The 288,358-nt window shown below is 39.9% G+C and overlaps 2 protein-coding genes across 10 annotated transcripts; one reads left to right on the forward strand and one right to left on the reverse strand.

Moving 5' to 3' along the window:
* Positions 1–2,036: 2,036 nt before the first annotated feature.
* Positions 2,037–144,534, reverse strand: LOC126092469 (1,5-anhydro-D-fructose reductase-like). Of its 9 annotated transcripts, none has more exons than XM_049908077.1 (8): positions 144,323–144,534; positions 98,286–98,462; positions 88,036–88,203; positions 81,427–81,627; positions 55,000–55,256; positions 27,229–27,388; positions 8,019–8,116; positions 2,037–2,270 (listed from the first exon to the last, which is right to left on the reverse strand). In XM_049908077.1, exons 2-8 carry the CDS (start codon positions 98,358–98,360, stop codon positions 2,228–2,230), a joined length of 1,002 nt encoding a protein of 333 aa, XP_049764034.1. In that variant the 5' UTR covers positions 98,361–98,462; positions 144,323–144,534; the 3' UTR covers positions 2,037–2,227. The 9 variants fall into 9 exon arrangements, with proteins under 9 accessions (XP_049764034.1, XP_049764037.1, XP_049764035.1 ...); XM_049908080.1 differs by lacking the exons at positions 88,036–88,203; positions 98,286–98,462 and adding exons at positions 106,560–106,727; positions 116,810–116,986; XM_049908078.1 differs by lacking the exons at positions 88,036–88,203; positions 98,286–98,462; positions 144,323–144,534 and adding exons at positions 106,560–106,727; positions 116,810–116,986; positions 144,082–144,305.
* Positions 144,535–163,748: 19,214 nt separating this feature from the next.
* On the forward strand, positions 163,749–166,930 carry LOC126092341 (40S ribosomal protein S20). Its single transcript, XM_049907880.1, has 4 exons — positions 163,749–163,823; positions 163,914–164,013; positions 164,825–165,024; positions 166,819–166,930. Exons 1-4 carry the CDS (start codon positions 163,821–163,823, stop codon positions 166,882–166,884), a joined length of 369 nt encoding a protein of 122 aa, XP_049763837.1. The 5' UTR covers positions 163,749–163,820; the 3' UTR covers positions 166,885–166,930.
* Positions 166,931–288,358: the final 121,428 nt, after the last annotated feature.

Here is a 288,358-nt window from a genome sequence, read left to right on the forward strand (position 1 = left end):
CACTTCCTGTCGATCTCATTTTTGAGACGTTTGTATTCCTTTTTGCCTGCTTCATTTACTGCATTTTTATATTTCCTCCTTTCATCAATTAATTTCAATATTTCTTCTGTTACCCAAGGATTTCTACTAGCCCTCGTCTTTTTACCTACTTGATCCTCTGCAGCCTTCACTACTTCATCCCTCAAAGCTACCCATTCTTCTTCTACTGTATTTCTTTCCCCCATTCCTGTAAATTGTTCCCTTATGCTCTCCCTGAAACTCTGTACAACCTCTGGTTCTTTCAGTTTATCCAGGTCCTATCTCCTTAAATTCCCACCTTTTTGCAGTTTCTTCAGTTTTAATCTACAGGTCATAACCAATAGATTGTGGTCAGATTCCACATCTGCCCCTGGAAATGTCTTACAATTTAAAACCTGGTTCCTAAATCTCTGTCTTACCATTATATAATCTATTTGATACCTTTTAGTATCTCCAGGGTTCTTCCATGTATACAGCCTTCTATCATGATTCTTAAACCAAGTGTTAGCTATGATTAAGTTGTGCTCTGTGCAAAATTCTACCAGGTGGCTTCCTCTTTCATTTCTTAACCCCAATCCATATTCACCTACTACGTTTCCTTCTCTCCCTTTTCCTACACTCGAATTCCAGTCACCCATGACTATTAAATTTTCGTCTCCCTTCACTATCTGAATAATTTCTTTTATTTCATCAATTTCTTCATCATCTGCAGAGCTAGTTGGCATATAAACTTGTACTACTGTAGTAGGTGTGGGCTTTGTATCTATCTTGGCCACAATAATGCGTTCACTATGCTGTTTGTAGTAGCTTACCCTCATTCCTATTTTCCAATTCATTATTAAACCTACTCCTGAATTATCCCTATTTGACTTTGTGTTTATAACCCTGTAGTCACCTGACCAGACGTCTTGTTCCTCCTGCCACCGAACTTCACTAATTCCCACTATATCTAACTTTAACCTATCCATTTCCCTTTTTAAATTTTCTATCCTACCTGCCCGATTAAGGGATCTGACATTCCACACTCCACTCCGTAGAACGCCAGTTTTCTTTCTCCTGATAATGAAATCCTCTTGAGTAGTCCCCGCCCGGAGATCCGAATGGGGGACTATTTTACCTCCGGAATATTTTACCCAAGAGGACGCCACCATCATTTAACCATACAGTAAAGCTGCATGCCCTCGGGAAAAATTACGGCCGTAGTTTCCCCTTGCTTTCAGCCGTTCGCAGTACCAGCACAGCAAGGCCGTTTTGGTTATTGTTACAAGGCCAGATCAGTCAATCATCCAGACTGTTGCCCTTGCAACTACTGAAAAGGCTGCTGCCCCTCTTCAGGAACCACACGTTTGTCTGGCCTCTCAACAGATACACCTCCGTTGTGGCTGTACCTACTGTACGGCTATCTGTATTGCTGAGGCACGCAAGCCTCCCCACCAACGGCAAGGTCCATGGTTCATGGGGGGGATATAACTGGTATTATAAGGAAAATTGTAAACCAGTTTTTGTGTTTTGATGAGTCTCCTGTACTTTAAGTCAATGGCTTGAAATGGTATGTTACAAGACCATAAACTTCTACTTCTACTCTCTCATACTGGGGTGTGAATGACCTGCCATTCCTTTTTAACCTTTTCCAATACAACTCTCTCTCCTCACTGAAAAAGGAATTGTTATTCTGAAAGTTAGGATTGGGCTGTAACATTTACTTTTCTTTGCATCTATTGGCAGTATTAGCATATTGCCTCCCGAAGGGTGAGTACTGGCAAGTGTGCACACCATAACTCCCCCCCCTCCCCTCCCTGCAAACACACACATTTTAATAAGAGAGAATACACTCCTGGCTGACTGTAGTAGCAAGAAACAGCCATTGTTTGTTGTTCAAAGATCTAAAACATTGTTATCTGAATAACAAATTATGTCACACTATCAAACATGAAAACATAATGTAGGTATTTGAATGAAGAAAGGATACAGCAGGAAATACTGGGTCATCTCACACAAAAACAAAAAGAAGAAAAAAATACCAAGAACATATGTTTGTAATTTTTTCTACAAGAACATAAAATGTGTTATTAAAATAAGTATTTATACAAATTTTTGCAGGAAAGAAACCAATCACAAAAGTGGATGCCCAAAACCGCTGTCCAGCATATCTCGAGACTTCCCTGAGAGAGCTTCTGACATTTTACCCAGTGTTGTGAGTACTGAAATATCAGTATCTCTGATGGTATGGATACTCTGGATGTTTGGCTCGTCTAGAATAGGAAAAAATAGGGTGAAAACAAAAGCAATATTACTTACACCTATGAAATGAAACTATGAGGATACCAGAAAATTCAAGGCCATTTGCTAATATTTAAATGTATGAAATCTGAACAATATCACACCACAGCAGTACCATTTACTGATTATTTATGAAGCCACAGAAGTCATTATTTTCAATCAGTATAAAACATACCAATATATGATCATTAGGATAAGAATGGCATCAAGTGTTGACCTCAGGTATCAGGATGCCACATTTACAGGCTGATGCAAATTTTGTAACATTATTATTTCATTAATCTGATCATTTTAAAGCTCAATTTATATACTGTCATTAATTTGGTTACATCTCTGCTCTGGTTGGACAGCTACTAATCGATACTTGAACATAAAACATAAACAATTCTCATTCTGTAACTCAAGAATACCTTTCACAAGAAGTGAAGCCAGCTTTTTGTTAGTATTTATGTAATGAGCACATGTTCATGTTAGTAACATTTTCCATCAAATAATCTTCATGATATAAGTAACGTTATTATGAAGCATTGCCTACAAACTTATTTTACGACTTTCAATACTAAAAGCTAAAGGCCAAGTAAAACTTTATGTTGCTATGTGAGAGGAATGAATTCGTACATAATTCAGTCTGTATACACCAACAAGTTTTTGATTGTAATCCATAAATTTTCTGTTTGTAATAGAGGATGACGTAATCAGTGATTCTTAAAACAATATATAAGCAGTGGCGAATCAGCCATCAGGGTCTCAGTTTTCCTACAGTTTTTGTGAGCCAGTTTTTATACAGTTTTGTAACCATATTATGCAATACATGTGTAATTCCGAAAGAGAAACCTGACGTCAATATGAATTTCTTGAAATTTCTTTTGGCTGTTCCAAATCATTATCTATACCGTCAAGATCTCAGTAAGTTGCAACAAATTTTGGTGGAGCAGACACAAATTCATTTACAGCCACTGCACTATCGAAGACTGCCCAGAAATGATGTCGAGTACTCGCTATCAACTGTTATGCCCAGTTGCATTTCAAGTAGAATAATGGAAAAATTAGTAGAAGCTAAGCTTTGGAAACTTCAGTCTGTGTTCCACAGATACGTGGTCCAGTCACATTAATGTATCACCACCTACAATAACCATTTTCACACGACAGATGGCAGCACTAGCAGTGGAGGTAAATAAGACTGAATTATGTATGAATTCATTCCTCTCACATTGCAACATAAAGTTTTACATGGCTCTGAGTAGTGGAGGGGATGCAGAAAACAGTGCAGTCTTTGGTGCAATGCAGAAACGGAGTGATTTATCTGATGTCCAAAAGAGCATGATCATTGACTTTTGGGCCAAAGCTAGAAGCATTTCCAAGATGGCTAAGTCTGTAAACTGTCTGCATGTCACATTGGTTAAAGTACACTGGGCATGGCAAAATGACACTATCCAAAGCCCACGCTGAAGCAATTTTGGTACACCATGAGCCATTGATGACAGGGGTGAAAGATGGCTACAGAGATGTGTACAGGCAAATAGATGTGCAACTGTTTAGCAACTGACCACCCAGATGAACCAAGGGGCTGCCAACCATGTATCCTCAACAACTGTTCAGCGAATGTTGCTGTGTATGGGGCCCAGCATCAGGTGCCTGGTTCATGCACTCAGGCTGACTGCTGTTCATCAGCAACAAAGGTTGAATTCGCACACCAATACTGCAACCGGATGTCCACTGAGTGGTGGCAAGTGGCCTTTTCAGATGAATCATATTTTATGCTCCACTGGACAGATGGCCATTGGCATGTATGGCATGAAATGTTTGCAAGCTAACATCCTGCAATAGTTTTTGGAAAGGTCCAAGTTGTAGGTACAATGGATCAACACAAGTACGCTTATATCCTTGGGGACTGTGTTCACATCTACATGCAGTTTGTTTTTCCTTGGCATGATGGCATCTACCAGTAGGACAATGCAATATGTCACTCAGCTTGCAGTGTTTTGCATTATTAGAAGAGCACCAGAATGAGTTTACCATTCTCCTCTGTCCACCAGATTTAAACCTAACTGATAATCTGTGGGACCACCTCAGACAGTTCATGCCATGGATTCTAACTGAGAAACTTAGTGCAGCTGGCCACGATACTAGATTTGGCATGGCTCCATATTCCTGTTGGTACCTTCCAGAACATCATTGACTCTCTTCACCTCACAGTGGTCTGCACTGCAAAAGATGGTTATTCAGGCTTTTGGCAGGTGATCACATTAATGTGACTGGACAGTATGTAGGAACATGTGAGGCAATACTGAACCTTGCTTATCTTGGAAGCAAATGAAACCACATGTATATATGCAGACTGAAGTGACTATTGAAAATTTATACCGAGGCCAGGAATTGAATCTGAGCCTCCTGCTTGCTAGGCAGATGCCTGGAATAGCATCTCAGCATTGAACGTAACAGGGGATGCTGCCTGAAAATCAGGCACATTTTAGTGTCTCAATACCAAGCGAGCTCAATACAAAGTGGGCTGAGGCATTAATGGGAATTTGGGTCGAGGAAGGAGGCATGCAAGGGTACTCTCTTCAGTTGTGCATAGCCACTGTGCCAGAGCGGCATAGTGGTTAGCGCATCTGCCTGGTGAACAAGAGACCAATATGTCACTACACTCTGCATATATACAACATAGATCTTTGAGACTTGAAAAGGTCTCTGAACCATTTAATTAAGGCACCTTTGACTGAGTTTCAGGCAGGATCCACCATTTTATTTCAAGGAGAAAAAATAAAAACTTCAAAAATTTACAGGCAGCATTATAATTCTGTCAGTGACACCAAAAGATCTGAAAACACAGTTGAAAAGAATGGATAGTTTCTGGAAAATACATTACACGCTAAACATCAACAACAGTAAAACAAGGCTAACTGAATGAAGCTGAAATAAATCAGGTGATGCTGAAGAGAATCAAATTAGAAATTGAGACACTAACAGGCTGACAGTAGCAAGAAAAGAATTTATGAATAAGAGAAATTTGTTAACATCGAAAATAAATTTTGATGAAAGGAAATCTTCTTTGCGGGTATTTGTCTAAAGAGTGGTGTTGTACAAAAATGTAACATGGACAATAAATAGTTGAAACAAGAAGAGAACAGAAAATTTTGAATGTGCTACAGAAGAATGTTGAAAATTAGGTGGGTAGACTGAAAAACTAATGAGGAGGTATGGAAATGAACTGGGGAAAAAGAAGGTTATGATGCAACTTGACTAAAAGGGGTTGCTTGGCAGGAAACATCATGAAACACCATGGAACAATCAGTTTGCTAACGAACGGGAGAGTGTGTGGGCTGCAGCAGAGATGAAGAGGCTTGTGAAGGGCAGAGCAGCATGAAGAACTGCATCAAATGAGTCTTTGAACTGAATACCACAGCAACAGTCATTTGGCTGTGGGTGAAAGCAAGAAAGAATGGCTTCAATTGTTGTTCCCATCAGATGTGAAGTTTGTGCTGTATTTCAACTTTCTGTTGCAAAAGAATCTCCAGATGCTTAAATTAATCCTGAGTTGTGCCTAATTTATGGGCTTACAGTAATGAGTGAAAGAAGAGTTAGACAATGTTGTTAAGACTTTAAAAGTGCTCATGAAGCTCTGAATGATGAAGAGCAGAGTGACAGGCCCAGTATCTAGACTGATGGAATAGTGCAATAAGTGGAGAAGTAAACAAAAAACTGTGTTCTGACTGACATGTTCTGATTCATGATCTGACCAATGAATTTTCTCTTGTTGGATGCACCATTATTTACATAAGTATGAGGAAAAGCTCAAATGCAGCAAATTGTGTGCAGGATGGGTACCGAAAATGATTAACAACCAATGCAATGTCATGGTACAGATGGAACAGTGTGATGCAGATGAAATACAGCATATGGCTGATGACACACCCAATCTGTTAACTGCTACCACTGCCGGTGGATAGCAAATGAACTTGGTCTGGACACACTTCAAATAGGTAGGCTCAATGGTCTACCAGCAGTGAAAAGTTTGGTGACAGAGTGCAGCGAATGCTGTATATCAAGTCCTCCATCAGCCAACTCCTGGCCATGATCATCTGGGTCCAAGGTTAACACTGCCAGGCTGCTCACCAAAGCTAGTGAAGACTTCACATAGTCAACACTAGTTTTAGTAATAGCAGTCATTCCAGCCTGCAAGGATACAGCAACAGCACCAGCTGATCACTACTGCAGTACTTGTCAGATGGCAGCCCCATGGCAGGGTATGTTGCTTTCTGGCGTGACTGCTTCGAGTGATGAAATACAAAGACACATTGGATCAACACCAGGCTGCATCCACCAGACTAGGGCACGCACCTCTATTTGCTCCATCTTGGTGATAATATAGAGTTTTCACTACAATCTGTCAGTCTTGCTTCAGGTGACATGGAATCCTGACCCTCACTTGCTGAGTAAACATGAAATGCCTGAGTGGAAGCAACTACGCCATCATGACAAACTGAAGCAACTCTCTCTCTCTCCTCCAAATGACAGACTGTGGAATCTGTCCATTATAAAAAGGTTTGAAGAACATCCCAATATTACAAAAGGAAAGTTGCTACTCACTATATAGCGGGAGATGCTAAGTCACAGATAGGCACAACAATGTGGCAATGTGGTTTCAGTTGCCTGAGACTGCAGTCGTGTGTGCAATTTGCGTTTGCGTTTGCGTTTGCGTGCGCGCGCGCGCGTGTGTGTGTGTGTGTGTGTGTGTGTGTGTGTGTGTGTGTGTGTGTGTGTGTGTGTGTGTGTCTGTTGTCTATTGTTGACAAAGGCCAACGGCTGAAAGTGTTAATGGTGAGAGTCTTCTTTTTTTTTTTGTGCCTATCTGCAACTTAGCATCTCAGCTATATAGTGAGTAGAAACTTTCCTTTTAATAATATTGTTACATTTCATCCTGGATTTCCCATTGTCTGATTTGAAGAATGTCCAGTGGATGATCACTGTTAGACCATTATTGACAAGCTGGATAGGATTCATTTTGTCACATTGCACTGGCGATAAGATTTGGAGATATCCTACACCAACAAGCATCGAAAGAACAGTCAATGAAATGGTAACATTTAACTTCGGAAAGAAAAAATAATTGAACACCCTCCTTATTTGAGTTGAAAAATTATGGCTACCACTTTTTGGAATAAGAATGGCATTCATTTGCTTGATTTCATGGAATTTGTGTCGACAATTACAGCTAACACATACTAAGAAATGTACACCAAACTGATATGTGTCATCCAACATTGATGGTGTGGAAACTGATGTCTGGGATAGTAGTACTCCATGACAAAGTTCATCCACACAGTTGCCCAAACAAAGGAAAAGGGCCATCATTTCTGGGTTGGGAACCTCTCAACCATACACCTCACTGTTCTCACTTCACAAGTATTATTTTTACTTGCAAAAATTTAGTGCTACATTGAAAAAAAAAATGCTTAGAAGACAACAGCAATTAAAATAGTAACAGTAACAACAGTAAAATAGGTTTGTAAGAAGTCAGAACCACCAATAAAAGTTTCTTTCTATTGGGGATTTTATGTATTTTATTTCTATGACTGAATGTTGCTCATGTTTTGAATTAGCCACATACTAGTATATAAAGATAGGAAACCTACTTACCAGGCTATCACAGACTCATACATAATAATATACTAAGTAGGCCTAACCAATAAAGCAATGACTGAGGGGAGAACACTTACTCTGGTGCAATAACTTCATTAAATATTCGGCACTTTGGTCCTTTGTCAAGTGCATCTAGTTCATCCATATCTTCTTCTGTCAGTTCAAAATCAAAAACCTGAAAAATTCCTGAGCGGTAATTTTATTGTGTCATAACTAAATGACGTGTTTTCATTCAAATGATTTCTAAATTAAAAAAAAAAAAAAAAAAAAAAAAAAAAAAAAAAAAAAAAAAAAAAAAAAAAAAAGATCTTGGAAACTGTATATAGATGTGTGCAGTAGTTTGGAGGCACAAAAGGGGAATCTATGCCAAAATACAGGTACACTAGTAAGAATTGCAGTAAAGACACTGTTTAGAGCTACACAATAATGTGGAAAAGAATGGGAAATTACTAAGATAGAATCTGGATAAGCTGAAACAACCAGAGGTGGTCAAGAATTTCAAAGGGACTATTAGGCAATGAGTGACTGCAACAGGAGAAAGATATGTGGAAAAAGTAAAGCCAAAAATTTATTTATTAGTTTACATGTTCTTCCTATTTATGCTGCCCATATGTTACACATATGGAGTGAAAAAACCACTCATTGTGTAAAAGTGGTGCAGCATTAAACAGGCACTATGAAATGATATATCACATTACTGATCAGATCTGGATTTTGCAATCTTTTATAGAGCACAAACATCATCACAAAATCTAAGGAAATTGTAGTTCCCAACATTTTTCTTTGTATTAACCCTTGTTATTGGATACAGTATGAAAACTATTGGCATATTAAGATGTTTATATTCTCAGAATGAAATTTTCACTCTGCACCAGAGTGTGCACTGATATGAAACTTTCTGGCAGGTTAAAACTGTGTGCCAGACGGAGACCCAAACTCAGGACCTTTGCCTTTCGTGGGCAGATGCTCTGGTGTTTCGAGGTGTATACGTGAACGAGAAAAAAAAAAAATCCAGGATTTTTCCCGGATTTCCTGGTCAAAAATACACTTTCTCCCGGATGAAAATACACTTTTACCGTGTTGAGTAACAGTATGGTTTTCCTCGGAACTGTAAAACTTATAAATCCTTTCAGTTGTTGTGGTTTTATACACCGGTACAGAATTTCCAGGCACTTTAGAAAACGAAACTCAGGGGACAAAACACGTTTTGGAAAGATGTCTGATGTGCAGCAACATACACACTGCATATTTTCGTATTACGAAAGTATAAATTCCAATTCCACCAAACACCGCACGTTACTTTCTGAAGGACTGAATAGAAATTGCGATGCACTTTTGTAAGCCAGTCATAGCTCATGACAAACAATCTCGCCAGCCGATGACAGCGGATATTCAGAGCATAGGACACGTAATGTAGTCAGCCAAAAGCAATGTCACTGTTAAGTAGCGCGAACATACAAATAGGAAAATGTAAGGGTTTAAATTAATATACATAGTGTTGCTGCAAGAAAAGAAAAGCTTTTAAGTATAATATTGGTCTCTAAGATTAATAAGCAGCAAGAGAAGCTAAGCTTTCACACATAATGCTGATTTTTTTGCAAGTGTTACACTTTAAGGTATATCACACAAAGTGCCAGTAAAATTTTTAACAACGACATAAATGTCTGATCTTCCGGGCTCGAAAATATTGTAAATGGTCGTCCTCAAATTTTGATTTTTGAATGAGAGTCAAACGCTCTGTGATTTAAGACATTCATCAGACATTTGCCCACAGAGTTCTTCTTGCGTAAAAGGAAATTTACTTTGAAAGTAACGCTTTTCAAAGAACCATTCGGAATATTTTCCCGCGAGCTGTTAGAAGATTCGTTTCAGCAGTTGCCAAAGAGCGCTAGATAACAGGCGTCACCGCACCTGCGCAACACCTTCTGATACACAGACCTCATGGCGGAACTATGACGTCATCAGCGCTAGGCTAACACCACCTGCCGCTGCAAGACAGCCTGTGCGCTAGAGCCGATGAACGTGTATTTCTTTCGTGAAACAATAACAAATTCACTGATCGTTAAATTTGCCCTTTACAGAGAAATTGTGCCGCCCTTGTATGATATTGCGCGCAATGTGGCACACTGACTACAACACAGTGTGATCTCCTTCTGTTGTGTTTAAAATCGTATGCAAAATATGACTTACTTGTTAAGTAAAACGTCACTACAGAAACCTGGATCCATTAGTCAGTACGTGACACTAACGGAGATACTTCGTAACAGTTAAGAGACAGACAAAATTATTGTAGTGATCATAAGTTTATTACTGGGACAAAAATGTAATTCACTGCGGCATGAATGACTCATCAATGATCGCATAGATATTGGAGATAGTGTTACAGTGAAAAGTTTAATTGCAAATGCTCATTTAACCAATGCAAAAGCGTGAAATAAGACTCATTTGTGGTGTAAATTCAAGAACATAATGTATAAATCTACTCAAAGAACTGGGTATTCTAACCACTGCTTCTCAGTATATTTATCCCTTAATGCAATTTGTTGCAAACAATATGTCTCTACTTCCAACCAATAGCTCAATACATAGTACCAATACTAGGAATAACAATAATCTACATAAAGACCTAAAATCACTTACCTTGGCCCAATATTCAGGAATACACATTTGCAATAAATTACCAGCAACCATTAAAAACTTGATTTAAGATAAAGCACAGGTTGAAAAGCTTCTTGGTAGGTAACTCCTTTTATACTCTACAGATGAATTTTTTTTAACAGGGACTGTTAGAACAGCTGAAGTAAAAATGTCTGTTAGATTTAAGCTCTGACAGCACTTGGCCACAACAGTCACGATTAGGTAATTTGTGTATGATATATTTAATAAAAGTGTATAATTATGTTTCGTTCTGACTGTGTACATTCTGTAGATATTACAGTTTCAGTTTACTGTAAAGTATCTGGATATCTTGACAATCTACTGGCAAAATGATCAGGGAAGTGAGAATTATATTAAAGTGTCCTATGTTTTTATGTTATATCTTCTGACATGTCCCACACCCATGAGACTCTCATCATTTTTGAGTCTACATTACAAAAACTGAATCTACTCTAACCTTTAACCCACAAAGCAAAATCAGGGATTTTGTAAGTTTGACACCTTTGTCTGTCTGTCTCAAGAAAACTCTCAAATATGTAACAGAATATTCTTGATAATGATATAACATCACTGTAAATAGAATATAGGCCTAATTTTATGCACATTCATTTTAAGCATTGCAGCTACACACATCAAGAAGATAAAAGTAGGAATTAGGAGAGAATGACAAATGTAAATGTTTGTTAACCTGTCACAAAATTTATTCTAAACTACTTTACAGTTAACAGTTTTCTCTTTTTCATTTTACTGCCAATATGGCTGTCATTAATTTTTTTAACATAATTATTGAGAAATATATTACATGCTACTTTTACTACAGACTGAAGAATTTTGTCATCAGTGTGATCTACCTGACTACAATAAAACTCCCTTAGGAGAAAAAGTCTTCCCTTTTAATTACATCAACAGCTAATCTTATAACTAGATTTCTCTGGGATGTACATCTCATGAAGGAGAGCTCATGTTCACCAGACACCATGTTTTTAACAATCAAATAAGTGAAAATAACAGCATTAATGACCTCATTATTAGGGCAATACAATCCACCTCTATCTCCCTTCCTTATAAGTTCATAGCTTTCATCGCTTTCTATTACTGATAATGTTTTATCAAGCACTAAGTATGTTTAACATGTTTCACACCTCAGCTTCTTAAGAACAGCTCTGGCACAGTATCCTGACAAGTATGTGAAAACAGGTAAGTATTCCTGAAAAGACTGAACTTGTTCTTCACTGAAATCTATTATGCTCTCAAAGTTTGATGGTGGTGGTAAGGTAATATCGTCTACACAATCACTTTCAAAAGAATCTGAATCTATGCCAACTTCACCAAGAGCAGAGGATGAAATTTTCAAGGAAAGCAGAGTCTGAATTCTTAGCTTGGATTCAATTTCAAATACCTGTCTCAAAGATACCAAATACTGAGATCCTACCATTGTTCGATATTTTCCCAATCTTGCTTCTAGAGCATCTGTCTGAACCTTACCTGGCAAAAGATATTTAAAATTCAGCTCCTCAGTGCAATACTTGGTCAGTTTTAGAAGGGCATGAGTAGTATGTGATATGGCCAAATGTGTATCACTGGATAATCCAAATGTACTATCAGAAATATGTTTCCATTTATCCAGCCATGATAGAAATCTTTCTAAATACACTCCTGGAAATTGAAATAAGAACACCGTGAATTCATTGTCCCAGGAAGGGGAAACTTTATTGACACATTCCTGGGGTCAGATACATCACATGATCACACTGACAGAACCACAGGCACATAGACACAGGCAACAGAGCATGCACAATGTCGGCACTAGTACAGTGTATATCCACCTTTCACAGCAATGCAGGCTGCTATTCTCCCATGGAGACAATCGTAGAGATGCTGGATGTAGTCCTGTGGAACGGCTTGCCATGCCATTTCCACATGGCGCCTCAGTTGGACCAGCGTTCGTGCTGGACGTGCAGACCGCGTGAGACGACGCTTCATCCAGTCCCAAACATGCTCAATGGGGGACAGATCCGGAGATCTTGCTGGCCAGGGTAGTTGACTTACACCTTCTAGAGCACGTTGGGTGGCATGGGATACATGCGGACGTGCATTGTCCTGTTGGAACAGCAAGTTCCCTTGCCAGTCTAGGAATGGTAGAACAATGGGTTCGATGACGGTTTGGATGTACCGTGCACTATTCAGTGTCCCCTCGACGATCACCAGTGGTGTACGGCCAGTGTAGGAGATCGCTCCCCACACCATGATGCCGGGTGTTGGCCCTGTGTGCCTCGGTCGTATGCAGTCCTGATTGTGGTGCTCACCTGCACGGCGCCAAACACCCATACGACCATCATTGGCACCAAGGCAGAAGCGACTCTCATCGCTGAAGACGACACATCTCCATTCTTCCCTCCATTCACGCCTGTCGCGACACCATTGGAGGCGGGCTGCATGATGTTGGGGCGTGAGCGGAAGATGGCCTAACGGTGTGCGGGACCGTAGCCCAGCTTCATGGAGACGGTTGCGAATGGTCCTCGCCGATACCCCAGGAGCAACAGTGTCCCTAATTTGCTGGGAAGTGGCGGTGCGGTCCCCTACGGCACTGCGTAGGATCCTACGGTCTTGGCGTGCATCCGTGCGTCGCTGCGGTCCGGTCCCAGGTCGACGGGCACGTGCACCTTCCGCCGACCACTGGCGACAACATCGATTTACTGTGGAGACCTCACGCCCCACGTGTTGAGCAATTCGGCGGTACGTACACTCGGCCTCCCGCATGCCCACTATACGCCCTCGCTCAAAGTCAGTCAACTGCACATACGGTTCACGTCCACGCTGTCGCGGCATGCTACCAGTGTTAAAGACTGCGATGGAGCTCCGTATGCCACGGCAAACTGGCTGACACTGACGGCGGCGGTGCACAAATGCTGTGCAGCTAGCGCCATTCGACGGCCAACACCGCGGTTCCTGGTGTGTCCGCTGTGCCGTGCGTGTGATCATTGCTTGTACAGCCCTCTCGCAGTGTCCGGAGCAAGTATGGTGGGTCTGACACACCGGTGTCAATGTGTTCTTTTTTCCATTTCCAGGAGTGTATCTGATATTTTCATTACTTGTGCTCGAGAGTGGTTTCAGCATTGCATCCTTGAAATGAATATCTTTACCAGGTGAGCTAACATTAACAATGTTCCACCTTGTACAAATTAATTTAATGAATTTAGCAGTGCTCTCAAAACTTTCAATATGATGATGTTCCCCCAAGGCTAGCAAGCCTTGGACAGTCATCTCATTGAAAACATTAAGTACAAGTTTGACATTTTGTCACTCCAAGTTACTTGGAAAAAGAGACTTTAAATTAAGCTTATTGGCAAATTTTACTATCTGTATACACTCTATGTCATGAAGTTTTTTAACTGAAGAGAATCTGGCCATACACAGCTGTGTATTTTCTGAATCTGTTTCAAACTGGGGGAACATAATTGTCTGATCAGGATCTTTTTTATTAATCCAAATGTTTCTGACACATTTTAAAATGTGAACAGAATCTAAAACATAAAAAAGAGGATCAGTGTCATCACGGGAGTGTTTGTACACAATTGACAGTTGAGGAGGGGAAGCAAAGAATGACATTGCCCTTCTGTTAAATGAATTGTTGTCACTAATAACACAGACTACCTTAAAACCTATTGCATGCAGTCCGGAAATTGTTTTCTTTATTACAGTGAAAAGTCCTTCCCCATTTATATTTTTTACTGGAAGAATGTGGACTACATCTTTATATGAAGACAACAATCTTTGTATCATAAAAACGTGAGCACTAGTTGCCGCATTTTTAGAACTGAATGCAGCACCCAAAATGTTACCTCCTGTGAAGTCTAAATAAGGTTTCAAGTGTATTTCATCTAACATTAGTGAAACAACATGATCTGATTCACAAAGAAACTGGAATTTCTGTTTTATATACACCAGAAAATTGCCACCTAGCTACTGGGTTTGTTTGATTTACACCAGAAAATTGCCACCTAGCTGCTGGGTTTGTTTGAAAATGTGAATAGATTTTATGCAGGGTATTAGGATGAGGTAGCACTAGATACTGTGTACTTCTTATAAACTTATAAGCATGTGGTGATATTGAAAATAGAATACTACAAAATATAATACAGTCTGTTGAGTATCTGTAATGGCTCTTGTGGACTCCCATTAGATTCAATTGCTCACATAAAAAATTTATTTTGTTACTTTCACTCTCATCAAAATGTTTTGCCATATCTTTCAAATAATCAGTACCGAATAGCAAGTGGTCTTTTCCAGTGCTACCATTGTTTTTCCTAGTAAAGTTCTCCAAGTTATCAATAGTGTTAATTAAGTCATTTAAATGGTTTATAGTTAAAGGGAACTTTCTTGTACCAAGTTTTGAGATTACACTTTTACCTTCATATAAAGACATACTCAGGTCAGTTCAGTAGTCACCACAACAGAACACAAAAGTGTAGGAATATCTTTGACGTCTATTAGAACAAACTTTCTGATCTTATCAGATGCCAGTCATTAGGCAGCTTGATACTCACTAAACACTTAACAAAACCATTAAAGTTCTCAAAATGTCTTTCCTGTTCATACTGAGCATGAATTACTACACTCGCTGCAATAGCTATTTCTAAGTCTCTATTTTCTAGATGCTTTCGTCTCTCATCTCCACTTTCCCTTGAACAAGAAGCTGACGAAAGATACTTCGGACACTTAGGCAGAATGGATGGTATGGCTCCTGTTTTAAGGTGAGGTTTTGGAAGTGGCACAGAATATTTCTTCCCTGTGGAACTGTCGAAATATTCACTATGTTTCAGAATGAGATCATCAGTGAAGTGGAGCTCGCAGACCTTGAAATAATGAGAAAATCTTTTATCAGCTACATGTAATAATCCCAAGGGGAACTAATGCTAACACATGGGATTAGTGTCAGTTATCTTCAGATCAAATCGATTATTGTTCACTCGGTATTTCAGGTTAAAAGGCTAAAGCTATTCTTGCATAAGTAGATCACAGTTTTCCAGTGATTCAGTAATGTATGTAATGTAGTTGATCTTCTAGAGAAGCACATCAAATCAATCGAATTCATGTTGTTAATGAACATCTAAAGAGCGTGCTACTTAAATATGTGATTAGTTGCTCCCACTCTCTAAATTAAAGAACACATACCCTGAGACAATCTAACTGAATTGTAAAGAACCTGAGCTTACCTTCGAATTCTGTGTAACCTGGAAATTTTCACGATGTATTGCAGATATCCATTTCTGCTGTAGTTCAGTGGTTTTAGGAAAAGAAAACACCGCTATTCATGGCTCATTTTCGTAATTTCCTCTGCAATGTGGAACGCAACACTTATACACCATTTCGAACTATTAAATCAAATCTCAGAGTTAAACGGATATGTAATTTCGACGAATCAACCACTATACTTTGTAAGTAAACAGAACACAAGTTTTGTTCCTGGGTAGGTTAGCCAACATAAACACAGAATTTCAAATTGCTTATAAAGGTAAATCCACACAATAAGCACAGCATCTCACGGTGCAGATTTCTTATTGCATATTGCTTTGTAAACGGCACTACTTTTTCTTGCAGTGCTTCATATACTCATTTTCAATTAAACGAACAATGTATTCTACTGGTGCCTTTTGTTGCATGGTTGGTATGGCTATTAGATCCAGTTTTGGCCACCAGCAGTGCTAGTTGTAGCAAAATCTGTCTTTCCACCACTGGCCTAGTGGAAGTGACGTCACATGGCCTACTCGTCTACTCGTTTGCGCAACACCTTCTGATACACAGGCCTCACGGTGGAACTATGATCAGGTCCGGATCTACAACATTTCCAAACCGGGCCAATAATAGATAGTGACGCTCCCCCTCCCTCGAGCGTCTGAGGTTGGATGCCAAAAATTTAAAAAAATCGACTTTTATAAAATATCTTAATTTTGTAGCGCACATCTTTTTGAAGAGTCTGATACATAAAACATATATGTTTGAGGGAACATAAGACATGTTATTTGGTATTAAGTGTGCCAAAGTGCAGTGCCACACCTCTTCACACAGCATTCTTCTATTGCACATCTCTGTATTTCGCTCTGTGGAATTCAAACATGTAATATTTTATAATGGGTGCCATCAAACTATATTCAGGACAGTGGAAATTAAAATGTCCTGTGGTGCCTCTCCTGCTCCCAGTTAGCCGGTTTCACATCCTGCCCCTCTTTTAAAAAATCTCGCAATTAATACTGGATGGGATTATTTGTAACCGGCAGAAAAAGAACTCTTTAGAAAATTTGCAGTCTTTACTGCCTATTAGCTCATAACTTGCTGTTTTGTGTGACATAAAATTAAATATAGGATACATAAAACGACTAAAGACAAGTGACAAGCAAGACAGTACACATTTCTTCAATCGTTTCAAGTCCTAGCTTTTTTTCTCTCTAACCTTGCTGCAGCTTTACATGGTGTCCTTTCCTGGTGTCCTCATCAAACTTCATCAAACATTTTGCCGCTTGAAAAAATGAAATGTTGTTGTGTAATAATAAAAAAGCTGTTAATACAGATTATACCCAAGACTGGTGTGGTTTCTCGATCTGATTATACGTATTTTGTCACTGCTAGATAAAACGAAATAGGCCTGCCTAATATTGCTTGTTACACACACCAAATAAACGAGTCTGTTTTGGAACAAATGGTCATTTTTATAACACGACGGAATATAATTCATGAAGTATCTATATCAAATGCCATTTGGCCTGCTACAAGCAAAAAGTTTTATGTTAGGAAATAGTTTCACATTTCATTCATACTCTCTGGCTTCTGAAGCATTAGATCAGAGTAGTAGTACGAAATTTTTATATAAATTTGGAATCATCATATTTTTCCATAATTTGTGTGAGTCCCCATTTCTTCTCCTTTCTCGTTCTAACAAACAATCTTGTCATCACTAATTCTGTAACTATTCCTGCCAGTGTCAAAACTTATTCTCTGGTTAACTTCACTAACCCTGCCACAATCACCGGTTTAGTTTCCCGCATTTATTCTCCGGTTAGGCGTTATTACGTATTCGTACAACGCATTTTCCGCACTACTCCCAGAATAGAACTTTAGTGGCTGCTAGCCGGGGACTGTATAACTGGCCCTTAGTAGTGTAGCGGTCTGCCCAAAAATTTTCTGTCAAAATTTCATTTTCTTGGATACACGGAAGAGACAAAACACAATATTTGTTGCTGTTATTCCTTTTAGTCGTTTATTTCCACTCTGATAGTCTGAATCTATGGAATTCACTAGTAGTTATAACAATGCTGATCATTTGCAAATCCAATGAACCACATAAACGGTGATTGGCATTCACCCGTTCGGCTTTATTCGGCTCAGCTCGTATAGACCTGTAGCCTTTGGTCTGCAGGAAAGTTTATTTCTAGATGAGATGGGGATTCCCCTGGCAGACACATCACGTACACCATGCACACATTCAAAAATCAACTTAGAATTTGTTCAAAAATGTTCAAAAACCATCATGGATGCGTTCAAAATCATATGAATTATCGATATACCAATGTGCGGTGGATGCTAGGCGCTTTGTGAAACAAGGTATATTTCCTCAATAATATGAATTTGGCGCTTCCGTCCCCCTCTCACACTACCGCCCGGGGCAGATACCCCTGTTTGCCCCCGCCCCCTAGTTCCGGGTCTGTTGCGCATACGTGAATCTCGCAGCTTAGGCGCACAAGTAAAATTTTTTCGGATAGCATCTGGCTGCTTGTTGCTATTGCTTATACTGCTAACTGCCACACTTCTGTAGCCAGAAGCGGGAGAAGGTACTACTCAAATGCGACTCAAGTGCGCATGCACATAAGCTCGCTCGCAATCGCTCAAACGAATCTAATGTAAACAGTTGTGACCTCACGCTCATCAGAGGCAATTTGTTATTATGAAACATTGCATAGTCTTCCTAAAGCCTTTGACACATTTTGCTATTGGCAAACACTTGTATGAGCACTGTGTTTTGTTGTTGTATATTTGCAACTTAAGTTTTATTTTCTTTTTTTTCTCTTGCTTGTTTTTTATTGCTGCAGTATTATTCTGCAGTAGCGAGATACAGTAATATTCTTTGTTAGAGTACTGGTTCTTACCAGTCAAAGTTACAAAAATTTAACTGAAACCTAAAACAATAAAAAATTCCCAGAATTCTAAAAAATTCCCGGGTTTTTCCCGGTTTCCTCCCGGATGAAAAAATTCCCGGGTTTTTCCCGGATCTCCCGGTTGTCCTGGATTGTATACAGCCTGTGTTTATGTTATGTCATGTGATTATAAACAAAGCAGTAAATTTATATGAACACCAATGAAATGCAACCCCACTCAAGAAAACTGTGGCACTGGACAAAAATTTACATTAAAAATTAATATAAATGAAGTACATTAACAAACAAACAATGTCATTTAATGTGTTATCTGGCTGATGAATTTTCTCGAGTATGGTGCACCGTTATTTATGTGAATACCAGGAAAAGAACAGACATAGAAAACTCTGTGCTTGGCGGGTACTGAAAACAGTTACCAACCAGCATAATATCGTGGTGTGGCCATAACATCATGAAGCAGAGAAATTATGGGAGACAGTGATACACATACTCTCTGAAGGTACATGGCTGATGACACACCTGACCTTCTAACTGCCCTGGCACTATAAAAACATGTGATAAGACTCCTGTAATGAGAAACTGATGCATCATTTTGTCAATCAGCCATGTGTGCCACGGCCAGCAGCAGACAGCAAAACAACATAGTGTGGGGATGCTACAAACAGCCAAGTTCAATGGCCTACCTGCAGTGAAGAGTTCGGCGACTGAGCTCGTCAGGACCTCTGTGTCAAATCAGACAGGCTCTGCCAGGTACCTGCTGGCTACACTAATGAATAGTATCATTTGCTGTTCGCTGTGAGCTCTGATGTTACTTCACATGAATGAAATTCTCTTTAGCCTTATCTCAACATCAATTTGAGTCCTACCCCCATCTACAGAATATTTACCCCCTTTGTAGAAGTAACTCCCTGTTGAACCACAAACATACACAATGTAGTTAGGCTTGGAAAGATTAAAATATGCTTCAGTTAGCAGAAACTAATGTGAGAATAGAAGATGATGATGGGCATAATGACAGTGTTATTTCTGTGAAGTACATAGTTTTTTAAGTTGTTTACAGGAATATGTGGTTGGAATTTCAAGAGATTTTTACTCTTTTTGAGCTCTCTGCTTTAAATACTGCAATTTTCATACTGTTGTTGAAACAGGATAAACAGATATCACTTTATATGAATGGGTAGTGTCTGTTCCCTTGGACATGTGTGAAAGAACAGACACCACACAGAATAAACAGCTGTGATACATGTAAACTGAAGGTGGAGGAGGGAGAAAGGAAAGGAAAGGGAAAAAACTATTGATGTCAGCTGCATCAGAATTTTGTGAGGAATCAGCAGTGATTAGTGAAAATGAGTGCCGGACTGACTTTTAATCCGGGATCTCTTGCTTACTAGGCAGTTGTGTTAAGCACTGCAGTGCCCAGACAAAGTGTGTATTACAACTGCACAACTATTTTGGCATGCATCCGGCCAACCAACATTCGCAACTACTGCCACCTATCCACAGTCCCTGCCCATGTCTGCCATGCTCACAATTTTTAGTTTCCTGCAAGAACATAAGTGTGTATCAGCAGAGAATGTGGTGGCTTCATTCCTATTGAGGTGAATCAATTGTATGAATGTGTCTGAACACATCCATAAAAACAGACACCATGTGGAATTCATTCTGTCATACATATTATGTAAACCAAAGGTGAGGGGGAGAAAGGAAAGGAAAAGGAAGGAAGGAAAGGAAAAGGAAGGAAGGAAGGAAATATTGTTGTCAGCTGCATTGGGACTTTACATGGAATCAGTGGTGATGAGTGAAAATGTTTACCAGACTGGGATTTGAACCCGCGATCTCCTGCTTACTAGACAGTTGTGTTAACCTTTGCAGAATCTGGACATCTCACTTATCTACAAAGTAAATGAGGAGGAGGAGATTAGTGTTTAAAGTGCCCTTTCAAAGGAACCATCCTGTCACTTGCCTGAAGTGATTTAGGGACATAATTGAAAAACTAAATCAGGATGGCTGGACATGGGTTTGAACTGTCATCCTCCCAAATGTGAGTCCAGTGTCATAACCACTGTGCCACCTCACTCAATAAAAAAGTAAATATTACATATAATAGTAACACAACTGATACTGCGATCTTTTTTGGATTTAGCACAATTGTATTACAATAAGACATACTATCATGTAGTAGAAATTGACATTTGATACCGGATGTATTCACATCTCTGAAATGAAATTATGACAAATTTACCGCACCTTGATGCCTATGTGACAGACTACAAACTCAGAGGTCTAGGATTCTATCCTTGCTCACAACTCTGGGATTCTATTCTCACTGGCCTCTGTGGCTGAGTGGTTCTAGGCACTTCAGTCCAGAATCGCGCTGCTGCTACGGTTGCAGGTTCGAATCCTGCCTCGGGCATGGATGTGTGTGATGTCCTTAGGTTAGTTAGGTTTAAGTAGTTCTAAGTCTAGGGGACTGATGACCTCAGATGTTAAGTCCCATAGTGCTTAGAGCCATTGGAACCGTTCTATTCTCAGTCTTGGAAATTTATCCTTGTAGTTACAGTGACGTTCTCCTTTGGCAACACTCTACAAGAGAAAAATTTTGATGTATTATGGTTTTAATTCCATGTCAAACTGCAGCCCTACTAGCATGACCTGTGTAAGCCATTTCTCATGATGGAGGAAGATCTCAAGTAGGATCATTGTGTGGTGATAAAACTGATCTTAAGATGGATGGTAATTTTTAAATAGCTGATGGCTCTCCATACCATGACACCAGGAGTACTCAACAGTGTCTCTCCATAACACTGGAAGAATGGGACCACTACCCAAGTCACCACCACACTAACTGATGATGATGGTGATGGGAGGTGGCTTACAAAACACTCGTTCGACCTATACTTGAGTATTGCTCATCAGTGTGGGATCCATACCAGATCGGGTTGACAGAGGAGATAGAGAAGATCCAAAGAAGAGCGGTGAATTTCAGCACAGGGTTATTTGGTAAGCGGGATAGCGTTACGGAGATGTTTAGCAAACTCAAGTGGCAGACTCTACAAGAGAGGCGCTCTGCATCGCGGTGCAGCTTGCTGTCCAGGTTTTGAGAGGGTGTGTTTGTTGGTGAGGTATCGAATATATTGCTTCCCCCTACTTATACCTCCCGAGGAGATCATGAATGTAAAATTAGAGAGATTCAAGCGCACGGAGGCTTTCCGGGAATCGTTCTTCCCGCGAACCGTACACAACTGGAACAGGAAAGGGAGGTAATGACAGTGGCACATAAAGTGCCCTCCGCCACACACTGTTGGGTGGCTTGCGGAGTATAAATGTAGATGTAGATGTAGATGGTTATCCAGGTAAGTGCAGAGCCACAATTCTTCATGGAACACAACGTGATGCCACTCATCATCAGTCCGCACCTACCAGTCATAGCAACATTCCAAAAGCAGCCTATGCTCAGGATGGTCCAACAGCTGAAAGTCTCCAACCAAACGTGAGAGATGACACAGAATGTTGCACAGAGTCCATTACTTGTTCTCGGACAGCAGGTGCAGATGTGAAGGGGCTACAATGTGCTTGGTACACAATATGATAGTCTTCACTTGTAGTGGTCAGGCATGGCTGATTAGAACCCTGATGGCAAATATGCAGTCTTACATCAGGCCCCCGCAACATCCAAATATCCCACAAATCAGTATACTGCATGATTTGACCAGCCAGTCAAATGAAGATCCACAATGAGACCCCTTTCAACCTCTGTCAGGTGCTGATAATGTCTCATGTGAGTATTTGGAAACTCCGTGTCCTTCACAGTGACCACTCAACATCTGATGCTCTTAATGCCCCTTACACACCCTACCAGACCTGGTAACAAAGCTAAACACCATCTCTCTCTCTCTCTCTCTCTCTCTCTCTCTCTCTCTCTCTCTCTCTCTCTCTCTCTCTCTTTCTCTCTCCCCCCCCCCCCCCCTCCCTCTTTCAATTATGCTGAGTTGTGCCATTTTGAGAAAGGTGACTGTTAGAAGCAGGAAAAGTAGCCAGAGTGCCAAGTGAGTAAATAATTACTAAGAATTTTCCATCATAAATACATGTTCAGTGAAATATAAAGTTTTGATTTGTCTGTCGTCTTCTATAAGTTTTATAGTTCAGATCATTAAAATAGTAGTGAGTGACTTGGCACATGATGATTCAGTTTCTGCTCCCCTGCACTGACACCTCAGAGTGGGCAGTTTTTACATACTAGGCAGTCTTCGAGGGCAGCCCTTTACGAGTAGTTTCATCAGCACATGTGACACTTTTGCCACAAAGTTTGGACTCTCAATAATTGTGTAGCATTTTGGACTATCTATTTTGAGGACAAGTTAAATGTAGATTATTTTTGTGCACAGTCTGAACTTGGTTTATGTGGTACTCAGTTTTGGTCTTATTAAATTTATGTTGAGAGGTTGGACATCAATAATTTTTCAGACAGCATCAAATTCTGTTACTTATATGTAGCCTGATAATACGAATGTTGGAACTTAAATAGTGGCAACTATTTATTCACAAGTGATTCAAAAGAGTTACATGTTTGCACCTGCTACTGTCCTTCAAAGTAGTCACCAGTGTTATGTAGAAACCGTTGCAAGTGATGTGGAAGGCGTAGTAGCAGAGCCTGTTCTGTTGATGGTTCGAATGGAGCGGTCTACTGCCTGTCGAATCTCTGGGACAGTTCTGAAGCAAATGCTATGAAGTGGTTCCTTTATCTTCAGAATGAAATCAAAGTCACAAGTACTTAATTCCACGGAGTATGGTGGATGGTACAGTACTTCCCAGTTCCATCGACCAAACAGAGCAGCCACAGCTTGCACTGTATGCGCCCACGTGTTGTCATGCAAAATGATGGGTGGGTTGTGCACAAAGTGTCACCATTTCTTCCACAATGCTGGTCGTGGGTGATGCTCCAAAAACGAACAGTAATAGTGTGCACTGACGGTCTGCCGTGGAGGCATGTAATGTATTAGGATAACACCATCACAGTCCTACATGAGAATCATCATAACTTTAGAGCTCTCCATTCACACTACCAACAGAACAGGCTCTGCTAATGGTATACTGCACTTTCCACATCACTGGCAACGGGTTCTACACAGCACTGGTGACTTCTTTGAAGGCAGTGACAGCTGCAGACATGTAACTCTTTTATATCGGTTGTGAATAAATAGTTGCCACTATTTAAGTTCCAACCCTTGTATTATCAGACAGTAGTCACCAACATTGCAGGGAGGCTTTGAAGAATGCTTTAACACCATACAGAAAGACTATTGTTAGTAAATGAGTGAACATTTCTTGTGTGTTATCACTACAAAGCCTTCTAAAAGTTTTATGGTACAGATCGTTAAAGTAGTTGTGAGTGACTTGGCACATGAAGATTCAGTTCCTGCTCCCTTGCACTTATACCAGGAGGTCTTTATTTACTTATGCATAGCCTGATTATATTATCAGGCAGTAGTCACTAAGATTACAGGGGGGGGGGGGTTAAAAAGCTGTAACACTGGACAGAAGGATTATTGTTAATAAATGAGAGAACATTTGTTGCTTGTTATCAACTGAAATGTGTTGTATGGATTGATATCAAATTAAATCCAGCAATTCTGAGGGGACTGTATTAAGAAATGAGAGACTAAAAAGTAGTGGATGACTTTTGCTATTTGCGCAGGCAAAATGACTGGTGATTGCTGAACTAAAGAAGATATGAAATGAAGACTGGCATCAGAAGGAAAAAAAACTGATCTGTTAGTCTATTCTGTGCAACTCTCTTACACGCTGCATTACTACCACAACTTACATCCCCTTGAACCTGCTTACCATCTTCGAACCTTGGTTTCCCTCCACAACTGTCATCCCATACATAAAACACTATTTAAAAAATTGCTCTGTTTGGGCTTCACCAGGAGGCACATCTACCATAACAGAAAAGTATTTATTAGGTTTTATCCCTGTTACTATAGCTTGGCGAGCAAACTCTCCAGCTCTTTAAATAGAATTATTTGTTCTGAACATTGTGCAATAGATAATTAAACATGCGTTTCCTTCCTTGTTGTGAGACTTCAACTTTCCTTAAATGCTCTTTCATAACTGGATCAAACACCACCAAAAATTGTACAATGCCCAGAAAACTGTCACTATCACCTCTCAAAGCTAAACCTCTTTCTGCAAGAATACAAATTGCTTTGATTACATGCCTTGGTCTAAAAGATTTTCTATGGATGGACTACCGTTTAGTGCAATTTCTAATTTGCGCTACTCTATGTATGACATTTTGTGATCAACACTCTGAATTCATGTTCACTCACTTTTTGTTTTAGCTTTTCCCAGCCTCTTGATAATCCTCACTTGTAGCTTTGAGCCAAATCAGACATAGGAAGATCTGTGTGCCTGCATTGTGCAAGCATTGTACAGCAGTACAATGATTGCTTTTCTGTGCTTCAAACAAACCAGTCTCTTTCCGAAATTCCCCTATTTTTTAAGATGCACTCAGACACATTTGAAGGGAAAAGTTGATTACTTTTTCTGTCCTGCAGTAATCCTTTTGGTGCTTTCTCAGGTCTTCAACTAACAGCTCCTACCTCTACATTGTTGAAGCATTTTTTTGCACTCCACAACCAACATAAAAATCTAAAAGCTTTTCATTTGCTTTTGATCTAGTTGTTAAAACATGTTCAGTTTCTGGAACTGATTTCACCATTGTCACTCCTGCTTGCTCTCATACATCACTTTCACTTTTTTATGTGTAGTCCTCCTAAACACAAATACCATCCATGCTGTCAACTGTCTTGATTGACGTGGTCCCATGTTTGCACCACCGATACTACAGATGCTTCTAAACAATGTCTTTCTTGCATCTCAACATCTGCAAAATTTTTGAAAATGGCACTAATTTTAGCATGAGAGGGTCAATCTTAAATATCTACACCATAGTAACCTCAATCAGTTGTAGGTAGAACTGTCTAGCTAATGATGTACCTTGTCTCTAAGAAACCTGATCCTACTAAACATCAGTTAAGGAAGCAAGCCTCACCATCATCTAACTCCAACTACTGATGAATTAGCAAGTGGCACAAAGGGCAACAATGTCTGTCCCTTTTTTGCAGCATTGTCTTTTTCAGCTTTATGCTTTAGTTTTTGATGACCTGGTGAAGCACTGTAACATTTTTTTTCCACTCAGGTCATTCATTTCCAATATAACAAAACTCTTAAAATTGTGTGATGCAATGCTACAAAAACATAACTTCCTACACAACTTAAAAATTTCTGAGCACTAAAATGAAAAGCCACAATACAAAATAAAATACAAGGAAACAAATTCTTGCATACAAATTTCCAGCATGCTGGAGTAACTTGGGTCAGCAAATTCTGCTAATCAATAGAACAAAAAACCAGTCCAAGTTGCAAATATTGGAGTCTGGTTTCTGCATAAGTAGTGAATAACATTTTGGCCTGTATTTTAGCCCTGCTCCCTTCACCATTTCAAATACTATAGTCCAGTCATTGTCAAAATCTTTCTCTAAGGTATGTATGCTATAAATAAAGTTTTACCTTTCTTTCCTCAAGATATTTGTCTGATGTGTAGCCTTGTATGGAGGGGAAATGTAGATTATAAGCGATTCAGGCAAGAAAGCGATAGAAGCTTTTGAAATGTGATGCTATACAAGAATGTTGAAGATTAGGTGGGCTGTTCAAATAACAAATAGGGAGGTGAAGGTACTGAATCAAATTGGGGAAAAAAGACATTATGGAACAACTTGACTAAAACAAGGGATCAGCTGATAGGACACATCCTGATGTATCAAGAAATTATCAAATTGTCAATGGGAGGAAGTGTGGTGGGTAAAAATAGTATAGAAGACAAAGGCTCGAATACAATAAGCAGGTTCAAATGAATATAGGTTGCAGCAGTTATGCAGAGATGAAGAGGCATAGATAGACTAGCATGGAGAGCTGCATTAATCTTCAGACCAAAGACCACCATCAAATTGTCATCATCATCATCATCATCATCATCATCATCATCATCAACAACAACAACAACAACAACCACCACCATTTGAAAGAATTCTGCATCAACACAGAGTTAGTGCTGCTTATAGTACAGTCAGTGAAAGAAAATCTCTGACAGTTGCAGTGGGCTTGGCATGACTGCTTCACATGTCTATTGTCACCAGTTCTGTATGTGTCTATGCCAACGCCTCACTGTCACAGCTCTATAGACAATTCTAGTTTTTGCCTGCAGACACTAGCACTTTCCAGTTGAAAGCTGGTAACAGTACTCTCAGGGATCATCTCTTCAACTACTGTACTATACCTGTTCGATATTATATGCAGATTAAATAGAAACATTAGGATGCTGAAGAAGTTAATGTGAGCACTTTTGTCTGGGCAACTTAGACACCCACACAGCCTGTCTGCTTCCGCTTCAACTGACAAACATGGTATAACTTACATCAAAGTTCTGTTTGATGCGGTCAGGGTTGACACTTTTTGGGATGACCACAATTCCTCGCTGCATGATGTGCCGCAGCAATACTTGTGCAGCCGTCTTCTTGTACTTCTCTGCAATACGTGACACTACCGGGTCACTCATCGGACTGACACTTACTAATCTGAAAATGGAGGCGTAGGAAAGACATCCAGCCATTAATTTCATTTAACTCTAAAATATTTTCTTTCTTACAGTAAAGCTAATATGGCAGCAAAGTGTTATCAAGGTGTATGGAGGTGGGAGCCGAATGTTCACTGGACACATACAGATAACTCAAAAGGCAGAGTTCTTTTTCTCTATCCACCTCTCCCTGACTAAACCACAGCTGGTAAAGTCTTTTTTCAGTTTTTATGAAAACACATCGACAATTTTTTGGAACCCTGTGTTCCATGCAATGTCATCAATTAGAAAAAAAGTAAAAATAAAATTTAACTACGAGTGTGTAACATCACTTTGCAATATTAGTGGCAGTGCTATGTTACTCTTTGTTCCCAAATCTCTTTATTGATTATTAGTCCCCAATCAGCTAACCATAATTACTAGATTCATTTAATTTTTTTATTAAGTCAAATAATGATTTATGTGTTCTGTAAGATGTGGATTATGATATGGACAACAAAGATTTTAACTGACAACAATTAATCATGAACCACAAAAGTATTATTCACTGTTGCAATTCTTCTTTCTCCAAAAAATTTAGGTTTCACCATTCATTTAGAAAAAAGCCTATATGCCTCAATAAGTGACGGATTTATTCACACTGAAAGTTGAGGTGTACTGTAAAAATGATGAAAATGAATAAACCGACATAATCTTGATGCAGGTGCCGTATCGTCCCTGTTAATTGAAACACACATCTCATCAGGTCTGCACCTTATTAGTGCTACTGATCACCTGTGCCGATTCATGAACAATATTTAATAAAGCATTATTAGCACACAAATATCATTTTTACTGCTGGATACAGTTTAACCACTTACTGTTGCATGATAATTGGTGCTTCATGTTTCAATATGCAAACACACTGAAGAATATGCTTAAAAATAAGAAAAAGCAGTACATAATATGGTATGAGAATAGAGGATGACAGGGGGCAGGCTTCTGTCACAACATACATGTAGCTGGGCACATGTACTATGCTCTCTACTTAGATATTAGCAACACGACTTGTCCTGGACTTCTAACTCCAGTTGATGCCATTACTGTCTCCATGCCAACTAATAGTCCAATGTGGGACCAAGCAGCTTCAAACCAACAAATAATCATTAACTAGGTGGACCCAATAGTCTATGAGCTGCCTGTTAGTCCTTATGGTTCCTCGTGCTGGTGCTTCCAAGTAGAGACCACTTCCAGTATGTGATTTTCTAATGCTCCAAGTGACTCTGAGGGTCCTGGGTTCCAACTGGTCAGTTGTTCATTGCTGCCTGCAGTCCACCGTAAGCTTGTACATTGTCAGACTGATACCATCCTTACATCAGCAAGGCCACTTCAAAGGCTACTGCTGTTTCTCTATGGCAGCATGCATCTGCCCCTGTGTACCAAATGTTGCCATAGGCACACGCACACTGCAATGTGTTGGGCTCCGGTAGCATGCCACTACCTCGATGACTACACTCACTGCCTGGACAAAGACCTTGTATTGAAGACCTCTTGTACTGAAGTAATGCTGAATGGTAGAATATTTATACCAAGTGGGCTTTCCTGACTAAGATAGGAGTGGCATTGGTAGAAAAAATCCCAGTTGCCCTGCGCACCATTCTGAAGCAAAAGAGGCATTCTTGACTAAGACTGGTGTCAGTGTTGACTGCTGGTCTGCCGTGTATTACATTTTGGTGTGTTGTCACTTTATTTTGATTCTGGAAGTGTCTTGGCTGGACCGACATGATTACATTGTGGTGCCAGAAGAGCCGGTACCATCAAGCAACATTGCAGAGCAACAATCTGCAGCGGCACTTCAATGGAAATGGATTTTTTTTTCTCCATGTGGTAGGGTTGGACAAGCAATTTATAATCACCCAGGCTGGAGGGGCTGGATGGAAAGCTGAAGTTTTGAAAGGGGACTCAGTCAGTGAATTAAATGAGTTTAGATGGCTAACAAGGAAACAGAGGATTGGCGTGCACTCAGCTGTGTGCAGTGAAACCTGTTGGGGCACAATACTCTGTGCAACCAGTCATTCTCTGTGATTTGTTTCAAGTGTATAAGGCCTGGACATTACACCAAGGAATGCCCATGGTTAGCTCTCAGGCATAATAATTAGGTCCTGTCTGTGGTAGGAAATGTGGCTGAGATGTTGGTTTCTTTATTATTTTCCTTTTCCTTTTATTGCTAACATAGGTTTTACAATGGAGAAACCAGGATAGAGAAAGTTACCATTGTAGAAGTAGATCAGACCATGTTATATCAGATGGTACAAATGTAGCTAGACGATATGGAGTTGCACAAGGAGTTTGATACATTAAGAGAGGATAGGTCATTGTCCAGTGTGTCAATACCCACTATACATGTTAGTAACACTACCCAAGAATCTCCTTTTACTGTACACTAGAAGAGGAAGTGTTAGCATTCATAGATAACTTATTTGCAGCCACTGAACTGTGGTGTTGTTCAAAGGAGCAGCTGTTGCATAATTTGGAGTAATGCAGATATTTTTCTAACACAGATCGTGCAACTGGCTGTCAAGAGTTAGAAATAGCACCAGAAGATTGACTGAATACAGCATTTTCAATCACTTCAGGACACTATCAGTATTTGCATATGCCATTCGGGTTGAAAAATACATTAGATACATTTCAGCACATTTGAGACATTTTTTTTTAAAAAGGTTTAAATCAAGCAATGTATGATGTATTAAGATGACACATTTATCTTTGCAAAGTACATGAAAGAGCATTTGTTAAGACTAAGTGAGGTGTTAAGCAATTGCAATCAGTGCACCTAACACTCAGTACAGATAAGTGTCACTTTGTGCTAGAAGTAGTACATTATTTAATGACAGTGATTAGTTGAGAGGAAGTCAGAATGGATCCCAGGTTACTACAGGCCACACAGGATTTTTCAACACCATATACAGAGGAAGAGTTGCAATCTTTTTTAGGTCTAGCAAATTAGCATCGAAAATTTGTATGAAAATTTGCAAAGATAACACAGTCACTCATTCATCTATTGAAGAAAGGAGTGAAGAAGTTTCACTGGTCATCAGAGAGTGAAGATGTGTCCCATCGATTGAAAGAATTGTTAAAAATGAACAGGTATTGGTTTTCCTGAATTTTTAACAGGAATTTGTGTTGTCATGTGATGCAAGCAGCTGTGCTTGGCTGTGTGTTGTGTCAAGAAATAGATGGAACAGAGCATTCAGTAGCCTATATCACATGTCACTTGAACAGCACAGGAAGGGATCATTCTACAATGGAGGAGATGCTGATCCTTATTTGTGGCATAACATACTTTCAGTGTTATTTATATGGAAGGCAATTTAAATTGACAACAGATCATGCAGCCTTGAAGTGGCTATAAGTTTAAAAGATCCATCGTGCAGGTTAACACATTGGGCATTAAAACTGAGTGAATTTTATTCTGTGGTAACTTATTAACCAGGCAAATCTCATAAGAACATGGATGGCCTGAGTCTGAAGGTTAATCTATTACAACAAGTAGGATCCACTGCTGCAGGATGGCAGAAGGTGCAAGCAGCTGACAAGAACTATGAGCCATTTGGAACACAACCACAATTCATTGTTCTCAATGAAGTCTTACGTAACCTCATGTTGTGGGACCAGCTACACTGCAGGATGGAGTATTGAAACACACAATCATGTGTTAGGAGGCCACTGGGGTTGAAGAACAATGGAATGGTGCATAGCCAAACAATATTGATGGCTAACATGTGAGCAGGATGTAGAACAGTATGTACAGACCTGTGTACTATGTGCTCAATAAGCTGATTTGAGTCATCAGTGTATTCTGCTACAAAGACTACCCGAGGCCAGTAAACCATTTGAGATGTTCAAATGGTTGGATGTCTTAGCTGAAATGCCAGTAGGAAATCTATTTACACTAATGATAATAGATCACTTTTAATGTTACCTAGAAGTGATAGCTGTTCCAAATCAGTGAGTGGCTTAATCCAAGGAGAATAATTGGTTATTGAAGTTTGGAGCTCCACAGATGCTGATTACGGGCCAAGGTATCATCTTCATTTTGGCATCCATGCAATAATTTTGTTGTTTTTATCAACTTGTAAATTAAGAACAAGCACATTACACTCGCAAGCAAATGGGAGAATGAAAGAGTTCACCAGAGAGTAGGGAAGATGTTGACCCATTATGTCAACAGCCATCCTAATGATTACGACACACTGCTACCTTATGTTGTGGCAGCATAAAATTTGAAGGTTCATGGCCGTGTGGAGTGGCTGCGGGGTCTGAAGTGCCATGTCACATATTGCGTGGCCTCTCTTGCCGGGGGTTCAAGTCCTCCCTCGGGCATGGGTGTGGGTGTGTTGCTCTTAGCATAAGTTAGTTTAAGTTAGATTACGTAGTTTGTAAGTCTAGGGACTGATGACCTCAGCAGTTTGGTTCCTTAGGAATTCACACACATTTGAACATTTTGAAGTTTCATGAGAGTACAGGTCTATCACTGTATGGACAGAAGATGCCATCATCATGTAAGGGATCCGTGATCCCACGAACATAGATGCTAGTATCCAACGCCCAGGTCGATAGTAGACAGGAGTTGATTGTCGTGCGCTGCAGGAGGCAGTGAGACCACAGTGTAAAATGTTAGATTGTGGTGAGACGAGTGTCGAGTGCGGAGTAGTACTAGAGAGTGTCGAGTGAGAAGTAGTGCGGGAAAGACGGGCAAGAATGGTGGTCGAGTTTATTTGTAAACGGTAAAATTCACCAGAGTATGACGAGTGAGCACGTCCCCCTGATCGTAGTGGAGTTGACCCTCACTAATACCAATTCACGAGTGATATGAAACAGAAAGTGTTAAGTGCCGAATTACGTGTTTCGCGTCGGCCAGCAACAACCATAGATTGCAGTGAGGATTGTTGTGAATGTTAACCATCAGCATTGCGTGTGACGAAGTACTGAAAATCAACAACCAATAAAAAGATATAACTGTGATTAGACGTGTAAGGCTAAGGTAGCAACTGCCTCAGCATTTGTGTGTTAGTAGGAAATATATCAGTTTGTACATCGCAACCTCTGTGGTCCTTAATAATAGACAAACTTTCTATCATTTCCACTATTCAATCTCAGAACAGCCGCACTCGGTTGAAATACCCCTGAAACCAGCAGAAAAACCGATAGCCTTTCTTCCATTAAGCACACGGTCATATAATCATAACAATTAACTGTTTGGCGGCTTCGATAAATTGCACAAAATCCAATAAAGGAATTAAATGGGGGTGTTTCAATCATCATCTGAAATAGTGAAGGCCCGAGTTGGGAGAAATAGGGAATGAGTACAGAATTTCATTAAAACATTGCAGGCGGTTTGGAGTCAAATGTAATACATGAATACGGTAAGAAGGATTTGGAATGACAAGAGTGAATGAGGCAACAGAATGCTAAGATACCTAAATATTGTACAGGACAGTGATTGATGATGAGCCCCTACACCATGAATTGAAAGATGAAAAAAGTATTAGTCATTACCACAGTCCAAACCAAGTGGCTGAGTACCAGAGTCAGTCTGAAAAAAGGGAAAGGAAAGATGGCACAGCAAGTTGAACAAACCACTCCTGTGCAATTTACACTTATGTTACCACGTGCATGAAGATCTAGAGTCAGGCCAACACACACACACACACACACACACACACACACACACACACACACAGAGAGAGAGAGAGAGAGAGAGAGAGAGAGAGAGAGAGAGAGAGAGAGAGAGATGGAAAGAAGAAAAATTATGATTTAAAATCTCATCAATAACGAGATCATCTGAGACGAGCACATGCCCGGATTGTGTAAAGTGAGTCCAGTGTGCTAAGACTGAGCTGCCTCACTTGGTGAGAACTACAGAAATTAGAACTGGGAACAATGGAGACATTCAAGAACAGAGGAGAAATAGAATCAGAGGATGATGTAAGGCTGAATGAATAGATGTGGGATCTGCATCCTTATAGCCAATCGGTGGAAAACATATGTTAATTGCCAGTTACTGAGCAGGGAAGAATAAGCACTGAAACTCTTGCTTTGGTTGTAGCTAGCCTGTACTGCCAGTGTAACTAATTCTTGGAAAATTTAGAATGAATTGGCGAGGAGGCCGAGACAGATGTACCTGCACTCCGACCTGCTATAGGCTTCCTAAAATACATTAACACAACCAACAAGGATGTCATTGTGGCTTGATACTGCACCCCCACAGACAAAATCTCTGCCCTTGTGGATCAACACCTTAAACCTATTACCCATAATCTATCCTCCTATACAAGACACTAACTATGCTGACTCTCTTACAATTCCTATCACTTTACCAGCAGGTGACCTGCTTGTCACTGTTAATGTCAGCAGAGGTGTACAAACTTGCTAGTACCTCGGGCTGAAAGCTACTCACTATGCCTAAAAAGGGGCCATGGAGGGGGGAGGGATCATGGACACTTACACAATTAGTTCATATTTGTTTCACAAAATTCATTTTATTCAACAAATATAATTAGAACAATGTATTTTTACATAAATAACAATGTATTTTTATAGAAATGTTATCTACCTTCTGGTAGGGAATACAAGACAGAAAAAAATAATTAAATGAATGAACAGTGAGGGGTGGGCCACCATAATATCAATGGCAAGCAATGGTGTGCACCCCTGCTCCAAAGTAACATCCGACATGCTAGTGCACTTGCTGCCACTGAACATCACCTCTCCAAATGTTCAGTTGACACCAACCTACAACTCCCTACCTGGCAATGATGGCCAATTACATATTCACCCGCAAATAATTCTCCTTTGAAGAACCTACAAACAAATCTGCAATATGGTCCTCTCAAAGGGCATCTACATGAATACCATTCCATAACTGCAGCTCTGTGGCTGAAACAGAGTAAAGTATGGTAACTGGTGATCAATAATTAAAAGAATATGAAATAGCTGAGGCAACAGGTATACCAGAAGAAAGAATACACTATAACATACATTAGAATTAACTGTGATACAGCTTTCTGCAAAGTTGAATGACGAGAAGTAAATATGAAAACTCTCTCCCAGCAATATTTGGACTGCTACAAAAAATCCAACTGATGACATGTCTTGCTGCTCACTAGACATGAGGCACAGATCTACCATTTCACACCTGAAATGGAGAAGCGATCCAACTAGTTGCTGGAGGCTGGCAGCTTGCTCTGAAGAATGTAAAGCCTTACATCTGGCTTCATTCACATGTCAATAGAATGATCTGCTCCATGCCAACAAGCAAAAGCATCATGGGAAACCCAACTTGCAAATTTTTCATGGTGTCCTGAAAGCCTTGAATTAAGACAAGCAGATGCAGTATTTCCTGACTTCAAAAAGCATGTGACTCATTCTCAGTAGCACATGTATGCTTCTTATCCAAAGTACAATCATTTGGGGTACAAGCAAAATTTATGATTGCATAGGGGATTCCTTGGTAGAGAAAATACAGAGCATTATCTTGGATGGAGAGTCATAAACAGATACAGAGGCATCTGGTGTGACTCAGGGAAATGTGTTGGTACCCTCCCTATTCATGTTGTATATTAGGCATAATCCATACACTTCAGGCAGGGGGTTACCTTCATAGTCTCGGACATTATTGAATTTAGCATATGTTAAAATTCAGGAGTAAGTAAGAAACATGTATATTTATGTTTTCTCCAAAACAAATTCCTGCCCCGAGATACAGGCCTCCAAACATGGCATTGTGAACACCATTTTGAAGATGCAAATTTCAGAATTTTTTTTAAAATGCTGTATCTCTGTAACAGTTTTAGGTATTTTGTTAGAGTTATTTTATTTGAAAGATAATTGCTTTATGATTACAATGGTATCCTGTTTTTGGACATATCTGTCAAAGATCTTTTGAATTTTTTTTATAATTTACAGAATTTTTTTTTTTTTTTGAAGGTGCCAATCCAGAAAAGTTAGATTTTTTTCTTTTGATTAGTACCATGTAGTACTATGTTCTCGGTAAAGGAGAGCTTCCACTTTTAAGTTGGGCAGGTTTTATTTTTAAAAATCATGTTTTTAACTTTGAAGTGTATTTGCTGAAGTTGTTTCTCACTAATTTCTTTGTTACAATGTTTATTTCTATTGTCTTTGTTGCAGTTATTTCTTATCACTTTCTCTGTGGCAGTTATTTCTTTTCATTTTCATTGCTGCGAGCAATGGCCTTGCTGCAGTTGCAGTGGATACACCGGTTCCAGTCAGATCATCGAAGTTAAGCAGTGTCGGGCGTGGCCAGTACTTGGATGGGTGACCATCAGGGCCACCATGCGCTGTTGCCAGTTTTCAGGGTGCACTCAGCCTCGTGATGCCAATTGAGGAGCTACTCGACCAAATAGTATTGGCTCCGGTCAAGAAAACCATCATAACGACTGGGAGAGTGGTGTGCTGACCACATGCCCCTCCTATCCTCATCCTCAGCTGAGGATGATACCGTGGTCAGATGATCCCAATGGGCCACTTGTGGCCTGAAGATGAAGTGCTCTAGTGAGTGCTTTCATTGTTGCAGATACTTCTTACACTTTGTTGTAGTTTCTTGACAGTTTCTTTGTCATGGTTGTTCATTGCAGGTTTTTGTATTGTAGTTGTTCAGTGCTAATTTGTTTACTGAAGAGGCTTTTACAAAATCTGAGACCATCCAATGAGTTCTGTGTTTTTGTGTGGAACTTGCCAGTTGACACAGCTGCAGTGTGTTTTTGTGAAAAGGACTGTTTGAAATGTCTTCTCACTGGGGCCACAGGAGAGTGAAGTGTGCTGACTATTTGCATATCCATAAAAGAGTGATATATAAGACAAACAAAAAAACAGACTTACTTCAGTTTGGGAATAAATGTTCCCATTTGAAGACTCTGTTTCAAAGTGAAGATGTTTCCAGTGATGTCTTTTTGTGTTCTAAATTTTTTGACTGAATAACAACAATGATAGTATCTGAGCAATGTGAAGCTTTTCATGGTGCATATGATGCAGATTTTGCATCAATAGAGGAAGAATTAAATACCCTGAATCAGTCAACTACAGAGGTAGGTATTAGCCCTGTTAAGAAACTGTGGTCAATGAAGTTGAGTCATAAGCTCTCTGCATCAAGAAAGCACAGAGAAATTAATAAAGCTATGGATGAATACACTACAGCAAAACTGACCAAACTCTTCAAAGTAGAAATTCCATCTTCAGAAAAAAATGAACGAAAGCACTCTTGCACTTCTTGCCAGGAATTTTTCACAAATATCAATTCAGCCGTTGAATATTTTGCATCCTACAGTGAAAAGGTGCAAGTTTTAACTATTAATCCAGAGACATTTCCAAAGAAATGAATTTGGAACCACATTCCATCAGTATTAAAGAACATGGTAGACAAATCAAGAAATGTGAGGTCCATAAAAGGAGTCTTTGGAAGACCAGATTGCTATTATGGTCATCTTGTAGAAGCAGCTCAAGTTCAAATAGTACAGTCATTTTATCTGGAAGATAAACGGGACTGTTTTTGCCAGAGTGCCAACAAAAAAGACATTGTAACTGTAACAGTTGGAGGTCTAAAAGTTATGAAAGTGAAGAGGTACATGACTTGCAGTATTAAAGAAACTTTTTCAATTTATAAGAGCAACTATCAACTTCACATATTGGAAGATCAAAATTTTATGCATTATGACCTAAGTGGGTAGTTCCACACACATTCAGAGATGTCTGTTTATGTGTGTAATGTGCGAATTTTGAACTTTGTGTGGTAACTTTGAAGATCTTACTGCAGCATGTGACATACGATACCTTGGTTGAGTGTGTGAAGTCATTTGTAGTCTGTGATGTAAAGCGAGAGACTTGTTTGTTTCAAGAATGTGGTGACTGCTCTGGAAAGGGAGGACTGTCTTTACAGGCACTTGGCCTGGAGGATGTAGCAGATGTCTCTGCAGAAATTACACAGTCGACTTGGGAGGAAAATAAATTATGAAAAAATAAGAAAATAAATTAAATTAATTTGACAGTTTCATTGATGCACTTGGTAAATGGTAAGTGAAAGCAGTAACACATCAACATCTGAAGAAATTGCAACAACAACACACTGCAGAAGTGAAAGGGTGTGTACTGGCTGATGTTAAGTGCTTTACTGTGATTTTGCTGAGAACTGGTCTGTAATTCTCCCACAAGAAGTACGAGGGTATCATTGGAGTAATGACCAAGTTTCAATTTTTACTGGAGTGACACATTTTCAAAACAAGAACACAAGCATTGCAGTTATAAGTGATGACACAGGACATGACTCAACACATGCTTTGCTAGCAATGCGCAAAATTCTTCAACTGCAAACAGGGGCAGAAAAGATCATCATTATTTCTGATGGTGCTCTGTCATTTTAAAAATCACTACCAGCTGTTTGAATTGAGTGAGTGGCTTGAGCCAACTGACTGGGTACACAGTGCTATTGGTCAAGGGAAGGGGCCCTGTGATGGTGTAGGAGGCCTGCTGAAGCACCATGCTACAAAACATAATCTTTCCACACCAAATACAGCTGCAATTCAGAATGCTGAGGATTTTACGAGAGTCTCATTATTTTCTCCAAAGAGGAAATCGAAGAATTTTGTGAGCAGGAAAAAGAAGAGTGGTCCAAACAAACTAATCCTGTGAAATAAATTCAACACATGTTTCTGGACTCAAAGTGATGGACAAACTCATATTGCACACACTTTAAAGAGCAAGAAAGACGAAATTTTGTTTGTTTGGCCAATACCTCAGAAACAGCAGGTTAATATTCAGATTCACAACCTGAGAAGAAAGATATTTGTGACGTGTGTGTATGACTGTGACTGGTGGATTGCAGAGATTATAGACACCAGTTATGAGATAAATGAAATTGTACGGAACTTTATGCTACCACATGGACCACTGCTGGATATAGGTTTCCAGCTGAAGGGCAGCAACAATGCCATCAGTGCTCACTTCCTGTTCACAATGTTTTGCAGATTGTAAGTGCTCCAGTTCCTATCGGTTCAGCAGGAAGGCATCACTCTACATCAAAGGAAGATACTGAAGCAGTGGAGCACATTTTTAGTTCATTTACTGGCTAATTTCAGCACAAAACAGAGTGCACAGAAGTCGTATAAATTGAAACCTTTAAGTCTCTGGGCCTTTCACATACATTTTGGAACTATTCAAAATGCTTGAAAAATGAGTCTCTTACTCATCTTTCAAAACTGAAATGATGTTAAATAAGGCTAGGTTTTGATTTTTATGAGCCTGTTATGTGATAATGTGGTAATAAAACAGGTTTTATGTATGGCAAAAATTTCAACCTGTTGAACCTAAAAGTGGAAGCTCTCCTTTTCAGGGAAAGTAGAATTATATGGTACTAATCAACATAAAAAAATTAAAGTTTTATGAATTGGCATTTTTGATAAAAAAAAGTTTTTTTTCCATAAATTATAAAAAAGTTCAGAATGCTATAGTAAAAGAACTTTGACAGATAAGCCCAAATCGAGGATTTCTTTGTAATCATTAATGAATTATCTTTCTAATAAAAAAGAAACTCAACAAAATATCTAGAACTGTTCCAGAGATACAGAATTTTAAAATTTTTTTCCAAAATCCACATCTTCAAAATGGTATGCACAGGGTCATCTTTGGGGGGCTGTATCTTGGAGCAGAAATTTTTTTGGAGGAAACAAAAAAAGTGTGTTCTTTACTTAGTCTTTCATTTTAACATATGCTAAATTCAATACCATTGGAGGCTATGAAGGTAAGATTTTTTTCCTAGGCCATCTGAATTTATATGGACTATGCCATTAATGACCCTGCAGACTGGTTTGTTAGATGATGATGTTGTCGTTCATCTACATCTACATCTACATTTATACTCCGCAAGCCACCCAACGGTGTGTGGCGGAGGGCACTTTACGTGCCACTGTCATTACCTCCCTTTCCTGTTCCAGTCGCGTATGGTTCGCGGGAAGAACGACTGTCTGAAAGCCTCTGTGCGCGCTCTAATCCCTCTAATTTTACATTCGTGATCTCCTCGGGAGGTATAAGTAGGGGGAAGCAATATATTAATATATTAATGAAGTACTGTCTGAAAAAAGATACACAATAATTCAGTCAGATATTGTTTCAAAGTGCTGCATATATTGGCAACTTGCTTTAGATGTACAGAAATGTAGAACTGTGCACTCCACAAAATGGAAAAAAAAACATAGTATCATACGATATAAGACAGGTGGCAGATCCTTATTCATTGGTAGAATATTAGGGAAATGCTATCAGTTTATAAAGGAGATTGCTTATAAAACACTCATCTGACCCACTCTAAAACACTTGTCTGACTCTAGAAAATAACTCAAATACCAACCAGAAGTAACAGGGGTCTGCAGCTCGTGGTCTCACGGTCGCGTTCTCGCATCCCGAGCACGGGGTCCTGGGTTCGATTCCCGGCGGGGTCAGGGATTTTCACCTGCCTTGAGATGACTGGGTGTTTGTGTTGTCCTCATCAAATGTTGGGTATTTGTACAGGTGCTGATAACCGCACAGGTGAGTGCCCCACAAACCAATCATCATCATCAACAGAAATAACAGGGAATATTGGAAGGGCTGTTTGAATGGTCACAGATTTGTTTGGCCCATGCTGAAAACAGTCATATGGCATATGCTTCAGGACAGACTCACTCTATCTTGTGGAAGCCTTCTTAGTAAGCTTGAAGAACCAACTTTAAGTTATGAATACAGGAATGCATCACAACCCATTACATATCGCTCCTGTAGTGCTCCTCAAGACACGATTATACTAATTACAGCCGGCACGGAAGGCTATAAGCAATCATTTATCCCTCAGTTCATATGTAAATGGAATGGAAAGAAACCCTAATAACTGTAATGATCTGAAGTATCCTCTACCACATACTTCACATTGGTTTGCAGAGTATAGATGTAGATGTAGAAAAGAAACATCAATGAAAACAGATGCTCAAAGCTGGTGGCCTGCCGCAAACTAGGCAAGGTATATTTTATCTGGTAGAATGTAGTGGTCAGTGTTTCTAGAATACCATTCACTGATCCACACATAATGTTCCATAAACCTCACCGTCAAAGACTGTCTTCACCAATGTGGAATGAGTCAAGTCATCAATAGCCATGGAATGAGCCAAGTCATCAATAGCCAGAAACTATCACTGCAGGCTAATTCTCTAAACATGCTTTGTAGGTAACTGCCAACAGCTGTTATATATTTTAGAAAGTGCATGACAGGAAGCTGTCTACATTTCATTATTAGTTTCAGTAAACAAACAGAAATGCAGAGTACTTTCAATAGAAATGTGAAGTTGTATAAACTAATAAAATAAATAAAATACAAAAAATAAAACATAAATAAAAAATAAACTAATGAAATCATATAATCATCTTGTGAACGTTGCACTGCTTCTTATTTCTGTGCATGCTAAGAAAACCGGAGAGGAATTCCGCCTCATGCAAGACACCTTTGTAGTTTTGTTCTAACCCAGACATGTTTCAGCACTTTTTGTGCTATGTCCAGTGGATTTGTTTATTTTACTTCTGCAAAATTGTTAAATGTTAACCCTTATAAAACTTTTTGTACAAAATATTTACATTTGTGAAATGAGCAATTATTGTCAAATGTGTTATACACTTGTTTGTATACTGTATTTCCTACTATGATTGATACCAATGATATGGGTCTATGATCAATGGATTACTTGTTTCTTTCCTTGTGTACTGGTATGACCTGTGCAACTTTCAGGTCTGAGCACTAATCTTTCATCAAGTGAGTGGTTGCATATATTTGTTTAAAATACAATTATTTCCTCAATATATTCTGTACAGAACCTAACTGGCATACAATCTGAACTGTAAAACTTTTCTTAGCAGCTGTTCGTGATTTCATTTCTGGAATATTTACTGCATCTTCTTTGGTTGAAGAATTATAGAAAACTGTGTTTGTTAACTCTGCTTTAGTAGTGCAGTCATTGGAAAAAAAACCATTGCCATCACACAGTGAAGATACTGATTGTGTCTTGCTACTGGCATAGTTTACATATGACCAGAACTTTGAGGATTTTCTTCCAAATTTCAAGACAAAGTTTCATTGTGGAAACTATTACAAGAATTTCACACTTAAGTCCACACTATGTTTCAAAAGTTTGTAAACTGCTGTACCCAAAAATTTTCACTTATGACCACAACTGCCCCCTAAACAGATGTGGTCTGCAAGTTTCTCATACTCTGACTCTACAGGAGACACTCCCTTCGCAGACCAAGACATCAACAGTACAGCAGGCAGGGCACCTACCACAACAGGCTGGATTGTGTATAAAACACACCTCGAATAACCAACAAGAATAAGGAAGATAATAACAACAATAAAGACAATGAACCTGTGGCTCGAGTATCACGCACAAACGCTAAAAGTGCATTTGATATAGCCCTTTAATACACTGAACAAAGCTCTGCATCTACCCCAATACACATTTTGTGGATTAGGAAATGGCAGAACATCATGGCAAACTCAGAGTTGTTGTCTGCTAAGCAAAAGAACATTACAGACTTTTTTCATCCAGCTTACGAATAGAACAGGGACGGCCAAGTACGTGGCACGCATGCCGAGGTTTCACATGCATGTGGATTGCTCCCTTCTGACATCACACATCCCCCACTACCACACCAGCACGCGCATGTGTGGAACTACGAACATGCCGCATGCGACAGTGCATTAAGGAACACCGCCCTACTACCATGTGGCTTAGTTTCATATTGTGACATTTGATAATATTAAGTTCTGTACAACACATCATGTTGAGCAATACTGAATCTTTGTTGGCTGTTCGTACACCTACAGAAAAATAACAATAACGCTGGGTTTGAAACTGCATTACACCAACAATATTGTGCTTCTCACATCGTCACTCGTAAAATTCTTACAACATTTAAGCTGAGATATAGAAACAGACTTGAAAGTAGTCTACAGCATACAGTATGATGTGGAATAAGTGATTCCAACTACATGTGAAACAAGTAAATTTTATATTCTGGAACTAGTGTACAAAATCTGCAATAACTACAATTCTCAACAAGACATATGACAAATACAACAAAATTATCACCATTAATTTAATTATTTTTGGTTCACTGTAGACATAATAAAGTACATTTCCAGCACAAACTGATGGTACACGGACAAACGCAGACAGTTTCTCATATTTTTGTCACTCGGATTGCCACGTAATCCTGACTTATTTAGTTTCATAATCGAAATAAACCTTTCGCACACGTGTGTCGATCCAAACACTGATATAACTTTTGCAGCCTCATTGTGGAGACGGGGAAACTCTTCCCGAGGAAAACCTTCATAAAAATTCCTGGACATTTTTTACGTAAAAAAATTTGTCCTTTAAATGGGAATTACACTGCAGATCAATCAATTCCATTTGCAAATGCACTGGAGTACTTTCAACTGAAATGGCAAAGGGTCTAGAAAATAGTTCAAAAACAGATGTCAGACTGGCAGTTTCCTGAAAACGTTTAGGAAATTGTGCCTGTAGTTCCTCCAACACAGAAACGAATTCTTCAGAAGTTGCGTTCTCTCTGACTTTAGAGAGCGTAGGGCAATGGGCGGTATTCATTTTCATGAGTTGTTCCTTCCACAATGCGAGTTTCTTATTAAATGCATCCACTTTTTTCATCAGATCAGAAATAAGCTGCTACTCACCTTGCAAAGTCTTATTGAAAGCATTCAAGTATGCAGTCAGATCAACTAAAAAGGTGAGGTCTGCAATCCATTTTGGATCTTCTAATTTTGGCTCTGCCTTTACTTTTTCCTTAAGGAACTCAACAATAGCGAGTCTTAAATTGAAAATTCTTTCAAGGCATGATCCTCGACTTATCCAACATATTTCCCAGTGGTAAATAACATCTCCATACTCTTCATTCAGTTCCATGAGAAACTGTTGAAACTGACGGTGCACTAAGCCATAAGACTTCAAAAAATGTACTATGGTGACTACCAACTTCATCACGTGCTCCAAATTTGCAATCTTAGCACAAAGAGCTTCTTGGTGTACAAAACAATGAATTCCGTACAAATCTTCTGTCGATCATCCTAGTTTTTTATGCAACAATGCTACAAACCCATTTTGAGCATCTTGAATTGCTGGCACTCCATCTGTGGTGACTGAAACTAACATTTTCCAATTTAGGCCAACGGCTTCAACTGCCTCTTCAACTGCTTTTAGCAAGTCGGTACCCCTCGTTGTGTGTTTCATTGGTACTAAATCTAACAGTTCTTCCATCACGTGCAAATTTGTGTCGACTTCACCAACATAAATCACTAGTTGTGCTGTGTCCAAAATGTCGGTCGACTCGTCCAAAGCAATCGAGAATGCAATAAACTTGCAGGCACTATCAATTAACTGCCTGTAGACATCCGCTGCCATACCAGCTATGCGGCGAGCTATTGTCTGTCTGGAAAGACTAATTTCACTAAACTTCTTTACTTCCAGTAGCGTCAAGAATTCCTCCGCCTCAACAATACACTCCTTGATCAAATCACCATCACTGAAAGGCTTATTCGCTCTTGCAATTTTGAGCGCTATTTTGTAGCTTTCTCTTAAATACAGGTCGCTAAGTTCGGTTGCAGGCTAAAAAAAGGGAACAAAAATTGAGTGAACTCTAAATTCGAATTCTAACGACAAATATGCACAAATACAAACATCAGAAACACAAAGATTTGTAAGTGGTACTCGGCGTTCAGTCCGTCTCGCTGCATAACACTACGTCTTCTTAATTCCGCCAACTTGTTTGATCTATGAACCCAACTAAATCATTAAGTCCTTTGTGTGTGGTGTTATAATGCCGTTCTATCACAAATTTGTGGTGCCTGGCGAGTATGCGACTGCATAATAGACATTGAGAATTTTCATCCTTCTCTTCGAAAAAATATTGCAATTCCCATTCAGCTCTGAAGGCTCATGACGTTGTGTCACTACCCCGCCTCTTTGTAAGTGTGTGTTCCATTGCAACAACCACTGTACAATATTTATAAACTTCTTACGAATCGCTAACAAATAGCGAGGAATAAACATGGCTGCCACTACGAATCAACTAATGCACCCTATGCCGGATGAAAAGATGTCGCATCGCACAGCTAGTCTAATGTCGCGCCGTGCCGAGCAGTGCCGTGAAAGACTGAGGAAAGCCGAGTAGTGGCGAGGCGGACCGAGCCCTGGACAGCACGCGTGCAGCACATCTGTACACGTGTGCAGTTTGGCACGCCGTGGCCATCCCTGGAATAGAACATATTTTACCATGAGACTCCTCATGTTTTCAACAGTCCAGTGCAAATCAGCTGTGTGTCAATGCAGTACTTGTGTGTGAAATCTTATGGGACTTAACTGCTAAGGTCACCAGTCCCTAGGCTAACACACTAGTTAACCTAAATTATCCTAAGGACAAGCACACACACCCATGCCTGAGGGAGGACTTGAACCTCCGCCAGGGCCAGCCACACAGTCCATGACTGCAGCGCCTTAGACCGCTCGGCTAATCCCGTGTGGCTCAATGCAGTACTATAAACAGGTATGTACAGATGTTAAACTTCCACTCACAGTAAAATTATCTTATCATACAACACAGAGAAGTTTTACAGTACAGGCATAGGATGAAATGCAGTCCCCAACAATCAGTCTTTCCTACTCATTTCCTATGGTGTCTCCCCTGACATGTGGTTCTGGGTGACTTTACTAAAATCTACCCCTTTTCCTAGACCTCTACAGTCCTTTTCCCTCACTCTTCTTCCTTCCCCTTCAACCCTTACGCCTGAAGAAGGAGCCACTGGCTCCGAAAGCTTGCCAGTCACAACAGCCTTTTATGTGTTTGTTCTGCCACTGCTTGGTGAGCAGATATTTTATCTGTACAATTAACTAATTTTATCAATAATTGATTGTTTTCATTGTAATAATGTACAACAGCTACACTGATGAAAGATCCATACCAGAAGACTAGAAAGTTGCAAAGGTCACACCAGTCCTCAACAAGGGACATAGAAGTAATCTGCTAAATTGCAGACTCACATCACTAATATCAATTTTCTGTAGTATTTTGGAACATATACTTTAATCGCACATTATGAATTAACTGGAAGAAAATGATTTATTGACAAATAGCCAACATGGATTTAGAAAACAATTCTTGTGACATACAACTAGCTCCTTATTTAAACAAAGTAATGAGTATTATTGACAGAGGATGACCAATCGATTCCATATTTCTAGATTTCCAGGAGGCTTATGAAACCATTCCTCACAAGCAACTTATAATGTCACAAAATTGTTCATGTTTACATTTGTAATTGTACCACTAGCAGAATCATGGGTAAACCTTGCCATTAGTATAGTGCTATTTAAATGGCCATTGTTGCACCTGCTACGTATGTCAGAGAGGCAATAGGACAAACTCCATGATGGAGTTGTTAATTTTAAGGATCTGTAAATCAATCTTGGTTCTCTTGAGAGGCATTGGAGAAGTTCAGGTAGTTCCACTGAACAGCCTGTTTACAAAAAAATATATTCATATTAATAAAAAAAGAGACCTGTACTCTTTATATATCAGCAATAAAAATAGATCAAAACTGAGACTGCAATTACATACTGATCTATGAATTAATTGCTTTTTCTCAAAACTGATTGAACCAGCTCATGAGAAGAAGTCCGTGGTAACATTACTATATTGCCACAAAGTAGCAGACAAAGAAGTGAGTTTAGTGTTGAGGAACTTGTATATTTTATTAAAAGTTTTGTTGTTTAGACTTGGGTTTTGTTGCTTTGGTTGTTGCTGCTGAGTGCTAAATAATGTAACATACTAGATTATCTAGTATCTGTGCTATACACAGCTTATTGTATTTGAAAGAAAGGCTCCACCAAAGAGGAGACACTGCCGTGATCATCACAAATGAAAATATTCTTTTCACTAGAATGATCGACGTGACAGTGGAACAAACCATGATGGAAGTCAGAGCAGAACAATCTGTAGCCTCAACTACATCACAACACACAGATACTGACTTCATTCATCAAGATGCATGTTCAGTGTATCATGTGGGGCATGTTAAGTTTCTGGCATTTTGGCTCAGCTACTCAATGACATATGTTGAGAGAGTGTTTTTCGAGAGCACAGCATACTTTCTAACAATAATAAGGACATCATCATCGTGGCACATTTAGAAACTGTGATACAGGAGACAGAAGATGTCCTAAACAATTTTGCTAAATCACATTAAAGAAGGCAGTTAAGCAACAATATGCCTTGTTGCCAGAGCTCAGACTACACAAGGCCTTTTACAGAGCAAAGCGGGCCATACGTGTGTTGGCAGGACCAGATTTGTTGCCTGAATAGACATTGTCCATGCTTGGGCTACACAAGATGTCTGTGGGCATTCACACAGCAACAGCTGCTTATCAAGATTTGTCACTACAGGAGCTAGTGGAGAAGGCAGACGCCATAGCGAATAGTCTGGCAGAAGTTTCCCTAAACAAGTGTAATAATGATCAAGTATAAGACAAACAAAAATTACACAAGTTGTCAATGAGTCATGTGAATCCCACATGGAGTCTCCGACACAAGAACAAAGGATAGAATAGTTGAAGGAACCAATACCACATAGGAATCTAAAGTTATCAGCACAGCAGTGCAAGGTACAACACAGTTAGAAGTGTGCTCCAGAGAAGCAGACTGGGTGCAAGAAAGATGACAGATTCACATCTGAGACTGGTACAGATCAGTGTTGCCAGTATTGCAGGCATTTTGGGGGAAGCCGCATGCTGCTATACTACAGTGTGCTGTTACCTAAACACCTTGAGCGGACATTAAAGGATGCTGACTTCTGACACCAGCAGCTTGTGTGTCCACAGAAGAAGGCGTAAAGACAGCTGGCAAACACAATGCCAACAGTGGGGTTCAGCCAGGTCTCAGTCCCAAGAATAATTTGCGGCATCACATGCTTCCTGGAGGGCAGTAAATTCAGGAACTTTATTATGAACACTCTGAAAATTTACTGCTAATATCTTGATAGCTGAAGTGTCTTTACACTGAGCACGTCCTGATTTCCCTGCCTGCACATAGACAGGTGAGTGTTCGTCAGGACACCTCGCACTACTGCTTAGCCTAAAAAAAACCCATGTGCACACCACAAGTACTCTGCCACCCGAGTAGCCGCTTCCTTTGTGTAGTGCACCCCTGACCTATCTAGGGGCATCCTACAATTCCCCAACCAATAGCGCAGGTCTAGAAATCTGCAGCCAAGACCGTCACAGAGTTGACGAAGCCTCTGGTAGAGACCCTCCACTCGGCTCCAAACCAAAGGACCCCGATCCACTCTGGGAACGATGCTGTAAATAGAGTGCTCTGCTTGCACCCCGCGTGCGAGGCCAGCGGTCTTCACCAAATCCGCCAGCCGCCTGTACGAACTGAGGATCGCCTCAGAACCCAAGCAACAGGCATCATTGGTGCTGACGTGAGCAACTACTTGCAGACGACTGCATCCCGTACGCTCAATAGCCGCAGGCAAGGCTGCCTCCACATCTTGGATGAGGCCCCCCGGCAGACAAACCAAGTGCACATTGGAATTCTTTCCAGCCCTGTACACTATTTCCCTAAGGGGCTCCCTCACGCACCTAACGTTGGAGCTCCCAATAACCAGCAAGTCTTTGGCCTTGTGTGCCTACTCGGGCCCTGCTGAAGGAGCGGCCACCTGCCCACTGACAGGATGAACAGGCGAGGCCAGCCTCCACATTGACCCTCTGCCTCGAGTGACGTGAACGCGTTGCAGTCCGCCACTCACCCTGAGGTGAGGGCGGCCCCAATGCACCGGGTACACTAGTAGGTGCCGCCACACACACACACACACACACACACACACACACACACACACATCCTACTGCTAATATCTGGACATATATAGTTGCGACAAATAAAACAGCAATATGCGACCGCACAGTTGCGTCACCAGCGCCAGATTGAGCTGCGACATATGAACAATTACTTACGAACTAAGCGATCAAATGACCACGACTACGCCGCTATACAGATATTACACTGCAATCCTACCCCTGTCTTGGTACAAATGACAACCGACTATGCGATGTTACACTCTCCATTATTAAAATTTGATACTACCCCTTTCTAATTCGAAAGTATGCAAATATCCAAAAAATTGCACCACGCAAGCACACAAACACACAAAGTAATTTGAATTAAACCTGTGGAACTAATATGAAAAACTGAATATATGACTAGTTTCTACTACTGCTGCTTGCACGCATCATGCTGCAAGCACAGATGAAACTGCACTGACCTCTGTCTGCTGCTAACTGACTCTACAAAATAAACAGAAAGCACTGGCTGTCCAAAACAAACAACTGACTAATGACTCTGCGAATTTATACTTTACAGCTATCAATAAGCAATATAACTCCTCTAAAATATGAGAATACGCAAGGATTTTATGTAATTAAATATGCAAGTGCACAATGCTCAGAAAGAAATTAAGAATCAAACTACAAAACAAATATGAAAGCTAAATATGTGACTCCCTATTGCACTGCTGCTGCACTACTGCTGCACTGATACTTCACCAGTGGTACTCAAGGCTCACTGTGCTGTGTCAAAAGCGCACTGGCTGTCCAAAACAAACAACTGACTAACAACTCTGTGAATTTATACTTTACAGCTATCAATAAGCAATATTACTCTTCTCAACCACGAGAATATGCAAGGATTTTATGTAATTAAATATGCAAGTGCACAATGCTCGGAAACAAATTAAGAATCAAACTACAAAACAAATATGACAGCTAAATATGCGACTCGCTACTGCACTGCTGCTGCACTACTGCTGCACTGATACTTCACCAGCGGCTGCTCAAGGCTCACTGCGCTGTGTCAAAAGTGCACTGGCTGTCCAAAATTCTGTCCCATCTAATCTTCAGCATTCTTCTGTAGCACCACATTTCGAAAGCTTCTATTCTCTTCTTGTCTAAACTATTTATAGTCCACATTACACTTGCATAAATGGCTACACTCCATACAAATACTTTCAGAAAAGACTTTCTGACACTTAAATCTATACTCGATGTTAACAAATTTCTCTTCTACAGAAACAATTTCCTTGCCATTGCCAGTCTACATTTTATATCCTCTCTACTTCAACCATCATCAGTTATTTTGCTCCCCAAATAGCAAAACTCATTTACTACTTTAAGCGTCTCATTTCCTACTCTAATACCCTCAGCATCACGCGATTTAATTCGACTACATTCCATTCGACTACATTCCATTATCCTCATTTTGCTTTTGTTGGTGTTCATCTTATATCCTCCTTTCAAGACGCTGTCCATTCCATTCAGCTGCTCTTCTGCTCTTCCAGGTCCTTTGCTGTGTCTGACAGAATTACAATTTCATCAGCGAAACTCAAAAAGTTTTTATTTTTACTCCATGGATTTTAATTCCTACTCCGAATTTTTCTTATGTTTTCTTTACTGCTTGCTCAGCATACAGATTGAATAACATTAGGGATAGGCTACAACCCTGTCTCACTCCCTTCCCAACCACTGCTTCCCTTTCATGTCCCTCGACTCTTATAACTGCGATCTGGTTTCTGTACAAATTGTAAATAGCCTTTCGCTCCCTGTATTTTACCCCTGTCACCTTCAGAATTTGAAAGAGAGTATTCCAGTCAACATTGTCAAAAGCTTTCTCTAAGTTTACAAATGCTAGAAACGTAGGTTTGCCTTTCCTTAATCTGTTTTCTAAGATAAGTCATAGGGTCAGTATTGCCTCACGTGTTACAACATTTCTACAGAATCCAAACTGATCTTCCCCGAGGTCAGCTTCTACCAGTTTTTCCATTTGTCTGTAAAGAATTCGAGTTAGTATTTTGCAACCGTGGCTTATTAAATTGATAGTTCGGTAATTTTCACATCTGTCAACACCTGCTTTCTTTGGGATTGGAATTACTATATTCTTCTTAAAGTCTGAGGGTATTTCGCCTGTCTCATACATCTTGCTCACCAGATGGTAGAGTTTTGTCGGGGCTGGCTCTCCTAATGGAATGTTGTCTACTCCCAGAGCCTTGTTTCACCTTAGGTCTTTCAGTGCTCTGTCAAACTCTTCACGCAGTATCATATCTCCCATTTAATCTTCATCAATATCCTCTTCCCTTTCCATAATATTGTCCTCAAGAACATCGCCCTTGTATAGACCCTCTATATACTCCTTCCACCTTTCTGCTTTCCCTTCTTTGCTTAGAACTGGGTTTCCATCTGAGCTCTTGATATTCATGCAAGTGGTTTCCTTTTCTCCAAAGGTCTCTTTAATAAGAGGGCATAAGTATCTTAATGGGTATGGGCTACTCAAGAAAGAGAGTTCCCTGTTGAACGTGAAATGTAGTTTTATTTTGATATTTTGTCCTGTGAGCAGCCAAAATGACCTCCCAATTTCCTGAGAGAATACCCATAGTATTTTCCAAAATAATTAACAAAAACTATGTTAAACAATACCTAAAGCATAGAACATGAGGTCTTTTGATTACTGTTCTAGCCCAGAAAGTTTAAATCTTGAACTAGTATTGTGAAGGAGCACAACAAACTTTACATAGTTGAAAAATGAATGGAAGCTATATCTTGCTCTTATGAAATGATCAGTGACATATGATACAAACAGAAATGCATATTTTAGTCCATCCATCTGAGAGTGCAACACACCCCTTTGTAAGGCTGTTAAGTAAATGAAAGGATATACTTTCTACTCAGGCTGGTTCATAGATGTATCCTGGAGACACTTTCTATGGGAAGTTGGCACACCATAAACAACATTGGTGACAGTTCTACATAATATAATATTTTTTAATTGGTGAGGAATCTGCTAGAAGATTATCTATTACAGCTATGAACAAAGATTAATTTGATGAAACACTTGCTAAAGAAGCGTTCTTGCTGTACTTGGTGTATTTCACAGGGTCTCTGAGGGGTATAAACCTGTATGTATATAAAGCTAAATAATCAATCTTGTTTGTGAACAGTGTAATCACACTGAAATTGTGATGTAAGTCAAAGTTTCACTATGTTTTGTTAAGTATTGTTATATATGTGAACCGTGCATTGTCAAAATAGTGGATGCTTTCATATGCGAGACAGACTGGAAAAAAAAAAGAAAAAATTAAGGAGGAACAAATGCTGCTTGCACAGCAGCAGCAGTTATATTGTTATGAAGGCTGGAGAACTTAGCTAGTTGTACACAGTGTTGCTTATGAGTTACCTGCCTAAACGATTGTATAAATACAGAAGCCTGAATTTATTTTTCAAGTGTACATGAGTTCAATCAGATACTGTAAAAAAGAGGGTCAATAGCTAAAAATTTTGACAATAACGTAAATAAGTGCTAGAACGTCAGATGAGACTGCCAAGTGATATCATTCCTGTACCAAAAATTGTTGGATCAGTATATTTAAATATAGTTACTATTATAAACAGACTTTCTTACCTGTGATTGTTCAGCTAGTGAGGTGAGGACGGGGTTTATGTAATGTCACAAAATTATTAATGTTTACATTCGTATACTCACTGCTAGCACAATAATGGGTAAAGTGTGCCATTAATACACTGTTATTTCAGTTTTTAATTTTATTTCAGAAGATTTTATTAACTGTAGTGTTGGCTTTCACCTTAATAAGTGATGGGACCCAGTGATTTCTTTTAATATCTCCAGAAAGATTGAAACGCCTTACACCGCATCTAGTGACAGTTTATTTTAGTATTTTGAACCATGACACAAGTGCCTCCATGCCTCAGATGAAGCAATACTTGACAGAGGGCATTAAACTTGGCAGATGGCAGTTATGCAGTGGTAATACCTATGAGCATGTGCCACTGTGCCAACTTTTGATACAAATGTAGCAATGTGTGAAGAAGTTGCTGTTATCCTGTAAGATGACCAATATGCTGGTGAGAATTCAGCTACCTTAAAGTTTAAGATGTTGAAGGCAAGATTTAGGCTGAGTTTGACCAGTGCGAGCAGCAATGGAAAGGGATGGGGAGGGGGGGGGGGGGGGGGGGGCTTTGAGGACTGCCTCATGCTTGCCATCAGAGGGACAGCCAGAAGCATGTAAATGGCTGTTTTTCCCATGGAAGCTGGCAGCCAGGGTGAACTCCTGGCTGGCAGCAAGAAAGGGACAATGTAGGAAAAGTGTATAATGCCAGTTTTAGCCAATCATTGATAAATGTGATATCCAAATATTCTTAATTCTGCAATAATTTGATGGTTATTCATAGCACAAATACAAACAAACCAGCACAATCACAGCACTGAGATACATCTATTGCAATATTAATATTGTATTTATCTAAAAAAAACTACAGGACTTTATTAATAAACAAGGTATGAGATGAAACCCTGGCACAACAGCTATCATTCCCCTATGCCCCACATTTACACCTATTTTATTTATTGAGGCACTATCAATTTTCTACCTTTATTAATGACACATGTCAGATCATCGAATACATCATAGTTGCACAGTACATGAATACGCGAGGGCAAATCTCCTAATGTACTATACATTACCATTTTCTATTTGTCAAGACTGATAATCAATATTTAATTTACTTAATGAATAGTCAGTCTGGCCAGCATTAAGATCAACTGTAATTTAAAGACAGCAAAGTGTCCATATGTTGTGATGATATAAGTAGGTTGAGTAAGAGAAGACACTTCAATAGATCAGGCTAAGATCATTTACTTATATATCGTGAATGTTTTTATCATTTTCATTTGTTATAATGTGAATGTGCAAGTTAACTTTACAAAATATTTGTGTATAAGTTTTTATGAATAGTATGTAGTGTTTGGTATCAACAGAATCGTAAAATAATAAGTTATCACTTAAAACATACATGTATATATAATTTGTACATTGGGTTAATAATCAAATGGCATTCCATGTACTAGATTTTAAGTAAAACTGTGGAGCAACAGTAGGGAAACACACATTTTCACTGATGTGAGCAGTTTCGTGCTCAAACGTTCTCACTGGCTCTGGGGAATGAGGTAGGATTATTGGAGCACTTGAAAAGACACGCTAGACACACTGTGGAGAGACTCATTGTGAGTAGACATGGTAAGATTCTTAATGTGTCAGATGTACGTAAAGTCTTGAGTTCTGAGTGGCAAGTGGCTACAGATACTTTAACTTTTTCTGGCAATTATAAATTTTTCAGGTGATGTGGGACCTTGTCTCAGGGACTCTGTTTTACAGTCCAACAATGTTTAGTTGGCCAAGGTGATTCTGCTACTTCACTTTATGCATTTGTGCAAATTTTACTGCACTGGAGAGTCATTATTAACTTTGATGCATATTTAAATACTACCCTGTGGGACCACCATTTATGTTTCAAAGCTTAGTCTGATTGAATAAATCAGTAAATACAGTTTAAAGCTTTGTTGTTGCCTGCATCAACTGTTCACTTGAATTTACTACTTTTCATTTATTATTCTTATTTTAACATGTTTCAAACTGAATTACTTAATAATTTGCATCATAAGCCAACGCTTGGATAATTCAACTTCAGCATCACAGACAAACATCTGCCACATCTGAAGTATCACTACCATTTCCATCTTTCACTACACGAGTCTTTGATTGGTTTGATGCAGACAGCTATGAATTCCTCACCTGTGAGAAGCACATCATATCAGAGTAATACTTGCACCCAACATCCTTGATTATTTGTTGGAAACATTCAAATCTCTGTCTTTCTCTGCAGTTCTTAGTCTCTACAGCTTCATCTAGCACCATGGAAGTAATTCCCTGATGCCTTAACACATCTCCTACCATCCCATACCTTCTTCTTGTCCATGTTTTACCTCCTTCTTGTCCATGTTTTCCACACATTCTACTACTCACTGATTTTGTAGAGACCCTCCTCATTTCTCATCTCATCAGTCCACCACATTTTCAATATACTTGTAAAGCATCACATCTCAACTGATTTGATTCTGTCCTTTTACAGTGTTACCACAGTCCATGTTTTGCCACAATACATTGGTGTGCTCTAAACATACATTCTCAGAAAATTATTCCTCACATTAAGACCTATGTTTGACACTATTTGATTTCTTTTAGTGAGGAAAGCCCTCTTTGCCTGTGCTAGAGTAATTTTTATGTCCTTGTTTCACCCATCATGTGTTACTTTGCTCCCAAGGTCTTAGAATTCCTTCACTTTGTGTACTTTATGGTCACCAATATTGATGTTACGTTTATTGCTAATCTCAATTTTACTGCTTGCCATTACCTGCGTCTTTCTTTGTTTTAGTCTCAGTCCATAGTGAGAGCTCCACTGGGACTATTTATTCCATTTAATACATCCTAAAACTCGTCCTCACTTTTGTTGGGGATGTTAATGGCATCAGAAAATCTCATTATTGATATCCTTTCACCCTGAATTACAGTCCAACTCCCAAAAGTGACACTGGTTACATCTGTAATAAACTACTGTTTAAGCTTACTTGTTAACATCGCCTCCTCTTGCACGTACTACGTTGGACAACTGTGGAGAGCCCAAGGGAGCATATGCACAGACTGTCACATCGAGTGCTTTGCAAAAGGCAGCCAACTCCCTCTGCTGGAAGTAGATGTGCAGCTCCACCTGCAGATTGGCTGGCTTGATGCGGGCAGCCTGCCAGATGCGTTTGATTTGGCTAGAGTTGAAGTTTGACAGCCCGATTGAACGAGCTCTACCGGCATCCACTTGAGCTTCCATTGCCTAGACAATGGCAAAAATTAAACAAAATTTAGTGGAAAAAAATGGTTCAAATGGCTCTGAGCACTATGGGACTTAACATGTGTGGTCATCAGTCCCCTAGAACTTAGAACTACTTAAACCTAACTAACCTAAGGACATCACACACATCCATGCCCGAGGCAGGATTCGAACCTGCGACCGTAGCAGTTGCGCGTTTCCAGACTGCGCGCCTAGAACCGCTAGACCACCGCGGCTGGCAAAGTTAGTGGAACAAAGACTGCTAAAGTAATATGTTTCACCTTCATAATACACTAGCAAACCCAGCAATGCTTCACAATTGCTAAATATCTATGGGAATCAGATATATGACCTAATCTTGAGTATCCTTGGCAATTGAATTAGGATGCAAATTTCAACATCTCATTCCAGTTTTCCTAGCTACAATGGCTTGAAACTTGAACTTATAATAAATACTACATGACATAAATGAAAAACATATCAAAAGTTCCTTGAGCGATTTGCTTTAAATTTTTACACAATACTCTAATAAACATTCAGACAAACATAGGCTATACTTTTTTTAATAACTATTTACAGATTTTCTGTTAAAACCAAATGCGTGAAAGAAGATGCTATGCTGTGAAAATGTGCACTTTTGTTTTCTTTCTTGTAGTCAGTTTTAATTATAATAGCTGGGCATTCAAACCATTAGACAAATTGTTTATCCCATATACTGTTTCTCCATATATATAATTTTTAAAAAATTGTATGCAGAACAATGTGCTGTTTTGTTTTCTTCCTCATAGTCAGTGTTAACAGAAAACCCATACCATATGAAAGCTGTGTTTATGACTTATTGGCTTATAATCACAATGCTGCTGCACAGGCTGAATCGTCTGAAACATTGTAATGCTCTGTGTTCGCAGATTAAAACTCCTTAAAATAATATCACTCAAGCTACTATCCTCAGAGGTCTCCTGCATACCCCAAGTACCAATGAACCCAACCGATTTATCCATTCAATTTAAGGTATCACAGTTGAAATAGACTGCAATAATGGAAATGAAACCATGCATTTTTACAGCACAGCTTTTGCTTTCTCGTAGTAGGTTTTAACAGAAAACTTCCACACAGCTTTTGCTTACTCACAGTAAGTTTTAACAGAAAACCTTCTCACAGTTGTTTAAAGAAATATAAAGCCTATATCTGACCAAATTTTTTTAAGAGCAGTGTGCAAAAGTTTGAAGTAAATCAGGCAACAACTTCAGGATTTTTTCTGAAAATGTTTCCTCTTCATATGTAGGCTATGCACACCTGAATATTTAATATAAAATCATGTAAAACTCTGAAGTAAGGTCAAGGACTTTTTGAGATTTTTGTTAAAAATCTTTCCCATTTATATATATTTAAAAGGGAAAAACAATACATAGGCTATAACATATAGCGCTTTTGTGTCTTGTCTCCAAATCAACCTGATTTCTTCTGAGTCAATTTAGTCATGTTCCACAAAGTTCAGTCACAAGTCTTCAATTATTTCTCAGTTGTAAGAAGCTTTTCATTTCATAAATCACAAACAGAATTACTTCCTTTCAATGAGATACATTTCAAACTAGAGTGCTATGGTCATGTAAAGTGCTCGACAGCAGGCTGTTCCATGTCAACACTGTGTGCACAACAATACTGGCTAGTGTGTAGGTAAATGCCACTGTAAAAGAAAAATTCTATCCAAGTAAAGAAAAATACAAACATTTTATTGCATTTGTGGAATGACATATTTTTCTTATTCGGCTATGACAAAACATTTGGGAAAGATGAGAGAGATTATGTGATAGATTATGTTCTGTTAGATTTTAAAAAGAGAAAACAATGAATCATTCTTGAATTTAAAAAAAATACACCTATGTAATAACAAAAATGATAAAATTATACCTAAAGGCATATTCTTTAAGTGGTTTCTGTTTTGTCAGCAATAATGCTGAAGGAAACGCAACAGCATCTAGAGATCAAGGTATTATAAACAGAAGCCAGCCACGGTGGCCAAGTGGTTCTAGGTGCTTCAGTCCAGAACCGTGCGACTGCTGCGGTCACAGGTTCGAATCCTGCCTCAGGCATGGATGTGTGTGATGTCCTTACGTTAGTTAGGTTTAAGTAGTTCTAAGTTCTATAGGAGTGATGACCTCAGATGTTAAGTCCCATAGTGCTCAGAGCCATTTCAACCATAAACAGAACAAAATCCTCTCCTTGTCTATACATACATCTGTATTAATAAAAGGAATAGCTACTTTGGCAGATTTCATAGTTGTGTTTATTGGAGTAACATAATATGACTTTTTGAGCAATTCATTAAAAACTTAAGAAATTTTAGTACAGTTTTTAAGTTTTGACATTTGTAATAATTAAAAAGAAATTGCAACTCAGGATCCACACACCACAGTAGACTTTATCAGCATGAAATATATACTAGGAAATTTGAAAAAATCTAACACAAAGTTTTGAAAGAATAATATAAAAATCATCTCCGTAAAGACAACATTAGAAAAAAAAAATACTACTGATGAAGCTTATCCATTACAGATATTTTAGAACCCATGACTGTTAATTGAATGTAAATACATACAACTGCAACCAGTCACTTTCTTGAATAGTTATTTACTATTCCATGAACCGGTTTCCGAACCTTTTCAGGTACATCTTTAGACAGTTTTTGGAAGTTAAAAAAAAATAAAATAAAATAAAATAAAATAAAAAATAAAAAAAAAATTAAAAAAAGGTTCAAATGGCTCTGAGCACTATGGGACTTAACATCTGAGGTCATCAGTCCCATAGACTTAGAACTACTTAAACCTAACTAACCTAAGGACAGCACACACATCCATGCCCAAGGCAGAATTCGAATCTGCGACTGTATCAGCAGCGTGGTTCCTGACTGAAACCTAGAGCCACTCGGTCACAACGGCTGGCTTGGAAGTTACATATCTATTTCTAGCATAATGCTGGGTGCTGGCTTGCAACAGCATGGGCAGCTTTTTTCTATTACTGTCCAGCTCTCTGCTTCAATTTTGATGGCTAGCTGGTACATCACATCACTCACTTTTACGTAATAGTATGTATTTACACTGTGATAGTGAAGCTTTGCCAGCATCCAGCATGTGCTATACACATATGATAGCAAAACTTTGCCAGCATCCAGCATGTGTTCCACACATGTTATACATATGCTGCATGCTGCCGTGCATACAGCATGTGTTATACACATGTTACATACATGCTGGATGCTGGCAAAGTTTTCCTATCACAATGCAAATGTGCATTATGCTACAAATAGATCTGTAACTTCCGAAAACCATATAAAGATGAACCTGAAAAGGTTTGAAAACCGGTTCACTGAATAATAAATAACTATTCAAAAAAGTGACTGGTTGCAGTTTTATGAATTTACAAAAATACAACAAATTACTGAAGAAAGAGAACACATAAAAACTTTCAGGAATTTATGAAGTTTCACACCATGAATATGAGACAAAATATTTAGGCCAGATAGACAGAACTTCAAGAATATTCCTACCCAAGTTATAAAAATGTTTCAAGCATACATTTTGAAAAGTAGAAACATAATATAGGCTCTATTAAGAACAGATAATGACCTTAAATGTAAAGAAAATAAGTAGACACTTAGACATTTTAGACAAAATAGGATTCTATGGGTCAAAGAGGAAGGAAATTGAAAAAGCAGAACAAGTTCTCTATCAAAGCCTATTTCAATATATAAGACTAACTGCTCACCTTGCTTTCACCTACCTGGCATCCCACATGCATCTCATTCATTTTTATTAATGAACATAAATGCAACTTATCTTTATTTTCTGCATTTCTTCACTATACTTGTACACTTAATTATTGCTCCTATTCAACAACTTCCTTGTTTAATGTATCCACATCATCATGCCCTAAACTACTCTCCCCGGCCCATTGGTCTTGAATCCTCATCTAGAAACTTTGTATGAAACTTATCCAAGAGCACATGTGAAGAAAATGTACGAGGGTTGTTTTTTAAGTAAGGGCCGTTCGCGCGTATAGTCCCGTAGTTCGCGCGGACGCCGCAACAAGCCACCGCGCCACTTGCCGGCACCCTTCCCGTTCACACTGATGCAAGTTGCAGCTCTGTAGCTGACATGTACGCATCGCTGTGCTACTTTATAATGTTTACGATTATTGAATCACCCGCCGCATGTGAGATACGATCAGTGATACGTTTTTTGACCACAAGAAGCCTATCAGCTGCAGAAATTCATCGTCAGTTAACAGAAGTTTATGGCTTGAATGCAATGAGTGAAGGTAAAGTGCATCAATGGATTAGAGAGTTTAAAAATGGCCGTCAAAACGTCCAAGACGAAGAACGCTCAGGCCGGCCCTCTGTGATCACTGATGATTTGATGGCTGCAGTTGAAACAAAGTTTCGTGAGGACAGAAGATTCACAATTTCCACTCTTTCTTTGGAATTTCCACAAGTTTCAAGATCGCTTTTGTACAAAATTGTGTTTGAAAACCTAAACTTTAAGAAACTGTGTTCTTAGTGGGTACCCAGACTCCTCACAGAGGACCACAAAGGGAAGAGATTTGCCACTTCATTGGACTTTTTGATTCGTTACGAGGAAGAAGGGGATGACATGTTGAGTCAAACTGTCACTGGAGATGAAACATGGGTATCCCATATCACTCCCGAAAGCAAGTGACAATCGATGGAATGGTGACACACAACCTTACCCGTCCAGGTCAAAGCCAAACAGACGCTGTCAAAGCGCAAGATTATGACAACTGTGTTCTGGGACCGGCGCGGTGTTTTGCTAGTGGACTTTATGACACGAGGAATGACAATCAACTCAGATGCCTACTGTGCAACTCTAAAGAAGCTCCGCAGAGCATTTCAAAACAAAAGGCGCGGCATGCTGACAAAAGGAGTTTTGCTCCTGCACGATAATGCTAGGCCTCACACCTCTCAAAAGACTCGGGATTTGATTGATTCTTTTGGCTGGGAAGTTTTGGACCATGCACCATACAGCCCCGACCTTGCTCCTAGCGATTTTCACCTTTTCCGGTACCTGAAACACCATCTTGTCGGGCAGCGCTTCAATGACGATGATGAAGTGAAAGCGGCTGTGAACTCTTGGCTGTCGGAGCAGGCGGCCGAATTCTTTGAAGAGGGAACTAAAAACTTAGTTGTACTGTATGACAAGTGCTTAAATAAACAAGGCAACTACGTAGAAAAATAGGTAAAAGTGTGTAGAATCAGAAAATAAAAGTTTTTTTACAGAAGTATTTGTATCTTTTTTTAAAAATAAAAACGGCCCTTACTTAAAAAACAACCCTCGTAGAATCCCTGAATATGAATTTTTTTACTCTCAAATTCACCTCTCACTATACTTCATACTCTAATGTTCACCGTCAAGCTGAATGTACTGTGTCATATAAAGCTACACGTAGTGAGGCTGCATATTGTAAGGGTAAGTCTGTATAATATTTTTCTTATTTATTATAACAGCAAAAAAGACATTATTTTTCAACATTGTCACCAAGTTTTCAGAACTCATCATTCCTGCAGATGGTTAACCATGGAATTGATGTTTAAAGCTTTCCAGGCGTACTGATTGTTCCATAAAAACACGGGAGAACTGCCGGATATCAGTAACTTCCTGCCACGATATTTCGGCGCAGAGTCTTCTGGCCATCTTCAAGTGATTGCCACTGTAGTAGTACTGGCGAGTACGCACTGAGCTCCACTATTTAAATCCTTCTGAGGGACATTGCGCATGCGCTGCTCAGCGTGCGCATTCATAATGGCTCCGTGTGCTGCGCCTCGCGCCCTCCACTGCGATAGCCTGGCGTATCGGTGTCAGGTCCATTTCCATCTTTATGCAGATAACTACGTTGACTACAAAGTTTCTCTATAACAGGATTCCAAGCAGAGTTCAGCTGATAACTGGTATCTCGATTGATGAGAGTCTCGTTGTCAGACAATCTTATTTCCACAGATTCATTGATAATCGAGCTCCAAAAGTTTGAGGTATGGGCCAAAATTTTTGTGTCGTCGTAATTCATGGAATGGTCTGTGGAAATACAATGTTCGGCGATTGCGGACTCGGTGGGTTGGAGAAGGCGAGTATGCCGTTGGTGTTCCACAATGTGTTCCTACACAGTTCGTGTTGTTTGCCCTATATATGATTTGCCGCATTCACACGGAATTTTGTAAACAGCTAGTTTACACAGGCCCAGGTCGTCTTTAACGGATCCCACCAGTGATGAAATTTTGGAAGGAGGGCGAAAGATGACTCTCACTTGATACTTTCTCAATATTCTGCCTATCTGTGAAGAAATATTCCCAATAAATGGTAGATAAACAGTCGACCTGAAGGCCTCTTCCTCTTCCTTGTTCCGTCGTTTGTAGGTCTTCATCACTCTGTTCACTTGCCTAGGTGAAAAGCCATTCTTCAAAAATACTTTTTGCAGGTGTTCCAGTCCCACTTGAAGACTGTCGGCGTCAGAGATAGTATGGGCACGGTGGACCAAGGTTTTGAGAACGCCCATTGTTTGTGCTGGATGGTGGCAACTAGTAGCTTGTAGATACAGGTCTGTATGAGTGGGCTTTCGGTACACCGAGTGACCAAGTGTGCCATCACTCTTCCGTCGCACCAAGATGTCTAAAAATGGCAGACAACCATCTCTCTCTATCTCCATGGTAAATTTTATGTTTTCATGTATGGAGTTCATGTGACGTAAAAATTCTTGGAGACGGTCCAGACCATGAGGCCACACTATAAAAGTGTCGTCAACGTACCGCTAAAATACTGTCGGTTTAAAAGTGGCAGAGTCAAGTGCTCTCTCCTCAAAATCCTCCATAAAAAGATTGGCCACCAGGGGAGACAAAGGACTCCCCATGGCGACACCATCAGATTGTTCGTAAAATTCATTGTTAAATATAAAATATGTAGAGGAGAGAGTGTGCTCAAACAACGCTGTAATGTCTGCACCAAACATATTGCCAATGAGGTGTAGTGAGTCCACCAGAGGCACCTTTGTGAACAGTGAAACCACATCAAAACTGACCAATAAATCACTACTTTGCAGTTGTAGTGAGCGAAGTCGACGGATAAAATCACCAGAATTCTTTATGTGATGTGCACACTTGCCTATCATTGGTTTGAGCAAAGATGCCAAGAATTTTGCTAGGTCGTAGGTGGCTGCTCCAATGTTACTCACAATTGGATGTAATGGCACATTTTCCTTGTGGATCTTAGGCAGTCCATATAGCCTAGGTGGAACTGAACTGTTTGGTTTCAGTCTCTTGATGACCTCCTTCGGTAGAGAACTATTTGATAAAAGTTCTGCTGTTTTTCTCACTACTCGACTCGTGGGATCCTTATCGATTTTGCGATATGTTGAATCACATAATAAAACATTGATCTTATTAATATAGTTATCCCTTGGTATGAGGACAGTCGCGTTTCATTTGTCAGATTTTAAGACTACTGTATCCACATCTGCTCGTAAGTTACGGAGGGCTATCCTCTCCATGGGCGAGATGTTATTCTTCATTGGTGCACCCCTGGTCAATACACGGCAAGACTCTCGACGAACTTCCTCCGCCTCATCAGTATCAAGACGGCGTACAGCTTCTTCGATGGCACTGATGAAATCCACTAGCGGCGGTGAAACAGGTGTGGGAGCAAAATTCAGTCCTTTTGCTAGCACAGACACAGTCGCGTCATCTAAAGTTTTCTCTGCTTGGAATCCTGTTATAGAGAAACTTCGTAGTCAACGTAGTTATCTGCATAAAGATGGAAATCGACCTGACACCGATATGCCAGGCTTTTGCAGTGGAGGGCGCGAGGCGCAGTGCACGGAGCCATTATGAACGCGCTCGCTGAGCAGCGCATGCGCAATGTCACCTCAGAAGGCTTTAAATAGCGGAGCTCAGCGCGTACTCGCCAGTACTACTACAGTGGCATTCACCTGAAGGTGGCCAGAAGACTCTGCGCCGAAATATCGTGGCAGGAAGTTACTGATATCCGGCAGTTCTCCCATGTTTTTATGGAACAACCAATGAATTGCTTTTGATTAGAGATCTGGGCTGTTTCCATTCCATGCTCTGGCATGTGCTAACCATTTCAAAATGGTCAATCCATGGATCACTTCCAGTGATGATTCAGTTAAAAAACATTTCACTCTTATTGGCATGGAAGTGCAGTAGTTGCTGACCGATTCTCATATGATTGTTCTTTATTGAGTTGGTTTGGTACTCCTCTTCCAAAGAATTCATGACACCTGAGCCTGTTACACATGATTTTATATTCAGGATCACAATTAACATGCATCAACAGTCGCTTGTCAATGATTCAAAATCAGGTCATGAACTTGCTCAATGTTGACATCAGTAGTGAATGTGACTGGAAGTACGCCTTTAGACAATAAAAACAAGAAAGGGACAGAGGGACAGCCACATTTACTTTGCAAGAGCAAAAAGCAAACTGATGTGACAACGTCGAGACCTACCACGAGACTAAAGACAACTGTGTTATCTAGCTGTTGACAAGCTCCAGGGAAGTCAGTGAGGACCACTATTGACATCTATGTACATTAATGATCTGACAGATATTGTGAGCAGCAAACTGCATCTGTTTGCCGACGACTCTCTAATGTAGGAGAAAGTCTCCTCTTTAAGTGACTACAGGAGGATACAGGAGGAATTGGACAAAATTTGTAATTGGTGCAATTAATGGCAACTTGCTCTAAATATGGATAAAATTAAATTAATTCAGAGGAGTAGGAAAACCATGCCTGTAATGTCTGAACACAATGTTAATAGTGTGCTGCTTGACAGTCATGGAAGGAGTATATAAGATAGGTTGTAGGGACGGTAAATGGTCAACTCCAAATAATTGCGAGATTTCTAGGAATATGCAACTCATCTTAAAGGAGACTGTGTACAGGACACTTGTGTGACCAATTCTTGAGTATTTCTTGAATTTTTGGGTTCGCCTCCAGGTCAGATTAAAGGGATACATGAAAGCAATTCACAGGCATGTTACTAGATTTGTTATGGGAATCTCTCAAGATAAGAAGTCTTTTCATGTAACATCATGAGAAAGTTTAGAGAACCAGACTGTAGAATGATGTTACTGCCACCAACATACACCTTGCTAGAGGACTTTGAAAACAAGATAAGAATACTCAGGACTTGTTTAAAAGCACATAAACAGTCATTTTACCCTTGCTCCATTAGAAATTGGAATAAGAAAGGGAAATACTAACATTAGCAAGAAGTACCCTCTGCCATGCATCATATGGTAGCTTGTGAACTATGTATGTACATAGGTGCAGATGTACTTAGATCTTTAACCTCAAGAAATTTAAAATGAAAGTTCAGTTACTTATTGAATTACCCTCTCACACCTCATCATCACATCAAGTACCCCATAGGATGAAAGAAACCAAAGCAATTAGTCTGCTTAAAGAGCAGGTAAATGCAGCTATGAGGTGCTCAGAATTTATTTGAAACTAGTGTGAAACATGTTTACAAATAGTACAAGCTAGGAGAAAGCAACATGTGGCGCCACCCTGGAAGCAGTAAGCCAATAAATTCTAGAACAAATGCCAAGTCTGTTGTAAGCAATATAGAAACAGTACCAGTTGTACCCAATTCAAAATCCACATCCAAAGTGTGGTAATCAACGCTATACTACTACGGGTGCATAATGCTGTGTTTCATGTAGCGTAAGCAAACTGGTTTCCCAGTTGGGCATCTCATTATTTAACTGTCTGGCTGCTGCAAATGTTCTTACTACATGATTATCTGAGCTCTGTGACATTATCAACTAGTATGTGTACCTGCACCAAGTAGCCTTTGTCTTGACTTCTACTTCAGCTCGGGCTACCAAGGTGGCCTGCCTCCCCCTGTGCTTTCTGCTTCTGTTGCTCTAAGATATGTCACAACCAAGGTGAACATTACTGTTGGTGTAAAAATTAGTTTCTGACATTAATGGTTGTTGCAAATCTGTAGAAATTTACAGATGGCTTTTCCTTTGACAGTTTTTGATGCAATTTTGCTAACCCAATCTGACAATTGTTTTGCTTTCAACACACATCAGTAGTGCAGTGCTTCTTCACAGCACAACTCTGATAATAGCCAACATACTGTATATACAGAGGGAGAGGAGAAAAAATAATTGGAAAAACCGGAAGTATAACCCAATACCTTGCCACAAATGGTACAGGAAACCTGTTGCCATTCAAAAAGGCTTCTAGTCATCTTGGAATGGATAAATACAAGTACAGGTACACTTTGGTTTTCATGGGAATCTCAGACAATTCTTCCTACAAAACAGTGACAACTTCAAGAAAAATGATGGTGATGGATAGTGATCATGCACCTTTCTGCCCATAGTAGATTACAAATGCTCAATAATATTGAGCTCTGATGACTGTGATGGCTAGGGCAGATGTGAAACATTCATCCTCATGCTCACAAAACAAGTCCTGGACAATGTGAGCTGTATGAACAAGGACAATGTTGTCTTGGAACACAGCATCACCACTGGGGAACAAACACTGTGCCATGGGATGAACCTCACCAGTCAAACTGGCCACATAATCCTTGGGAGTAATACAAACTTGCAGAGTAACTGTGGGATCCCTGGAATACCATGATATTGCTGCCCAAATCATCACTGAATCCCTGCTGTGTTTCACTTTTGGGATTAAGCTTGGCCAGAATTACAAACAGAGTGAAACAAGTCTTGTCCTATTGAATGACTTTCATCCATTGCTCCAAAGCCCAGGATTTATGGCTTCGACACAATTTTCAAGTTCTGGGCATTTGCATCCCTGATGAGTGGTTTCCGAATTTCAGCTGACCTTCCTATTCACTGCTTATGGAACTCACTTCTTGTTGATATGGTACTGACATTGTCTGCACACGTTCTTTCGGTGGTGATAGGGTTTTCAAGTGTGATATTCAGTTCTGCATGGATTTTTGCAGCTGTCATCAGTGTTTTTCATAATCCTCTACAATGACCATCTGTCACAATCACTCAACATATGTTTTTATGTTGTGACTTAGTAGATGAAGCTTTTGTGATCATCCTGTATGCAATATAAATCTTTGATATGGTGCCTGTTCAAACACAAAGCACTTTCGCTACCATGGTTATGGAACCACTCAATGTATGAGCACTAACAATTTTCCCATGTTTAAATTTACTGAGCATTGACATAATTTCATTCACAATTACACACAACACTGTTCTAACCACAAATAACAACTGCAATAAGAACACTGCACAGATGCTGCTAATTGTCAAATAGATCAACACAACCTGCAGGCGTGGCTAGCACTTGCATTTACGTTCAAGCAAACATTTCTCATGCTGTTTCCATATTTTTGTGCAACCTCTTTTGTAGTCAAATGCATCCTGTTGTTTTGTATGCTGAAATAAAAATACCAGTTACCTGTGACATTGTTCTCATATATTTGATTTCTTTGTGAGCTACATTGACAACTGTTTAATTTCACTTTTATTGTATCACGAGACTAACTGAGTGCATCATCACAGAAGGAGAACAGATTGCTTGCCTTTAATAAATAGGCCTACACTATGTGAACAGTACATCCCTGGAACAGTTCTCATCCTGTAGGAAAATTTGCAATGTGTTTCTTAAATTTCTGATAACCTCTAGCCCAATGTAAATGGACAACATAGTTCGCTGTCATGCCATTACAATATTTCATAATTTTAATGTAACTTTCAAATTCAGGCATATGTAATCTTAAATGTTTATCCTGTCCTATGTGTTTTATGGCACAACAATTCATCTATAAACAGCCACACAGCCTAAAATGTGTACTGGGCCTAAACACGTTATAAGAATGAACAAAAACTGTACATTTTGTGTGCAATTGTGCAATAAAATCTCCAAGGCAATGGAAATCAAGGTGTATGAATATTTTGTTTATATATGAGTAGTTACATATCATAAATACATGATCACCTACTATTTTTATCTGATGCAATGTGTGCCGTTTTTTTACTTTTGTGTACTTTACATACAAAATAGACAACTCAGCACTTCGATCTGTGTATTTTTCAGCACAGTATCTTCTGTCAAAAATAATATTAAGAATGATAGAATGCTCTGATCATTCCCTAGTTGACAGCTGTGTCCCAAAGTCAAATAATTAAATGCGTGACTAAGAGGACAAAAATCTTTTTCTTTATAATCAAATTTGTCATTAAACCATGCTTTCGTTCTAAGTGTTTCATTATCACCTTTGGATTCTTCGGCTGATGAATTATCAATTCAAAAATAAGTCTCTACTGTTACACCTGCTGACATCAGGGCTTAGGACTTACCTTCAGAGTCTGTGGATGAGCTATCTCTTATATTGACTCTGAATAATTGCTCATTATGAGTATGTCCATGATCTCATCCTCAGTAGAATAGTTGATGAGAAAAACATGATGATGCTAATCCTAATCAACAGTAAAATGTAAATTGAAGTTAAATGCAGGAAAAAATGAAACAACAACAACAGAGGAAGTGAGGAAGTAGCCTAACACAAATTAGCAGCCAGCACTGTGAAAAACTACTGAAATGTGAGTCAAAGTGCTGAATCAGCTGAGAAAACAAAGGATTTGCTCATCTAAGATTTACCTCCTGGCAGGTTCCACTGGCAAGTGGCTCAATGTCCATTCAGCATCTCCTTTTGAGGTGACTGATAAATTCCACCTCCATATCATTGTCCACCAGTGGGATATCCTCACTGCTATTTGGTGGAGACACAATAGCAAGCATCTATGAAAGTACTTGAAGGACAATGAAAACACAAACAGATAACAATGTGTTCAACATACGCAAAAAATGGAGGTCGGAGGATTTCACACTCTGTAAAGCAGGATAGATTGTGTTCTGTGGCAGATCTGACAACATTGTTCAGTGATGGTGCTGGCAAATGCACAACGTTGAACATGGGGCTTTGCAGCATACAATCTCTACATTTTCCCATTTGAACATAATGACATCATCAATTATGATTTCAGTGGCCACGGGATCATAGAGATTGGAATGTGGATCAATGGACACACGTTAGCTGGTTGGATGAATCACATTTTTTATTACACCAGGTCAATGGTTGTGTCCAATTATGCCACCATCAAAATGAACAACTGCTTGAAACATGCACACTCCCATATACAAGCTGGTGGGGCAGTAGTATATTATGGAGGTCATACACTTGGGCTTCCATGGAAGAAGCAGCAGTAATCAAAGGTTAATTTTAATTTTAATAATCAACAGGCTGTTGATTATTGAAACTAAAATTAATATTTATACAATTGCTGACAGGGCCGTGAAATGCTGAAGATATTTAAGTACTCAAAGGCACCCTGACTGCTGCAGACTATGTGAAATTTTTGAAATGGTTGAGTATTCAGCTAGGTGGTGTTGTGATATTTTGTCAACCTTTTTTTTCACCATCTTCAGGTGGTCCTGATGAGTGCTTGATTCCACTGGGTGCTGTCTTATATGCCCCTTCCCTTCCTGCCTGTTGTCAATCATCGGCCCTTGGTGCCTGGGCATGGCTGCTCTGCTGGTCAGGTGGTGGGAGAAGAGCACTGGTTGGATCCGAGCCATGGACCTCAATCTGTATACCACCATTACTGAGATCACATTGCTGCTGGAATGGAGATGCTCCTACATGGTGTGACCCCAACTCTTCAGTTGGCATGGTGTGAATGCCAGACTGCCTTACTTAGTTGGAAACCACTGTTAGTAAGTATTGGTACATCATATAATCAGATCTCTACAAATTCCTTCTAAAATGCAGTCCCCAAATCTTTGGCCTGTTTTAACAACTTTGTGTCACTGTAACTATCAAGAAGGCATATTGAAACATAATGCCTCCAAATTTTTTATTCTGTTCTTAATATTGGCTGAGATATTACATGTCATGCATATTACTCGGGCGACTTTCCCATTTCACTGATGCAAGTTGCAATACTCTGCCACTGGAGGGCTATAAACTGTTGCATGTAACATGGCAGCGTGTACTGTAACTATGTCGATACGTGAGAAACGGCATTCTGTAATAGAGTTTCTAACTGCAGGAAACATGCCTCCAATTGAAATCCATACAAAAATGAAAGCTGTGTACAGTGATGATTGTATTGCCACCTGTAATGTGGGACATTGAGTTGTTCGCGCTCATAATGAAGGAAACAGTGGTGCTAACCTCAATGTGTGTGTGACAGAGCTAAGAGTAGGTGACTGCATATGACAAATAACGAGACTCATTGGAATCAGGCTGATAAATTCATCAGAGAAAAATCATTCGATAACACAGATACAGCTCTCAAGTAATTGTGGCATATCATGAGAGAGAATACAGCCCATCACTGCAGAACAGTAGTAAAGAAAACTATGTGCGTTGTGGGTGCCTGGAAAGCTCACTCCTGACATGAAACAGAGGAGACTGGACATCTGTCAACAATTTCTCTTGCATTTTGAGAGTGAAGATGATGGTTTCCTTAACATTGTGCCAGGTGATGATGCTAGTTTCACCATTTTGGTTTCAAAAACAAGAGAGCATTAATAGTGTTCTGCTACAAACCATCACCAATGCTGACAAAAGTTCTAGACCAAGCTGTCAGCAAGCAAAATCATGCTCACAGTGTTCTGGGATGTTCAAGGTGTGGTGCATTTGGAATTGTATATAAAGGCAGCACAATAAACTCTGCAAGATCCTGACAGCACAAATTTGAAGAGTTTGTCCACACATGGAGCACCCTTTCCTTTAGCATGACAATGCCAGACCACTCACGATTACTGTGACATATGTAACATGTTTTCAAAACTTGAACAACAGTTTTGAGGACTTTGCTTTGATAGTGATGAAACGGTGCAAGCAGAGGTGAGGTTGTGGCTCTGTCAACAAAGTGAAACATTCTACAGTTAAAGTATCAACAAACTTGTTGGGAGAAATGTGTTCATCACTAGGATGTCAATGTTCTTTCCTACACAGTCCAGGTCATCTGGCCTAAGTACATTTTTCCAGACCAGACTCCTCATTTTCTGAGTCCTAAATTGTCAACAGAATTCAACAGGGCTTTCATTCTGGGTGGGCAAAAAACACAGCTGACATTATATTTTCAGATATTTCTCCCAATTTTTGTTGACTTGTTACCAGCATACAAGATAAATGCTGTCATAGCATGTTTCTTTTCTTTCTCTGCATGTTGTAGCTTGGAATCCTTTGTTCTTATGACATAATGAATAAGGTGGTGGTTGTATCCATTCTTCTGTAAAACTGTCTGCTGGTGCAGCAACTCTCTTGTTAAGGGGCTCCGCAAAGGCTCAAAATCATGAAAAGTTCAATTTTTACTTTTTTGCGTTTTCTGAATCTGCAGACTATTACCTTTTAATAGATGTATAATTTATTCAATTCCGAAGACTACAACTATTTTTAAATTTTTTTTTAAATGTGTTCTACATGGGCGTGACCCACTGTGGTGCTGTTAAACTGCTGTCAAATGGTGTTATTATTAACGTCCGTGTTCATCAGGTACATTTTAGTGATGTGAGATAAAGTATGTGTTGTGGCTAACCTGTGATGGTTCAATATATATCGCTGGTGTGATTGTCGATTGTTTCATGTTTATTTACTCTGTCGTTATCTCGAAAATATTCGTAATTAATTCTGTTTCTTGAGTCTCTGTTTTGTTGAAGTATAATAATGAGTAAAAGTAAAGTTATTAGAAATCCTCTGAAGGCTTTTAAGAAAAGGAGAAATGTTGGAAAGCCAAAGGTATGTGTTATTACTGTAAATAATAACATTCTAACATGGTACGAGCGATGCTTGCTTTAGACAAGGAACGCCTTCGGGCTGCAGACAGGGCTGTAAAGAGTCTAGAAATACAAGCAAGAGTAAACAGGAGGAGGAACAAGAGGAAGCTGGAGTAGGAGTTTGCAGAGGATGAAGATAATCCATCCTATGGACCTGGAATGCACTAAAAAGTTAATCCAATCTTTGTCGCTCGATTCCCAAAACTTTTATTTTCTCATACTAATTACATGTTTTCTAAGGATCTTCCAAACATATTTGTTTCAAACTTTCAGTAAATGTTACACGGTACCTTCTGCATAATTTAACACAGCCTTTTTCCAAAAAACTGTATATTTTTGAATATATAAATAAAAAATTGCAAAAAAATGTTGTGAATTTTCCTTACAATTGAAAAAAATCATCTTTAAAAACTGAACTAAAATTTTGTAAAATCCCTGTGTTAAGTTGTAGCCCATATTCCAATAAATAATCTGTAAAAAGTTCAACTTCCTACTTCAAATACTTTGTGAGGAAAGATGTAATTTATAAGCGTTATTTTAACATTGCAAGTATAGGGCGTTCCAGAGCCCCTTAAACTGTTTTGATCAGAAATTTTGTGAGTTCTGTGTGGTTTACAGTAAACACTGTATCTAAGTTCACCATTTGGTCTCTTCTTGACTAGCATGTCGAGGAATGGAAGTTGATTATTTTCTTCTATCTCTATTGTGAATCTGATGTTTTGGTGCAGTGAATTCAGATGATTCAAAAAGTCCTCTAGATGATGTCATCCATGTTGGCAGATTAACCCTTTAACCACTCTGGACTTGTTAACACACGCACCTTTGTACCTGTCCATTTGTGCTCCGAACAAGTTCACGTGCACCACCAGTCCTTCTACCTGGTACTCTGAACATGTCTACGCGCATAAAAATGTTCAGAGCACACAGGGACAGGTACAAAGGCGTGCGCGTTAACATGTCCAGAGCAGTTAAAGGGTTAAGAATGTATCATCCACGTACCTGAAGAAACACAATTGTTTGTGGTCTGCTGAGTCAAGGACGGGTTTCTCCTCCAAATGCCTCAATAAACATGTTGGCTATCAATAGTGATAGCGGTCACCCCATTGCCTCTCTGTCTGTCTGATTATAGAAATTACCGTCAGACGGACTCTAGAATGATTACAAAGAGTCTCATTATTGATGGTCAAAACTTTTCTCCTATAAGGTTAACTGTGGCTCATAGATGGTACCCTAAAGGAGAGAGAACCTATATTGAAGGTTACCAAGTCAAAAGTTCTGAAGGTTGAATCAAATGTGCTGAGCTGAAGATCATTGTCACGTGTTTTGCCATCTCATACATTGGTGCACTGATGCTGCTTATGGTGGGATAGAGTGGCCTCCCTTCTTTATGGAGTTTACATAATCTGTGAAGTCTAGGGTATGCAGTTACTCATGGACAAAGTCTTTATGCTATTTTAGCTTTTCTCTTCTTATAGTTTGTTGGATTATCTACTACCCATTCTCCTGTATGCACCATCCTCTAGTAAGTTGTACATCTCCTGCTTGTATCTAAATGTGGTCGCAGACTGCTAGCACTGGGAAAAGAGGTACTGATGGAAGTACAGCTGTGAGGATGGGTCAAGAGTCATGATTTAATAGCTCAGTGAGTACAGCAAGCAGAGCACTTGTCCGTGACAGGCAAAAATCCCCAGTTCGAGTCACAGTGTGACGCACAGTTTTAATCTGCCAGGAATTTTCAAATTAGTGCACTCTCCATTGGAGGATGCAAATTCATTCAGGATCTTTCTGGTTGATCCCTGCACACCAACAGCTACACTCAGCATGGCATTACAAAGAGCACAATGGATGGTAATTTCACTGAAGCATATAGTGTGTGTTCCACCCACTTCATTCATTGTCACAGATAGAGATCAGCAAGAACAGCAGCTAGTATGACAGAGCAAAGCTGCACAATTAGTCCAGTTTTATGGGACAAAAATGAATGGATATACGGGATATTTCTAGATTGCTCATAAAAATGTATTCTTGAATTTTTTTAATGCATTTTCATTAAATACCTGGTAACTGCCTTCAAATGCACCCAAATTACGGTTTTTCACATTTTCAATGGTTCACGTCAGATTTCATAATGAAATATGCAAATTCATAACCTACACAACTCTTAATTTCTGCTATGTGGTTTGTGTGCATCCCTTCATCCTTCTTGCTTATAGTAGCATGGTGACTTACTTCATCTAAAACCCATGTTATCCATCATAATGCACAGTTCACCCAGATAGGCTAATAACTATACTGAATTTTACATTAAAATATTTTTGTGTATTGTTCAAGTATAATTAATAGTGTGACACAAAGCAAGATCCAAAAACTATTCAGAAAAGAGAAGTGGAAGGTTGACTTAGAGATGCATAAAGTAAATGTATCAATGAAATTTGAGTTGTATAAAAGTAGGAGGAAAGACAGACAGGTTTGAACAGAAAATAGGCTGAAGGAAAGGAGTATACTAATCCCTCTACTTTTCATCACTGTTATGGATAATACATAGCAGAAGTGGCAGTGCTAATGGGAGATGGAAGTATGAAAGCAGTGGAATATGCAGATGGTTCGATGGTATGGGGGAAATGGAGGAGGAGAGGCACAAGAGAGGTAAAAGTATGGGAGGAAGCAGTGGGACAGTAGGGATTGAAATTTAATACAAAGAGGAATAGGATGATACAAGCAACAGATATATGAAGTACTTGTATAATTCATAGTGGGCTAAGAGAAAAGTCAGGTGGTTGCTTCAGCAGAGGTTGTTTGATCCCGTGAAATATGAACTGCTTATAATCTGTTCTCTATGTTCTCACTGTGCTTAGCCAATAAGGGCTGTGAGTGAGGAACTGTGTCAATTGCTGGCCATCACTGTAGAGCGTTGGCTCCCAGCCACAAGCCCTTGCTCTCTGGTGCCTGTGTCCAGCTACCAAGGACACACTTCCTTCCTGATTCCTTTGTGTGCTTTAGTTCTCAAATGAAGCAAAGGAAAATCCAGGCTAGAATAATGGCAATATTATGGAAAGGATAGATTGCTATTCACTATATAGCAGAGATGATGAGTCACAGACAGGCACAACAAAAAGACTACCAAACAAGTAAGCATTTGGCCAGAAAGCCTTCTTCTGAATTAGATAACACGTGTGTGTGTTTTGTCTAATTTGGAGGAAGACCTCATGGCTGAAAGCACACTTGTTCAGTTGTCTTTTTCTATTGTGCCTGCCTGTGAATCAACATCACCGCTACACCGTAAGTAGCAATCTATCCTTTTCATAATAATGTCATTAGTTCTGAAGTGAGTAACTTAAATTTCTAATGGATCACATCTTAAACTCCTTTCATTCATAAAAATCTACTCCTTACAGTTTAACGCCACCTGAAGATGCTCACACCTTGACTATCCTGAATGGGCTCACGCTGCACCTGAACATGCAGTGTTTCAATAGCAGCTAGAAAATTGTACATTGAAATGGTACTGCCAATGTCAAGTAATATTGTAGAACACACTACATGACACAAATGTACAGCCTGACACATGTGTACATTAGATATTTATAATTGATGACTTTAGTCTTTGCATTGACTTTTGGTTTTGTATACCTAATTTTTACTTTTGGATATTTTTCAGAGAATTTTCCTTCATTTAAATCTTGTAATTAGTAATTGGATGAACTAATAATAAAATTCAAGGCAGTCAGTGACCCAAAGGTCGGTTTGAAGAGCTCAATGCTTTACTAAACATGGTCCTATGGTGGTATGCTACTTCCCTCCTCTAACTTTCAAACTGACTTAGCCAGCCAGTTTAGGGGGTGGGGAGGACAATCTAATGTGGATTCCAAACCATGGTGCTCAGATATTAACAAAAATTGCAATAGGCAAAACAAGTGATTAGTAACACATAGAAATCCTGGGACAGTTCAGGGATTGAACATGAGACCCCTGCATCTATCATCTGACACCTTACCCGTAAGCCTTCATTGATAACACACATATATGGGGCAGTGCATTGTTCACATCAATTAAATCTTACAAATTCCTCAGCAAAGAAAAGTTTTTGAGAAACTATACTTACAATAAAATAAACATGATGCTAAAAGTTTGAATTTATTAGGCTAATGAGGAAATGACTGAATTAAAAGAAATGAAATGTGGACATGCAAATGACAATAACTTCAACAAAAAAAGGAAGTGTTGACAAAATATCATGATAGTAATTATCAACAAAAATAATCTATTTTTGAAAATATAACCTTGCTGGATGAAAGTCTACTCATCAAGCTGTGGCAGGAGAAAACACAATGAAAGTTAAGTAAATGTGCAAGCTTTTCAAGCCAGAGACTACTTCTTCTGACAGACACAGTTGAATGGAAATGAAGAGGGATAAAGGAAAAGGACTGGTGAGATTTACAGGAATGTTGCCTGAGACCCCAGGTAAGGGAGACTTACCAGAGCCCAGTCATAACCGGTTTCAGCAATACAATGACCATCTGCAGATTCTATAACAATAGAAAGGAAATTTATATTAAAACCTAAAAATAAGTGCAATATTTAACACTTCTACATTTACGATGATCTGTTCACCTGAGTGAATTGTTTTTACTACATACGTGCTTCAGCTCCGGCGATCAAATATTGCACTGTCTAGTGTGGGCCGCAGCAGATGTCAACAACCTTTAAGGCAGAGGAGCATACCATCCACCTGCAGCAGAGCACTATACTTGTCGTGCTGCCTGTGTTGTCCCTGTCGTACTAATGGACAATGGCATAAACAGGCAATAGCCAGAAATACAGTGCCATTGGGTGTCAGAAATACACTCTACAAGTATTACTCCTATTTTCATCTATAGCAATGTTTACTCCTTGTTCTAAAATGTTATTTCCCTGATTTAATGATCTTTTCTGTAATTTTAAATTTTATATACATTTTACCTAAATATTAATAGTAAATTTGTCATATTTTAGGCTTTTGAAAAATAAAGACTATCTTATAAAGGACATGCGCATCTAGCCAAAGAGGGGGAATAAAATCTAGCAAATTTTTATATCTATAGAACACCAGTGTTTTAGATTTTATAGCTAGTTTGACAATGCATGAACCTGTGTTCAATGTATGCTGCCTTTAGGTATGAACTATATGTATTTCGATAAATTCAGTTAGATTACTAATAAGCCTGGTTAAATATTGCACTTATTTTTAGGTTTTAATATAAATTTCCTTTCTATTGTTACAGAATCTGAAGACGGTCATTGTATGGCCAAAACCGGTTATGACTGTGCCATAAGAATGTGATTGAGTCTATAAATAAACAAAAAATTTTTTACAAAATAATCAATCACTCACTCCATGGACAAATGTCGTTCTTTACAGCAATATACCACCATTCTCACTTCAGTCTTCACTGGATGTAATTACCCAACCAGCCTAGTTCAAAAGAAGATTTCACAGGCCACCACATCCAATATTGGTACTGCTGAACCCTCCAAAAAACAATTTAGCAGTACACCTATTGTCATCTCAGTACTATTCTGGTCCTGAATGCATTAATCAACTATTTCAACAAGGCTATGGTTTCCTAAAATCATGCACTGAAATTTAGGTCCATTCTGTCCGATATTTTGCCCATCACACCTAGAACAGTGCAATCTCCTGGTGTGGCCCTATCCTTCTCCTGCACCCATTTCCCTATCCTATGCCACCTACCCGTGACTGTCAACACTATAAGACTCGCCCTAAGCACACCCCTACGTCCACCTATGCCAGATCTGTAACTGGAAAAACAAATACTATTAAAGAGGAAGCCACCTGCGAAACAATACATGATGTACCAGCCTTTATGTAGACACTGTTTAATCTTCTACAAGTTATCACTTAAGATGAATGGGTATAGATAGAGGGTGTATACTGACAACACACAGTATCCTGTAGCAGAGCAAATTCTACAACATGATAGTCATGACCTCATCCCTGTTTCACCACACTTGCCATACTTCCCCCTCTGACAGCAATTTTTCCGAACTCCACAGGTGGTAACAAGCATTATAACGTAGCCCATAGTTCCTGCCACCAAGCTGGCCTAAATGTATGTAAATTTTTTTGGTCTCAGCATTTCTTTTTAGTAACTATTCCTTTTCTTTGCTCCCTTTTAGTTTTCTATATCTTTTATTTTCTGACATGATTATTTTTCCCTGTCCCCAACTCACCTGTCTACCATGTATACAGCACTTAGCTTTCTCCTCTTTATTAACTATTAACTCTTGCTCGATGTTTTTTCAGAAACCTTTGTCTTCTTTTTTACCCTATCTTCTACCTTTACCCTCCCAGGTTTTCAAATCTCATCCAGAGCAGTCCCCAACAATTAGCCTTTCCTTGTCATTCGGTCTGGTAAGTCTAATAAGTGACCTGGGTTCTGGGCAACTTTTTCATGACACTACCCATCTCCTAAACCTCGCCCATCCTTTTCCTTCATCTCTTTTCCTTTCCCATCACCTATTCTGCCAGAAGGAGGGGCCACTGGCTCTGTAAGCTTGAATATTTCCATAACTTTGTCTGTGCTTTCTCCAGCTGCTGCTTGGTGAGTAGACTTTTTATCAATCCAATTATACAATAGCAGGATGGAACACAACAATATTAGGATAGTTGCTACTCACCATATAGCAGAGATGCTGAGTCACAGATAGGCAGAACAAAAAGACTGTCGGAAAGTGAGCTTACAGCCCACAAGGCCTTTGTCAAAAATAGACAAAACACACACATGCATACAAATATTCGCACAAATGCAACCCACACACAGGTGACCACAGACGCTGAAGCTAGACTGCGAGCAGTAGCGCATGATGGGAAAGGCAACCAGATGGTGGGGGTAAGGAGGAGGCTGGGGTGGTGAGGAGGAGTGAGAGTAGGGTAGGGATGAGGGACAGTAAAGGGCTGCTTGTGGGAGCATATAGGGATAGGGGGCCAGGGTGGGTAGCCAGTCGCAGTAAGGAGGGGGGGGGGGGGGGAGGAGAGGTGAGGGGAGAGGAAGGGAGGGGAGGGGAGGGCAGTGGAAAAGGAGAGATGTACAAAGACTGTGGGTGTACTGGTAGAATTGAGGACTGTGTAGTGCTGGAATGGGAACAGGGAAGGGACTAGATGGTGAGGAAAATAACTGACAAAGATTGAGGACAAGATGGTTGTGGGAACATAGGATATCTGTAGTGATAAGCAGTCCCTCTCTAAATATGCCAAAGCTCTCAATGAGCCCTTCATAGACTGCAATTACCCTCCCAACCTTGTACAAAAAACATATATCCCTCACCTTTTCTTTCCAGTCACTCACCATCTCCACTACGGGGGAACATTCCCCTTGTGACTTCGTGCCACCCAGGAATGCAGCAACTGAATTATATTCTCTGCCAGGATTTTGATTACCTGTTGCCGTGCCCTGAAATGAGAAATGTTCTACCCACATCCTTCCCCAGCTCGCACAATGATATTCTGCTGCCCACTGAACCTACACAATATCCTTATCCATCCCTACACAACCCCTGCTCCCAACCCCTTGCCTCATGGCTCATATCCCCATAAGAGAGCTAGATGCAAGACCTGTCCCACACATCCTCCCACCACTCCCTACTCCAGTCCAGTCACAAAAATTACCTATCCCACTAAAGGCAGGGCTACCTGTGAAATTACTCATGTGATCTACAAGCTAAGCTACAACAACTGTGCTAGATTCTAATTGGGCATGACAACCAACAAGCTGTCTGTCTGCAGGAATGGCCACCAACAAAATGTGGCCAAGAAACAGCTAGATCACCCCATTATGGAGCATGGAATCCAACATGACCTTCATTTCAATGGCTGCTTCACTGCCTGTGCCATATGGGACCTTCCCTCCAACACCAGCTTTTTGTTCTCTACCTGCAACATACCCTATGTTCCCACAACCCTCTTGGCTTCAACTTCCCTTAGTCAGTGTTCTTGCCCATCTTACCCCTTCCCTGTTCCAATACCAACACTACAAAGCCCTCTATTCCACCAACGCACCCACTGTCTTTTTACCTCTCTCTTTTCCCAATTATCGCCCCCCCCCCCCCCCCCCCCCCGCCCACCCAACTGCACCAAGCTGCCCTACCCTCTCTCCACTCGTCCTTGCCTTGTAAGCTCCCACAAGCAGCACTTTACCATTCCTAACCCCTACCCTACTATCCCTCACCTACCCTGCCCCATCCTCCTCCTTACCCCCACCACCCAGTTGTCTCTCCCATCACATGCTGCTGTTCGCAGTCTGGCTTCAGGTGCCATAGACTTTGTTGTGTGTGTGTTTTTTGTCTATTTTTGAAGAAGGCCTTTTTGGCCGAAAGCTCCCTTTCTGGCAGTCTTTTTGTTGTGCCTATCTGCGACTCTGTATCTCCACTGTATTGTGAGTAGCAACTAAACTTTTCATAATATTTTTACAATTATATGAAAGTAAACATGTTAATCAAAAATATAAAGCAATCCATCACAAAGAATCTGATGTCATTTTATATGTATATCATCAATTTAATAGTAACTAAAATAGATTACTACTCACCACATAGAGGAGGTGTTGAGTAATGGACACAAGTTTAAAATTAAACTGTTGGATAAGCTATCACCTACAGGTGCTGTGTCCGCAGCTCGTGGTCTTGCGGTAGCGTTCTCGCTTCCCGCGCATGGGCTCCCGGGTTCGATTCCCGGCGGGGCCAGGGATTTTCTTTGCCTCGTGATGACTGGGTGTTGTGTGTCTTTCATCATCATTTCATCGCCATTGACACGCAAGTCACCGAAGTGGCGTCAACTCAAAAGACTTGCACCAGGCGAACAGTCTACCCGACGGGAGACCCTAGCCACATGGCATTTCCATTTATACCTACAGGTGCTGAGGTCCGACTGAGGTTAGTAGGAATCTTGGACGAATTCTGCTGTGGGGAGATACATAAAAGGTGTGGGGAGGGGAAGGAATAGCAGGATAGGGTTGTGGGAAGATACTGAAGAGCTGTCTGTGGGGGACGTGTGCAGGATGCTGCTAGGTGCTGCACTGGAAGGCTGTGCTGGAGGGAGGAGAAAATAGGAGAGAACCAGAAATGGTAAAAGGACTATGCACATTTTTTTTTGGGCAGGAGGAAGAGTGGAGGGGGGGGGGTCAGAAGACATGTGAGGCTGGGTTGGGAGCAGGGAAGGGGATAGAGACAGATGGAGAACAGGGATTAGCAAAGTTTGAGGCCTGGAGGTCACAGTTGTGAAGGGCATGCTGCAAGGAGAATTCCCACCTGTGCAGGTCAGAAAAGCTTGTGTTGGTGGGAACTTCCTGATGGCTCAGGCTGTGAAGCAGTCACTGAAGTTGATCACATTGTGCTGCATGGAATGCTTGGTAACTAGTCATCCAGTTATCTCTTGGTCAAAGTTTAGTAGGGGTCATTCATGCAGACAGACTGCTTGTTAGCGGTTACACCCCTGTGCAATGTGGCATAGTGATTGCAGCAAAGTTGGTAAACCATATGGTTGCTTTCACAGGTGACCCTGCATTTGGCAGGACTAGAGTAAACAGTAGTGGAGGATGTAAAGTAATAGACAGCTTGATTATTTAACAAACTTAACTGATATACAGCTACTCACACAGATCCAGTGTGGATCCAGTATGGTAGATATTCTAATGCATTAATGTGGAACCCATGTCACATTCCTGATCTGTTACATACAGAAACATTTCTAAACATTTTTCTTGCATTCACAGCACCTGATTTGCCCCTGGTGGCCAAAATTGGAACTAATTTTTTCCAGTGTAAATTGGTTCCACATTAAACATATTATAATATCTACCAAGTTTCGATGCCATATGAAAATTACAGCCCACACTGGACCTCTTTGAGTAGCTGCACTTTAATTATAACCACTGATACATGTTTTGTGGAATATCAGGTGGACAGAATACTTTTCATATGGGACAATCAACAGAAAACTGTAACCAGACTTTGTCACTTTCTTTCTTTTTCTGGGGCAGTCATCAACCAACAATCCCAGAGATCGGGTAAGTACTTGAGTCATCATTTCTGATGTTGCTACTTCCAAGGATAAAATGTAGCGATACTATAAGAATATTTCCTACAAAAATTTCCTTCTTGATAAAATTTATTTATTAAAGTAATTAATACCCTATATTATGTGATGAAGCACTAACTTCTTAGAAAATGCATGCTTTCAAGTCCAACAATACAGTATAATTCACAATAATTATATGACAGCAACACTAACACTAACGAAACTTACCTTCCACAGGCTGATGATGTCAGTGTTCATGTCCAAGAGAACATTTCCATCCTTGTCTCTTGGTAAAATTTGACCACCCACATCCTGGACCCCCACAGGGTGGTGTATCAGGTACAAGTCAACATAACTCAACTGCAGGGCGTCTAGAGATTTTTTAAGGTACTTCTCTACAGACTCTGCACGATTTCCAGCAGGTGGAAGCTGAAAGACAAGAACTGTAAGGTTACTCTCTCACTGTCTTTAACTTCTCTGATAAGAATAAAATCAGTGCGGTTACACTGACAAACCCAGGAACTGGAAGATCCTTCAAGGAAGTATGGAAAAGTGCTAATTTATATCCTTTTCCTGTCATACTGCCACTAGGCTCTTTTTTTTTTTTTTTTTTTTTTTTTTTTTTTTTTTTTTTTTTTTTTTTTTTTTTTTGGGGGGGTGGGGGGAAATCATTGGCTGCCATTTGTTCAATGATTTTTCTGATGTTTCACCAGGATGAGTGACTGGTATTCTCAAACATTCACCAATCCATTGCTGGTGGCATACTGGACTTGAGCCCCATCACACCAGTGTCTGAGGATATTTTTCTGATCATTATCGCTGCGGTTCTCCCACTGTTACCTGCAATGGTTATTTGCTGCAGCAAGGGAATCAATAGTACATTTATACTGTCGCTTCCTTCTTTCTTAATAATATTTGATGTACCTTCCTCATGATGTGTGTGATTTCAGAGAGACACATCCATTAAAGTTCACAGGCCTACTTAAAGAGGCCACTTGGGTTGGCCTCCCGGCACGCTCTGGTGAGCTGCCGAAGAAACAGCATTATTTAAGTGACAGGAAATGAGTGCTTGACCTATTGTTTACACTGTATTACTGTTGTCCAGTCAATTTGTTCAGTGCTACGCACAACCTGTATCTTATGTGTTGCTCTATAAAGTACTACATCCCATAAATTGTGTTTGTTTTTGCTATGACAATACCACTGTTATGTTTCTAAATTTGCTGACATCCCCGAACAAATGGGCATGATAGCACTTCTCCACAGGAAGAACCTGCATTAGAAAATTTTATTATATGATTGGTCTTACACAGCGCGTACTCTGCCAGCCAATTTCTCCACCTGCAATACTATTTACATCCGATGATCCTGGTACTGATAGACTGTCTGGCTGACTTTTCCCCATTGTACATTGCGTGAGGTGTACTCTGACACTGCGAGTGAATCATTTTGGTGATCCGAGAACTCTCTGATCATCTTGATCAGTTTGTATAAATGTTTATGCAATATATGGCCAATTCTGTCCATTACCCTGAGGGTGTGTGGCAGAAAGGCTTAATCTCACATTTCTGCTTCTGACATGTCACTTCACCAGATGTTAGGTTTCCTGAGACTTTTCATATGACTGGTGTAGTATCCATTGTGTGTCAACACTTTCTAAGTGTTGCATCTCATATTTGAAGTGCTGTGGTTCACATATTGGTCTTGCGCACATATTAGCTTATGAATCATACCCATTTTGAAGCCACTGAAATTCGTAAATATGACAATAGTTTTGATAATAAAGAAGAAAGCATTATGTTAAACAGATCCTGAATTCATAAGCTGCAATGGATGACTGTCAAGCTGCAATGGATGACCGTTGCAAATACTGGGAAATGCCAATGTGGCCATCTCCCCCCCCTCCCCCCCCCCCTCTCAAACTGGCACGGGGAGTTAATATGACATTCAGCCATGAGCTCAATTCTGATCCATGAACAGTAATGAGGATGAATCTCTGACAATGCCTACCACTCATGTTGGTGAATTGTCAGAAAGATCACTAAACAAGTGTCAGCTGAAGATACCAAGAGACAAGCCAATAGGCAATAAGTGAACAAGTGACCACAAATCCCCAACACTTGTGTATCCATTTTTCTCACATCTATCATCCTAATCCTATTGGCAGAATTTATTTTATTTGCATCACAATTTGTTGTCTGTTCAAAGAGGATTCAAAGGGCACCAAGCACTATGGAACTTAACATCTGAGGTCATCAGTTCCCCAGACTTAGAACTACTTAAACCTAACTAACCTAAGATATCACACAAATCCATGCCTGAGGCAGGATTCGAATCTGCGACCACAGCAGAAGCGCAGTTCTGGACTGAAGCACCTAGAAGCACTCGGCCACAGCGGCCAGCTTGTTGTCTGTCTAAACTGTCATTTGAAGTGTTTTATTTCCTATTTATAATGAAAATAAACATTTGTAATGGTTCTGTATCTTGTCTTGAGTGTGGCTAACAACTGTTACACAAGTAAAGCTTTTTCTGTGTATAGTCTTTCCTACTCACGTCAATTCCTGGAATTCTCACTTTGTACTCCATTCAAGTCATCACAAGCCTCCTTACAGGACTTTAATTTGACACAGAAAGGAGCTAAACATAGGCTATACAACTTTTTGTTATGGTATCCCTACACACAAAACATATGGAAGGTTGTGTAATTGTAAGTTAGATTCCCTTGAAAGTTTTAAGTTGTACTGATATTAACAATAAACAAAAATATCATGGTGAATTTCACTGTCTTTTCAAGGAACTGTGAAGACTGGTTCTTCAGTTATTTTTGAATGCCTCACAAACTATTTGAAACTTTACACATACTCATTCAACTGAAAATCGGAAAAAAATGAAATGAACTAGGGAACACTCTTGGGTTCAAAGCAAAGACTGTATTAAGTAATCACATTATTTATGATGTCAACTGATTCTACTATCACTGTTTGGAAGAATATTATTTATGATATACATCATTTACTATAATTTTACTTTATTTTACAGGCACTTTCAATACCACAAGATTTATATCAATACTTACATATTTTCAAAACTATTAATAATCATAAAACATGGAACTAGATAAATAAGATATAAATGGAAAAATATTATCAACACTGTCTACAAACAATTGTGAGCTTTGTCATCTACATTGAAAATAACTTTCGCCTTCTTGTACATTTCTCTGGCACTAGAAAAGTCATTGGAAGATCCCCCTGGTTCCAAGATTACAATGGTAATATCAAGAGGAGGAGGAGGGGGAGGGGGAGGAGGAGATCCCATTGATAACAAGGTGATTAGAGATGGGGCACAAGCTCGGATTAGGGAAGGGTGGGTAAGGAAATTGGCTGTGCCCTTTTAAAGGAACCACCCTGGCATCTGCATGAAGCAATTTAGGGAAATCACATTGGCTGGTTGGCTGGTTTTAACTGTCGTCTTCCAGAATACGGGTCCTATGTGCTAACCACTGCACCATCTTGCTCCGTATGGTGACATCATTTGATGATCCAGTATCAGTACTACATTGTGTCATCACTGAGTTGGATGATGGAAGCAATGCAAGGGACAGCTGCAGTGATGTTGCATTGTTTAATGCTGCAAGTTCACTACCTCCACATAACTGAGCCAGCGGATTTTTAAATGAGTTTGTGTGCAAAATGTGAACAGCTTGAATGAATGTGAACAGCTCAAAAATAAGTCACCTATTTGGTAGAACTCATGCTTCACTCTTCTTTGGGACTGCAGCTAAAGCTTCCTTAATTTTTTCATTTTGGCTTATTTGCCAAAGGAGAGCTGACACTGTTGGTTCATTCGATGCTTCTATCTCTCAACACTCAATGTCAAGTAATGATTATTCTGACTCTTCAACATTTGATGATGTAGGATGTAGTGAGGTGTGTCACAAAAAAGTCCAACTTATCTGCCAATGGGCAATTCTGATATTTCTTGGCTGAACCTGTGCCTTCTTTTATGAATTTTGGATATTTCCTGTAGGAGTCTTGTAGATTCTTCCATTTTGCTCATACAGCTCACCTGTCAATCAAATCACACACAAATTACTTACTAACATGGGTGGTTTCAGTTGCCTGAGACTGCAGTTGTGTGTGTGAATTACGTTTGCGGAGTTGACTGGAGGAACTGAATTACATTCTCCGACAGGGCTTTGATTACCTCTCATCGTGCCCTGAAATGAGAAATGTCCTGCCCACTATCCTCCCCACCCCTCCTACCATGGTATTCCGCCGTCCACCGAACCTACACAACCCCTGTTCCCAATCCCTTACCTCATGGCTCATACCCCTATAATAGACCTAGATGCAAGACCTGTCCCATACATCCTCCTACCATCACCTACTCCAGTTCGGTCACTAACATCACCTATCCCATCAAACGCAGGGCTACCTGTGAAACCAGTCATAGGATTTACAAGCTAAGCTGCAACCACTGTGCTGCATTCTATATAGGCATGACAACCAACAAGCTATCTGTCTGCATGAACGGCCACCGACAAACTGTGGCCAAAAAACAAGTGGGCCACCCTGTTGCTGAACACGCTGCCAAACATGATATCCCTCATCTCAATGACTGCTTCACAGCCTGTGCCATATGGATCCTTCCCACCAACACCAGCTTTTCAGAATTGCGCAGGTGGGAACTTTCCCTGCAATACATTCTACGTTCCCGTAACCCTCCTGGCCTCAACCTTCGTTAGTCACTGTCCTCACCCATCCAGCCCCCTCCCTGTTCCCATTCCAGCACTACACAGCCATCATTTCACCGCCGCACCCAGTCTTTTAATTTCTTTTTATTTCTCTCCTTTCCGCTACTTACCCCCTCCCCCCTCCACACCTTCTTTCCTGCAACACTTCACTGTTCGCCACTCCCACCATACTATCCCTCCCCCTCCCAGCCTCAGCCTCCTCCTTACCCCCACCCAGTCGCCACTCCCAATATTCACTGGTGCTGCTGCTCGCAGTGTGGTTTCAGCTTTCTGAGACTGCAGACGTTTGTGCAAGTAGAGAGAGAGAGTGTGTGTGTGTGTGTGTGTGTGTGTGTGTGTGTGTGTGTGTTATTCACTGGTGCTGCTGCTCGCAGTGTGGTTTCAGCTTTCTGAGACTGCAGACGTTTGTGCAAGTAGTGTGTGTGTGTGTGTGTGTGTGTGTGTCTAATGCTGACAAAGGCCTTAATGGCCGAAAGCTACAGTTGTGTGAATCTTTTTGTTGTACCTATCGTGACTCAGCATCTCCTCTATATGGTGAGTAGCAACTTTCCTTCCCTGTTATTGTTACATTCCATCCTGGATTTTCCATTGTTTGATTTTATTTCTGAATATAAACTTTTACAGGGTAGCCATTAGAGAATAGCCTAAACCACTTTACCGCCTTGCTTGGTAATTACTTGAGAAGTAAGTTCCCCCAAAGCGACAGAATGTGATGCTCAACAGCAGATTCTTGCTAAAGATTCTTCTACCATCAACAAACACTGCAAACTCAGAAAACATAAAATAAAGATGCAAGCAATAGTGATAAATGTGACAGCTTATCAGTTATGTACTGTGTATTCCACCTTTACATGCACAACCATTAAAGTTATTGTATCATTCAAGTAGTTACATATTAACAACATTTTTAGGAACAATAAAATCTGTCTTTTTTCACAGAGTAGTGAAAAGAACACAGTAAATTAATTTCTTTACCCCTTGTTTACAAAAATGTAATTGTAAAAACTTTACACATAGTTGAAAATGCACATACATGTAAAATTACATGTTACGAGCAATAAATTGAAACTGAAAAGGAGCACTATGTGAAACCACATCTTTTACGTTGAATACCTTGCTCATGAGTGCAGCGACAGCAGAACCATGAGGATTACAGGTAGATACTGAACTAAAATGTAGACTTTCACGGCCGGAAATGTCATGTCCATTTTAGTTATCTGGGCTGCTATGCCGTGGTCGGTTGATGAATTGTGTGTCAATTCCCAACTAACTGTAGTCAGTAGCGAGCCAGTGGGTGTGTTGGACCTTCCATCGAGCTACAGACCCCCTTGAAGATGTCCTCCACAGATGGGGACAAAACATTGGGAACTGACACACAGTTCATCAACCGACCACGGCATAACAACTCGGATAATTATAATGGACAGATACTGAACTCTAGTGTTCACTTCCAAGGCTTGGTTGTTGGACAGTACACATTACTTGTCTGTCCTGCATTTCAGATTACCACTGTAGATCTAGCTTATCATGTGCTTTTCTGTCTGTAAGTCATTTCCTATTTGATGACTATATCATTCAGAGCGCTTCAGGTTCTCTTGATGGTATGTGTTGATATGTCTTTAAAAATATATTCTGTGCATTGGAAAACATTATTGGGCATCGCTTTCAAACCAACCAGGATAATCATGTATGGCTGAACCACCTCCTCTGTTCCTCACTAATGGAATCATGGATTCTGCATGCTGATCATCTGACCAATAAATGCAATATCAGCTACTGAATGAACTGCAAAGTTATCAGAAATCAGTAAGCTCCAATAGTGACAATAATAATGACAATGAAATGGTGGCACTGCACAATAATGTAGTCAATTCCAGCAAAATCTTCAGCAAAGCAACTGCAAAAGACAGAATGAGTTTGAAGGAGTTCAGAGTTGCTGTCATTGCAGGTCATGTAGGAGCATCACATTGAAAAGGGCAAATTATGCACCACACCTCAGCATACACACGGAGGCATACATGCCACAAGCATACATGCCACAATCTAAACTAGTACAAGAAGCTGTAAAGCCAACTACTCACCTTAGTTACAATAAAAAGATCTTCACGTTTCAGTTTCCCCGAATCAAGCCATTTCTTTAAAGCTTGCCCTATTTCTGCTTCATTTCCATACATGTAAGCTGTATCAATGTGCCTGTAGCCTGTTTCCAACGCAATATCAACAGCACGTCCAACTTCACCTTTAGACGACTGTAAAAAATGAACTGGATTCAATATTACTACAATAACAATGGGTTCCAATCTGCTAACAATATAACTGCAAGGGGTGATCAAAAAGTTTACATTTGAAGCCCCAATCTACAATTGGTATGCCAATCAGGTAAAATCACTATCAGTATTGTGGCAATCATCCCACCAATGCACTAAATTGAAGATACCTGTTTGGTAAAGCTTCGTATCCTACTGTGTGAAGCTGTCCATAAATGCCTACTGCACATTCTCATCCAACAGGAATGGTTGACCTTTCAATGCCTTTTTCCAGAGACCAAAGAGGTTAAAATTGCATGGGGAGAGATCTGGGCTATAAGGCGGGTGCTCAATTGTCTCTCAGTTGAATTGGCATAATTTATGGGTTACACCATTTGTGATATGGGGATGTGCATAATCATGAAGCAGCAGCATCTCTCGTCATAGTTTTCCTGGATGTTTCGCCTTGACTGCACACCCTATACACCCCGTACACATTCTTCATTCTACAAAGTATGGGTATGTCTACTGGTGTTTGTAATTCAGCAGCCAAGAACAGAATAACAGCATGTATGTCCTGTTTGGAGGTATTTGGTAATAACATTGCTATAGTTCACATCAGGAAGATATAAATGACACATTAATCCCTTGCCTACATGTCAGTGCTTATATACCCACATCGTAGTCACACTATGTTGCATATGTGCTCCACAAACTTTTTGATCACACCTTATAGTGTTTAAGTACATTAACTCCTCTTTATATTTATTTATTTATTCATTCATTCACTCACTGACTCATTAGTTCATCATTTCTGTAGATCCTATAAAGGAGAACCTTCAGGGATGTGGGACAAGTCAAAGCATATACTGACAGGAGACGAAGACATCAAAGAAACTTAGTATTTATACTAAGTTAACAATGAACTATCACTATGCAACTTAATGCTATTCACACTTATGCTGCCTAAATTTAACTGAGTAAATCAGAAAGAAAGATACTACTTTGAAAACAGCTTCCACCTCCTTAGTTTTATTATGTAACTGCTGTTTGTTATATAACTGCTGTTATCAGCTTAACATTTACTTGATTACAATTGTAATTTTCAAAGAACATATTTTTTGTATATATAAACACTAGGTTCTATTTATTACTTGTCTTACAGCTTTATAACTACCGCAGCCACTTGTCATGTAGGTAATAGAAATTTACAATCCCTAGAGCTGCACATTCAGATAGTATGTATGAAGAGCGGCTAATGAGGTATGTTATTAATTTTCTTTAGGACTGATAGAGATTCCCAATTCCTTGTTTTATGTTAGATAGGAACTTGTTGAATATCTTCCCAGCAGAGTCCGTTACTCCATTCTGAACCCTGGACAAGATGTCAAAGTCTACATGAAAATTATTTGTGTCTTGTATTGTGGCAGCAAATCACATTTACTCTGAAACTGATTTTTATTACCATCAACAATAACCATTAAAAAGTAAATGAATAGGGAAGTAAGTGTAAGAATGCCAAGATCTTTAAAAATGCTTCTACAAGGTGTGTGATTATCTGATTGCCCCAATATTCTTACTGCTCACTTGTGCTGAACGGACAGTTGATTACTTTAGATGCATTACCCCAGAAGATAATTCCATAATACAACAGGGAGTGTTATGCGACAAATAATGATGGTAACATTCATATCTTCCATTCCTGAGTTTTGTCACACAGTTTTGTCTGTTTTCTATTTCATGCGAAGCTTACAAGATAATGCCTTTGAGACAATACACTCCCCTGTTGCTGGTCACCATGATGTTTTAACTGATGGCCAAATCTTGCCACTTCGTAATTGAGCCTTTCATTAATGTAATGAAAATGTTTAGTTTCTGTTAAGAGTTGGTTTGACTGCAGGCATAGTCAGTTCACATATATAACATCTATATTTTACATGGCTATAGAGTAGTTATCAATGTAATAAACATTCAGTACACAGTGTTAAGAGAAAATTTAGGGAAAGAAGGTTAAGATAATTCTGTGTTCTGATATCAAGGACATTAAATAGTTCACATATTGGATTCATTGTTAATTGGAATTTTGGAATTACTCCACGTGAATATACTTTGCAGCGAGTTTAGCAGACATGTAAGGTCCAATATTATGACTATGTTTGGCCATAATCCTAGCTGAGTCGTACATCACCCACAGTCCTTAATGTTTAATCTTGTCTCATGAATTGTCAAGCCACAATTCCCTGTGTGTGTGTGTGTGTGTGTGTGTGTGTGTGTGTGTGTGTGTGTGTGTGTTTTCCGCATCTCTACCTAAACCACTGGGTCAATTTTAACCAAACTTGGCACTCCTACCACTTAAACTCTGGAAAAAAGCATTGTGCGCATAACAACTACCTAGTTCCCACTGAGGTGGAGGTGACATAGGAGATTGGCAAGGAGGGGAGAAGAAGATTGACAGAGACGCAAGAGGAGGATATGGGCAGAGAGGAAGTGGACGAGGAGATGGACAGAGAGGAGGTAGAGGAGGAGATAGATCAAGAGGGGAAGGAGGAAATGGACAGAGACAATCGGAAAGAAGAAATGTGTGCAATATATATGCCATACGTATATGTGGACCAGGCCATGGATAAAATGCTATTGTATTATAAAAATGAAGGTCCTTCTAAACTACAGGATCAGTTTCAATCAAACTTGGTACACATATCACTTGCTGTCTGGAAAATCACATTATGGTGGTAAATACCACTCCTTCCACTGAGGATGATGTGAAGATGGGATGCCAGAAGAAGGATACAGGGGGGAGGAGTTGGACATACAGAGAGATGGAGGGAGGAGGAGACAGACACAGAGAGAGATGGAGGGAGGAGGAGACAGACACAGAGATGGAGGGTTGAGGAGACAGATAGAGAGAGACAGAGAGGGTGCAGAGACCTGTCAGAGAGGGGGTTGGAGGAGACTGACAGGAAGGGTCTGGTGGAGGTGACTGAAAGGGAGCAGGATGGTGGAGAAAACCAACAGGGAGTGGGGTGGAAGAGACTGACAAGGAGGTGTGGATGAGACTGATAGGGAGGGGGAGGTCATATGAGACAGACAGGGAGGGGGAGGGCAGACGAGACTGACAGGTAGGGGAGGCACAAGACCAACAGGAAGGGGGGTGTGGGAGAGACTGACAGGGAGAAGGGGGAGGGGCAGATGAGACTGACAGGGAGTGGGAGTGGACAAGATGGACAAAGGGAGGGGGTGGATGAGATGGACACAGAGAGGGAGTGGACAAGACGGACACATAGAGGGGGTGGACGAGACAGAGACAGAAGGGGGTATAGGAGTTCAACAAAGAGGTGGGGTGTAGGAGTCTGGAGAGAGGGGGTGTAGGAGTCTGACAGAGAAGGGGTGTAGGAGACCAACAGAGAGAGGGGGATGCAGGAGACATACAAGGGAGGGGGGGGGGGGGGTTGGAGGAGATAGACAGAGAGAAAGAGAGAAGTGGGTGGAGGAGAGACAGAGAGAAGGGGGTGGAGGAGAGACAGAGAGAAGGGAATGGGGGCGACAACCAGAGAGAAGGGGGTGGTGTAGGAGACAGGTGGAAGATGGAGTAGGATAGTGGGCAGGTGAAAATGAAAGAGGCTGTGAGGAGACATGTGAAAAAGGGTTTGGGTGTGAGGTGGAAATGGGAGAGGGTGTGAGGAGGCAGGTGGAAGGAGGACAGGTTGTGGGGCAAGAGGAGGAATATGGACAGGTTGTGGGGGTGAAGGTGGAAGGGGGCATCTTATGAGGGCACAGGTGGAAGCAGGACAGGTTGTGACAAGGCACTTGGATGAGGGACAGTATGTGATGAAACAGTTGGATAAACAGTGAGAGAAATGGAGTGAGGGGGGGAGGGGAGAGGTAAATTAGGCAAGAGATTTAAATGTTTCTTGATTATTTTTATGACACTATTTCAACAAAATTTGGTAAACATACAACAAATTTTTCATATAAAAGTAGTGTGGGCATTAGCAACCCACTAGTCCTAGGGATGGGGATGAGAATGTGCGATATGTAAAATTTTTTTACAAAAATATTCTGGTACTTCTTTTCTGTATTTAGTTCAATTGTAATACTTTAAAAGTATGAAACACAATTTGTGTCTTATTTGTGCTGTTCAAAGTGTCAAACAGGTCGCAATAATGTGCACTACAGTGAACCAAAGTTTTTTGCAACATGTTTTGGGACCAAGATCATCCCACATGGCTGAACACCACAGATAAATTTAACATCCTCTATGGATTCATACGGTGTAACACAGCAGAGATTCATGCATATGTGTCTATTCACAATACTTATGACTCATATATATGTGGGCAAAGGCACAGGTAAATATGTTGAATATATCTATTACCAAACAGTTTTAGACGGTGTTGAGCCTGCAGTCATGCAATATTTTTTTAAAAAAAGTAAACCACTATTTGACTGTGTAATACTATATTTATCTTCCATATTATTCAGATTTCGGTTTTTATGCCATTCTCAAGTACAATGCTGCAAGTAGTTAGATCATTATTATTTCATATCTGTTAGGGCATTTCAAAGCTACTTTAGACTGCCTTAATAGATATGAAGTAATAATGATCCAGAAAATTTTAGCATTGTACTTGAGAATGGCATAAAAGCCAAAATCCAGATAGCACAGAAGATAAATATAGTAATCAGTCAAATTGCATTTTTTAAGTATTATTCACAGATACTGCTGAACTTCGTGTACATCATCAATGAATAATAGTCATATCTAACTTGATAATTATATGATTTGGTTCTACAAGGAAAACTAATTTTGAAATAGTATCCTGTTCTGTACTTAGTATTGTCAGCCAAAATTGGAGATTTATTTTACTTTGCACAACCAACATGTTGTGTTAATGCCCATTTTCTAGTACTACTGTTCCAAAAACTCTGTCCCTATATACAGCAAAAATTGCTGAAATAAAAGTGACCTTCTGTTGTGTGGTAAATAATTTATCACCAATACTGGATGGTGAAAAATGGAATAGTTAACCTGTAAACCTGCAATATATTAGGTAGTACTCCAGCAACATCTCGTTTCATTACTTAATGCCTTCATTGTATGTTACCATATCTTGATGTATAAAGAGTTACAATTTAATTTTTTTATATAGTGGAGATACTGAGTCACAAAGAGGCCTATCTGTAACTCAAGTGTCCCTGCTACATGGTGAGCACCAATTATCCTTTTTATAATATCGTTACATTCCATCATGAATTGTCTATTGCCGAATTTCATTTATTTCATAATGATCAAACATTTGTTGTTTCACAGTACACCAAAAGAGTATCTTTAAAACAGTGCGATGACACCAGTTCTTGTGTTTAAAAAAAAAATTATTTCATGCACTATGAATTGGTCATTCTTTAAGCTGATATTATTTGATAGATCCATAAATAAAAATACACCTAGTTAGATATCTTCTTCTTTGTCTCTGCAGCATTATAAAAGACTGTTTCTTTGATACTCAAAATCATTTTGCTTTTCTTCTAAATTTTTGAAGTAATACAATATAGTGTACCATAATTAATAGTGTAAACTGGCATGGGTGAGAGCATACAATAATAAAAGCAAAAAAATCTTGCAAATGAGCCTTTTGGGAGATAATTATGAGTGTGTGGTTATGAACTGCTACTGAATTTAGTCCAAAACATGAGGCATGGTCAAAAAATGTAATGGGAATTTTTGAATTTTGTAGGCTTTATACATCAAATTTTCATTTTTTAAAATCTTGTTGGTGCACAAGTATGTTTGCGTTTTCAGCTGCTTTGAATATATATTCTTTAAATATATATTTTATTGTTGGCAACTGAAAAGGTTTTTGAGTGTTCAGCAAATTTTTACTTTAAAAAAAGATGTCTCAAAGAATGTGCAGTAAATTTTGCTTTGAAAATGGAATAAACTGCAGCATCACATTCGAAATGTTGATGGGACCTTTTGGCAAGTCCACTACGAGTAAGACAAGAGTTTACAAGTGGTATAAATGTTTCAAAGAGGGTCATGAAGATGCTGAAGATGATGACCACCCAGGACATCATAGCACATCAATTACTGATTGGGGGAAAAAAAAAGAAAAAAGAAAAAAAAAAGCAGAATCACTGTCAGAGAGATTGCTGATGATACCAGCATATCCTCTGGCTCATGCAAAGCAATTTTTTGGGTCATGAAATGTGTACAGCAAATTTTGAAATTTTGCTCTAAAAATGTTCAGTTTTGACCAAACACAACACCATGTAGACGTTGCTCAGGAATTGTAGAACAAAGTCGACAATGATCCATAACTTCTAAAGGAGGTTATAACAGGTGATGAAAAATGGGAATGACTTCCAAACGAATGCCCAACTGTCCCAATGGCAACTGCCAGAAGGTCAAAGGTAAAATAAATAAATTCAACAAGTTCAATCACATGTGAAGGTTCTTATGTTTTCTTCCATTATAATGGGATAATGTATCAAGAGTTCCTGCTTAATGGTTGTACAATCAATAAGGAGTACTACCAGGAAGTTAAGTGCCATTTCCAGCAATAAATTTGAAGAAAACAACCAGAAATGTGGCAAAACCATTCATGGAAATTGCATCACAATAACGCTCCTACTCACAACTCAATGCTTGTTCGTGACTTTTTCGCAAAAAAAAAACAAAACAGTTATGTTGCCTCAGCTACCCCGTTCACTGGACATGGCTCCCTGTGACACCTTTTAATTCCCAAGGCTGAAAAGAGTTGCGGGAGAATATGGGATTGGAAACAGGTATGAGAGAGGAGAAAGAGTAATTGAGTTCTGCGATAAATTTCAAGTACTAATGGTGAACATACAGTTCAAAAATCACAAGAAGGAAAATTCCAGCTGCATTACATCATGGTCAGAGATTACAAAACCAGATACACTGGATTGCAGGGTGTACCAAGGAGCAGATATAGACTCGGATCACAATTCAGTAATAATGAAAAGTAGACTGAAGGTGAAGGTAATCATCTACAATAATCAATGTGGAACAATGTGGGATGCTGAAGAATGAGGGTTGCCCAGAAAGTAATGCACTTTTTTCTCAGCCAAAAACAATGCTATGAACGTGAAACATTACATATGTATTATTTGAAGTCTTCTGAGCAAGTGCACCAAGTTTCCGTCACTCCCACAGATAGTAAGCTGAAACCCAAAGTGGAATGCTCTGAGATATTTAGCGAGTCATGGAACAAATATTGGAAAACATATTAGAGGCCACAGGAGGGGAACCTTTCATTGCCAGTTGACAAAAGTATTCTCTCTCTTGAGGTTGAAGTTGAGCTCACAGTGAAGTCAACTGGTCTCATATAACAGGTCTAGGTAAAACCAAGTTAATTGTTGGATGTTTTTACTGGCCACCTGATTCCACTGTGGTAGTTCTAAAGACATTTGAAGAATGTCTTGAGGTGTTTGTAAGTAATATTACAGTAGTTGCAGGTGTGAGTGCAGACTGAGATATCTATGGATTCACTGTGGCGAGTACAGACAGCCAATCATGTGAAGCACTTTCAACAAATTTTCTAAAAACTGTCTTTAGCAGCCAGTTTGGCAGCCCACACACAATGAAAATATCTTAGATGTCGTAGCTACAAATAGGCCAGAACTTATTAACAGGGTTAGTGATCATAATTTTATTATAGCAACTATGACTATGAAAATTAATAATCTGTCTAGAAGAGTGTTTCTGCTAAAAAGAGCAGATGAGCAGTTGTTAGCACCTCACTCATTATAGCAACTATGATTATGAAAATTAATAAATCAGTCAAGAAGGATAGAAGAGTGTTTCTGCTAAAAAGAGCAGATGAGCAGTTGTTAGCACCTCACTCAAGACAATGAATTGACACCACTTATTTCCAATAAGATGGACATAGAGGAATTATACATATTGTAAATTGTGGTCAGGAGAATTATGTGCCTTGTAAGTGGATTAAGGACAGAAAGACCCACCATGGTTCAACAGTGAAATTTGGAAAATGCTGAGGAAGCAGAGGCTGTTGCACTCTTGCTTCAAAATAGAACGTGTGAATAACAACAAGCAAAGGTTAGTAAGATTCATGTGCCTGTGAAAAGATCTATATGCATAACATACTGTAACCACCACGGCCATACCTTAGCAAAAGATCTGGCAGACCCAAGAAAAATTAAGTCCTATGTAAAATTGCTAAGTGGGTCTCGGGCTTCCCTCCAGTCACTCGTTAACCAGTCTGGGTGGCAGTTGAAGATAACAAAATAAATGCCAAAGTTTTATTTTTCATGTTTAACAAATCGTTAACACAGGAGAGTCATACAAACATACCATCATTTGACCACTGAACAGACACCCATATGGACGACGTAGTAACAAGCATAAGTAATAAGCTGAAAACAAGTCAGTTGCCAGCTCCGGATTGAATCCCAATATGGTTTTACAAACAGTACTCTAAAGCACTGGCCCCTTACCTAACTTGCATTTATCCCAAATCTCTCACACAGTGCAAAGTCCTAAGCGACTGGAAAAAAGCGCAAGTGACTCCTGTGTATAAGAAGGGCAAAACAATGGACCTGAAAATTACAGATCAATATCCCTAACATCAGCTTGCTGCAGTATGTGAGGAATGTGGTAGGGATGGTGAATGGTTGACTTTGGTTTATTGGGAGAGTTTGGGAAGTGTGATTCATCCATAAATCAGGCAACATATAGGATGTTAGTGTGACTTACTCTTGAGTACTGCTTGAGTGATTGGAACAGATTAAAGGAAGACATCGAAGAAATTCAGAGGCAGACTGCTAAATTTGTTACTGGTAGGTTCAAGCAACATGGAAATGTTACAGAGATACTTCAGGAACTCAAATGGGAATCCCTAGAGGTAAGGCAAAGTTCTTGTACAGGAATACTATTGAAAAAATTTAGAGAAGCAGCATTTGAAGCTGACTGCAGAACAATTCCACTGCTGTCAACGTAAGGACCACACAGAAAAGATACGAGAAATTAGGGCTCATACGGAGGTATACAGTCAGTCTTTTTACCCCGCTCTATTTGTGTGTGGAACAGGAAAGGAAATGACTAGTAGTGGTACTGGGTACCCTCTGACATGTAATACAGCAACATTTTAAAACAGTTCTGCCAACTGTCAGAGTTTTATTTTAGTGGGCAGATTATCAATTGGTTTTATAGTTGAGCACTGCACTCCTTTCCATACCCAAGTTAGATACACTAGAAGAAAGAGTAGATAAGTTTCATTTCTAGTTTCACACAGTTGGATATCTCTATTACTGTCAAAATTCGATGAACTGTTGATAAATTTTGTGAGTAAATAACTCTATTGATGCTGTGCTTGAATACACCGTTCAGAAGGAACACTGTTTATGCTACAACCTATAAAAGCTAGTTCACTCATCATTTCAGAATGAAAGTGGAGAAATCAATTGGATACTACAACAGATAATTTATTACATGTAATAAGTATCTCAATATTCTGCAAAACTCATTTAGCTTTTTGCTCATAGGTAACTTTACTTCACACTGCATTCAGCCAATAGCTACAGAAACTGGCAACATATCAATTGCATAACAACATTAATTCCACAAAATTTTATCTTATCCATAACTAATCTGAAGGAAACCTAAAAACAGTTATAACTAAAACAACCTAAAATAAGTCACAACAAGAATTATGACAAACTGAACCTATCATGTTGCACTTCCTTTACTTACAAGACACAGAAAAATTCTTCAAAATAAGTGTTTTTTAGTATTAAAGAAAAGAGGAGTAGATTATCCCTCCATTTGTATTATATTATTTATAGGTAACTGGGATGTAATGTATTTTTGTAATTGTTCCATAACTTATGGCATGTCATATATTAACAACTCAAAACAAATACTCTAATTTTCTACAGAGAATAAATCAGAAATAAGGACTGACAAATCTTGGTATACTCGAGTTTCAAACAAACATTTACTGAAATTTTATGCCTCAAAGACAACCCATCAAAAAGCTTCTATTTTACTGGAATTTCTCTCTTGCAGCAATGAGTTTCAAAACAAACATCAGTCACCTCACCTGAAATGTTCCTAGCCCAACAATAGGCATTTTATGCCCATTAAAGAATGTCACATCCTCCAGCTTTGGCACCATCTTTTATTATATGTCAAATGTGCTGCTCCTAGCAATGCTGGAAAATCCACCTCACCAGCAGCTGGTTGCTGGAGCTTGTGAATAGCCACTGGATTCAGTGCACTGCAAGATAACAGCATATTACATAACTCATTCAACAACTAGTTCACATGACACAGCACCTTCACATTTTATCACGTTTACTGGTGAGGAACTTGTGTTACTCTGCACATTTAAAGGTATGGTAATTGCACAATAAGTGGACACATTTTAGTTCCCTAAAAATGAAGTCAGACTACAGAAAATTTGAGTCTGAGATACAAAAAACCTCAAGATTTTAGCATACAAGGGATAACATGAGGGTTGCAAAATTTCATGTAAGCTCTGTGATATTTTCACCCAAATTTAGTACAACTTTCTTCACTTCCTTGAAGCGGAAGCAAATAAAAGCAAATTAATCATCATTAGAACTGCTACTCTTGTTAACTGAACACCAGCTGACTCACTCACAACAAGCACCATTCGACAACTGTATCACAGTGTCCTGCTCATGTTCTGTTTGAATGCAGTCAATCATTATGGGGGACCGGGCATTCCGACCACAAGAGAAGCCTGCTCTCTGTTTTACTGGGCCTTACAAGCTCATTTCCTGTAACAGTTTCACTTTTATGTAGATTTCTATTGGCAAAAGTTATAGATCTGTGTCCAACTTACCATCTACAATCATCTCTTGGAATAAATGTGCTCCAAATCCTCTGTCACTGTTATCACTCTTAATTCGTAAGATAATATGGTAAGAAATCCAGAAGTAATGTCCAAGCTAGTCATGAATTTAATAGTGTCAAGCTTTTGAAGTAACTCATTAGTATTTTCAGATTAATTAATTCCCTCACCAAAAATTTGTTTAAATGTCTACGATCAATAAATAGTCATTCTCCCTGATCTTTCTTTGAAACAACAAAAGGAGTGTTGTTGTACTCATTACAACCTCTCTGTGTTATAACCAACTTTCCATTTTCTACAACTTCATTTTCTGAAAATGGTACACCATATAGCTTAATAATAAATTATTCATGGGGTTTTAACTTTAATTTGCATTCATAGTTTCTGACTTTCCCCCATTGAGTATGTCATAATATTCTCATAAGCAGTTCTCTTCCGTGAAATCATCATTGTTCTCAAAGTATCCCTTTCTTTAGCATCAGCAACTTCCTGGTTTGTTTGTTGCTGTTTGTACTACATTATTCTGAACAATTAATGTAGCCTTAGAGAAATTATTCTTTTAGAATCAGTAAAGACTTGTTTTCTATTGAACCAATTAAATCCCAGTTCAGCTTTCACTATCCTATTTGTTCTCAAAGTAGTGTTTTCATTCAAGTGTGGTATTAATAGACAATCTTTTGAGAGTTTTACATTGCCAATAGTAAATGATAAAAGTATTTGTTTCTTCAGATCCTTACTATATCTCCCAGTAGCTCCCCATATTTTAACCCCCATTACAGACATTTCAACAAAATCTGGGCTGTTTTTAATTTTGATCCTCAGTTTTTCATAAATGGATTACCGGTATTACAAAGCAGTTAACACCCCCCCCGCCCCCCCCTCTCCTTCCGGTTACCAGCTTGGAAGTTTGGATGTAGGTATAAGGACTTTCCTGTAACTTGCATTCATTTCTGTCATCCCCTTCATACGACAGATCATTTTCAGTTTCTCTGAAATCCCTACTTTCTGTCCTGTATTTTTATGGGTGCCTCCCATTCCATATAAAATGCATTTATAGCCATATCTGATCCCCTTTGTAGTCACAGTTTTCAGTGGCAAAATTGACACCGTGAATCCTGCAGGGCTGTCCATAAATCTGTAGAGTATGAGGGGGTGGAGAACTCTTCTGAACAGCACATTCCAAGGCATCCCAGATATGATCAATAATGTTTGTTCTTGGGAGTTTGGTGGCAAGTGGAAGTGTTTAAACTCAGAAGAGTGTTTCTGAAGCCACTCTGTAGCAATTGTGATGTGTGGGGTGTTACATTTTCCTGCTGGGAATTACCCATGTCAGTCAGAATGCACAATGAACATGAATGGATGTATGTGATCAGACAGGATACTTACATACATGTCACCAGTGTCTTTGGCACTTCAGTGTATTACAGTTGAATGATAAAATCTTTTCACCCCAAGTACATAATCGTCAATCACCAATTACAACATTTAAATCTAGGCAGTCACTTTCACTTCCATTATCTCATTACCCTTAACTTATCTATGCAGAACTGATCATAATTATTATTCCAGAATGAGATTTTCACTCTGCAGCGGAGTGTGCGCTGATATGAAACTTCCTGGCAGATTAAAACTGTGTGCCCGACCGAGACTCGAACTCGGGACCTTTGCCTTTCGCGGGCAAGTGCTCTACCAACTGAGCTACCGAAGTATCCTGTCTGATCACATACATCCATTCATGTTCATTGTGCATTCTGACTGACATGGGTAATTCCCAGCAGGAAAATGTAACACCCCACACATCACAATTGCTACAGAGTGGCTTCAGAAACACTCTTCTGAGTTTAAACACTTCCACTTGCCACCAAACTCCCAAGAACAAACATTATTGATCATATCTGGGATGCCTTGGAATGTGCTGTTCAGAAGAGTTCTCCACCCCCTCATACTCTACAGATTTATGGACAGCCCTGCAGGATTCACGGTGTCAATTTTGCCACTGAAAACTGTGACTACAAAGGGGATCAGATATGGCTATAAATGCATTTTATATGGAATGGGAGGCACCCATAAAAATACAGGACAGAAAGTAGGGATTTCAGAGAAACTGAAAATGATCTGTCGTATGAAGGGGATGACAGAAATGAATGCAAGTTACAGGAAAGTCCTTATACCTACATCCAAACTTCCAAGCTGGTAACCGGAAGGAGAGGGGGGGGCGGGGGGGGTGTTAACTGCTTTGTAATACCGGTAATCCATTTATGAAAAACTGAGGATCAAAATTAAAAACAGCCCAGATTTTGTTGAAATGTCTGTAATGGGGGTTAAAATATGGGGAGCTACTGGGAGATATAGTAAGGATCTGAAGAAACAAATACTTTTATCATTTACTATTGGCAATGTAAAACTCTCAAAAGATTGTCTATTAATACCACACTTGAATGAAAACACTACTTTGAGAACAAATAGGATAGTGAAAGCTGAACTGGGATTTAATTGGTTCAATAGAAAACAAGTCTTTACTGATTCTAAAAGAATAATTTCTCTAAGGCTACATTAATTGTTCAGAATAATGTAGTACAAACAGCAACAAACAAACCAGGAAGTTGCTGATGCTAAAGAAAGGGATACTTTGAGAACAATGATGATTTCACGGAAGAGAACTGCTTATGAGAATATTATGACATACTCAATGGGGGAAAGTCAGAAACTATGAATGCAAATTAAAGTTAAAACCCCATGAATAATTTATTATTAAGCTATATGGTGTACCATTTTCAGAAAATGAAGTTGTAGAAAATGGAAAGTTGGTTATAACACAGAGAGGTTGTAATGAGTACAACAACACTCCTTTTGTTGTTTCAAAGAAAGATCAGGGAGAATGACTATTTATTGATCGTAGACATTTAAACAAATTTTTGGTGAGGGAATTAATTAATCTGAAAATACTAATGAGTTACTTCAAAAGCTTGACACTATTAAATTCATGACTAGCTTGGACATTACTTCTGGATTTCTTACCATATTATCTTACGAATTAAGAGTGATAACAGTGACAGAGGATTTGGAGCACATTTATTCCAAGAGATGATTGTAGATGGTAAGTTGGACACAGATCTATAACTTTTGCCAATAGAAATCTACATAAAAGTGAAACTGTTACAGGAAATGAGCTTGTAAGGCCCAGTAAAACAGAGAGCAGGCTTCTCTTGTGGTCGGAATGCCCGGTCCCCCATAATGATTGACTGCATTCAAACAGAACATGAGCAGGACACTGTGATACAGTTGTCGAATGGTGCTTGTTGTGAGTGAGTCAGCTGGTGTTCAGTTAACAAGAGTAGCAGTTCTAATGATGATTAATTTGCTTTTATTTGCTTCCGCTTCAAGGAAGTGAAGAAAGTCTGTACATGATATTAACAATAAACAAAAATATCATGGTGAATTTCACTGTCTTTTCAAGGAACTGTGAAGACTGGTTCTTCAGTTATTTTTGAATGCCTCACAAACTATTTGAAACTTTACACATACTCATTCAACTGAAAATCGGAAAAAAATGAAATGAACTAGGGAACACTCTTGGGTTCAAAGCAAAGACTGTATTAAGTAATCACATTATTTATGATGTCAACTGATTCTACTATCACTGTTTGGAAGAATATTATTTATGATATACATCATTTACTATAATTTTACTTTATTTTACAGGCACTTTCAATACCACAAGATTTATATCAATACTTACATATTTTCAAAACTATTAATAATCATAAACATGGAACTAGATAAATAAGATATAAATGGAAAAATATTATCAACACTGTCTACAAACAATTGTGAGCTTTGTCATCTACATTGAAAATAACTTTCGCCTTCTTGTACATTTCTCTGGCACTAGAAAAGTCATTGGAAGATCCCCCTGGTTCCAAGATTTCAATGGTAATATCAAGAGGAGGAGGAGGGGGAGGGGGAGGAGGAGATCCCATTGATAACAAGGTGATTAGAGATGGGGCACAAGCTCGGATTAGGGAAGGGTGGGTAAGGAAATTGGCTGTGCCCTTTTAAAGGAACCACCCTGGCATCTGCATGAAGCAATTTAGGGAAATCACATTGGCTGGTTGGCTGGTTTTAACTGTCGTCTTCCAGAATACGGGTCCTATGTGCTAACCACTGCACCATCTTGCTCCGTATGGTGACATCATTTGATGATCCAGTATCAGTACTACATTGTGTCATCACTGAGTTGGATGATGGAAGCAATGCAAGGGACAGCTGCAGTGATGTTGCATTGTTTAATGCTGCAAGTTCACTACCTCCACATAACTGAGCCAGCGGATTTTTAAATGAGTTTGTGTGCAAAATGTGAACAGCTTGAATGAATGTGAACAGCTCAAAAATAAGTCACCTATTTGGTAGAACTCATGCTTCACTCTTCTTTGGGACTGCAGCTAAAGCTTCCTTAATTTTTTCATTTTGGCTTATTTGCCAAAGGAGAGCTGACACTGTTGGTTCATTCGATGCTTCTATCTCTCAACACTCAATGTCAAGTAATGATTATTCTGACTCTTCAACATTTGATGATGTAGGATGTAGTGAGGTGTGTCACAAAAAAGTCCAACTTATCTGCCAATGGGCAATTCTGATATTTCTTGGCTGAACCTGTGCCTTCTTTTATGAATTTTGGATATTTCCTGTAGGAGTCTTGTAGATTCTTCCATTTTGCTCATACAGCTCACCTGTCAATCAAATCACACACAAATTACTTACTAACATGGGTGGTTTCAGTTGCCTGAGACTGCAGTTGTGTGTGTGAATTACGTTTGCGGAGTTGACTGGAGGAACTGAATTACATTCTCCGACAGGGCTTTGATTACCTCTCATCGTGCCCTGAAATGAGAAATGTCCTGCCCACTATCCTCCCCACCCCTCCTACCATGGTATTCCGCCGTCCACCGAACCTACACAACCCCTGTTCCCAATCCCTTACCTCATGGCTCATACCCCTATAATAGACCTAGATGCAAGACCTGTCCCATACATCCTCCTACCATCACCTACTCCAGTTCGGTCACTAACATCACCTATCCCATCAAACGCAGGGCTACCTGTGAAACCAGTCATAGGATTTACAAGCTAAGCTGCAACCACTGTGCTGCATTCTATATAGGCATGACAACCAACAAGCTATCTGTCTGCATGAACGGCCACCGACAAACTGTGGCCAAAAAACAAGTGGGCCACCCTGTTGCTGAACACGCTGCCAAACATGATATCCCTCATCTCAATGACTGCTTCACAGCCTGTGCCATATGGATCCTTCCCACCAACACCAGCTTTTCAGAATTGCGCAGGTGGGAACTTTCCCTGCAATACATTCTACGTTCCCGTAACCCTCCTGGCCTCAACCTTCGTTAGTCACTGTCCTCACCCATCCAGCCCCCTCCCTGTTCCCATTCCAGCACTACACAGCCATCATTTCACCGCCGCACCCAGTCTTTTAATTTCTTTTTATTTCTCTCCTTTCCGCTACTTACCCCCTCCCCCCTCCACACCTTCTTTCCTGCAACACTTCACTGTTCGCCACTCCCACCATACTATCCCTCCCCCTCCCAGCCTCAGCCTCCTCCTTACCCCCACCCAGTCGCCACTCCCAATATTCACTGGTGCTGCTGCTCGCAGTGTGGTTTCAGCTTTCTGAGACTGCAGACGTTTGTGCAAGTAGAGAGTGTGTGTGTGTGTGTGTGTGTGTGTGTGTGTGTGTGTGTGTGTGTTATTCACTGGTGCTGCTGCTCGCAGTGTGGTTTCAGCTTTCTGAGACTGCAGACGTTTGTGCAAGTAGTGTGTGTGTGTGTGTGTGTGTGTGTGTCTAATGCTGACAAAGGCCTTAATGGCCGAAAGCTACAGTTGTGTGAATCTTTTTGTTGTACCTATCGTGACTCAGCATCTCCTCTATATGGTGAGTAGCAACTTTCCTTCCCTGTTATTGTTACATTCCATCCTGGATTTTCCATTGTTTGATTTTATTTCTGAATATAAACTTTTACAGGGTAGCCATTAGAGAATAGCCTAAACCACTTTACCGCCTTGCTTGGTAATTACTTGAGAAGTAAGTTCCCCCAAAGCGACAGAATGTGATGCTCAACAGCAGATTCTTGCTAAAGATTCTTCTACCATCAACAAACACTGCAAACTCAGAAAACATAAAATAAAGATGCAAGCAATAGTGATAAATGTGACAGCTTATCAGTTATGTACTGTGTATTCCACCTTTACATGCACAACCATTAAAGTTATTGTATCATTCAAGTAGTTACATATTAACAACATTTTTAGGAACAATAAAATCTGTCTTTTTTCACAGAGTAGTGAAAAGAACACAGTAAATTAATTTCTTTACCCCTTGTTTACAAAAATGTAATTGTAAAAACTTTACACATAGTTGAAAATGCACATACATGTAAAATTACATGTTACGAGCAATAAATTGAAACTGAAAAGGAGCACTATGTGAAACCACATCTTTTACGTTGAATACCTTGCTCATGAGTGCAGCGACAGCAGAACCATGAGGATTACAGGTAGATACTGAACTAAAATGTAGACTTTCACGGCCGGAAATGTCATGTCCATTTTAGTTATCTGGGCTGCTATGCCGTGGTCGGTTGATGAATTGTGTGTCAATTCCCAACTAACTGTAGTCAGTAGCGAGCCAGTGGGTGTGTTGGACCTTCCATCGAGCTACAGACCCCCTTGAAGATGTCCTCCACAGATGGGGACAAAACATTGGGAACTGACACACAGTTCATCAACCGACCACGGCATAACAACTCGGATAATTATAATGGACAGATACTGAACTCTAGTGTTCACTTCCAAGGCTTGGTTGTTGGACAGTACACATTACTTGTCTGTCCTGCATTTCAGATTACCACTGTAGATCTAGCTTATCATGTGCTTTTCTGTCTGTAAGTCATTTCCTATTTGATGACTATATCATTCAGAGCGCTTCAGGTTCTCTTGATGGTATGTGTTGATATGTCTTTAAAAATATATTCTGTGCATTGGAAAACATTATTGGGCATCGCTTTCAAACCAACCAGGATAATCATGTATGGCTGAACCACCTCCTCTGTTCCTCACTAATGGAATCATGGATTCTGCATGCTGATCATCTGACCAATAAATGCAATATCAGCTACTGAATGAACTGCAAAGTTATCAGAAATCAGTAAGCTCCAATAGTGACAATAATAATGACAATGAAATGGTGGCACTGCACAATAATGTAGTCAATTCCAGCAAAATCTTCAGCAAAGCAACTGCAAAAGACAGAATGAGTTTGAAGGAGTTCAGAGTTGCTGTCATTGCAGGTCATGTAGGAGCATCACATTGAAAAGGGCAAATTATGCACCACACCTCAGCATACACACGGAGGCATACATGCCACAAGCATACATGCCACAATCTAAACTAGTACAAGAAGCTGTAAAGCCAACTACTCACCTTAGTTACAATAAAAAGATCTTCACGTTTCAGTTTCCCCGAATCAAGCCATTTCTTTAAAGCTTGCCCTATTTCTGCTTCATTTCCATACATGTAAGCTGTATCAATGTGCCTGTAGCCTGTTTCCAACGCAATATCAACAGCACGTCCAACTTCACCTTTAGACGACTGTAAAAAATGAACTGGATTCAATATTACTACAATAACAATGGGTTCCAATCTGCTAACAATATAACTGCAAGGGGTGATCAAAAAGTTTACATTTGAAGCCCCAATCTACAATTGGTATGCCAATCAGGTAAAATCACTATCAGTATTGTGGCAATCATCCCACCAATGCACTAAATTGAAGATACCTGTTTGGTAAAGCTTCGTATCCTACTGTGTGAAGCTGTCCATAAATGCCTACTGCACATTCTCATCCAACAGGAATGGTTGACCTTTCAATGCCTTTTTCCAGAGACCAAAGAGGTTAAAATTGCATGGGGAGAGATCTGGGCTATAAGGCGGGTGCTCAATTGTCTCTCAGTTGAATTGGCATAATTTATGGGTTACACCATTTGTGATATGGGGATGTGCATAATCATGAAGCAGCAGCATCTCTCGTCATAGTTTTCCTGGATGTTTCGCCTTGACTGCACACCCTATACACCCCGTACACATTCTTCATTCTACAAAGTATGGGTATGTCTACTGGTGTTTGTAATTCAGCAGCCAAGAACAGAATAACAGCATGTATGTCCTGTTTGGAGGTATTTGGTAATAACATTGCTATAGTTCACATCAGGAAGATATAAATGACACATTAATCCCTTGCCTACATGTCAGTGCTTATATACCCACATCGTAGTCACACTATGTTGCATATGTGCTCCACAAACTTTTTGATCACACCTTATAGTGTTTAAGTACATTAACTCCTCTTTATATTTATTTATTTATTCATTCATTCACTCACTGACTCATTAGTTCATCATTTCTGTAGATCCTATAAAGGAGAACCTTCAGGGATGTGGGACAAGTCAAAGCATATACTGACAGGAGACGAAGACATCAAAGAAACTTAGTATTTATACTAAGTTAACAATGAACTATCACTATGCAACTTAATGCTATTCACACTTATGCTGCCTAAATTTAACTGAGTAAATCAGAAAGAAAGATACTACTTTGAAAACAGCTTCCACCTCCTTAGTTTTATTATGTAACTGCTGTTTGTTATATAACTGCTGTTATCAGCTTAACATTTACTTGATTACAATTGTAATTTTCAAAGAACATATTTTTTGTATATATAAACACTAGGTTCTATTTATTACTTGTCTTACAGCTTTATAACTACCGCAGCCACTTGTCATGTAGGTAATAGAAATTTACAATCCCTAGAGCTGCACATTCAGATAGTATGTATGAAGAGCGGCTAATGAGGTATGTTATTAATTTTCTTTAGGACTGATAGAGATTCCCAATTCCTTGTTTTATGTTAGATAGGAACTTGTTGAATATCTTCCCAGCAGAGTCCGTTACTCCATTCTGAACCCTGGACAAGATGTCAAAGTCTACATGAAAATTATTTGTGTCTTGTATTGTGGCAGCAAATCACATTTACTCTGAAACTGATTTTTATTACCATCAACAATAACCATTAAAAAGTAAATGAATAGGGAAGTAAGTGTAAGAATGCCAAGATCTTTAAAAATGCTTCTACAAGGTGTGTGATTATCTGATTGCCCCAATATTCTTACTGCTCACTTGTGCTGAACGGACAGTTGATTACTTTAGATGCATTACCCCAGAAGATAATTCCATAATACAACAGGGAGTGTTATGCGACAAATAATGATGGTAACATTCATATCTTCCATTCCTGAGTTTTGTCACACAGTTTTGTCTGTTTTCTATTTCATGCGAAGCTTACAAGATAATGCCTTTGAGACAATACACTCCCCTGTTGCTGGTCACCATGATGTTTTAACTGATGGCCAAATCTTGCCACTTCGTAATTGAGCCTTTCATTAATGTAATGAAAATGTTTAGTTTCTGTTAAGAGTTGGTTTGACTGCAGGCATAGTCAGTTCACATATATAACATCTATATTTTACATGGCTATAGAGTAGTTATCAATGTAATAAACATTCAGTACACAGTGTTAAGAGAAAATTTAGGGAAAGAAGGTTAAGATAATTCTGTGTTCTGATATCAAGGACATTAAATAGTTCACATATTGGATTCATTGTTAATTGGAATTTTGGAATTACTCCACGTGAATATACTTTGCAGCGAGTTTAGCAGACATGTAAGGTCCAATATTATGACTATGTTTGGCCATAATCCTAGCTGAGTCGTACATCACCCACAGTCCTTAATGTTTAATCTTGTCTCATGAATTGTCAAGCCACAATTCCCTGTGTGTGTGTGTGTGTGTGTGTGTGTGTGTGTGTGTGTGTGTGTGTGTGTGTGTTTTCCGCATCTCTACCTAAACCACTGGGTCAATTTTAACCAAACTTGGCACTCCTACCACTTAAACTCTGGAAAAAAGCATTGTGCGCATAACAACTACCTAGTTCCCACTGAGGTGGAGGTGACATAGGAGATTGGCAAGGAGGGGAGAAGAAGATTGACAGAGACGCAAGAGGAGGATATGGGCAGAGAGGAAGTGGACGAGGAGATGGACAGAGAGGAGGTAGAGGAGGAGATAGATCAAGAGGGGAAGGAGGAAATGGACAGAGACAATCGGAAAGAAGAAATGTGTGCAATATATATGCCATACGTATATGTGGACCAGGCCATGGATAAAATGCTATTGTATTATAAAAATGAAGGTCCTTCTAAACTACAGGATCAGTTTCAATCAAACTTGGTACACATATCACTTGCTGTCTGGAAAATCACATTATGGTGGTAAATACCACTCCTTCCACTGAGGATGATGTGAAGATGGGATGCCAGAAGAAGGATACAGGGGGGAGGAGTTGGACATACAGAGAGATGGAGGGAGGAGGAGACAGACACAGAGAGAGATGGAGGGAGGAGGAGACAGACACAGAGATGGAGGGTTGAGGAGACAGATAGAGAGAGACAGAGAGGGTGCAGAGACCTGTCAGAGAGGGGGTTGGAGGAGACTGACAGGAAGGGTCTGGTGGAGGTGACTGAAAGGGAGCAGGATGGTGGAGAAAACCAACAGGGAGTGGGGTGGAAGAGACTGACAAGGAGGTGTGGATGAGACTGATAGGGAGGGGGAGGTCATATGAGACAGACAGGGAGGGGGAGGGCAGACGAGACTGACAGGTAGGGGAGGCACAAGACCAACAGGAAGGGGGGTGTGGGAGAGACTGACAGGGAGAAGGGGGAGGGGCAGATGAGACTGACAGGGAGTGGGAGTGGACAAGATGGACAAAGGGAGGGGGTGGATGAGATGGACACAGAGAGGGAGTGGACAAGACGGACACATAGAGGGGGTGGACGAGACAGAGACAGAAGGGGGTATAGGAGTTCAACAAAGAGGTGGGGTGTAGGAGTCTGGAGAGAGGGGGTGTAGGAGTCTGACAGAGAAGGGGTGTAGGAGACCAACAGAGAGAGGGGGATGCAGGAGACATACAAGGGAGGGGGGGGGGGTTGGAGGAGATAGACAGAGAGAAAGAGAGAAGTGGGTGGAGGAGAGACAGAGAGAAGGGGGTGGAGGAGAGACAGAGAGAAGGGAATGGGGGCGACAACCAGAGAGAAGGGGGTGGTGTAGGAGACAGGTGGAAGATGGAGTAGGATAGTGGGCAGGTGAAAATGAAAGAGGCTGTGAGGAGACATGTGAAAAAGGGTTTGGGTGTGAGGTGGAAATGGGAGAGGGTGTGAGGAGGCAGGTGGAAGGAGGACAGGTTGTGGGGCAAGAGGAGGAATATGGACAGGTTGTGGGGGTGAAGGTGGAAGGGGGCATCTTATGAGGGCACAGGTGGAAGCAGGACAGGTTGTGACAAGGCACTTGGATGAGGGACAGTATGTGATGAAACAGTTGGATAAACAGTGAGAGAAATGGAGTGAGGGGGGGAGGGGAGAGGTAAATTAGGCAAGAGATTTAAATGTTTCTTGATTATTTTTATGACACTATTTCAACAAAATTTGGTAAACATACAACAAATTTTTCATATAAAAGTAGTGTGGGCATTAGCAACCCACTAGTCCTAGGGATGGGGATGAGAATGTGCGATATGTAAAATTTTTTTACAAAAATATTCTGGTACTTCTTTTCTGTATTTAGTTCAATTGTAATACTTTAAAAGTATGAAACACAATTTGTGTCTTATTTGTGCTGTTCAAAGTGTCAAACAGGTCGCAATAATGTGCACTACAGTGAACCAAAGTTTTTTGCAACATGTTTTGGGACCAAGATCATCCCACATGGCTGAACACCACAGATAAATTTAACATCCTCTATGGATTCATACGGTGTAACACAGGAGAGATTCATGCATATGTGTCTATTCACAATACTTATGACTCATATATATGTGGGCAAAGGCACAGGTAAATATGTTGAATATATCTATTACCAAACAGTTTTAGACGGTGTTGAGCCTGCAGTCATGCAATATTTTTTTAAAAAAAGTAAACCACTATTTGACTGTGTAATACTATATTTATCTTCCATATTATTCAGATTTCGGTTTTTATGCCATTCTCAAGTACAATGCTGCAAGTAGTTAGATCATTATTATTTCATATCTGTTAGGGCATTTCAAAGCTACTTTAGACTGCCTTAATAGATATGAAGTAATAATGATCCAGAAAATTTTAGCATTGTACTTGAGAATGGCATAAAAGCCAAAATCCAGATAGCACAGAAGATAAATATAGTAATCAGTCAAATTGCATTTTTTAAGTATTATTCACAGATACTGCTGAACTTCGTGTACATCATCAATGAATAATAGTCATATCTAACTTGATAATTATATGATTTGGTTCTACAAGGAAAACTAATTTTGAAATAGTATCCTGTTCTGTACTTAGTATTGTCAGCCAAAATTGGAGATTTATTTTACTTTGCACAACCAACATGTTGTGTTAATGCCCATTTTCTAGTACTACTGTTCCAAAAACTCTGTCCCTATATACAGCAAAAATTGCTGAAATAAAAGTGACCTTCTGTTGTGTGGTAAATAATTTATCACCAATACTGGATGGTGAAAAATGGAATAGTTAACCTGTAAACCTGCAATATATTAGGTAGTACTCCAGCAACATCTCGTTTCATTACTTAATGCCTTCATTGTATGTTACCATATCTTGATGTATAAAGAGTTACAATTTAATTTTTTTATATAGTGGAGATACTGAGTCACAAAGAGGCCTATCTGTAACTCAAGTGTCCCTGCTACATGGTGAGCACCAATTATCCTTTTTATAATATCGTTACATTCCATCATGAATTGTCTATTGCCGAATTTCATTTATTTCATAATGATCAAACATTTGTTGTTTCACAGTACACCAAAAGAGTATCTTTAAAACAGTGCGATGACACCAGTTCTTGTGTTTAAAAAAAAAATTATTTCATGCACTATGAATTGGTCATTCTTTAAGCTGATATTATTTGATAGATCCATAAATAAAAATACACCTAGTTAGATATCTTCTTCTTTGTCTCTGCAGCATTATAAAAGACTGTTTCTTTGATACTCAAAATCATTTTGCTTTTCTTCTAAATTTTTGAAGTAATACAATATAGTGTACCATAATTAATAGTGTAAACTGGCATGGGTGAGAGCATACAATAATAAAAGCAAAAAAATCTTGCAAATGAGCCTTTTGGGAGATAATTATGAGTGTGTGGTTATGAACTGCTACTGAATTTAGTCCAAAACATGAGGCATGGTCAAAAAATGTAATGGGAATTTTTGAATTTTGTAGGCTTTATACATCAAATTTTCATTTTTTAAAATCTTGTTGGTGCACAAGTATGTTTGCGTTTTCAGCTGCTTTGAATATATATTCTTTAAATATATATTTTATTGTTGGCAACTGAAAAGGTTTTTGAGTGTTCAGCAAATTTTTACTTTAAAAAAAGATGTCTCAAAGAATGTGCAGTAAATTTTGCTTTGAAAATGGAATAAACTGCAGCATCACATTCGAAATGTTGATGGGACCTTTTGGCAAGTCCACTACGAGTAAGACAAGAGTTTACAAGTGGTATAAATGTTTCAAAGAGGGTCATGAAGATGCTGAAGATGATGACCACCCAGGACATCATAGCACATCAATTACTGATTGGGGGAAAAAAAAAGAAAAAAGAAAAAAAAAAGCAGAATCACTGTCAGAGAGATTGCTGATGATACCAGCATATCCTCTGGCTCATGCAAAGCAATTTTTTGGGTCATGAAATGTGTACAGCAAATTTTGAAATTTTGCTCTAAAAATGTTCAGTTTTGACCAAACACAACACCATGTAGACGTTGCTCAGGAATTGTAGAACAAAGTCGACAATGATCCATAACTTCTAAAGGAGGTTATAACAGGTGATGAAAAATGGGAATGACTTCCAAACGAATGCCCAACTGTCCCAATGGCAACTGCCAGAAGGTCAAAGGTAAAATAAATAAATTCAACAAGTTCAATCACATGTGAAGGTTCTTATGTTTTCTTCCATTATAATGGGATAATGTATCAAGAGTTCCTGCTTAATGGTTGTACAATCAATAAGGAGTACTACCAGGAAGTTAAGTGCCATTTCCAGCAATAAATTTGAAGAAAACAACCAGAAATGTGGCAAAACCATTCATGGAAATTGCATCACAATAACGCTCCTACTCACAACTCAATGCTTGTTCGTGACTTTTTCGCAAAAAAAAACAAAACAGTTATGTTGCCTCAGCTACCCCGTTCACTGGACATGGCTCCCTGTGACACCTTTTAATTCCCAAGGCTGAAAAGAGTTGCGGGAGAATATGGGATTGGAAACAGGTATGAGAGAGGAGAAAGAGTAATTGAGTTCTGCGATAAATTTCAAGTACTAATGGTGAACATACAGTTCAAAAATCACAAGAAGGAAAATTCCAGCTGCATTACATCATGGTCAGAGATTACAAAACCAGATACACTGGATTGCAGGGTGTACCAAGGAGCAGATATAGACTCGGATCACAATTCAGTAATAATGAAAAGTAGACTGAAGGTGAAGGTAATCATCTACAATAATCAATGTGGAACAATGTGGGATGCTGAAGAATGAGGGTTGCCCAGAAAGTAATGCACTTTTTTCTCAGCCAAAAACAATGCTATGAACGTGAAACATTACATATGTATTATTTGAAGTCTTCTGAGCAAGTGCACCAAGTTTCCGTCACTCCCACAGATAGTAAGCTGAAACCCAAAGTGGAATGCTCTGAGATATTTAGCGAGTCATGGAACAAATATTGGAAAACATATTAGAGGCCACAGGAGGGGAACCTTTCATTGCCAGTTGACAAAAGTATTCTCTCTCTTGAGGTTGAAGTTGAGCTCACAGTGAAGTCAACTGGTCTCATATAACAGGTCTAGGTAAAACCAAGTTAATTGTTGGATGTTTTTACTGGCCACCTGATTCCACTGTGGTAGTTCTAAAGACATTTGAAGAATGTCTTGAGGTGTTTGTAAGTAATATTACAGTAGTTGCAGGTGTGAGTGCAGACTGAGATATCTATGGATTCACTGTGGCGAGTACAGACAGCCAATCATGTGAAGCACTTTCAACAAATTTTCTAAAAACTGTCTTTAGCAGCCAGTTTGGCAGCCCACACACAATGAAAATATCTTAGATGTCGTAGCTACAAATAGGCCAGAACTTATTAACAGGGTTAGTGATCATAATTTTATTATAGCAACTATGACTATGAAAATTAATAATCTGTCTAGAAGAGTGTTTCTGCTAAAAAGAGCAGATGAGCAGTTGTTAGCACCTCACTCATTATAGCAACTATGATTATGAAAATTAATAAATCAGTCAAGAAGGATAGAAGAGTGTTTCTGCTAAAAAGAGCAGATGAGCAGTTGTTAGCACCTCACTCAAGACAATGAATTGACACCACTTATTTCCAATAAGATGGACATAGAGGAATTATACATATTGTAAATTGTGGTCAGGAGAATTATGTGCCTTGTAAGTGGATTAAGGACAGAAAGACCCACCATGGTTCAACAGTGAAATTTGGAAAATGCTGAGGAAGCAGAGGCTGTTGCACTCTTGCTTCAAAATAGAACGTGTGAATAACAACAAGCAAAGGTTAGTAAGATTCATGTGCCTGTGAAAAGATCTATATGCATAACATACTGTAACCACCACGGCCATACCTTAGCAAAAGATCTGGCAGACCCAAGAAAAATTAAGTCCTATGTAAAATTGCTAAGTGGGTCTCGGGCTTCCCTCCAGTCACTCGTTAACCAGTCTGGGTGGCAGTTGAAGATAACAAAATAAATGCCAAAGTTTTATTTTTCATGTTTAACAAATCGTTAACACAGGAGAGTCATGCAAACATACCATCATTTGACCACTGAACAGACACCCATATGGACGACGTAGTAACAAGCATAAGTAATAAGCTGAAAACAAGTCAGTTGCCAGCTCCGGATTGAATCCCAATATGGTTTTACAAACAGTACTCTAAAGCACTGGCCCCTTACCTAACTTGCATTTATCCCAAATCTCTCACACAGTGCAAAGTCCTAAGCGACTGGAAAAAAGCGCAAGTGACTCCTGTGTATAAGAAGGGCAAAACAATGGACCTGAAAATTACAGATCAATATCCCTAACATCAGCTTGCTGCAGTATGTGAGGAATGTGGTAGGGATGGTGAATGGTTGACTTTGGTTTATTGGGAGAGTTTGGGAAGTGTGATTCATCCATAAATCAGGCAACATATAGGATGTTAGTGTGACTTACTCTTGAGTACTGCTTGAGTGATTGGAACAGATTAAAGGAAGACATCGAAGAAATTCAGAGGCAGACTGCTAAATTTGTTACTGGTAGGTTCAAGCAACATGGAAATGTTACAGAGATACTTCAGGAACTCAAATGGGAATCCCTAGAGGTAAGGCAAAGTTCTTGTACAGGAATACTATTGAAAAAATTTAGAGAAGCAGCATTTGAAGCTGACTGCAGAACAATTCCACTGCTGTCAACGTAAGGACCACACAGAAAAGATACGAGAAATTAGGGCTCATACGGAGGTATACAGTCAGTCTTTTTACCCCGCTCTATTTGTGTGTGGAACAGGAAAGGAAATGACTAGTAGTGGTACTGGGTACCCTCTGACATGTAATACAGCAACATTTTAAAACAGTTCTGCCAACTGTCAGAGTTTTATTTTAGTGGGCAGATTATCAATTGGTTTTATAGTTGAGCACTGCACTCCTTTCCATACCCAAGTTAGATACACTAGAAGAAAGAGTAGATAAGTTTCATTTCTAGTTTCACACAGTTGGATATCTCTATTACTGTCAAAATTCGATGAACTGTTGATAAATTTTGTGAGTAAATAACTCTATTGATGCTGTGCTTGAATACACCGTTCAGAAGGAACACTGTTTATGCTACAACCTATAAAAGCTAGTTCACTCATCATTTCAGAATGAAAGTGGAGAAATCAATTGGATACTACAACAGATAATTTATTACATGTAATAAGTATCTCAATATTCTGCAAAACTCATTTAGCTTTTTGCTCATAGGTAACTTTACTTCACACTGCATTCAGCCAATAGCTACAGAAACTGGCAACATATCAATTGCATAACAACATTAATTCCACAAAATTTTATCTTATCCATAACTAATCTGAAGGAAACCTAAAAACAGTTATAACTAAAACAACCTAAAATAAGTCACAACAAGAATTATGACAAACTGAACCTATCATGTTGCACTTCCTTTACTTACAAGACACAGAAAAATTCTTCAAAATAAGTGTTTTTTAGTATTAAAGAAAAGAGGAGTAGATTATCCCTCCATTTGTATTATATTATTTATAGGTAACTGGGATGTAATGTATTTTTGTAATTGTTCCATAACTTATGGCATGTCATATATTAACAACTCAAAACAAATACTCTAATTTTCTACAGAGAATAAATCAGAAATAAGGACTGACAAATCTTGGTATACTCGAGTTTCAAACAAACATTTACTGAAATTTTATGCCTCAAAGACAACCCATCAAAAAGCTTCTATTTTACTGGAATTTCTCTCTTGCAGCAATGAGTTTCAAAACAAACATCAGTCACCTCACCTGAAATGTTCCTAGCCCAACAATAGGCATTTTATGCCCATTAAAGAATGTCACATCCTCCAGCTTTGGCACCATCTTTTATTATATGTCAAATGTGCTGCTCCTAGCAATGCTGGAAAATCCACCTCACCAGCAGCTGGTTGCTGGAGCTTGTGAATAGCCACTGGATTCAGTGCACTGCAAGATAACAGCATATTACATAACTCATTCAACAACTAGTTCACATGACACAGCACCTTCACATTTTATCACGTTTACTGGTGAGGAACTTGTGTTACTCTGCACATTTAAAGGTATGGTAATTGCACAATAAGTGGACACATTTTAGTTCCCTAAAAATGAAGTCAGACTACAGAAAATTTGAGTCTGAGATACAAAAAACCTCAAGATTTTAGCATACAAGGGATAACATGAGGGTTGCAAAATTTCATGTAAGCTCTGTGATATTTTCACCCAAATTTAGTACAACTTAAAACTGCTACTAGTGGCCATGAATAATGAATAAAAAAATAGGAGTGCGGGTTAGCTACTACAAACAGCATAGTGAACGCATTATTGTGGCCAAGATAGACACAAAGCCGATGCCTACTACAGTAGTACAAGTTTATATGCCAACTACCTCTGCAGATGATAAAGAAATAGATGAAATGTATGACGAGATAAAAGAAATTATTCAGGTAGTGAAGGGAGACGAAAATTTAATAGTCATGGGTGACTGGAATTCGTCAGTAGGAAAAGGGAGAGAAGGAAACATAGTAGGTGAATATGGATTGGGGGGAAGGAATGAAAGAGGAAGCCGCCTTGTAGAATTTTGCACAGAGCATAACTTAATCATAGCCAACACTTGGTTCAAGAATCATAAAAGAAGGTTGTATACCTGGAAGAATCCTGGAGATACTAAAAGGTATCAGATAGATTATATAATGGTAAGACAGAGATTTAGGAACCAGGTTTTAAATTGTAAGACATTTCCTGGGGCAGATGTGGATTCTGACCACAATCTATTGGTTATGAACTTATTATTTTGCACGAAATGGGAGATAAGATACTGCGTGAAGAGTTTGACAGAGCACTGAAAGACCTGAGTCGAAACAAGGCCCCGGGAGTAGACAACATTCCATTTGAACTACTGATGGCCTCGGGAGAGCCAGTCATGACAAAACTCTACGATCTGGTGAGCACGATGTATGAGACAGGCGAAATACCCTCAGACTTCAAGAATAATATAATAATTCCAATCCCAAAGAAAGCAGGTGTTGACAGATGTGAAAATTACCGAACTATCAGTTTAATAAGTCACAGCTGCAAAATACTAACGCGAATTCTTTACAGACGAATGGAAAAACTGGTAGAAGCCGACCTCAGGGAAGATCAGTTTGGATTCCGTAGAAATGTTGGAACACGTGAGGCAATACTGACCTTACGTCTTATCTTAGAAGAAAGATTAAGAAAAGGCAAACCTACGTTTCTAGCATTTGTAGACTTAGAGAAAGCTTTTGACAATGTTAACTGGAATACTCTCTTTCAAATTCTGAAGGTGGCAGGGGTAAAATACAGGGAGCGAAAGGCTATTTACAGTTTGTACAGAAACCAGATGGCAGTTATAAGAGTCGAGGGGCATGGAAGGGAAGCAGTGGTTGGGAAAGGAGTAAGACAGGGTTGTAGCCTCTCCCCGATGTTATTCAATCTGTATATTGAGCAAGCAGTAAAGGAAACAAAAGAAAAATTCGGAGTAGGTATTAAAATTCATGGAGAAGAAGTAAAAACTTTGAGGTTCGCCGATGACATTGTAATTCTGTCAGAGACAGCAAAGGACTTGGAAGAGCAGTTGAACGGAATGGACAGTGTCTTGAAAGGAGGATATAAGATGAACATCAACAAAAGCAAAACGAGGATAATGGAATGTAGTCAAATTAAGTCGAGTGATGCTGAGGGAATTAGATTAGGAAATGAGACACTTAAAGTAGTAAAGGAGTTTTGCTATTTAGGGAGTAAAATAACCGATGATGGTCGAAGTAGAGAGGATATAAAATGTAGACTGGCAATGGCAAGGAAAGCGTTTCTCAAGAAGAGGAATTTGTTAACATCGAATATAGATTCAAGTGTCAGGAAGTCGTTTCTGAAAGTATTTGTATGGAGTGTAGCCATGTATGGAAGTGAAACATGGACGATAACTAGTTTGGACAAGAAGAGAATAGAAGCTTTCGAAATGTGGTGCTACAGAAGAATGCTGAAGATAAGGTGGGTAGATCATGTAACTAATGAGGAGGTATTGAATAGAATTGGGGAGAAGAGAAGTTTGTGGCACAACTTGACTAGAAGAAGGGATCGGTTGGTAGGACATGTTTTGAGGCATCAAGGGATCACAAATTTAGCATTGGAGGGCAGTGTGGAGGGTACAAATCGTAGAGGGAGACCAAGAGATGAATACACTAAGCAGATTCAGAAGGATGTAGGTTGCAGTAGATACTGGGAGATGAAGAAGCTTGCACAGGATAGAGTAGCATGGAGAGCTGCATCAAACCAGCCTCAGGACTGAAGACCACAACAACAACAGTGGCCATCTACAGCATGTATCTGGATCATATGCACAATATTTTATGCACAATATGAAGTTTAAATTTCAAGGCTATGTTGACCATCATCTCCATGTTGCATGAGATCAAACTGGGGAAAAACCAATTGTGATAATTTTTCAAATTTCGTTGACTGCAATATTTTGGCACATGTAGATTAAAGTATCTTTTGCAGTTCAGCAGATAATTTCACAGTTATCATTTCTAGCAAGCTTTAGTGGTTATCTGAATATATTCGAGAAGAAAAATTTGGAAAGGAAATTAAAATTCAGGGACAAGTTTTAAGATTTGTCAATAACATTGTAATTCTGTCAGAAAGTGCAAAGGACTTTCGAAAACAGTTGAAGAGAATGGATATCATCTTGAAAAGAGGTTATAAGATGAACATTACAAAAGCTAAAAGAAGGGCAATGAATTTAAGTCAAATTAAATCAGGTGATGCCAAGGGAATTATATTTACGAAGATAAAACACTCAACACTGTAGATGTGAAAATTAGGAATTTGTTAGCACTGAAAATAAATTTAAGTGTTAGAAAGTATTTGTCAGAAGCGTAGCCTTGTACAGAAGCAAAATATGGATGATAAACAGTACAGACAATGAGAGGACAGCAACTTTCGTACTCTGCTCTACACCTGAATACGAGATGTAAAGATGGGTTGGCTGAGCTACTCACAGAAAATGTATAGGGGTCCACCATCATAGATCCCTGTGGTTATTGTATCAAAAGGGTAATGACATGGGAGCCGTGTATGTAAATCCGAATACATTCTTAAGCAATAAATGACTGGGTAAGGATGGTCTTCATTTAAACAGATTAGGATCAAAAATTCTTAAATGTTTGCTGATACTTGTAAAATTCTGAATAATGGGGGAAATTTATAAGGAATGATGGGGATTAGAAACAGTGTTTGGTAACTAAAATGGCAAGACCAAAATGGTAACCCAAGAAAGAAAATACTGCTTGAAACCATAAATAAGAAAGAACGTTCCTACATAATGCAATGGAATATAAATGGTCTAAGTGCTGACTTTCAAAACAAAAGTCATAAATTGGATGAATTATCAAAGTTATTTGCCTCAATGAACACTGGCTTTAATCTGATAATATTAAAATTTTTAACAAAATCGAAAATTTTGAAGTAGCAAACAGCTTTTTTAGACGTGAGAAATCACATGGAGGCTCTTGCATACTTACTCATTCTGATATAAAATATGTAATAAGAAATAGTTTTAATCATTTGAATGAAGATAGTATATTTGAGAGCTGCTGTATCAAGTTAAGGGACCTAAATATCATAGTAGTTTCTATTTACAGAGTACCAGAGAAAGCTACAATTGAAGCTTTTCTGGCCAAATTTCAGTGCCTCCTTGAAAATCCAAACAAAGAAAAAGGAAAAAAGATTGTACTAGCTGCCGACTTCACCATTAATATCCTAGGTGAAAGCAATGATGAGTCCAAATTCACTGACATAGTATAAAGTTTTGGCTACAAAGTAAACTTTACGCAAGCCGCTAGGGTAAATGCATGGTCAGCCACCTGTATTGATAATATCCTAACCAACTATGTATTTGAAAATGTCCATAAATTTTGCTTAGATCTAGGAATCTCTGACCACTCTACATTATTCACTGAACTACCAAAAATTAACAAAGAAATTCCATGTGACAGAAGCTCTATGAAAAGGAACTTCAATTAAAAAATTTAACTGTATTTAGAAATAAGTTAAGAGACGTTGAATGGCTTTATGACAGCTGTATTTCAAGTAGAAGTAACTCTGACAAATTTTTAAGCAGTTTTCTTAGGGTGTTTAATAAAACTTTACCACTTAGAACCACATGTAACAAAATCACTGGTAAATTTAAATCGATAACTCTGGGTATAAAAATTTCTAGTGCTGGGGAGAGGCAACTACATAATGAACTGAAATATAATAAAACAGGTATTTCACTGAATATGTTAGACATTATAAAGCTACCTCCAAAACAGTCGTGAAAGCACCCAAACAATAAGTTCATTTCACAACATAAAAGTAAAACAAAGGCAGTATGGTCTGTTGTCAAATACGAGTTAGGAGTTGGAATTAATAGAAACAAAATATCTAGGATTAAAGTAAATGATAGCCTTATTGTAAATCCAGCTCAAATACCGGAGTGTTTTAAATGAATTCTTCGTAAAGGTGGCAAAGTCAGATGTTGATATAGTAGAGTATCAGAGTAAAGTAAACCCCTTTGGACTCCAGCAAGGAGCTGAGTATCTCACAGATTTTAAAAAAGTCTCAATATAGCACATAGCCCCCCAAGAACCATGGACCTTGCCGTTGGTGGGGAGGCTTGCGTGCCTCAGCGATACAGATAGCCGTACCACAGGTACAACCACAACGGAGAGGTATCTGTTGAGAGGCCAGACAAACATGTGGTTCCTGAAGAGGGGCAGCAGCCTCTTCAGTAGTTGCAAGGGCAACAGTCTGGATGATGGACTGATCTGGCCTTGTAACAATAACCAAAACGGCCTTGCTGTGCTGGTACTGCGAACGGCTGAAAGCAAGGGGAAACTACGGCCGTAATTTTTCCCGAGGGCATACAGCTTTACTGTATGATTAAATGATGATGGTGTCCTCTTGGGTAAAATATTCCGGAGGTAAAATAGTCCCCCATTCGGATCTTCGGGCGGGGACTACTCAAGAGGATGTCGTTATCAGGAGAAAGAAAACTGGCGTTCTATGGATCGGAGCGTGGAATGTCAGATCTCTTAATCGGGCAGGTAGGTTAGAAAATTTAAAAAGGGAAATGGATAGGTTAAAGTTAGATATAGTGGGAATTAGTGAAGTTCGGTGGCAGGAGGAACAAGACTTCTGGTCAGGTGACTACAGGGTTATAAACACAAAATCAAATAGGGGTAATGCAGGAGTAGGTTTAATAATGAATAGGAAAATAGGAATGCGGGTAAGCTACTACAAACAGCATAGTGAACACATTATTGTGGCCAAGATAGATACAAAGCCCACACCTACTACAGTAGTACAAGTTTATATGCCAACTAGCTCTGCAGATGATGAAGAAATTGAAGATATGTATGATGAAATAAAAGAAATTATTCAGATAGTGAAGGGAGATGAAAATTTAATAGTCATGGGTGACTGGAATTCGAGTGTAGGAAAAGGGAGAGAAGGAAACGTAGTAGGTGAATATGGATTGGGGCTAAGAAATGGAAGAGGAAGCCACCTGGTAGAATTTTGCACAGAGCACAACTTAATCATAGCTAACACTTGGTTTAAGAATCATGAAAGAAGGTTGTATACATGGAAGAACACTGGAGATACTAAAAGGTATCAGATAGATTATATAATGGTAAGACAGAGATTTAGGAACCAGGTTTTAAATTGTAAGACATTTCCAGGGGCAGATGTGAACTCTGACCACAATCTATTGGTTATGAACTGTAGATTAAAACTGAAGAAACTGCAAAAAGGTGGGAATTTAAGGAGATGGGACCTGGATAAACTGAAAGAACCAGAAGTTGTACAGAGTTTCAGGGAGAGCATAAGGGAACAATTGACAGGAATGGGGGAAAGAAATACAGTAGAAGAAGAATGGGTAGCTTTGAGAGATGAAGTAGTGAAGGCAGCAGAGGATCAAGTAGGTAAAAAGACAAGGGCTAGTAGAAATCCTTGGGTAACAGAAGAAATATTGAATTTAATTGATGAAAGGAGAAAATATAAAAATGCAGTAAATGAAGCAGGCAAAAAGGAATACAAACGTCTCAAAAATGAGATCGACAGGGAGTGCAAAATGGCTAAGCAGGGATGGCTAGAGGACAAATGTAAGGATGTAGAGGCTTATCTCACTAGAGGTAAGATAGATACTGCCTACAGGAAAATTAAAGAGACCTTTGGAGATAAGAGAACAACTTGTATGAACATCAAGAGCTCAGATGGAAACCCAGTTCTAAGCAAAGAAGGGAAAGCAGAAAGGTGGAAGGAGTATATAGAGGGTCTATACAAGGGCGATGCACTTGAGGACAATATTATGGAAATGGAAGAGGATGTAGATGAAGATGAAATGGGAGATACGATACTGCATGAAGAGTTTGACAGAGCACTGAAAGACCTGAGTCGAAACAAGACCCCAGGAGTAGACAACATTCCATTAGAACTACTGACGGCCTTGGGAGAGCCAGTCCTGACAAAACTCTACCACCTGGTGAGCAAGATGTACGAGAAAGGTGAAATACCCTCAGACTTCAAGAAGAATATAATAATTCCAATCCGAAAGAAAGCAGGTGGTGACAGATGTGAAAATTACCGAACTATCAGTTTAATAAGCCACAGCTGCAAAATACTAACACGAATTCTTTACAGACGAATGGAAAAACTAGTAGAAGCTGACCTCGGGGAAGATCAGTTTGGATTCCGTAGAAATACTGGAACACGTGAGGCAATACTGACCTTACGACTTATCTTAGAAGAAAGATTAAGGAAAGGCAAACCTACGTTTCTAGCATTTGTAGACTTAGAGAAAGCTTTTGGCAATGTTGACTGGAATACTCTCTTTCAAATTCTAAAGGTGGCAGGGGTAAAATACAGGGAGCGAAAGGATATTTACAATTTGTACAAAAACCAGATGGCAGTTATAAGAGTCGAGGGGCATGAAAGGGAAGCAGTGGTTGGGAAGGGAGTAAGACAGGGTTGTAGCCTCTCCCCGATGTTATTCAATCTGTATATTGAGCAAGCAGTAAAGGAAACAAAAAAAAATTCAGAGTAGGTATTAAAATCCATGAAGAAGAAATAAAAACTTTGAGGTTTGCCGATGACATTGTAATTCTGTCAGAGACAGCAAAGGACTTGGAAGAACAGTTGAATGGAGTGGACAGTGTCTTGAAAGGAGGATATAAGATGAACATCAACAAAAGCAAAACGAGGATAATGGAATGTAGTAGAACTAAGTCGGGTGATGCTGAGGGAATTAGATTAGGAAATGAGACACTTAAAGTAGTAAAGGAGTTTTGCTATTTGGGGAGCAAAATAACTGATGATGGTCGAAGTAGAGAGGATATAAAATGTAGACTGGCAATGGCAAGGAAAGCGTTTCTGAAGAAGCGAAATTTGTTAACATCGAGTATAGATTTAAGTGTCAGGAAGTCATTTCTGAAAGTATTTGTATGGAGTGTAGCCGTGTATGGAAGTGAAACATGGACGATAACTAGTTTGGACAAGAAGAGAATAGAAGCTTTCGAAATGTGGTGCTACAGAAGAATGCTGAAGATAAGGTGGGTAGATCACATAACTAATGAGGAAGTATTGAATAGGATTGGGGAAAGAGAAGTTCGTGGCACAACTTGACCAGAAGAAGGGATCGGTTGCTGGACATGTTCTGAGGCATCAAGGGATCACCAATTTAGTATTGGAGGGCAGCGTGGAGGGTAAAAATCGTAGAGGGAGACCAAGAGATGAATACACTAAGCAGATTCAGAAGGATGTAGGTTGCAGTAGGTACTGGGAGATGAAGAAGCTTGCACAGGATAGAGTAGCATGGAGAGCTGCATCAAACCAGTTTCAGGACTGAAGACCACAACAACAACAACAACATAGCACATAGAAAATATTATATCATCATTAAAAAATAAAAACTCAGCTGTGTGGTATGGGATACCAACTAAAGTGATTAAAGCAATGTACCACATAACAGCACCTCCACCAACTAAAATAATTAATCAATCTTTTGAACAAGGATGCTTTCCTGATGTGCAGTCAACCAATGCAGGAAACATTGTGATCAGTCTTGTACGGTGGATTTTCTGGCTTTGCCCGTAAATGCAACTTTGAATATACAAACTGTGTGGTATCATAGGCTGATCCTTTGATCAAAGACATGGCTGCTGCATTAGCATCAGACAAGGAGGGGCACTCTAGAGATTTGGAATTGTCAGTCCCTGAATTAAATAGGACTGCAAATATTGGCAAAATGTTTGAGGTGTCTGCAGCAGCTCAAAATGCGTTTCATGATAATTGGCAAATAGCTCAGCACTCCACTGCGAACTGACAAGTTAGTGCGTTATGAATCAAGGAAATATTTTTTGCTCCCAAGTAGACTTCAATAGACTTACTACACAGACGTAAGCTTGCTGGGCATCTTCATGTAGAGCATGTTCTTTAGATAATAAGGAAATTACCTCCACAGCATCGCCCCGTTGATGCTCAAGTCTTGTCCAGACTGTTGGATGCATCACAAGCATTGCCTGTGTCCACATTTTTTCAACATGCTGGGCCTGTCGCAAGTGAGGGCACTTATCAGGAGTGTACTTGGGCAGGTAAACAGTGCTGTGAGCCAATGTGCCAGTCTTCGCCAATACACTGAGGATAACAAAACCTGACCAAATGTTGGTGTTTGCTTTAACTCTAGCTCCAGCAAAACCAGGCCAAGCACCTAATAAACTCCTGATTGAGTTGGATATCAACAATACCAAGGGTCAATTCCAGGTGGATAGGGCACTGTAGTTTCTCAGATTAATTAGGAATCCTACCAGTATTTGAGCTTTCTCTCTGCAGCCACTGCAGCAGTAGGTTATTTCATATATCTGGCAAAAAGTCCCTTTGCAAGGGCAAATGACTGCATGGGCAAATCATTTTGTTGGTCATAAGCTTGCCAAAGCTGTAAATATTTTTGGCTTAGATGCATTTGCTGCATTTATTTTCCAAGTACTGGATGAGTTGAATCTGGTATCCACTTTGGTACCATTCCTGAATTGTTGTTAGGGAATTATAAGCAGTCATTCCAACCATTGTTGAGTTGGGCCAAAGAGTTTGAAGTGCATATTTCACTCAAGCAGTCCACTGTGACTAAATTTTTTCCCATATGGCTGGTTCCATTCACGATGCATGATGCAGAGAAGACTGAGTTAAACAGGTTACAGGAATTGGGGGTCATTACAACACTCATTTGATGGATGTAAACTTACAGTTACCCTTAGATGCAGACATGTACAAAGTCCTGGTACTAAATAAACCTTTTGGAACATACCAATACGAGAGTCGTATCAGCAGAGTAAAGTGACTGACCAGAGTGTCTCCCAGGTGGATCAGACCAAGAGTTAGACAATTACTTTGCTGTGAAACAGGGTGAATGTTGTTCAGATAACCGTATTATTGTCTACAGAGGATGCTGAATGTTGCTTCATTGTTCCACCTCCACTCAGTGGCTGCATCGTTTACATGCTACATACTTCCTGTTGGGTGATAGTGAGGATGAAAGCCTTAGCTAGGCACCAAGACACCACATTTAGTAATCTGGGATAGGTGGCGTGACTGAGCACGCTATGCATATGTGGCAGGATTGTGTTCACAACCAAACCTCATAAAAAGGAGAGAGAGAGAGAGAGAGAGAGAGAGAGAGAGAGAGAGATAGAGAGAGGAGGAGGAGAAGAAGAAGAAGAAGAAGAAGAAGAAGAAGAATTTCCAAACATTGTGCTCTCATCTCTTCTATGACTGCACATGCTACAGTCACAGTGCTTGCTCCCATTTTCACTACAGAGGCAGCCTGACACACCTTAATATCTGACAATGGACATCACTTTGTTTCATCAGAATCTGAGGCATTCTGCCAACACAATGGCATACAGCACCTCATCACCACCTCTTCCCACTCAGCATCAAACTCTGAAGAAGAGCAGATGGTCAGGCTCTCAAAGTCACAATTGGGGAAGACACTGGCATCAGCAGCCACTGACTAGGCTTCACCATTGTTTCTTGCCACCTGTTGCACCACCCTAGTCAACGGATGAAGCCTTCCTGAAGTACTAAATGGGAGCAGGCTGTATGTGTTCCAGGATTTGCTGCAGCTTGTTCCGTGGAACACAAAACCTAGTTACGCATCCAACTACCAGCAGGGTGCAGCCAAGTGGGTTTGCATTTTCAGCCAGAAGCTGTGTTGGATGTCAGACATTATTCTCGGGCACAAGGGTATCAAATGTCCATTGTTGTTGTCAGGCAGGAGCACCCGATCCATCATGAAAACCAGTTGTGACCACAACATATGCAGGAGTCAACTCCATTCTTTGAGCCAGCGCAACGAACTTCCAGTCCCATCTCTTTTGGCAGCCATGTTTTCAGGCCATCCCCACAGACTGTCAGTACTCCTTGGTTCTCATCCGAGACACAGCCAGTGCTGTTACAAACTGTGCCCACACCACCATTACCACTAGCACCAGTATTTGGTTGTGAGTTAATATTGAAGAAGGGCTTACTTTTAACTATACCTACACATACATCCCCACCGGAAATTTTTAACTATTTATGAGCCGTATGGGTTCCTTTACACAGGATATTCGTTGCGACTGAAGACATTAAAATTGCTGGAAAACTACATATTGGCTAAAAAAGTTGTAATTCCTATTTGTTCATCTTGGAGGGGGACATCCAATGACATCACACTCAATCCCCCACCCCACCCTGAGTTTGGATGGAGGGGGATAGCTTTGAAGTCTTCAATTGGAAGTCCCGATTTTTATTGTCAATTACGATTCTACGGCAAAATCCACATACGTTTTGTCTGAAGCATTTTCTTCATTTTGCCACAGGCGGTGCTTTAATTGGAGTAATACAATGGGTATACAATAGTAATTTATGACATCTACCCAACGGCCCTTGAATAACGAATGGCACATGGGACCCCACCACCATGCCTCAAGAGTAGGAAAGGCCAGGATTTTATAACTTCTAATTGGAAACCCCATCCGCAACATTGTATTTCTCCGACATATCAAACAGGACACTACTCAACCCACCACTGTGGCTGTGGCTCGAGGCAGATCCTACTCTACTTTTCCAATTAAAGTAAGTGCTCAAAGATAGGATCGCCAACTTTAGTACACTTAGTGGTCCACTTTTCAAATGACTGTAGACAGGACAAAAGCACATCTGCAGGAATGTCAGCACAGGCATTTCTCATGTGGTCAACTATACCTTTACAGCCTTTTGGCACTTGCTGGTACACCTTATCTTTTAAATATCCCCACAGAAAGAAATCTGGCAACATCAAATCTGGCAACCTAGCAAGCCAATTAATAGGGCCACTTCTGCTGATCCATCAAACAATGTAAATGTGGTCTAATACCTCACATGCTTCATTTGTGTAGCATGCTGGGCAACCATCATACTGAAATCACATACATTGTCGAATGTCCACGGCACCATCCTGCAGTAGTGCAAGAAGTTCCTGTTCCAAAAATGCCCAATACTTGCATTCATTCAACATGTTGTCCATAAAATGTGGACCAATGAGTTTGTTTCCCATAATGCAACACCATACGTAACTGAACAAGGACATTGATCAGTGTGGGTTGTCTACACTCCACTAATGCATATTAAGCTGATTAATGCTACCACAATTTGTGAATGTAGACTCATCAGACAATAGTACCTTGGCAAAGAACATGGGGGTCATTAGCATTTGTTGACATGCCCATTCATAAAACACTACCCGGTTATGGAAACCGGCACCATGAAATTCTTGATGCGCTGACAGGTGGTATGGATGACACTCAAGACATAGGCAATATTGTGACATTCCTACCTACAGCTATACTAGAATCCCAGTATAATTGCCAGGCACTTATCTATGGGTTGTGGTGCACTGCCACAAGTACAGCTATTTCCTTAGGTTCTCCTGTAACATGTTTGCTTCAATTCCTTTTGCCGGTCTGTATGCTGCCATCATACATAAAGCTGTTCACAACTTTGTAAAAGAACAAATGAGAGTGAACTTTCTCTAGATAATGCTCTGTGTACAATGCAACAGCAGCCTCAAAATTTCTCCTACGTTCTCCTTAACTCAAGATCTTTTCAATTTTTTCTTCTGTGGTTCCAACATTCATCGTCCACTTGCACATCTGTTCTCCAAATGATAGGTAGGGGTGCAGGCATAAACACTGCACAAGTATTGTATAGTTTAGAGCTGCTATCTGTTCTACGTCTACAAGATATATGAGCCTCGGTCGCAGTGTACTGCCTGTTATGATAGAGTGTAGTTTGCACCGAGGACACAGTGGCGCATCGGGTAGTCCCCTGTTCGATATGTCTCAGTAATACAAAGTTGCAAATGGGGTTTCCAATTGGAAGTTATGAAATCCTGGCCTGTCCCACACTCATATACGGAGTTGGGGTTTCACCTGCCATTGAGCAGCATGTCACAAATTACAATTGTGTACTCATTTCTATACCTCTGATTACAGCACCACCTGTGGAAAAACAAAGAAATTGCTTCGTACAAAATGTATGTAGGTTTTACCATAGAATGAAAACCTGCAAAAAAAAGGGGGGAAGGGGCAGGGGGGTTCCCACTGAGGATTTCAAAGTTGACACCCATTCGCAGGGTGGGGTGGCAGGTCGAGTGTGGTATCGTTGGGTAACTTTTTTTGATCCAATGTATCATTTTCAAGATATTTCAATGTCTTCATTTAAAATGAAAACCCTGTATACTACCTTGTCAGACAGTGACACGCAGTTAATAGTATGTGATGACTTCATTGTAGTATTTCTAAAGGATTATGAGAGGAAAAATGATCTGGGAACCTTACCTGAATCTTAAAATCTGAGCTCAGTAACTAATTTTCCCACATGGGTGGATAAAACAGTAAGGGTCAACTGAAATCTGCTTTGTTTCATGATGTAACTGTCTTCCAATATGTGACATCATGGTGGCACGGCATATTTAGAAGTGATTTTAGTTTGAAGAGAGCATGTTTCAGCATGTGGTGAGACACTCTAGTGTGGGATGTTTATGTTTCTAAATTGTCTGTGAGAGATATTAGTGATTTATTCGACTCCATGAGTGCTGTTTGTAAGAATAATACTGGAAAAGTTTGAGGTGGTTAGTTAGCGGGTTATTTAGGTATTGGCAGTTTTAGAGTTTGAAATTATTAGAACCAAGTGTTGTTTGTGGCTGGAGATTTAATTTTAGTTTCATTTTTTGTTAGTAATGCATATGACAATGAAGTTCACAAATAGGTTCTTGCATACCACAATAGGGGTGCATGTAGACCACAATTAAATTCAACAATTAAATTCAAACAGTTATTCAATTTAATGCAGGGTATGTAAGTGTTACATTATACAGAAGCTACCAGATTGACCAAAGTTGCTGCATCCCCGATCGCGGACCAGCATATGTGGCACTGTAGGCAGGATAACTTACGGCATTCTATGTGGAGGGATTCCTGGTTTGAGAACTCTTGGCTGGTCATTCGAGAGACTGTGCTGATGATATATTACTTCTGCTATTGCTAAATTTGTGTGTTGAGTGACTTGTTGGTAGGTATGATTCTTTCTTTCTTTTGTGTGTGTGTGTGTGTGTGTGTGTGTGTTTATGCACATAATTGTGTGTTTCATGTAAATCAAAATAGATGTTAATGCAATTTTTTATGAATTTTTGGGTTGTGTTGCTAATTACTGAAAATTATATTGGCTTATGAAGTTTGTTTTACCAACATTGAAGACGTTAGCATTTCGATATAAGCTTTATACATCCAGTGAAGTGTTGGACACCTGATTTGTCAAGTTGTGTGTGGTTCTGTGGTATAATGGATTTCACCGGAGCTACATAGGTCGAGTGAAATTTCTGGTGTTGAGTTTTGGAACTATTTTGGGTTCGTGGTAGCATGGACTTTGTTCAAGTTCTATAGGTCAAGGGAAATTTATGACAGCAGGTTCTTCCAGGTTTTCTTTAATTGTGGTTTTGTTGATTGCCAAGTGTTTCATTCACTTGATATCTGTGTTAATATTTGTTTTGGTATGTCTTCACTGTTAGGACTGGCATACAATTATTTTGTCCCCACTTAAAATCACCTAATTCTCACAGCTGTCCCACCAGTTTTATTATGTTACTGCAATTAAATATTTCTTGTATTATTTGAGTCTGTTCACATGTGTAAAGAGTGACATGTGGTATATGCTTTAAATATGAATGTCCACCATCTTGATGACATCATGGGTCAAAGCTGACAACAGGATATTGCAATTCTCGGTTTTGCAGATAGCAGGACTCTAATATATATATATATTTGATGAAGCTCAAAGCAAGAAAATAACTATATGCTCAGTAAAAAGTACTGTCTCTGATCATGCTGCACAGTTAATGCAGATAAATAGGAGAGTGGCTTGCAGTATATTCCCCTCACTAGAAATCAGTTAACAATCAGTTAAACTAATTAATGATTCCCCCACAACAAATTTTTTAAGAACAGTTTACAAGAGATGAACTGCAATGAAATTTACAGCAAACCAAATGCTGACGTAAAATTTAATCTACTATATGATTAATTCATATCATTATTTGAAAAGAGCTTCTGTCATAAGCTAATCAGAACGAACGTCAAATGTCCATGTAAAGGAACATACCTCACTAGAGGGATTAAGCATCTTGTGAAAGGAAAAGGGAAATTTATTTGTTGGCAATAAAAAGTTAACATGCTGCAGTAGTTGCACATTATAAAAACTGCTCAAAATTTCTAACAAAAGTTGTTAAAAAATAATAAAATATGCACATTACGACAGAACTCAGTAATTCTGACAACAGCCTTAAGTCTAGTGAAACAAAAGAGGGGACAACAGGCCACAGAACGGGATAACATCACAATTGATTTATATGGAAGTGTTATGAATAATCAGTCTTAGGTATCATGTATGTTTAATATTCATTTCTTAAACATAGTAGAAAGTTTAGTGACAAGCACTTCAAGAGAAAAATCAAAGCAATATATTGAAAAAACTTTATCTATACAAAATTCAGTCATATGGATGTCTAATTCATTTCTGAAATTAAACCTCTACGTCCTAGCATTCTATTTAGAGGAAAGTAGACACATTTATTTTATGATTCTGTAATTATTATTTTCTCATTATTAGCACTCTACCTCATTTATTGATGTGTTTTAAAATGGATTGAAAATTAAAAACAATAAATTCTACCCTAAATTTCTTATTGAATACTGAGAGACACATTTTTCTTTATTATAAGTATTTACATTATTGATTGTGTGCCCATACCCATTTTTTTTTTAATGTAGTTAATGAAGAAACTTAGATAGTAAAATGGTCAAGAAACCACTTGTATTATCTAAAGGGGTTTACTTACATCCTAGCAACCGTAGGGATGTAACTCCCTTTCTGCAGAGATTATTAGTGATTTGTCTTTGAATAAGGGGATTTAAAGTGGATTATATAGGTTTATCTATTATTTACAAATTATAAATATGTTGCCTTTCAGTAAATAATACAGATCCAGATGGACCGAGGAATTTACACATACCTTTTCCCTAGTTAGTGCAAATTTATTATTATTATTTCATTTCACAAAATTTATTTCATTTCATTTTGCTACATTTTATTTTATTTCATTTATGTTATCATGGCCTTCAGATGATATCAATATCCCAATGAAGAAGAAATAATAAACAGTGATGCACTCTATAAAGATTGGATGATCAGAACCATACTGATATAACCGCATGTCGACCTGAAGTACACTGTTTGGCTGATGAAGAAGAGTGTCCCAATGATGCTGTTGGAACTGTAGAACTCTCTGACGTGCCAAGGAGTACTGAATTGTGATGAAATGACCGTCAGATATTACAGACAATTTGGTTTGAAACTGTTTATCCATGGAACGCCTATTGGATTTGGCTATAAGTTGTGGCCTCTTTGTGGAGCAAGAGGGTACTGTTTCAAATTTTATTTATAGTGTGGAACAGATTCAGCACATACTGAAAGGGATGACCTACTGTTGGAATGGAGAGTAGTCCTAAACATGCTGGATGGAATTCAAAAGCCAAATAACCAATGTGTGTACTTCGATAATTTCTTCAACAGTAGATATCTTCTGATTTATTTCAGAAATCTGCATTATCATGCAAATGGGACTGTTACAGAGAATTGAGTTGGTGACTGTCCATTCCACAGTAGCAAGGAACTGGAAAAGACAGCTCAAAGTGAATACGACTATCAGTTTGACAGGAATGGTGATGCCTTATTCGTTAGATTCATGACAAGTGTGCTATAATTGATACAAATTTTGACAGAGTTGGACATCTGGGAGCAGGTACCAGGTACAGTAGGCAAGTAAAAAAGAGAAAAGCGTAAAAACTACTGCTTTGAAGTTGTATAATGCATACAATGTAGGAGTTGACCACCATGCCTGATTCCCATTACCCAGAGGGAATATACAGAAATCAGAGGATGGGAATATACAGAAATCAGACAAGAAAACAGTCTTGGGTACTATTTACACTTATGCTGGAAATGACCCTGTTAAATGTCTGGCTCCTCTACAGACCACTACATGGGGAAAATGCACTGGATTTACTGTTTTTTAGACTTGTTGCTGCAGTTAAATACCTTAAACTGGATATTGGAAGGAAAAAATTTGGACATCCATTGGAATCTCCATGTAGTTAGTTGAGAGTGAAAATGGACACCAGATCTGAACGAATTGTCACAAAATTGATCAAAAAAAGACACAAAGAAGATGTATAAGAGTTGAACGCAATGGAAACCAAAAACAATGTGTTAAATGCAATCTGACATTGAGTATAAGGTGTTTTGTGCCATATCATAACAAACAGTTCAGACTTCAATACAGTTCAGTATGCTACATCCCTACTCTTAGATCCAATTGTCCTATTTGGAGGATGGCCGTAATATCAGTATGTACAAATATTGTTAGGTTATTTTGTACTTGCTGTGATTCATACAGTGTAGACATCGGAAAGAAGGAATAAAAATTTCAGATTTCAAAAATTATAAAATAGTAACAGCTGGTATTTTTTGTGAAGTATCTGATGCATTTGATGGTGTAAATTATAATATTCTCACAAATAAACTTTAGTTTTATGGAATTGATAGTGGTGTTGTGTGGTCTTCAGTCCAGAGACTGGTTTGATATAGCTCTCCATGTTACTCTATCCTGTACTAGCTTCATCATATCCCAGTACCTATTGCAGCCTACATCCTTCTGAATCTGCTTAGTGTATTCATCTCTTGGTCTCCCTCTACAATTTTTACCCCCCACACTGCCCTCCAATACTAAATTGGTGATCCCTTGACGTCTCAGAACATGTCCTACCAACGGATCCCTTCTTCTAGTCAAGTTGTGCCACAAATTTCTCTTCTCTCCAATTCTATTCAATACGTCCTCATTAGTTATGTGATCTACCCATCTAATCTTCAGCATTCTTCTGTAACACCACATTTCGAAAGCTTCTATTCTCTTCTTGTCTAAACTATTTATCGTCCACGTTTCACTTCCATACATGGCTACACTTCATACAAATACTTTCAGAAACAACTTCCTGACACTTAAATCTATACTCGATGTTAACAAATTTCTCTTCTTCAAAAACGCTTTCCTTGGCATTGCCAGTCTACATTCTATATCCTCTCTACTTTGATCATCATCAGTCATTTTGTTCCCCAAATAGCAAAACTCCTTTACTACTTTAAGCATCTCATTTCCTAATCTAATTCCCTCAGCATCACCCGATTTAATTCGACTACATTCCATTATCCTCATTTTGCTTTTGTTGATGTTCATCTTATATCCTCCTTTCAAGACACTGTCCATTCCGTTCAGCTGCTCTTCCAGGTCCTTTGCTGTCTCTCACACAATTACAATGTCATTGGCGAACCTCAAAGTTTTTATATCTCCTCCATGGATTTTAATTCCTACTCCAAATTTTTCTTTTGTTTCCCTTACTGCTTGCTCAATATACGGATTTAATAACATCGGGGATAGACTACAACCCTGTCTTACTCCCTTCCCAACCACTGCTTGCCTTTCATGCCCCTCGACTCTTATAACTGCCATCTGGTTTCTGTACAAATTCTAAATAGCCTTTTGCTCCCTGTATTTTACCCCTGCCACCTTTAGAATTTGAAAGAGAGTATTCCAGTCAACATTGTCAAAAGCTTTCTCTAAGTCTACAAATGCTAGAAACGTAGGTTTGCCTTTCTTTAATCTATTTTCTAAGATAAGTCGTAGGGTCAGTATTGCCTCACGTGTTCCAACATTTCTACGGAATCCAAACTGATCTTCCCCGAGATCGGCTTCTACCAGTTTTTCCATTCGTCTGTAAAGAATTCGCGTTAGTATTTTGCAGCTGTGACTTATTAAACTGATGGTTTGGTAATTTTCACATCTGTCAACACCTGCTTTCTTTGGGATTGGAATTATTATATTCTTCTAGAAGTAGGAGGGTATTTCACCTGTCTCATACATCTTGGTCACCAAATGGTAGAGTTTTGTCAGGGCTGGCTCTCACAAGGCTATCAGTAGTTCTAATGGAATGTTGTCTACTCCCGGGGCCTTGTTTTGACTTAGGTCTTTCAGTGCTCTATCAAACTCTTCACGCAGTATCATATCTCCCATTTCATCTTCATCTACATCCTCTCCCATTTCCATAATATTGTTCTCAAGAACATCGCCCTTGTATAGACCCTCTATATACTTCTTCCACCTTTCTTCTTTCCCTTCTTTGCTTAGAACTGGGTTTCCACCTGAGCTCTTGATATTCATGCAAGTGGTTCTCTTTCTTCCAAAGGTCTCTCTAATTTTCCTGTAGGCAGTATCTATCTTACCTCTAGTGATATACGCCTCTACATCCTTACATTTGTCCTCTACCCATCCCTGCTTAGCCATTTTGCACTTTCTGTCGATCTCATTTTTGAGACGTTTGTATTCCTTTTTGCCTGATTCATTTACTGCATTTTTGTATTTTCTCCTTTCCTCAATTAAATTCAATATCTCTTTTGTTACCCAAGGATTTCTATTAGCCCTCATCCTTTTACCTACTTGATCCTCTGCTGCTTTCATTATTACATTTCTCAAAGCTACCCATTCTTCTTCTACTGTATTTCTTTCCCCCATTCTTGTCAATCGTTCCCTAATGCTCTCCCTGAAACTCTCTACAACCTCTGGTTCTTTAAATTTATCCAGGTCTCATCTCCTTAAATTCCCACCTTTTTGCAGTTTCTAAAGTTCATAACCAATAGATTGTAGTATTCCAGTCTTGTCACAGGTCTATCCTACCCCTTCAGGGTATGGGCCACCTGAGAAGACAGCCATATCATTTACCAGCTCTGCTACAATCATTGCACAGTTTTTTACATTAGTGCGACTACCAACCAGCTGTCCACCAGATGAATGGCCACCAACAAACTGCAGCCAAGGGCAAAGTACACCACCCTCTGGCACAGCACACAACTACACGTAACACACTTGATTTCAATGGCTGTTTCACAACCCAAGACATATTGATCCTTCCCTCTACCACCGGCTTTTCTGAACTGTACAGATGGGAGTTATCCTCACACCACAACATTCTCCACTCCCATAACTATCCCGGCCTTAACCTACCCTAACATACTGTCCCCACACCCTCCACCCAACAGTTTCCAGCACCTCTCTCATATCATCTCCTCCCCATTCTTGTCTCCCAAACTCTGCCAATGCACCCAACCATCTTTCCCCATTCCTCTCCTTTTTCACTCCTTCTTTCCCCACTTCCCTCCCCAACAACTTCTTGACGATGCACCTGTTGGCATTCTAAAATTGTGCCTGTCTGCAACTTGATATATCTTCTTTATGGTAAGTAGCAATTTGTCTTTCACTATGTTGTTGATATTCCTTCCTGTGTAAATCATGATACGAAAAGGGCAAATCATTATTTTTTTTTTAAATCTACAAACAATTTAATAATGATAGAATTGTAATTGTAGATGCAAATAGCTTTGGAAGAAGATTTCATATATGCCATGGACATCACCTCAAATGATCTAAGAAAAAATTATTGATGCAGTACAACTTTAGTGAAGGGAAAATTAAACAAGCCAAGACCAGCTATGTTAATGCTAAATCAAAACTAGACTGTGACTGTCTCCAACAAGCTACTAAGGCAACAGGTAACATCCACAGTTATATGTGCACAAAGTGTAGTGGTAACAAAAACATTATTAAAACAGCGAATGCTCCACAACCTGCAAGCCTTAAAGTGAATACTAACAGCCCTCTGTATTTTCTATTGGAATGTACAATCAATAAGAAATAAGCTCTGAGAAATCCAGCTGTGCTATCTTAATGAACTCAAAAATGTACATATAATATGTGTTACAGAATGCTGGCTTAAAGCTGATGGAAAAAAGAGTATCATAAACCATATTACAAACTATAATACTGGCTCGTATTATTGCAGAACTTCCAAAAGGGGTGGTGGTCACTTGATATCAATAAAAGAAGGTACCAGTTCTGTGAACTAACGAAAAACGTATAAAACATTTCAAGACACTAAGTTCTTAACATCTGGAGAGGAGAAAAAACACCCCTTTGTCTGTATTTGCATGACACCAGACAGTATTCTATCAATATTCCAAGAGGAGTGAGTTATGAACCTCTACATTATACAAAGCAAAACAATTATATTATTTAGGGATTTTGATATAAACTTTGCCACTGAGTCATATGAATCAACTGACTTAAGCAACCTATTGAATAAATTTTCTGTGTCTAACACAGTAAAGTTGTCTACAAGAGTACACCCACATCTTGCAGTTCAATACATGCCACACACTACTTTATACCTGTACTGTTTACAAAACTTACACAATGGACTTTCTCGCTATGGGATCTTTTACTTAACCTCAAAGAAATAGGTGTAAATAAACCCTTGTTACCAACAGTCACGTACGGAAGAGAGATTACAGATACCAAGAGCTTAATGTTAATTTAGCACCAGCTAAAGCACAAGACCTGGGAAAATGTATATCATAAAAAAGACATTGAAAATGAAACAAAATATCAGTTGAAGATCTGTGCTTTTATTGTAACAGTCTGTTCCCTTAAAAAAACATACAGAAATGTAATTGAAAAGAAAAGGATACAGAGGGTGGATCACCAAGGCTACAACAAAGAAAAAACTTTACATAGAAAGTAAGACAAACAGTGATCCAAATTTCCAAAGAAACTCTTAAAAAAAGTATTAAAAATCCTCGTGCACGTAGTGTATAATGAAAAATTCTAACCACAAGTTTGTCATAAACCCAAGTAATATGAGTAAAGCAGTTTGGTAAGTTGTCAGTTGTAGCATAGGAACCAAACCCAGATGGGTTTCGCATGAATACTTCCAGATAAAGGTAACAAATCTCTGATGCAAAACAGATTAGTGCACTAACTAGCATTTTTCATAGACTGCTGATAATCTAGGGTCAGAAATCACTGTACCAGCCGTATCACATAAACCTATATTCCAAGTGCCTGACAGATGAATTTTCCTGACTCCAGTAATTGAAGAACCATTAAACATCATAACAGCCACATCATCATTTTCATATGGAGTTGATATCTCAGATTACTTATTAAAAGATACATCTGTAGAAATTGTCACACTACTATGTAACATGATCAATTGCTCAATAAGCAGAGGCCGTTCCCCAGAAGTACTAGAGACCTCAAAGGTAATTTTAACCTTCATAAGGGGGGATAGATATGATGTAACAATTATCGTCCTATTTCCATACTCCCAGCTATATCTAATATATTTGAAAAAGTATACCTGAAAACAAAGATGATGTGACTTACCAAATGAAAGTGCTGGCAGGTCGACAGACACACAAACGAACACAAACATACACACAAAATTCAAGCTTTCGCAACAAACTATTGCCTCATCAGGAAAGAGGGAAGGAGAGGGAAAGACGAAAGGATGTGGGTTTTAAGGGAGAGGGTAAGGAGTCATTCCAGTCCCGGGAGCGGAAAGACTTACCTTAGGGGGAAAAAAGGACGGGTATACACTCGCACACACACACATATCCATCCACACATATACAGACACAAGCAGACATATTTAAAGACGAGTATATTTTTCCTTCGTGGAATGTTTCCTTCTATTATAACCATATTTGAAAAAGTCATAGATAATAGATAAATGCATTTCAAAAAAATAAAATAGAATGAAATCAGCTGAGGAAACACCAATCTGGATTTAGGAAAAACAGGACTGTTAATGATGCACTCTTCAGTTTCACTGACCAAATTCTTACAGCCTTTACTCAAAAGGAATTTTCTTCTGGAGTTTTCACTGACCTTAGTAAGGCTTTTGACCTTGTTAATCACTCATTGTTGCTTCAGAAGCTAGAGTCATATGGCAAGCTCGGCAGTCTCTGCCACAAATTCAGAATTCTTGGGTAATTGTGTGATATAAACACAAAAAAAATTAGGTATCACGGGCTTGTGCGTTCAATATTAACATGTAGCATTCCTTTCTGGGGAGAGGGGGGGGGGGGGGGGGTGTTATCAATACAATCTGCACCAAACCCATTTTTAAAGAGCTTAATATATATTGCCAGTCCCCTGTATTCATATTCTACAGACAGTTTCTTTTGTAAAAAGCACACACACCCTTGAGCTCTTCACAAGTTAAAAGATTTGCTAAAGAAACATACTCTTTATTCTGTCAGTAAGTATCTAAAGGCAAACTTGCATTAACTATTGACCTTATCCTAAGTCCTCAATATACTGTGTACACAGTGCTTACAATTACTTTTTATGCTTACCTCCACTTAAGATATAATTCACTGTTTCATAGAGCTCTAAAAAAAATAATACACTTATACTCATCTGTAACATGACTACTAAGATCTATCATCTATATTTTGGTATATTAAAATACACACAGAGTCTTATAGCATTTCTGTATTGCAGCCACTGCTGTATTTGGCACATGATACACGTGCTGAATTTTTAAGTGTATTTTAGTCTATTTCGCTGCTTACAATAAAACTTAAGATAAATGCTCCCATTACTAAACAACTTATATTGTTTGCAAATGAGATATATGAAAATTTATTTAACACCTTGTCACTGGCCCTATATATCTACAGAGCATAAGATTCCTTGACTTCAAATAAACAAACAAAATTATTTCCTTTTGTAGATGACATTAGTATTATAACCCAAACATAAATTCATCAACAGAATGAAAAAAAATATTCTTAGCAGTTTTATTGAATGGTTTTCTGCCAATTGTCTCGATCTCAATTTCAGAAAGAAACAAAAAATATTCAATTCTGCACATCTAGAGTCACTACACCAATGATAAGTTAACAAGTGGTGAGGGAAAATCAACTAGAATGGAAATTTCAAACATTTTTGGTGTCCACTCTGGTGATGGAGAAAATACACTAAAGACAACCTTAATGGGGAATAATGAATGATATAAACATACATCATTGTTCCTTTCGAACCGTAGAAGGTTACTTACAATTTGCTTCATGAGGAAATACACATTCTGTTGCAGCAGGTTTCAAAATACACCTTAAACATATGTCTCCAGGATGATTTTGGGAAACATGTATTATTTTTACAGCACACTTTTAAACAATGAAGATTTCCTTTTGTAAAGATGTGTTGCCTCGGAACATCATTTATTTTGACAATGTTGAATGAAAATACACAAAATGTTTAACTTAATGATTTCTCTCTCCCAAAGATATGCAATGATGTGAACCGCAAATGTAGCTGAACCAAGTTATTTTAGGTGTTCCACAAATTAAGTAGTTAGATAGCTGTTTAAATAAATTTACACATCTCTAATCTTGGGTAAAGCTCTGCCTCACCTCAGTATGTACCACAGGCACCCTCCATACCTTTTCCCACTGTGTAGCAAAAATTAGCATTATTATTAGTTATTCCTCAGTTGGGGAAGAAGGAATAAGGGAATGATGAGAGAGAAGTTATTAGAGCACAACCACGAGTTTCAAATTGCCAAGGACACAGCAAGGATCTGGAATGACTGAAGTGTTCAATGCTGCTTCGACAGGTTAACCAAACTGTCACCATTCAATGTAACTTGAACAGTGAACTAAGTTATAAAACGGTTTGTCAACATATCTAATATTTTGTACTATGTTCACTGGATTCACTAATCCATAACCAACCTGTCAGCTCCCAAGTAACCAAGACCTCAGGCTACTCTACGGATCAGTCTGTCACAAATCAACATTCCAGAAACTAATTGTGATGCAAAAGAATTATAGTCAGTGTACTGTTCTATTTCTGTTTGGGCGTGTATAATTTCGAACCGTACATTATCAGCTTGTGTCGATAGGTTCAGTTGACCCAAGAAACTCACCATGCCATGTTAAACGAAATTCCAACTTTCATGTTAATTTTGAGAACAGTGCAAACCCTTAAGTTGGATTGTTGGACTTGGAGTTGAACCTACTTTAAAATTGTGGGGTTAATGCCTTATTCAATATTAAACCAACAACCCATACGTACACTCTTTCACTGTGGTTTCAGGTATTAGAATCCCATCTTCCTTCTGTTTCTTTACCACTGAAAACCAAAGTTACTGTAGTCTTGATGTGAGCTGATTGTGTAGTGACACATTATGAAACTGTGTGTTTAGCGTCTGGGAGTGAGAAAGAAACGAACAAAGTAGTGCAAGCCTTTTAGAATATGAACAACTTCGTTACAATGTTTATTGTACACTAAGGATAAACAATTTTCATCTGGTCATCCTGATTTCGGTTTCCCTACACTACTGCAGTAACAAGCCTGGACGGATTTTACTATAAAGTTATAAAGATTATCTGCTCCACCTTTGCCAAACTAGACCTGTATCTAAATGTCTGAATATATGACATCTTTTTTTTATTGCTCTTAAAGTGTAGTATCATGTCATGTCCAATATCCTTCGGACGAATAAAACTTCTATAACAACCACCTCTCATGTTCTTCACAGCTGTTTAGTAACAGAATCAGGCACACTTTTAAAATGCTTGTTTCAGAGCTGTAACCAGTTTCGGGTATTCATGCCTAATGTTCCCAATTACATAAATAGTTTTCAACAGCAGCCTGTCAAGAGCTCCAGAAATATGTTCCAGTGGACAGAAGGTTAAATCTTGTTATGGTCTTTATGCTTTACCACAGCTGCCGCATTGTAAACAGCACACACATTCTGAACACATGACTGTGGCAAGCACGACAGACTATAATGTTCATAAATGTTCGTAATGATAGTTTGACATGACATGTGCTTAACATTCAATGTTTTTGTCTACATAGCAAAAACGCCAAAGTAAATTTATTGTGTACTTGTCTGAATTCTTCAGATAGGTCTAATTATTCAGATTTAATCTGGTCCATCTTGCCAGGCCTGTAATACTGAACCAAATTCATTAAGCTATTTTAGAGGAATCTGGCTAAATAACTTAGGCTATACCGATTTGAAAATTATTTTCTGATACGGAGTATTACATCCTCTCACAAACATTTCTAGACAGCAAAAGAATATAAATTACCAATGCATTTTAACGAATTGTAAATGAACAATAATTGGAAGCTTTGTAACTCTCACGAGTGCAAAACATGCATGTTTTTTGTGACAGCCTTTATTCATACTCCTCACTCATAACAAATTATTTCCCGGTAACAACAACATCTTTACTGCCCAATGACAATGTTTCTTGATTAAAGTTATTATCTTCATGCATGAACTAGCTCCTGCACTCAAACTGACTATATCCTCGTGCTGGATTTATTTATCTATTTCAGATGGTGTCCAATATAGTTAAAAACAGATACACAAGAAACTGTATGAAGTAAATTTAACAATCATAAACAACAATCATTTGAAAGAATAACATCCTGCTGAATACCTTTTACAGATGATAAATATGTGGTGATGATGTTCTCCAATTTTCTTAATAGCTGAAAATCAGCACTCGCCCAATATCAGAATTGAATTCAATGTCAAATGGCATGTATTTTACAGAAATAAAATTTACGTAACAGCTAGCCAATGTGTGGACGTACCACACACTGGGTGGTTGCAACTTTAGAAAAAAAGCAGGTAAAAAGAATCCATAAATACAAAAAAAAAAAAAAGCAATAAAACTCAACTACAGCTTATTTCATTATGAAATTTTAATTAACATACAAAATGTTACATAGGCTGCCTTACACAAATTAAAAGCTAGGCATTGAATTTATTGAAGGGCATTATTTGTCACATGAGTTTGTTTTAATAATATGGTATTTTAACTTTTCTTGCAATAAAAGAATCACATCTGAATAATAGTCACGTTTACTAAAAACGCTGAACTAGTGTGAAAACGTAATGATTGCAGGTCGTAACATAAGATTTAGTTTTAATGTACAAAATTTAATGATCTTCACTGAAATCTCAGGTCTTTTCTCTCCTAAATTATTTCTTTACTTTGACCCACCAAGCCTGCAGATGGAGAAGATTCTGTCAATATATGAAATGCTGGCAGGGCAAAAAATGATGCACTAATAGTACTTGTTACTGTTTCGAATAAATTTACCATAGGAATTTAACTATTTAATCATCGATACGGGAAAACAATTAAACCATATTTTACCCACTATTCTCCCTAAGATGCCTGAAGAACTGCTCTAATGTACCTGAGCACACACGACTTAACCTGGCACGAAGCTTACAATACTACCACTAAACACTACATTGCAAAATTCGTAGATTGTAAAACAAAACTAAGTAATTTCAGAAAACTAGTTGCCATAGTTTAATCAAAACGGACTATAAAGCAAACGCACCAATTATTTTCAATGCCACGAAAGTAATGTACACACTTTAGCACTCCAAACTTCTGTTAGACTTGAAAATACCAACCAGTATTAAGTCATTTAACACCTCTTAATTGTTATGATAAGTCACTCTTGTTTACATATGTCACATGGGTTCCTCAGCAATCTGTTACCAACGTAACGAACGTGATTTCAAAGGGGTAACGAAAATTACTTCAACTGTACAAACAATCGCATTCAGCACAACACAAGTGCCAAGAAACTGACTTAGTCGAAAAGGACTTTACAGCTTTGGAACGATACAGAGATTTATTAAGCTGACTTACAGATCCTAAGTCATTTTGTAGAAAAACACATCAAGTTTCACAAAAAAAGTGTCAAGTATTATTTCGGTGCGATGTGCTAGGTATGGGTTCATCTAATACACCGTAGGCCATTGGCACATTTCCATATACATGCATGAAAGAATCGGATTCCTCTCGCTCTATGTTCGCACGCGCACTTTCGATGAAAGGCGAAACCCTCACTTAGGTTTAGACTTTTGACAGCGCAACGCCACGACAGCGACGTCCAGCAACAAATGCAAGAGCGAGAAGGAATCGAATTGTTTTCGACCAAAAACAAAACATTTACAAGAGTGTAAAGCGTGCATAAGCAACGTTAATAAATGTGCATATAAAGTAGACTATAAATAAAAATATAATTAAAAATTATTCTCGTAGAATTTAACCGGCTTATAATAAAAATTTTGATTTAAAATGTAGGAGGTGCAGTACTGGTAGCTTTATATACGGAATAAAATATTAATGGCACAAAAAAAGTTGACACTCGGCGCGGTGGCTGATAGGATCGACTGTAAATGAAAAATGCCTTTACAGTCGCTCCCATCAGCCATAGCGCCTAGTGTCGACTTTGATAGCGCGTGTAGTAAACCGGTGCCGAGTTTTTTTTACTGTAAAGTGTGGAGACCCTCCACGCCCACACCAGCATGACGGCTAACACAAAAGATCTACTGCCATCTCTGCATAGTGGTTAGTGTTCACTAAGTGAGGTCTGCGATGTTTGCGTACGTCTGGCTAAGATGGATCATTAACGCGCGCTCATCTGGAGAGAGACTGGATCGAAAATTGAACGGACGGTAGCGCTTTGAAGGGCAGAGGGGAAAAAATGCCAAGGCAAGGGCCAAGGGAAAAAAATCTCTGCATAAGTTGGGTCAGATAGTAAGAGCTGTAGTGGATATCTTACTGCCTGTGGCAGGTCATTGACGGATAGGTTATATTAATAGCTAGTATCCTGCAAGCGGATGCCGTATCAAGCCCATCTGTTCGTCATAAGAGGTCAGTCTGATTCTGTGCGGCAGCACAGCGTGCTGCTGTGTGAGTTATAAGAGCCCCTGCTACGCTGCGTCACTGGTTACTGGGTGTGGGGGAAGGCCCAGGTCATTCATCGGCGGCTGGAAGGTGTGCTTCATAGCCAAACGACCGGAGATGTATGGTCTTGTAGTGGCACCACTCCCTCTCCTTTGGTCGTGCTGACAGTCTCAGCGAGGACCGCGGCCAAGTACCTCCTATGTAGCAGATGACATGGCCGATGTCCTTGAGCGTCTTGATCACCGTAACAGCCCACTTATCGTAGTAGAGCTGCTCGGAGCCGACGGATTTCGGTGTTTTTGAGGCAGCACCCCTGTTTTTCTTCAGCATATCTGTTGGGCTGTGTTTCTTCACATGCTGCTCAATTGGGGGAGCAGTGGCAAGTGTCGTCTCTTCTCCCATGGTGTCCACACGAAGGTCATGTGCCAGCTGTAAACGCAATTACCACTGCTGGCTTCATGCCCACTCTGTCTTCTCGCCTTTCAGCTCCATCGCCATTTGGCGGCGCCTAGGGCGTCGTCGTCGTTTCTTCTTGGTTTGTATGTTGAGTTCAACAAAGTCATCATAGGCAAAGGCCAGGCAGCCACGCCAGTTGGCCACATGTGACCTGCCACAGTGAGCACAAGTTGGTGCCTCATCTCATTGTCTGTCACAAGCACTGGTGTTGTGCGCGCCAGTGCACTTGACATACTGCGGTGACTTGCGGCAGTATTTGGCCACATGACCCTCGACTTGGCACCTAAAGCACTGGCTTGGGGTCCAAGCTGAGAGCGAGACCTTTGGCGACCACCGAAAAGTTTCCTTAGCCTGAAGATGTCGCTGTCATCCGCCGTGGTTCACACGGCAATGATGTATAACGTCGGTAGTTTCTTGTTCGTCAGGTTGTGCAGCTTTGCAGTTGCACCCCCGAATCAGGCACATAACAGCCCCTCTTGGGTCGTCTTCTCGTCGCAGATTCAAGGCAGCCCCCAGAAGAGAGTCTTGGTCGTCTTCTCGCAGTAGGTGGATCAACGACGTGGGTAGCCAAAGCACTCTAGTGCACAGAGGTTGGCCACATTCACTGCCTGCAGCTAGACGATGGCGTCTGAGTTGAGAGACTCTACGCCAGCTTCTTCTCTGCAACAGTCAGCTATAACTTCATACAGCTCTATCCACAGCCCTCTGCTCCAGCTTTCATTCCGCATTCCTTGGGGGTTGCAGTGTCGAAAGTTTCTTATCAGCGCCTGTTTTCTATTTCTGGTCGTTCCTGCACATACTGCGGTGTAAGAACACGACAGGTTTCCTGTGTCATAATGACAATGCATAACAATTTGCCTTGTGTTATGCCACAGTTCAAGCACAGTGTCGAATCTCTTCTTCTGGCCAAGCTCATGTAGCAAGCAGCACCAATGATGCGAACGCCTCCTCTGCTCAAGCAGCAACAATGTGCCATTACTTGTATATACATAAAGAAGGGTACTATTCAGGCAAACTAAGTTGACTCTTGGCGCGGTGGCTGGTGGAAGCGACCTTAAGGGGAGTTGGAATGCCCTATCTCGCCAATGTTAAATTTGCTAACTTTGTGTACCTTTTTCTTTGGAACTATTATCTTCAGAACTTTGAAATTCTGGCAGAGGTTTTCAGCATATATTGTGAGCCCACTGAACTAGAACCAATGTTTTCTTTTTGTTGGTATAGTATTTATGAATTTTTTACCATTAAGCCATTTTTTATTGGAAAAAGTATAACATAAACTTCCCTAGTTCAGAGAATAAGCCAGTTCTTGTCATGATTCTAGTTCAGTGGCCTCTTTGAACTGTTTTGCAGCATTTCTGAAAATTTGAATGTTGTTGGTTGAGTGGTTTATGAGATAAAGGTACATGTAACACTAAAAATGTCAAATGCCAGAAAATGCGATTAAAGTAATTTATTATGAAAATTCACAAATACCTTTTATTCTATTATCAAAAGTGTCCAGCAGAGTAATCAGGGTCATCTTCTAGTTCTTCTTCTTCACCTAGAAGCTTTCTTCTCCTTGCTGCCCTTGCTTTTTTTGTATTAAATTCAGCTGCATACTGAGCCTTCCTTACTCGCACGCTGTCCAGAAGCTGAAGACCTCTGATGGTGTTGATACCAGGAGCAATGCCGAGCCTTGCCATGACCTTTAGCCTACCCATATGACCATCATTGAATGAAATAACAGCATCACTGACTCCCCATTTCAATGTTTTTATCCCAACAAATACATTCTTAGGTACACGAGTCCAAATGAGGTTGTTGAACGACTCGTTTTGATTCTGGGTACAACCATGAAGACATTTTCGCAGAAGATCAGGATGCCCCAAGTCTCTATATATTGGTTTAATTACTTCCATAACAGCCAATGGAATATAATTTTTATGGTGATAAGGATCCCCAGTAGCTTGAGATTTTCTATAATTGCACCATGACTGAGGACCATCTGGACAAGCAAAATGTTGAGGATTATCATCAGTTGATGATCGATGTAAATATGTGGCCCATACAGCTTGTCTCATTTCCTGCAAATTATTTGCATTATTTCTTATTGCCATACCATAGTATTGTTGTAATTCATTTATAATTTTATCTGACAGGCGACCTCTAATGGTTTTACCATCTGACAAAATTTTGTCCTTCAGATTCTGTTTCAGTTTCCTTAGACGAGTGCCCATTCGTTTCTGAACATGACCGACACATTCTAGTTTAGTTATTGTCTTATTGACATATGGCATGGATTCTGTAACACTTTTGTATGCCTTGGAGTCCCCATCTCCAAGGAATTTTGTGTAAAATACTCCCCGTTCTTTTTCTGATCTGCTAAACATTTTCACAGCAGCGGCAGCCTCCATGCCTCCACTCGTACCTTCATAATTCTTGCTACATATGTGAGCTGCTTCTATCTTACCAGATGCACAATGGTAACAATGTTTAGTGAGCACTTCATAGTCCAAAACTTTACCGCTGTCCACACTAGTAACAGTAGCAACAGCATTTTTGGATGTGTGACCCCTTTTCTGCCAGGTTCCATCAAAAGCAACAGGGATATCTGGGTTTCCTTCATTTATATATTTTGCTTCACTGGCAGCAGCTTTCATTGATAAATCTGCTACAGACTGAACAGCATCTCCTATCACTTCAGTGTAATTGTCAATTTTAGCAGGTGGAGGTGGAAGATTCATTATGGCACAAAATGTTTGAGCAGCAGTATGTCCTTTACCAATTGCTCTCATTGCATACATTAGCCTGATATTACTCTCAAACAAATTGCTACTGCATGTTTTAGAGCTCCAAAAACAGGTCTCATTTTCACAACTGGCACAAACTATAGCAATTTTGCAGGAAAGTCCTATAGATTTTGTTATGTTCATATCAAAAGAACCTCCACAAAGATTACAACACAAACATTTCTTCATAAACTCAGTAAAAACAGGAAAGTCGACTAAAACATATTGTTCATTAGAAGCTTCATCTGTAATTTCACTTGCACAGTTTGATAACTTCTTTTTTGATGCACTGGTGGGCGTGTCTCCTTCACACATCTCAGCTGTACAAACGTCAGAACTTTCACCAGCATCAACAGGTGCTGAAGCAGAATCACTTGAACAAACGTTATTTGTAAATCTATTACCGCGAAACTTTCGCTTTTTAAATAATGATGCACTCCTAGGCATCGTAGAAACTACGCACTCACCACTGAAAGTCAAAACAAGACAGATAACAAACTCCAAATGAGCGACAAACTAAACTCGAGGCTCAAAACAAACACTCACAGATCAAAAACTGAACAATAAACACAGCTAGTCGTAAAAACAATGGTACCTATGGAAGGATCAAAGATTCTACAACTGAAGAGTGAAATCCACAGCCTTCTATATGTAATGTTTTCGGAAATGCGAAGATTTAAATGTGTACAAATCACAAGATGGGTAACTTTGCTGGGCGCACATGTAATTTTGAAAAATTAAATAAAAATACTTCCAATTGGAATTTCTTAACAAATTTTGCACCATTTTAAGCAGAAAATTTCAAATTAAGTTATAAGGTTAAAAACTGAAAATGTGAATTTTTTCCATTTTCCGGCATTCCAACTCCCCTTAAATGGAAAGTGCCATATATGTGCACCTTTCAAATATATACTTTGGCTTTCTCAAAGGAATCGACAGAGGACTCTGTTGTCAAAGTATCGTCACAGTCTAACATAACAGTCGCGACACTTCGCCTCGATTTTGTTGCCTACAGCGGCAGCAGCGCCCCAAGCGGCTGGTAGGTTTAACTGTGAGTTCGGCGCGATCGTGAAAGCGAATAGTGATTGATTATTTTGATTTATACAATGGTTTTTACCATCGGGAGCGTTTGTAGCGCAATAAATTGCAGCAACAACAGGAAGAAGACACCACAGATGTCTCTTTGTAGGTTTCCTAAGGATCCTGAGAGGTATATACCATCATGTTACTAAACTTTATCGTCAGGATTCACTTGCAAACTATATGTGTATAAATGATGAATGTATCGTTTTAGGAGCAGAAAATGGCTTGTTAATAGCAGACGAGAAGACCTTATGAAGAAAGACCCAGTTTACCTGTGTAATAATATTAGGTTTTGTCCGCTACATTTCGAAGAAAACCAGTTCATGAACGCAGACAATAACAAACTCGTGTGGAATGCAGTACCCACACTGACATACTAAATAAGCCACCTCAACTGACGATGAAGAGGAAACTGCCACAAAGATTCGACAGTCGATCTAAAGCCAGTTCAGCTCTCCATGTATCAGTGCCAGATTCGTGCGAATCGTCACCACAGACGTGCTTTGACGATAAAGTGGTTAGATTAAGTGCAGCTGTTCATGTCTTACAAAAGCGTGTGAAGTGTCAGAATGTGCAGATCGAGCGAAACTATTATGGGACAAGGAAAGTGCCTACAGACAGATTGTTTGAAAATTATTCAAATATTTGGTTTTTCGTGAAATGTAATGGAATCAGCTCATTATAATGTTTTAAGCATATTTCTGCCACTATTTGGCAGTTGCTTTCCCCACTTTGAATAGTATAAAGGTTAAGGTCGTACTTGTGGCAACAGGCAACAATGACACACACAGTAGGCCTACAGAACGATAAACGAGCTGTCGATCGCTTTTGCATGTAGAGGTACATGTCTGTGCTTCTTACATGTGAATCTGTGTGTTTATATTCTTTTGATATCAACGTGGTAAGCTGCAATTCTGTCCAATGTCACAAGTGTTTGTTCACGAATGTGTTGTAGCTTGCCACTCTATTCATGGTTTTTGTCCATACTTGCGCTTATTTTAGAATCATTAATAGAAACATATATGCCTTCCTATACTAAACAAACTCTTGGAGACAAGAAAATAACTCGAATAATTCGGAAATTACGTAGGAAATGGATGTAAACAAACATTATGCTTACAACGCGTCTGATGTTCACCTTACCTGGCGCTTGGAGCGCTAGTGTCGCTCCATCTGTCAAACGGCAACAACTTTTACAGCAGTGAGTGTCGCGACTGTTATGTTAGACTGTGGTATCGTTGCGACAGTGGCAGCCAGCCTGATAGACAAGTTAAAGCATAACGTCTTTATATGTTCAGCTGGTTCGTTCACAGAAAATCTGGAAACTATTGCTGTCTTTTCCCTCTGTGAAAGTGAGAATCTGCCTGGCTGGTTAGGTATGATAAGTAGCAATATGGCAGTAACTCGTTTATCTATTTATCAAGTATAGTTTTGTTTCGTTACACTTTGCCCACTATGAGTAAGAAATTTACATTAGAATTTATAGTTATCCAAGGACCATGAACTACTCTGAGAAGTGAAGTGGAAACCGGAGTTGCCATTTATATTAAGAAGTACTACAAAATATACACTCCAATTTTTCATTGATTCTCATCCGTGAAGATTGTGCTATAGAAGGAGATATTGATGGGAAGTTTATAATAGTATTTGCAATACAGTAGGCTCCACTGTAAGAATTTCAGTTGTTTATGAAATGATTATACACATTATTAAAGTTTTTAACTTTCTTAATAGAATAACTTGCATACCTACTGTAATGTTAAGAGAACATCTTAATTTAAATGTTCAGGGCAAATCTACTATACAGTGGTACTCAGGTCTCTTGTCATTTGATATAATTTGATTCTAATTCATACAATTTATAACAAGAGTTATGGCAAACGATAGTGCGAATCTACAGACACACCGATTGAAGGGAATAAATACATGCAGCTAAACTATACAACTAATGGATAAAGAGGAATTGAGGACTAATAAATCTAAAATGGTTTGTATTGGAACACTGGAAATACATACACAACCCATCTGGCACCAGCAAAAACTGGAATGTATTCTGTAAAGTAACCTCCACTTCCCAAGAAAAGCGTTTCAAAGAAGTTTACTAAATTATGATTCTCATTTATTTTAAATTCATGTTTTGCACATATTCCTGGGGATACAGAAATCACCTGCAGCTGCTGCTAAGCATAGCAACCTATTTTCCACAGCAGCACTTCTCAATAAGGGACACTCTTAATAAGGACAGAAATTGCTTGTCAAACCACTCATGTGTGGTGTGTCGAGGTGAACAACCAGGCAGATCACTGTAATACTCATCCAGAGGTAGTTGAATATAAGTTGAAGCAGACTATTAGCTTAAAGAAAAAAGACAGGTCGGGATCAAATCAGAATAGGAAAAGAAGGATACTGTTTCAAGGTAGCAGTCTTGGAAGGAGTGTAGGCCACCAGCCTCAGGAGAAATTAGGTCCACGGTACCAGGGCACAAGTTTTGTGAATACAAATGCTAGCCTAGCCAGGTGACAGAAAACTTAGGTCAACTAGGCAGGGACTTTCAGAAGGACGATCTGATTATTATTATAGTTGGGGGAGCAGGAAACAGCCTCGCTATGAATCCAAGATATACTATTAGGAGTGACCTGGATAAAATAGGAGCCTTAACTAGGCACACAATGGTGGGATTTGTGGAGGTCTTTCAGCGCTTTGATTGACCCTAGGTTAACACCTCTGTAAGTCATTTTAACACTGACCTTACAAAGTGTTGTGCCAGTTGATGCTACTGGTAGGTGGGGATACACTACACATGGCCTTCACTCAAGTAGGAAGGGGAAATATAAGTTAGATTCTCTATTAGCAGGTACAGTAAGGGGGCCACAGTCACACAAGGTATGATCCCTGTGGTTAATGGAGCCAGGCAGACAGGTTGTTGACGTTAAAGCCAAAGTCCAGAGAGACAACAATCATGAAAAATAGAATTAAAGAAGCTTCATGTACAGTAAATAGGGGTAAAGCTAAGGGTAGTATCAACTTACCTCATCAAAACATTGGGGGAATAAAAAATAAAGTAGATGATCTGTTAGTGTATTTAGATGATTTCAAAAATAAGAATGAGACTGATATACTTTGTCTGTCTGAACACCATGTAACCTTGTGGCTGGAAAGTGTCTGTATAAATGGATATAATTTAGCATCTTACACTTGCATATCTAGTATGGATAAAGGAGAATGGGGTAAGCAATAAAAAATTTAAGCTTTAAAAAACCTTGAATCATGTGTGCATTTCTTATGCAATTGACACATTCCACATCATAACAGTTACCATGAGATCGATCAATGTAACATGTAACTAAGTAACTAACTATCTGTATTGTATGGGGCCCTTGAGTGACTCAACCACTGAACAAACGGATAGATGTAACTACGCTCAAACTACCATGATCCTTTGCAAGTGCAGGGTGCTTATTTACTCACGCTCAGTCTTTCATAGCAACAGCAGCAGTAGTAACATACAATGAAGATGTTTATTATTCCACATCACAAATGCCCCAGATACAATTGTTTACTTTCTCAATAACAGTTCAACCATGGACTATGATACACAATTGTAGTAATGAGACTGTGAATTGTGACATTCTCATCACATTATTGTATTTGCATCTTAGATACTTACTCTGCTGTAATTAAGCTGTGGCATGCGCTAATATAATCCTGACATTAATTTCGAGCCAATAGAATTTTTTGGTTATAGATTTTGGCAAATAGATATGTAGAATAGCCCGAAGTCTTGGTTTGACTAAAAGGTGACAGTTTGAGGGTAAGTTGGTGAAATCAAAGAATGTGTTGTCATGAGAATAACTATACTTATTGTTAAGGTTACGCATGTTACCTTCGTAGAATCATTTATGTCTACTATTTTGATAATGGATGTATCGAATGCTTCAGTGAATCTCGCTAAATTATGAGTATTTAATCTATGAAAATCACTATGACATGACTATTCAAGCTGCATTTGTAAGGCATCAAATGCAGAATACAACATCGTAATCAAAACAAATTTCTCAAGAGGAAGAATATTTAACACTGCAGTGTACTGCCTCCAGTTACATATGATTTTAAAGTAAGTGTGTGCATAGGAAACATAACAGAGACGTTTGGATTAGAATGAATCTAAATTATTTTACAAATCCCCACACACAAATCTTAAAACTTTCTGAAAACATGCCCCTTATTACAAACTGCAAAATACATGAATATTTCTATATACATTACGTTCTGGAGTTACATTTCCGTTTAAGGTAAAAGTCATATTGAAGAACGCTGCCCCCTTTCATTCTTCGTAACTTAAGTACTATGCATCAAAATATTCACCCAAAACATATCCATGATCTAACATAAATTCTCTGAATTTACCTTGCAATTTGAGTTTTTACGACGAAAGGTTCGTCAAATATGGCAAAACGAGTTATGTATACCTCAAACATAAACATTACTTAACGCAACAGGTCAATTTGTTACCACAACCTTTATTTAACATTCACATTTGTTGACTTTGCTAACTCATAACCAAAAGGTATCACCTCCCAGCCTACCTCACAATTCGGTCTAGGTTGCACATCAGTCTGTCACTACAACCAAAACCTCAGTAGGGTGTCTAATATGCCATGCTGGCCCCTTTTAATTCACCAAAGTTTCCTTGAAATTGGGGAAACCTGATTTTGTTCATGTCACATTCAAATATCTTCCTTTCAGCAACAGCATTCATTTGGTGTTGCGTTCTTTTCGAATGAATTTTCGAATTGTATGTATTTATATTCTGCAGAAAAAGACACATTTCATAAATCTGAATGGCCTAAGCTGTTTTCTTAAACTGTGCTTTAATTAATTTGTACGAGCACATGGTAGAACTTTACTGCTGCCTGCTGCTCAGGGCAGTGATATCGATACCTCAGTGAGAAGTGATAAGCGGTTGCTACACTGCCACAAATATATTCCTTACATAGTTGCTACATTGCTGTGAATATATTTCTTACACATTTCTTAAATTCCTTCAGCTCTAGACTCGTAGCTAAGTGTAAAATTTATTACGTAACATAAAGCATATGAGTCTAAAGCTATTTAGAGTCCTACTATAAAGTAGGAGTATTTCTTTACGTTGTTAGAATGTTGTGTACTAGAGCTATGAACATCAGACTTTACAGTAACATTAGACAAGTTTTCCTTAATATATACGAGACACTGAAATACATATGAAAATTGTAAGGGATATTAACCCTAATAAATAAATCTGTGAGTTCTAGCTGATTGGACTGTTAGCTTTTTCTGAACTATAAAAAAGCATTTAGAATAGTAATTACTTCTCCAAAAGACTCTGCTGTATGTCAGATAAGAATCAATATTGGCATAATAGACAGAAAGCTTTTAACTTTCTTACCAACTGTAGCTTGTAATTTTCGGATTCATAAAGACACCCTTTCCTGCACCTGAAAAACTTAATTATTTTGCAATAGAGAATTAAGAAATTTTAGATGTATGTGTGTGTCCAAGGTGAATCTACAATTATAGGGAAATTTAATTCTTGGTGTTTTTATATGTTAATAGATGGGCCATTAGCTTTATATCAGCCAGAAAGTATATCTACTTTGAGATAGAAGCATTTATTACATCATTAAGAGGACTAGTAACACTTGAACCGTTACTGTCTGCATACAAATAACACTTTGAATAATCTTTTATAATATTGCGTGGTAACTAATTCATATACCTACTGATGCCAAAAAAAATCACAAACAAAGAAGGAGTAATGTGACATAAACGAATGTTAGTAGGCTCGATTCTAGATTTGAAAGATGATGTCTATTAAAATTTCTCGCCAGTCACATAAGAGTGGCTCTAGTTGTGCCACTAACACGATGCAAACCAGGTTTGCTTTAAATACACACAGTAACATTTGTGAGCATTAGTTACCTTTGAGAGTGGACTTCCTCAGTTAATGTCAGTCAAGAATGCCTTCAAGGCGACAAAGACGCCATTATCAATACAACACTGAATTTGAATGAGGTCGTGCGAGAGGGCTAGGAAAAGCTGGATACTCCTTCTCCAATACTGCAGAAAGACTTGGCACGAATAAAGCCACTGTACATAACTGCTGACGGTAGTGACAACGAGAAAGTAGAATCACAAGAAGATCAGGCTCCTTACGCCCATGTGGCACTACCAAGACGGAAAACCATTGTGTTTGGTGTATGGCTCTGGCACATTTAACTGCACCAGCAGCAGCAATTTGAGCAGCAACTTTCGCACAGTGGCACAACGAACTTTTACAAATGGGTTACTTCAAGGACAGCTCCGAGCCAGATGTCCTGTAGGGTGCTTTCCACTGCCCCCCAAACCACCACTTTTTGTGGCTTCTTTGGTGTCAAGAGAGAGCTCATTGGAGGGCAAGTTGGAACTCTGTTGTGTTTTTTTATGAAAGCTGGTTCTCCCTCAATGCCAGAGGTGGCTGTAAGTTTCAGCATTCCAGGAGGTGATTTGCAACAGGATAATGCTCGACCACATACCTCTGTTGCAACCCAACATGCTCTACAGAGTGCAGACATGTTGCCTTGGCCTGCTCAACAACCAGATCTGTCTCCACTCGAGCACATATGGGAAGTATCAGACGACAGCTGCAGCGTCTTTCACAAACAGCATTAACTGATCGTGAAATGAGCGACCAAGTGCAAAAGGCAAGGAATTCAGTCCCACAAACTGGCATCTGATACCTGCACAATATAATTGCCACACGTTTGCAAGCTTGCACTCAACATTCTGGCAGTTACACTGGTTATTAATGTACCTGTATTTCACCTTTGCAATGGCTTATCTCACTCTTACATTGACCTGTGATCTTGCAATGTTAATCACTTATGTATGCTACCTAGACAAACGTATTTCCGAAATTTCATTACTGTATATTTATTACCTTCTGATGTTGTATGTGTGTGTGTGTGTGTGTGTGTGTGTTTTTTTTTCTCGTCAGTGTGCTATGAAGAAAATTGGGTCCAAGATTGACCCTTGGGGAACAATGTAGTTGACAGGTAAGAAACTAGAGTACTGGATGCTGAATTGAATAGATTGACTTACTTTATTTAAATATGGTTGGATACCTTCCACAGCAGGGTCAAAATACCTACAGTTTTTGCTTTGAGCATCAGACTATTGTGGCACACAGTGTCAAGCACCATTAATAAATCAAACAACTTTGTACTTACAATGAATTTTCCTTCCTTTATTTAAAGATAATTACTTACACATGTCATAACAGCATCACATGTCGATAATTTTTTCCTAAACCCAAATTGTCTATTCAAAAGTAACTGCTTAAATTCTATGAAATAGATTATTTTAATTGCATTAGTTTTCAGTATCCCTAGATGAAATTGGTACAAAAGAATCTAGACTACCACTGCTAGCCAAATTATTGTCAACTTTTTGGTGACTTGGGATTATCTTTGCCAGTGCCTATTTCTCAGGGAAACAACCTACATCAAAGCAGTAGTTTACAATATGACAAAGAACCTCTGCTACATACTATAACTACCAAGTTTCAATATTCTAGAGTTAACATTGCATACAGTTAGTGAACCACTTTTGCTAAGAGAATGAATGACTAAGTGTACATCTTTTACACAAAAATGTTTAAAATGAATTAGATCTCATGTAGCATTCTGATTTTTATAGGCAATATTTAAATGATAGCGTAATTCATACTTACTAATGATTACAGTATTAAACAGACTAGCTACATCGTTTACAAAATAATTATTAATACTATTGCCACTAATCTTGTACCTAGAAACAAATTATTTGCTGCCTGATGCTAAATTCCCTTTCATAATTCACTACATTTCTTTTGGTTTATTAACAATATGTGCAACCAGTTGATAATTGCATTCTAATTTAACTTTCTTAATGTGCATTTTGGATTGATGTCGGTGTTTGTATCTTACTTTGGCTAGCAGACAACAGGAGTAATGTGCCAGGTCCATCACTTGATGTTTGTAGTACTGAGGATCCTTTACATATCAATGAATTTCATCTTTAGTGGTAAGCTGACGTTATTACTAACATGAAAAATTCAAGAAAGGTGTAGAACTGCTTTTAGTGTTCATTATTACCATAAAGCCACAAAACAATAAAGATCTACCAGACAATTAGAAAGACAGGTACACTGTAATCGCTAATGCTACACTGTGTCTTGTATTTGACATAAGGCTTGGAATTACTAGAAATGACTGCACCCACGTTTACATAGTCCCATGATGATAAAAAAGTTTCAATAATATTTTCATAACAATATTGTCTATACAGGTACCAACATTTTTATTAACTGGCCTGGTGATTACATTTCTTAGCATAATATTTGTCCCATAAATTTGTAGCGAATATTAAAGTCAGGCATTACATTATATCAACATTCATTCAAAATAATGTATTAAATAGGTAGTCAAACCTCTCAAAAAATTCCTGTTATTTTCTAATGTTCGTTCATGTAACTATAGATAAATGCTGCTTCATAGGGCACAGTGTAACAAACAGATACTTCAAAAATTTCCTCCATAGCTGACTCTAAATTTTGGTATCTTGATTAGTAACATACTTTCATACACCCCAAAGCAATACAGTTAACAGTGACAAACTTAACAACTTAACATGCAGATACAAGGTGGACAATCATGTTGCATTTCATGTGTAATGGCATATTCCATTATCGAACTTAATGCAACCTATACTGTGGTCGTTTAGCAGTGGTGTTAATATTTTTGTGTCAAATAATGTTATTTATTAAAAAAACGTTTTATTGCGATTCATCAATTCTTAGTTTATGGTGAAAACTGCAAAAACGAAGTATTTCAGAAACATATTTTAGTACCTCACCTTTGGATGGAGAAACCAATGAGGTAAAAATGAATGTAATGAACGTAAATGTGGAAGTTATCAATGCTGCTGTGAGTGAAAACAATGTGCAAGCTGAAGGTGATATTACATCACGAAGTGCCACCATCCACTAGTAAAAAACAGATCATAAGTGTAATGGATCAGCCTACAGCTGACGTTGCATTCTCGCCAGCATAAGCTTTTAGCGGACTAAATATGGAACAAATGAGCACAAAATATGTGATCTCCAGTCTTAGCTCTGGAGTGTCCACTCTAAAAACTAACATTACTATTAAAACTGATATGGTCATTTTCATAAATTAAATACAATCTGAAATTGCTTCAATGGCATCAGCTGAACTGACCACACAGTCAAGAAGCAACACAAAATATCATCACCCAAGTTTCATGACTCTCAGTGATTTCAGCTAATCTGCAGACACAATTTGATAACATTTCACTAAATGTAGGACACATATCAGAAGAAAACATAAATTTGAAACCATTTTTTTAGCAACATATATTAACTAACAATGTGATAATATCAAATTTTTGTAAAAATTTGTCTACGAATGTAGACTAGCTCGTGACAAAAAACTCCACACCCAGTGAAATGGTACAAACATTTCAAACCAAAATATAGCATTTCACCACAGAGCAAGCATGTATCCTAAAGCTACAATTTGTTGATTAGATGGATATCTTTAGCAGTAATTATTGCAAATGGATTGACAACAAAGACAAACACATTGATAAGTGTATTAGTGAAAACTTACTGCAAATGTGCAACAGTTGGTTAGCAGATACTTTGAAAACAATGAGGCTGCAAAACCTGGACAGATTTGAGAATTGAAACTTCATAAGGAAAGCTTTGACAAATATCTCTCGGTTTGGCAACAAAATGTATCTTCCCAGTTGTCCTTTTTAGAAAGGAATTTAAAAAATAAAAGAAGTTGTGACACATTCCTCATGCACTGTTGCACCCATGCCTGAAAACTCTGGTCGCGTACAGTCAGTGCGAAATTATGGCAACGAAAATATGTATGATGCCTAGTTCTTCACGAAAGACCTGTTGTATAATCTGAAGTGCACTACCTCACTTGTCGACTGTACTAGTTAATGAGTGTTTATTCCAACACTATCAGTTTCAGGCATATATCCCAGAAAAAACACTGTCCAAAGTGTTGTATTCATAAACTCATTCAAAACAGTTTTTCCCAGGACGTGGACCACTCGACAAAAGATCCATTTCCTTACACAGTACATAAAATCTAAGGCTGCAGTGTGGGCAAACGATACAACAGATAAATTTATTGACTACGAACAGTTTGAATGTGCTGTCCTGAAGAAATTTTGGTCAAGATCGGTTCAGGAGAGACTGAGAAAATTTTTCAAACCAGTGTCAAGGCAGTTTCAGACTACCCTGATAAGTACCTCAATACAATGCACCATTGGGACGATTCTGGCTTAAAGCGCCATGTATTTCGGGTACTGAAAACAAAATTACTGGTTGAAACACGCGAAAAATTTATTCAAGTTTCAAGGCAACATAGATTACTTTATGTCTGTACTCGATTCATTGTATTTAATCCAGGAAGGCCTGTGCGGTCCGCAACGTTACATTGGTACAGGTTGGGGCAAATAAAAGTGGCCTGGACAAGTGGACATGAGTTGACTGAAAGTATGCAAATAACCACACCCCATCACGCACACACCACATGCATGCCCACCATGTGATCCACACTGGTTCAGAGCATGGTGTGGACTATGTCAGTGTGAGTAGAGAAGTGCAAAGTGGACGAAGGTACTCACAGTGGAGCAGTGGGTGCTCATTATAGAAAGTTATGTGACAACAAAGTCGTGGAAACGGTGTGCCCAGTTGTTTGCTGTGAAGTTTAATGGTTCAAAGTGCGAGCAAAGAGTGCTATGCGATGCTTAGTCCGAAAATGGCGTCAGGTAAAATCTATTCTGAACAAGTCAAAAAAATTTTGAAAGGTGAAGCCAAACCAGAAATTATGGTTGCAGTTCATCAGAAAATATTCGAGAATCCTAGCAATCAACGTGATGCCTATAGCAAGAGAGCGGTATATCACGTCGATCATGCGGACAAGTACTCCACCTCGACCAGCACATGCCTCCCTACTGAGTGTCTGCTGTTCATGCATCAAAACCAGCAGATGCCACTTAGCACCTCCTGTTTTGTTAGTGGGTGTTAGCTGAGATAACAATGAATGGCTAGGACATAGATCTGTTCCTTTTGTCTGATGAAGCCTGGTTTCATCTGATTGGTTATGTAAACTCACAGAAACGCAGGTTTTTGCCAGCAAAGACTCCACATGACTTCGACAAAACACCATTGCATGTTCAGAAGGTTGGGTTGTGGTTCGCAGAACCTGCACGCCGCATTATTCATTCCATCTTCTTTCATCAGACGCTGACTTCCGTGCATTACATTGACAAAATTTTGAAACCATTTGTGGCAGCATTAATGGAGGTGGAGGAGGAAAAGATGTACACTTACTTTTAACAGGACAGAGCACCTGCCCATATGTCGCTGACTGTAAAGTATTCAGAATGTAATGTTGCAAGGAATACAAGTAATAACCAAGAACTTGATTGATTCCTATTGTCATTAATATTCCATGTTTCCTTATTAACTGCTTCCATTCAGACTTATTTGTAAACCAAGATTCTTTATTTGTAAAACACTAGAATGTTTCTTCCAGTATGTTTTCCTCGCGGACTTTGACGTAAAAAAGTAGTTTCTTGTAAGAAGCTCTTCTTGGAAATTGTGTTATGTCAGTTGGTATGTAGTGTTAGCTGTTTTCGAGGCAGTGGTAGGATACTTTCGTAACTTTTTTTTCTTAGTGCTATAGATAACAACAAAAATCTGCAACTGAAAAATTACATCTTAGCCCTTTCGTTACTGCTGGTTTACAGCCAGATCACATGTGCAGAAAGCACTCACTTGTCTCTGATGTCGACGATGGGAGAATGCATGTGCAAGTTTTCGTTGTATGTTGAAACACTGTTTAATTTCCGATATTAGCACACGACAACACTGTTCCTTCCACCAACATCGAAGTCAATAAAATCTTCCTTAGGAACCTAGATGTTTATGTCCCTTCCCATTCCGTTGACAGCCTGTGTGAAGAGCAGCATATGAATTTTGTTGTGGATTGTCTGGCATCCCCTTCCATATCATTACGTGCAAATCGACCTTTGGCTGTAATATCGTGTCACAGTGAAGTGCAAAGTGAAGTGCTTTTACCATCATATTTGTGAAAATATGTGTTATATTTACGTGTGCTTCGCAACACCTCATCAGAATACTGAGAAAAAAGGGCTTGACACACAAAAACATGCCAAGCTACTTGTAATAAATAATACACAAGTGGTCCTTGAAAAGGCATGCAAACTGAGTGTAAAGAACTAATAAAACAGAAACCCACTGATGATGGCACAGAGGTGTTGAAACATATTTGGGAACTGGCGGATCTTACATCCAAAAATTTTAACCGCAAATACGGTAAACACAAGGAGCTGCAAAGCCAAATGATGATAATTCAGCCTGTTTACCCAAGGCTTCCAAAACCGAATTTCGTAAACTTATTTCCCAATCCCGCTTCTGGGTGGTCATATAAACACTTCAAAATCGATTCTGGAAATCCGCTTCTAGTTGCCGGTTTTCCAATTCCGCAATCGATTTTCGCTTCCATGTAAATGCAATCGGTTTTGAAAAGGGCTTTGGCTGTCAGGTTTCGTCTTGTTTTTAAAAATTTCAGCTAATATGGACGGAGAGGCTTTTTGTACAGTGAATGCTACGTAGAAATATTAGACTGTATCTGTTTGCAACACTTCTTATTGAAGAGGTACAGCGATTGTGCTGACTTTATCATAAACTTTAACAGCTATTCTCCGGAAGCCATATTTAACTCGGCTAGCAAAACTGCTCAGACCTTAACATGTAAACACAACTGAGAGGACCGGTTTTCGACATTCGGAAGATGTGTCGCATGGAAACGTAAGGCCCGTCCCACACAACGATCTGTCTGCGCACATCACATCTGCGCAGACAGATCGTTGCGTATGGACTGAAGATTTGCACCAACCTGAGGTGTGTGCAAACCTAGAAGTTGGAGTTGGAAGTTTGAGCGAAACTTCTCAAATCTGTGGATTCAAACCACTTCTGCGCAGACAAGTTGGAGCGTGTGGACAGGAGATCGCCGCAAATCTGGCGCGAAACAGCTGCTTGCTCAGTCTAGTGTTTGTATTTGTGCACACAGGGCATTAAAATGACTGATACTCGTCAGTGTACTCGAGAGTTTGTTAGTGAATTCATTGAAATATATAGAAACCACCTATTTTTGTGGAAGATTGAAAGTAAAGAATATAGTGACCGAGACAAAAAGACAGCACCATACAATGCTCTAATTGAAAAATTGCGGGCAGTTGACGCCTCGGCAAACAGAATTAAAAAAAAAAAATTCGTTGCGAACTGTTTACCGAAAACAGTTATCCAGAGTTCGGAAATCTAGAAGATCTGATGTAGGAGTAGATCAAGTATACCAGCCAACATTATGGTATTTTGATCTGCTTGGCTTTCTTAAGGTTCGCCCTGCAAATCTCGCAGTAAATTTACGTGAGAAAACTGCTTTCGCTTTAGCAGCCACTGTCTACATCATTTTGACCGCTTTCTCTGTTTCCTGCGGTTGGTCTGAATGTTTTTTTGCAACACAAGTTGCGAACACAGACCACAACAGAACTTCCTCCATTTCTATATTTCAAAATAACTGAATTAAATTTTTGACGTTTGCGGGGATCGTAGTCGCTTGCCACTGATATTTATTTTCTACACCGACAGATAGCGGGCGAGTGGTAGATTGGGGTTTGTGTCGTGTGAACACACCACATTTGCAGCGATCTTTTGCATGTACAGACATCTGCGCCGATAGATCGTTGTGTGTGGATCGGGCTGTAGTGGTTAAGGTCTTCGGCAAAGTGTCTACGTAGGATCTCACAGATGTTCTGCCCGAGTGTGTGCTTTGGTTCGCGCCATCAACAAAACGAGGGTTCTGATTGGCTGTACCCCTCCTACTACAGGAAGCCAAGTGTTAAAGGAAGTGGACCAAAAGTTGTCTGTACTCTTTCTCATGTGAAACGTGGTTGTTCAGCGCTGGTCAATTTTTGGAACGAATTGATTATCTCGACCAGGTGATCTATTAACTGCAGAAATGGTATGTATATTTCATATATCTAGTTACTGTAATTTAAATCCTCGGTATCTGATAATTTGTGATTAATTATGTACCACGTGGTTTTAACAGGCCTTCAATAAGGACCCGGACAAGCCAGGAGCGGAAGCCCCAACAATTCATCGTATCAGAATAACTCTCACGTCAAGGAATGTAAGAAGTTTAGAGAAAGGTATACTAAAAATTCACTTTAAAGTCGTCAGTTCTAGCTTGATTTTCATGTTATTGTGTGTCGCTCAAGAATTCTATCAAACTCATAATTGCTGCTAGTTTATTCCTTGTTACCGCATTCGTGCATAAGCATTTATCCAACATACATTTTCTAATGTGGCCAGCACGGAACTTAATAATTATTATCTTTAGCACTGCTAATTAGTAATTAATTTGAGTTCGTAAAGGTTATGCGTTCTGTGAAACAGGCGTGTATCTAAGGACGCTTAACGCATGCAACCAAAGTGATCACGATTTTTGTTTTACACAAAGTACTATAAAGGCTGTCGTATTGGTACGGTTAATGTGAAGTTCCTAGTTAATTTTAGAAATATAAACTTTGGTATTGTGGTTTCACTTCAGTTGCATTGAAAAGGAATTGCACTTCATAAGTCGTGTTCAGTTGGTTCTGTGGGGAAAGCTCTCTGGGATATCGTAAGCATAATCTTCCGTATCGTAATTTAGTTGATTAAATGTTTCGTTTAGTCCATCACCTTGCTTTTTACATCAGCTAGTTAGCTTGTCAGGCACTCTTAGGATTTCTTGGTTGCATAGGATTATTATTGTAGCCTGCAGCCATAAGAGGTAGCTTGTACTTGCATTTAAAGCTTGTAGAGTCAGTCTATATTGTAAGTTTTGACTGTATTGTATGATGCTATCATAAAAATCTTAATGATAATGGCTGATTATCTAAGGAACCTCTGATTAATGCGCATCTTTCTTCTCTTATATTGTAGTCTATGCTGCTTATTAATTTTATCCCATCTTTTCAGTTTGCAGTGACCTAATATTTGGGGCTAAGAAGCAGAAGCTACGTGTGAAGGGTCCTGTTCGAATGCCCACTAAGATATTGAGAATTACTACTCGTAAGACCCCCTGTGGAGAAGGGTCAAAGACTTGGGACAGATTTCAAATGAGGATTCACAAAAGAGTAATTGATCTCTTTAGTCCTTCGGAAGTTGTCAAACAGATTGTATCCTTTATCAAGTTTAAAATTCATATATATGATGTAAGGTTGCATTTTAAGATAAAGTGATTTATCTTGCTATGATGTGATATCTTAGGACACCTTATGAGATTCATGATTACATTAGAACCTCTGAGCAAGATGACACTTGAATTTTAGTAGTTAATGATACAGGCTTCATAATTGAGCAGAAATAATCACTTGTTGATAATACAACACACACAAACTAATCTTTCAAAGCCACTGGCCCTCTTTCTGGCATAAGTTAATGGTAAGGAAGAGAGGTGAAGGAAAAGGACAGGAGAGGACTAGGAAAAGGGAAGTAATTCCGGAAAGTTGCCCGGAACCCTTGGTCAGAGGAGACTATTGGATGGCATGAGAAGGAAATGTCGTTTCCTGGTCTTCCCTTCTCATCCCGACTGTTAGGTTTCGCATGACCAGGGCTCCTGGGTGCCTTTTTTGAACTGTGGCACTTTTTTAAAACCTCTCAAGCCCTTTTTCTTCATCCATCTTCCTTACCCTTCATTTTGTCTGCCAGGAGTCACTGGCTCAAAGAGCTTGTAAAAGTTACTTTTTTGTGTTCTGCTGCTGCTTGGTGAGTAGATTCCTCTAGACTTCATAATATATTTATACTGCAGAACTGGGTTTTATCTTTAGTTCAGCCTTGAGATTACCATTAGTGGTAACACAGTGACATGCAACAGTTTTTATGGCATTTGTGATTGTGAATTCACAAAGTTGGAATTGAGTACTATCTATGTCTGATGAGAAATGTTGTTAAAAAAAATATGCAAGGGGTCTATAACTCCGACTGAAGAACTGGTAGGTCTATATGGGGGAATTGCAGACATTCTTGTGGAACTGTTGGAGCTTGTAGAAAGAGTATAGAATGTCTGTACTGCACCACATTGTTTACTGGTGAGGAAAGTGCCCTGTGTAATTGTGCAGTGTGGGCATCAGTCTGATACTTGGCTGTCTCATTGTTCCTAATGGTGTGGTAAGTGGGTCTGTGTTCAGTTATGGCTGCAGAACTGTCCTTAAGAGTGGTACTACTATTGAATGCAGATAGTATGTTGATTATATAGCATGCACTGAGGCAATCGGAAGGACATTGCTTGAATCTTGTTGAACTAGTAAATGTGTGGTGTTTGAATTAAGTTCTTGTGGCAGTGTATGAATGTAGACAGCAAACACTTATTGTGTGCATAAATTAACTTTCTCAGTGTTAGCACTATAAGTAGTTGCAAATTCGTTGTACATGTTATTACCTTCCAACCTAATGTAGGTATTAGGCGATGTCACAGTGCAGCATGTTAAAACTGAGTTTAAAAGTGTGAAGGGGGCTTCCATATTGTGGTGTAACCAAACAGAATTTTCATTTCCGAACAGTTAACTCGGTTAAGGTTAAAACGTGAAGCGATGTGGAATGTTGGTGGCAATTCATATTCACATAAATAAATTTTGAAATGTTTCATCCTGCTAACATTTACAGATCTTTCGTAAAGTTCAGTACACATAGTTGCATTGCCCCTTAAACTATTTCAAGAACCTCCTAACATGGATTTCCAGTTTAGTTTCATCCTGTCCTTCCTGCCTTTGATGGCCTGGATAGTTCTGTAGAATTTTTTCAGATTACTATCTTTTGACTGTGGAGGGAGCTGTGGTTTGTGGGGGTAACCTTTTTGTCTGTTTTCTTTATATTTGTCTGCTGATTGCTGTGAGAAAATGCTTTTAGTTTTAGTATTTAATTTTTATGTAATGTAAGAATTTGTATTTATAAGTTCCTTAATGGTTTTGTAGACATCAATCAGCATAGAGCCTGGTGTGGAAGTTGAAGTTACTATAGCTGATGAAGGAAAGGATTAATTGTACCTGTTCAAATGTGAAACTTTAATAAAGAATTTAAAAGGAAGTTTGTTTCTGTGTCAATTTTCTGAGCAATGTAAGATTTGCCTATTCCTCAAATGGGAGAATTTTGAAATCCAAAACTGGACGTCTCAAATTGGTGGTGCTTATTTTTATTGGGAGCTATATGTATTGGATATAAGAGTGCAGCCATAAAACAGAACAGAATATAAAATATACTTGGCGAATGTCTGAATATTCATAGATTTTGGGCTTAGTTGAAAGATGGCAGTTTATTAAATTTTGTCATTCCAATCTTAATGTGGAGTCTGATAGTGCAGGACTTCCAAATTAATTTTTTGGGTGTAATTCTTCCAGAGCATTTAACGAAGTGTTATGGTTGGTTCAATTCTTAGTAGTCTTTATTTTCCCAGATATGAGGAGAAAATTGTACTTGAACTGTTGAAGACAATTGTAAACGGTATTAACTTTTTGAGTTTGAATTTGTAAGTTGTAACAGTGGCTGCTCTGTGAGTGCAAATGTTCCAGTAGCTATAAAGTTATTACATGACGTTGTGTACAATGACAAAAGCCAGTGCTGTTTCAATATAATTGGATTGCAGTCACTCGATCTAAAACTTTGTGTGATTTCTCAGTGCAAATGCTTGTGTGGCAGAGCTGTTTTCCCAAACTAGCTTGCAGCGAATAAAGTAAAAGGCTTGGTATGTTCAGGATTGAAGTGAGTGAAGCATTAAGCATAGATTTAGGAGTAAACTTATCTTGCAAATAATCAGTGGATTACATGCAGATTAGGTCAAATTCCTTTGTGTTATATATTGGCCTGACATTATGCATGCTAAACTGGTAAAAGGTAAGGTCAACAGAAGTTTTGTTACAGTATGGAGTATAAGGCCTTTTGCTAAAAATTTCTTGCAAATTAGAGATGATAGGTTGCCGGGAGAACTTTGTCCACACACACACAAACACACTGCCTGTGTTTTTAAATCTGCACATCCAACAGAAATTTGTTCCACATTAATACAAAATGTCAGTTGCTTTTCCTTGTTTGAACATAGATTAAACTATCATTTTCATTTCATGTTGTGTGTAAGTTCAAATTCAATGTGCCACAATAAATCAGGACTAGTGTCAGCTTGTACGGATTGTGAATCTGTTGGCTGAAGTGCAAGCTTGAAGTTGCCTAAGGTAGGACAGGCAGATAAGATATTTGGCTTTGTGTAGTACACTAAGAATGTTTGGTTTTAAATGAAGTCAAATTTTTAAAAGATAATGGAAGAATAGCCAAAAAATATTAGGAAGTGCTCTGAAAATAGTTTTAGCCACGTAAGATATAATTATTGTGATATGCTGCAGGACAGGCCTAGTGGTTTCCACTCATGGTGGTGCATGCCTGCACCCAAGCAGCACAGTGGGCTTACATTGCTATTTAATTTGGAAGTGTGAGGGATGACTTACTAAATTCTTGTCGGGTGGAAGACTGGCATTGATGGGATTACAATTAAGAACTATTACTGTTCAGTTTTATTAAGTTTTTATTTTTATTCTGGAAGGTTTGTAAATTACTCAAATCATGGTGGTGACATGAACACATTCAAATATTAAACAATAGCCACTGTCACATGATACTGTTTATATACATTGATACTTTATGGTGATATACACGCAATAACATCATTTAACTTTATATTGTTGGAACATTTTAGAATACACCAAGAAGAAAAAGTTGGTGTGTACAAGTTGCACAAATGAGTGAACCTCGTGCCTGATGTAGTGTGGCCACACTACCAGGTCAGTTATATGTAGGTGGGGCTATTTCTTCAGAGAATTTGAGTCTAAATTTTGGAACTGAACATGATAAAACTTTCAGCTGGATGTCAAATTGTGGGTCTCGGGTCCAGCTGAAAGTGATTACATGGTATCCAAAAGGGAAAATGCAAAAATCTTGATTTGAGGCATACTAAATTTGTAACTTATTTCAAAACTTCAGGCATTGTTTGTTACTGAACTGTAGTTGGTTGCATGTTTCACCAGTCCCAAGTCTGGAAGTTGCTATGTTCTGAAAATGAAGTTGGTTTTTTTCCTTAGATTGATGAGACACAGGACTGATCAGTTAATGTAACGCCCAAACACATTGACACGAGGCTGCAGTAGTCACAGAACTTTGCACCTAATGGAATGTGCCCAGCCATGGCCAAACTGCTGGGCCAACTATGTTAAAATGTTAAGAAATCCCATTAAATATTTTACTCCAGCTTTGCTTAATATGACCCTTGTGGGCCAATGAAAAGAAGTCTAAGGTGTCTGCAGGTGTAAAGTCTGTAATGTGTGAACACAGGATGCTGACTGCTTCAGGTAACTTATGAGAATTGAGGACCACTTGTATACAAATGGTAAATTATAAACAAGAAAGAAAACTGTTGCATATGTTAAAGTTATCAGTACACAGTACACCTGGTGAATATGGGCTGAACCGTTCGTTGCAGAATGTGACTGCCTTCACTTGCTGCAGTTTCACACATTGCACGAGTTTCAGGACTCGAGTAACACTCCTGGAACCATGTCCATTATAATTTTCTGGGCTGTTATGCCGTGGTCGATTGATGAATTCTGTGTCAATTCCCAACGTTCTGTCCCCGTCTGCGGAGGACATCTTCAAGGGGGTCTGTAGCTCGATGGAAGGCCCAACACACCCACTGGCTCGCTACTGCTGCCGCTAAGTTCCATGTCCGCGAGCTCCCACGCCGAGGCATGTCGCATGTTTCGAAAATTTCAGTGCAATTGTCCACTGCCGTTGCTCGCCGTTGCCATCACTCTGTGGTAGATGGGTGGTACACATCTTCAACACCAGCATCCATATGCAGTTTAATTTCACGCCCTCCTCCTTTCAATTGAAATTATTAGGGTGTTTGGCGATTTCGATTGCCTCCCTGTAGAGCCTTTCGTAATATCTGCTTGTGGCCACTAGTACTTGCGTCTCCTCGAAACAAATATGTTGGTTACCTGGCTGGAAAGCATGCTCTGCAACAGCTGATCGTTCCGTTTCTGCTCTTCTAAAATTGCCCTTGTGCTCTTCCAAATGTTTTGAAAGTTACTTTAGTGGTACCCACATAAACATGTCCACAGCTGCATGGGATCCTATACACTCCAGCTTTTTCCAATGGTTTGCAAGCGTCCTTGGCAGGCTTAAGGTATTCCTGTATTTTTCTGGTAGGCTTGTAAATCGTGCTAATATTCCATGTCTTCAAGATCCTCCCTATTCTTTCCGTTACATTTTTAACATGCAGCAGGAAAACCTTAGATTTTGCAGTAGCCTGTACATCACTGTTTTCTGCGTGGCTGTCTCAATGCACGTTTTATTTCAGCGGACGAATATCCATTCTTCATTAGTGCATTGTGGAGATGTTCCATCTCGGCGTCGAGCAACTCAGGTTCACAAATATTTCTAGCTCTGTCTGCTAACGTCTTGATAACACCCCGCTTCTGTTGTGGATGGTGGTTAGAATCCCGGTGCAAATAACGGTGCGTGTGCGTGGGTTTGCGGCATACTGAGTGGCCCAGACTACTATTTTCGTTTCTAAAAACAAGCACATTGAGGAAATGTAATTTGACATCTACCTCCTCCTCCATTGTAAACTGAATTCTCAAATTTATGCTACTCAGATGTTCGTGGAACCGGCTTAGTTCCTCCCTGCCTGTCCCCACAGCACAAACATGTCATCCACGTATCGGAACCATACATTTGGTTTTTTGCTGGCAGTACCTGCCTGTTCTTCGAGTTTCTCAATAAAGTAGTTTTCAATTACGGGACTTGGAGGGGGGGGGGGGGGCTTCCCATAGTCAAGCCATCCGTTTGTTCATAAAACTGTTCATTCCGCTTGAATTATGTTGTCGTCAAACAGTTCTGAAATATTGGCAGGAAAAATTCGATCCAGCTGTTCCAATATATCATTAAGTGGAACCATGGTAAACAGCAATACCACATCGAAGCTGACCAATGTCCTCCGGCTGGACCACTATGCCAATCAATCTGCTGATGAAATGTGTCGAATTCTTTACAGAAGAGCCCGAAACGGCCCACATGTGGTTTCAACAGCGTAGTCAAAAACTTGGCTAATGAGTAGGTGGGCGAACCAATGGCACTTAGTATCGGTCTTAACGTCACATTTTCTGTATGAATTTTGGGCAATCCATAAAGCCTTGGTGGTAGGAGGGTGTGAAATTAAATGGTATATGGATGCCGGTGTTGAAGAAGTGTACCACCCGTCCACCACTGGGTGATGGCAACGGCGATCGACGGCAGCGGACAATTGCACTGACATTTTCAAAACGTGACGTCACGCCATGGCGCAGGAGTGTGCAGACATGGAATTTAGCGGCAGTCAGTAGTGAGCCAGTGGGTGTGTTGGACCTTCCATCAAGCTACAGATCCCCTTGAAGATGTCCTCCGCAGACGGGGACGAAACGTTGGGAATTGACACAAAATTCACCAACCGACCACGGCATAACAGCCCGGATAATTATAATGGACATGACATTTCTGGTCGTGAAAGTCTATTTTAGTACTCCTGGAATCCTTTCAACAATTGTCATCTTTTACCTTGTGTAACTGCCTGGTAGTGGCCTTTATTTCCACATAATGGACCATGACATTGCACCTCATTTCATTTATATTAGTGTCAGCACCGTCATGTAGTACAAAATAATTCACTGAACTGCTAGAAATCTACAGCAAGAACTATAATAAGCCACAACTATGACCAACATTAGACTGAAAATACACTGTCAATCCAAGGTCTCATTTATAGACAATGTTCATCCAGTGTTAACAACGCTGCATGTGACTGTTGCGGACATGCTATCCAAAGGTATACTGTATTGGAATTCTGCGTGAGGCAGCCTCGTGCACCTAGGTGCATCTACAATCTCTAAACATGCAAAAATGGATATGTTGTGTGTCTTTAAAACTGGTAATGAGACCATTCCTAGAAAACATGTCAATGACATAGTTAAGAACACTGTTTGCCATTTCTACTGTTGTATGTATGTATGTATTTAAAAAGAAAGATGATGAGACTTACCAAACAAAAGCGCTGGCAGGTTGATACACACAAAATTCTAGCTTTCGCAACCAACGGTTGCCTCGTCAGGAAAGAGGGAAGGAGAGGGAAAGACTCTCCTTCCCTCTTTCCTGACGAGGCAACCGTTGGTTGCGAAAGCTAGAATTTTGTGTGTGTGTTTGTGTTTGTTTGTGTGTCTATCGACCTGCCAGCACTTTTGTTTGGTAAGTCTCATCATCTTTCTTTTTAAATATATTTTTCCCACGTGGAATGTTTCCCTCTATTATATTCATATATGTATGTATGTATGTATGTATGTATGCATGCTTGGTTTGATTACAATACTAGTGTTATCTGCAAAAAGAACTAATTATGCTTGTTGTATATTATATAGAAGATTGCATGAGGAACAATGATGGACCTAAGATTGAGTCTTGGAAATCCCATATTTGATGTCTTCCCTGTCAGATCAATATCCCCTGATTGCATTGGTTGAACTACTAAGTACAACTCTCTCTCTCTCTCTCTCTCTCTCTCTCTCTCTCTCTCTCTCTCTCTCTCTCCCCCCCTCCCTCCCCATTGGTTGGCAGTACCATCAGTTACATAAAAACCTATTTGTTTAGGAAGACATTGTGATGCACACAGCCTTAGGTAGGTCACAGAAAATGCATAATGGCTCTGTTATTTAATTCTTGTAAAATTTGGTGAGTGTTTGCGAAAATGGCATTCTCGGTAGAGCAACTCCTCTTTAAATCTAAACTGTGGTTTACTGAAGATAGAATTGTTTCTCAGATGGAAACAATTCTAGAATACATCACCATTTCAAATATTTTGGAAAATGTCAGTAGTGAAACCAGTTGATAGTTATTGACATTTCTCCTATCACCTTTCTTATTGAGTAGCTGGTAATAACATATTTCAATCTCTTAGGAAAATTGCTACGGGAATGCAGTGCAGTGACATAAGTGTTTCACTGCTCAATGCACATCACTGCTGTTGAGTGAGGGAACGTATGGATAACAGGAGGAGGTGGGAATCGATATGGGATGTGTGTTCTAGTGAAGCAAGGAAAAGGCGTGAGGATCAGTTTCCCATAACACAAGCAATTTACTAGGTCAGACAAGCTACTACACTCTATTTAAACAAAAATGTATGAAGAGAAAAATATCTGTGCACAAATTTGAGACATTGTTTGCATAGCTAAGGTACTTAGTTCATTGGCTCGAGCACAGAAAAAGAAACGTTTAATTCATAGGTAGAAGTTTGCCACTCATAGAGGTCATGGGAAACAGTGAATAAAAATAAAAGAAGTACAGTGACTGGGCACCATCGCTTGTTAAGGAAGGTTCAGAACCATGTGAGAATTAAATGGCATGGTCCATGTGGATGCTTGGCACTGCACATGGAATTAAGAGCCTTCATAATTGGAAGGTGGGCTCTCCAAAGCAACAGGAATGATAGAGGATGTGGCGTGCAAACAAAAACTGTGGGAATGCAACAGGTCCTGCTTGGAAAGCTGTGGCCCTCACTGAATGTACTTTACCATATAACTAGTCTGGACTAGTTGAATGTTCATTCAATAAAACATGAAAAAAATTAAGAACTGCTATACACAAAAATTTTTTGATACTAGTACTGACGGGAACTCTATAATTGATATACTGGAACACTACTTTAAAGAGGTCATTCCTCTGGATAACACTGTCTGATGCTGCCAATAGTGTTCTGGCAATGGTTGTGCAGTATTGTGGATTGATTTCATATTTCAAAAAGGCAGATCCAAATGTAGTTCGCAAGTGCTGTATAGTGCACCTACAGCATTTGGTTGCAAAAATTCTTATTGGTTGCCGTCACTGCTCACTGCAATATTTGGTAACAGCAGTTAACAAGATCAGAAGTAATACTCTAAATTTATTTATTGCCAAATTATAGACCTGTTACCTGATCTTTTAAAACAGGTCGTACATCTTACAATCTTCGTTTTTCATCTTTTTACAGTTTTCTTTTGTTTTATCTACAACATTTACAAAGAATGATACTTTTCAAAATAACAATAATTTAAGGTTGAAATATAAATAATTTTTTTTGTTTAAGAATAATATAAAAAGAAGATAGGATAGAGGAGAGATTTGTTAGTACCATCACCGAATGTGACTGACGGTGAATACCTCGGAATGGTTTCTTCGAGCCGTTGCACCTATGTATTAACTACTGTAGGTGCCCATCCATGTACAGTATTTGGTGTTTTCTTGGCTAGATCGCCAGCACTTTTGCGTATTTAGTGTCACATCTCAGCTTCCTGCTCCTGTTCCTCCTCATTGTCACTATTTCCGCTGTCACTGTGGGTATTGCTGTCAGTCCTCTGGAGATTGTTGTTACGCTGCACATAGGCATGTCTGTAATGTTGTGTCCGCATGTACTATTCATGTGTTGTTTTTGAAATACTGTTTGTCAGTGCGTTTAATTGTGCGCATTGTTTATATATCTATGTCTGTATCTGTGTAGCTTAAGTGTAGTGTATGTCTATTGTTCGCGTATTGCCCGCAGAAAGAGACAGTGTCTTCTGGGGAACCTTCTTCCCTGCATGTGCATGTAGGTGTCTGCCACAGACTCACACGATTTAAGTGCGTGGGGTAAGGTCCATGTCCGGTTAAGAAATGTACCATACAGCGGCAGGGATCGATATGTCTTCATTCTCAACCGCTCCCTTATGTCAGGGAGGAAGTCGTGCAGTTTACGTCCCTTATCACTTACATCCCACTCACGTTGCCATGTATCCAAACACCAACTTTTAAGGTGACGTATTGTCTCTCTTGGCACACCGGTTATTGTGTGTACCTTATCTAGTCTCCCCACCTTTAACCAGTACCTTGCAGCTCTGTATTTGATCGTGATATCTATGGGGCATATTCCGAGCACCACACACATTGTATCCGCTGAGGTGGTACCGTAGGCTCCAGATAGCCTAAGTAGGACACTTCTCTGCCCTCGTCTGACGGATGCTTTGTTGGTGACCACGTTCAGTCTATGTGCCCATGTGCTAGCTGTGAAGCTGAGTACTGATTCGAAGAGTGCACAGTGGTATGTACGTATGACTGGTAGAGGTAGTCTGTACTGTTTTGAATTTAGCCTCACTAGTTTGTGTAGTATTTTTTCTGCTTTGTCTGTTGTTAGCCTTATGTGTTCGTGGAAATTCAATTTTTCATCTGTGTGTACCCCAAGATAGCGCGTAATGTGTGCTCGTTTGATGTTTGTGTCACCAATTTCAACCAAAGGATTCCTTCGGAGTGATCCTTTCAGTAAAGTGTATGTGGTTTTGTTTTCGGCTATCCTGAGTTTGTTGTTGTGACACCACTGAGTAATTGTTTGTAGTATTTCTCTTCTAACTGGGCTCTGTTGTTTGCAGTGACTACAACTAATAGGTCATCTGCGTAGGCGACAATTCCGTCTGACCTGTCAACCCCTTTCAGAAGTTGTAGCAGGGGTTCGATTGTTATGTCCCAGAAGACGGGGCCGCAGATCGACCCTTGAGGACAGCCTTTGGTAATTCTTTTAATTACTTTCTGGCTGTCTATCTGCCATTCGACTACTTGGTCTTTACAGTAGTCTAGAAAACTGTTGTACAGTGACTGTGGTACCTCCAGATGTCTTAGCCTCTGAATCAGTGCGGGCCACCAGAGATTATCGAATGCTCCGGCAATGTCAATCATTATTGCCATGGCGTATTTCTGTTTTGTGGTGAGAACTATGTGCAGGGCCTGGTTGATGGCATCATATGAAGCCGAACTGGTGTTGGCCCATACCTTTGAGAGCTCTGTGTGTTTGCAGGTGCTTACACAGTAGCTTCTCCTGAATCTTTGCTAGGGTGTTTATTAGGCATATTGGCCTGTAAGTCTTTGGATGTGAAGGATCCCTGTCCGCTGATTTCTTAATAATGACTGCTTTGGAGGTTTTCCATACTGTAGGTACCCTGCCCAGCCGTGAGGCATCGTTCAGTAACATTGTTAGGAACGGGGTCATCTGCAGTGCTAGTTTTTTCAGTGTTTCTGAGTGGATACCATCTGGTCCAGGTGTTTTTTTGTTTTTGAGCTCTTGAGATTGCTAGTGCAACCTCTTCTTGCGCAAAAGGACAGGTGACAGTTGCAGTGGTGTATGGTATGTGTAGGTTTTCTCTTAGTGTTGCATGATATTATGTGTCTGTATCGATAATGTCGTCAGGGAGCTGTTTATACAGCAAAAACTCCGCTGTATTCCTCCATTCCCTCGTCATCGTGCCGTCATCCTGCTTTAGCGTTCCCAGAACTAGTGGGGTTTTTATCTTCGCTGTCAGTATTTTGTATGGTTCCCCCACATATTTTGCTCTGTTTGTGTTGTTATAAATAGCTTCCATTGTTGTCTACACGTGTTGTATAGGGTCTGTCTATATAAGTCTTGTGCATGCCCATATGCTTCAAGTCTTATTCGTCTGTCCCTGTCTGCTATCGCCCTTTGATATAATTTTCGTTTGTGTCTTGTTTGAGTCTTGTGAGTTCGTTGGTCCATGGTACTGGTGAGCATTTTTTTCTTTGCTGTTGGTATTGAAGTGTTTTGTGCATGTTGTATTACCTGTGTTAACCTGTGTGCCCTATAATCGATACTTCCATGGATGTTTTCTAGATAGTGTCATTGGATAATTTCCGTTAATTTGTTCCAGTCTGCTTTGTGCGATAGCAAGTGTCTGGTGTGTGATTTGGTCATTGTGTTGAGTGCAAGTTAGTGTGTATGTTATGACATTATGATCACTTCTGGCTATGTTTTCGTGTAGAGTCCAGTTTGTTACGTATGCCATTGCTGCATTATTTGCTAGCGTATAGTCGATATTACTGCTCGTACCATCGAACCCTGCATATGTTGGTATAGGTCCTTCCGTATTCATTACATGTAATTGTGTTTCTTGTATTAGATCGGTGATTATGTGTCCTCTGTTATCTGTTCTGTCTGAGTTCCAGAGGGTCGATCTGGTATTAATGTCAGCACTTATCACTAATTTTTTGCCTCTGGCATACATTACTAGGTCTCTGATGTAGTCTGCATACGGCTGTATTTGATGGCTGTATTGGGCGTACATGGATGCAAAAACCCATGTGGTGATGTTCTCGTTAGTTATCTCTATGGTAACCAAGTGTTGATTGCATAACTGTGTTACCTTAATTATGTTATAAGTTCTATTTAGAATTACTATTGCAGCCTTACAGTCATTGCTGCCTGTTATTGTGGTAGCATATTTTGATAGACATATCAGTTGCCCATTTCTATTATAAGGTTCTTGTAAGCACATGATGTCTGCCTGCGTAAGGATTTCCGCACTGACTGTCGTACTGTATTTTGTGTTATGTTGTAAGATATTCATTTTTTTGTCTATGTGTTCTACGTGTACAAAACATTTACTGCCAGTCTGTGAGTAATCGAAATATGTTTGTCCGTGGGCTCTTACATGATCTATATATATTTTGTCCAAGTCAAATGATTCTGACCTGTGCAGGCAGACCTGGAGCATGAGATCGAGCAGCAGCTCTGCTGATGTAGGAATATTTTCTGTCCTTAGGATGATTCTGTCAGTTTGCTCAGTTACTGGAAAACAGAGAGAATCTCCCTTCAGATGGCACAATCTAAGTAGCATCCGCTGCACTGTCTGCAGTATCTCTTTTTTTTCTCTAGCCTACTAAAAGTAAGTTAAATTCTAAATTATCATAATTAGGTAGCTAGCTTGCTGTTGGTGCTGGTTTCTGTTGCTGTCTCTGAGGTGGTACTAGACGGATTATGGCTTGGTGTTGGCCGCTGATTGGGAGAGATTTTAAGACCTCTTTGGGATGTCACACGGTTGCTTTTCGTTTTGTCACACACTTCTTCAATGCTTTTTGCCTTCACACGTTTTTCGCTGATGTTGGTGGTGCTTGCTGGCGTGGTGTCGGCGATGGTGGTGATTTGTATGGGACTGACTGTATGTGTTACGTTGTCGTTGTTTATGTTAGGAGTGGAGGTTGTTGCTAGACGCACGTTGACATCGTTGCAAATGTCACATGTCTCTCCCTCAGATTTGTCCTCATCTAATTGGTCTACTTTTATAAGTGTGGGTCTGATAGTTTTGAGTTTTGTATTGGTCTGTGGCCTGAGTGTTTCGATGTGTTTTGATTGAGAGCCTACATGCCTGTCTGTTCCTTGTTCCTTTTTCCTGGGGTAAAGAGTGCCTCCCGAGACAACTTTGACTGGTTTGATGTACTGTTCACATTTATGTGTGTTGTAGGGTTTTCCATGTGACGATGATTCTGGTTTGTGTTCATCCTGTGTATGTGTGGTGTGATGTACTTCAGCTGGGAGAAATTGTGAAGGAGTATGTCGGTTTTGTTTGTACATTTTCTTGTGCACAATATATGTAAGCTCATCTTCCAACTCATCTATCCTCTGCATTAATGTTATTTGGAAGTTTATCCAGTGGTGTAATTGTCTTTTAATTTGCTTTGCCACCTCGTAGTGGATGGAACCACAGATTGTCATGTCGTCTATATATTCTATCGTGTTAATGCAGATATCCTGTAACGTCGTTGAGTGTGTTAGAGGTGGGATGGGTTCATTATCGACGTAATTGTCCGGCAGAAGATTCATTAGTCTTCTCCAGGAAATTGCTCTTTGGTAGCTTCTCTAATGTTGATGGTGTTGCTCTAAATGATAAAATTGTTTTGTAATGAGAATTATAAAGATACAATCATTTACTGTCACACACAGAAATTTATAGGCTGTCAAAGAGTAGCTGCTGAAAAAAGTTTCATGACTTCATTGACTCAGCTACCACATTTGTTGAGCACAAAGATGAGTCTTTTTGCTACAAAGAGCATGCACTTTGCTTGTCTGTGTGTTGAATGCATGTACTCTTACTAGAAAAAGAGCAAGAGCTCAACCTTGAAAGCTACTGCTGTTTTCTATAATGTGTTTCTGTGTGCCACACACCTATCCCCTATAGGTAAGATGTTGCATTTCCCCTATTTTTTATACTCCTTAGGAAAGAATTTATTGAAATTTTGAAATGATATAACTTATTTAATTGAGTTATATAATAAATTTAATGAAATGAATTTACAGCTGCAATGAGATCATTTGCTTTTGATCAAAACAAAGCAATTAATTTTGTATTCATGCCAAAACTTGCCTTGTTCGAACAAAATTTATGTTGTAAAACTAATTGTATCATTTTCAAATCTTTCCTTTGTGGGAAGAAATGATAATGTCATTTCGAAGCACTTAAAAGCTGACTTCACAACTAGATTTCAGAAGTCTGTAACATGATCATTCCAGATTTGGTGGTAGAACCTTTCTCAAGTGCACAAACATCAGCATTATTAGTACAGGAGAAAATGATAGAATTGTTAACAAATGAAGAGCTAAAATAAAAAGATGGATAGCAAGAATTTTTGCTTCAATTAAAAATTAATGGTATTATATCCAGCTTCATGGGCTGCAGCAAATAAGTTTTACACTGCATTCCCATTATCATATTTGGGAGAAAGAGGGTATAAGGTAGTCAGTAATTTACTGACAAAGAACAGAAACAGATTTTCAGTATTGGAACTTGGCAATTTAAGACTGGTAATGACAAATTTGACATCAAATATGAAAAAAATTACCGTTACTGCATGAAGTGCAGACCTCTCACTAATACTGTTATATTATTTTTTAATAATACATATTTGTTAATCATGTTGGGGTAAAACAAGCCAATGTTGCTAACATATTTTAATTAAGTAATATTAAAAATCTGCCCTTTCATTCTCTTCACCCAGAGGAATACCATCAAATCACTGTCGGAAAACTATGAGTTAGCCTATCTTATTGATTTCAAGAACAGCAGTCTGTGTGTTTTTTTCTGGGAAGGGGATGTTGAGTATTCTGCCCCCCCCCCCCCCCCCCCAAAAAAGGGTGCAGAAGACCAGGAAAGGTTGTGAACCTACACTGTATATTGTCAACACTTCCAGTAATAAGTACGTCATGGGAACTCATAGGCATAGTGATTCATATTGCCGGGACTTTCAGCAATTTATGATGGCCTGCCCCGTGCAAAAGAACTAAAGAGATGCTCAGCCCCCAAGATTATTGCACAAAGAGGTGAAACTGTAATTTCTTCATGAAGAAAATAGTGAAAAACACCACCGAAAGTTGTTAAGGCGATCTATTTGCAGTTTAGATTTCTAGGATGTTGGCATAGAAGAAATACGGAACCAGCTTCATGATACGCACCAGAGACTGCACTGCTTACCCTGATGATCCTCTAGTCATAGTGGTTGGCAGCATAAAATCTTGCGACATCCTTCACACTCATACACTGCCTAATACCAAAATCCTTGGCTTGTGACAGTAGACAAGGTGATCCTTCCAGCTTTTTATGGAACAAAATGACCCCTTGTGTTGAGACACTTTCCTGCTGTGTCCCCTAGCTGTAGGTGATGCTGACAAACACCACCAGCAGCTATCACACCGCGCGATAGTGGTTCCTTCTCACTGTGCATGCTCTATATATGGCTGTTCAAAAGGTATCTGCCTTTTCACTGATGAGTGGTGATTTGTATGGCCATCTTTGAAGTGGTTTTTATCCCATTGCTTCATTTCCAAATACTTGCCAAGTGTTGCATATTATTTCAACTTAAAAATTGTCAGGCTTAAAAAAAATTGTTTTGTTTTACCCACAACACAGAAAATGAGTCTTAACTCAGATAAAATTGTGTGAAACTAATCACCTTCAAAGTAGTCCCTTCACCTTCTGCACACTATTCCGAATGCTACTGCCACTGCTGGAAGCATTGCTGGGAAGCCTTTTTTGGTATGGTGCACAGCTGTTCCTTCGAATTCTGCATGATGTCTTCTCTGTTCTGAGATTTGGTCTCTTTCAGAGTCTTTCTCAGTTTAGGGAAAAGACTGAAGGCACTCAGTGCTATGTCAGGAGAATAGGGAGGCTGAGAAACCACAATCATGTTGTGTCTGGCCAAAATACTCTGAATTAACTGGGAATGATGAGTGGGTGTATTACAGTGGTGAAGGTGCCAACTGCCTGGTGCCCACAAGTACGGATGTCTGCATCTCACTACTTCATGAAGATGACACAGATCCTATTGGTAGAACTCCTTATTGACACTATTAGCACCTGGGATGTGTTCATGGTGGACCACACCACTGAAGTCAAAAAAGATAGTTAGCATGAGTTTCACTTTGCTGCAGACCTGTCTTGCTTTTTTTTTGGTTTTTGGAGATGATTGATGCTTCCACTGCGATGGCAGGAACTTTGTTACTGGGTCATACCCATGAACCCAGGACTCACCACCAGTGATCACTCTGTCACTGCTGTTCACAATATCCAGGATGTCCTGTATGATCTCTGAGAAAAGTTGTTTATGTCAGTTGTTAGCAACTATGGCACAAATTTTGCTGATATCCTCCTGAGGTCAATACATTCCATTAAAATAGAATGAATTGACCCAGTACCAATTTTAACCTCATTTCCAGATTCTGAACTAAGGTCCTTATGTGAGCAATAACCACGTCATTTGTGGATCTTGTGAGGGCCTAAATGAATGAGCTTCACCCTTCACTGATGAGTGGCCATCTTTGAAGTGGTTTTTATCCCATTGCTTCATTTCCAAACACTTGCCAAATGTTGCAGATTGTTTCAATCTGAAAATTTTCAGGCTTAAAACAAAATTTGTTGGAATAATATTGTTTTACCCACAACACAAAATCTGACACCTATTACTTCCATGTGTTCACTTGTTAACTGCTAGCCAGTGACCAGTTGTCTCTGCAGTCATGAAAAAATTCAGGTATGCACACTACATACATCTACAAACATGGAGAGCATGCATACCCTGATACCATTTTAGATTTCAATCCCTTGTACATTGAGATACAGATGCAATTGTTTCCTTTCAAGTACTCCTGATAGGCACCGGCTTTGTTTTCTAGATGCAGTACCAGAGTACAACCTCTGTCCATATGGCCTCGTGGCGGGCGCACTGTTCAAACATGTGAAGGGCTGAACTACAGCACAGCCGACACAAGTAAGCAACGCCCGGCATTCGCGAGTGCAGCTATACCGCTACGTCGAATTTTGGCAACAGCGCGTCGCGCACCTGACGCAGGGAACAAAGCAAGTGGACAGTGCGAGCCTGTCAATGAAATGTGACACACGTCTCCGCTCCACCGACTTCGCCGTTGCGGACCACATGTGTCGAGTCAACGCGACTCCCCCGCAAACACGTATGCGCAGTCTGAAACGCAGTCGCTCGTTTCGCGGATTGCACCCTTCCGTTTGACAGTGCCTTTCTCCCTTACGCAGACATCACGGCGCTTCCGCTCGCGCCAAGAGCTGGACATTCGGTGATGCGGCCTTTATCTCGCTCGGTCCACGGCTGATCACTGGAGTGCACACCCTCCGGGATCTGTGATTGAGCCGTACCGCTAGGGCAACATGCCTGTACAGACGAACATCAATGGTGCATTGCATTTGTAATATAGTGTAAGTCTTCCAAAAGAATAAATGTGTCACGACAAAACTGCTGTAGTCATTCTGTCATCAAGCCTCTCCCTTAAACATAGTGCGTGGGCACGGCAATAAAGCTGGTTCACCGCACGTTAATGACCGTAAGCGGTGATACCACATGTCCCCGCTTCAGCCTCTCCTTGCTATATTCCTATTTCTCTCATAAACTTTTGACTCCAGTGATTAATAAGTTGGGCTGAAAATCTGCAAGCACATTCAGTCACTAAATTTTGATGCATTATTGTTTTGTGGTCATCTTCATCTAAACTGATTATGGAAATCTGACTTTGAAGGTGACCTACAGTTTCTATTAGCAATTTACAATTTGATAGCAATGATAAATTTCCGTTTGAGTTGCACAAAATATAACCTGCCTCTGTAAACTGAAGAGTGAGCACCATTCTAGTGTAGAGCAGCACAAGTTTCCCACCTAACAGTGTAGTGCAGAATGTGGTAGTTTGTGTCAATTCTGATTATGTATGTTTATTACATTATTTGTATTAGTGTTAATGCACATGATGAAAAAAATACAGACTCCCTGGACAATCTGTGCACTGCATTGCCACTGATTAAATATGCATTGCAAAAAAATCTGTATAACTTTAGGAAACAGCATGTAGGTGTTTGTTGTAACATAGCTGCTCATTTTTGAATTTGTCAGCTGACTGTAGTTGTATAATGATAGATAATATATTCATAAAACAAGCAGAAGTTAAGTACACATATGCTTATTGTGTGGTACGTGGATTGTTAAATCATGATGCACAGTTAGTTACATCACGTAACTTAGCCACATGTAGAGTCAAGAAACACTCAAAGAAAACATGAGGGCAATTAATGACTAAATGATGTAAAATTTGTGGGGAAAGCTTACAAAATGTTGACAGGGCGAAGGTTTTAGAATGAGCCTAATACCACTAAGCAGTGTAAATATATATTTTTTGAACTGTGTGAAAAAAAAGAGTTGAAGGGCAATAAACAAGTCACTTGGTAGTGTTCAAAGAAACCTTAAATCACTACAGGTATCAAAAGCACCTTGAGAACAAAAGAGAGAAATGCATAAAATAGCCAGAAAAATTGAGAATCCTGAAGTACTTTGATATTACAAACAGTTCTGTAATATTTTAAGGCAATTAGAAAAAAAATCAGGAGTACAATACAAAGTTCCACTCCAGTCCCTAAGTAAAGACGCCACTTCCTGCTGATGCCGGTGGTAGTCACTGGCGGCTTCGTGTTGCACCATCAACTGGCAGTATGTTGTGTAATTGTATTGCTGGGGATAATAATTGTCAAATAAAAGTGAATCAAAGTAAAGTGACGTTAGATGGGTGTAACTCAGATTGTTAAAAAAAAATAGCAATGTGAACTTAACTCTTTTTTGTTGCTCCACTGCCGTTGATCTTCCTGTAAATTTCTTAAGTGATAGCAGCCGTAGAACACCATGATACTCTAATAATATGAAAATTCAAAGGAAATTTCAAGTGTACACAAATTTATTTGAAAATATAGCACAGAGTTTGCCTCAAAATCTCACACTGTACTGGGTCTCTTGCGCAGATTCTCATGGGTCTTATTTACTCTCACTAACAATTCAATCATTATTGCCTATAATAATTTCATTAATTACAATCACTGAAGACGTTCAGAATTAAAGAAAATGTTATCATTCACAGATTACAACTGAAATATGTGAAATAGGGTACAAGATCAAATGCATATTCATTGTTTTCACGGGAAAATAAGTGAAATTATTCAGATGAACAATGCTGATTACATTTTTCTTAATTGCACTGAAACTGCATTATCCCAAGTATTCCTACCATGTTTCCTGCTTCACATGTGAGTATATTATTTTTCAGTGTCTATGGAATTTCAATATATACTCCAGTATCCTGATAAAACACTTTGTTTACATTGTCATTTACTTCTGTATTGTGAATTACAGTAATTATGAAGTAATTAGATTCTGTTATTTTAAACAACAGTGTAGCAAATTTACAGTAAGACAAACAGAGTTGTTAAAGGTTCCTAAAATTATAAAATACAGCATATTCTATGCATATTTTGTCATCCAATTGTTTTTAAATGAAAAGTCCTAATTATAATTTAAAAAATCAATGAGACATATTCCTACCAACAGATGGATGTAATATTAGCTAACACTTTGCCTTGAAGTTGTTGAATATCACATTTCAGAACTCAAAAGGTGAAATTATAGATATGGGTCCTATCTAAGGATTTAATGATTAAATATGTGATCCAAATTAGCTTCAAAGTCTTATGAAAAATGGGCTGTTATGTTTCAGGTAGTGCCAGGGTACAACTGGATTTATTTCTGGCCATGTGACTCCATGGAAGCAAGCAGGGCCAGCAGGCTCTGGTGGTGTTCACAATGCTGCCTTGGGGCTCAGTGTTGTGTGACGTCCTCTGGGTGTTATCTGCAGATGTTGCCCCTGTGGGTTCACTGTGTAGGCTGCTTGAATATTGCTTGTTTGAGAGAGGTTGCCGGTAGAGAGAGAAAATCGTCCATACGCATTACACATTTGTCAGGAATTGATAGATCAGTCACCAAAATAAAGTAAATATGGAATATTGTGGGCACTGAGAGAAAAAAAAAAACCTTTTGAGTCTATTTCTGTTCAAGGGAAAGGCAGCACTGTTAAAAGGCAGTTCATGTGTAGTAGATATTTTTAATAACTTCTTTGTAAATTAAGTGAAAAAAACTGGTGCAAGAAACTGAGAAAACAGTTCACTGAAAAAGCAGTATGGAGAAAATTTATTGAAATGAAGGTTTCTCACACATCGTTGTTTGAAATAAGGAATATCAACATGATTCTCAAATGTAATAGTTTTTATGGAGTTATCTCCAATAAGACACAAAAACATTGTGAGTCTATAATATGTAATATTTCAGACACTTGTTTAATGCATCATTTATTCAGGGTATTTTCCCAGCTGGATTAAAATATGCCATTGTTAGATGTCACCATAAAGGTGATTTCAGTCATAAATAATGGAAGGTTGTCCCCTACCTGTGCAGTAAAATTGGATACTTAGTCAATTATAGTTTGGATATCAAACGAGCTGCTCTACTGAGACAGCTATTTATACTCTTACTGAGCACAGTGTGAGAAATGACGTTTTCATATGTTATATGGCTCAGCACATGCTAGTTTAGTTCCTATTTTAGGAACAGTACGCTGAAAGTTACACTAACATTGCTAAGATGTTCACCTAATATAAACAGGCACCTCACATTTATACTCTTACTGAGCACAGTGTGAGAAATGATGTTTTTATATGATATATGGCTCAGCAGATGCTGGTTTAGTTCCTATTTTAGGAACAGTACGCTGAAAGTTACACTAACATTGCTAAGATGTTCGTCTAATACAAACAGGCACGCCACATCATCAGCATGGAAAGAAATCATAGTGGCCATTCCACAGTCTCCATTCATGGATGCATTACTATTCTTGGCTCTATGTTAACTGTGGGAATTACACAAAAATAAAAATATCACTGGCTCTCAACGGAGACACATGCAAGTAGTCTCCGATAGACAGTTCAGGTGATGTATCTTTACTGTATCACAATATTGTGTGTGCTTATTTAGATACGGGTTGTGTTGTTATACATAGTACATCCCTTGTATAGTGTGGCCTATGATGATCATGTTTATGTTCAATTCAAGGCGTATACAGTTACCACACAGCTACAATGCTGCTGTCATGTCCCCATTATGCTGCACCTTCCACACATCTGGACAGCAGTTATCATGCTGTGATACCTAGGGTTATGGATAACACCCTCAAGCATCTCAAGGTATCACGACAATGCTCTGACAGTGAAAAATGGCGCTGAGAAGTGGAGTGCATTGGCCAACCTGCTCTGCAATTACACAGTGGACTCTGCTCTACTCACAAACCAGGTTACTTCCATGCCACATCAATGTGACTGGTCTGGTTCACATTTGCTCTCTTTGGCTGAAAGGTCATCTGTGATGCACTTGAATTCAATCACTCCAGGCCTCATGCAGCTGGCTGCATTGTCTACCAGCTTGCTTACTATGGATCAAGACATGCCATGTACGGAGCTTAATTGCACCGTTATTCTTCCTCTACAGATGTCATAGTGGCAACCTACTGGACTTGAGACTTGTCTTAAGCTGACACCATTTTGGCTGGATCAATGAAGTCTGTGGTTCACCATTGTGGAAAGCATTTTTGCTTTGAGCGACATCATCAGTGACTGCACAAGATTGGCTGCACTGTGCAGTCACTTGGGTGAACATGTGGGTACAATTAGCAATATCATCTTAGCCTCACCCTTGGACAAATACTGTAAAAACAGCACTCACCTGTCACCTCACCCACTCCCTGGAAGAATAGTTATGCTGCAACATCTCCAATGAACAGTTAAAGGGCAAGACTCAATCACAACTATGATGTCGGTTATGCACTCACATTGATTTGCATCTTGTTTCCAATCACATACTATGGACATAAAGTCCATAGCATGTGATTGGAAACAAGATGCAAATCAATGTGAGTCATCAGGCTCCTCCCCGCAAGTGCAACTGGTCACAGTCACCTATGAGCAAGAGCCATTAGATGCACACTGCATTCTTACAGATAGAATATTTTCCATCCTTCAACATCAATAACGTAATAAGAACACAGACAACAATGACACTGCATGTTACTTGCAACCACAGTGGGAGCACAACCAATCTCCCACATACCATAAGCTGAGCCGATATCACCTGGCCTTTGCTGACCCTGATATCACCACTGATAGCCAGAGTGACAACAAATCTCCTTCCACCTTCTGTGCCACACCCACACCTGTGCTGATCCATTTCTGCTGGTACCACACATGATTCAGTGACTCTTCTTGGTACTGTCGTCTGCCATGTGACTTCCCAAATTCTATGAATGATTCACAGGAGGTGCACTGAACCATGCAGGATATCTGAGCCATCTAGACACTCAGAACTCTGATGATGAGCCTCTCCTGCCTCATTTTCATTGTGACAACAGACTCTTCATTCTCAATCCCATCAGTGGCCAACACTTCCTTGTTGACTCCAGCTCAGAAACCAGTACTTTGCTGTCCTCTTATCCATCCCTGATGCCCAACAGCTCAGTTGTCCAGCTTCACACAGCAAATGACTCAATAATCTGAGTCTATGGATTGCAGATCTGTATGGTGGACTTGGGTTTTGATGACATTTCCAAATTGACATTTGTTGTTGCTGTTGTTAGTGAGCTAGTATTTGATGTACACTTCCTTCAAAACTTCTGTTTGTTTCCTGATCTATTTGGCAGAGTTTTGACTCACACTGTCACAGGTGTCATCGGCCATGCTCACTTGGCGGCAGAGCTTGGACTGCCCACTTAACGTAACAGCTTCTGCCACTTACCATAACACCCAATGGCCACCGACCTGTACCTTCAGAACTACCTTCATGCCATCGATCACATTAAAAAACGAGAGCAACAGTATTTCAGCACGCACATGATGGACATCCAGCTGCAACATGAAAATGATGCCACCCACTGCAGAATTCACAAAGTTGTGGAGGAACTCCACATGGCTTGGTGCTGTCTTGACCAGCCTTATTGGCTGCCTCCATCCAATTCTGATCTACCCTCTGTCTCTCCACATTGACCTGACCCTCAAGTTCGTTTGCCATCTGTGGATACATCTGGTACATCTAGAGCATCACCACCATGTAGCATTACTTTTCCTCAACAGTAGTTGTTGATACTAGTATTACTTTTCGAATTTTGGACAGGCTAATATTATCTCAGTTGCTTTTCTGAAAAATTTCATATAATTTTGTACACAGTATGTTATATTTCAAGCTAGAATTTATGAAAAGGAATTACTTTATAAAATATTTTAGTTTCAATTTTATAATCGATAAGTACTAGTTCTGAATGTACAGTTCAAATTATTTTTTTCTAGAAGCATTTGAAATTATGAATTATTTGCATACTTAAAATTTCTATTATGAATTACACAACCCTTTTTTTTGCATTTACTATGTTTATTTCTGTATTCATTTATGAAATAATAATTGAAATTAATTGTGTAATGAAAACTAGTAGGGATTTCTTTTGTTAAGAAAAATTGTAAACCCTTTGGAATATTGTTATTTTTGCAAAGTGAGAGAGTCATGAGCTTGCCTCTGATGTGATCAGATGTGTTTTTGTATAATAGTGTGAATAATGTAATTTCAGCTTTGTTTGCGTGAAAAACCAAAATACTGTAAGATATACTAAAATGTGAGAAAATCTGTGGAAAATATATTTATTTAGAAAATGCTGGAATAACAATCTTCAGATTTATTTAGTTCATATCAACCATGATTATCTGATGTCAGATTTTCTTCTTCAAGAATCAGACCCCTAGACAAGAAGAACTGGAGCTGTCTCAACATGACAAGCTAAGTAAAGTTGAAAGTCTTTGTAATCTTCACTTCTCTCAAATCTTCATAAAAAATTTGGTTATTAATTACTTGGAATGGGCATTGTTTAATTTGGACAGTAGATGGAAGAAGGAACGTGGGGGAAGGGGAGATTACAAGTGTGGGTGTCATCCGTGATTAATTGACTAATAATGAAGTTTTGTCTGTTGCAGAAATTGTTTTGTTTTGTTGATTTGTGAAATTTATGTACAAATAATTTTTCGATGACCTGGAGCAAAACTGAATTCTGTCCAACAAAGGATCTTTATACCAACAGTGATGATACACTACCAATAATGATGGACTGGATACAATGAAAGTGAGGAGGACTTTACAACTGCAACCAGGAACATCAAAAAGGAAAGATAAATACAAATTATTTGTGAAGTTAATTTGTTTGTGGACTCATTTGCTTGTTAACAAAGTGAATAGGGAGGAAAGCAAAATTGAGTTAGAAATGGAAGCTGCAGGACCCAGTAAGGGCATGTTTGAGTCAAGTGAAATCGTAGACAGTAAAGAAGCAGTAAAAACTGATGTTTTGCAGTTAATTTTGGAAAAGCTAGAGGAAATGAAGACAGATAACAATAGCACATTTAGTACAGTTAATGATCAGTTAATTTAAATAAGAACAGATAATGATAGCAAATTTACTTCACTACAAGAACAATTAAATGACTTGAAAACTGAAAACAATAGTAAGAATATAATAGAGGGAAACTTCCACGTGGGAAAAATATATCTAAAAAGAAAGATGATGAGACTTACCAAACAAAAGCGCTGGCATGTCGATAGAAACACAAACATACACACAAAATTCAAGCTTTTGCAACAAACAGTTGCTTCGTCAGGAAAGAGGGAAGGAGAGGGAAAGACGAAAGGATGTGGGTTTTAAGGGAGAGGGTAAGGAGTCATTCCAACCACGGCAGCGGAAAGACTTACCTTAGGGGGTGTATATGCGGATGGATATGTGTGTGTGTGCGAGTGTATACCTGTCCTTTTTCCCCCCTAAGGTAAGTCTTTCCACTCCCGGGATTGGAATGACTCCTTACCCTCTCCCTTAAAACCCACATCCTTTCGTCTTTCCCTCTCCTTCCCTCTTTCCTGATGAAGCAACCGTTTGTTGCGAAAGCTTGAATTTTGTGTGTATGTTTGTGTTTGTTTGTGTGTCTATCGACCTGCCAGCACTTTTGTTTGGTAAGTCTCATCATCTTTCTTTTTAGAAAACAATAATAAAATAGACAGAGTACAAGATCAGTCAACTTAGTAATCAAGTTTCAGAGTTAAAAATTGAGTTATCAGCGGGGTCAAAAAGTGTGAATGAAAAAGTTGATGTTTTACAAAATAAATTTATTGTTTTAGAAAATGAGTTTGTAGCTGAGTCTGCAAAACAATTACAGAATATTGATGACCTCAGAATTGAAAAGAAGGCTGTAGTGGAAAAAACTGTGAGTTGGGAGCTACCAGTCAACAAAATGTCACCAGTTTAAACCAAAAAAATTTAAATATAGAAAACAATATGCAAAATAATGTATAAATTAAAGTTTTGGGTAGGGGAAACATAACAAGCACAGGACCCCTAAATTACACTTGCAATTAGACAATAATAACAGTGTCATTGATAAGGCACATGTATCTGAAATTGAACAGAAGGAATATCAGATTTCTCATTTGTGTTTTGATTGAAAGTTTTGGGATATAATGTTTAATTATGGTGGTATAAGTGCTAATCACAAACCAAAATCTGAGAGTAGTGAGAATTTTGGTGTACTATGTGCTAATGATTTCTTCTCTTGGGCAGAAAACAATGTTGGTGATGTATGTAAATCAGGTGATGATTGTGTAGCCTCTGAACTAGGTGGTATTTTTGATGTAGATGTGACTGAGAGCTGTGAAGTAACTAAGGTTGGTAAGTCTGAGACTGGCGAGTTATTGCAAATGAATGTGGGTGAGGTAAGTGACTTTGATGGAGATGAGACGTGTCTTGTCAGTGATGTTACTGATGAAGTAATTTTTGGAGGAATATGGTGGTGATGAGTATCAGGTATTTGTGGAGTTCAAGAGTAATGAAGTTTCAGATTTATTTGTAACTGATGTTGACAAAACAGGTAATGTAAGTGATGTATGTGATGTTGAAAGTGAGGGTCATGGAAGACCAGTCCAGTCAAACAGTTTTTCATTATTGTCATGCAGAGTAATGATCCGAACAATGAAGGTGAGATATCTGTGAGCCTGGAGAATAAAGATGAAAACTTTTTGAAGCTTGTTTGGGACCAGATTGGTGATAACTTAGGTGAAGGTACATTATGGAATAAGTTAGCTGTGGTTAGTCAGCATTTGCATCCCAATTGGTGGAATGAAGTGAAAGAGGATCTAAGCAAGAAGTGTAATTTTGACAATAAGATGTTTTGTGTTCCTTGTGTAATAAGAGATGCTAGTTGTGCCATGTAATCTATTCATTTTGTTCAATCTTTACCTGACAACATGAGTAATCAAAGTAATTTTATGATACCAGTAAAGGCGATAAAATCTTGTGAAGACAGTGTGTATGGAGTATGTGACGAAATTGAAAGAGATATTTTGCATGAAGTTCTGACAACAGAGAAGATGATTCAGATTTTGAGTGTCCTTACATTAAAATTAAGATTGATTAGTGGGAAGGCCACTGTTTGATTGATACAGGTAGCCAGATTTGTGGTATATCTGAACAATTTAGAGACAAGATCAAGTATAGTAAGAATTTTGTGGAAATGCTCATTCTAGGTCTAAAGATAAGAGGAGCTACAGTTAAGTAAAGCAAATTGGTAAAATCTCAGGGACTTTTAACTTTTAGTATAGAAGACAAGACCTTTGAACTTGGATGCTTAGTGATCCCTAGTTTGGAAGAAAATATAATTCTTGGTGTGGGTTGGATAGTGAAAGTTGAGGCTTGTTTTGGATGGAGTGCTAAAGAATTGTTTATATTCTAACCTAAAAGTAATACTTATGTGAAAATTAATTTCTGTACTTTAAACTGTGGGAAATGTAATTATTTGCAAAACATTGTGATCCAAGGTGAATACCATATGTTTTATGATGATATAAATTTTGATGAGATTGAGGATCAGGATTTTGAAAGTGTAGTAGGTTCTAAAGTGAGAGAAACTAAAACTCTTACTGGCCAGCAAAAGGAAGAACTTAGAATTTGTTATTGGAGTGAAAGACAAGGGAAAGTGAAGGCTATCAGTGCATGCTTTACCTTAGAGATCATCAATGTTCTTTCTCAAGCCACATGGTATGCAGTTTTCAAAAAGGAAATGTCGAGAAGGAAAATTAGAAGATAGAAACGTGGGGAGTAATTGAAAGAAGCAGGAGTGCTTACAATAATCCTTTGGTTGTGATAAGTTAGAGAAATGGTGGAGTGAGAATTGTTTTGGACTCTAGACATCTTAATAAATTTCTTATCAGAGAGAATGACCATCCTGAGAACATGGACAAGGTGTTACACAAATCTGATTATGTAAAATACATGAGTAGCTTGTACTTCATCTCCAAATTTCACCAAATGCCACTTGAAATTAATTCTAGAAAGTATACTGCATTTTTGTATGGAGGTAAGTGTTTTCAATACTGTGTTGTGCCATTTGGGCTAAATGTATCTATAGCTGAATTCATAAGAGCTCTCGATTCTGTTTTGGGAAGTGGAGTGAGTTCAAAATTAATTGTGTATGTCAATGGTATTTTGGTCACTGAAAAGACTTGGGAACAACATTGAATCTGTTAAGAGATGTGTTTTCAAAATTGGAATCAGGAGGTATGACTTTGAAAATAGGAAAGTGTAAATTTGGTTTGCAGGAAGTAAAATTTTTATGACATATTATATCTGAGAAAGGAACTGCACCTGGTAAAGAGAAACTTGGTGCTATTACTAATTTTCCTGCTCCTCACAACAAAAAACAGCTTAAATCATTTTTTGGGTTAACTGGATTCTATAGAAAATTTTGTAGCAGCCCAAACTTTGAATGCTTCATGCCTGTATGAACTTTTGAAGAAAAATACTGTTTGGGATTGGAATCAGGAATGTCAGGATGTTTTCGATGAGATCAAAGGACAGTTGTGTCAAAGTCAGATATCGTTCACACCAGATTCGTCTCTTCCTTTTTGTATTATGACAGACAGTAGTAATGTTGGTTTGAATACTCATTTATTTCAGGAAGTTGAAGGTGTTATTGAACATAGATCTTTTGCATTTGCTAGTAGAGTATTACAGAAGCATGAAAAGTCATACACTGTAACTGAGAAAGAACTTTTGTCTGCACATTGGGCATTCAACAAGTTTAAAAATTATTTACTAAGTCACAAAGTCATCATCTGTACTGATCAGAAAGCATTATGTTATCTCCAGGAGTGTAAGCTGTATCATAATAGAATTACTCATTGGGCCTTGTTTTTACAGTAGTTCAATAATGAAATCAGGTACATCAAGGACACAGAAAATGTAGTTGCTAATATTCTGTCTAGGCTACCTTTAGGGAGTGACTCATCTAACAACTTTGCAGAAGGAGAGAAAGAGTTTAAAATTATGTACTTGAGAGGTGTGAAAGAGGAGAAAGAGATCTTGAAAATTTGCAAAGACATCCACAGGTTTCAAGGTTAAGAGCATGTTGGTTAAGAAAGGAGGAGAAAAGATTGAACGGTATTATAAGATACACAAGGGTATTTTATTCGGGAGACATAAGACTGACCCAGATGATTGGAAACTATGTTAGTTGGAACACTGTATTGATGCTTCAATTACTTATACACATGAGAGTTTTGGTCATTGTGGATCAAGCTCATGGTCTTGAGGCTAGCGTTGCTGCCTCTGGATCACGGGGTCCTGGGTTTGATTCCTGGCTGGCTTGGGGATTTTCTCTGCTGGGGGGCTGGGTGTTTGCATTGCCCATATCATTTGTGAACGTGGCAAGGTTGGACTGCGTAACGCTTGGGACAGTGTACGGGCATTGATAACTATGCAGTTGAGTGTCCCACAAGCTAAGCATCATTGTGGATCAACCAAATGTACACAATTTCAGGAAAACATCTATTTTTATAACATAGGAAGGAGAGAGTCAAGAAGAAGAATGCCAGCTGTGACAGATGTCAAAGAGTGAAGGGAAGTAACCAAAAAAGTAGAGGTCAAATGCAAAACATACTGCCTAATAGTAACCTAGACCTCGTGTCTGTGGGTGGCTATGGACCTTTGCCTAAGTCTAAGAATGGATTCTGTTATGTTTTTGTGTTGGTTGATGTTTTTTCGAAGTTCATAAGGCTGTTTCCTCTTAAGAAAGCTACCAGTAAGCAAATCATTTCCAAGTTTGAAAACATATTTTCATCAGGTTGGTATTCCTAAAACAATTTTATCTGACAATGGTTCTCAGTTTACATTACAAGCTTGGAAAAACTTCGTTGATCATGCAAAAATAAGGCATATTCTAACCTCCATGTACCATTCGTTGGGTAATCCTGCAGAAAGATAAATGAGATAAATTGGAAGACTGTTTAGAACATATTGTAGTAAGAACCATGCCAGTTGGATAGATTATGTCAGCAATTTTGAGGATATTATGAACAGCTTACAACATTTTCAACAGGGTTTTCACCATCTGAAATCATGTTTAATCTCAGACCAGCTAACTTTATTTCTGAGAATGTTGAGTTTCCACCATGTAAAATTCTGTCACCGCAAGAGAGAGAAGAGTGTGTCAGGGAGATGATGTAAAAGCAGGGGGATAGGAGAAAACAGATACTTGATCGTTAAGGCAGATTTTCTATGTTTGAGGTAGGAGATCTCGTGTTGGTGAAAGCCAAGGAGAACTCTAAAGTGTTAACATCTGAGATAAAGACATTCTTCGATATTTATATAGGACCATTCGAAATTGTTGAAAATTCACATCCTAATACATGCAGACTTGTGTATCCTAAATCCAAGAAGTTGTTTGGATTATGCAATATCACTGAACTGAAAGCTTATAGACATGATCCATAAGTATCTATTTTTTTTCTTTCTCCTTTGTCAGCAACGTAGTATATAAGATGATGTGATTTCTGAAGTTCTGTCTTGTGTATTGACTGAGTTTAAGACTATGCCACACTATATTTGCTGGTTCATACAACTGCATAATTCTGTTATGTAATAGATTGTGCTTTAGATTTTGATGCATATATGCCATGTGACTAAATGGGTAGATTCTTTTACAGTTTTGAATGTGACAGTGCCATTAAATATGTAGTGATAGATTTCTGATTTTAGAATGCTATTAAAACTAAACTAAACTATGTCTGAACAGGCCATGTAGGTCCAACAATACCGACTGGCTGCCGTGTCATCTTCAGCCCACAGGCATCACTGGCTGCGGATATGGAGAGGCATGTGGTCAGCACACTGCTTTCTTAGCTGTATGTCAGTTTATGTATGCAAAATTTGGAACTATTTGTTTAGAAAAGAAGTCACTTCTGTGGACAGCATTATTCCACATAAATGTATGTTTTTTCAAGTGGATAGATTAACATCCCAATACAGTATGTAAATTTAAATCTTGTTTGACCTGGGTATAATGCTGCGGAAGGTTGATGTTCTATGACTGATGATTTGCTATGTTCAACACAGAAATGTAAAAACTTATAAAGAACAGGAGTGTGTTCTATGAACCATGTTGCAGATAATTATCAGAATATGATAAAATTAGGCACTGTTAGATTAGAAGTCATACATTTCAATGAATGAGGGAGATGTAATGGGACATCCTCCTCCACCATTACTTTTCTTCAACAGTAGTTGTCGATACCAATATTATTTTTCAAATTTTGGTCAGGTTAATATTATCTCAGTTGCTTTCCTGAAAACTTTCTTATAATTTTATACACTGTATTATTTAATTGGATAGATAAAAAAATCTACTCACCGAGTGGCGGCAGAACACACACACAAAAGACCTTTGTAATCGGCAAGCTTTCGGAGCCAGTGGCTCCTTCTTGTGGCAGAAGGGTTGAAGAGGAAGGAAGAAGGATGAAGAAAAAGGATTGGAGAGGTCTAGGAAAAGGGGTAGATTTCGGGAAAGTCACCCTGAACCACAGGTCAGGGGAGACTTACTGTACAGGATGAGAAGGAAAGACTGATTGTTGGGGACTGGATCGGACAAGAGTTGAAAAACTGAGAGCTTAAAGGCGGAAGACAGGGCAATATGCAAGACACAGATTACTACTAAAACATCATGCATGAGTTAATAAAAGTGAAAAGCTAAGTGCATTGCGTGTTACAGGGGTGGCAGTGAGGTGGTGAAAAATAGGTGGAAAAGACAATGAAAGATGTGGAAAAGTAATATGGAGTGAAGCAAAGAGTAGTTAAAGTGAAGAAATGTTGAGATGGGAGAAATTAATGTAAATTAAGACCAGGTGGGTGGTGAGAACCAAGGACATGTTGTAGTGCTAATTCCCACCTGCGGAGATCTGCGAAACTGGTGTCTGGTGGAAGAATCCAAATGGCGTGTGTGGCGAAACAGGTGCCGATGTCACAAATGTCATGTTGTAGATCATGCTCTGCAACAGGAAATTGTAAGTTGCCAATATACAGCCTCTGACTATGCCTGTTCATTCTAATTGATAATTTGGTGGTAGTCAAGCCAATGTAGAAGGCCAACCAGCAATGTTTATATAATAGCTGGTATATGATGTGTCATTATGTAACTGGCTCTTCCTTTGATGGTGTATGTTTTGCCAGTGACAGGGCTGTTATAGATGGTGATAGGAGGGTGCATAGGGCAAGTCTTGCCGTGGGGGTGGTCACAGGGGTGGGAACCACAGGTTAGGGAGATGGGTGCAGAAGGAGCATAGGGTCTGACAAGAATATTGCGTGGATTGGGACGGTGACAGAACACTATTCTAGGTGTGTTGGGCAAGACAGAATCCCTATTAGTCCAGATAATGTCCACAAAAGTTATTGTCATGCCTTTAGATTTGTTTGATTGTATGTTTATGCCATACAGGCTTAAAAAAACCACTCAAACCTGGCAGCGCTTTATTGACGGCGTACTGTTCAAGTTCATATTCTGTTATGCTTTCCTTGAGAATATCCTTATTTCCTTGGGAAGACTCCCATAACTTGCATCTCAGACAAGATTTTGTTGTGCTTTCTGACAATGGAGTTGTGATCCATGAAGAAAAATGCCAACTCCAACAACTGCCACAATTGCAGCATTCTACCATAAACTACTATGGTTTTTAGACATGGTAAATTTTTACTGCTGCCATCTTCTACAGGCAGTTTCTCTTCAGGCACCACTCATCCAAGCCCTCAATGGCAAGAACACTACATCGTTTGAGCCATTACGTTATTGCATCCCCTCCCTGACACTCAGTTCATCATAAGGGAGGGTGCAAGTGACTCCACAATTGGCACTGCTCTGCAGCAAGGGTGGAGGGGGGCATCCAACAACCTTCACAATGCATGAGCTAATAGCAGTTTGCAAAGCAGTATGCTATATCCAGCAAGATGTTAAGAGGTGGCATATTATTATTTACACAGACCGCCATCCACCTACGTACTGTATCTGAAACCCATCACCCATCCGAGGACACCTGACACCAACAATTTTGGCCTTACACTATGTTGTACAGTTGACAACCAATGTCTGTAATATGAAAACCTAGGGAAACATAATGGCAAATTACCTCTCACACATCAATACCATGTCATCCCACTTTTACTGTGACCATTGCACAGAAGAACGGTTAAAAGTTCTTCCCTACTCCTCTACGAACCCGTGGATCGAACTTTGGGCTATTCTGGACACGATTCACCAGAACTTCTGTGACATCACCCAAAATCGGACACACCCTCTTGTTTCTTAACCATTTCACCAATTACATAACTTGGCACACCCGTCATATGTCCAACTACATGCTTGGTGATGAACCATTTTGATGGCGTATTGTGGAGAAGATTAGCTCTGGACTAGTGTGCGCATTCCGTGCTAAAGGAGCACTAGGTATCCCTTGTCAACCATGTCACTTAATGGGTAGAAGCTGTGCCACTGAAGGACATTATGACCAAATCCACCTCCAAAGCCATATTGACACATGGATTTCACGCTTCAGTCGTCCCACACCCGTAACTACTGACCAAGGTTGGCAGTTTGAATCAGCCTTTCTCCTTGAGTAGTACAATGTGGTTGAAACCTGTTGATTTAGAATGAGAGTATATCATCACAGAACAATGGGCTCATCAAATGATGGCATCATACCTTAAAGGCAGCTCTCATGTGCCACAGCGGACTCTGGACAGAGGAACTACTGTGGGTATTCCTGGGAGTGTGCATGCCTACAAATGCGACCTTGGAGCTTTTCTCGCTGAAATTTTGTACTGCAAAGTGCTCTCCCTGCCTGATGACTTTCTGTTCTAACAACTGTCGACTATATCTCCTGACCCACTCAGTCTGGTTTGTGAGTAAAATGTCACATTGCCTAGCTCCATGTACCCCCCCCCCACCCCCCACCCCCCACCCCCACCCCCACCCAACCACTCCCAGTCCCTCGCCTCTGCCTCATTCTGCTCTTAAGGTATTCTTCCACAATGCTTAGAATATTGTGAGTTTGTGACATTGTGTGATTGCACAATCTGACCAGCATTGCAACCTCCATACCCTGTATGGACAACCATACCTTCAACATATTGTTACATGGGAAATGTGTTGATGTGTCCTGATCGATTTTGCTGCAGGCACAATCAGTTCTAATGACACTACTGGTGGGTTGCTGAAGGGACCACATTGTGTGGTGAGGAAAAGGCTCTCAAGCAGCGAGTGACAAAAGGCGGAAGTTGGACAGAGTGGGAAGTCGGTGTGCAGGCTGCAAAGTGATGCAGAAGATTCTGGTGCCAGCAGTAGCTCTGTGTGTGGCAGTCATGAGCGACTGTTGAGGATGACGGGAGTCAGTAGGCATCACAGGCTGGATTAGATTCCTTGTTTCATGAAATGCAGTGTGTGAATGTCCTGTGTGTGCAAGGTATTTGGTATTAAAGTTGGATGGCTGTTTCTGTACTGGGCTGGAACATTGAACTTTAGGACACTGTCTTCAGATTGTGGTGTAAAGGGACACCATCCTCTAACATTACCTTTATTCAACAGAAGATATCGATACCATAAATATTTTCTACCTTTTAAACAGGTTAATACTACCTCAGCTGTTTTTTCTGAAAGAATTTCATATGATTTTGTATACAATGTATTATATTTCAGGATAAAATGCATAAAAAGAAACTATTTTATTTTCTATGTCACAATCAGTATGTATTAGCTCTATATGTACAATTAAAATTACTCTGCTTTTAGAAACATTCGAAATTACAAAATATTCAGCACATTTAAAATTCCTATTATTTATTGCACTATATTTATTATGTTTACTTCTGGATTCATTTGTAAAATAATGGTATAAATTGGTGAAGATTCATTTGTCAACAAAATTTGTAAACTCTTTGGAATTTTGTTAGTACTGCAGAATGAAGTAGTAGTGGGCATGAGTCTGATGTGATTATGTGTTTTTATGTTTGGCAATAACAAAGTAATGTTTGATAATGAAACGGAAATTGTGCAGACAGTGTGAGATATAAAAATGTGAAAAAATAAAAATCAAGATAAAAACAGACAATTCTTCAGTAGTTATTACATCAACTGGAAACATAAAAATCTATAGAGTCAAAAATATCAGCCTCAAGAATCAGCATGAAGAACTGGAGCCAACTATGAGAAAGAAGACAGGTAAAAAAGTTATTTGTCAGTCTTACTCCCTTGACACTTATTTGCAAACATTTTATTTCCAAATGAGTGACAATCAACAGGTGATGTGAGGGAGGGTAAGATTAGAGTGGCTCATTAAACATGTTATACATTACCTTAACTGCACTTGCTGGATTTTGAATTACATCATTGTGGACATTTCAAGGCTTCAACTGCTTGTGTTAATCTCACCTCACACTCTGTTCAAGTGGCTGCTTGCGTATGTCTTCGCTAGAGGTTGAAATTGTGAAAGTAACTATTTTGGGAGCGTTGACATATTTCACCACCACGTATAACATTCATGAAAGAACCATATTGGACTGCTGTGTTTTTTCAATTGTACACTTTGCAGCTGCAAATTAGGTGCACAGATTGAAGTATATGTTATTTGAGTTAACTAATTTCCACCTCTCTGATTGTTGAGAAGCCTGATAATAGTGTTATGCACTATTTTTATGAGCTGTCACAGGATGTTTTTATAATTGCAAGCAGCCTGCAATGGGTCTGCCTGTTCTTGACCAACCAATGGGATGGTGCATGTTCTGGCTCTGGTACTGTCATGTTTAATTGACCTGGATGTCCTGGTATGGTGGTATATGAATTTTGTGAGCTTAAGTTTTCAAGGGTATTTTACTTCTTTGTTCTTACTTAGTGTTATTGTAACCAATTCTCAATGATCATTAGTCATATGTTAAGGACAGCATATTGTTCTTAGATTGGAAGCTATGTGGTTCTGTTATCTCCTGTAATGTGCTACTAAAAAGATAGTTATAGCTGACCTTATAAGGTCATCTATTGGTATTAGTTAATGATAAAAATTTCTGATTAATACGATAGAATTTTCTTTAGTAACTTCACATTATGGGCAGGGACCCGATGAGAATTGTTTTAGTGTTGTAATGTCTTATACTGTTTGATATGTAAGAAGTTGAACGAAATTGTTCTCTTTTAAAGCATAACTGTAAGTTGATAATTCCTACTTGATTGTAGTATTCTGTTTTACATTAATGTTATATCTGTTGCAGCTTGGTCTTGTGGGGTTTTCTAAAGAATAATATATTTCCTGATTAACTGAGATGAAGTTTTATCAATGTCTATCTTTTGAGTAACAAGGAATGACAACTTTTGCTGTAATTAAGTTTGTGTTAATAGGTCTAAGATATTGAGTAAATGTTCAGCAGATTTCCATTGAAGGAACCTTGTATCCTAGCCAACCTGCTCAGTTAGTGTAAAATCTTAATAAAAAGCAGTTTCAGCTACGACAGTGTCTGTCAGCTGTATGAAGCAGACCTGGACTCTGCACAAAGCCTTACCAAGTGATGATTCCTGCCAACTTGCCTCCTCTACTCAGTCGATCGACTCAGCCACACCTAGTGACATAGCCCTGGCTATCAAGTTGCACCTTGATGTTCATGATTTTCTTCCTAAAGGCCTTGACATCAAGTTGACTGACAATGACCTCATTGAGGGGTAGCATTTAGACTGGCAGACCGTGGATGGCTCACCCCTCACTTATAGAGAACTTTTAAGACACTGCAAGAAGTTGATATTGCCAGTCTTATATTACAATTCTCTGCCAATTGTCTTCTCACCATCATGGTACCCCACCTGCCCTCTTTGGATCACACACCTTCACTGGCACCATCTGGCCCAGTGACCTCTCTGCCACTCCTCTGATCTCTGACACCATTACAGTCACATTTTGGTAGCCTCTTTTTCATCTTCGTATGCTGATGTGTCTTCATGACCATCACCTATACACTGTGTGATGTACACTGCTTCCCCTCACCAACCTCGCTGGAGATCTCAACATGCCTGTCATATCCACATGGCACCCAGATATCCACATGGTACACAGATGGCCTCTACACCTCTATGTTGCCTCATTGCCTTTCACACTCTACACGTTGTCCAAGCCTACTGGGTACAAGTGAACAGACTGCATGTTCACTGTGGTCCTATCAGTAGCAACCTGTAGTGATTGGGCAAGCACACAACCTACAATAATTTTGGCTTGATTACATCTAATGGTTGGTTACGTACTGCTGCCTTTTGGCCCATATAATTCTGCATTGAACTGGCTTAGCATATTGACCAGAGAAGTTTTATAAGAATTAGGCAAATGTTTTCGAATACATTAAATCAGAATTGTTGCAAATTAAATGAGGTGTAGTATCCTGAAGGATAATGAGGTAACAATTCAACGTATAACTTAACTTCCAAGTAAAGAATCAAATGAAACAAGTATAGAAAGGTGGTCATGTATTTCTAAGTAAATTCTGTAGCAGAAGAATGAAACAATGTATAGTGCAGAGCAAAGTAAGCAGAGCATCAAATGAAATTTCTGAACACCAAAGAATGCCTGTGTTTGTAGCACATGTAAAAATTTCACCACTTTGCAAGGTTTTCAAAGTTCCTCTGAAACTCACATAAAAAGACCTCTGCTGTTCCAATGACACATATCAGAAGCCCATCTTCGATCCTCCAATGATAGTAGACCATGAGGCTCCCCTGCTTGCCTCTTCCAGAGCTGGGTCGCATGACCGACTACTGCAATCAAGTTTATAAATTATTACATCTTAAACGCTACTGCAAGTTAACATGTTGATATTAAATAAGTGTTTGTGTGCCAATTTCTGTTTTATCACAGTTTAATCAAAGTTATAAATAATTTAACAATTTGTTTTCATGCATATCACACAACAAGCTAGCTCAACACGTAATTGAGGTCATGACCTATTTGGTGGTGTATTGTATGTGTTAAGATGTCTGCTAATGTTTATTATGCATCATAAATAAATAAACATTTAAACTTTAATTATCTTTAAACAAGATGACATATAAATGTGTTAATAATTTGTGTTTAGAGCTTCCATGAATCCCAGAAATGTCCTTATATTTGCTGTACCTCAGTAGTAAGCAGTGTTGGTAATTTCAGTAGATATACAATACTTTTTAATTTGACACACTCAGTTGCTAGTCCACGTTGACATTCACCTCCTTATAGCACTCAAAGATTGGCCAAGCCACTCGTTTTGTTAAAATCTTCCATCACAGTGCCATGCGCTGCAGGGTTTGGGGGCTCTGTGGGAACTCTGCGACAATAGACAATATTGTTGGTGATCAATAGTGAACACACATGAGTGATCTCTGACAGATGGTTCACTTAATGGCTTTGAGCAGTGCTCTATTGTGTTTGCCTTGTGACAATAAAGTGTGCTCTTATCTAGACATGAGTTGTTATTACAAGGTATGTCCACAAAGTAAGTTCTGTTTGGTTATATAAAACAAAAGTGATACAGAAAAAATATTTATTGTACAAAAATCTACAACTGTTAAACTACTTTTCAACATAGCTTCCAAAATTCTGTAGGCACTCGTCATAGTGTGGCACAAGTTTTTGTAATCCTTCTTGATAGAAGGTTGCCACCTGTGTATTCCACCATGTGGTAACATGTTCTTTCAGCTCATCATCATTGTTGAAATGTTGATCACTAAGGACAGATTTTAGGTGTATGAAGAGATGAAAGTCACTAGGAGTGAGGTCTGGGTTGTATGGAGGATGATCAAATGCATCCCAGTGTAATTCCCATAAGAGTTGTTTGGACACATTCCCTGTGTGAGGTCGGGCATTATCATGGAAAAAAAAAAAAAAAAACACCACCTTTTGACAGTAATCCTCAGTGCTTGTTCTGCATTGCATGGCGCAATTTCTTAATGGTCTCACAGTAACCATGTACATTGATTGTTTGGCCTCATGGTAAAAAATCAAACAGCAAAATGTCTTTTCTGTCCCAAAAAACAGTGTGCATGACTTTTCGAGGTGTCAAGATTTGCTTAGGCTTAACCTTCGTTGTTGATGAAGTGTGCCTCCATTCCATTGATTGCCACTTTGTTTCAGGGGTGTCATATGATACCCAAGTTTCAACCCCCCTGACTATCCAAGAAAGGAAACCATCACCTTCTTCATTGTACACTGTCAAAAACTGAACTGCACTGTCTATCCGTCGTTTTTTGTGTTGTTCAGTAAGAATTTTGGGTTCCAATGTGAGCACAGTTTTCGAAATTTCAGTTTTTCAGCAACAATTTCATGAATTAGTGGTCATGAGATCTGCGAAACTTCCATAGCAAGGGCACTAAGTGTAAACTTATCGTTGTGCTTAATCTCCTCTTCAATTGTGTGAACCAATTCATCAGTAACCACAGACAGGCTCACTTCATTCTTCATTGTGCAATTGATCACATCCTTCATTGAACAGTTGTGCAAATTTATATATTTAGCAGCAGAAACAGAAACAGAACTTACTTTGTGGATGATGCTCGTGTATATTCCACATCCCATCTGTAGTGGAGCCCTACATAACAATCTACTATTTTATCTGGATTAAGAGATAGAGTTAGTTCTTTTTGAAGTTGATAAAAGCACCATTGTCAAATAAATCAGGTAGAAAGATGTAAATTCTTGGGTGTACATATTGCTGAAAACCTAAACTATAAAAAACTTATAGTAGTACAAGCTAAAATGTTTAAATTAAGCTACTTTTGTCATAACAATAATTGCCAACTCTGAGGACAGAGAAACCAGCAAGTTAACATATTTATAGATATTTATAGATCTTGTCCTACAAGATAATATTCTGTGTAACTCCTCACTTAAGCAGAAAGTATTCATTGCACAAAAGCAAGTAAATGTCATTATGTGTGATGTTTACACACACTCATCTTGCAGGCATTGTTACAACACTTGGAAATATTAACTATACCCACATAGAGTAATTATTCACAGATTAAATCTGTTGTCAACAATTCATTAGAGTTTGTGGTTAACAGACATAGTCATAAATAGAGTACTAGAAGGAAACATTATTTGTGCTTTCCTCCCATGACTATAACTTGGCCACAGAAAGAAATAAAATGCACAACTACAGAACAGGCCAATAAATAAAAAAATGTTTTTAATGAAAATGGCTTATTCTTAACAATTTTATGTGCTATACCTTATACAATAATGAAAAAGCCATATCACTCATGATATTTTACAATTAACAATAATATTTAAAAATTAATTGTCTAGTAACTTGAATGACCTGTTCCATATCATACAGTGCCATTTGCTGCTCTGCCCTAATCAAAGAATTAATATTAAGCCTGAGCACCTTGTAGCAAACTCGTTGCTGTTTTAGTACATTAATAAAAGTTTGCGGTGTACATCTTAATAGAGGTTACTGTGGAATACATATCTGTTTTAGGAGATTTTCTGTTGTGGGACCTTTGTGCATCAATTTGGATGCAAATAAGAACACTTTTTGCTTCTCATAAATCTTGGCATTTATTACAAAGGAAGTAGATAAAACTCACTCTCTCAGCTATATATATTTAAAAAAAATTAATAGGCTATTACATAAGTGAACAGCACAGTGACTTAACAAAGAATGAACCAAAAGAAAGATGAGTAACTGACTGAGAGTTTTGGTTGCAGCTGCCATCATATATATACAGTCTTTTAACAATCTATCTGTTTTAGTTCTAAAATTAAATTTTTTTTATACAGAAAGCATTTCTCAGCAAAAAATATGTGAAGATTGAGTCTAAACGTTTTGTTAAACTGAGGGATAACAAATTGTTGCTTTGTGTACAGTGTTTTAGCAGATATATTTAGTTTTTTACAAACAAATCATTGTGTAATCAATTTTTGCACATGTTAATGTTTATTAACTACCTCCATGTTTATAAGTCATCAGTCACATACAAAAATTCAAACTCATTTTCATCGAAACAAACATTTTTTGTATGCCAGAAAGAGTAATCACATATCATAAAACATTCTTAATTGTAAATTACTTATGGACTGACATTTCAAGTCAAGACTAAACAAAATATTAAATTATTAATCAAAAGTGTTAAATGCCTGCAAAAAATTGCCAAAACTCAGAAATGACAAGTCACAGGTAAAAAAATATGGGTGTATTGGGTTTTTTACTGTTACTGTTGTGGTCTTCAGTCCTGACACTAGTTTGATGCAACACTCTAAGCTACTCTATCCTGTGCAAGCTTCTTCATCTTCCAGTACCTACTGCAACCTACATCCTTCTGAATTTGCTTAGTGTATTCATCTCTTGGTCTTCCTCTACAATTTTTACCCTCCACACTGCCCTCCGATATTAAACTGCTGATCCCTTGATGCCTCAGAACATGTCCTACTAACCGATTCCTTCTTCTAGTCAAGCTGTGCCACAAACTCTGTACAAATTGTAAATAGCCTTTTGCTCCCTGTATTTTATCCCTGCCACCTTCAGAATTTGAAAGAGAGTATTCCAGTCAACATTGTCAAAAGCTTTTTCTAAGTCTACAAATGCTAGAAACGTTGGTTTGCCTTTCCTTAATCTATCTTCTAAGATAAGTCATAGCATCAGTATTGCCTTATGTGTTCCAATATTTCCACAGAATCCAAACTGATCTTCCCCAAGGTCGGCTTCTACCAGTTTTTCCATTTGTCTGTAAAGATTTCGCGTTAGTATTTTGCAGCTGTGACTTATTAAACTGATAGTTCGGTAATTTTCACATCTGTCAACACCTGCTTTCTTTGGGATAGGAATTATTACATTCTTCTTGAAGTCTGAGGGTATTTTGCCTGTTTCATACATCTTGCCCATCAGATGGTAGAGTTTTGTCAGGACTGGCTCTCCGAAGGCCGTCAATATTTCCAATGGAACGTTGTCTATCCCCGGGGCCTTGTTTCGACTTAGGTCCTTCAGTGCTCTGTCAAACTCTTCATGCAGTATCATATCTACCATTTCATCTTCATCTACATACTCTTCCATTTCCATAATATTGTCTTCAAGTACCTCGCCCTTGTATAGACCCTCTATAAACTCCTTCCACCTTTCTGCTTTCCCTTCCTTGCTTAGAACTGGATTTCCATCTGAGCTCCTGATATTCATACAAGTGGTTCTCTTTTCTCCAAAGGTCTCTTAAATTTTCCTGTAGACAGTATCTATCTTACCCCTAGTGCGATAAGCCTCTACATCGTTACATTTGTCCTCTAGCCATGCCTGCTTTCTTTACTAAATGATTAAATTGATAGGTATTCTAAACAAATGATACACATCATCGCATTTGGAAAGGCAAGTCAACGACAACAGCAGTGCTTGACTTACTTACAAATATAAGACAAGGTTTTTAAGGCAGAGTCTATCATACTAGTAATTTGTGGCCTTAGAAAGGCATTCGACTATCACTCATAAGGTCTTTTTCAGCAAACTAAAATATTTGGTATTGGAGGGAGTGGTTCAACAAGTTCTCGTATCTTACGTGAATAACAGATGAGAGATTGTATCAGTGCAAGAAGCAGATTGAAGTTACAGTAACAACAGTGTGTTGTCACAGGGATGCATAATAGAGCCTCTGTTGCTTCTGATTTTTGTTAATGACATAGACTCCAATGCACATTCTTTGCATTCATAGCATACATAATACAACTTTGTATGAAAAACGGTTTTCAGGCTATACAGTGAGGTGAAGGCCTGGTTTATCATGAACAAACTGAAAATTAATGAAATGAAAACAAAAGACAATATATGGCCTAAGTGATTACTGCTGCACTGGGTGACACAACAGTCATTAAACTTCTAGCCTTTCTCAGTGATGTCAAGTTAACACGGCAACAGCACACTAAACATGTATGTTTCAATCTTTTATGGGTTCTAAAGAGCCTGTCTCTTAAGGAAACTGAAAAGTATAACACCAGAATAATACCTATTAACAATCTACTATGCCTTGTTACATAGTCACCTGCACTATGGGTCGTTGCTACAGGGCCATTCTGGAGGCTGCAAAATGTGATTTTGTTGCAAAAGAAAGCAAAGAGGATCATTACCTCAAAAAAAATTGAATAAATACTGATAACTGTAAATAATCTTTCATATTGTGAGTTAATATATATTCATCTGCCTTGCTCATGCAAAGGTAAATCACAAAACCTACAGAAAGAGAAATGGTCATCAACACAGCTCTCTCAATAAAGACAGTATACACAGGCCAAAATATTGATTAACAAAGACACAAAACAGCTTCCCTATAGTGGCTGTAAAATTATTTAATATACTATGTAAACATGTTCTGTCATTATCAAGAGCACAATTTAGAACTAAAGTTTTGTGTAACTTAGAAGTAATGAAGAATTTTTCTCTAGTGATTGAACAGTATCTAGCTGAGCTGCAACTCATGCCATGACTACAACAGCAACTCTGCTGTTTAATTACACTGTTTTCCAGTATAGTTGTGTTAGTTTTGTAAAGTATATTATACGATAATCTAGTTCTTAACCTTAATATGTTTCATAGTAATTATTTTAGTATCATAATTTAAACTGAAATTTTGTATTCATTTCATTGTGGTAATTGTTGTAGCGGCTCCTTATTGTTAGAGGGCCCACAGAACCAACATGCAAGATGGGTTGCTGACCCCCTTTCAGGAGCGTGGAGAGAAACATCGCCAGCTGACAGAACCAATAGCAGACTTTCCAAATAAACATGGAACAGCAGACAGCATGTGACAGTGTTCCACTAATTGGAACTCATAAGATTGATGTAGCACTCTGCTGACCTGGCTTTATAAGGACGCCCAGACCAGCAGTGTTCACCAACCGCTAGGAACAGCTCCAGCCAGCCGGCCCTAGCATTGTATTCACTCACTATAGTCTTATATTAGCACATTGTATTTTGCAGAGTAGTTTTGGTCAGTATTTTCTTCCATTGTCTTGTTTCCTAACTGTTTTTCCACCACAGAGTTGTGTTTTTTTTTCTGTTCGTTCTGTGCTTAAAACTTAGTGTATGCCAAGAAGGCATTTTTTCTTTAATTGTAATAAAGTGTGTTCAAATTGACTGTTAGTTCTTTCCTGCTGACTGCAGGACACTACAGTAATTATATTGTAATCTTGATGCTGCCTGTCCAGCCATGGATGGTGACTGACATAGAATTGGTAATAAATTCTAAGGCTGTTATATTACATTATACTGTTTCAGTTTATAACATAATTAATTTATGGGTAGCAGTTCAAGTGAAGATAATTAGTACAGAATAAGCTGGCCTGCTGGAAAATCATGAAGTCTGGAGAGAAGAGAATCTTAGTTTATATTGCAAAATTGAACTAATTTTTATTCTGTGAGGGTCAGCCCAAAAGTAAAGAATGATTGTGTACCACATCCGGTGCTCATCCCCCACCAACATGTTTGGAGACATGCCTTTTAGCTCCTTCCCCCATTTCATCCTTTTTTTCTGTAATCTTTTGATATACTGGCGCCCACCAAAAATCTCACAAAAGGCAAAGAGTGTAGTGTGACTCATTTTCTGAATGCACAAAACGTCCAGTCTGTCAGAATTTATAGACAAATAAACCATGTTCATGGCGACAGTTGTAAAAAATCTATACCTTTGTGATATCTGTTCAGTAGTACATGACAAAACAGCTGTGTTGAAAGGATCTCTCAGTGCCACTCTGTTTCTGACTTTGTTCTTCTGAAAATTGCATAACTTATTTTCGATATGGGTGTTTTTCAGACTGTTGTGATATATGGAAATTATCAGTTGAAATTTCATTTATCATGTTATATTTTTTTCAATTACATTTTGAAAATCCTTTTCAATTAATTTGTGTGTGTGTGTGTGTGTGTGTGTGTGTGTGTGTGTGTGTGTGTGTGTGTGTGTTTTCTCACTTATCCCAAAAAACCTTTCTGCTAGAAAAAGCTTTTTATAGTCTAGATGAATTTGTATATAAATAAATTGTAAAATCTTAATATTATATAATACAAGTTGACATAACGCCACTAAGAATGTTATTTAACTTGAGCTATGTATCTGTGTGTGCTCTATACCTGTTTTTCCACAGTGCTTTAATGATTCTAAGAAAATATGTACTGTCTTTTATCTGTATTGCTGCTCAAAGAATTTACTGTATAAATTTTTATATAATTATGTACTCAAATGTCTGTATATGCTGTAAGATTATCACACTGTATTTGTATAAAAACTGACTTGTTCCACGTCATTGTGAACCCAACACAGTTGGGCCTATGGAACAAGAATTAAAATAAAATAAAATCAAAACAAATCAGCATAAATCTATAGCAAACCTAAGCAGCTGAAACAATAAACGATGATGGCAGGCAAATGATACTTTCTTATACTGTAAGGAATTCGCAGGCTTCAGAATGAAATAGAAACCTTGCAGCTACACCTTTTGGAAGATATGAACTTCAAGCATACGCCAAACCAAATCAATGATGTTGGATCGATAATGCCAGCACAGCCCAGTAAGGCAACATCATCAGAAATGGTGATGATTGTTATAGCATGACCGCTGTCAGTAACATCAATGAATCTACCCAATGGTTTCAGCAATTCATCCACTCAATGGTTGCAATGGTTGCCATCTGAGCCACATACAAGGGTGATCCCGTAAGTACCCGACCCAAGAAAGAAAACACAAAAATTTTGAAAAAATGTATTTATTTTTCAACATAATCTCCTTTCAGCTCTATACACTTTTCCCAGCGATGCTCAATAAGTTCGATACCCTTTTTATAACGAGAACTGTTTAACTCCTCAAAATAACCATTAACTTACGACATCAGTCTTCATTTGTTGAAAAATCTTCGACCACCGAACCATTTTGTAAGTTTGGGAACAGAAGATAAACCGAGGGTTTTAAATCTGGCGAATAGGGTGCATGAGGTAGCAATTCAAACTTTAATTCATTAATTTTGGCGATTGCAATAACGGATTTTTGAGCTGGTGGACTGACCTGAAGAAACACTTCCTTCTTGGGCAAATGCGGCCTTTTTTGCTTGATTTCTTCGCCCAAATGTTGCAATAAGTTCTCATAATACTCGCTGTTGATAGTTTTTCCTTATTAAGATAGTCAATGAAAATTGTCCCACGTGCATCCCAAAAAACCGACGCCACGACCTTTCCCGCAGATGAATCGGTCTTTGCCTTCTTTGGAGTCTGATCTCCAATTTGTGTTCCTTATTTTGATTGTTCTTTTGTGTCGGGAGTGAAGTGGTGGACCCATGTTTCATCCATGGTGATGAAACGGCGCAAAAAATCAGCTTTGTTGCTGCGAAACAATCGCTAAACACTCAACTGAAATATCTTCACAACACTGTTTTTGCTCGAGTGTGAGCAAACGCGGCAAAAACCTTGCACACAGTTTTCTCATCTCTAAATTTTCAGATAATATGCGATGTTCCGCATTTTTTTAAATGCCTGCTATGTCTGCTAGCTCGCGCACTTTCAGCCGATGGTCATCCAGTACCGCTTTGTGGATTTTCTTCACCATTTCTGGAGTCGTCACCTCATTTGGTCAACCACTACGATGCTCATCTTGGCAGCTCCTACGGCCTCGTTTAAACTCAGCTACCCAATATTTTACTGTTGTCAGCGAAGGAACAGACTCTACCAAAGTAGAATCTAGCTCAGCTTTGATGCTGGGCGCGCTGAGGCCTTAAAAAAAATTGAATCACATAATGATGACCAATTTCCTCCATCCTCACAAGTTCACTCTCAACATTCACTACTGATGGCTGCCAAACAAATACTGAACAATGTGGCGTCTTCAAACTTGAAACATATGCTTCATAGGTCGTATACTTTCTAATCGAGAGATATTTTTCAATGACTCCTATCTCTCAGTCAGGATGGGTACTTATTGGACCACCCTCTTACATGGTTTGCACTAATGGAAAATATATTTCAACAACAGAGATTAATCAACGATCACGAGAAGTTCACTTTGGTGATAAGTAACCTGGACCACCAGACCGCAAAGTAAATATTCGACATTATGGTGAACCCTCCTACAGAGGGAGCATATGGTGGACTGAAAGAAGTACTTATTACTCAGTGCATGAAGACAGTCAACATCAGAAGCAGGCATGTATTGTACCAAGAGAAGTGGGAACGTAGGACCCCTCAGAATATTGGCGACATTTACGCAGTCTGGCAGATAGTTCGACAGTCTCTGACAGATTGCTCTTACATGTATGGCAACATTGGCTTCCAGCACAAATAAGCACTGTGCTACCCGTATATGAGGAGACAAACTACTACTTACTGTAGACAGAATCTACGAAAAACATGAGCCAACTGCAAAGATGTCAACAGATTCCACATACGACTACCACCATGATCAGTAAGATGAAACCGCAGCCGCAACTATAAACTGCACCACAATCACACCACATCACATAACAAGCATTTCAAATGAGATCAAAGATTTAAAAGCTATAACAGAGGACCTGAAACTGCAACTGATCATATAGTAGTGTCAACAAGTTAACATTAATGAGGTGAGGAATCAGGCTAGACGCCAAATGTGAAGCCACCAAGAGGGTGTACACAAAGTGTGCTGGAACCATAAACATTTTGGGAGAGATGTTGCAAGATGCACATCACCATTGCTCTTGCTCAAAGAGCTAATGTACATAAGGTAACAGTGTAGAATTTTCATGTCAGCAACAGCAACCATCACTATACAGGGTGATCCATTGATCGTTACCGGGCCAAATACCTCACAAAATAAGCGTCAAACGAAAAAACTACAAAGAACGAAACTTGTCTAGCTTGAAGGGGGGAACCAGATGGCTCTATGGTTAGCCCGCTAGATGGCGCTGCCATAGGTCAAACGGATATCAACTGCTTACTACATACTCGTGTAGTACGTAAAGAAATATGAATGTTTTAGTTGGACCACTTTTTTCGCTTTGTGACAGATGGCGCTGTAATAGTCACAAACATATGGCTCACAATTTTAGGCGAACAGTTGGTAACATGTAGGTTTTTTAAATTAAAATACAAAACGTAGGTACGTTTGGACATTTTATTTCGGTTGTTCCAATGTGATACATGTACCTTTGTGAACTTATCATTTTTGAGAACGCATGTTCTTACTTGTAAATACCGCATTAATGCAATAAATGCTCAAAATGATGTCCGTCAACCTCAATGCATTTGGCAATACGTGAACCGACATTCCTCTCAACAGCGACTACTTCGCCTTCTGTAATTTTCGCACAGGTATTGACAATGCGCTGACGCATGTTGTCAGGCGTTGTCGGTGGATCACACTAGCAAATATCCTTCAACTTTCCCCACAGAAAAAACCTGGGGACGTCAGATCCGGTGAATGTGCGGGCCATGGTATGGTGCTTCGACGACCATTCCACCTGTCATGAAATATGCTACTCAATACCGTTTCAATCGCACGCGAGCTATGTGCTGGACATCCATCATGTTGGAAGTACATCACCATTCTGTCATGCAGTGAAACGTCTTGTAGTAACATCGGTACAACATTACGTAGGAAATCAGCATACATTGCACCATTTAGATTGCCATCGATAAAATGGAGGCCAATTATCCTTCCCCCATAATGCCGCACCATACATTAACCCGCCAAGGTCGCTGATGTTCCACTTGTCGCAGCCAGCGTGGATTTTCCGTTGCAGAATAGTGGATATTATGCCGGTTTACGTTACCGCTGTTGGTGAATGACGCTTCGTCGCTGAATAGAACGCGTGCAAAAAATCTGTCATCGTCCCGTAATTTCTCTTGTGCTCAGTGGCAGAACTGTACACGACGTTCAAAGTCGTAGCCATGCAATTCCTGGTGCATAGAAATATGTTACGGGTGCAATCGACGTTGATGTAGCATTCTCAACACCGACGTTTTTGAGAGTCCCGATTCTCGCGCAATTTGTCTGCTACTGATGTGCGGATTAGCTGCGACAGCAGCTAAAACACCTACTTGGGCATCATCATTTGTTGCAGGTCGTGGTTGACGTTTCACATGTGGCTGAACACTTCCTGTTTCCTTAAATAACGTAACTATCCGGCGAACGGTCCGGACACTTGGATGATGTCGTCCAGGATACTGAGCAGCATACATAGCACACGCCCGTTGGGCATTTTGATCACAATAGCCATACATAAACACGATATCGACCTTTTCCGCAATTGGTAAAGGGTCCATTTTAACACGGGTAATGTATCACGAAGCAAATACCGTCCGCACTTGCGGGATGTTGCGTGATACCACGTACTTATACGTTCGTGACTATTACAGCGCCATCTATCACAAAACGAAAAAAGTGGTCCAACTAAAACATTCATATTTCTTTACGTACTACACGAATATGTAATAAAAAACGGGGGTTCCTATATAAAAAAACGCAGTTGATATCCGTTTGACCTATGGCAGCGCCATTTAGTTGGCCAACCATAGCGCCATCTGGTTTCCCCCTTCAAGCTAGACGCGTTTCATCCTTCGTAGTTTTTTCGTTTGATGCTTATTTCGTGAGATATTTGGCCCGGTTACTGTCAATGAACCACCCTGTATACATATCTTTCTGCTTCGAAGTGATTGTACGTATTAGATAGACATTCGGGTACAAGTTGTTTTTGTGGATTCCAGGCCAGATATGAGCTCGCTTTCTGCCAACAGCGCACCATACAATGGACAGGACATACAGCCAAGTTTGAAAGCAGTGAATAACTTTGAGATTAACACTTATGGGCATAAAGTGAGCAAGACTGATGCGTGTTTCTCCAGCCAGTTTACATGGTCTTTTGTGAAAGGTGATATATCAGAAAATATACTGGGCACTGGTTTTTTAGCGCATTTCATGTTGGCGGTAGACTCACAGAGTGAACGATTGTTAAATTTGACAGACAACAGTACAATATCAGGCACTGAAGGGCATACAACTTGTGGGAAATTTCAGATGATGAGCAACTCCACATCAGGGAAGTTTTGTAATGAAGAGGAAAACCAGAAACTTTCGGATGACCAGGCAATAGGAACAACAGATGAGTGAACTACACACGCCCACCGCAAAGGAATTAGACATAGAACGGCACATTATATCCATACCATGCTGGGACAACCAGTTTCACACCGAGCAGAAAAAAACAAAAGCGTTATTTGAAAAATCCGCTGGTCAGATAGGTCGTGGCGTTCGCCCCTACATTTAATACATAAGATGGGCGGATCATTGAGGCTGTGTGACACTATCAGGCATTTAACTTGAGAACCATGCCACACAAGTATCCTTTACCTAAGATAAAGGGCTCTGGTGCAAACATTTTTAGCATTCTCGACTGCCAGAAACTGTACAACCAGGTACCAATAGCTCCAAAAATGGTTCAAATGGCTCTGAGGACTATGGGACTCAACATCTATGGTCATAAGTCCCCTAGAATTTAGAACTACTTAAACCTAACTAACCTAAGGTCATCACACAACACCCATTCATCAAGAGGCAGAGAAAATCCCTGACCCCGCCGGGAATCGAACCCGGGAACCCGGGCGCGGGAAGCGAGACCAATAGCTCCAACAGGCGTTCCAGAGATAGTAGTGATTATGCCATTCATTTGAGTTTTTATTTATACCTTTTAGCCTTAAGAAAACAGCACAGACTTGGCAGCATTTTATCGACGAAGTGATAATGGCAGTGGTATTTTATTTTGCTTATCTTTATGACATTTTGGTGTTATTGGATAGTCAATGCCTGAACAGCATCTGTGTCAAGCTGTCAGGTCACTCTTTGACAGTGGAGGGCCGTTAAATGAAAGTAAATGCATCATGCACAACAACCAAGTCACTTTTCTTGGACATCATTTGCCAGCGACAGCTATGGTGTAAGAATCGCTCACTGATGCACTCAACGGACACAATGCCTAGGACTGGCGACCGATTAGGTGGACACCAGAAATGGGAAAAGCAATTAGTGATCTACAAGCAAGCATCAGCTAGGCAGTGTCGCTCGCTCACCCAATTCACTGTGCGCGGTTAGCTATTGTTGTAGATAATATGGTCAGTCCAAGATACTCTGGGAATAGTTTATATGGAAGCAACTGATTTCTGATTGCAATTTGTGGTGTATAGCCAGCATGTCTGTTTTTCAGATGGAAGATGGAAGATTCAGTTTTGTTTTCATTTACTTTGAGTCGCCATACGTTAATAAATGCATCTAGAGTTTGAAAATACTGAGTGAGAATCGTTTTTGAAGTTGTAAACGCATTAGACTGCATCACCAAGGCTATGTCATCAGCGTAGATAAATGTTCTTGCTTCGCAACATAAAAACTGAAAAGTAATGGGGCCAGTAGGAATCCTTATCGTATTCTGTCATTTCAGTTGTGCCCCTTGCTTGCTTGACCATTTAGGTAAGTTTGGAATTTCGTGTTGGACAGCTGTTATTGAGTAGTTGTGCAATTATTTTACATGTAAGTTTTCTTAAGAACCTTAGAAGCATGGCTTTCCGCCACATTGTATCACACATTGATACTAAGTCAATAAACATGGTCATTTTTTTCTTCTGAGCTTCGAATCCCTTCTCTATGTAAGTTGACTTGATTCTGGAGATACGGTCTGGTCTAAGGCCAGCCTGTTCAAAAGGAATGTGTTTCAAGATATTGGTGCTATGCTATTGTAGAGCAATCTCTGCAACAGTTTACAGCAGACAGAAGAGCAACGGGTTTATAATCTTCGGGACTGTTACCAGATTTTGACGGTTTCAGGATGCCAAATATCTTCATTTTCTTAAAAAGATTTGACAGTCTGCTTTTTACATGGATTTCGTTAAACAATGCAGCTAGCCTTTCCACTGCACCTTGACCAGGGCGTGTAATGAACTCAGAGACTAAGACATCAAAACTAACTACTTCATCAGATTTTGAGGTGTCTATGGCTGAAACAATTTCAGTTGTAAAGATTTTTTGTGTAAACCTGGAATGCTGTACTTGATACGTTTTAGACTTTAGCTCATGTTTCATTCCTCTGAATTTCTGTTTGTTGTTGTTTCTTGGAGTTCTTATTAGACTGACAATCGTAGCTGCTATTTTGTTAGGATTTATTTTGTCTTGAAGGTGGTGTTAGTTTTTGTGGCACTAGCTAACTTTAGTAGTAGAGTCTATGCTTTCTTGCTTGGGCGCTGGAAAGATGTGTTTTCGGTTAGATCCCTTCACTTCTTATGCCTAGCTGAGTCGAGAGCAGAGATCAGCTCATCTGCCACCTCAGTGTCTTGAGTCACCTTAAATTCTTCATGCAATTCCTGGCATCTAGGACTCTATCCAGGGATGTAGAGGTCCCTATAGCTCCTAGGAATATGTTTTCTAGCAATGGAATGTATTAATCTGACAAAGCGGTCATAATGCCTAAATGTAGGTGAAATAAGCTGGGTAATACAGTCAACCTCTTCAGAGAACTTTTCCGAGCTGGCTTTGGTATGGACTTTGCTATTGGGGTTTGGAGTGCGGGCTTCTAGGGAAATCACTGAGCTAATTCTTGCTGCTCTGCAAGGGTAAAATAACAGATCAGGACTTTGGGGTGGCCACACCAAAGGTGCAGTTAAATGGACAGAACCACGTTCAATCCATTTATCAGGAAATACACCACTAAGATATTCTGTAATGGGGATAGCAAATAGGCCGGCACTCGCTTCATCCACCTAGAACCATACACGACCAAGTAGTTCTCAGTCTTACTGAAGTGGAATAAACTGCTCATGTAACATGATGAGATCGCCAGGGGTTCTCAAACTTCCTCCATCACGTATCCCTAATGAAACATAAATTGCTTTGCCACACCCTCTGTCCCCAAGGCCTCCTATTTTACTTTCTTTCCTATGCATTTCTTATACTTGGCAGAAAAACGACTCACGATATCTGTTTACTTCTGTCTAATTATTGGAACTATCAGTTACAATGATAAAATAATAATTAAAGGGAGTAATTCGAGGGAATCAGAGTTAAACTTTTTTTTCAAATTATCATCCATTTGTCCTATTCAAAGGTGATGAAAGTTAACAATTACAACTAATTTATAACCAGGGCTGCATGTGTTTTTATTGGAGCTGAGCAAGTATGTGTATTTCACTACATATTGTTTTTATAAATTTGTTTCTATCTACAATGCTTTTAATTCATTTGAAATGTTGTAATATTTGAAAGATTATAACATACAAATGAATAGGACAATACCCAGCATTTAAATGCCAATTTAAATACTGTTACATTCAAACAGATGATCCAAAAAGGAAATAAACAAAAGTAAAAATATACCCAGTTCAAAATTCGGCTTTTTTAAATATGAGCACATTTGGTGCAATGTATTTTTTGCTTGAATTTGCAAAGGAAACGGTTTCAATGTTGGTTGGAGCTTTGAAACAGCAACTCGAAGATCCCCTACTAGCTGCAGTTGAGGTGTATGTTCCGTCTTGATTAGGTTATAACACATCCACAGCCCTTCTTCTACACTCCTGGAAATTGAAATAAGAACACCGTGAATTCATTGTCCCAGGAAGGGGAAACTTTATTGACACATTCCTGGGGTCAGATACATCACATGATCACACTGACAGAACCACAGGCACATAGACACAGGCAACAGAGCATGCACAATGTCGGCACTAGTACAGTGTATATCCACCTTTCGCAGCAATGCAGGCTGCTATTCTCCCATGGAGACGATCGTAGAGATGCTGGATGTAGTCCTGTGGAACAGCTTGCCATGCCATTTCCACCTGGCGCCTCAGTTGGACCAGCGTTCGTGCTGGACGTGCAGACCGCGTGAGACGACGATTCATCCAGTCCCAAACATGCTCAATGGGGGACAGATCCGGAGATCTTGCTGGCCAGGGTAGTTGACTTACACCTTCTAGAGCACGTTGGGTGGCACGGGATACATGCGGACGTGCATTGTCCTATTGGAACAGCAAGTTCCCTTGCCGGTCTAGGAATGGTAGAACGATGGGTTCGATGACGGTTTGGATGTACCGTGCACTATTCAGTGTCCCCTCGACGATCACCAGTGGTGTACGGCCAGTGTAGGAGATCGCTCCCCACACCATGATGCCGGGTGTTGGCCCTGTGTGCCTCGGTCGTATGCAGTCCTGATTGTGGCGCTCACCTGCACGGCGCCAAACACGCATACGACCATCATTGGCACCAAGGCAGAAGCGACTCTCATCGCTGAAGACGACACGTCTCCATTCGTCCCTCCATTCACGCCTGTCGCGACACCACTGGAGGCGGGCTGCACGATGTTGGGGCGTGAGCGGAAGACGGCCTAACGGTGTGCGGGACCGTAGCCCAGCTTCATGGAGACGGTTGCGAATGGTCCTCGCCGATACCCCAGGAGCAACAGTGTCCCTAATTTGCTGGGAAGTGGCGGTGCGGTCCCCTACGGCACTGCGTAGGACCCTACGGTCTTGGCGTGCATCCGTGCGTCGCTGCGATCCGGTCCCAGGTCGACGGGCACGTGCACCTTCCGCCGACCACTGGCGACAACATCGATGTACTGTGGAGACCTCACGCCCCACGTGTTGAGCAATTCGGCGGTACGTCCACCCGGCCTCCCACATGCCCACTATACGCCCTCGCTCAAAGTCCGTCAACTGCACATACGGTTCACGTCCACGCTGTCGCGGCATGCTACCAGTGTTAAAGACTGCGATGGAGCTCCGTATGCCACGGCAAACTGGCTGACACTGACGGCGGCGGTGCACAAATGCTGCGCAGCTAGCGCCATTCGACGGCCAACACCGCGGTTCCTGGTGTGTCCGCTGTGCCGTGCGTGTGACCATTGCTTGTACAGCCCTCTCGCAGTGTCCGGAGCAAGTATGGTGGGTCTGACACACCGATGTCAATGTGTTCTTTTTTCCATTTCCAGGAGTGTAAATTGGGATATTAATTCCGAATCTACACCCAAAATTTTTCAAGAGATTTAGATTTAAATTCGTTTCGAAGTGTTCTGCCACTTGAGAATTATTCTATTAGCTCCTCCTTCGTCCATCGTATCGAACGGATTGCGGATCCAGTCATACTCAAGATGAATGTTCTGGAAATTTATCCTCAACCTGTCGGCGAAGATTTTCGAGATGTACTGCGCCAGTTCTACTAATTTTACCTATATCCAACTCAAAATCTTCACGAAATCATTCACACAAGAAAACACCTCATGGGTACCCTTCTGCATCTGTGTTTTCCAAAGTCCAATTTTCTCTTAAACGAAAGCACTTTCTCGCTTAGAAAGACGATGTTACTATTTCAGCCTTAACGTGGTAGGGTAAGATCATTCAGTTTTTCAAAAACGTCGGCCAAGTAGCACAATGTTAGAGGTCATTGTTCATCCAGAAACAGAGCCGAGATTGTAGGGCTATTATTCAGTAGGAAATGACGAAATTCATCGTTCACCTTCACAACGCAACAAAGAACTTCCTCACAAGGTAACCAACATACGTATGAATGCGATAAAGGGTAATCATGAGTAGAACCTATCTCCTTACAAAGAATTGAAAATAGATTACTGTTTAAAACTCAAGCTTTCACAAAATATACAACACTGACTGCACCGTTCATCTGTTTATTTACTTTCGGTTGTACTACTATAGAAACTAATGTCCCCCTGTGTATCATGCAATGTGTGAAATTTGCAGAAAGAGCAACAGTATAGTCACTTGCCATGAACCGATTTTTAGTTCCGGTAGATGCTGCCGCACCATCGGCTCATATACCTACACAATTTGTCAATGGCAGTGTTGTGAATAAATATGGAATTCTCAAAAAAGAAAATATCTTCGCCTGTAGTTTAGCTTTCACAGCTTTATAAAATAGAGAATCCTCGAGCATTTCATCTTCATAACAGTAGCGTACAGAAACATGAAACTGGATAAGATTTCCGATATCAGTACTATCACCAAGTTTCAGGACGAATTTGTGCTATCATGAAGATTCGATAGCAACTGATTTTTTATGTCAGTGACTACTGCATAGATACGGCGAGCCACGATATCGTCTGGGGGTGATATCGACTTCAAACTCTCGCCAAACATTTTTCCATGCATGATAGCACACATTTGGCAGTTACGGGAAGAAGTAATACCTCACCAATAATATATGATTATTTGGATTTTGTAGTTAAGTATGGTACCTATAGGGATGTTTTTAGGGCTTTCTTAGGAAATGATACCCATTTCTTGAAGAATCTGAAATTTCCTTTACTTGTCGCTCTTGATGCTTAAAAAAATCAATGGATTTATTAACACTGTCTGGATGTTTTGTCTGCAGGTGTCTCCCTAGTTTTATTGCCTTCAAGCTAACGTTAGCTAAAACCTCTCAACAAAAAACACATTGTGGTATAATGTAAGATAACTTAAGCACGGTTTTGCGTTTAGAACTAACGTTACTGATAGGAAAGATGCGAAAGAAGAATGTACTTTCATTGAATCCAAGGCTTTTTCCTTGTTAGAACTGTTAGCTTCAGAAGGAGAAGAGACACTTGGTGTATCACTTCCATTGGCTCTCTTGTTATCACTGCTAACTAGCCACTTACCCTTGTGAATAGCAGAACTTGTATCACTTTACTTTTAATCCGGTTAACTATTTCCACTTGTAACGAGACATCCACTTCAAGCATTACTTTTCTTCAACAGTAGTTGTCGATACCAGTATTATATTATATTTTGAATTTTGGACAGGCCAGTATTATCTTAGCTGCTTTTCTGAGAACTTTCATATAATTTTAGACACAGTATGTTATATTTTAAGCTAAATTTCATGAAAAGGAATTACTTTATTTTCGATGTTATAATCGATAAATGCACAGTTACAATTATTTTTTACAAACATTTAAAATTACGAATTATTTGGCACACTTAAAATTTCTATTATTAATTGCGCAATCTAGTACTGTTTATTATGTTTATTTCTGGTTTCATTTATGAAATAATATTAAAATTAATAGAAATTCATTTGTCAAGAAAAATTGTAAACCCTTTGGAATATTATTACCGTAGAGTGAAGTAGTAGTAAATACGTCTCTGATGTGATCGGACGTATTCTTTCGGAAGACTGTATGATATACTAAAAGGTGACAAAATATACTAACGTAAAAACAAAAATTATGCAACAACAATTAGCCCAGTCAACGAAGACCAAAAAATGGCGATTAGGGGAAAAATTCGTGTAATTGCAAATTTTTAAATAGTTGTAGGGGGGAGTGTCATGAACAACATACACTACTGGCCATTAAAATTGCTACACCACAAAGATGAGTGCTACAGACGCGAAATTTAACCGACAGGGAGGAGATGCTGTGATATGCAAATGGTTAGCTTTTCAGAGCATTCACACAAGGTTGGCGCTGGTGGCGACACCTAAAACGTGCTGACATGAGGAAAGTTTCCAACCGATTTGTCATACACAAACAGCAGTTGACCGGCGTTGCCTGGTGAAACGTTGCTGTAATGCCTCGTGTAAAGAGGAGAAATGCGTATCATCACGTTTCTGACTTTGATAAAGGTCGGATTGTAACCTATCGCGATTGCGGTTTATCGTATCGCGACATTACTGCTCGCGTTGGTCGAGATCCAATGATTGTTAGCAGAATATGGAATCGGTGGGTTCAGGAGGGTAATACGGAACGCCGTGCTGGATCCCAACGGCCTCGTATCACTAGCAGTCGAGATGGCAGGCATCTTATCCGCATGGCTGTAACGGATCGTGCAGCCACGTCTCGATCCCTGAGTCAACAGATGGGGACGTTTGCAAGACAACAACCATCTGCACGAACAGTTCGACGACGTTTGCAGCAGTATGGACTATCAGCTCGGAGACCACGGCTGCGGTTACCCTTGACGTTGAATCACAGACAGGACCGCCTGCGATGGTGTACTCAACGACGAACCTGGTTGCACGAATGGCAAAACGTCATTTATTCGGATGAATCCAGGTTATGTTTACAGCATCATGATGGTCGCATCCGTGTTTGGCGACATCGTGGTGAACGCACATTGGAAGCATGTATTCGTCATCGCCATAGTGGCGTATGACCTGTGTGATGGTATGGGGTGCCATTGGTTACACGTCTCGGTCACCTCTTGTTTGCATTGACGGCGCTTTGAACAGTGGACGTTACATTTCAGATGTGTTACGACCCGTGGCTCTACCCTTCATTCGATCCCTGCGAAACCCTACATTTCAGCAGGATAATGCACGACCGCATGTTGCAGGTCCTGTACGGGCCTTTCAGGATACAGAAAATGTTCGACTGCTGTACTGGCCAGCACATTCTCCAGATCTCTCACCAATTGAAAACGTCTGGTCAATGGTGGCCGAGCAACTGGCTCGTCACAATACACCAGTCACTACTCTTGATGAACTGTGGTATCGTGTTGAAGCTGCATGAGCAGCTGTACCTGTACACGCCATCCACGCTCTGTTTGACTCAATGCCCAGGCGTATCAAGGCCGTTATTACGGCCAGAGGCGGTTGTTCTGGGTACTGATTTCTCATGATCTATGCACCCGAATTGCGTGAAAATGTAATCACTTGTCAGTTCTAGTATAATATATTTGTCCAGTGAATACCCGTTTATTATCTGCATTTCTTCTTGGTGTAGCAATTTTAATGGCCAGTAGTGTACTAAAGATCTTGACCTGTAGGATGTGAGCGTTGGAATGGCAGGGGGGGGGGCGCTTAAAGGTCACTTTTTTATGTTCTTCTTAAATAACTCGAGAACCGTGGCTTCTAGCGGCAATGTTTCCCAGTACAAAATTAAAGTACGCTGAATTTCCTACCAAAAAGGTCCTATTCAATAGTGCCCGTGTTACGAGAGGTGTAAAAATAGCAAATTTATGAAAACAATATTTTAATGGTATAAAATTAATATTTGTTGTTAAAAGAAGTTGACCAAGACCAAATATTAAATGTCTATAACTCATTTACGTGCAGTAGAACAGTACTGACGATAAATTTTGTTCTGAGGATGTGACAGGTAGCAGCAGGTGAGGAAGGGGTTGGGGGTTGGGGGGAGGGGAGGGGGCAATGGAGGACAGAAGATGATGGAAGACATGGCGCGAAACGATGTCAAGTAGTTTTCTTATTTGTGCGTTTGCAAAACGAAGAGCAAGTTAGTGAGTCCTCACTCCCCCTACCCCATTACGTCGCAAGAAGCAACTACAGGATGTTTCACCAAGTCATATCGACCCTTCCACAGTGCACCTCGTGAATCAATGGTGACGCAGTGCGCAGACACACCTGGAGATTTTTGATATTTCACAAATTGCATTGTATGAGGACACGTGTTAGAAGTCTTTATTTTACACAAATGCGTTAACACTTAATGGATTACAGATATTAGTTATTAATAGAACTACATATACGAACAGAATATACATACATCTCTGCACACCACCTTGCACCGGTAGGCAGACAACTGATTGCTGGGCACACACTGTACGTTTGTTGCGGTTTTTTTTCTGGGAAAGACTCCTTCCGCCACCATGAAAACTGGTCGCTCTTCAGTTTACACGCAGCATTTTCTGTCCAGTTCTGTTAGGTTAGTAGACAAAACAACTTTACTGTAGAGTGAGTTCAGTGGTTCCCTCTCCCTTTATAAGGTATGTTTGTACCTCGCACTTTTTGTGTATTCTACCATTTAAGGGTTTAGATAAGTACAAGAATCAAAAGTTAAATGTAATAATTACTTCATCACTTGTTGCAGTTTATATGATGATGCGCTAAGAGCGCGAAACGCGTTATTGATTGTTAAATATTGCAGCAGACTGTTTTATATTTGGAATCCATTTTATTAAGAGGAGTCGGATGGTTGTTTCGTTCAAAATTTTTGATTTTTATTTTTTGCACTTTTTTTGTTACGCATATATTTGGGTTTAAATTGATACCAAATTTATTAATTTATGTTGAGTGGTTTTCCGTTTTACAAGCGTTTTAGTAAAACCATGCAATGCACACTTTTCATGAACTCAACCTTCTTTTTACTCGTCTTGACTACTTCTGTTCGAAAGCTTAGTTGGTAACACTGATGAAATACTGTTGGCAACAATGATGAAAACAGCTGCCAGTTTACTTTGTTGTTTTCAGTTCTTTGTTTGTGGTGACTGAAAGTGAAGTTTGTTTACGATATTCGTATTTCAGTGTTTAGATCTCAGCAAATAAGTTTATATTATGTGAAAATGCCGCGGATACAAAACAAGAAAAGAAAACGTGAGTTCAGTGGGGGGAGATGTAACCAAAAACAGTTTTTCCATCGTGGTGAATCAGAAGCGGAAGTTCATTGCGAAGGTGAGCCTAGGCCTAGTACTAGTACAAGTACTGAAGCTGCTTGTGCTTCTAAAACAAGCTCTTCTTCTAAAAAGCTTACCTGTAACTTGGCTAAATATGAAATATATGGAAAGGAGAAGGTTGCTATGATATTGTTAATATCAACAGTTTAGGTAACCTAGTTAGCCAAATTGCGGTGTGCATAAAATGTAAAGGATCCCTTACCGTCTCTACTGGAACCAGGCTAGGCTTACAACTACCGATAGTAATAAAGTGCAGTGACTGTTCTTTTGAAGTGTCCACTTCTAATTCTCCATGATTACCAGACGCTAAACAATCAGAAGTGAATGTTCGATTAGCCTACGCATTCCGAGGTATTGGAAAAGGTGAAGAAGCGGCGAAAACTTTCTGTGGTTTAATGAACTTGCCGACTTCTCCAGCTTTCAAATATTACAATAAGATGCTTCGAGATGCTGCAAAAGAGGTCTGTGAAGAGAATATGAAGGCTGCTGTTGAAGATAGTATCGGTGAAAATGATGGTAATAGAGACTTGACAGCAATATTTGACGGATCGTGGCAATGTAGGGGCCACACTTCACTCAATGGAATTGTAACTGCAATAGCAGAAAACACAGGCAAGGCAATTGATGTTAAAATTTTATCCAAGTATTTGCAGATGCGAAAATAGAATGACCAACAATCATGCTGCTTATTGCCTAGCTAACGACTCCGGAGTAAGTGGAGGAATCGAGGTAAAAGAAGTTGTGGAAATGTTCCAAGAAGTGCTGCCAAAATATGGAGTGCGGTACAAGTATTATTTAGGAGACGGGGACAATGCTTCTTACCCTAAGGTTTGCGAGGCCAAACCATATGGTCCCGACTTCTTAATTGAGAAATTGGAATGTTGCGGTCGCGTCCAAAAGCGGATGGGTAGTCGCCTCAGGAAATTGAAACAGAAACTTGGAAAAACAAAACTTTCCGACGGCAAAACCATCGGGGATCGTGGCCGCCTTACTGGTGAGGCTGTAAATCAAATACAACTATATTATGGCCTAGCTATAAGAAGGAATACTACAAAAACTCCAAAGGACATGAGGGCAGCGGTCTGGGCAGCAATTTTTCATTTGACGGCTACCAACAAAGACACATCTGGACACGGACTATGCCCCAAAGGGGAGACAAGCTGGTGCAAATTCCGAAAAGCCCAAGAGAAAAATGACCCTTATGACCGCAATGACCACACTCATCTTCCTTTCGCTGTCATGGAACAAATAAAACCCATATTTGCGTAAGTGCCTACAAGGTGAAATGCAAAATCCGTCAGAGTCGTTCAACAATGGTGTATGGTGGCGACTACCAAAAGCAACTTTTATTTTGATGACTACATTTCAGTTGGGAGTGTACGCAGCTATTACAAGTTTCAATGAAGGAAATTTAGCAAAATGTGAAATTTTGAGTCATCTAGGCATATCTCCAGGCATGAACTGTGTCAAATTTTTGAAAAAGGATGAACTTCAGATTAAAAAAGCGGACAAAGCTGTCACAGAAATTGAGATAAAAAGTCGCCAGGCGACACAGCAAGCAAGAAGAAAGATCGAGGACCAGTTTGAAGAACTAGAAGATCTAGATAGACCTTCACATGAAGCTGGAATTCTTTAATAGTCTTATCTTTATTTGCGTTTCCCTGACAACTGTGTTTTTCAGTGGTTAGGAACATTTTTCTTGGTTACTGTTAGTGTTATCAACATGATTTTTTTTATAATTGTTCCTTATTTGTTAGTTTTTGATCTAAACTGAGGAAATATGAATATCTTTTAAAGAATTATGGTATAAATTTAATTAAAGTAAAAAATTTTCAGTTTCTATGGCTACTTTAATTTTTTTAAAAAAATATAAGTTTTTATTATTTTTAAGACTTATCAGTTTAAAATGAAGATAATGATATAAGGAATACGACAAAAAATAATGATAATATGTCAATTGGTTAGGGAGAAAAATGTTCCTAAAGTCATATTATTTAACTTGGTCCAGATAGAACCATCCGACTCCCCTTAAGTTATTAGTTATTTTTGGATTGATTAAGAGAGTCTGTACTTGAAATATGTTCTTGTGAAGCTTAAGGGATATAAATTATCTCCATTCCTGCTGTCCCTCTTTAATGAAGGGAGAGTGAGGAAAGGAAAGAAATTTTCTTTAGGATGCTTTTCCAGAAGACATGCTCATGATCTACAAACCAGCGCCAACGTGGTAAATGGAGGCTGCCTTCTCCACCCAGTGAAATGAAATGTGCGCACCAATATTTCTGCACTTTGCAACCAGTACATTGCGTATGTACTCAAATATTATGGTAGAAATTGTACTGTGGTAGTTGATGGTTATGGTGATGCCAACAGCACAAAACTAGCAGAGCAGAAGAGAAGGGTCTTCCCAAAAGCTTCAGTTGACTCAATTTTAATGAAAGCGCGACTGTCACTGTTCAACAGGGGCATTTTCTCACAAACGAAAAGAACAAAACCAGGGTTTTAGCACTCCTCAGTAACAAAATGAGAGCAAAGGGAACAGAAACAGTAGTTACTACAGGCTATGCTGACGGTACAATAGTGAGATGTGCATTAGGTAACGCTGTCCTACACCAAACTGTTACGATAATTGAGGAAGATGTCGACTTAAATGTTTTCCAGATTGCTTTTCACAGACAGGCAGTAACATGTACTTTATGAAGCCTGATAAGGGCAAGGCTGAATCCAAATTGTTTTCAACAAATAAACTCCAGCAACTTCCTTTTGCTGAAACCATCCTCCTACTCCATGCCTTTAACGGGTGTGACACAACCTCTGCCATTTAAACAAAAGCAAAGGAGGAATGGTTAAGCTGTTCAGTAGGACTCCGAGGCAAATAAGGACAATATCTGACACCTTCAATAAGTGCTCGACACCAGCAAAGCAGATTGCACATGCTGATGAGAAGATGTTTCTACAAATGTATCAAGCTAATTAATATCAGCAAGATTTAAATAGGCTCTGATACAATGCATTCTTAAAGGCATCAGCGGAGCCAGAACCAGACCTTGCCTCACTACCGTCAACCACCAGCACTCTTTTAGAGTTTACTTACATGTAAATTAAATTTATTAACTGTCTGTTTTTGTATAATTATTTTTCCAATACTATTTTTTTTTACTTACTGATGTTTGGCTACTTACTTACAGATACAACAGTAACTCAATAACGCCTATTGTCAACTGAATGGAGATGCAAGTAAGGGGAGGACAGATCGCTCCATCCACTGACTGCCAAAAATCCAGCAGCACCTGAAGCTGTACTGAACAACATCTTTTGCCGATGTTCTACTGGTTGTGGGAACGATGTGGATGCCGAATCGCAGGAATCATATGTACAATGGTTTGCACCACGTGCTATGGCATGTGTATAAATGGTGAACCGTTGCTCGATCTGGAAGATGACGACAATGATGGTGATACAGTTGTTGATTCTTGAAATGCACAAATTGATGATAATATGTTGTTTTGAAATCACCAATGTATATTTTCTGTTATTTTCCAGTTCATTGGGCATTAAACATTAACTTTACACCATTAAAACACTTTTTTAAAAACGGTGGCTTTTACACCCCCTGTAATGCGGAAACTTTTAGTCCTAGAGAAAAGATTAACCAGAGTTTTCTTGTAGGAAATTCAACCTACTTTAATTTTGTATTGGGAAACAGTTTCACTAAAAGCCACCGTTTTGGAGTTATTGTAGAGAAATGAGAAAATTTGCCCTTTGAACGACTTCCCACCTCAACGCTCGCACCTTACAGGTCAGGATTTTTAGTATGTTGTTCATGACACTTCGCCCTACCACTGTACAAAAACTTGCGGCTACACGAATTCTTTTCCTCGAATTCTCCTTCGTTGACTGGACTAAATCTTCAAAATTATTTAGGCCAATTTAAGCATGAGGACCTAAAATGAGAAAATTTCAGCTTCAAGAACGAGACACCTAGACAAGAAGAACTGGAGCAAACTCTATAAGAAAAGATAAGTAACCTAAAAAGTTTATTATAATATTACTCCTCTCAAATCTTCAGAAAAGACTTAGGTTAGTGTGGATAATAGCTGCAACTAGGAAGGCGGGGGTACATTACACACTAAACATGTACTACAATTCAACTTCTAGCTAACTCACTACCTTTGAACAGACTCCGGAAGCCTGGCTGAAACCGAGGGGACAGTCACAATGGCTGTGATTAACAATTTATTCTAGTAGCCAGTGTTCGAAGGAAGTGGTGGTCACATTGTTCGGATGTGTGAATTCCTAAACGACCAAACTGCTGAGGTCATCGGTTCCCTATACTTACAGACTACTTAAACCAACTTATGCTAAGAACAACACACACACCCAAGTTCGAGGGAGGACTCCGGCAGGAAGGGCCGCGCAATCCGTCACATGGCGCCTCAAACCTCGCGGCCACTGCGCGCAGCTGCTGTACACGTTGTCAAGCACATTATCGTCACTAGTGGTTGTTAATGTTTGGTAAACAGCTAACTTTCAAGCGATTGGCGACAGGGCCTGTGTGATTAAACATTACTCGCGACTTCCAGTATTCCTGCTGTCTGAATCTACTGATCATTTCTTGTGGCGCCAGGTACCAAGTTAACGATGATGGAGTCTCCTAACTTGGTCCATGGAGGTGAGAATCTGACGCTAGCAATATTCGTTCACCGGAAATCTTTTTCTTACATAATGTGAAATATAAATATTTCAATGAAAGCTGGCGACATCCTCTATTACTCTATGCGCCCTTCCTCCCCCTCGCTCACCGCCATGGGAGCGCGCCACCACTTTGCAAACGGCTTAGATACGCTATGTGATCACCGTCAATGAAAAACAGACCTACCAAGTGGGTTGCAGACAATGCAGCCCATATCACGACATGCGGTGGGTTCTGTTCAAGTTCTTCATAAAAAACCTCCGATTTTTTGTACTCCAGAAATAAATGTTTCTCGCATTTGCGCTGCAATATACAGCAGCACACTCATCCGAGAAGACGCTTACTCCCATGAAGGAAGATTTGTAAAGACATCGAGCCTTAGCCCACAAACTTGGTGTCGTTTTCACTTGTCATTATCACTCAACTCGTTTACAGACGAAGTTTTAAATGCCTTCAACTTCAAAATATCTTTCACATCTTATGTAGTGTCGAGTACGGAACTCCCGGTTCCTGCGACCACTTACGAACGAACTTTTATGGTAAAAATGAAATGAAATGATCGTTTGGCATTGCTGGCTGGGAGGTCCCATCGGGGGAAGTTCGGCCGCCGAGTGAAAGTCTTATTTCTGTCGACGCCACATTGGGCGACTCGAGCGTCGGTGATGAGGATTTAATGATGATGAGGACAACACAACACCCAGTTCACGAGTGGAAAAAAATCTCCAACCCGGCCGGGAATCGCACCCGGACCCGCTGCATGGCAGACAAGCACGTTACCACCCAACTTTTTTTTTTATTTATTTTTTTATCTGCTTTTGTTCTCCATTGTTCGTTGAATTTGTTCGTGGTGCACGTCCGACGACACCCGTGCAGGTTGTTCGTTGATCCGTTCACTCAGTTTTATTATTATAGAGGGTAGCTAAACCCTCTGACAGAACACGCTGAGCTACTGTGCCGGCTTGCTAAGCAGACGGACAACTTCAATGGTCGACAGACCTTGCAGCCTCCACACACGTGTTGGTGGTCGTTCTGAGCGGGACTTAATCTTTTATTCACCATCTGCAAAGGGCTTTTTCTCCCATCGTAAAATTGTTGGTTTTGGTGGGGAAGGTTTCTGAAATGCTGTAGTGAAATCACGATGAATATTTCTCACTGATTTTCCTGTGTGGTGTCGTTTGTGAGCCCACGTGCATATTACGATCGGCTCCTCCATGGTGGACTCATTAGCCCTGATTTGGATGTACATCAGCACCTCCGTCAATAAGGAACAGCATTTCATCAGCATTTATGTAACAGTGGGGGTAATAGGACTTTGTGATCACTCTACAGAAACGTCGCGTGCATACAGTACAGTCGTTCACAGCGAAATGAGGACTACTCGAGTCACTCTCAGAGGAAGGGCTAATTAATATTGCTGCCAAAGAGTTTTATTTGCGTGATATTTCGCGTCATTGGTGGTGAAGCCTCACAAAATTGATTTCATTTTGTCTATTCGTCGTCTATGTTGTGACCATCGTAATGAAGTGAGTTAGTTACCAGGCGAGAAAATAGAGCAATAATACAGAAAAAGAGAGACAAAAATCACACCTCTGGTCTTATTAGGATCGAACGCGCGCCCTTCGCGTGTTAGCTTGTAACCTTACATACTACGACATCGTGATGTTCTGCAGCCAACCGTCTTTTTTGTGGTGGTACGTAAATTAAACTCATCCACCTTCCGAAAATGATAGCTCTTGAATGTAGCCCCTCCAGAGTGAGGTGAGCTACCTGCCTCTTTAAACCATATCACCATTAAATTCGTTAACCGACCCCTATCCTAGATCCCACGCCCTACTCTTGACATTCTTTGCCAGCTCTGAAGTCAACTTCTGTATGACAGAAGCTCTGAAATTCTCACTAATTTATTGTTTCTTTGTAGTGAAAATCTGCCTAATAACACATCCATCGGCCGGTCGGAGTGGCCGTGCGGTTCTAGGCGCTACAGTCTGGAAACGCGTGACCGCCACGGTCGCAGGTTCGAATCCTGCCTCGGGCATGGATGTGTGTGATGGCCTTAGGTTAGTTAGGTTTAAGTAATTCTAAGTTCTATGGGACTGATGACCACAGCAGTCAAGTCCCATAGTGCTCAGAGTCATTTGAACACATCCATCCATGTATGAATTGCATATTTATTATGTGTACTTTCCTGCATTTACTCTGGAATAAATACTTCAGCTGCACTAATCTCAGCCCCGTACACCTCCTGCAGAAATTTGCAGACCATTGACTTGCTCGACTTCAACATTTCCTTTGTATGTTTCGTGTTTTTTTTTAATTTTTTTAAATTTTTTTTATTCGCCTGCGCTGTTACTACTTTCTCCTTCCCATTGCCAATAAAGTTAATAACTTTAAGAGCAAGCGTGTACTGTCAGGTAACAATACGTACAAAGACTAGTTTTACTGGGATGCGACGGCGCCCAGCCATGCAACTAAATTCGTTTTACCTTGCTGATTAATTCCTCAGTCACAGTAGCATAAGGTTGCCTGTCTCCTGCTAGGAAACCGGTAGGCGTAGATGTCAGAGTAAATTACAATCGGTTAAGTACACTGAAAATTTTGAAGGAGCGGCACGGTGGCTGATGGGAGCAACTGCAGAGGCATTTCCCATTTACAGCCGCTTCCACAGCCAGCGCGCCGAGTGTCAACTTTGCGCGTTTAATACGAGATGATTACAGTGCCCTGCGTATTATCTCTCACTTATGAGCTTAACTCATAAATTATGGGTAAAAAATGATCCTCGTTGAGTTATCTGTCAGCCCACTTCTGGATAATCACGGTTTCTTAAAAAATTGCATATTGTTACGTGAAAAACAAGTAAGGACTGCAGATGATTATGCACTGGAGACTGAAATCAGCCTTACATTCATGACCTCCATCAGTTAGTATACAATAATGCCCTCATAATTACAATTGTAATCGCAACGTTTCATGTATTACAGTAAAAGAATTTGGCTTGATATTCGAGAAGTATTTCAGACTTTTCCGAATTCTTGAGATATAACATTATCTACGAGCACGCTCGAGAAATATTTCTTGGAATAATGATAACGAAATAAGCTGAAGCCTTTCTTAAAACCTGGAAAATTTCCTGTAGGGAATTCCTGGAGTTATCTAGAAGTATCTTAAGATGAATGTACTTCATCGGATTATTGGAATAGTGCAGAGGTCGTAAGCTTCAGGCACAATAAAATACCATGACGAATTGAGAATCTAAATGTAAGGTAACCGTAAGACGGGAAAGGAAGCTCAGAATCATTATGAAATTCTCCTGCCAGAATTTTCATCGCAAGTGAATGGCTTTGAGTCCTTTTCATTTCTAGAGAGAACCTCAGCTTCACTGACAAAGTTTTGGATGTTGCTCTAGAATATTATTTTTTGAGTATTTTGTTATAAGACAACCGTGATGTCTCTGATGGGTCGCTACAGAGAAATAGTGTAGTTCTGATTTATTGTGTTTGATACCGTACTTACCTTCGCTTCTGTGCACAATAGTGTTTTCAGCCTGTAATATACAATCACCAAAAGTCAAAACGTTCTTAGATGCGTGAATAGTTGCTGGTGAAAGTATCCGCCAGACACACCACAACATAATCCACATTATTCGCACCTCTCTTATATCGCCAGTGCCTTAATAACCATCATAAGAGCAAAGTTGGCATTACTGGCCCGGCCGCTGTGGTCGAGCGGTTCTAGGCGCTTCAGTCCGGAACCACGCGACTGCTAAAGTCGCAGGTTCGAATCCTGCCTCGGGCATGGATGTGTGTGATGTCCTTAGGTTAGTTAGGTTTAAGTCGTTCTAAGTCTAGGGGACTGATGACCTCAGATGTTAAGTCCCATAGTGCTTAGAGCCATTTGAATTTGAATTTGGCATTACTGGTTCTGTTGTCAACAGCTAGTACCATGTGTGGATAGGTTCTTGCCAAACCAGACACATAGCGCTAATGGTCAACATATGCGCTGTTGTGCAGATATTTTCAGTGCAATACACATACAAACATACATGGGGTAATAAGACATGTAAAGAAGAAAACTCATTACCAATCCAGAGGTCGATTTGAACACCACAGTATTGGCACAGACATAGTGGTACGCCATTGCCTTCCTCCGACCATTCAGCAGACTTACCCAGCCAGTCATTGACAGGCCTACAGCTCAATGTTGGTTCCGAAACACTGTGCATCTCGGCATTTTTCACATTAATAAACATTACCAGAGGCAAAAGGACTGAGAAAGTCTCGATAAAAATCGTAGGACTTCCAACCGGCTTGAAATAAGCTTCGTTTCCATATTTGTTTTCGCTGTCTGGCGCCAGGGGTGCCAACATACGCGACTTACAGGCCACTCGCGGTTGTTTTCGACCGAGTCCCGAGCAGAGTGACTTCAGCCTCCAAGTTCAGAAAACTAAAATAAAATAAATATCCGCCGTCGCAATATGCAACCTGCAGTATGCATGGTACACCACTACATTAGTTTAATAACAAAACATGAAGCCAGATTAATAATGAGATAACGGCGACTGTAAATCGCACAATATACGAGACGGGCGCTTTCTGTCGCTAATTTCGTTTGACAATAACTAAATAAATGTTAGTAGTCGCAATATGCCACTTGCAGTTTGCATAGTATACGACTAATTTAGTTTAATAACAAAACATAAAGGCAGATTCGCAGCCTGATTAGGCCATCGCGACAACCGTATATCGCAGAAAATAAGGATGGTCACAATTTGTTGCTAATTTCGAAGGTCAATAAATAAATAAATATCGGGCGTCGCAATATACCAACTGCACTATGCATAGAACACGCTGTCTTTTTTTTGTGACAAAGAATACGCGCATGCCCACATCGGCTGCCATTTTTGGAGATCAATAACTCGATAAATATTCGCCATCGCAACAACCCACTTGCAGCATCCACAGAACACTCCATTTTAGTTCAGTAACAAAACATGAAGCCTGATTAACAGTCTAAGTAGGACATATGAGTAACTGATTATGGCAGAAAATACTCCTTTGGCGATCTCGGTTGCTAGATTTGGACTTCAACTACTCAGTAAATTTTCGCTGTTGCAATTCCCCACTTCCAGTATCCAGATAACACTCCTTCTTTATATCACTAAGAAAACATGAAGGCAGATTAACCGTGCGATAACGAGATATGGGCAGCTGAATATAGCAGAAAATATGCACTTGACGCCGTTAACTTCGGATGTCAATAACTGAACAAATATTCGCCGTCGCAACTACTCGCAGTATCTGCAGAACACTCTGAAACGTTTCTTTTTATGTGTAAATAAGTTTAAGCCCCAAAACTAAAATAATTTATGCAAACCTACGTTTAAGAAACACTGTATTTTTGTATTAATTCCGTGTATTGTCTTGAAATTATCTTATAGTGTAAAGCTGCAATTAAATCTTAAATGTTAGATAGCATACATATGTTATAATTAGCGAAAGAGAGCAACTGTATTTTTCAGTTGGCAAAATAATGTATCAAACGCAGCGCAAGCGGCGTCAACAATCAAATTGTATGCGATCAGCCACGCCGGTAAAGAGTGCAGCGAAGTCTCTCGAACATTATTCCACGCAAGAGGCCTCCGGAACAGGATGCGACTGAGCAAAAATAACAGTAAAGTTGCCTTCAGTTGTTTGCTTGTAGATAAACACGAGCGGCGTCTCTCTCTCTCTCTCTCTCTCTCTCTCTCTCTCTCTCTCTCTATTGCTTGCCCTCTTAATGATCTCTCTCCCGAATGATTTTGTAACAAAGAGTTGTACTTGAAGATATTATCAAGGTGTGTAAAGTATTCATCTATGTAAAAGTATCGTCAATATGTGAATAATTGTTATCGTTAACCAATGTTTCATTTAAACAACATTAACCTTGCCTGCCAACTTTTCTATGTTTCAGCTAGGAGAACTGCAAGACTGGCGACATGTCGTTTGCTGGCCGCTGGAAACGTCATTGATGTTCGGATTTGTAGCAGTCATTCGTGCGTGCCTGAGATCTGTAAGCCGATCTATAAATGCAGTTTCCGGGCAGCACTTCTGTGCATACTGAGTAATATTAATGATCGCCACACGGCCAACAAACGATGTGCGCGATTGGTCCACTCCACGGTATGAAAGCAGGTTAGACAAAATCCTGAATTATTAGTTTTTTACCTCTCATTGGTAAATTTATCTGTACCATGTGATAAATTAAACTTGTATTTCTTTTACTTGGCTGCTTCTTTTAATGAACGCCACTTCAGTTTATTTCCTCTTATCAAAATTTAGTTTTCAATTATCACTAAAAAGCGCCACACAAAATACAGAAAACTCCCTTTTTTAAAAATAATAATTCAACTGGCGCAGAACGTGGGGCTCGAACTAAAATTCATGAATGTACTAATCTTTTATTTGTTTTTTTAATGAACCAATTGCAACGATGGAGTACTGCGGAAATAGATGTTGAAAAGGAAATTAGATTCCTGTAGTAGACGATGAGCTTCACCTCTACTCCACGCTGCAGTTCTGCATAAAAGGTACGGTCGCTTGCATGTTGCCATCGCAGTACATTACAATAGTTTTGCCTTGCATAAATGCATACTTCGTGGTCAGTAGAATCATTTTATAGTGCTTTGAGCGTAGAATAGTTTAGGTATTGTTGCACTGCGGCGTAGAATTAGAGCTATCGCTAAGCAAATTTTCATGTGTTATGTTAAAGTTATCTTGTTACTATGGCAGTTAGGTAATTTCATTGTTGTGTCTATAAAGTTTCATTTAGTTATTCAGGTTAGATCGAAGGAGGGCTCCATCTCTAGGCATATTTGCTCGTGAAATGACCAAAATTACTAACGAAGATATTACGATGTTAGCAATTTTGCAGCTGAGTCGGTAGCAATTGAAACTGAGCCAGATAATACAGCAGTTGATATAACTGAGCAGTCTCAATCTGCAAGGGTTGCTGAACAAAGCCCTGCAACCCGCTGCAGACCCTTTTGCAGCTTTATTAGACACAATCGCGCACTTGATGAACGAACGCGGTGAAGCGAAAGCTGCAAAAGAAAGACAACGCGAGAAAGCACAAGCTGCCAGGGAAAGCGAACGTGATAAAGTGCTCACTAAGCAAATCACAGAACAGAATAGGGAACGCGATGAAATGCAAGAGGCAAAAGAAAGAGAACGCGACGGAGCACTAGCAGCGAAATTGAATGCTGGCTTCAAAAGTATTATGAAAGACGCCTCAGCAATGCAAAAGGTCACTAAATACCTGGCCGAAACAGTAAATAAAGTAATGAGTGATGTCAGTGCTACGCAAAGTGCACAGAAAACCATTGAAGAGACGATAGAATCAGTACAAAGAGCGCAAAAGGAGACAGAAGAGTCCGTTGTGCAGTTAGCACAGGTAGTAAATAATTTATCTCTCGAACCAGATCCAGCTGCTACGGCTAAAATAGCTGAGCAAAGTGAGACTATAAACAAAGAATTCCACGAGCGACTGAGAGAAAAAGACAAAATCATAGGTGATCGGATTAAATCCGAAGTGAATAGCGCGATAGCCAGCGCTAGCGGCGACGAAGCCGCAGAATTAAATAAAACTAAGAAAATAATAGCCACCGAGAGAGAGCAGCTTAAGCAGGTTGCGACGAACGAAATACCAAAGTGGTGCGAAGAAATACAGAACGTTCATCGCGTTGTGGAAACATTACCGCAACTTAGTGTACCGCACCCTGACCTACACAAGCGTGATGTGTATGAATCTGATCTGGAAGTGCAGGGTCAATTTATGAAGAGTATTAGAGAGAGCACCCCCACATACAACAGTTGCCTAGAGCGATGGGGGCAGACAACGCTTTGATGGGTATTTTAATGGATAAGAGTCTATTAAAATACCGGCAGTTTCAAGTATTCACACCAGATAAGAAGCCGTTACACCTGGTTGTATTTATCCTGTCATTTGGGAACGTGCTTCCTACAACTTGGATCGAACGAAAGCGTATACATTTCTTGGCGTCCCACATCCAAGGCGATGGAGCTTTGTGGGCGGCAGAAGCTATCGAGAAGAAACATGTAGTCAATTTGGAAAGGCATTACTGTCGAAATATTGGTTGGCATGAGCACAAGACAGATTACGAAAAAAGGTGTTTTCGCTCGAACAGTAGAACCCGAAACTAGGAGGAGGGTTACGCCGGTATTTCGAGAAATACATCAATCTCACTCGGTATTGGATTTCCAGGGAGCTTACCAGCAGTGGAAATCTTGTTGGCAGCGAAGTGTGGATTCTCAAGGCACCTATTTTGAAGAATTTTAATCCGATGTATGAAAGTATTCAATAAATTTTGTGTTCTGAGACCAGCCTTGCAACTTTATTTACACATTCTGTGTATTTTTTTTTTTACGTGAATAGTAATTTGATTACTTCCCACAATCGTCTGGTGATATGTCAGAACATAAGCAACGGTATCTTTACATTCAAGCAGCAGAATAACATTTCTGACTATCAGTTATAGGTGTAGCAACAAATTATAATACTTCCACATTCGCACCAATCGGGTGTTGTTCTCACACTGCCCAGTAGTAGAAACGCCTCCCGCCATCACATATATGGCGATGAATAAAGGATGTAATTACAATTTTAGAAAGCCCTAGCTTCCTTTTGTTTTATTGATTTTACCAGTTCCACGAAACCTTTTCGTATTTTCGATACTTGGAAATCCAGCCAACACACAGTGACGTCTTTTATGTATTCAGACCGTTTGTGTCAGTGTGTTCCATACATAGCTACCACCACCCAGAACACACAAATTTCCCCTGACTAAGAAATCGTTACCAGGAGAAAGAAAACTGGCGTTCTACGGATCGGAGCGTGGAATGTCAGATACCTTAATCGGGCAGGTAGGTTAGAAAATTTAAAAAGGGAAATGGATAGGTTAAAGTTGGATATAGTGGGAATTAGTGAAGTTCGTTGGCAGGAGGAACAAGACTTTTGGTCAGGTGAATACAGGTTTATAAATACAAAATCAAATAGGGGTAATGCAGGAGTAGATTTAATAATGAATAAAGCAATAGGAATGCGGGTAAGCTACTACAAACAGCACAGTGAACGCATTGTTTTGGCAAAGATAGACACGAAGCCCACACCTACGACAGTAGTACAAGTCTATATGCCAACTAGCTCTGCAGATGACGAAGAAATTGAAGAAATGTATGATGACATAAAAGAAATTATTCAGATAGTGAAGGGAGACGAAAATTTAATAGTCATGGGTGACTGGAATTCGACTGTAGGAAAAGGAAGAGAAGGAAACGTAGTAGGTGAATATTGATTGGGGCTAAGAAATGAAAGAGGAAGCCGCCTGATAGAATTTTGCACAGAGCACAACTTAATCATAGCTAACACTTGGTTCAAGAATCATGAAAGAAGATTGTATACATGGAAGAACCCTGGAGATACTAAAAGGTTTCAGATAGATTATATAATGGTAAGACAGAGATTTAGGAACCAGGTTTTAAACTGTAAGACATTTCCAGGGGCAGATGTGGACTCTGACCACAATCTATTGGTTATGAACTGCAGATTAAAACTGAAGAAACTGCAAAAAGGTGGGAATTTAAGGAGATGGGACCTGGATAAACTGAAAGAACCAGAGGTTGTACAGAGTTTCAGGGAGAGCATAAGGGAACAATTGACAAGAATGGGGAAAAGAAATACAGTAGAAGAAGAATGGGTAGCTTTGAGGGATGAAGTAGTGAAGGCAGCAGAGGATCAAGTAGGTAAAAAGACGGGGGCTAGTAGAAATCCTTGGGTGACAGAAGAAATATTGAATTTAATTGACGAAAGGAGAAAATGTAAAAATGCAGTAAATGAAGCAGGCAAAAAGGAATACAAACGTCTCAAAAATGAGATCGACAGGAAGTGCAAAATGGCTAAACAGGCATGGCTAGAGGACAAATGTAAGGATGTTGAGGCTTTTCTCACGAGGGTTAAGATAGATACTGCCTACAGGAAAATTAAAGAGACCTTTGGAGAAAGGAGAACCACTTGTATGAATATCAAGAGCTCAGATGGAAACCTAGTTCTAAGCAATGAAGAGAAAGCAGAAAGGTGGAAGGAGTATATAGAGGGTCTATACAAGGGCGATGTACTTGAGGGCAATGTCATAGAAATGGAAGAGGATGTAGATGAAGATGAAATGGGAGATATCATATTGCGTGAAGAGTTTGATAGAGCACTGAAAGACTTAAGTCGAAACAAGGCCCCGGGAGTAGACAACATACCATTAGAACTACTGACAGCCTTAGGAGAGTCAGTCCTGACAAAGCTCTACCATCTGGTGAGCAAAATGTATGAGACAGGCGAAATACCCTCAGACTTCAAGAAGAATATAATAATTCCAATTCCAAAGAAAGCAGGCGTTGACAGATGTGAAAATTACCGAACTATCAGTTTAATAAGTCACGGCTGCAAAATACTAACGCGAATTCTTTACAGACGAATGGAAAATCTGCTAGAAGCCGACCTCGGGGAAGATCAGTTTGGATTCCGTAGAAATATGGGAACACGTGAGGCAATACTGACCCTATGACTTATTTTAGCTAGATTAAGAAAGGGCAAAACCTACGTTTCTAGCATTTGTAGACTTGGAGAAAGCTTTTGACAATGTTGACTGGAATACTCTCTCTCAAATTCTGAAGGTGGCAGGTGTAAAATACAGGGAGCGAAAGGCTATTTACAATTTGTACAGAAACCAGATGGCAGTTATAAGAGTCGAGGGACATGAAAGGGAAGCAGTGGTTGGGAAGGGAGTGAGACAGGGTTGTAGCCTCTCCCCGATGTTGTTCAATCTGTATATTGTGCAAGCAGTAAAAGAAACAAAAGAAAAATTCGGAGTGGGTATTAAAATGCATGGAGAAGAAATAAAAACTTTGAGGTTCGCCGATGACATTGTAATTCTGTCAGAGACAGCAAAGGACTTGTAAGAGCAGTTGAACGGAATGGACAGTGTCTTGAAAGGAGGATATAAGATAAACATGAACAAAAGCAAAACGAGGATCATGGAATGTAATCGAATTAAGTCGGGTGATGCTGAGGGAATTAGATTAGGAAATGAGACACTTAAAGTAGTAAAGGAGTTTTGCTATTTGGGGAGCAAAGTAACTGATGATGGTCGAAGTAGAGAGGATATAAAATGTAGACTGGCAATGGCAAGGAAAGCGTTTCTGAAGAAGAGAAACTTGTTAACATCAAGTATAGATTTAAGTGTCAGGAAGTCGTTTCTGAAAGTATTTGTATGGAGTGTAGCCATGTACGGAAGTGAAACATGGCCGATAAATAGTTTGGACAAGAAGAGAATAGAAGCTTTCGAAATGTGGTGCTACAGAAGAATGCTGAAGATTAGATGGATAGATCACATAACTAATGAGGAGGTATTGAATAGAATTGGGGAGAAGAGGAGTTTGTGGCACAACTTGACTAGAAGAAGGGATCTGTTGGTAGGACATGTTCTGAGGCATCAAGGGATCACCAATTTAGTATTGGAGGGCAGAGTGAAGGGTAAAAATCGTAGAGGGAGACCAAGAGATGAATACACTAAGCAGATCCAGAAGGATGTAGGTTGCATTACGTACTGGGAGATGAAGAAGCTTGCACAGGATAGAGTTGCATGGAGAGATGCATCAAACCAGTCTCAGGACTGATGACCACTACAACAACAAGAAATCATTATGAGTGCAATATATACTAGAGTACGTCCACTTAGAGTTAATTTCCATGGGGCCAGCAGATGGGTGGAGAAACCGCAAAGTTGTTCTGTATCGTGTCTAAACATATTTTTAAGTTTCCACTGCTAAGCACCGTACCTGTTTAACACTTTGGAGCAGCAAGAGGATCACTGCGATACGGATCTGTTGTTGCAGCTGGTAAAATTGAGTTTGTTACGAAAAAAATGAACCTGTTAGAGCTTCATACAAAGATTTTGTTTGTTACATGTGAGAGAAACGCTGACTTAATGACACAGACCTGTTTAGGTCTTATGACATGTGTGTGCAGGAGCTGAATTTTCAACAAGGAACACCAAGTTATGGAGAAACCTCCTATAAACACGAATGCAAAGAATACATTATTACAAGCGTACAATAGACTTCTGTTTGTCCCTTACAGTGCACCAGCTGCATGTAAGTGAATAATCACTATGAATCCACCGCCATTCAGTTATTCATTTTGAAGTGTGTGCAGGATGTCTGCGAATAAGGTAATGCCATAATTCTATAGTGAATTTGAGGAGTGGTAGTGAGTGTATTGTGCGAAGTATGATCATGCTTTAGTTACCTTTATTAAAGGAGGTAGTGACTTCGCAACTCTGCTTGTTCAACAACAGAGCTGTAGCTACACATTAGAAAAGATGTTCTACAAGGCTATTACAAATGATTGAAGCGATTTCATAAATTCACTGTAGCTCCATTCATTGACATATGGTCACGACACACTGCAGATACGTAGAAAAACTCATAAAGTTTTGTTCGGCTGAAGCCGCACTTCAGGTTTCTGCCGCCAGAGCGCTCGAGAGCGCAGTGAGACAAAATGGCGACAGGAGCCGAGAAAGTGTATGTCGTGCTTGAAATGCACTCACATCAGTCAGTCATAACAGTGCAACGACACTTCAGGACGAAGTTCAACAAAGATCCACCAACTGCTAACTCCATTCGGCGATGGTATGCGCAGTTTAAAGCTTCTGGATGCCTCTGTAAGGGGAAATCAACGGGTCGGCCTGCAGTGAGCGAAGAAACGGTTGAACGCGTGCAGGCAAGTTTCACGCGTAGCCCGCGGAAGTCGACGAATAAAGCAGGCAGGGAGCTAACCGTACCACAGCCGACGGTTTGGAAAATCTTACGGAAAAGGCTAAAGCAGAAGCCTTACCGTTTACAATTGCTACAAGCCCAGACACCCGATGACAGAGTCAAACGCTTTGAATTTTCGGCGCGGTTGCAACAGCTCATGGAAAAGGATGCGTTCAGTGCGAAACTTGTTTTCAGTGCTGAAGCAACATTTTTTCTTAATGGTGAAGTGAACAGACACAATGTGCGAATTTGGGCGGTAGAGAATCCTCACGCATTCGTGCAGAAAATTCGCTATTCACCAAAAGTTAACGTGTTTTGTGCAATTTCACGGTTTAAAGTTTACGGCCCCTTTTTCTTCTGCGAAAAAAACGTTACAGGACACGTGTATCTGGACATGCTGGAAAATTGGCTCATGCCACAACTGGAGACCGACAGCGCCGACTTCATCTTTCAACAGGATGGTGCTCCACCGCACTTCCATCATGATGTTCGGCATTTCTTAAACAGGAGATTGGAAAACCGATGGATCGGTCGTGGTGGAGATCATGATCAGCAATTCATGTCATGGCCTCCACGCTCTCCCGACTTAACCCCATGCAATTTCTTTCTGTGGGGTTATGTGAAAGACTCAGTGTGTAAACCTCCTGTACCAAGAAACGTGCCAGAACTGTGAGCTCGCATCAACGATGCTTTCGAACTCATTGATGGGGACATGCTGCGCCGAGCGTGGGAGGAACTTGATTATCGGCTTCATGTCTGCCGAATCACTAAAGGGGCACATATCGAACATTTGTGAATGCCTAAAAAAACCTTTTTGAGTTTTTGTATGTGTGTGCAAAGCATTGTGAAAATATCTCAAATAATAAAGTTATTGTAGAGCTGTGAAATCGCTTCAATCATTTGTAATAACCCTGTAGAGATCTTACTTCCTCAGTTAGTCACGACAAGTAACTTTGAAGACTGCGTATTCGCCGAGAAAAAAGAGTGTTATTGCTTAAAGCGAATTTGAGCGGGTGAAATCAAGAAATGTGTGTAATGTGCTTTCGGATATTTGTATGAAACTGATGAAGAGTCGTCACCACGTGAACGCTTTTGATTACTACATGTTCCCTACACAACTGTGCGATTACTATGTGATACTCGTATATATTTTATTTGCGACTGATGTATTTAAAAGTATGGACCAAGCTTTAAGCACTATGACTCAAATGTGCGATGCCACACTGATGTACCGCCATCAATTAAAATGTACTGTATTGGGTGTATATCTGAAAAGATCAATAATAACAATGTCTGTTCTGTAGCCAAGTAATATGCTATTACTTTTATGAAGACCTATTTCTTTTCTTCAGGGTTTCTGTGATGGTGAGCGTAGACAGTTCATATTTAAATATGTTGCATTCTTAGCATACACAGGAGATGCAGGAATAATAGACATTCTCAACAAACACTGCATCACTGAGGTCTTTCGAGGATGTGAACTGCGGTAAGACACAGAAGAGTGCAAAGTAGTTAACACATTTCTACCATGGAATTTACTGGGATGTTCCTGGCATACCCTATAAAGATATGGTTCTTCAATTATGCGACCGTCATCTACATGAAGGGGAAGGAAAAGATCTCATGGATACGTCGAATTTTCATGTTTGTTGCTATTCAAGACCTGGAATTCTACAGGTTTCCTCCTCGCCATCGACTCAAGAAGAATAATGTGTGTGAAAATAGTATTGCTGTGCCTGCTTATGAAAAAGTAAATTACTTTTAAGTTGGATGAGAAATAAATGAATTTTTACCTCAAATCTCTGTGTGTGTTTTTCAACCCTGCTTCTGCTTTAATAGTGTACTATGCCTATGGTTTTCTTCAAGCACAGGAGGTATAATTTTATATACATTTGCTATATGTGTTTGGATGCGGACGCGATCACGTGCCTCCTGCTCCCATAACCCAATTCATACTGCACCATAGGCTTAATTCGATGCAACCATTCCATAGATTTTGTTATTCCCAGTCTTAAACCTCACCTAGGTAGGGTCGCTTCAGAGATATGAAGGTCAAATTTGTTTCTTTAAATTGGATGCTATTGTTTGGTAATTATTTTCTGATAGCGGCTATCGAGATGAATCCAATGATGTGTAACAATAAGGTCTTCGCAGGTCAACGAAGGTCACAAACGTGGCATGAACGCCCATTTACAGAAGATGTTCGAAGTGATGATCATTGGTATCAATGCAGTGCTACAATATTCTTATCATGGATTGAGTGGTATTCCGTATCACTTTGGTAGTCATTGAAGCACTTCTGTGACAATTCTCTCTCTTATATTGTGCGAACAGTAAATATTCGCCGAATACGGCATATCCATCTAACGTGCCATTGACACATAAACATCATTCGACGTTTTTGCAATACAATATTAACAGGAACGATAAGAGTAGTATCATCAAATCAACCGAATGTGAATGATATGCTTCTCATTTATGGGGAATGCCAACGAAATTAATTGAGAGCTACAGACTTATACACTGAAAGATATCCTGAACGTACTCACCCTACACATCATCCATTTTAATATTGTAGTGTTGCGGAATAGTAAAGAGCTGGAAACGTGGAATGTTGTCAAAGTTTCGTTGCCTATGCCGAGAGCCAGAGGTAGTACGTTAGCCAAGACGTAGGAGGATTGCACATATATCGGAATGTGTCGTCACGCAGGGGCAATGGCCTGGTTACACACAACAGGCGAGAGAGAATTGCTTAGCACGCTGGTTTGCGTTAGACGGAGACTTTCGTAGAGTGCAAGACAGAGGTATAGCGTCAGCTGTACTGCATTTCACAACTTCGCGTAAGTCTGCCGTAACAACAAGTAGCTCTGTCGCAAGAACATCTAAGGGGCGAGTTCGAGCGATGAATCAGCAGTATAAGTGGAACGAATGCGTTCATTACAAACGAGCATGACGTCAGGACATCACTCATGCTTTCTTTAAATACGCCAGCTTTGATAGCAACAAGACACTCGTAGTTAGACTTGCAGTTAGATGTGTACTGGGACACTGCGTAGTGCTCAGCTCGGTGATCGACATGTTAATCTTTATTAAGGAGATGTTGCAGTAAGGCCGACCCATCCAGCAGCAGACGTGAGGGGACAGTACCAGCTCTGGTCCTCTCTGCTGCCACTGTCAATCACCAACGCAGGATTAGCAGACATCATGGCAGACTCCCTTGCCGCCAATGCTGACCACATCAGTGAGCCATTGTCGAGTTTGTGCGGGGCCTAGGCCCTGTGCATCCGCCATCACAACCGGGTGAGCCAATGATGCTGGGGGACTGCGGCCCGTTCCGCCCGTCCACTGCGGGCGAGCCACCAGGAGGAGCACGGAAGAAGACGGGGTGGGATAGAGTACACTCCGCACTACAAGAACGCCTCTCATGCCGACAGTGCCGGGACTCCAACCCGGAGTCTCCTGCTGTCCGCTGCCGAGCCGGCCGGCCAGCCAGGTGCCACCAGCCACACGTGGCCAAAGTACGAAGTAAGGACATTCCTCTGCTACGTCCCAGCACGTGGCGCTGCGCTAGCAAGACTGTGTGGCCCGGAGCTGGTGTCATCGCTACGAGTCAGCGAGGACTCGGGGAGGGTCGTTGATATCACCAAGCCACATTGTACTCGGCAGGAATAAAGGTGTTATGAATTAATAAGGTTTCTTTGGCATTTCTGACGCGTCCACAGTCATTTCCTAGCATCCTGACAACTGGAGAGGTCACTGCTCGGCCATCCATACCACCGTAGGCGACCGGGACCACTGGGGCACCTACAATAAGTGCATCATAAATTGGGAACAACTGGATCTTTAATGTGTCAGAAACATATCCGGCAAAGGAAAGTTAGTGAGGAAATGGAAATTGGTACTCTTGCCACTGTGGTTCGAGGTCTACATCTACATCTACATCTACATCCATACTCCGCAAGCCACCTGACGGTGTGTGGCGGAGGGTACCGTGAGTACCTCTATCGGTTCTCCCTTTTATTCCAGTCTCGTATTGTTCGTGGAAAGAAGGATTGTCGGTATGCTTCTGTGTGGGCTCTAATTTCTCTGATTTTATCCTCATGGTCTCTTCACGAGATATATGTAGGAGGGAGCAATATACTGCTTGACTCTTCGGTGAAGGTATGTTCTCGAAACTTTAACAAAAGCCCGTACCGAGCTACTGAGCCTCTCTCCTGCAGAGTCTTCCACTGGAGTTTATCTATCAACTCCGTAACACTTTCGCGATTACTAAATGATCCTGTAACAAAGCGCGCTGCTCTCTGTTGGAACTTCTCTATCTCTTCTATCAACCCTATCTGGTACGGAACCCACACTGCTGAGCAGTATTCAAGCAGTGGGCGAACAAGTGTACTGTAACCTACTTCCTTTGTTTTCGGATTGCATTTTCTTAGGATTCTTCCAATGAATCTCAGTCTGGCATCTGCTTTAGCGACGATCAACATTATATGATCATTCCATTTTAAATCACTCCTAATGCGTACTCCCAGATAATTTATGGTATTAACTGCTTCCAGTTGCTGACCTGCTATTTTGTAGCTAAATGGTAAGGGATCTATCTTTCTACGTATTCGCAGCACATTACACTTGTCTACATTGAGATTCAATTGCCAATCCCTGCAACATGCGTCAATTCGCTGCAGATCCTTCTGCATTTCAGTACAATTTTCCATTGTTACAACCTCATTTTAAAAAGCTGCACAGTATAGCAATGAAAGGACTCAACTGGACTTTCTATAGTGTAAAAACAGGATGGGCAATACAGCTGTAACAAAATGTCCCCTCATCAGCACCCCTAAGCGTATCCTCGCGTTTTCCTTCTTGCACTGTCGACATTTATGTTGATTACAGTACAGCACCCCATATCCGTGATGTCTTTCCAACCCTTTCGTCGCGGGACTCTTTTTCACTATCACATAGTGTCGGACGCCTGTGTTCCATAACACTTGTTTGAGAGAATCTTGGCAGGATGCAGCACCTTCCGGAAGTGCTGACTGGAAAACTTAAATGTCAAATAATATCCTCGAACTGAAGAAAATCGAGACATCTAGGTGGTGTGAGTGTGGGCATACCACAACTTTTTCGGGTGCTGTACACATACAAACGATAACTGACTGCTTATCTGAAATGTGTAAATGTTGCAATGTAAAGTTACTGTGACTTATGTTCTGGCACGTTCTAGAGAAAATGACTGTGTGTCTTATCGTGAGGGAGGTATCGATTCGACGTGAAAAACTGCAATAGGTGTAAGGGGAATGAAAGATTTTTTTTTTTTACATGGAAAATTTTGTGCACTGTAGATATTGAGGTTCGTTCTAGAACCACAGCCGTCAAGATGAGACATTTCCGGTACATCGCTCGGCGCCAGACTGCAGCAGCAATCCTAATATTTAATTGTAGTTACAGTGATAAATAAGTACCTGGTTCCCAACATTCTTGTGAGTCTGGAGATAGCCATAGAAAGCATAGCAGCAAAGAAGCAGGTCGGGACCGGAAACAACATCTCAGCGAACACCTTTGTTCCGGGCTGGGGCTTGTCCATCCTCTGTAAAGGGTAGCATTCATCTCACTCTAGGTGAGGAGAGCCCTACGTCATAGTGACGTAGGCACGCGTCATCATGAGTTTCACGAGTTGTCCTATCGACTGTTGTGTGCATGCTGTATGTATCGACTGTTGTGTGCGTCTTGAATCTGCATTGTTATTTTTTTATGTGCTTTCATTGTCCTATTGCCCGATGTTGCTAGCGTGTACGTCGTTCTGAACACAGGCTCTAACGGAGATGAGAGAACTTTCGAGCAGATCCATGAAGATAGTCTGAAAGATTTCACTATCTTTCTTAGTTGATTTACAACACGAAGGCAAAATGAAATGGAACTAGATGGTTTAATGTTTCTAGCAACATTCGTAATTATCTTCAGAACCACTTCAATTTCTCAGTTTAACGTTTCTGCCCACATGAATTATGTACAATTCACTGGATTTTATAAAAATACGAAATACTTTAATTTCTTCCTATTTCACGCTTTTATCCACATGATTTATTCAATATTAATCGGATTGAAAACATGACTAGACACTTTTTAAACTTTCGTTGTGGTTATGATTCTTTCATTCAGGTATTCGTTACGTTCATGAAACACACAATAACATCCCACATTCTTTGGATTGCAGCTTAATAATTAATTACTTCACTTTTCTGTCCACATGATGTATGCACGATTCATCGGATTTAAAAAGAATAACAAGCTTTTTTTGATTTCGTTATGGCTCCTTCGCTCAGACATTAATTATGTTCAAAAATACACAATAACATCGGAAATTGTTGGGATTACATTCAACAATTCATTCAGCTGGGATGAGCATATCCCACAACTTCTGCCTCTTCGTTTGTACATATGTATTTACATTTAGCTTTGACGTTATCGGTACAACTGCAAAGATCGATATACAGGTGTTTCAAAAATGACCGGTATATTTGAAACGGCAATAAAAACTAAACGAGCAACGATAGAAATACACCGTTTGTTGCAATATGCTTGGGACAACAGTACATTTTCAGGCGGACAAACTTTCGAAATTACAGTAGTTACAATTTTCAACAACAGATGGCGCTGCAAGTGATGTGAAAGATATAGAAGACAACGCAGTCTGTGGGTGCGCCATTCTGTACGTCGTCTTTCTGCTGTAAGCGTGTGCTGTTCACAACGTGCAAGTGTGCTGTGGACAACATGGTTTATTCCTTAGAACAGAGGATTTTTCTGGTGTTGGAATTCCACCGCCTAGAACACAGTGTTGTTGCAACAAGACGAAGTTTTCAACGGAGGTTTAATGTAACCAAAGGACCGAAAAGCGATACAATAAAGGATCTGTTTGAAAAATTTCAACGGACTGGGAACGTGACGGATGAACGTTCTGGAAAGGTAGGGCGACCGCGTACGGCAACCACAGAGGGCAACGCGCAGCTAGTGCAGCAGGTGATCCAACAGTAGCCTCGGATTTCCGTTCGCCGTGTTGCAGCTGCGGTCCAAATGACGCCAACGTCCACGTATCGTCTCATGCGCCAGAGTTTACACCTCTATCCATACAAAATTCAAACGCGGCAACCCCTCAGCGCCGCTACCATTGCTGCACGAGAGACATTCGCTAACGATATAGTGCACAGGATTGATGACGGCGATATGCATGTGGGCAGCATTTGGTTTACTGACGAAGCTTATTTTTACCTGGACGGCTTCATCAATAAACAGAACTGGCGCATATGGGGAACCGAAAAGCCCCATGTTGCAGTCCCATCGTCCCTGCATCCTCAAAAAGTACTGGTCTGGGCCGCCATTTCTTCCAAAGGAATCATTGGCCCATTTTTCAGATCCGAAACGCTATCTGGACATTCTTCGTGAATTTGTGGCGGTACAAACTGCCTTAGACGACACTGCGAACACGTCGTGGTTTATGCAAGATGGTGCCCGGCCACATCGCACGGCCGACGTCTTTAATTTCCTGAATGAATATTTCGATGATCGTGTGATTGCTTTGGGCTATCCGAAACATACAGGAGGCGGCGTGGATTGGCCTCCCTATTCGCCAGACATGAACCCCTGTGACTTCTTTCTGTGGGGACACTTGAAAGACCAGGTGTACCGCCAGAATCCAGAAACAATTGAACAGGTGAAGCAGTACATCTCATCTGCATGTGAAGTCATTCCGCCAGACACGTTGTCAAAGGTTTCGGGTAATTTCATTCAGAGACTACGCCATATTATTGCTACGCATGGTGGATATGTGGAAAATATCGTACTATAGAGTTTCCCAGACCGCAGCGCCATCTGTTGTTGACAATTGTAACTACTGTAATTTCGAAAGTTTGTCTGCCTGAAAATGTACTGTTGTCCCAAGCATATTGCAATAAACGGTATATTTCTATCGCTGCTCGTTTAGTTTTTATTACCGTTTCAAATATACCGGTCATTTTTGAAACACCCTGTACGTACCCATTTACGTCACGATGACGTAGCGTTACGTCATTATGACGTAGACTTCTCCTCAACTAGCGTGAGATGAATGCTACCCCTTTGTAAAGCAGTTCATAGAGTCAAGCTCAGGAAAGCTTCCGGCTTATGACGATTTGGCTCGTGGCTCCCCCTGGATGGGTCAATAGTGAACTAATACCCAGTTTGCGTAGAGTCACCTTTGGGACCGCGTGTGACACTTGTATTCCCTGCCTAAATCTGAGAAGATTCAATGAGTGCGCAGGGAGTATTGATAGCGTTCGAACTCCTACCACTTAGGTCCTCCTGGTGTGGGGGGTTGTCCACGGTCGACTGGCCTCTCTGGCTGACACGCGCTTCCGGTGATGAGCCGCGTTTGCGGCGGCACTTTCCTCCATCGGCGCTGCAGTGCGGCACAGTGCGTACGTGGGACGCCCTCTAAGTGGAGCAAACACATAGAAGTCCGAGGCCGCCAGGTCTGGCTACAGGCTGGACGAGGCAATGATGTGGAGCCGAATTTGGTGATACGTTCCCAGGTTCTGAGACTTGTGCGTGGGCGTGTATCGTCATGTTAGAGTAAGATTTCTTTAAGATTCTTCTCAGGCAGAATACGTCGGAAATGGTTCTTGAGTTCGTTCGGAGTCTGCACACATGCCTCTGATTTAATTCTGCATCTCTCTGGCAACACATCCACGAAAGTGAAACCAACACTATTCCAAAAAACTGTGATCGTGGCTTTGCCAGCAGAGGCTGCTGCATTGAATTTCTTCTTATTTTGCGATTTCGTGTGGTGCCACTCTAATAACTATCTTTTTGTCCCATGAAACGGCTTTTCTTTGAGTCTTGTGGTCTGTTGCGAATATTCGTGGAACCCGTATTGGACACACCTATCCAAGAATCTTATCAGTAACTGTACAGCGAATGTCGATTTGTAATACACTGGTCTGCACGAATAATGGCATTCACACAATCCATCTGACCGGGAATAGTTGCCGTGACAGGACGTCTCGAACCTGCCCGATAACGGATCTCAGTCGCTGCACTTGCTCACACTTTAATACTTGTTACCCAACGCCCGGTAGTACCCCTATCAACTGCCTCATTACCATATATGCTACACAGACGTTTGTGTATGTTGACCACGGTTTATTTTTCCGCTACCAAGAATCCAATTGCAGCACATTACTTGTAACGAACGTCTTGCGTAGACGTCTCTGCCATATGTCGGAATTTTTCCAATGTTTGCAGACTTCCAGAAAAAATATCAAATTTGAAGCATTTAACTCGATGTTTTACTCTATACATTAACGCTTGTAAAAAAAAGGATATTACTTATTGAACGGACTTAATACTAGTAGGAAAAGAAGAACGAAACCCATTAAGACAGTAATGACGATATTCACGTATTACAATGGTCTTTAAAAAGAAAGTAGTACAATGTTCGACCAGCTCCTTATAAATCACACATTGCTGGAGCCAGTGCTAAGCGACGGACAGTGAATGACTGGAAACGAGTTATTTGCAATGATGAATAACGCAATTCACTGCCGCGATTCAATGGAAAAGTTTGGATATGGCGAACATTACTTATGAATAGTGCAAAGAGCGAATATCAGAGAAGGTGGTTTTACGATATGGGGGTACTAATCACCGAGTTTTCATATACAGGAAGTCCGTTTTAGGTAACAATTTGCGACTCAATATTGCCTCTTCTAGTTAAAAACAGCCCTGCAGTTAAGCTTAGAGACAATCGCCGGGATGCTGGTTGGCACGTTGGGCGGTTTGAGTTCTAACAATACGGAAAAAAATATTATTTGAAATTTTTCGTAACATTGACCTTTATCATCATAATAAGCGTCTGCCCCCGGTAGCTTAGTGGTCAGCGCGAGAGACTGTCAATCCTAAGGGCCCGGGTTCGATTCGCTCAGGGACTGGGTGTTGTGTTGTCCTAATCATCCCCATTTCATCCTCATCGACGCGCAAGTCGCCGAAGTGGCGTCAAATCGAAAGACTTGCACCAGGAGAGCGGTCTAACCGACGGGTGGCCCTCGTCGCACGCCATTATTATTATAATAAGCAAGGCGTACAAGGAGAAATTGGCAAAAAATAACAATCAGTTGTTTTAAGGAGGTGGTTTCACTTTAGAATCGCTGGGACATACAGTTTCCAACCATCATTTCGTATGATATATTTGAAAGAAATTGCAAGTCACAATCTCTTGCAATCACGTAACACAATCTGTGTGGTGACTGTTGCTTTCAACGCTGTAACTGGAGAAGACTCCTACATTGCACTACATCCATAGAAGAAGCTCAGTGTACCACTCGATATATGTTTTGCAACGCGGTTTCATGCGAAAGGTAATGGCACTTCAAAACAAAATTAATAAAATAGTGCTTTCAGGCAAGAACTAGTGGTACTGAAAGCGTTAACGAATGTTACTAGAATCACAGACTGGTTCGAACGCTGTCTCGACGTGGGCCAGACTTTCTAGGCTAGAACAGATCTGGCGGGGTTGCTGGTCCGGGCGGTTGACAAACACGTGAAGAGCGTGACACGTTCGTGTGGACATTGCTTTACCAAAGTAGCACATGTTCTTGTAGTTTAAGAGCGGCGGAATGGGTAGGATAACATCCTGGGCATACGAGCATCCTGCAGTGATCAGTCTGTTGTTGATGTCAGTCGGAAGACTGGTTTGATGTTGCTGCCCACGCAAGTCAATCATACGCAAGTCTTTTTGTATCTGCTTAATTACTGTACCCTACATCCATTTGAAGTGCTTACTGCATTCGAGCTGCGGTTTTTCTCTACAGTTTTCACCTCCCCTCTCTCCCCCATACACCCTTCCCTCCATTAGCAAATTAACAATTTCTTCAGCTCATAAGATGTGTGAGTGCTGTCAACCTAGCCCTTCCTTTAGTCGAGTTGTGCTGTAAAGTTCCTTTCTCTTCAGTTAGATTAAGCGCCTCTTCATTAGTCACTCGATCCACTCATCTATCTTCAGCATTCTTCCGCAACACTACATTCCAAAATCTACTATTCTCCTCTTGTCTGTACCGCATACCGTACAGTTTTCACTTCCGTATAAGACTATGCTCCAGAAAATCCTTCCTGACATATGAATTTGTACTATTTTTAGGTCAAATTTACCTTTTTATGGAATATTTTTATTGCTTTTGCCAGTCTTTATTTTACGTCGACGTTACTTCTGGCAACGTCAGTTATTTTGCTGTACAAACAGCAAAACTCATCCGCCATCGTCTCATTTTCTGATCCATTTGTCTGAGCATCGTCTGGATCATCTCAGTTACACTCCATTACGTTTAACTGTTACTTATGTCTACCTTACAACGACTTTCAAAGCGCTCTCCATTCCGGTCAATTTCGTTTCTACATTTTTTGATGTCTCTGACAGAATTACAGTATCACTCCCAAACCTCGAAAATTCTATTTCTTTGCCCGAAATTTAATTCATCTCCAGTTGCTTTTGTACGAGTTCAGATTACTATCAACACATCCCATGAGGGAGTACTCGTACTGATGCCAGATATAGTATTTCGAGATGCCTGACAAACCACCTGTCCCATGGGAGCGAGATGACTTCACAGATCATCTTGCTTGCTCTTTTCTGGGCTAAACATATCCTTTGAGAATACACAGCTGCCGAAAAATATGACATCGTATGTGTTACAAAAGAAAAAGTAAGCGCAGTAAACAAATTTTCACGTTTCAGTACCAGAGGCAGGGATTACTCTTACAACAAGTTAAGGAAGCACCACGTAGTTTCTGTGCAATGTAATTTTTCGAAGAGAGCTTTTCGTCTATCTTCACCTGCATCTGCATCTATACTCTGCAAGTTACTGTGACGTGTATGGCAGAGGGTGGCCTACTTTCCATCATACGTGGGCTGTCCAGAAAGTAAGTTCCGATTGATCGCGAAATGGAAATCACAGTGCAAGTCAGAAATGTTTCATTTGTAACAGTTAGCTACACCTTCCAGCTACTTCTCTACTTAGGCGCCGTTCTGAATCAGACATTTGTCGTAGCGTTGCAACAACTTTCCAATACCCTCATCATAGAAGACAGCCGCCAGTGCTTTCCGCCAATTCTCTACGCTGGCCTACAGCTCGTTGTCTGTGCCAAAATGTTGTCTTCATAGCCAGTGGTTCAAGTGAGCAGAGATGAAACTCAGAGGGAGACAATTACGGGCTGTATTGTGGGTAATCAAACATTTCGAACTGAAAACGAAGCAGGAGCATCTTCATTACCCCTCCAGAATGCGGCTGAGAATTTTCTTGAAGAAAAAACCGCACGACAGTTACGTAATGTTGGCTGCATAGCTTCAGGCGAAATTTCTCACCAGGCCCTCGTACTTGGCGGGAGACGCTATTTCCTAGACATCTTGGCGCGCTCACTGTGAGCTCAGGTATGAGAAGAGCGACGCGATGCTATCTAGGAGACACTGCCCAACACATCTGTGCAAAGCTTTATCGTATTTTCATAGTCGTTTCCATTTCACAACCGATCGGAACTTACTTTCTGCACACCCCTCGTACCAGTTAATGGTTCAAATGGCTCTGAGCACTATGGGACTTAACATCTATGGTCATCAGTCCCCTAGAACTTAGAACTACTTAAACCTAACTAACCTAAGGACATCACACAACACCCAGTCATCACGAGGCAGAGAAAATCCCTGACCCCGCCGGGAATCGAACCCGGGAACCCGGGTCGTACCAGTTATTAGGGCTTCTTCCCGTTCTATTCAGGACGGATCGCGGAAAGAATGATCATCTAAAAACATGTGCGCACGTTGTAACTATATCCACATAAGTTTAATTTCGTGTTGGCGATTCTTACGGAAGCAGTACGTAAATGGTTGTAGCTTATTCCGAGATTACTTATTTAAAGCTGGTTCGTGAAACTTTGTAAGCAGACCAAACAATCTAAAATTTTCAGCCTCACTGATTACTCGACAACACAGTGAGAGTAAAATATCGCTTCCACACGATTTTTGTGTCAGAAACTTAATCGAGAGTTTTTTGTTGCAGTTAAACGACAATCTATTTTCAGTAAACCAAGAGCGAATCACTGGTGTGCGAAACTTACGGGCGAAAACAGCTTTCGCATGATGTGTCATTGCCAATTAACACGGCTCTATGAAACATGGGCCGTACATACAAAGAGCTGCTACAGCATGGTGTAGAAAGAAATGAGACGGAAAGAAATGACACTTTTATTCAAAGACAATAATTACACTGAAGTTACGGCGATTTATGGTCGTCCTCTGGACATTGCAAAAGGGGGAACATGCTTCTCAATAGAGTGTGTGACCACCACGGATGGCAATGCTTGTTCTGCAGCGTGTTCCCATGCGTGCCACTAGGTTGGTAAGAAGTGGATGACGTTTGCGGGATGGCCGTTGACGCATGTGGGCGTGCTGCAATACGCCTCGCCAACGCATTCCACGTGCACGGTAGGATTTAAGGGGATGGGCCAGAGCATTCGCCGAATACCGTGTCATTCCAAGACCTCCTCCACTTGCGCGTTTCGATGTGGCCGCGCACTGTCGTTCATAAAAATCAAGGACGGGTCGAATAAACTCCTGAAAAGTCGCACATGAGGGAGTACAGTGTCACAATAAAGTTGACCGGTGAGTATGCCGTGTTCAAAAATTTGGAAGTCAATATGCCCATGATACATTATGACTCCCCACTTCATAACACCTGGACCAAAAAAAAAAAAGATTATGTTCGCCAATTTCCTGAGTACAATACGTGTTCCCACGTTTCACCAAATGAGTGTTTTTAATGTACACAGAAACGTTATCGAATATGGTCATGTTGGTAGTCCAGGTATTATGATGTGGGGAGGCATAGTGCTGCATGAGCCTATTATTCACAACCATATTTGATAAATACACTACTGGCCATTAAAATTGCTACACCACGAAGATGACGTGATACAGACGCGAAATTTAACCTACAGGAAGAATATGCTGTGATATGCAAATGATTAGCTTTTCAGAGCATTCACACAAGGTTGGCGCCGGTGGCGACACCTACAACGTGCTGACATGAGGAAAGTTTCAAACTGATTTCTCATACACAAATAGCAGTTGACCGGCGTTGCCTGGTGAAACCTTGTTGTGATGCCTCGTGTAAAGAGGAGAAATGCGTACCATCACGTTTCTGACTTTAATAAAGGTCGGATTGTAGCCTATCGCGATTGCGGTTTATCGTATCGCGACATTGCTGCTCGCGTTAGTCGAGCTCCAATGACTGTTAGCAGAATATGGAATCGGTGTGTTCAGGAGGGTAATACGGAACGCCGTGCTGGATCCCCACGGCCTCGTATCACTAGCAGTCGAGATGACAGGCATCTTATCCGCATGGCTGTAACGGATCGTGCAGCCACGTCTCGATCCCTGAGTCAACAGATGGGGACGTTTGCAAGACAACAACCATCTGCACGAACAGTTCGACGACGTTTGCAGCAGTATGGACTATCAGCTCGGAGACCACGGCTGCGGTTACCCTTGACGTTGAATCACAGACAGGACCGCCTGCGATGGTGTACTCAACGACGAACCTGGGTGCACGAATGGCAAAACGTCATTTATTCGGATGAATCCAGGTTATGTTTACAGCATCATGATGGTCGCATCCCGCATCCGTGTTTGGCGACATCGTGGTGAACGCACATTGGAAGCGTGTATTCGTCATCGCCATACTGGCGTATGACCTGTGTGATGGTATGGGGTGCCATTGGTTACACGTCTCGGTCACCTCTTGTTCACATTGACGGCACTTTGAACAGTGGACGTTACATTTCAGATGTGTTACGACCCGTGGCTCTACCCTTCATTCGATGGCTGCTAAACCCTACATTACAGCAGGATAATGCACGAGCGCATGTTGCAGGTCCTGTACAGGCCTTTCTGGATACAGAAAATGTTCAACTGCTGCCCTGGCCAGCACATTCTCCAGGTCTCTCACCAATTGAAAACGTCTGGTCAATGGTGGCCGAGCAACTGGCTCATCACAATACACCAGTCTCTACTCTTGATGAACTGTGGTATTGTGTTGAAGCTGCATGGGCAGCTGTACCTGTACACGCCATCCAAGCTCTATTTGACTCAATGCCCAGGCGTATCAAGGCCGTTATTACGGCCATAGGTGGTTGTTCTGGGTACTGATTTCCCAGGATCTATGCACCCAAATTGCGTGAAAATGTAATCACATGTCAGTTATAGTATAATATATTTGTCCAGTGAATACCCGTTTATCATCTGCATTTCTTCTTGGTGTAGCAATTTTAATGGCCAGTAGCGTAATTTACCTTACATTACACGTTGACTTTCGGCACAGAATTTCCCTAGAGAGGATACTGTAAAGTGCTGAAGAATGCTTTACATCAAGAGGAAAATTATGGTCAGTTATTAAAGATATGTGGATGAGGGTGCTCAAAATAACACATCTCTTCTACGGGAAAATGGTACTATTAATGATACCCAAGTGTTAAGAAAACTATGTCATAATCATTTGCTGTCAATATTTGGCAAGTTAAAGCAAAGTTTTGTGGGGGAGACAAGAAGAAGTTTTGAAAGCCGCAGTTCAGAGACACATTGCAGCTAGAGGAAACAAATAAGCAGAACTTCATGAAGAAAATTATGTAGCCGTTCGTATCGAATGGACACCATCTCGCAAATAATGAAGTTACTTTATTTTGTCACGTGTCCAGGTTATTTTAGGAGTGTTTTTTTTCTTTTTTCTGAGAAAACATCAAATCAAGAGCCTACAACGCGGTAGATCTACAGTGGTAGTATGAGTAGTTCGATACCCATTATTAAACGACAGTGAAATCTGATAAAAAGAGGCCGGCCGCGGTGGCCGTGCGGTTCTAGGCGCTCCAGTCCGGAGCCGCGCTGCTGCTACGGTCGCAGGTTCGAATCCTGCCTCGGGCATGGGTGTGTGTGATGTCCTTAGATTAGTTAGGTTTAAGTAGTTCTAAGTTCTAGGGGACTGATGACCACAGCAGTTAAGTCCCATAGTGCTCAGAGCCATTTGAACCATTTTTTCTGATAAAAAGAAAGAATGAGAGAAAGATTGGAGTTTGATGTTCCGTCTACGACGAGATCATTAGAGACGTAGCACACGCTATGATTAGGGAAGGAAATTGGCCGTGGCTTCTTAACAGGAACGATTCCAGCACTTCGCTTAATCGAGTTAGGGAAAAGCACGGGAAATCTACATTTGTATAGCTGGACGACAAATTTAACAGCTGTTCTCTTGAATGCGAGTCTGCCGCCTAACCACTGCGTCTTCTGGCTATGCAAACTTCCGTAAGAAATCACCACAGCTCAGTTCGTATCTGAGCCGCAGTCTATCTTTTAAAATAATTTTTATCATTGTGCAATAGTCGTCTTTGACCATTTGCAAGTAACAACAAACACCTTTTACTTCAGACAGCTGCCAGTTACCAACTAGGCGTTAAAAATATGAACAAAACCTGCACAATTTGCCCGCTAAACAGTTTATCGGACTTATCTCTTTCACGCCAAATATAAACCTTATTCTCAGAATTCCAAGCGTCGCTTGTTCAGTGTCTCAATTCATCAGCTTTATCGACAGCGGTAAACAGAGATATAGTCACTCCACAAATATATTTGCTCTATGACCGAACAGTCCAACCGAGCGAGTTGGTGTCCGGGTTAAGATAGTGGATTCATATATGGTAGATGTGGGGCTCAATTCGCTATTCACTTTTCCTGGCTTACGTTTTCTGCAGTTACCCTAACCCGTTTCAGATGATTGCTGGCTCGTTCCTTCAATAAGATTCGAGCCGATTTTCTGCTTCTTCCTTGTTCAACTGAATCATTCGTCCATATCTGACGACGATGATTTGGTGGGATGTTTTAATTCTAACATATTTCTCTTCCTTGAATCAGCCCGATGACAGTCATTAACATGGTGAGTTTTTATCGTGAGACAACGAAATGTCTCAAAACTATGCGTCGGATAAAAAAAAAAAAACGGAAGAGTACGCGTTCAGTATTTTTAAACACTCTATCAGATGATACCAAAGTAGTAACTCCTCACCACCCAATCTGCGGGGAGACCTTCGTAATCTTAAACAGGATCAAGCAATTTTTATTATTGAATAGAATAAAAAAACACGCAACTTTTGTACTTAACACCTTCGTCGTAGTTTCGTGATAGACGACGCTGTAACCGACAACAAACACAACTGAATTCGAAAACGGTATTATCTAGCAAAAAATTCATTGGATCAAAAACAGACGTAGGTGGTAAACGTCTCGGTGGTCTGCAGTTCCGTGCAGTTATTTTGAAACATTCAATCATTCATTATTTAAATTTAAAGGAGGACGTCAATTAATCCCAAAAATTCGTCAATTATTGGGGCAGATCTAGTCATGATCTATGGAATTACTAAAGAATGACGTAGGTCCCAATGTGTCACGGCATAGACACTGGTAAATAGCACAAGTCTTTATGTGACTGACGCAAAATTGGGGCCCTTGTTTGACTTGAACTCATTGAGTGCACGTCGTCCTATATTTCCTTCATAATCTGACTGCGTTACTAGTTATGGAGAAAGCGGCAGGAATGCCGATAAGGCTGTAAACCTTTATGCTCAACGTTTTACAAACAGGGTGCCATTACGAGCTTCTTTCTGTCAGATCTCCACCGAGGGAATTCTACAACCATGAAACAGGAACCGGCGAAGAACTGTTGCTGGAGAGAATAACGAAACTGCGATATTAGCTGCAGTGAATCATACACTCCATATGAGCACTCGACAATTAAGTCGTGAATCGAGAATTAGTCTGACCACTTTTTTCAGAATTTTGAAACGTAGAAAATATGATCCGTTTGCATCTCCCTCCTCCACCAGGATCTTCATGACAATGATTTCCAGAGCGAGTAACATTTCGCCAGCGGTCGCTTCAGCAAATAGAGAGAGACCCCAACTTCTATTGTTCAACTATTGTTCTCTGACGAGTCGACCTTCACGAACCACGGTACGACTATATGGGTTAGGCCTACTGTGCATCTACTGCATGAATAAAAGACGCAACTATGCGAGTAAACATACTAAAAAAAGTGTACCGTACTGGGAGTGTTCTTTTGTGTTACTAGCTGGGGCCGTGACGTTCTGAAACACTACATTATTATATGCAAATGAGTCGTGAAAATGGCGAAAAAAAGACAGAGAATCAACAAATCTCAGCTGTATACACAATGTTGGCAACATACCGTACACTTCCCTACTAACCCATATGTAGTGACCTATTTCTGACAGTCGATGCCTACAAGTGTACAGTGCAAGTGTTAATTTACGTGCAGTGATATAATTATTCTTTGACTTAGCTTTTGTTAGTTATTCCGTGCTGTTCATGTCTACACAATTCATTCATGTGTGTAGGGTTAAGTTATTGCTAAATATATATGGGAATAAAGGAATTGTTTTCTCCAACACCCACATTTGGTGACCCCTACGAACTACGTTAACATCCGCGTCGGCGTCAGCGTTTAACGAAGTTCCTCAACGTTCACGTTTGTAACTTCCGCGCCAGCCGCGTCGCGCTCGTTTCAGCACGATAATGACCGATTCGCCAGTCTCAATTCAACCTAAAGCCAGCAGTGCAATTAACAGGGTGACGATAAAACCTCCACCATTCTGGTTACATAATCCTCTATTGTGGTTTGCCCAGTTAGAAAGCCAGTTCGTCCTCGCACAAATGTCGGCGGACGAAACTAAGTACAGCTATGTGGTTGCAGCACTTATTGAAGATCTAGCAGCAGAAGTACAAGATATCCTAGCCGCACCATCGGATACCAATCGTTATGCATCCATTAAAAACGCATTAATAACGCGTTTGTCACAGTCGGAGGCAAAACGGCTAGAGAAGCTACTGCGCACTGAAGAACTCGGAGATCGCACTCCATCACAACTCTTACGACCTCTGCGCACACTGGCAAGTAACACTGTAACTGATGATGTGCTACGAAATATATGGTTGTCTCGGTTGCCGTCAGATACTCAAAAAATTCTCACGGTATGTGCAGGCGATTTAAACGCACTGGCACAAACGGCCGACAGGTTAATTGAAATGTATCCCACATCAAGTGTCTCAACATTAACGCCACAACAACAAAATTCGCCCAGAGTGACGCTAGTCTCCCTACAATCACAACTGGCAGGGTTGACCGCACAGGTAGCTGCATTACAAACAACGCACAACCGCCAACGGCCATGCCGCCGACGGTCACGAAGTCGCAATCGATCACCATCACTACAGAACTAATGCTGGTACCACAAGACTTTTGGTAATGATGCACGAAAGTGTACGCCGCCTTGCAAGTGGAAACATGAAGCAGACACCGTAGCAGCGATAACTTCCAGTGCAAACACTCGCCAACTTTTTGTGACAGACCGCGAAACAAAACTACAGTTTCTTGTCGATACAGGCGCAGAAGTGTCCGTATATCCAGCAAACCGCCTATCACGCCGGAGCTGCGACGACTGTTATCTATTCGCCGCCAATGACTCCAAAATTAGAACATACGGTCGAGTAACATTATTCCTTAACTTGGGGCTACGCCGTGTGTTTGAATGGCAATTCACAGTGGCACATATATCACAGCCTATTATCGGAGCAGATTATTTGTCCTTCTACGACTTACTGCCAGATCTGCGACGTCAGCGACTAATAGATTTGACTACTAGTCTGCATACAACAGGAAAAGTCCGTTGTATCACACCACTAGAGGTACGCACAGTCACAGGCGACACACCATATATACAATTACTGAAAGGATACCCCGAGATCACACAGCAATCGCCTACTCTCCCACCAGTCAAGCATACAACAGTCCACCACATTTTAACCACGCCAGGGCCGCCAACTCACTCTCGGCCTAGACGTTTAACGGCCGAAAAGCTAAAAGTGATAAAGCAGGAATTTCGCAGCATGCTGTCACAAGGTATCTGCAGAGTTTCTAGTAGCAGTTGGACATCCCCAATACACATCGTGCCTAAAAAGAAGAATGGATGGCGCCCCTGCGGTAACTATCGCCAACTCAATGCAAGGACCATTCCAGACCGGTACCCTGTTCCACATATAGAAGACTTTTCTGCAAATGTTCACGGTAAGACTACATTTTCTACCATTGTTCTAGTTCGAGCTTACTATCAGATCCCTATAGCTGCAGAAGACATTCCTAAAACAGCGGTGACTACACCATTCGGTCTATTTGAATTCACCCGAATGCCATTCGGACTATGTAATGCCGCCCAGACCTTCCAACGTTTTATGGATGAGGTTAAAAGAGATGTAGATTTTTGCTATGTGTATATAGATGATTTGTTGGTGATGTCTGCATCGGAAGAGGAGCACTTACAGCATTTGGCACAAGTGTTTGACCGCCTACGCACACATGGACTAGTAATTAATCCTGCCAAGTGTGTTTTTGGTGAGAAAGAGGTCCACTTTCTAGGATATTTGGTGAATGCACAGGGTATTCGACCGCCACGCAGTAATGTAGAGGCCATAAACAAATACCCCCGCCCTGTCACAGTCAGAGAATTACGACGATTCATTGGAGTGGTGAATTTCTACCACCGCTTCATTCGCAATCATGCACTGATAACTGCACCATTGAATGAACTACTTAAAGGCGCACCTAAACCTAACCACAGTGTCCATTGGACTATCGAGGCGGACACCGCGTTTCACGCTATAAAAAAAGCTATAGCAGAGGCCGCACAATTAGCACACCCGGTCGCGCATGCTCCACTCGCTCTCATGGTTGATGCTTCGTCCACTGCCATTGGTGCCGTACTTCAGCAACAAATTGATCAGTTATGGCAGCCCATTGCATTTTATAGTCATAAGTTGTGACCATCTCAGCAACGTTGGGCAACATATGACCGTGAGCTGTACGCCGCTTATGCGGCAGTAAAAAAATTCAGACACGCATCAGAAGGGCGACAGTTCACGATTTACACAGATCAAACCGCTTACCTATGCCTTTAAGGTAAAGCCAGAGAAAGTATCGCCCAGGCAGCTGCGACACTTAGATTATATGAGCCAGTTCACGACCAGCATTGTGTACGTGGAAGGGAAGCTAAATGTTCCAGCTGATGCACTTTCTCTAGGAGCAGTGTCCACAGTAGAAGATGACATCGCATAGGTGGAAGCAGTGGCAAAGGCCATTGATTACGACGCCCTCGCGCATGCGCAACAATGTGATAGTGAGTTGCGTGATCTATTGCAACAAGAGAAAGGATTGAAGCTACAGCTCGTGACATTTCCTGAAGCAAGCATTGAGTTGTACTGTGAAGTACCAAGAGGAAAGATACGTCCACTTGTGCCTCAGCAATTCAGAACACAGGCAATTGCATCAATGCACAATCTGTCACACCCAGGAGTAAGAGCCACACTCAGATTGGTCAAACAAAAATTGGTATGGTCATGTATGTACACAGACTGTAAAACATTTGTGAAGCAATGCTTGGCGTGCCAGAGGAATAAAATCACACAGCACGTCAGGGCACCATTAGGCACATTTCTTCCACCAAATCAGCGTTTTGACCATGCGCATGTGGACATCATCGGCCCACCCTCGACATCGGAAAGCTACAGTTATTGCCTCACGGTGATTGACAGATTTACTAGGTGGTCTGAGGCATTTCCAATGAAGGACATCACTGCAGAAACTATAGCTCAAACATTTTTTCGTGGTTGAATTGCCCGGTTTGGAGTTCCACTGATAATTACAACTGATCAAGGACGACAATTTGAAGCCTACGTTTTCAAAGCATTGGCTACGTTATTAGGTACGAAACGCATACGCACCACGGCATGCCACCCCGCATCAAATGGCATGGTTGAGCGTCTTCATCGACAGTTAAAGGCAGCACTGAGATGTCACGCAACACCGAATTGGACAGAGACACTACCTATCGTACTTTTGGGTCTACGAACGTCATTCAAAAGTGATCAGAAAGCAACAGTAGCAGAACTGGCGTATGGACAAACGTTACGCATGGAGAATTTCTGCACAGCATGGCAGATGATACAATCACAGCCTCAGAATTCGCCACAAGATTAAGAGAGCATATACGCCAATTGAGACCAACAATGCCTAGAAACCAGCTTGGAAGACACTCGTTCGTTTTTGCGGAGCTAGAAAAGTGCACGCATTTATTCTTACGCAATGAAATTGTGCGTAGACCACTCCAGTCACCATATGACGGACCATGTCTGATAGTCAGTAGGGATACCAATACTTTCCGCATAATGATTAATGGTACACCCACCACAGTTGCAGTGGACCGTATCAAGCCTGCATTTCTGGACGCAACAGACACCACAGCTACCACTGAACACAAACCAGAGAAGACAGGAGAAGCTACAAGGTGTGTTCCTGTACCCCACGAACAAACACCACAACGCTCAGCGAACACCAGTCACTGCAACACCAAGACCGACGTCGAGGACTACTACACCACTCCCTGACACAACCACTGACACACGTGACGCACCGCCCGGTTTCAAGAAAGAAGTAGTTACAAGAGTTGGACGGCGTGTGAAATTTAATCTGCGGTATCGTTAGCATTATATTATATGTAGTGACCTATTTCTGACAATCGATCCCTACAAGTGTACAGTACTTCATAAACATTTCGTGAAGTGTTAATTTACGTGCAGTGATATAGTTATTCTTTGACTTAGCTTTTGTTAGTTATTCCGTGCTGTTCATGTCTACACAATTCATTCATGTGTATAGTGTTAAGTTATTGCTAAATATATGTGGAATAAAGGAATTGTTTTCTCCAACACCCACACGTACTAATATTAGAAATGCGAAAGTAACTGTCTGTTATGTTTTCACGACTAACCAGTTGAACTGATTTTGATGCAATTTTGCATGGAGATAGCTAAATGCTGAGGAATAACACTGGCTACTGTAAAAAGTGTGTAGTACAAAATTTTACTGATTTGAAGAATACAACGCGAAATATGGAACAATAATTATTTTTTGAAAAAGCTGTTTACTTTTTGACTTTGAATTTCATGTATTTGTGACCATGCTTTTATTGTTTGATTTGTTCTATATAATGCGCTTCAGTGTAATGAATACAATACTTATACAACCCTCAGCGTGTTTAATCCATACTTCTATTCTAATATCAGTCACAAGCCCATCGCATTTTACGTACAGAGAGTGACGCGTCTCATAACTTCTGAGATACTTGAAGAAAAAAAAATGTGTGTAAAATCTTATGGGACTTATCTGCTAAGGTCATCAGTCCCTAAGCTTACACACTACTTAACCTAAATTACCCCAAGGACAAACACACACACACCCATGCCCGAGGGAGGATTCGAACCTCCGGCGGGATCAGCAGCACAGTCCATGACTTTAGCGCCTTATACCGCTCGACTAATCCCGCGCGGCCAGATACTTGAAGACTCACAATTGCGTCATTCAAATGCTGTACGACAGACAGACACATCGTGCCTTTACGTGTAGAACGTGGAAGGTCTTTAGTGAGGTTGCGTTTATTTATGATGCGCAAGCGCAGCCGCGGGTAACAGGCAGAAGCGTGATGGTAGCTGACGTTACTGCGCGTAGAAATATTATAAAATTCACGCTGAACCGAAATACATATTATTCACTTTCTTTCTTCGTCAGTTTAGCGCTATTTAATAATTTTAAGTATTCCAAGTTTTTTTTGTACCGTCAACATCGCTCATCGTAACAAACTACTATAAGCTTTCGGTTAAAGTTGCTGACTCTTGATCACAGGGTGATGAGTTCGATTCCCAGCCGAGTAAGATTTCCACCACTTGGGACTCTTGTGTGTGTGCTTTGTCCTTATCATCATTTTATCATCATCGACACGCAAGTCACCTAACTGGCGTCAGCTAAAAAGACTTGCACTAAGCGGTCGAACATCCTGAACTGGGTCCCCTGGCCAATAAAACCATTTGCACATTTCATTTCATTTTATTGATACGTGAGCACAAATGTGGGTAACAGCTAGTGATTCTATGGAAGGCAATGAATTTCGAATCTGACGTAGCTCACTGGCGGCTACAAACAAGCTACCACGAACAAGATCGGTCCAGAATTTTCTTCGTTTCTTTTCATTTGTGTGCAATAATAATAGGTAGAGTATCATATCTTTCTTTGAGCTTAAATCAGTACTCGATATTCCGAGTGTAACAAAAATATGTTCGGGTGTAACAAACCGCACTAACCTCCTCCATCCTCGCATACACTACTCTGCTGTTTGTTGTTTCAGAGCTGCGCCATGTGCGGAATTGCGTTGCCAGTAAGTCGGAAACCAGTAATCGATTTAGACCGCCAGCCTGTTCCGTTCCCATTAAGTCGCTTCTTGTACGGACGGCCTTATTGTTTATGAATTGCTGGGGCTGCGCGTTGTGTGACAATCACAATTTGGTTGGGTCCTACAGCGAGCAGTGCTATCTGACAGTAGTTCGGGTGTGGAGTACCTACATGTACACCATTTGATCAAAAGTATCGAACACTTGTAGTTTGTATGTAGCAGACGTACATGTACGCTATCCAGTCAGAAGTATCTGGAGACTTATTAGCAGAAATTAATATGGGGTATACCCAGCCTTCGACTTTATGACAGCTTTAACTCTGCCCGGGTACACTTTTCGTGAGGTGCCTCAATGTCCATGGAGGAATGACAGCCCGTTCTTTCTCAACAGCCGAAACTTAGATAAGGTCCTCGTATTGGGCGCTGGGGTCTGGAGTGAAGCCGACATTCTAACTTATCTCAAAGTATACTTGAAAAAAGAGACAGCATTGGTCGTATATTTTTTACTATCGCAAAATCGATTTTCTGTCACTGAGTGACCATCTTCAGTGCTATATTGTATAACTTAAATTAGGATGCACTGTTGTCACTAAGCTTACGGCAATCACATAGACTGAGTTGCTGACTCTTGATCACAGGGTGATGAGTTCGATTCCCAGCAGAGTAAGATTTCTACCACTTGGGACTCTTGTGTGTGTGCTTTGTCCTTATCATGATTTTATCATCATCGACACGCAAGTCACCTAATTGGCGTCAGCTAAAAAGACTTGCACTAAGCGGTCGAACATCCTGAACAGGGTCCCCTGTCAGTCTATGTGATGGCCGTAAGCTTAGTAACAACAGTGCATCCTAATTTAAGTTATACAATATAGCACTGAAGATGGTCACTCAGTGACAGAAAATCGACTTTGCGATAGTAAAAAATATACGACCAATGCTGTCTCTTTTTTCAAGTATACCTGTTATCTGGTCGTAGTGCACAAGACAACATGGAGTCGCCAATCAATATTATCTCAAAGTGTTCCATTGGGTTTACGTCGGCACTCCTGGCAGGTTAGTATGTTTTAGGAATGTTATTGTGCACAAACCATTGCGTCACTGGTGCTGCTTAATGACAGTGTGCATTGTCATACTGATACAAACGATCAGCGTCTCCGAACTGTTCCTCCACTGTGTGCAGTACACAGTTCCGTAAAATCCTTCCTCATTTAGCGTTTTCTTAAGCGCTGTAAGGAGAGCACAGCCTAATCATGGAAAACACCCCCATACAGCAACACTACCTCCTCCCTACTTCACTGTTGGCACTACACATGGTGCTCTGTAACGTTCACCAAAGCTAACTCCTTCCACTGAATTGTCACAGGGTGTAGCGTGATACCTCATTCCAAATCATTCATTTCCAGTTATCCACTATCCAGTAGCGTGGCGTTTTACACCAGCTGAAACATCGCTTAGCACTGACTACAGAAATATATGGTCGACCATTGTACACTATTTATTTAACTGCCTATGCATAGGCATTGTGCACGCCAGACCACTGGTAGCAATTTAGAATTCACGTGTGGTTCCTTCTTCTGAATTGATGCATTTTTGCAACGACTCTTCGCAGTGCTCGACGGGCCTGTCTGTCAGCGGGTGTTACTGGTTTAGCTGCGGTTGTCTTTCGCATTTCAACAAATGTCCCCGATGGATTTGTTAGTCATGTAACATCCACAGGTCAGACCACTGTAGTGTCCTGCGGTGGGCAGGAAAGAACTAACGATCAAGTTGAACACACTTTATTATAACTAAAACGCCTTCTTGGCATTCACTAATTTCCAAACGCAGGAACAACAAGAAGCAAGACAATTCTTGTGGTGGCAAAAACCAGATAAAAGACAATGAAAAGAAAATAGTAACCAAAATACTACTCTACACAATGACAAAGATACAACTTTGTACTGAATACTACGGCGAGTGTCCACTGTGCTAGAGCCAGCGTAGGTACTGGCCAGAGCTGTCCTTGCTGTAGGTACACATTGCTGATCTGACTCTGCTGGCGTGCTTATAACGCCGATTCGGCGGAGTGCTACACGTAGTCTCATTAGTTACAATTGGTGGATACCTGTCACATGGTTTTTCACGAAGTAGTTGCATGTTTATGCGGAAAGTCTCTTGTCGTTTACATCCACTAGCGATGTTTTAGTCCGCCCCCAGTAGCTGAGTGGTCTGCAGGGCATATGCAGATGACGTTGCATTTATTGTCAAGGACAACCACGAGATAGAGAAAGCACTCGACATAATAAACAAATATGAACAAGTATCTGGTGTGAAACTGAATAGAAATAAGTCTGGCATAATGAATATTGGAAGCGGATTAGGAATTCCCATTCATGGACCTATAAACGAAATTGTCACCACGATATGCCTTGGGGTGGAGTATACAAGGAATATTCGGCAGACCATCGCAGTTAATTACAGAAGAATCCTCAACACCATCCGTGCTTGTATACGTCAGCACGATCTCCGTACTCTTGATGAGATACAAAGAGTAGCTCTTGTCGACATCTTACGTGGCGCAAGCCCTGCCAATGCCGAGGGAAGTGGCTAACAGGATTTTGGCAGCTTTTGGCCACTTCGTCAGCCGCGGCCACATCTTCAAAGTCAAGTACCAAACATTGACTCTATCGATTGAGAACGGAGGATTGAATCTCACAGACGTGTACAATAAAGCACAAGCATTGTACGTCTGTAAAACATATAAACTGTGGAAGCGGTCAGTCGACAGTGTCACCGCATTCTTGTTAAATGAAATAGCGCCGGCCAGCCAGGACGCCCCAATAGACGTTCACCACATCCCAAATGAACTTTACCACCTAAAACATTTCTTCGTAGAATATAGCTACATTAGACTGGGAACACCCCAGAAAGATGTCATCAAAGTCAAGAAAATATACCAAAACTTAATGAACTTTCAGACCAAGAACATCATAGAACAAAAATACGTCGGTCACTCTTGGCATGATATCTGGAGGAATATACACGACCCGCATTTACCAACAAAAGTGCGGTCATTGTGGTACTATTTTGTGAATATGAAATTTCCAACGAACTCCAGACTACATTCCATTCATCTGGCTGATTTCCCTTTGTGTATCACTTGCAACCTGATTGACACAGATGAACATCAATTTGTCTGTGGAAATGCAAATAATATATGGTTGTCTATCAGAAAAAAATTAGCAACTATGCAGAGAAAACCGCCGTATTTGATAACGCCATCGTGCCTTTTATACCCGGAAGAAGAACTATACCCCACATGGAAGAAAAATGCCATCAACTGGTTGAAGGGACACGCGGTATTTTACCTGCTGTCCAGTAAAAAAAGGAGCGAAGGAGATTTTTGGACGTACATCTCCGACCAGCATCACAAGCTTCTATGCATGAATAATTATTATGATACGTACGCCAACTTCCTCAGAAGAACAGTCATGTGAATTACATTTTCAGTGATGCGATTCAGAACATGAAGAAACGAGAGACAATTTGATCTTTGAGAAACAAATACGATCAAGTGACGAACATCACTATCTGGTTTAGACTTGGATTTTTTCTAAACTTTCAAGGAACCTGTAATTAATTTTAGTTTGTTTTATTACTTTTAAATGTCAGTTGAAAATTATGTACTAATGTGGAATGTTATAACCAATAAATTGAAAAAAAAGTGGTCAGAGCGACAGAATGTCAATCCAAAGGGCCCGGGTTCGATTCCCGTCTGGGTTGGAGATTTTCTCCGTTCAGGGACTGGGTGTTGTGTTGTCCTAATCATCATCATTTGATCCCCATCGACGCGCAAGTCGTCGAAGTGGCGTCAAATCGAAAGACTTGCACCAGGCGAGCGGTCTACCCGACGGGAGGCCCTCGTCACACGACATTTATTTAGCTATGTTTTGATCTGAGCTCTTGAAGGGAGGTCGGCAGCCCACCTTGCTTGTCTGTCGTGCGGGCCCTCTAACTGATAAGGGGACGCTGCGACAACCACGTTCTAAGTCTACTGACCAACCCGTTCTGCTGTTACTACTACTCTACATTTTAATCTGTTGGGTGCGCCTCTCGTGACATCTAGTGTCAATTCCGCATTACAAAGGGGTGTCTGGATACGTTTGATCAGACAGTGTATACTACAAATAAATGAATACAGTTTATTCTTTCCATCGATTGTCATATGCGATACAAATTTCATGTCTGAGTTACAGTAATTCTTTCGTAGTGCTTCGTTTGTGTGTCTGTCAGTGTATCATCTTCCTCCTTTTTTTCCCCAGTAAGAATGCCCTAAGTCATGCTTAGTCAGAAAATACAGGGCGCGGCACGTAAAACCGGCCACTCGTGCGAAACGATAATGCTGCAGTGCGTGGAAAACGAGAAACGCAATCCAAACAGTCACGCACGAACTAACCATTTCCTCTCGTGTCCCGATTCTGCGCAGAACTTTGTTGTTGTGTAAGGCAGCTGCAGCTGCAGCCAGTGGAACTTGCTGAAACCAGCAATTGAGAAAAAGTCCTCGTTGTCTGAGGCTGGGTTAATGTGAGTGTGTGATAATGCTGTATTCGTTAACCGGGCGTGTTGCCATTGTTGAAGCGTTCATTCGCAGTGGATCTTTTGTGAAAACAAAGAATTTGTATCGAGATAACTTTCCAGAACGTCTGTGCCAACAAAACACACCATACAGGAAATGATTGAAAAATGGCGGAGTACAGGATCGGTTCAAAATGCTCCCAGAAACAGACCACCTCCTGTCTGCACACCTGAATTAAAGAGGCAAGTGCAGGAGGTAATGGAAAGAAGTCGTCGTAAGTCAACCAGGAGATTGAGTCAACAGGTTCATGCGAGTGAGAGAAATTGCAGACATGTTTTAAGGGGGACTGAAGTCAAAACTGTCCCGGATATGAGTTGGTGCACTTCTGTTCATGGCTGTTGAGAAATGTTGCCAATCATGTCTTGGACCCACTAAGGCTTTTCATGAGTGACGAGGCGTGATTCCACCTGTCTGGGTACATAAATTCCCAAAACAATTGACATTGGTACACAGAAAATCCGCACGCGATGTGGTGTGTCATTTCTGCCACACACGTTGTGGGGCCCATATTCTTTGAGACGACAGTGAATCGTGACGTGTATTTGGGAACATGGAGGAGTTTCATTCAAACTTGGCAGAAGAGGAACCACAGTTATGTTACTTTCAGCTGGACAGCGCAACATGCCACATGTTAGCTGCATCATTGTCCCACGTGCATGAGATGTTTACACCAGAGAGGACAATCAGCAAACGCTTGTGGCCTCCTCGGTCACTAGAGTTGTCCATTTCTGACTTTTATTTGTGGGTGCTTTAAAGGGAAGAATAAACAAAACAAATCAATACACAATTGAAGATCTTAAGACCAGGATCCAAGATGTCATCAATAGCATCACAACACGAGCACTGGCAATAGTATATATGAATATTCTGAAGCGTGTTCACGTGTGTGCTGAAGTGGGCGGAGGACACTTTCAGCACCTACTGTGAAGGTGAGTAATCTATTCAATACATTACATTTCATTTTACGTTCACATGTTGACTTTACAGGCAGGTTTTACGTGTCGCGCCCTGTGCTATGAGTAATATCACCTTAAGTTGGAGAAAATATTATATCTTGCTTTTTATTTTTTTAGATTATGTGCTAAGTTCTGGCAAATCCCCGATTCTTCCGTAACTTGCTGAAGAAAGGCAGTAGCTGCAATAATCCCTGCATTAGACATTGGTTATGGACACATAACCGTCCTTATCGGCGTAGGGCGTGCTTGAGACTGTGTTTACCTTACTGACTCACCTCAGTTATTGATCTTGCCGGCTCATGCTGATTACATTTTTGCCCGGAATTTCCGAAGGGATAAAGCAATGACGTAACGAGCGATAGAGCTTACTCGTATCTCGCATACTTCCTTATATATACTCGTAGTCAGCTCTTCGTCAGATCGTATCACAACAGTGCTTCCGATCAGAAAGCGTGCTATATCAGGAAAGGTATGTCAAACAATTTTTCTGCTTTGTATAGGATTACCAGATCGCTTTAACGAAATATAGGACAGGAAGACACAAAATTTAGGACATTACAGAGAAATGTAGTACAGGAAGGGGCAATATGTTCACAGTTTTATACTTTTAAAACATAAATATCTTGTATTCAGTACATGCAGACATAAATGTTTTCTGCGGAGTTTTTGCTGTGTTATTCAATATCTACGTAATTTCCTTACCACACCGTGGTTTAATTCGAGTACATCATAATATCCATATTTGTTCATATCAGTCTCATAACTTGTTTTCAAGACACTTCCAAGTCCTCTGGCGTCTGTGATAGAATTACAGTGCCGTCAGCGAAACTAAAAAAAATTATTTCCGCTCCCTGAACTTCAATTCCTTTTTCAAATTTTCTCCTTGGCTTCCTTTACTGCTTGCTCGGTGTAGAGATTGTGCAGCGTCAGGGGTAGGCTGCAACTCTGTCCAGGTCTGGTTTAAGGGCACCACACCTGCCTATCTAACCCATGTTAATTGAGGCAAGTATTTGACCCATTTCTGAAAAAAAAACTATTTGATGCAGGAACTTAATATTTTTATTGTATGTTACATGATGCTAATAGAGTCAACTGTACTAAAATCTACTTTATCCATCTTATAGTTTTTAAGAAATGCTTTTTTAAATTTATTAACAAAAAATATTAAGTTTTTTCTGCAGAAAATACTTTTTGTGAACTTCCTAATGGGGGAATATTAATGAATGTAGTACCAGAGGTGACTTTTATATTATGCAGAGTCTCTGAAAGTTTCATTCATTTATCTATGATAGTTTCTGATATAATGGGGCATATGTACTCAAAATTTTAGTTTGCGGGAAATTGACTTAAAAAAATTTTTTTTTTTTAAATTTGGTACTTACAGTTAATTAAAACTGTCCTGCTGCATATCATGGCCCTTCTTTGACCTCTAGCAGTTCTTCCAGCTTCTTTTTCACCTTCCTGGATGTTTGTCTTGCTTTCTTGGCCAAATTAGATGCAGACCTGACTGCGTCGGCTATCCTCATTTTATCACAATGTTGCAGCCCAGTGATCATATTTTCACCAGGATTAATTCCCAGCTTTTTCAGTACCCAACACTTTCCAATATTACCACAGTTGAATGTAATAACAGCATCACGAACTCCTAGTTTTATTGTATGCATGCCTACAAATACAGTTTTAGGAAGGCAGTTCCAAATTATGCTGTTGAAACATTCATTCAGGTCCTGTGTCTGACCATGCAGACATTTCTTTAGAAGGTCAGTATGAGCCAAGTCTCTGAAAATAGGTTTAATTGCTGTAATAACAGCAACAGGAAGAGAATGCTGATGAGAATAAGGTTCTCCAGTTGCCTGAGCCCTATTGTATTTGCACCACGAATTTTCTCCTGATGGACACAATCCATGACATGACTTATCATCAGTAGAGGACTTATGGAAGAATATAGCCCAAACATCTCTCTTCATTGCCTCCAGATTTTCTTTATCTCTCCTAATTGCCTGCCCATAGTATACCTGCAGGTTTTCTATAACAACTACTCGCATCACACTTGAACTAAACTAACCACGTGTTTGAAAGCGTGTTATTTACAAACAGCAGAAACAAAAGAATACCTACCGTTTCCTTCCAAGGATATCCAACACACTCGGGAGTAAAAACAATCCCTAACGTGCAATGTAGGGGATTTAAAGATCTAAAATATATGCAGAAAAGTGGGTGACAGAAAAGTGGGCGTGGCACATAAACACACATGGTAGGAAAATGCTCTTTAAATGCTTGAAAAAAAATTTTCAGCAAAATCCTTTTCAGAGTACTTAAGCAAACCCTTAATCTATCGAAATATGATGAAAACGAAAAATCAATTTTTTTCGACCTGAACTACGGTATGCTCGCCTTAAGGCCCAAACGACACAAGTCGCTGCTTGAAGGGCGCCAGAGGCACACAACTGTACGATTTCTATGCAGGACTTATCACAATTAGTAACGGCCGTTTGAGGCGCCAAGTGCAATTTTTTTATTCAGTGCATATCACAAGTAGTAGCGAAAATTAACACGTATGAAAATGTATGAGGAGAAAAAGGGGCAGATGACGGCGCCACATGATGAGTCGCTTGTATAGACAAAGGTTCTCGAAGCGGTTCTGGCACTGTCTCACTCCATTCTGAAGAACTGCTTCCGTTTCATGGGCTGCAGTCTGGTTCTGTGCAAATTATAGATAATTTTTCGCTCACTGTGTTTAGTCCCTTCGGAAATTTAAAGAGTATGTTTCAGACAACAATGGCGAAAGCTTTCTTATAAACCTAGAACTGCTGTAAATATTGGTTTTTCTTTCTTCAACCTGTCCTCTAAGATAAGTTGTACGGTTAGTGATGCCTTGCAAGTTCCTATACTTTTCCTGAATCTAAACTATTCTTCCTTAGCGCCGGATTCCTAAAATCGTCTCTTAATAATTTTAGTCAGTATTTTGAAACCATACTTTTTAAACTGATAGTTCTGAATATTCAACTTGTAAGCACTATCCACATTGACAGCAATAGAGAACGAGATCAACTACATAGCAACCCACAGATTATGGAACCCTAACTAGCCTGATTTTGAACGCCCCAGGACATCAAGAAAAAGAAAGACCTACTCTAGGTTCATTTGCACACTGCTGGTTTATGTGCGGATGAATCAACAACGTGTGAGGCCTTCCTCAGATGTATGACATTTACGTTTTGTCTTACATTCCTCCCTGACATCGGACAGTTAGTTAAAAAGTAGGCCATGTCTGGGATTTTTCGGACGTGTGGTAACCCTCGTTCACATGCAACAACACATACAAGTCAGGACATGCATTTTTATTACTCAAATCCGGTGTCAATAAGAGAAGGTTATGCCCATGTTCCCCTGGCAGTGTAGTAGCAAAGCTAAAAATAACTGCAATGTTGCCGACTCACCGACAGTCGTGTGATATCTAGTGCCTGCACGTGTTTGGTGGTTACGGTTGATGTAACAATCTGCGGTATATCAAACCAATTAAGTTTCACGATATTCGACAGAACAGCTCAAGCTTCTGCAGAACACTATTCGAAATTTCGTAATTCTATAATATACACGTCGGCTTTTTCGTAGAACTAACAACAACGGTAGTTCCTGTCGTCAAAATCAGATCAAAACACCAACATGTAGGCTTTAGTAATTACTGCTAATAGAGCCATTTAAAACTGCCGCACCCGCCATTGAAATGGTGTCAGATGACAATACACTTTAAGAAAAAAAAAACCTAAATAAATAAAAAATAAAAACCAACGCACCTGGAAGAAATTATCCGAATGGGACGGAAGTCGGTAGATTTGATGTACATCTGCAGACAAACAAATGAATACAATTTCAGAAAAATTGGATAATTTATTGAAGAGAAGAACTGCACAAACTGAGTAAGCCAACAACGCGTTGGTCCAACTTTGGCCCTTATGCAAGCTGTTATTTGGCTTGGTATTGGTACACAGGATTATTGGACGTCCTCCTGAGGTATATAGTGCCGAATTCTGTTCAACTGTTACGTTAGATCGTCAGAGTCCCGAGATGGTTGGAGGAACCTGCCCATAATGTTCCAAAAATTCTCAATCGGCTTGAGATCCGGCGACCTCCCTGGGCAACGTAGGGTTGGCAAGCACAAAGACAAGCAACAGAAACTCTCGCTGTGTGCAGACAGGCATTGTTTTGCTGAAATATAAGATCAGGATGGCTTGCCATGAAGGGCAACAAAACAGGATGTAGAAAATCCTCGATGTACGCTGTGCTGTAAGTGTGCCGTGAATGACAACCAAGGGGCCCTGCTACGAAAAGAAATGCCACCCCAGACTATCACTCCTGGTAGTCGGGCTGTATGGCAGGTGACGGTCAGATTGGTACCCACTGTTATCCTGGTCGTGTTCACATGCATCTTCGGCCTGGAATCTCATTGACTGCAGTAGAACTGACTTCAGTGATGAGTCCCGCTTCGAACTGAGCCTCAGTGACCAGCGAAGTCGTATCTGGCGAAGCCCCAGACAGCAGCGGAATTCCATCCTTACCGTCGCCCGCCATATGGCAAGATAACCAGGAACGGTGGCCTGAGGTGTCATTTCTTTTCACGGCAGGACCGCTTTGGGTGTCATTCACGGCAGGCTTACAGCACAGCGATACGTCGACGATATTCTACATCCCATTTTGTTGCCATTCATAGCAAGACATTCTGGGCTTACATTGCGGCAAGATAGTGTCCGCTCACAAATGGCGACAGTTTCTACTGCTTGTCTTTGTGCTTGCCAAACCCTACTTTGGCCAGTAATGTAGTCATATCTCTCCCCAGTTGTGAACGTTTGGTGCATTATAGGCAGGGTTCTCCAACAATATCGGGATTTTGACGATCAAACGCACCAGTTGGACGGAAATTGGCACTGTATCCTTCAGGAAGACATCTAACAACTCTACAAGTCAATGCCAAGCCGAATAACAGCTTAGATAAGGGCCAGAGGTGTACAAACACGTTATTGACTCGCTCAATTTAAGAAGCTCTTTCTCTGCTGTAACCAGCCCTGCCCTTGATGTAATTGACGAAGGTTTCCAGTGCTCCAACACTAACTGTTCATAAGTCAATGTACCCCGATAAATGCAACCAAGCTTGAACAGAAAAAACAGCATTTATGGATCAATCTTTCCATGATGCGTGGACAGCAGGAATAGTATCAGTACTCAAGTCGAGCAACATTTCTTCTCTTCTGGAACCAGTCTACCATTGAAAAATCTACCATTGTAAAAATGCACACGTCATTCCGATTTAAGAAGGAACGTCATGCGAACATACATAGCTACGGACCAATATTGCAGATATCAGTTGCAGAATTTTAGAACATTTTTTATGTTCACGTACACATTATGCCCTCTGTGGAGTTTGAAAGTCTCCTCTGTAGGAATCAAAATGGATTCTGCAAACAATGATCGCGTGAAACTCATCTCTGTCTGTTCATCGTCGAGACACAAAACACAGTATTGGAGCTCAGGTTGATACCATTCTAACGCATTGGACGACGATTTAAGTGTGAAGTAGATATACTAACTTCCATTCCTTCCACCCCTCTACTGCACTCAAGCAGAGGCTTTTATCAGAAATGTTCCGATTTCTCCAGTTCGTACTCCATTTTCTAGCGTCTACAGCTCCACTCACTATCTCCAAATGACAAAATGACGATGTGTAAATTCAGATTGCAACAGTGAACTACAAATAAAATACGACAATTGATAAATAAACCTTTAGCAACTGGAATACCAACATGCAAATGAAAGACGCTGCAAGCCAATGCACCGAACTAATATATCTCGAGAAAAATCCATGAAGGTTAAATAAGGTAGATTCGAACTCGGAGGCTTACCAACATGTCATGCAAACCTGCATCTGGAACAGGAAAGGGCGGAAATGTTAGTGGTACAAAATGTACCCACCGCACGAATCATATGGTGGCTTGTTGAGTATAGATGTGGATTGGTCAATCGACTACCATTACTTTGCAGTCTTTCAGTTTTAATTTGTGCACATCTCTGTGAGCAGATGGTGCCAACACAGCATTCTGAAGTGCTAAATGGGAAGTTATTTCCAGTCCCACTCCTTACACTGATAGTTGACTAAAACTAATACTCCACCTGCCAAAATCCGAGCATCGGATGGCAGCATGTATGGTGATTGGAATCTCCCTCCTCAGTATTGGTTCCCGCGCCATGCACACACAGTGCTTGCACTGTACGTGAAACGTCCTGTTTTTATGACGGACGCACTAATTTTTTCACCAAATTTATCGCAAGTTCAGACAACGGCATTCTTAAATGCCTTAATCTCCAGTTCTTGGAGTTTCCATTCTGCGTAGCTTGACTTTAAACTTCCTCTACTACCAAAGACGAAAACTACGAAGAGCGTTCAATAAGTAAGGCAACACTTAGTTTTTTCTCGACCAGTTCGGTTGGAAAAAATGAGGAATTTGTTATGGTAGATCGTGGATTATTCCCGCTTCAGCCTCTACAGTTTCATGAAGTTCTGGTAGATGGTGCAGCTACATGTATCCCTCAAAATGGCGTCCATAAAGGAAGTGAGTTCCAAGTAGACGGCCCTCATTGAATTTCTTTTTGCTGAAATCCAGAGCATTGCAGAAATTCATAGGTGCTTGCAGAATGTCTAGGGAGACTTGGAAGTGAACAAAAGCACAGTGAATCGTTTGGTGAGGCATCTGCCATCATCCCAACAATGTCACGCAAAGCTGTCGGCCAGCTGTACGAAGCTGTGCTACCCTCAGGAAATTGAAGAAACGATTTCAGCGTGTTCGTCATCACAAAACTGCAAACGAACTTCTCCTTATTCATGAAAATGCAAACCCTCATATAGGTCTGCACGTCTGAGAGGAGCTCACAGACCGATGTCCCCAACAGTTTGCCCCCTCCTCCTCCCCTCCCCATCCCCAAAAAGCTCACAAAACTTCGCTGGACTCTTCCTCCTCATCCACTTCACAGCCCAGATCTCACACCTTGCAACCACCACCTGTTCGGCCCACTGAAGACTGAACTGTGTGGGAAGAAGTGCGTGAATAATGAGGCGGTTATAGATGCACCAAGATATTGATTCTGACGTCGACCAGTAGAGTGGTACCACGCCGACATACATGCCCTCCCTATAAGGCGGGGTAAGGCCCTCACACAGAATGGAGATTATTTTGATAAATAAGGTTTTGTAGTTAAAAGCGTGGGTAATAATATGGTGTATTGGAATCCTGAATAAAACCAACCTACTTTTAGAAAAAAAATATGTTGCATTACATACTGAACACCTCTCGTGCTTAAAATCATCTGGCCACGATAAGAAACTTTTACGTCATGAATTGTAAACACAAATGTTCAGCTTTTAGTCAATATATTGGATGCTTTAACGACACAATATTTCTATGACTGATCTAGTTGTCTCCTCAGTTACTGTCAGCGTTTTACAGTTTGTTCACTTTCTGGACTCCTTTTAAGATTGCCAGTTGAAGCTCTTGAAGAAGACGACTGAAGAAGTTGCAAAACATATAATGTGTATATGTGGGGTCAACAATCCCTGTGAATTTCCCAAACTTACCTTTGATCATAAATGAACATTGACACAGCACTTCAGTGCACATGAACTGATAGTATAATGAAGAGACCAAAATTATGATGCCTGAGGTATTTGTCGGACAAATGAGCAGGATTAATAAACTTAGAGAGAAACACTAATTTTAAGTCATAGCCTTGATTTCTGAAAATGCTGTTGCAGCTGAATGTTTCAATTGCAAATAATGTTATCTAAAACCAGTACAAATAAACAAAGCTAGAGTTGTCTTACATTATACTGAGTTCCAAATCTAAATCCAGGTTCAGAATAGGGGGAAATGTATTTCAGAAATGGTGTATTGGAGGTTTCAGTGAAGTGAACTGCTGATCTGCCCACCAGGCTGAGAATTTATTTCATGTTGATAACTATCGACCATCCACATGTGACGTCTTTGCATGGTATCTTTCTGTTCCATTCATGCTTGGAGTGTTTAAATCCTTCTGTGAAAACTGTAATTAGTCTAACATTGTCTTCATGGTCCATATGGTACTGAAAAATTGGAGGGTTGTAGTACAGTATACACCATCTGAACAAATTTGTCCAGACACCTGTTAGTGGACACTAATATAGGGTGTGTCCACCCTTTGCCTTTATTAAGGCTTGAACTCTGCTGAGGAGACTTTCAATGAGATGACTGAATGTCTGTGGAGGGATGGCAGTCCATTTGAACCTCAAGAGCCAAAACCAGAGAAGGTAGTGATGTCAGATGCTGGGATCTGGAGCAAAGTTGACATTCTAACTCAGCTAAGAGGTGTTCCATTGGGTTTAGGTTAGGACTCTGGTCACGCCAATTCTCTTCAGGAATGTTATTGTCATGAGCCATTGCTTCACAGATGCATTGTCATGCTGATGCAGTCATCACCTCTGAACTGTTCCTCTATTGTACCCAGTACAGAGTGCTGTAAAATGAGTTCATATCATTGTGAATTTTTCATTTTTGTAAGTGCAATAAGAGAATTATATTCTAAACAACAACAAAATCACCATACCATCACACCATTTGCTCTGTACTTCATTGTTGCCACTAAACATGGTGGCAGGTAAGGTTTTGCAGGCACTTTCCAAACTCAGACCATTCCATTGAGTTGCTACAGGATATAGTGTGATTCATCACATCAAATCACTCGTTTCCACTCACCCATTGTCATTGGTGCACTATTTACACCACCTCAAATGTCACTTAGCATCGGCTACAGAAATGTGTGGCTTATGAGGAGCTGGTCAACCGTTGTACCCAAACAATTTTAACTCTATAAGCACAATCATTGTGCTGGCTGGACTGCTGGTAGCCATTTGGAACTTCTGCTGATTTCATGTTATTTATTTTAACCACCCTCTACAACACTCAACAGTTTATGTCCATTAGGAGATGAGGTCTACCAGGTCTCTGTTTAGCTGTGGTTATTCCTTCACGTTTTCACTTCACAATCACACGAGCAACAGTTGAATTGGGCAGCTTTAGAATGGTTGAAATGTCCATGATGGATTTGTATTCAGGTTACAGCCAATGACTAGTCCATGTTTGAAGTCACTGAAATCTCCTGACTGACCCATTCTGCTGCTACTGTTTCTCTACTGACAACATAGTACTTCCACCTCCTTTTCTATAGGCATGTCCATCTCTCATGACATACAACATAGGGATATCTGAATATTTTTGACCAGATGGTGTATTCCGAAATTCATCACTAAATACTAGCTCTTGAAATTTTGCAAGTAGTCTTCCACAGAACAGATGGTATCTGTTTTCAAGTGCCTGCCAGTCCAGGTTTTTCAGTACTTTTGTGACAACCTCTCATGGGTCATGAAAAGCCTGTGACCATTTGTGCTTGCCTTCTTTCTATACTTTCAGTACCATTGCTAGTCCTATGAGATATTCATTCCACACAACTGAGTAGCATCCTAGGATGTGTTGCACAACTGTTTCAAAGCCCCTTATTTGTAGATTCATTGCATTTTCCCAGTATCCTCCGAATGAACAGAAGTTTGCCACCTCATTTTTCTATAACCGAGCATACTTGTGACAGTTTCCATAAGGCTGGAATGGTAGAGCATTAGAGATAACATAACTTGAAGACAAATAATATCTAGAACAATGCTGCTGATCCTTGAGGAAATGAAAACAGCTCTTTGGATGTTCAGTACATACAGCCTTGAGAAACAAGTGCAGTGTGGCCTTTCCCTCATCTTGCCAGGGAAGGTATTTTTTCCCCCTGAATGTGGGCCACTCACAGCGGCTCCATAGTTGTAAATATTTAAAATTACTGAGTATATCTTAGACAAAGTCCTCCTCACCCATCATTCTTTCACAACTCTCTAGGCTATGCATATTAAGAGTAAAGTGAATACTAATGCCAACTACAAGACAGCTGGAGGCACAAAGGCTGTAACAAATTTCAAGGTAGCAAAAAGCATTCCTTCAGAATGACTCGCATTCAATTAGCTTCTTTTCATTCTTAAAATTTATTTATGTTAAATAAAAAAGGTCAAAAACTTTATTCTGCTATGATCAATAACACACTTTCACGACCAAAAAATTTTTAACTTGATCAATTTTGAAAATTGGTAAGGTGGGGTACATGTGTACATGAACCTAACTAGGTCCAAGTTATCATGTGAACCTAGTATGTTCAAAGTTAAATTTTACTGGAATGGCAAATATGGAAATAAGTATAAGAAATTAGTACCAAAGCACATTCATGCTCGTGACAATGAAAACCATGAAATATCTCACATAAAATTTCAAGAAAAAATTTCATGATGGCTTTTGTACATCACATATAAGTGTTTTCTACATTCTATGAAGTTTGCTGGGGCAAGTACATCCCAGTACATACAGATTATGTACAAACCAGCAGAATTAATGGTGTGTGTAGTAAAGTTTCAAAATAATATCTACAATGCATAAGAAAACCCAATTTATTTTTATTTTATTTATTTGTGAGTTACCATACTCTAAACATTCTTGGACTGAACAAGATGGTGATTTGATCTGATTTTCATGAAACATATGCACTGGGCTAGCAATAAACACACTCTATCCCTATGAATCATTCACACCCTTATGCATGTTCAGTATGCATGCTATCATCCATAATATTTTTCTCCAAGTACCAAAAACTTCTCACTACATGGTAGCACTAAACAGATATGGCACACAGACATCTTATCGCTCAAAACTGCAAATTAACTTAGTGAGACATGTGTCCTATAAACCACAAAAGGAATAAAATACGTGCAGAAAGAACTATTAGATTTAACCCATTCTCCATTCAGAATAACATCATGGTACTGGACTTTTAAATATTTTTAACAGAAATTTTATGGTAAAATGACAACAAGTGAATACATTTTGAGTAATCACTTAAAAAATTTATGTTACTGCAACATAAACAATAGTGCCATTGTTAACTGAGTTACATCTTTACTGTTGATGTGGGTAGATTAAATTGAATATAATTGTATTTCACATTGTCAAACAATAAGGTATTGTACTATAAGCTACATTAACTGCAGGAAATGCATAATTATATTCACAGGTTTTGTGATTTTGACAGAATGTCGCATCACGACCCTCATCACCACGGGCCTCATGATCCACATGGACCGCATCATGACCACCATCCACCACCACATGACCCGAGGCCGCATCATGATGGGCCACCTCCAGAACACCATGGACACCATGGGCCACCACATGAGCACCATGGGCCCCCACATGAGCACCATGGACACCATGGGCCACCACATGAGCACCATGGGCCCCCACATGAACACCATGGTCCTGGACATCATCACCCACCACCTCCATAGTTGTCCAGTAGCTTACAACACTAATTTGTGAACAAATTTACATTGTACTATTACTGACAATGCTCTAATAAATTATTTTGTTTCTTAACATGAATTTCTAGCATCATTCCAAAACATTACTAATACATACACATGATAACCTATTTAAAAATTTGAAGAAAATATAAACCAAGATTTTTACTACTCTAGTTCAGGAAAACTGTTCTGCAGACATATATAACTTGGATAAAATCTGCTTTACTAACTGTTAGCTCGACATATCATTTACAAATTTAAATGTAATAACCTTTTTCTGCTTAGTGTGTACATAAAATTTCATCTGATCTTACAGGCTAGTGGACATGAAATAAGGAACAAAATCAGTGGGTGTAATCTGAACAAAAATGTTTACTGTCAGCTACTAGTTATGTCATATCAGAGAAAATAGCTACTGACATCAGCTGTGTGTTCTTTTTATTTTTATTACAAGTGAATTTAGCACTTAGAATCACACTGCAATTTTATTTCTTTTTCTTTTCCTTTGTATGGAGTTTCCTTTGTTTCCGATATACCTTGAAGCATATGTTGTCCTGCTTCTCTTGTTCTTTTGTCCAAGTTTGTCCACTCTGGCTGGAAACATTTCAGATTCTGTTCCTAAATGTAGATCTTTCTAACATTTGAGACTATCAGATGTTCAACTTTTCCAGATATTTCCCAATTTTCTGAATCCATGTTAGATTAGTTTTCTCTTCCAGAGATAGTTGAATACTTATTTGATTTACAATCTCCTAACATTTGCTGCCAGTTTCTAAAATCAACAGAACTTGAAATTCTGGTGATACACCTGTCTGCCACCTTTGGGAGAGATGCTGCTGCTGCTGATTCCTAATACAAACTAAATTCAAGGCTGGAAACTTACCCTGTATAGGCCTCCATACCATACATGGTCCATGTACCGCCCACCATAGGTGCTGCCCCTAACACTGGGCTTGTGGTGCTGTCCATAGCAGAACACCCCAATGGCATAGCACATTCAAAGGGGTGCTGCCCAAAGTAGAACACCCCAATGGCATACCACATTCAAAGACTATTTTCAAACACTGGAGCCAGCCACATCAAAGAACATTGTGTTTTATTGCAAGATAGTACAGAGTTCCACATCCTGCTTTGGCAAAAATCCTTGTCCCTATTACCTGCCAACCTAATTTCAATTGCTTCCTTACAAACACTGATCCAAAAACTACACATACCATCAAATATCACTGTCTCATCAAATTTGGTCCTATATTCCTCTTTTAAACAATGTTCTGCTACTGCTGATTGTTTAGGTTCTTGTACTTTGTGTAGTGATAATGTTCCACACACCTGTTTTGAACTATGTGAAATGACCAGCCAGTGCAAGCTTCTTCACATTGACATGGACTTTTGCATATGTCAGCCTTTCCAAATCATCTTTGACAGAGCCAAATAGTGTCCTAACCCCCTGACAATTCTTACTCTGTTGAAGTAGCAGACAGGCACAATTTAAAGACACTTACACAAAGCTTTCAGCCACTGTCTTCATCAGAAAAAGAGAAATGAACACCATTCATACATACATGTAAGCATGCCACATGCACTCATGATTGCCAACTATGCTAGCTCAGGCCAGAAAGCAACTATCGTGTGGAATGGAAGCATCAGTCTGAAGTGGGTGGGGAAGGGGAAGGGGAAGGGGAAGGGGAAGGGGAAGGGGAAGGGGAAGGGGAAGGGGAAGGGGAAGGGGAAGGGGAAGGGGAAGGGGAAGGGGAAGGGGAAGGGGAAGGGGAAGGGGAAGGGGAAGAGGAACTCTGCCTGGTGGAGAGTGCAGGGACTAGGATGCCAACAGGCACAGCATTAAGAGGTTGTGGGGCAGGGAGCTGGGGAAAAAAGAAGCAGAAAAGGAGAGGAGCATGGAAAGATGGGTGGATTCTTGTCTCCCATCTTCTTTGTTTGTAGAGGGTGGCAAACAAAGACGACGGGAGACAAGACTCTCTTTGTTTGCCACCCTCTGCCAACACACAAGCCCATTCTTCCCCACTCCTCTCCTTTTCCACAACTTTTTTCCTCACCTCCCAGCCTCACAATGTACTGACATTGTGATGTTGGCATTCTAGTCTCTGCTCCTCTCACAAGACAGTATTCCACTCTCTCCCCACCAATACATTATTATCATTTCTCCTTCCCCATCCCCTCCAGATTGCTGCTTCCATCAGAAGTGATAGTTGCATTCTGGCCCAAGCTTCCAGAGAGGGTGGTCATGTGTGTGTGAGGCATGCTTGCTTGTGCATATGAATGGTGTTTGTTTCTCTTTTGCTGATGAAGGCTGTGCCAAAAGCTTCTTGTATCTTGTAATTGTGCCTGTCTACAACTTAAAGAATCTTCTTTATCATTATTATAAATTTATCTTTCCCTAAATTGTTGATATTCCTATCTGGAGTTTCCATTGCCTGTTTTTACATGTTTAAAGGATATGCCCTCAGCATGAGGAACAAAGGCCCCAGATATACAGTCGAGACAGTGTAAGGAGATCCTTAACATCTTGTAGCACTGTGGCCTGCCTCCAGCTATGAAGTGTAAGGGCCGAAGATGAAAACAGTAGCTGTCTACAGAGCTGGGACAACAATGAGACGTTGCCATAGAGATGTTTACAAAATTATGTTATGTTATTCATTGTGGTAGGCCTGCAAAGCTGCCATGTTCAGCCCCCTGCAGCTGTCTGACATCAATTTATGCTGACTCAACTATAAGCTTCTCTTCATTTGCCTCCTGGGTAATCCAAACTGCACAGCCCAATGAATCTGACTTTTGGAGTATTCATTTTCCTTAAACACACACACCAAGTGTAAAGTTCCTGTGTTATATTGCCCACATTGGAAATAGCATATTCTCTGTGTACTAGAGTCCTAAGGATTCCACTGCATTGGTGTCACAGATGGAAACTTTTTACATATAAATATCAATCAGTATATGCCAGTTATCAGTGAACACTATGTTCCAGAGTACCTTCAAGGTTTTTAGTTGATGTCATCCATAAATTGATTAAGAGCATCATGTCCATGGGCATAGTCTCTGAAATTCTTTCCATGTTCTGACATATTTTTCTGTTGCTTCACGGTTTTCATCTGTCTTCAGTCCAGGGCACACCCATGATTTTTCTTCGAATTCTCCTTTCTGAGACTTCTATGTTCCGCAAGCTAAGGTTCATCATGAAGCATTCACTGGAGTTGAGATATTCTATTGTGACAATAGTGTTATAGTGCATTATTTTGGCACTTCAGGAGAAGTGCTTCTTATTATATACATTTTTTGTCAATCCATGTGCTTCCAGAAAGCAAATTCCCTGTTTCCATACTTAACATTCAATGTCCAACAGCTACTATTGTAATCGTTTCTCTTGTAGAGAGTCACCAAAGTATCTGAACTTCTTGATCTTTTCAGTCCACCCTATTCCTGTTTTAAGACATTTTAGTCCATGTTTGTAACTGCTCATAAATTTAGTCTTTTCAGCTGAGATTCTGAGTCTTACTTGAAAAGATTTTTTCCCTCTTTGCCATCCTGAGCATCCTATTTGCAGCTTCACTGATTCCTGCACAGAATTCTTGTCAGCTTTACCAAGATACAGATTTCTGTGGTTGCTTCTTCTGGGCTTTCTGATAGTACCATAGCATAATCAGTAACGGTCAGACAGCTGACTTTAATTTATCATGTGTTTCTTCCCATGCAGTTTGAGTTTATTCTCTGACTATACAACTCTGTTTTACAAATTCTCATGACTTTCTCTAGAATATAATTGAATAGGAATGGCAAAAGGCCATCCTTTGTCTTGTTCCTCTCTTCATTTCGGATGGACAAGAGAGTTGTTCCCAGAAACTTTACTCTTGAGATTGTTTTTGTTAGGATTCCTATGACTACATTTGCTTGCTTGCTATTGATTCAGAAATCTGCTATAATCATGTTCAAAGTCTCTCTGTACACCAAACTGAGAGCCTGTGAAGACAACACAATTTTTTTGTTGTCCAGCATTCTACGGCAGATTACTGATTTAAGTTGAAGACCTGTTCACCATTACTTACTTTCAGTCATGTGATGTTTCAAGGTGTACTAATTATTTAGTTATCTTAGATTGACACTCAATGTAGGAGCTGCCTTTTGTGTACCTTCTTTGATATTCCCCTAGTTGTTTGTCCAGTGCTTTCTCTACTCTACTTAAAACATCCTCAAGATAATTTTATAAGCAACTGAAATGACGAAAATGTCTCTGTAGCTGTTAATATCTAGCTTATCCTCTTTCTTGTGAAGCAGATGGGTTTTCCATTATTTCAAGATTTTCTCAATTTACCAGATTTCCCCAACATTTCGATGAAAGTTATCAAGAACTTCTGCCTCCATTCCTTTAACATTCGAGCAGTTATTAGACCTCCTCCACTTGCCCAGTTGGCTTTTTAGATTTTTGATGGCATTTCTGAT

The sequence above is a fragment of the Schistocerca cancellata genome, chromosome 7 (assembly GCF_023864275.1).
Source record: "Schistocerca cancellata isolate TAMUIC-IGC-003103 chromosome 7, iqSchCanc2.1, whole genome shotgun sequence".
Taxonomy (NCBI): domain Eukaryota; kingdom Metazoa; phylum Arthropoda; class Insecta; order Orthoptera; family Acrididae; genus Schistocerca; species Schistocerca cancellata.

Excerpts from the sequence above, each read along its gene's own strand:
- LOC126092341 (XM_049907880.1), top strand. Across the intron at positions 164,014-164,824 it reads TGTAAGAAGTTTAGAGAAAG|TTTGCAGTGACCTAATATTT; the intron begins GTATACTAAAAA and ends CCATCTTTTCAG. Across the intron at positions 165,025-166,818 it reads CGGAAGTTGTCAAACAGATT|ACATCAATCAGCATAGAGCC; the intron begins GTATCCTTTATC and ends ATGGTTTTGTAG.
- LOC126092469 (XM_049908077.1), bottom strand. The coding sequence starts at position 98,360 with ATGGTGCCAAAGCTGGAGGATGTGACATTCTTTAATGGGCATAAAATG. Across the intron at positions 55,257-81,426 it reads ACATCATCAGCCTGTGGAAG|GCAATGGAAGCTCAAGTGGA; the intron begins GTAAGTTTCGTT and ends GCCATTGTCTAG. Across the intron at positions 8,117-27,228 it reads GCATCAAACAGAACTTTGAT|GTTTTTGATTTTGAACTGAC; the intron begins GTAAGTTATACC and ends GGAATTTTTCAG.